The 288,358-nt window shown below is 42.4% G+C and overlaps 1 protein-coding gene across 2 annotated transcripts; it reads left to right on the top strand.

Moving 5' to 3' along the window:
• Positions 1-123,543: 123,543 nt before the first annotated feature.
• LOC124775833 (caspase-1-like) lies at positions 123,544-254,315 on the top strand. Of its 2 annotated transcripts, none has more exons than XM_047250667.1 (6): positions 123,544-123,927; positions 219,405-220,219; positions 229,025-229,269; positions 235,295-235,473; positions 253,473-253,602; positions 253,708-254,315. In XM_047250667.1, exons 1-6 carry the CDS (start codon positions 123,841-123,843, stop codon positions 253,944-253,946), a joined length of 1,695 nt encoding a protein of 564 aa, XP_047106623.1. In that variant the 5' UTR covers positions 123,544-123,840; the 3' UTR covers positions 253,947-254,315. The 2 variants fall into 2 exon arrangements, with proteins under 2 accessions (XP_047106623.1, XP_047106624.1); XM_047250668.1 differs by lacking the exon at positions 123,544-123,927 and adding an exon at positions 124,333-124,477 and having other exon boundaries at positions 253,708-254,314.
• Positions 254,316-288,358: the final 34,043 nt, after the last annotated feature.

Genomic DNA, 288,358 nt, shown 5'->3' with positions numbered 1-288,358 from the left:
ACAGTATGAATCCACATTATGGCACCAACATAGAACTGGACCTTTTTTCATATCAACTTCATAATGCACTGTATCTCGAAGAAAAGCGGATTTTCTACACTGAGCTCTTCGAGTACACGCCTGAACCCCTCCGAACAGCTTTAAGATTAACTAGTATCGATTCCGTGCTGAATCTATTCGTAGAAAAGCCGCCAACGACTAATTACAATAATTAAGAAAAAAAAATTTCGCCTTCAGTATACCAGAACTTCATGGAAATTCACTACCGGGGAAAAGCGCTTTGGTAGTTTCAAAATAAAGTCCTACACGATGTTAGTTATAAGGGTAATTGTTGCGAAAAGGAATGGATGTACTGAGACGTTTGTTCAGATAGCAGTCGGTGCCCCACAGCATGCAAATATTTAAAGAACTTCATCTTCTGCAGTATAAGTAGTTTATCAAGGTCAGTATGATGGTCTTTAAATAGGATATGTAGTGTGATCAAACTTTAAAAATATTTTCATGTTTTGCTTGGAAAGTGTACTTTCCTAACAACACGAACATAAACACTAGCGTTAAGTGCTGACCGTTTTCATTCAAACACACACTGTGTAATAACGGTTTATAGCGCAATTGTATTTTTTGGAAAAAAACTGAGCATACAATGTGAAGACTAAAATCTTTAGGTGGTTACAATCTTCGGCTGTAGGACTTAATGATAGATGTACAGAGTGACACACTACCTAGGCGAAGACGATTACTTGTACAAAATTTAACCTCGTAGTTTGCGATCGAATTTGAAGGCCGAACAACTGATTCGTAAGTATCAATACGAATTCCATAAGTACCGATCGTACGAGTATGAAACCCAGGTTTTCCTCGACGGCATCCACACTGATGTGTTTCTTTCCTTAAGTTTAATATATGTTTGCGAAATACCCGAAAAGATGTCAACTGGAGTGACTGTTATCTAGCAAATACGGCACATTGTTGTTATTGGTCATAATACACAATAGAGTCCAGCGTGCCTAAAGGAAGTGCGACAGTACTGTTTCTGTACACAGATTGGTATAAAAACGTGCAGTTATAGGTCTCTGAGACTCTTAATGGACGATAGAGTTGTATACAGAGAGAGCCCGAAGTTAAGAAATTCAGAAAGACTCGCGTGGAAGAACTGGCAACTGATCCCCTACTTAAACATATATAATGTTACACGTGTAAACAAACGAAAGATCTGACAGATTTTGAATCTGTCGTGCGGTTCTAGGCGCTGCAGTCTGGAACCGCGAGACCGCTACGGTCGCAGGTTCGAATCCTGCCTCGGGCATGGATGTGTGTGATGTCCTTAGGTTAGTTAGGTTTAACTAGTTCTAAGTTCTAGGGGACTAATGACCTCAGAAGTTGAGTCCCATAGTGCTCAGAGCCATTTGAACCAAACAAAGCTGTAGTGCCCACACAAAACTACTTTTGGGAAAAGAAGACACTGAGAAAAAAGGATCGTCAAATAGTACACAACACCACCAATAGATGTCGATTGAAAAAGTCCTATGTCACCAATTCATCGCGAGACGATTTACAAACCAAATTTGAGAGGTCCACACTACAGTGCAATCCAAAAGACCTCTTCCTTTAACATATTGTTGTTGATTTGTTCTTGTTCTTGCAGTGGTGTTCAGTTTGAATACCGGTTTTATGCACCTCCCCCACTACTTTATTCTGTGCAAGCCTTTTCATTTCCAAATAACTAGTGTAACAGTAGGTTATCTATAGGAACTCTGGGCTACTTTATACTTACAGGACATTGAAAAGCGCAAGTGCTAGTGCAGGTTGCTCACATTCAGGAGGCAAAGACGACATCAATGGCCTTGAGTGCTTGACACCATCAAACTGATGGTTCTGAAAAATTTCAAAATCCAAAATGCCTCTCGTGGGAAACTCAAAAATCCAAGATGCTGCTAGCTGGAACTTTTTTTAAAAAAACTGTAATTTGTAAAAAATGGAACAGCCAATCACAGTACTTAAAAATCCAGTAAGATGCTGGTGGAAAATTTTAAAGAAATGCAAGGTGGCAATGGTGGGAAAATTTTTTAAAAAATTTATCAACCATTAAAATTAAATGGCCAATAATAGTGCAGGATTTTTACCTGAAATGAAACAGCCAATAACAGTGCAGAATTTCGTCTAAAACGAAACAGCTGATCGCTATGTAGTCCTTCATCTACAAAGGTACCTGAATTGTCTGCATCATATTCAGCAGCTTTAGCAAGTCTTAACACCTCTGACTTCACAGAAACCTGACACACATTGTGTAACATCTGCACCCGCCAGTGTGCTTACAGCTCACTACCTACACATGCACTCCCTTATAAATAATCCGGGAATTGTGAGTTTTATCAAAAGTAAGACAATTTACAAAGGAATGGACTGAACTTCCATTAACACAACTGTTAAGTTGGTTACCCTGTTAAAAAGCATCCGAACAATATGAATTTCGTACCATGTGTAAATTACCGTTTGTTCAAAAGTATCTGAATGACCTTAATTATGAACAATTAGTGTTATGTTCAAAAGTATCCATATGACCTGAATTTCGCACCCCCTGTAATCTGCCCCCAGTAGCTGACACTCCACTTTCTGACATCCTCCACAGTGAGCATTAAAAAAACAGTTAGGAACAGTACAGATCGGAACGCAACAGAACAGATCAGAATTTCTAACCTAAACTTTGCATCGTGTTCAAAATCATCCAAACGATCTCACTTTTTTGTGTGGTGCTCAAAAGTATCTTAATGATATGAATTCTGTTCCATGTTCAAAACTATTTAAATGATGCGAATTTTCATAAGTTGGCTTATGTTCAAAAGCATATGAATGAATTTTATGTAAATTCACAGTATGTTCAAAAGTATTCAGTCTCAATTTTTTTCGTGTTCAAAAGCATCACAACCATCTGAATTCTACGCCATGTTCAGAAGTATATGTGTGATCTGAATTTTGCATAAATTGTTGTCATATTCCAGAGTATCTGGACAGTCTGTTGTATGTCTTAATAACACGCCATTATTTATCATAATCACCAATCATACTGCTTATGTTGTGGACGTAGGTTAATGATGTAAATGATACTTGACAAAAATAATATTCATGTCCCTATAACCACTTCTCGTCAATGCATTAGAATCAACTACGCAGTACATGACACTCATGTCGATTCCTTTTGGAGGCACCAGCAAATCTGACTTATTGTTCAAGCATTTTGCTTCTTCCAACAAGCGTTGTCTTGCTGGTATCAGCAAGTATTAACTGGTTTGAACTACCTGACTCAGCAGGAAAGTGGGTTACAAAAGTGGGAATGCTACTTAAAGCAAGGTACTGATTTTTGCCATCGTAGCTGTCAATGTCGTTCAACACTTTTCATCTAGGACATGTGCCCCAAAAAAAGTCGGTGTGGTATATTACTCAACTTATATATTTCACCCGCTGATTAATTGTCCTAGCTCATGCATGCATTCCAGTGGCATGAACGAGTTTCTAAAATTTACCAATTTTAGCAACAAACTGAGGTTGTCATTCCTAATTTTTGATGACAGAAAATTCGTGTTAGAACCAGTTGAAGCATTCAACCATAGCATAACTCTGGTCTGTATTCTGATCAAGTTCATCTTCATACACCATTCAGCAAAACCAACAACGTATACTGTGACTATGGCCACAAGTACTCTGAGTTCACATTGCACACAGGCAATGACTGCATGAAATGGATTATTGAATACCGGTATGCAATCAGTAAGAGTATGAATGAGTTTTTACTGCAAAAAAAGATGGAAATCAGCGATTTGCTAGCCACATGTCTGCCATATTCGCTAGGAACCATTTGAAAAATGAGATATTAAACACAGAGACCACTACTACTTCACCAACATATACTGAGGCACTGCACATGTCAGCTGCAACGTGAACTATGGGCCTTAACATACAGTGCGAGTCGCATTCCACAATTTGAGCAATTACGACGGCCATTTCTTTATCACGAGCATTTACCGGGTGATTTTTTTCCACCGTGTACAAACTCTAGGGATTGATCTATGAGAGGATACAGAACACAAAGAGTCTAATGAACTTATGCACGGAAATGCATGGTTTCCATACTAAAGATATATTCAATCATACGTTGTTACAAAGACTGCGGTTTAATATGCGCTGTGCCATGCAGCCACAGTTACAGTATTTGTTGAAAATGGTTTCCATGTGCCTCAACGCATGCGTGTATGTGCTGTAGCATATTCTGTCTCATATTTTCACATCGGCCACGCTGCATCCGAACAGTGTCAAAGGCAGCACCCGTACGCTGCTCTAGTATGTCTCCACATCTGGAATGGGCTCTGCATACACGAGAATTTTGAGATAGACTCATAAACAGAAATCGCACGGGTTGAGAACCGGTGAACGAGCAGGCTATGCAACTGGACCCCCTCGTCCGATCCATCGACCAGGGAAGAGACGATTGAGATGCGACCGGATGTTAACGGTGAAGTGGGCTGTAGCACCATCGTATAGCAGCCGCATAACCTTTCGAATCATCAACGGTACTTCTTCCAGCGGGAGAGGCAAGAAATCCTTAAGAAACGCCGACAGTTACGGCCTGTTTGTGACGTAGAAGGAACACTGGTTCCAAAACACGGTCGCCATTTATCCCGGCCCACATATTCCTGCTGCACCGATGCTGATGATTCGCTGTCACCACACCATGCGGTTTTGCATACTATCCCACAGATGACTGTTATGAAAGCTAAAGACTCGGCGTAAAGGTCGCCTCAACTGTGAATAGGATGGGAGAGACAGATCCCGGAATCGTGGTTGCCTGGAGAAGAAACCAGTGACAAAACTGTTCCTGATGTGGAAAGTCTGACGCTAATAAGCCCTGCACACGCTGTAAGTGATATGGGTAGTAACAATTGTCATGCAGAATCTTACACACGGTCGTCTGGCTTACCCTGTGATGGAGGGCCAACTGCCTGGTACTGACACGGCGCGGCGGTCGCCTTCCACAATGTTAACCACATCTTCCTCCAAGTCTGGTGTCCGAGCATTTCGGGTACATCCTTCATGATTTCCTGCTTCCTAAACAACTCTATCTGAGACAAACGGCGAAACACTGTTGCAAACATTGAATGCTATGGTAGAAGGCCTTTTGATACAACCCTGCTGCCCGCCGCCCATTGCCATTTGCCTTTCCGTAAGTAAAGCCCTCGAATCGAAAAAGGAACCGTTGTGTACAACGCTGTATCACATCCACTGCAAGGTGAGTCAGCAAGAGAAGTGAATCGGATACAACATTACCAATTACTATGGCAGGAGAACGTGCTAGGGCATGACGTATGAGCAACAGTACCCCCCTCCAGGAGGAAACCATGCATACTGTAACTGTGGCTGTATGGTACAGCGCGTATTAGACTGCAGTCTCTGTAAGGTCCGTATCCTCTCATCGATCAATCCCTGGAGTTTGTCCACAATGGAAAAAATCACACTGTATGAAAAAACATCGATAGACGGCGATGAAGAAGTTAAACTAAATCCAGGTCGTCTTCTGTGATGCTTTCTAATTTGGAAAAATATACATCGTTTACGAAGAGTATTGCAGCGTTACACAGAAAGAAGTAACGTAATATAAATTTCTGATTTATCGATTTGCTAAATTTTTTGACATGCTCCATCAAAAAGCGTGTAACATATCTGAAATGAGATGAGCACATATAGGTAAGAAACGAGGTAGCCTCAAGTGCCAAGTGGGTAGTTGGGTGACCTTGAAAAGAAGTGGAAAGTAGGTATTCGAAGCACGGCAACCCTCACTTTTTACCTAGTGAAGGTTTACTGTTCTACTGGTTACCACTACGATGTAGAGAGCTTTTATCTGTACCAAGCATGTAACAAAACTCCGGAACAGTTAATCAGAGACAATTCCAATGTAATTATTCTTTCAAAACAAGATGAACATAATTTGAGGCAAGTTTTCAGCGATTATGTCAACCGTGGTATGATTTTCCTCAAAATGTCTCCACGGGTATGTAGTAATAATTCATATAAATTTCTATTTATATACAAAATTATGATTTAAACGACGGGTACTATCCTGTTAACGTTGATAACTACGATAGGTTTGCTTATAAATATATCTTCAGCTACCAGTCACGATTTTTCTTCATTTACTTTTCGCACGACGCGTTTCGTGAAATGATTCCCATTTTAAAGTGCGTTTTTTTGTGTGTATTAAGCCATCAATAGAAATGGGAATAATTTCCGGAAACGTTTTGTGCGATAAGTAAATAAAGAAAAATCGTAGCTGATAGCAGAAGATTTATTTATAAACAAACCTATTGTTTTCACAGTCACAGGCTTTTTAAAAACCATTTATAATGTATCAAATCAGATTGATAACTATGCTTGTATTTAACACCATTAGCTACATTGTGGAATTTTTTGACATTCCGATCTGTTCCACTCCGTTTTTAATGAAATTCCTATCCTCTCCATTCTGTTCTGATCTGTTCTGTTCTGTTCTGTTCCATTCCGATTTGTTCCGTTCTCATTTTGAATAATGTTCTTGTCGATTTCGTTCCTTTCTAATCCGTTCTCTTCTGTACCGATCCATCTTGTTCTGCTCTGTTCCGTTTTTTAATTATACTTGGATTTGTTCCATTCCATTCCACTTTGCTCCACTCCATTTTTTTGATGCTTTGTGTGACTGCTACCATCAGAATTTCGATAATTATTGTATTTGGCTTCATCCACTACAGGTTCCACGCTGTGGTATAAATAAAGTTTGCTTATAGAACTTTTTGCAATTCACGGCGAGATGATAGAGCAACAAATGATACACCTTTTGAAGAGATAAAGAGTCTTGGCTTCAAAACAAGCTTTATGATTTTATGTTTTGACAATTAAGCGTCTCACCTTGTTTAAGGCGTCGTAAGATTGGCTGGTACAAAGAGTGTGAACACATAGGCTGCCGTCCATGCAAATGCCGTAGCAGACAAGCATCGTTGTGAATATTTCAAGAACATTGCGTGGTTCCCTGATATACGAGTAAAATAGTGTTGAGTGCACTAGAAGTCACGTTTAAAATACAGAAAAAACCTCAGTAAGTAACAGCCCTTGTTGAGTTTTAAGAGGCTTTGCGCAATGCCCTTGCAGCGTACTCCAAAAGACACAATAAATAGGATCAGGCCTACAGAAATGCATCACAAATGTAAACGTGTAAGAAATGCCGTTGCACATGTTCTGTTTCGCGCAAATAACACTGTTTTGCAGCCAAGACTGTTTATATCTTCCAAATATGTTTGCTCACGATCAGTTCAGATGTTGATTGGGCACTGTCAACATGCCTGTCAATTCCATTGGACGAAAGACTAGTCATAAGTCATGTGTTGAAATATCGATGAAATATCCACAGGCTGTCGTTGACTCAAGAAAGGTAAACCGAACCTGAGTTTGTACTGGAAAGAGCATTTAAAACTGTTCCTCAACCACTAGATAGATTGATTCAAGATGGACAGCTATTCCCAAAGAAGACAGACCAAGAAGACAGAGATGAGACCAGAGAAAACAATGTATTTATGAAACCAGAAGGTAGACACATCACAATCTGCTTGATAACGCCCTTTGTTAATGTAATAAATTGTGGATAATGTCGGTTACTGAGGTGCCTTCTTGAGGGGGAGAAGTGGAATGGGTATCAGCAACTGGGAGTATTATCTACTAGTTCTTAAAATTGTATTGTAATACTAGCAGCTGACAGCGTGTATGTTAAATGCGTGACGGCCATTACCCAAAATGTACGATTCATACTATAGTGCGGGGAGGGAAATGATGATCAATTTGCATAGGAGGGATACTTTTGAACAAGAAGCCAATTTATGCAAAATTCAGGTCGTTAGAGTATTCTAGTAACGTGACGATAATTTACACAAAGTGCTTAGTGCTCAGTTATTTTTCAACATAACAGCAATATACACAAAATTCAGGCGATTCGGATGCTTTTGACCATGGCGCAAAATTTAGATAGTTCAGATACTTCTGAACATGACACTAATTTACGCATCATTCAGGTCGTTTGGATACTTTTGAACATGCTATGAAATTCATATAATTCCAATACTTTGGGACATGATTACATGCGTAAAATTTAGATCGTTCAGATACTTTTGTACATGGTATTACTGTAAACAGCATTAAAATCATTCGGATACGTTTAAAAATGACACTAATTAGAGTAAAATTCACATCGTTCGGATACTTTTGAACATGGCGCCAGTGTAACACTGTATGAATGAAGTTTCCAGCTAATTCTTCCGCAATAAGGCTGGATTTCGATTAAATACACAGTTCCTGGGATACTTTGTTACCGAGTGGATGTGTAGGGAGTGAACTGTATACAGACAGTATAGACGTTACGCAAAGTGTGTCAGTTTTTTTTCTTTTTTTTTTAGATGATTTGGTGGCTACAGCAGCTCTACATTTTATACTCTCACTACTTCGGCCATCGTCAGTGTTGACGACACGTTTCTGATCATGATGTCAATTGAATTGAAGCTTACATAAATTTTTGATGTGGAAATACTGAAGCGTAACTGGATACTCCTGAATATGGCGCAAATAATTCAGATACTGTTGAACGTGATGGCCTAGAGGTACTGATCAGCTGTTTCGGTTTAGATAAAAAATACTGTACTGTCATTGGCTGTTCCATTTTAACGGATGCTAAAGCTTCTTAAAAAAAAAAATCCCTCCCCATTACCCACCACCGCCATGTCGAAGGTGTCATTCAGACAAGGTTATTGATTACATAATCTCCCTTGCATGTAGATAGCCGGCACTAGGACTTGCACTTTTCAAGATCTTTTAAGTTCCCTCAGATATACACTCCTGGAAATTGAAATAAGAACACCGTGAATTCATTGTCCCAGGAAGGGGAAACTTTATTGACACATTCCTGGGGTCAGATACATCACATGATCACACTGACAGAACCACAGGCACATAGACACAGGCAACAGAGCATGCACAATGTCGGCACTAGTACAGTGTATATCCACCTTTCGCAGCAATGCAGGCTGCTATTCTCCCATGGAGACGATCGTAGAGATGCTGGATGTAGTCCAGTGGAACGGCTTGCCATGCCATTTCCACCTGGCGCCTCAGTTGGACCAGCGTTCGTGCTGGACGTGCAGACCGCGTGATACGACGCTTCATCCAGTCCCAAACATGCTCAATGGGGGACAGATCCGGAGATCTTGCTGGCCAGGGTAGTTGACTTACACCTTCTAGAGCACGTTGGGTGGCACGGGATACATGCGGACGTGCATTGTGCTGTTGGAACAGCAAGTTCCCTTGCCGGTCTAGGAATGGTAGAACGATGGGTTCGATGACGGTTTGGATGTACCGTGCACTATTCAGTGTCCCCTCGACGATCACCAGTGGTGTACGGCCAGTGTAGGAGATCGCTCCCCACACCATGATGCCGGATGTTGGCCCTGTGTGCCTCGGTCGTATGCAGTCCTGATTGTGGCGCTCACCTGCACGGCGCCAAACACGCATACGACCATCATTGGCACCAAGGCAGAAGCGACTCTCATCGCTGAAGACGACACGTCTCCATTCGTCCCTCCATTCACGCCTGTCGCGACACCACTGGAGGCGGGCTGCACGATGTTGGGGCGTGAGCAGAAGACGGCCTAACGGTGTGCGGGACCGTAGCCCAGCTTCATGGAGACGGTTGCGAATGGTCCTCGCCGATACCCCAGGAGCAACAGTGTCCCTAATTTGCTGGGAAGTGGCGGTGCGGTCCCCTACGGCACTGCGTAGGATCCTACGGTCTTGGCGTGCATCCGTGCGTCGCTGCGGTCCGGTCCCAGGTCGACGGGCACGTGCACCTTCCGCCGACCACTGGCGACGACATCGATGTACTGTGGAGACCTCACGCCCCACGTGTTGAGCAATTCGGCGGTACGTCCACCCGGCCTCCCGCATGCCCACTATACGACCTCGCTCAAAGTCCGTCAACTGCACATACGGTTCACGTCCACGCTGTCGCGGCATGCTACCAGTGTTAAAGACTGCGATGGAGCTCCGTATGCCACGGCAAACTGGCTGACACTGACGGCGGCGGTGCACAAATGCTGCGCAGCTAGCGCCATTCGACGGCCAACACCGCGGTTCCTGGTGTGTCCGCTGTGCCGTGCGTGTGATCATTGCTTGTACAGCCCTCTCGCAGTGTCCGGAGCAAGTATGGTGGGTCTGACACACCGGTGTCAATGTGTTCTTTTTTCCATTTCCAGGAGTGTACTACCAAATATACATTTGTTTGGAGCTTACTGTATTCATGCCTTGATATCCCTGTACCAATCTTACTCCCCACATCCCCCCCTTCCCCTCATCATCAAATTGACAGTTCCTTGCTGCCTGATGGTATCTCCGATCAACCGATCTCTTACTGCAGTCACGTTATGGCATACATTTCTTTTTCCGCACTTCGATCTAGTACCTCCTCATTAGTTACTGTCTCTGTCCATCTAATCTTTAACATTCTTCTGTAACACCACATTTCAAAAGTTTCTATTCTCTCCTTGTGTGAACTGTTTACCAACTATGATTCACTTCCGTACTAGGCTACACGCTAGACAAATATCTTCACAAAACACTTCCTAATATTTAAATTAAATTTAATCTTAACAAATTCCTCTTTTCTAGAAATGATTTTGTGGCTATAGTAAGTCGACGTTGTACATCCTCTCTGCTTCGGCCACCGTCAGTTATTTTGCTTCTCAAAGAGGAAAAATCATCAACTATTTTTTAGTGTCCTAGTTCCAGAAATAATTCCTTCAATCAATGCTAGTACATTACCTATGTTTTACTTTTACTGATTTTCATCTGATATCGAAAACACTATACATCTATCCATTCTGTTCAACTGTTCTTCTATGTCATCTGCTGTCTCTGTCAGAAACACAATGTTATCGGAAAACTTCAACGTCTTTATTTTTTGTTCCTGAACTTGACATTCCACATTTCTCGTTGGTTTCCTATACTGATCGCTCAGTGCCCAGATTGCATAACGTTGGCGTACGCTATAGACCTGTCTCACTATTTACTCAACTACAGCTTCCCTTCTGTACTCTTCGACACTTGCAACTGCTGTCTGCTTTCTGTTCAAATCGTAAATAACCCCTCACTCCCTGTATTTTATCCTTGTAAATACAGGGTGGCTATAATTAAACTTTCGCTACTTGAGAGGACTCCCATGACAAACAGTGACCGTAGTACAATGAAACTTTGTGGAAAGATTTGTAGGCACATGCGGAAGAGAAATATCGAATAAACAGTTGAAAGAAACACATTTTAATTTCCACATGACGGGGTAATGTTTGTTAATTACGTACCATGTTTACGTTCCAGGTTATAAGTGTTGCTCAGTGCATCCACGACGGCCTGGAATCGCACTACAGATTGCTATACTGCTGACCGAAAAAACGTTGGGCCATGGAATGTTCAGCTGTCTTGTCACAGCTCGTCCACTGTTTGAAGATTGCACTCTGCTTCCAGCATTCTCAGCCATGGTTCAAATGGCTCTGAGCACTATGGGACTTAACATCTGAGGTCATCAGTCCCCTAGAACTTAGAACTACTTAAACCTAACTAACCTAAGGACGTCACACACATCCATGCCCGAGACAGGACTCGAGCCTGCGACCGTAGTGGTCGCGCGGTTCCAGACTGAAGCGCCTAGAACCGCTCGGCCACAACGGCCGGCCTCTCATCCATGGCAACAGTAACTTCTTCATAACTTCTTCAACAATATGTGTTACTATTGGCCGTCGGCATCTCCCAGAAGTAACTCCAAAATCGTCACTTAATTCTAACTTCCGAATCACGTTCGTCAACCCCGGTGCGGAAAGAGGACCTTTCCGTATTCCTTTGATGCGTTGATATTCGCGAAAAGAAGCAGCACTATTGCTGTTGTTTGATAGAATCGCTTTACAAGTAAAGCCCTCCCCAGTTTTTCCAGACCCATGTTGACTGTCTGCAACTGTAATGCACAATGATGCTTGTGTTCTGACCTTAGATCGCCGTAACAGTACCGGCGCCTAACGGCAAGTCATGACACCAACACTACTAATAACAGGAAACTTGCAGCACGCAGTCTGAACATCATTCCTGTTAAGTTCGGCGGCCGTACAGTAAATAGTTTTCCGTCTACACTGGCTCAAGTAGGGAAAGTTGAATTGTAACCACCCAGCACTATAAACGTAGGTTTGTCTTTCTTTAACCTATTTCCTAAGCTAAGTCGTAGTGTCGGTATTGTCTCGCGTGTTCTTACATTCCCCCGGAATCCAAGCTGAGCTTTCATTCTTCTGAGAAATTCGTGTCAGTATCCCCGATGTTGTTCAATCTGTATATTGAATAAGCAGAAAATAAAATAAAAGAAAATTTCGGGGTAGGAATTGAAATCAGTGGAGAAGAAATAAAAACTCTGAGGTTCGCCGATGACATTGCAATTCTGTCAGAGGCAGCAAAGGACCTGGAAGAGCAGTTGAACGAAATAGACAGTGTCTTGAAAGGAGGATATAAGACGAACATCAACAAAAGCAAAACGAGGATAATGGAATGTAGTCGAATTAAGTCGGTTGATGCTGAGGGAATTAGATTAGGAAATGAGACGCTTAAAGTGGTAAATGAGTTTTGCTATTTAGGGAGCAAAATAACTGATGATGGTTGCAGTAGAGAGGATGTAAAATGTAGACTGGCAATGGCAAGGAAAGCGTTTCTGAAGAAGAGAAATTTGTTAACATCGAGTATAGATTTAAGTGCAAGGAAGTCGTTTCTGAAAGTACTTGTATGGAGTGTAGCCATGTATGGAAGTGAAACATAGACGATAAATTGTTTGGGCAAGACGAGAATAGAAGCTTTCGAAATTTGGTGCTACAGAAGAATGTTGAAGATTAGATGGGTAGATCACATAACTAATGAGGAGGTATTGAATAGAATTGGGGAGAAGAGAAATTTGTGGCACAACTTGATTAGCAGAAGGGATCGGTTGGTAGGAGATGTTCTGAGGCATCAAGGGATCACCAATTTAGTACTGGAGGGTAGCGTGGAGGGTAAAAAACGTAGAAAGAGACCAAGAGATGAATACACTAAGCAGATGCAAAAGGATGTAGGTTGCAGTAGGTCCTGGAAGATATAAAGATGCTTGCACAGGATTGAGTGCTGGGAGATGAAGAAGCTTTCACAGGATAGAGTAGCATGCAGAGCTGCATCAAATCAGTTTCTGGACTGAAGACCACCACCACAACAACAACAACAACAACAACATCTTGGAACGATGACTTATGAAACTATTGGTGCAGTATTAGTCACGCCTGTCAGCACCTTCCTTGTTCGGATTTATGATATTACGTCATTCTTGAACTCTGAGAGTATTTCGCCTATGTCACATATCTTGCACACCAAGTGCAGTAAGTTTTGTCATGGCTGGCTCTCCCAAGAGTCTCAATAATTGCATAAAGACCAAGACGTTAAACTTAAAGAAAACAGGTATCACACAGGGGGTTCAACATCTTTGTTCCAGAGCACCATAATCGAATAAGGATAGGAAGAAAAATACGATTCTGGTACACTTTGTTTGATTTCACACACTGCATACCGAGACTCGCTTTCAAATATACGAGGGGTATTCAGAAAGTAACAAGAATTTTCTGCTTTTTCGTGTTGTATTAGTCTGATTAGCGCGATTTTTTCGTTATTATGTTGGTAAAAATATCTAAACAGTATCTACATAATGTCAGTCACATTGCATTTGTAGTCTGCTGCCGGCTGTCAAAAAGACTGCATGTGTTTTGCTAGTATCGGCGATTAATATTTTGTATAAAAATGCATGATAAAATTTGTATTAAATTTTGCTTCAACAACGGAATGAAATGTAGTGAAGGCTTAGAAATATTAAAAAATATTGTTTTTGATGAGTCTGGTACGAGTAAAGCAAGGTTGGTATAAGCACGCTGTGAACACGTTGAAGGAGACGGACGTACTGGGCGGCCCAGCACATCATCGAGCGATGAAATTTTGGAAAAAAAGAAAGAAATTATTATGAACGATAGTAGAATCACAATCAGAGAAGTTGCTGATGGCTTTGGGATATCAGCTGCCTCATGCCATTAAATTGTCTCTCTCGTTTTGGTATGAAACATGAGACTGCAAAATTTGTTCCAAAGCTGTTGAATTTTGAACGAAAACAGCAGCGAATGCAAGATGCTAAGAAATCGCTGGATGAAGTCAACAACGGTACAGAATCACTAAAACGTGTTTAGACAGATTAGGAAACATGGTTTTACAGATATGATGTCGAAACTAAGGTACAATAGTCCCAGTGGAAGCATTCTGATTTTCTCTGCCTCGTGATGACTGGGTGTTGTGTGACGTCCTTAGGTTAGTTAGGTTTAAGTAGTTTTAAGTTCTAGGGGACTGATGACCATAGCTGTTAAGTCCCATAGTGCTCAGAGCCATTTAAACCATTTTTTTTTTTTTTTTTGGAAGCATTCTGTGTCGCCAAGACCGGTAAAAGCTTGACAAGTTCTAGAGCATATGAAGGTAATGTTCACTGCGTTCTTCGATTTTAAAGGGATGGTCAACCATGAGTCCTTGCCACAACGTCGAACGATCAATAAAGAGCACTACTTAATAGTTCACACTGGACTCGCATTTGGGAGGACGACGGTTCAATCCCGCGTCCTGTCATCCTGATTTAGGTTTTCCGTGATTTCCCTAAATCGCTCCAGGCAAATGCCGGCATGGTTCCTTTGAAAGGGCATTGCCGACTTCCTTCCCCGTCCTTCCCTAATCCAATGAGACCGATGACCTCGCTGCCTGGTCTCCTTCCCCAAACAACCCAACCCCCAACTTAAAAGTTCAATTCCGAAAAGGCACGTCCGGATTTTTGGCGAAGCACTTCGTGGCAATTGCTCGACATTAATGTAATTTCTCACATTCTGCAATGATGCCCAGCCTACATGTTCACCAGACGTGGCTCCATATGGCTTTTTCTGTTCTCAAAGCATAGGAAACAGAGTGGTCGTTTTACAGGCATAAATGAGATTAAAAAAGCACCTCTGAGGCAGCTAAAGGCCATGCCAAAGATCGAGTTCCACTTCCAGTTCCAGTTGGGAAAAGCGCTAGCATAAGCGTGTAATATTTAATGGGGGCTACTTTAAGAGATAACATTGACATTGACGAATAAATAAAATTTCTTCCAAAACACAAAAAATCCCACTGATTTTTGAACACACCTCATAAATGCAGCGAAACTACAAATTCGCACTAATCAATGTATGTAGTAAATGTAAGCATGGTTTCCCCTTATGTGCGTGCCCCAACCCTCCCACGCACCCCTCCACCCTACATCCACGTTCTTTGTCAAATCTCTCCTTTCGTCAAAGAAATATGATAAAATCTAGGACCTCGCCTTAGATCTGATCATAAAAGTCGTTCGTCTTCTGTTCAGTGCACTATGAGCTGCAATCGCTTGGAGCAATGGCAGCGCTACAGCTACTGTCGTCTGTAGTGTGTTTGTACACGTGATTGCAACGTTCAGTTGGTGTGTTCCTACTTTTTTAATAACCATGATTTGATGCGGGTGGAGGTGGGATATGCTGCAGGCGACTTCAAATCCACAATCACAGCTACAGCCACCCACTTCTACCACCTGGAAACACGCAGCCAGCTTTTCAGCAAGCCGGAATAGAGGAGAACGAAACACTATAAAATAAAAAATTCTTAGTTCTCCATTCTGCTTCGTCTATTTTTGTGCTTCATCTATTTCGTACATTTTATTAAGTTTGTAGCTGTTGGAACACCAATGCCACTAATTAAATTATTCAGAAATGAAAATAGTTCTTGTTGCCCATATTGTGTGTGCTAAACATTTATTTACCTTCAGATAATCCCCTTCATCCTTTTCTAAATCGCTTCACACGTTTCTTGAGTTATTTTGGTTAATGTGGTCTGTGTTACTGGAGAGCTGTATTGTACGCTAGAATAGCTCTCTCCTGTAGCAAGAAATCGCAATGTTATGGTGAGCCTGTCTGCACATATACACTCCTGGAAATGGAAAAAAGAACACATTGACACCGGTGTGTCAGACCCACCATACTTGCTCCGGACACTGCGAGAGGGCTGTACAAGCAATGATCACACGCACGGCACAGCGGACACACCAGGAACCGCGGTGTTGGCCGTCGAATGGCGCTAGCTGCGCAGCATTTGTGCACCGCCGCCGTCAGTGTCAGCCAGTTTGCCGTGGCATACGGAGCTCCATCGCAGTCTTTAACACTGGTAGCATGCCGCGACAGCGTGGACGTGAATCGTATGTGCAGTTGACGGACTTTGAGCGAGGGCGTATAGTGGGCATGCGGGAGGCCGGGTGGACGTACCGCCGAATTGCTCAACACGTGGGGCGTGAGGTCTCCACAGTACATCGATGTTGTCGCCAGTGGTCGGCGGAAGGTGCACGTGCCCGTCGACCTGGGACCGGACCGCAGCGACGCACGGATGCACGCCAAGACAGTAGGATCCTACGCAGTGCCGTGGGGGACCGCACCGCCACTTCCCAGCAAATTAGGGACACTGTTGCTCCTGGGGTATCGGCGAGGACCATTCGCAACCGTCTCCATGAAGCTGGGCTACGGTCCCGCACACCGTTAGGCCGTCTTCCGCTCACGCCCCAACATCGTGCAGCCCGCCTCCAGTGGTGTCGCGACAGGCGTGAATGGAGGGACGAATGGAGACGTGTCGTCTTCAGCGATGAGAGTCGCTTCTGCCTTGGTGCCAATGATGGTCGTATGCGTGTTTGGCGCCGTGCAGGTGAGCGCCACAATCAGGACTGCATACGACCGAGGCACACAGGGCCAACATCCGGCATCATGGTGTGGGGAGCGATCTCCTACACTGGCCGTACACCACTGGTGATCGTCGAGGGGACACTGAATAGTGCACGGTACATCCAAACCGTCATCGAACCCATCGTTCTACCATTCCTAGACCGGCAAGGGAACTTGCTGTTCCAACAGGACAATGCACGTCCGCATGTATCCCGTGCCACCCAACGTGCTCTAGAAGGTGTAAGTCAACTACCCTGGCCAGCAAGATCTCCGGATCTGTCCCCCATTGAGCATGTTTGGGACTGGATGAAGCGTCGTCTCACGCGGTGTGCACGTCCAGCACGAACGCTGGTCCAACTGAGGCGCCAGGTGGAAATGGCATGGCAAGCCGTTCCACAGGACTACATCCAGCATCTCTACGATCGTCTCCATGGGAGAATAGGAGCCTGCATTGCTGCGAAAGGTGGATATACTCTGTACTAGTGCCGACATTGTGCATGCTCTCTTGCCTGTGTCTATGTGCCTGTGGTTCTGTCAGTGTGATCATGTGATGTATCTGACCCCAGGAATGTGTCAATAAAGTTTCCCCTTCCTGGGACAATGAATGCACGGTGTTCTTATTTCAATTTCCAGGAGTGTAGCATTTCTGAAATGAATATTTTGTTTTGTAATATGAGGAGCCACTTTACTGAGCAAATACTAAAATGCACTCTCATCCATTCGCAAGTAATTTATATAAGACTTGGCGTCCTCCACTTGCAGCTTTCGTAAAAAAATTTGCTGAATCCTTTTATGATCTCGGCGTACGACCTACGGCTTCACCCAAGTATGTTTCCTTTTTTTCTTTCCAAATGCACACACAAATCAACTGTGGCACCGGCAACTGCAGCGCGTAGTAACAAGTTGTTTTTGTTCACCATCTGGAATTTGACAGAAAATTGATGACAGTGTAATGCCCATTTTTAACGCCACGTCAAAGATCACTGTCAAAGAAATTTGACGAATAATTGATCATATTTCTTTGTCAAAGAATTGCAGGGATTGGGCCCGTATGTACGGCTGTCAGAAAAGAGCGTCGCACCAATGGACTTCTTTTGGGAAGTTGGTGAAGCAGGTGGGAACTGAATGTTGAAGAGGCCGAAATGTCTCCTCTAGAATTTTGAGAATGCTGAAAAATACCGTAGAATGTTCCAGAATGTTACAGAATCGTCGAGAAGGGTTGAGAATATTTCAGCATATTCCAGAAGGTTCTGTAATTTTCCAGAATGCTCAATAATTTTGGAGGATGTTCGAGAACGTTCTCGAATATTCTATTATCCTGTTTTAGTGAGGATACGTTCCAGCTTAGAAGGGTATGCATAGTCGATGGTGAGACGCATGTATCAGTTGACTTTTGGACATCTATTAGAGTGAGTCAAGTGACAGTGATAGAAAGTGAAATATATTATTGTGAAAGTGAATTGTTTAAGATGATGAATAGTGTATTAGGTGAAATTTCAGTGTATTAAGTAATTGTAACTTTTAAATGCAAGGTTAAACGTCAAAGACGAGAAGATCTTGTCAGTGGTGAATTAAAAAGGAAACAGAAAGAACAGTTAGGAAAGAAACAGTTAAGTAACAAGGAGTACGTTTAGCTTCACGATGGAAGAAAATGGACAGATTGAGAGTAAACTGAACAGATGAACGACGAGATGAAATTAGAGACGAGGATCGAGTAAGACACTCAGCAACCTGGCACAGGGAAACTGCACTGTCATCGGCGAAATAGATTAACGAGGATTCACGCAATTTAATCTGTTTATATGAAAAAAATCAGTCCAAATCGAACTGATTAAGTAATTCAAGACGAAATTCGAATTAAAAAAAAGGAATCCGCAGTTACACAATATAACAATGAGAAACATGATTCATTGCCCGTGAGGAAAATTAACTATAAATCCAACATGGATAAAGGCAAGTTTACAAAGATATATCCAATAATTGTCATTTCAATTAGAATATTGTTGAACGGTTAAGTGGATTTAAAAGTACATAAGAGTGTTTTTGAGTATTCGAGAGTATTTTTGAACGTGAAATACTGACATTTTTACTATTTTTTGGAATGTTTGCTTTTAACGTTGTTGTTGAATTTTCTCAAGTGATATGGAATGTTCTTAGAAAACAAGTGAAAATGAAGACCAAGCTACTAAGCACTGTAGTTTATTAATAAACTGGTGCAAATCTTTTTCTTCACATGTAAGTGTGGTACGTCATCAGTCTGATATGGAACCCCACCCCTGGTGCTGTCCCTTTTCACTAAAAGTCACACGTGCCTTACTGCTTGCTGTCCTAATCGTGACCCTGTCACAAGCTCCCTCTCTTACTTGCGGGCACAACTAACTTTGTCCTCCCGTTCTAACTCGCTAAACCTGCTAAGCTGTTGTGGAGTGGAGGGCGCCCACTTTGATGAAAATCTCGCTGCCACTGAAAAAGACTAATAAACGTGTGCTGGTAGAACGGATGCGTGGATTCCAGGGCAGCGCGCACACACACATTGAAAGTAGCGCAAACTTGTGAACAGTAATATACAGGGTGATTCAAAAAGAATACCACAACTTTAGGAATTTAAAACTCTGCAACGACAAAAGGCAGAGCTAGGCACTATCTGTCGGCGAATTAAGGGAGCTATAAAGTTTCATTTAGTTGTACATTTGTTCGCTTGAGGCGCTGTTGACTAGGCGTCAGCGTCAGTTGATGCTACGATGGCGACCGCTCAACAGAAAGCTTTTTGTGTTATTGAGTACGGCAGAAGTGAATCGACGACAGTTGTTCAGCGTGCATTTCGAACGAAGTATGGTGTTAAACCTCCTGTTAGGAGGTGTATTAAACGTTGGTATAAACAGTTTACAGGGAATGGGTGTTCGTGCAAAGGGAAAAGTTCTGGACGGCCGAGAACGAGTGATGAAAATGTAGCACGCATCCAGCAAGCATTTGTTCGCAGCCCAGGAAAATCGACTCGCAGAGCTAGCAGAGAGCTGCGAATTCCACAATCAACTGTATGGAGAGTCCTACGAAAAAGGTAACTACCTGAACGTCAACTACCCGAGGCGATGGATCGGCCGCCAGGCATTCCGTGACAGAGCACTTCATCACTGGCCTCCAAGAAGCCCTGATCTTACCCCCTGCGATTTTTTCTTATGGGGGTATGCTAAGGATATGGTATTTCGGCCACCTCTCCCAGCCACCACTGATGATTTGAAACGAGAAATAACAGCAGCTATCCAAACTGTTACGCCTGATATGCTACAGAGAGTGTGGAACGAGTTGGAGTATCGGGTTGATATTACTCGTGTGTCTCGAGGGGGCCATATTGAACATCTCTGAACTTGTTTTTGAGTGAAAAAAAAACCTTTTTAAATACTCTTTGTAATGATGTATAACAGAAGGTTATATTATGTTTCTTTCATTAAAAACACATTTTTAAAGTTGTGGTATTCTTTTTGAATCACCCTGTATGTTACCCAGTTTTGGTGACACTGGTTACAGTAGTTGTAGGATGCGGGTTTAGCCCATCTGTCCTGCGTTGACTACAGTCGCATGAACGCAAACTGTATAACGTTCTCTGATCTAAAGTCGGAAGAAAGCCAATCTTTTGTCTTGATGTACTATTCGAATAATAGTTCCAAAGTAACAGTACTCAGTTAAATCTGTAGATAGGCGGTCTCTATCCATACACGATGATTCTATTCACTATTCTGTTTCTACTTAAGACAAACCACTGCCTGTCTGTCGGCCACTGTTTCTATCTCACTTGAAGACTTGGAGACACGACAAATATTCTGCTGGAACTCTCTAGCAAGACTCGGACTCACAACTTGCAACTGTTAACTTCTGCTCGTTCACGCTTATTTCGCGTCTATCTCTTCCTGGTGGCGCTGTCGCACCGGGGGGCGTGAGTCTCGCATGCAACGTGATTGGTTTGCGCGCAGCGACATTCCTGGTGCGACGGTTTTTCGCGGTATTTCCGGTATCAACAGTTGCAAACTGTTCCTGTGTGGTGTCTCAGTAGACCACAATGGCAATTACGTAAATGGTCGTGTGTTGAAAAGTAATAAATTAACTGATCCAAACTGTACCGTCGGCATCTTGCGTCGTACTACATGTTCGCAAACAAGGAAGGTGAACACAGGCTGGTAGACGAGATAATACATGATAACGGGAATTATCTGTAAGTTCTCTTAAATATATCAGCATTAATACGTCCATTTCTGCAGTCGCGCAGTCTGTACGGAAATCCAGCAGTACGTCATCGTATACATGGTTCGAAGCCACTTAGTGCACACTCAATCATAAAAACAAGATAAAAAAGTGGACCGTCACCGAGTAAGACTCTGCTCTGAGCTGCAGGTGAGAAGACGCCAGTAGTACAGTACAGACGGTAGCGTCACCGCCGGCAGCGAGCTGATCTTACAGACCTGTTATTCCCCGCGTCGGCGCGCTGCGATTACTGCGAAACTGTGAGTCGGTAGTCCGCCCTACGTTAGTGGAAGTCAGTCGCAGACTGTGGGGAAACGGGAAAAGAAGAGGATCGAAGCGTTTCAGATGTGCAGCTAAAGAAGGATTTTGAAAATTAAATGGACGGATAAGATAAGGTATGAGGAATATCTCAGCAGAATCAGCGAGGAGAGGAACACATGTGAAAATCACTGACAAGAAGAAGTGACAGAATGATAGGACGTGTGTTAAATCGTCAGGGAATAACTTCCATGATGCTTGAAGGGGCCATGGAAGGTAAAAACTGTAAGCGAATACCCCTGACAAATAAATGAGGTCGTTGGGTACGCTACTCTTGAGATGAAGATGCTGTTAGCACAGGAGAGGCATTCGCGGCGGACCGCATCAAATTAGTCAAAATTCTGAAAACCAAAAAACAAAATTACAGCAATTGTTATGCCTCCGGTCCAGCAGTCTATCTACACAGTTGCTTGTCTGCAGCTCGTGACTAAACTATGATCCTGCAGTGCTAATAAGCTGCTCAGGTTAATTTTGAAATTACGATTGAGGTAATGTACTATTAAACAACAAAAAGAGACTGACCATGCGTTGGTGCAGTTTGCTCATTGGTTGAAATTACTTGAAACGTGACGCGATACTGTAGTACGTTTGTAGACACGTCCTCCGTACTAAATGGTTCAAATGGCTCTAAGCAATATGGAACTTAACATCTGAGGTCATCAGTCCCCTAGACTTAGAACTACTTAAACCTAAATAACTTAAGGACATCACACACATCCATGCCCGATGCAGGATTCGAACCTGCGACCGTAGCAGCAGCGCGGTTCCGTACTGAAGCGCCTAGAACCGCTCGGCCACACCGGCCGGCCGACCTCCGTACATTTCGGCCCAGTTGTGTGTAATTAAATATGAAAGTTTCAATATTGCTAACCAAAAACGTCCTGGACGGCCTTTCCTCGGGGGTACAGTTTTGTGCCAGATGGAGGAAGTACAGTACTGATCAAAATAGCAAAAAGAAAAAGAAGAGGTGGACGAGGACGAATGGAAAGGATTGGATGGCACTAGAATGAGAAAGATCCGCATATTTATGAAAGTAAACCATGAAGAAATTCGGACATGACTGAGTTAAGCCTCAGCTTGCTGGGACGTACACGTTTGTTTCTTGTTTTCGGCTACTAGATGGAGTCACGCTCAATATGCCAAGCGAGCCAACGCATCGAAAGTGTAGAGCATATTTTGCGTTTGTTTGTATTGACTTTCACTGATCGGCAAGGAAAGAACGAAAAGGGAATAGTGCTATTGTTGCGAACCACACAACGATTGCCTGTGTGTTATCGCATGCTTTGAATCGTATCATACAAAGAAGAATTACTGAAACGATTATCTTTCACTTTATGCACTGGTGTCCAAAATCAAAGCAACAAACGGGAATTTTGCAAGGTTGCGTTTATTTTGCCACAGAACAGTACAAATAGGTGATAAAGAACACAGAATGTAATTAACTGAAACAGACATAATGGTAGACAAAAATGTTCTTCATTTTCTCCACCTTAAAGAATTTGCACACACATTCTGACAACTGGTTAATGCGTTCCATATGGGGTGTGACTACCTCCGGCACCAGTAGAGGCCTAATAGCGACAGGACATACTATTAACGATATCATTAATCTCATATTGAGGCAACAACGCATATACTTCATGCAGAGCTGCTCACAAGTCTTGAAGAGTGGGTGGTGGACGCTGATGTGATGCAACCCGTCTCCTTAGTGCATCCCAGACATGCTCTATGGAATTCAAAGCGGGAGTGCGAGCAGGCCACGCCACCCATGTATCCGTTTCAAAAAAAACATCAATCAACCGTGCTCTATCAGGTCGAGCATTATCGTCCAACAGTACAAAGAATGGGTTCACAGCACCTCGCAACAACAGCGCATGAGATCCCAAGATCTCACGGTACCTGCAGCAGTTAAATCTTGCTGATTCACCCTTTCAGTTTCATAGAGAGGTGTTCGAGTGGTCAACATAATTCCTGCCCACACCATTAGGGATCCTCCTCGATATCGGTCGCTTTCCACAATGTTTGGGTCCCGAAATCACGTTCCACATGCCCCTCAGATGCGAATCCGTCGAGAATCACCCTCCAGATCAAATCGGGACTCATCTGTGAAAAGGACCACAGTTCGACCATCCAGATGGCATGTTGACGGCTCCACTCTAGATGTTCCCTTCTATGAAGACACGCTAGCGGTAAACAGCCAGCAGGTCTCCAACAATAAAGGCCGTTTGCCTCGATACAACACGTCTAGGGGATGCCGGTCAGGCGCCAGTTGCAGTGGAATACCAAGGTGCTACCGTCGTGCCCTTACAGCCAAATACCGGTCCACTCTTTCTGATGTCATACGTCATCGGCGCTCTCTTGGTCTCCGGGATACAGTTTCGGTCTCTATAAACTCTCGCCTCATCCGAGAAGCAACAGAACGATTCACATTAAGCCACTGGGCCACATTAGTATGCGACTCTCCTGCTTCTATTCTTCCTATGACCCTCCACAGCGGAGAGCCTGTAAGCGTCTTCCCTTTGCCATACGCTGTGCTGTGTCAGTCTATACAGCGATTGTGGATGTGGACTACCCTGCAAACACTACCCCACTTGACAGGTGCCCTGACGTCATTGCTGGCGTGGATATCCGTTGATCACAATGGCATCTTCCATGAACAACAGGATCGTAATGACATCTGTTGACAGTTTGTATGATTATATCGCGAATTAGACACAGGACGGGGAAATAGCAGTTTGTTGCTTTAATTTTGGACACCAGTGTAGTAAATTCTTGTTGATTTCAGAACGAAATAAACGGGTGACACATCAATGATAATGTAGAGTAGCTAGCACCGCACATGGTTGTAACATAACACAAAAACTAGACTAGTGTCCTTAGGGTTGCTGCAGAGTATACGCAACGTAGCGCAACTCCGATGTGGGTATATAAGCACCGACATGCAAGCAAGAGATCCCACGCGGATCCTCTGTGACCTCATTCCTTTCCCCCATCTGCTCCTATTCCTCGAACATATCCGCATACTCTAAACCTCCCGTCACCTTGATCCCCCTCACCCCCTGGTTGCTTCTCTCCTCTCCCATCCCCACCCCCAGCCACGTCTTCACTGTTGTGACCCACAATCCTCCATCTCTACACGCTTCATCTCCTTTCCCAAGGTGGCTTCCATCAACTCCCAGATGATGCCCTCTCTCCCTCCATTTATCCCTCCTATCAACTCTGATCCTCATCCCCCGTCCTTTCCTCCATCCTTTTCTTGGACTCCCTCTCCCCCCCTTCCATCCTCTTCTTTTCCCCACCTACCCTCTCTCTGCCCCCCTTCTCTCCCCTGAGTCCTATGGCATTTCCCTCCTCTGCCTTTCCTCTTGTGTCTGCCCTGCCCCTTCCCCCCCCCCCCCGCCCTTTTGAGCTTTTGAGTCCACTCCCTCCTTTGGTTCCCCCTCCCCTTTCGTTTTTCCTCTTCTCCCTCCTTGTTTTCCCCCTCATCTGTCCAGGTTCACCCCCCCCCCCCCATCTGCCCTAGGCTACGGCGTGTCCTCTTTGTGCCGACATTTTAGTGCAGTGTTTACAGTGAGTGTTTCTGAAGTGTTGCAAACGGCCATCATATTGTCGCTGGGTGTGCTTTCATATCTCTTGCGAACAGAAACCAGACTGTCGCCATGTTTTTTAATTGTGTGTCTACTATGTTACCTGTCTGCATCCTGTGTATTTTATTCATTTTGCCAACCCTTTGCTTTATGTTTTAACTTTTCCACCGTTTTACAATTTAAGTCCCCGTTTTATCGCCTGTTTTTATTGTTTCTTCTTCTTACGTTTTAAAACGTCTTTAGGCTGCAGAGCAGCGTAATAAGCTGCTGCCAGCCCGCCCCCTTCGGGGGAAATCGAAATACAATAAAGGAAAAAAAAAAAGGCAACGGATTAGTGTGGCATTCAGGTCTTTCCAGTGGTAAATGCCAAAACTGAACTGTGGCGACGTTACTATAAGATGCGTCCAAACAAGCCATGTGCTGTTATCCTTTTCTTGGCTGCCCACCAAAGAACGTGTATGGAGCAGTACGTCTGTCGAAAACTACATTTGTGGAACGGTGCTCCAAGTTCCGTGTTGTTCCCAGTTGGACACAAGACTGCGGTCAATATGGGAGGCCAGCCCATCCGTTATAGGTAGATGGGAGGCACTCGAGCTCCCGCGCTATAAGCCTGGTCTCTCCCCTTCGGTCCCTTAAAAAAGGCCTGGAAAGGTCGACGATTTCTGTAGGACGAGGATGTGCAGCAGGTAGTTACGAATTTCTGCACGCAGCAGTCAATGGCTTGCTTTCCCCACAGCATTATCTACATGATAGTTCCAGAAGGTTATTCGTAATTGCACTCCCTACGTATTTAGTTAAGTTTACATCCTTAAGATTTATGCGATTTGTCGCGTAACAGAAATTTAGCGCATTCATTTCAGTACTCATGTGGATGACTCCATATTTTTCTTTATTTAGAGTCATTTGTCCTTTTTTTGTACCATACAGATGTCTTGTCCAAATCATTTTGCAATTACTTATGATCATCTGATGACCTTGCAAACGGTAAATGACACCATCACCTGAAAATAATTTTAGAGGACTGCTGAGATTGTCTCCTACATCGTTTGTGTAGATCAGTAATAGCAGAGCGCCTATTAACATGGTCATTAATTATTCCATTGAAGCATTCAACTGTAGCAAACTAATAACAGCAGATGGGAGGTGTGGTGGCGCGACGATTAAATAAAAAAAAGAAAAATGATGATGTGTCGGCAGGCGCGGTGAGTGTGGCAGGGAGGAGGGAGAGGGGGCGGGTGGAGAAAAATGGTTCAAATGGCCCTGAGCACTATCGGACTTAACATCTGAGATCATCAGTCCCCTAGAACTTAGAACTACTTAAACCTAACTAACCTAAGGACGTCACACACATCCTTGCCCGAGGCAGGATTCGAACCTGCAACCGTAGCGGTCACGCGGTTCCAGACTGAAGCGCCTAGAACTGCTCGGCCACATTGGGCCGGCGGGGGTGGAGAGGCGGTGCACAAAATCGAAGGGTGTCCGGGCGCCATTTACCCTAGTTACCCCACTGGAGGGGACGACACCATTTTACTTGCTATCACAGTACAATAACTAGTACGAGGGGAGAGCTGAAGAAGCCGTTCGAAGCAACTCGACAAGTGATGTAGCGCTGTAGTTAAGATATCGGACTTGCAGGCTTGCATTCGCCAGGAATGAAATTAAAAACCGCTACTCAACCATCCACATTTACTACTGTCGCTAAAGGAGTTGTAGCATACAGACAATTGTTCAGACCTTATTCCCATTTGAGCGACGCCAGAACAAATCAAAAGTACAGCTCCCACGATTATTAAGATATCTAACAAATAAACTAATACCTTTAAAGAAATCAGATTTACTAGTTTAATAACAGCAGTGTTTTCTTCTCAGTTGCTACTTCAATGCTGTTTTTCTTGTAGGTAAGAATAACGTTCATTCGTCTTTCTCAACTGCATTTTTACTATCGTTTCTGTCCAAACTATTTCCGCGTTGTTGTACGAGGCGTCTTCAGTGGTCTGCAGAGACTTACTGCTTCGTGCTTTTTAATCAACTATTCCAATATACAGACGTACAAATTACTGGTCTTGTCAAGTATATTTGTTATTGCACTGTTTTCGTCAAGAGCTAGCAGCTTTACTGATTCGTATGCTTCCGCCTGCTTGTGCACCATCTGATGCCATTTTAGTAAAATCGACTGCTGATCTGCTGAGGCTCTGCTGTTCAGCGTACAGTTACACATTTTACGCTCGACGCACGTCCTTGAAGTGAAGCTTCTGTACTCCATCCTTCCTCCTTCTTAGAAGATGATCTTAGGTATGTGATGACTGTGCATTAGCATGACACGTAATCTTTTCCAGAGACGTTTTCCTCTCTCGTACTTGGAAACCAGTCGCTTGGTCACTTCCATTTATACGGAAAGAAAATGGATACTGAAACGGCAGAAATGTGTCTCCGATATAGACGTCAAGTTTCCGATGCGTAAAAGGAGAGTAACTAACTAACCGTTAGTGACCCTCCCCTTCTCCCTAGAGGTTAGCGGAAGTACAAGTAGGATAACAACGCAGTGTTACTTCTTTATTGAAGGCAGTCCAGGAAATTTTTCGAAGAATTCGTCGCGGCATTCGCAATGTGTGATTGAGGAAAATGAGGATGCCTAACTGAAGATACGAATTCTGGTTCTGTCGAATGCAAGTTCAATGTCTTAAAGTTCTGCCATCTCGCTTAGTATAAATATCAATTACCTGTGTCACATATGTAAATGAGACAGTAGCCATAACTAACTCTTATCATAACTGACTATTCTGCTGAGTTTACAACCCCCCCCCCCCCCCCCCACACACACACACACACACGTTTATAGGTTTTATTGAACAAGACACTGAACATTGTTTTAAAATATGTAAGCCGCGCGGGATTAGCCGAGCGGTCTAGGGCGCTGCAAATTGTTCAAATGGCTCTGAGCACTATGGGACTTAACATCTGTGGTCATCAGTCCCCTAGAACATAGAACTACTTAAACCTAACTAACCTAAGGACATCACGCACATCCAGGCCTGAGGCAGGATTCGAACCTGAGACCGTAGCGGTCACGCGGTTCCAGACTGAAGCGCCTAGAACCTCACTGCCACACCGGCCGGCTAGGGCGCTGCAGTCATGGACTGTGCGGCTGGTCCCGGCGGAGGTTCGAGTCCTCCCTCGGGCATGGGTGTGTGTGTTTGTCCTTAGGATAATTTAGGTTAAGTAGTGTGTAAGCTTAGGGACTGATGACCTTAGCAGTTAAGTCCCATAAGATTTCACACACATTTGAACATTTTTGAACAATATGTAAGTTTTGATCTGAACATGGTAATAGCTGAAACGTCGTTATTAATAAAGAAATATATGAAGGGATCTAGACAACTTTATTCACAATAATCAATAATGATTGCAGTCTTATTTAGGAAAAGTATTTTCTTTGTTGATACCTGAGTGCCTCATAACTCAGAAAGAAAATATGCTGGATGTATGTTGATATGCATTATTCACAATTTTACGTGAGGAAACGTATTCCTAAATATTGTCTATTATTTCATTGTAGAACACTACTGTAGCGACGTAAATGTGCCCTTAAGAGGAGAATGAAGTATTCTGCCGTTTCTTCGTAACTGTCCACAAACGCAGGATGTAGAGATCTCTTCCAAGTGAAGGGACAGTCATTACGTTACGGTTTTATACCGGACGGCTGCATCAGTTAAGCCGAAAATAATTTATTCCGTCTCTCTTGTAGATAAGAATGAATACAAACCTCCACAAAAAAAAGACGCACCACGAAGGAATTATCCGAATTGGACGGAAAAGCGGTAGATGTTAGTTACTGTACAGACAAACAAACAATTGCAATTTCAGAGAAATTGGATGATTCATTAAAAGAAAGAGCTTCACAAATTGAGCAAATCAATAGCACGATGGTCTACATCTGCCCCTTACGCAATCTGTTATTTGGCTTGACACTGACACACTTGTTCGATGTCCTGCTGAGGGACATCGTGCCAAATTCTCTCCAACTGGTGCCTTTGACCGTCAAAATCCTGAGATGATTGGATGACTCTGCCAATAATGCTCCAAACATTCTGAGTTGGGGAGAGATCCGGCGACCTTGCTGGCAAAGGTAGGTTTGCCAAGCATGAAGGCCAGCAACAGAAACTCACGCTGTGTGCGGGCGGTCATTATCTTTATGAAATGTATAAAGTACGGTCGACGTACAACTGTTTGTAAGGATGCCGCAGATGACAACAAATGAAATGAAATGGCGCCCCAGACCATCATTCCTGGTTGCCAGGTCGTATGTCGGGCGACATTCAGGTTGGTATCCCCCCCCACTGTCTGGTGAGTCTCCAGACATGTCTTCGATGTGGAATCTCATTGACTAGAATTGTCTTCAGTGATGTCTCGCTTCGATCTCAGTCCCGATGACCAGCGAATAAGTGTCTTGAGACGCCCCGGACAGCAGTGGATTGCCAACCGGCCTGTAGTCCGCCAAGCAGCCCTATAACCAGGAGTCCTGGTCTGTGGTTCCATTTCATTTCATAGCAGGACCCCTCTGGTTGTCATCCACGGCAACCCTACAGCACAGCAGTACTTTGACGATGTTCTACGCCCAGTTTTGTTGCCCTTCATGGCAAGGCATCCTGGGCTTACATTTCAGTAAGATAATGTCCTCCTGCACACGGTGAGAGTTTCTACTGTTTGTCTTCCTGCTTGCCAAAGCCTACTGTGACCCGCAAGGTCGCAGTATCTCTCTCCAGTTGAGAACGTTGGAGCGTTATTGTCAGAGCCCTCCAACCACACCGGTCTTCTGAAGATGTAACGTGTCAATTAAATAGAATTTGGCACGATATCCCTCGAGAGAACATCCAATAACTCTATCAATCAATGCAAAGCAGAATAAATGCTTGCTTAAGAACCAGAGGTGGATCAACGCGTTAGTGACTTGCTCAATTTGTGAAGCTCTTTCTCTTCAATAAATCATCAATTTTTTTAAATTTTAATCATTTGCTCGTCTGTACATGTACATCACATCTACATACACCCTTCCCATTCATATGATTCTTCTCTCTTTTCGGCTTGGAGCGTATTAGCCATATTTTGCAGATGACTTTATCTTTGTTTTTTAAACAAAACACGTTTGTTTTAGGTACCTTCGCTGCCTACAAAGAAAATTATTATTGAAAGTGTTTGCTTAGCAAAAAAAGTTTTGGTTTTGTATCGGTTTGGTGTAGATAAGCAGAGTGTGGTAGTAACGTCGTTAGTTTATCTCATTACTGACATTAGTCATAATATATAGAATTAGAACTTTTATTTATCTTGCATGTTATTCCGTATGTCATCGAATGAACACTACAGCAAACCCAAGAGAAACTTAGAACGGGAGTTAAAGTTCACAGAAAAGAAACTAAGCTATTAAGGGTTGCAGTTGACATTGTAATCCTATAAAAGACGGCTAAGAACTTAAGATAGCAATTGAACAGAATAGTTAGTGTCTTGAGAAGAGGTTATAGGGTTAAATTTTCCACGAGATTAAAACTGTCTGCTGGAACGAGGCTTGAACCGTCCTCTTAGCTTTATTTCCGCACGTGCCTCATCTCCTCCCTTCCAAGTTTCGCAGGAGAACTTCTGTTTAGTCTGATAGGTCGGAAAAGAGACACTGGAGGAAGTAAACCTGTGAGAACGGATGGTGAGTCGTGTTTGGGTAGCTCAGTCAATAGAGAACTTGCTACGAGTGGCAAAGGTCCTGGGTTCCAGTCAAGGGTTCGGTACACAGTCTTGAACTGCCAGAAAGTTTCGTACCAGCGCACACGCCTCTGCAGAGTGGAAAATTCGTTCAACAAAACTACAACAAGGGTAATGGAATGTATTCACATTAAAACGGGAGATCAGGACGGAATTGTATTAGGTAGTGACACACTAAAAGTAATATATGAGTTTTGTTATTTGGACCGAAAAATTACTGACGATGGCCGGAAGAGTCGGATATCAAACGCAGACAGCCAACAGCGAGAAAAGCCTTTCTGAAAACCAGGATTCTGTTAACATCGAATATAAACTCAAGCTCCAAAGAAACTGGTATAGGCATGCGTATTCAAATACAGAGATATGTAAACAGGCAGAATACGGCGCTGCGGTCGGCAATGCCAATATAAGACAACAAGTGCCTGGCGCAGTTGTTAGATCTGTTACTGCTGCTACAATGACAGGTTACGTGAGTTTCAATGTAGTGTTATAGTCGGCGCACGAGCGATGGCACACAGCATCTCCGAGGTAGCGATGAAGTGGGGACTTTCCCGTACGACCATTTCACGAGTGTACCGTGAATACCAGCAATCCGATAAAATACCAAATCTCCGATATCGCTGCGGCCGGAAAAGGATCCTGCAAGAATGGAACCAACAACGACTGAAGAGCATCGTCCAACCTGACAGAAGTGTAACCCTTCCGCAAACTGCTTCAGATTTCAATGCTGGGCCATCAACTAGTATCAGCGTGCGAACCATTCAAAGAAAAATCATCGACATGGGTTTCGGAGCCGAAGGCCCACTCGTGTACCCTTGATGACTGCACGAAACAAAGCTTTACGCCTCGCCTGGGCACTTCAACACCGACATTGGGCTGTTGATGACTGGAAACATGTTGCCTGGTCGGATGACTCTCGTTTCAAATCGTATCGAGCGGATGGACGTGCACGGGTATGGAGACAACCTCATGAATCCATAGACCCTGCATGTCAGCAAGGGACTGTTCACGCTGGAGGAGGCACTGTAATGGTGTGGGACGTGTGCAGCTCGAGTGATATGGGACTCCTGATACGTCTAGATACGACTCTGACAGGTGACACGTACGTAAGCATCCCGTCTGATTACTTGCATCCATTCATGTCCACTATGTGTTCTGACAGACTTGGGAAATTCCAGCACAACAATGCGACACACCACACGTCCAGAATCGCTACAGAGTGGCTCCAGGAACACTCTTCTGAGCTTAAACACTTCCGCTGCCCATCAAACTCCCCAGGCATGAACATTATTGAGCATATGTGGGATGCCTTGCAACGTGCTGTTGAGAAGAGATCCCCACCCCTTCGTACTCTTACGAATTTTGGACAGCCCTGTAGGATTCATGGTGTCAGTTCCCTCCAGCACTACTTTAGACATTAGTCCAGTCCATGCCACGTCGTGTTGCAGCACTTGCGTGCTCGCGGGGACCCTGCACGATATTAGGCAGGTGTACCAGATTTCTTTGGCTCTTCAGTATACATCTGAGTGTTAGAAAGTTTTTTTCTGGAGCTATTTGTCTATAGTCCAAGCACCGAGCGAGGTGGCTCAATGGCTAGCACACTGGACTCGCATTCGGGAGGACGACGGTGCAATCCCGCGTCCGGCCATCCTGATTTAGGTTTTCCGTGATTTCCCTAAATCGCTCCAGGCAAATGCCGGGATGGTTCCTTTTAAAGGGCACGGCCAACCTCCTACCCCGTCCTTCCCTAATCCGATGAGACCGATGACCTCGCTGTCTGGTCTCCTTCCCCAAACAATCCAAAAAATCAATACAGTCCAACCAATGAATATGACCTGTTGTGAGTTGGGAGAAAATAAATTTACGGCACAACTTGAATAAAAGATGGGCTCGGTTGACAGGACACACCCCGATGCGGCAAATAATGTCAATTTAGCTATGAAGAGAGGTGTGGATGGTAAAAATAGTAGATGGAATCTAAATCTACCTCGTTGAAGTGGCTAGAGGGTGCAGTAGTTATGCAGAGACGGAGAGACTTGCACTGGATGGACTAGTGTGGAGAGGAGCAGCAAACCAGTCTTCGGAGTGAAGGCCACAACAACAACAACAACAGTGTGATTCTTTTATTTGCTTCGCGTGTTCAGCCCCCTCGCTGCAGTCACAATATGGAGTCTCTGTTATGGTAAGCTGAGCCGCCTGCAGTGGCTGGGCGAGGTGCAGGTGTCCGCGGAGTGACCGCCCCGGCAGGTCCCGGCCGGCAGGCGGGGGAGGCAGGCCGCGGCCTTGAACGCTGGGCCGCTCGTTCCCCACGCGTCGGGGAAACTCACGCACCGCGCTTTGTTCTCCACAGTCTGCGTGCAAGCCGCTCTCGGCAGGCCTATACTTACCGGCAGTTCACCAAGTAGGCCTAAAAATGCCACAGCCTCGTGTCCTTGTGTCCGCCTCCTGCTGGTCCACTTCCTATTGTTGCTGCTGTCCGTAATTAGTACTACTTCCCTCTTAGCGGACGCTAATATCTGAGACATAAGACAAGTTCCCATCGGATGCGGGCTGCACGCCGATGAAGTGTAAGCGGAAGCCTGGAGGTTGGATGTCCAAGTGTACCGGTTTCTATCAGATTGTTCCACAAACTAGGGAAGGCAGTAGGATGGCCGTTATCGCCGAAACAACCTGTTTTTTATTAGAAGGAAGGTCAGCGTTGGCCGTAATACTGGTGGTTTATTGATAGCAAAATCGATTTTCAGTCACATAGTGATCATCTTCAGTGCTGGAAGTTAAAAATTTCACATAGCGATCAGTGAATAAAAAACAAAAAACCACAAATACACCTGTGTATAAACCAACTGTTGGAAAGAACATACCTGTGGTGTACAAATTAAACTCATAGGCACTGGTATCAAGTTATTATCAGTAACCAATGCTAAGAAACGATCACAATAACTGAAGCCGCTGTTTACATTCACCTATACAGCAGACCTCGTTGTGACAGGGTCTTGGAACGCCCTCTACGTGGCGTGTGTCATGTGAAGACTTAACAGTACTTTATTTGGCAAGAGATTGCCACAAAATACCAAAGTGCACTTGCAAATCGTTAATTGAATATTTAAAATTTAAAGTTTTACATTAAAAAACGCATAGCAAAAAAGAAAGGGGGAAATGTACATCTTGCGAACATACGCTGGCGTTTTATTTTCAGACAACTTAAAAAAACATGTAAGAGTAAAAATCAACAGGTAAAATTATATGGTGTCAGGACTAGTAAAGAAGAAAAATATACAAATAACATGACATCAGATATAACAGAATTTGTTATAGCACAGTAACCGCCATCAGGCGTAGGAAGTCAGAGATACAAAGTTCTTAATTTACGTAAAATATTACATTGAAACCAAGAAGTCAAATACATTAATAGTGGTAATTACACAATGTATGTCACGATATAGCAGGTCCAAATGCCATGAAACACATTACGTGTTATAAAAATTTTTTAGGGTGCAGACTAACAATTTCTTATAGTATTTAACGACGTGATGATACTCACATCTCATTCGTCCCATTGGGACATGTGAACACTTCATAAATATTTCTGAGGCTTAGTTACAAAAATCATCGTAATTATGGAAGCAGAATGTTTTAAACGCACATTGTGGATGCAGAGATCGTTTAGCGCACTCGTGAGTGAAAACTACTGTTACAAATTGCAAAGAATTAATTATATGTTGGCTAGAGACAAGTGTACAAAATACGCTAGCTTAGTAGATACTTCCACTATCACACCCATTATTTATAAAAAAAAATTCTCATATGATACAAACAGAACTTGGGTATAAGGAAACAGTGTTCTCTTTAAAGTATAAAAGCTTTGTCCCAAAAAAATACATCGCATTCTAGTTATACACTTTTGCACGAGCACTGGCCCAGAACCCATCATACATTTACAGTTGATACAACAGAAATGAAAACTGTCAAGCAAATTATTTTGGATACTCATATGAAGGTTTTTTATTACTATTACTTCCAGTAATAAACGTAGACTCCGAACAAATACTGAAAAATTCTAATGTAAATGAAGGAGTAGGATACCATGATCGATATCGGGTCAAGGCTATTGCAGAAATCAGTCTCACTGTCTCGAGCAAAGACAGGGAGACATTGAGAGCGAAAAGTTCATGTTCATGACTTCCCTGCATTGTCAGTTTTGGATAGTATCAAATTTTTACCTTGAAACAGCCACAAAATTAAGAATTCAGTTATTAACCAGAGTTAAGAACATGTCAATAAAACAATAGGTATATCAATCAAATTTACCTTCTGTTTTCTCCTAGTATGATGTCGCAAGTTTGATGTGTCCCCTCACATTGCTAATCTTTCAAGCAAATGAAGCACTCTACTTCACCGCTACCGCACTTCGTAAAAGACTACCAAATTAAGGATGGTGCCATTCTGCAATACTACGGACATGCGAGGACGTCAGTGAGAAACTGCCCCGCCAAGTGGGGATCATGTCTTGCACACCATCTAATACGCCACGTCACAATGCTGTAGGTACGTTATTGTCTCTGAAATCCTGTACCGACTCTTTATGACATATGTTTGTTGCTAGTTTCTGATTGTAGGCGTTGTTAGTAAATTAGTACTGATCACTCATCCCAATTTCTGAAATAAACGAATACTTGAAAGCAATGGAAATTTTATGACTAACCATAACTCGTTGTTGAAACAAAAGTTTATTCAGAAACTAAAAATTTTAGCTCTGCTGTCATGGCAAATTAATTTGCTGTTTTTTGTCCAGTTATTAGTAAAAATAATAACCGACACCAAACAAGTAGCGAAAAATACCGGTTATTCAGAATTAAATACTGGCATCGGTTTTAACCTGTCGGTTTTTCCCATCCCTAACTCAAACTCTTGAACTGCCTTCTTTTGTCACAGAAGTAGCACAGGTTTTTAACTTGTCTTAATGAGATTTGAAGATGGCAGCTTAAAACATCCGAATGACAGTATGACTGACTGTAGTCTGTAGGTAGTTAAATCCTAGCTTTCGGCTGAAAGTGGAATAGGCCGTTTGCCTGAAACGTCGTGATACTGACGAATACGTTGGTGTGGTGATGTAGAAGGCTTGAAATGTAGATTTTAGGATTTCTTCTCAATGTATTGATAGATGCATGGTTCTCCAATGAGTTTCCTCGTGTGAGTGGTTCAAATAACTCTGAGCACTATGGGACTTAACATCTGAAGTCATCAGTCCCCTAGACTACTTAAACCTAACTAACCTAAGGACATCACACACATCCATGCCCGAGACAGGATTCGAACCTGCGACCGTAGCAGTAGCGCGGTTCCAGACTGAAGCGCCTCGTAGCGGTCGCGCGGTTCCAGACTGAAGAATCTAGAAACGCTTGGCCACAGCGGCCGGCTAGTGTGAGTGTTTGGCGTGTATCGGTCGACTCCTGTTATTGTGCGGGGCATCCTGCCCTGCAGTGACTGCAGCTTCTTGAGGTGTGTGCGTTCGATGCCATAGACCACACCTCCGCTCATACCGGATGGTGGGAAACAATTTGTTCTTAAATCCTGAGCTCAGTGTCTACTGATAACCCCCCACAATGTAGGAGCGGATACGTGCGATGGAAGCGCCACCCTTTAGGAGCGGGTACGAGTAAGAGAAGCAACCTTCATTATTGGCCTTGGCCACAGAAATGTGGTGTTTGGGGTCTGGTTTTAGAAGTGAAGACTAATATGACTTTTGTCTGGATTGATTTTTATTTTCCAAAAATTTCACCAAATTGTGGTTGGGTCCAAGCGTTCTTGCATCTTCCTGACGGCGAAATCAAACTTGTAACTGCTTCCCTATACCGTTTAGTCGGCGAACTGGGCTATATGCCCGTCGACAACATTGGTAACGATACTGGTGAGTGTGCACATTCTGGGGCTTGGCACCGAGCAGAAAAATGCGTTGTTTCAGTCAGTCCTCGCTGCGACTGTATGTGCCACCGGCCCTAATCTATGTCGCCGTCACGATCCGATCGACGTCTAAAAGCCGATTCTCACTGCACGTTAACTGAACTTTACAGAACGGGATGGCGAACGAAGCTGCATTCAGACTAGGCGGAACGTTTATACCGCGTCACATGAGGGATTTTACATTCTGCAGAAGCTCGCAATATAGTCTCAGATTATGGAACTAGCGATAATAGTAGAATTCGTTAATAGCCAGGCGAACTTCATAATGTATGTTCTTACTACAAGTCATATAGTAAATTCTACTAGTTTCTGTAACTGAAATAACATGAAAGGCGTCATACAACTTTTCAAAACATCAAAATTTATTTTCTGCCAAAGTGGGATACAGAAGATGCAACAGAACACCAGTATTCAAAAAGCAGTACATATCGCCCTTTTACATTATCCTTAGGTCTTGTTTTTGTTTGAATTGTAAAATAACGCCAAAAATTGTGTTTCTTTCCATCAAGGTAACTGTTTCACAGTCAAAGCAATTTCACTTTTTACGTAAATAATATTTATGTAAATAAAGATTGTGGGTGGCTGAGTTCTCTCTCAACAACAGCGAGTTTATTAGCGTTGCCATCCTCCACAGCAAGCACAGAAATTTTTTTTTTTGTAAATAAAAACCGCCCCTTGTTGCTACACTGTGTTTTATTTTTCCCGGACGCGTTTCACCTTTTTCACTTTAAGGCATCATCAGTGGGATGTAGAATGATACAGTTTTGTTTCGATTTGTGTTGTTTGCAGATTATAAAACAGTTCACGTCTCGTTTGTTATGTAAATAAGTGATTACTTGCAGTAAATATGTGATTACTTACTGTACAACAAAAAACGCGAAGAACTGTACGTAATAACTTATTTACACACAAAAACGACGTGAACTATTTCATAAAATTATTTAACTGGATAGATAAAAAATCTACTCACCAAGCGGCGGCAGAACACATATATAAAAGACTGTTGTGATTGGCAAGCTTTCGGAGCCAGTGGCTCCTACTTCAGGCAGAATGGTTGAAGGGGAAAGAAGAAGGGTGAAGGAAAAGGACTCGAGAGATCTGCCGGCCGCGGTGGTCTAGCGGTTCTGGCGCTGCAGTCCGGAACCGCGGGACTGCTACGGTCGCAGGTTCGAATCCTGCCTCGGGCATGGGTGTGTGTGATGTCCTTAGGTTAGTTAGGTTTAAGTAGTTCTAAGTTCTAGGGGACTTACGACCTAAGATGTCGAGTCCCATAGTGCTCAGAGCCATTTGAACCATCGAGAGATCTAGGAAAAGTGGTAGATTTTGGGAAAGTCACCCAGAACCGCGGAAAAACGAACATTTATATCTGATTTCCCTTATTTTATTATGATGATCGTTTCGTCCTATGTTGTCGTCGTCAACAAAATATTTCGTGGTAAGGTTCTGTCGCAACGAAAAACGCCTTTGTTTTTATTACGTCCACTCCAAACCTTGGATCATGTCAGTGACACTCTCTCCCCTATTTCTCGATAGTGCATAACGTACAACTCTTCTTTGAAATTTCTCGGTGTACTCCGTTAATCCTATCTGGTGAGGATCCCACACCGCGCAGCAGTACCCCAAAGGAAAACGGACAACCATAGTGCAGGCAGTCACTTTACTGCAGTGTTTCCCAACCTGGGGCAATTACCCCCTAAGCAGTAAAACGAAATTTACTGAGGAGTAAAAACTAAATAATTCCATTCTGTTTCAGTCACGAAACTAAATTATTTTCGAAAGATTCTTACTATTATCACAATTTTTTAATACTCTAATATTGGTTATATAAGTTATCAATAATTACTTTTTCTCAATTTGTAGCATTAATTCAGTGTAGGTTCCGGGTTCCTCATATAGTCCATCCACTACACACACGTGTTGTGCTTTGTCCTGTACATCACAGATGATAAAAGTGAGACATATACGTAACATACGCTAAAATTCTCAAGAAAATGTCTTCTCCAAGTTGTAGATAGTACCTGTAGTAGTCCATAAATTGCTTCATTACTCGCTTTGAAACATATACATGAATTAATTGACAGCACGACACAGCAGTAGCTACACAAGAGCTACTATAGTGCTGTGCACAGTATTATTATTATTATTATTATTATTATTATTATTATTATTCCTATTAGTGGCTGTGGTCACTCACAAAGCATTAACAGCTTGAAGTCTTCCAATTTCTGCCAGTTCAGAAGTAAGGAGCGCAGCAATAAAGTGATTTAAGAACAGTAAGTACAGTGCACACATTTCAACTTTCTTGATTTTAAATGACTTGTAGTGCGAAGATCAAGCAACTGTGACAGCGGAGAGGGGTAACGCAAGGGAAGTATGTTTTGTAACAAGTGCTACCCTCACTGTGTATGCTTAGCTTTCTTATCTGAGAAGCAGTTGTGGGTAGCACTTGCGATGCACCATAAATTCCTTCCTCATTCAAACACACACACACACACAAACACAAACACACACTCACACACACAAGCTAAATATCACTCATCTTTCATCATTTTAAAAATAAAAGTGTTCCAAGAAAAGTGTTTCGTTCTACAGTTTAGTTAGGTGCTAAACTTGGCGATTTGAAGGAGGGTGGGGGGCGGGTAACAAACGGCACGGGAGGGGGGAGGAGAGTGGGGGTACTAGCTAATGTGTAATTGCACTCAGGGGTTATGGTCTAAGAAAGGGTGGGTACCTCTGCTTTAGTAGCTCTGTGCATTTTCTAAGTGTCCTGCCAATAAAACGCAATCTTTGTTTCGCCTATCTCACAACATTTCCTAAGTGTTCTTTCCAATTTAAGTTGTTTGCAATTGTAATTCCAAGGCATTTACTTGAATTTACGACCTTCAGATTTGACTGATTTACCGTGCAACCGAAATTCAACGGATTCCTTTTAGCAGTTAGGTGGATGGCCTCACATTTTCATTATTTAGGCCCAACAGCCAATATTCGCACCATACAGATATCTCTTGCACGTATTAATGCCAGTTTTGTTGTGTACGTAGTTCCGTGTAGTCAGCGCGTCACAACTTTCCCACTAGAGCGCGCCCCACTAAGCACAACAGCGCAGGTGCAGCGCTCGGCCGTCTCCGCACTACGAGATGGCGCTGCCATAGAGACGGACCAAATTCTGCTTCCGCCGATCCTCGTATTAATATGTAACGCAGCCAATGAGATTGCTACTAACGTAGAACCTTTTCTCCTCGCATCACACTCGCGCAGTGATACATGAATGCGCGAGGTATTATAACGAGTGTACAGACCTCCGATTAGTCAGTCTGCATTTGTCTGCACCAGTCTGTACCAGTCTGCATTAGTGTACCAGTCTATAGTCTAGTTTCAGTCTGCGCCTAATAAGATTACCATATTCCTGTACATAGCCATGAAGATAAATGTATAGACATTTTTGTCAAGTATCAGAAATATGTGAGAATAAGATTAACGTACCAATACCAAGGGAACTTCAGATTGTCAATAGTAAATAGCATCCAGAACCAAGTTAAGTAATTTTATGCTTGTTATTATTTTAATAAAAGTGTGTGAAAATTAATCAAGTTCTGTTTAACGTTGGTCACCGTCCATCTGCTACTCTAACAAGGGAACCTCCCCATCACACACCCCTCAGATTTAGTTACAAGTTGCCACAGTGGATAACCCTTGAAAAACTGAACACAGATCAATCGAGGAAACAGGAAGAAGTTGTGTGGAACTATTAAAAAAATAAGCAAAATGTACAAACTGAGTAGTCCAAGTGCAAGATAGGCAACATCAAGGATAGCCAGAATTGAGGAGCGCCGGGGTCCCGTGGTTAGCGTGAGCAGCTGCGGGGCGAGAGGTCTCTGGTTCACGTCTTCCTTCGAGCAAAAAGTTTAATTTTTTATTTTCAGACAATTATCAAAGTTCAGGCACTCACACATAATCAACTTCGCTCTCCAAAATTCCAGGACATGTTCAGATTTGCTTGGACATATGCAGGATTTGACGGTCTACACACGGAAAAATTTGAAAACGTTAAAAACATATGTTTTGACAGAGCACAGGGAAAAGTGTGCGACTGTGAGACTTTTGGATTCATGTGTTGCAGTTTATGTGACGAACTCTTATGTTTTCATCACTTTTTTGGGAGTAATTATCACATCCACAAGAAAACCTAAATCGGGCAAGGTGGAAGAATCTTTTTACCCATTCGCCAAGTGTACAAGTTAGGTGGGTCGACAACATATTCCCGTCATGTGACGCACATGCCGTCACCAGTGTCGTATAAAATATATCAGACGCGTTTTCCTGTGGAGGAATCGGTTGACCTATGACCTCGCGGTCAAATGTTTTCGGTTCCCATTGGAGAGGCACGTCCTTTCGTCTACTAATCGCACGGTTTTGCGGTGCGGTCGCAAAACACAGACACTAAACTTATTACAGTGAACAGAGACGTCAATGAACGAATGGACAGATCATAACTTTGCCAAAATAAAGAAAAATTTTTTGATCGAGGGGAGATTTGGACCAAGGACCTCTCGCTCCGCAGCTGCTCACGCTAACCACGGGACCACGGCGCTCCCGAGCTTACACTGTCCTTGATGTTGCATATGTTGGCGTGGACTACTCAGTTTGTATATTTTGCTTATTTTTTTATAGTTCCACACAACTTCTTCCTGTTTTCTCGATTGATCTGTGTTCAGTTTTTCAAGGCCTATCCACTGTGCCGACTTATAACTAAATCTGAGGGGGGTGCGATCGGGAGGTTCCCTTGTAAGAGTGCAAGTGGCATTTCTATCGTCTGACCTAACGGCAGAAGATAAACACGCCACAATAAGACCACGAGACATATTGCTGACACTCGCCTACTTCGTTAGAGCGACAAGTCAAAATAATCTGATGGTTGGTGTACTGAAGGTCTTATCGTACGCGCACCACAAGTTTAGAACCTGACACTAACCTCGAAGTCGTGGCGGAAAAAACAAAATGTATGTCAGTGTACAAGGCGTTTTACAGCAGAAAAAACGATGTTTCAAACAACGACGCAGGGTCACAGGTAGCATCTCTTGCGACGTATAGTATAATTTGTGTGATACGGTCATCCTCCTACAGTACAGGCGATGCAACTTTACACTGGTCTGTGCAATGGTTCAATACATGTATATTTAATAGCATCGTCATATGTGCTCAACGGTGGCACATACACGGTATTTCCTTTCGATATATGGGTGGAGAGAGATGCAATAAAAATCTTATGGAGTCCTCTATCTGATGAAGTTAGTGGAGCTTTTATAGTTCGTGATTTTTCTCTGTTGGATGGTACACAATAATGATGATAGCATGTTGGGGTGAAAGAAGTGAATCGGCCCTGAGGGACGTGAATCTGCTTAAGACTGCAGTATCTGTATGTAGTTTGGGGACGCGCCACAACGCAGTAGCAAAATCCTCGTCCTTCCCCCAGTTCCTGCACTGTCTTTTATACTATCTAGAGACGCAGGAAAAGGCTTCGTTTGGCCCTGACCTTACACGTCGTACACTTTCGGCAGAGCTACGACAACTTGTTCCCATTTCCACCGAATGGTCAGAACACGGTCCCGCCGCACTAACTCACGTCATTCTGTTTCTACATGGGTTGCAGAAGGTGGTGGATATAGCTCTGACTTCTGCTCAGTTCCGACTTAAATTGAAACAATCACATGCGCAAAGCTGCAGTAATGGCAGCAGTTGCAATAGGCATAGGGATTATCTAAAATTTTACTGTAGCAGATAGGTTCGAGAATTGTGACTAGTTTCGAGATATGAGAGTGCCAGAAATATGATTCACTAGTGGCTGTAATCATTAAAGGACTTCTCCATCAGATACAACACAGGTATGTGGTTGAATGGAAAGACTTGAATCGAAATCATAGACATCATTTCTACTGGAAAGTGTAGAACTAGAGATCTGAAAAGCTAGTGTATATTTCTTACGACCTTCATCAGCACACCATCTACTGTTTGTGATCCTTCTCAATCAACCATCGCCTATAACATAGCGATATATCGCCGAACCTCTGACGTGGCATTTGGACAGAATGCGTTACAAATACTGGAGAAATATCTAGCGGCGGCATGAGAGAATTGCAAATAGCGGTTTCATACTACATTCTTTAGCCGAATCACTTTCTAAATTCAGTAATTTTATTACGAGGTTGCACCACTGGCGATGTGTAACCGTACTGTTGGTCTGATAATAGACACTCCGGCGATCACCGCCTATATTCAGTGTCACAGTATTTGGCTGGAAAAAACTACTTCATTCGGAGATAATGCCATACCTCAATTTATAAAGCCAGTATAGCTTTTAACATGGATCCTTGTGTGCACCTGTAGAACCAAGACTGCTTGTTACAGTAACATATAGAAGTTGTTGCGATCGTTTTTTTTAACATCTGACGGTTTGTAAGACGATTAAACCTATCTTTCTAAGACACTGTGGTACTACTCGCAAGAAAAATCCTTGAGATATGTACATCCATCTCTGATTTTCGCTCGGTATTATATTGTATCGCCAGCAATCAGTTATTGGCCAAGTATTATACTTAGTAGTAGGGGATGCGTGATAGGTTCACCTTGAGCATCAGGCTCGTAAAGTATGTGTTTGTGTTCGAAGATGTGCAAAGGAAATGACTATGTCCCGTCGTAAGGAAGGTATCGATCTGACGTGGAATACTGTGATAGCAAAGGGAAGAGTATGTCAAGTCACAAGAATGGTAAAGATATTTCTATTTCCAGAGCAACAGCCGTCAGAAGGGTTTATTTCTGATACTTCACTATTGTCGAATGTCATCCAATTGAGACCATGACTGTAATATCTAATTGTAAGTATAGCAATCAAATATGTATGAGGCTCGTTTCCTAGGACGATTCTGTCCAGGGGTGCATGGCGCACAGACGGCTATGGTGGCCTGTGGCTGGGCAATTCACGTTTCCCGCTAACAGCAGGAGCCGTGCAAATGGAGAGGCCTGTTGGGATGCAGGAATGTAGCTGATTTAACCGTGTCGTCCTCTAGACGGCCGAATAGCAAACTAAGACCTAGAATGCGTTGGATAGCTTTCGTAATCGAGTGGAATGGTGGCCTGTGGCTGGGCGATTCACGTTTCCCGCTAACAGCAGGAGCCGTGCAAATGGAGAGGCCTGTTGGGATGCAGGAATGTAGCTGATTTAACCGTGTCGTCCTCCAGACGGCCGAATAGCAAACTAAGACCTAGAATGCGTTGGATAGCTTTTGTAATCGAGTGGAATGGTGGCCTGTGGCTTGGCGATTCACGTTTCCCACTAACAGCAGGAGCCGTGCAAATGGAGAGGCCTGTTGGGATGCAGGAATGTAGCTGATTTAACCGTGTCGTCCTCCAGACGGCCGAATAGCAAACTAAGACCTAGAATGCGTTGGATAGCTTTCGTAATCGAGTGGAATGGTGGCCTGTGGCTGGGCGATTCACGTTTCCCGCTAACAGCAGGAGCCGTGCAAATGAAGAGGCCTGTTGGGATCCAGGAATGTAGCTGATTTAACCGTGTCGTCCTCCAGACGGCCGAGTAGCAAACTGAGACCTAGAATGCGTTGGATAGCTTTCGTAATCGAGTGGAATGGTGGCCTGTGGCTGGGCGATTCACGTTTCCCGCTAACAGCAGGAGCCGTGCAAATGGAGAGGCCTGTTGGGATGCAGGAATGTAGCTGATTTAACCGTGTCGTCCTCCAGACGGCCGAATAGCAAACTAAGACCTAGAATGCGTTGGATAGCTTTCGTAATCGAGTGGAATGGTGGCCTGTGGCTTGGCGATTCACGTTTCCCACTAACAGCAGGAGCCGTGCAAATGGAGAGGCCTGTTGGGATGCAGGAATGTAGCTGATTTAACCGTGTCGTCCTCCAGACGGCCGAATAGCAAACTAAGACCTAGAATGCGTTGGATAGCTTTCGTAATCGAGTGGAATGGTGGCCTGTGGCTGGGCGATTCACGTTTCCCGCTAACAGCAGGAGCCGTGCAAATGAAGAGGCCTGTTGGGATCCAGGAATGTAGCTGATTTAACCGTGTCGTCCTCCAGACGGCCGAGTAGCAAACTGAGACCTAGAATGCGTTGGATAGCTTTCGTAATCGAGTGGAATGTTGGCCTGTGGCTGGGCGATTCACGTTTCCCGCTAACAGCAGGAGCCGTGCAAATGGAGAGGCCTGTTGGGATGCAGGAATGTAGCTGATTTAACCGTGTCGTCCTCCAGACGGCCGAATAGCAAACTAAGACCTAGAATGCGTTGGATAGCTTTCGTAATCGAGTGGAATGGTGGCCTGTGGCTGGGCGATTCACGTTTCCCGCTAACAGCAGGAGCCATGCAAACGGAGAGGCCTGTTGGGATGCACGAATGTAGCTGATTTAACCGTGTCGTCCTCCAGACGGCCGAATAGCAAACTGAGACCTAGAATGCGTTGGATAGCTTTCGTAATCGAGTGGAATGGTGGCCTGTGGCTGGGCGATTCACGTTTCCCGCTAACAGCAGGAGCTGTGCAAATGGAGAGGCCTGTTGGGATGGAGGAATGTAGCTGATTTAACCGTGTCGTCCTCCAGACGGCCGAATCGCAAACTAAGACCTAGAATGCGTTGGATAGCTTTCGTAATCGAGTGGAATGGTGGCCTGTGGCTGGGCGATTCACGTTCCCCGCTAACAGCAGGAGCCGTGCAAATGGAGAGGCTTGTTGGGATGCAGGAATGTAGCTGATTTGACCGTGTCGTCCTCCAGACGGCCGAATAGCAAACCAAGACCTAGAATGCGTTGGATAGCTTTCGTAATCGAGTGGAATGGTGGCCTGTGGCTGGGCGATTCACGTTTCCCGCTAACAGCAGGAGCCGTGCAAATGGAGAGGCCTGTTGGGATGCACGAATGTAGCTGATTTAACCGTGTCGTCCTCCAGACGGCCGAATAGCAAACTGAGACCTAGAATGCGTTGGATAGCTTTCGTAATCGAGTGGAATGGTGGCCTGTGGCTGGGCGATTCACGTTTCCCGCTAACAGCAGGAGCTGTGCAAATGGAGAGGCCTGTTGGGATGGAGGAATGTAGCTGATTTAACCGTGTCGTCCTCCAGACGGCCGAATAGCAAACTAAGACCTAGAATGCGTTGGATAGCTTTCGTAATCGAGTGGAATGGTGGCCTGTGGCTGGGCGATTCACGTTCCCCGCTAACAGCAGGAGCCGTGCAAATGGAGAGGCTTGTTGGGATGCAGGAATGTAGCTGATTTGACCGTGTCGTCCTCCAGACGGCCGAATAGCAAACCAAGACCTAGAATGCGTTGGATAGCTTTCGTAATCGAGTGGAATGGTGGCCTGTGGCTGGGCGATTCACGTTTCCCGCTAACAGCAGGAGCCGTGCAAATGGAGAGGCCTGTTGGGATGCAGGAATGTAGCTGATTTATCCCTGTCGTCCTCCAGACGGCCGAATAGCAAACTAAGACCTAGAATGCGTTGGATAGCTTTCGTAATCGAGTGGAATGCTGGCCTGTGGCTGGGCGATTCACGTTTCCCGCCAACAGCAGGAGCCGTGCAAATGGAGAGGCCTGTTGGGATGCAGGAATGTAGCTGATTTGACCGTGTCGTCCTCCAGACGGCCGAATAGCAAACCAAGACCTAGAATGCGTTGGATAGCTTTCGTAATCGAGTGGAATGGTGGCCTGTGGCTGGGCGATTCACGTTTCCCGCTAACAGCAGGAGCCGTGCAAATGGAGAGGCCTGTTGGGATGGAGGAATGTAGCTGATTTAACCGTGTCGTCCTCCAGACGGCCGAATAGCAAACTAAGACCTAGAATGCGTTGGATAGCTTTCGTAATCGAGTGGAATGGTGGCCTGTGGCTGGGCGATTCACGTTTCCCGCTAACAGCAGGAGCCGTGCAAATGGAGAGGCCTGTTGGGATGCAGGAATGTAGCTGATTTGACCGTGTCGTCCTCCAGACGGCCGAATAGCAAACTAAGACCGAGAATGCGTTGGATAGCTTTCGTAATCGAGTGGAATGCTGGCCTGTGGCTGGGCGATTCACGTTTCCCACTAACAGCAGGAGCCGTGCAAACGGAGAGGCCTGTTGGGATGCACGAATGTAGCTGATTTAACCGTGTCGTCCTCCAGACGGCCGAATAGCAAACTGAGACCTAGAATGCGTTGGATAGCTTTCGTAATCGAGTGGAATGGTGGCCTGTGGCTGGGCGATTCACGTTTCCCGCTAACAGCAGGAGCCGTGCAAATGGAGAGGCCTTTTGGGATGGAGGAATGTAGCTGATTTAACCGTGTCGTCCTCCAGACGGCCGAATAGCAAACTAAGACCTAGAATGCGTTGGATAGCTTTCGTAATCGAGTGGAATGGTGGCCTGTGGCTGGGCGATTCACGTTTCCCGCTAACAGCAGGAACCGTGCAAATGGAGAGGCCTGTTGGGATGCAGGAATGTAGCTGATTTGACCGTGTCGTCCTCCAGACGGCCGAATAGCAAACTAAGACCTAGAATGCGTTGGATAGCTTTCGTAATCGAGTGGAATGGTGGCCTGTGGCTGGGCGATTCACGTTTCCCGCTAACAGCAGGAGCCGTGCAAATGGAGAGGCCTGTTGGGATGCAGGAATGTAGCTGATTTAACCGTGTCGTCCTCCAGACGGCCGAATAGCAAACTAAGACCTAGAATGCGTTGGATAGCTTTCGTAATCGAGTGGAATGGTGGCCTGTGGCTGGGCGATTCACGTTTCCCGCTAACAGCAGGAGCCGTGCAAATGGAGAGGCCTGTTGGGATGCACGAATGTAGCTGATTTAACCGTGTCGTCCTCCAGACGGCCGAATAGCAAACTGAGACCTAGAATGCGTTGGATAGCTTTCGTAATCGAGTGGAATGGTGGCCTGTGGCTGGGCGATTCACGTTTCCCGCCAACAGCAGGAGCCGTGCAAATGGAGAGGCCTGTTGGGATGGAGGAATGTAGCTGATTTAACCGTGTCGTCCCCCAGACGGCCGAATAGCAAACTAAGACCTAGAATGCGTTGGATAGCTTTCGTAATCGAGTGGAATGGTGGCCTGTGGCTGGGCGATTCACGTTTCCCGCTAACAGCAGGAACCGTGCAAATGGAGAGGCCTGTTGGGATGCAGGAATGTAGCTGATTTGACCGTGTCGTCCTCCAGACGGCCGAATAGCAAACCAAGACCAAGAATGCGTTGGATAGCTTTCGTAATCGAGTGGAATGGTGGCCTGTGACTGGGCGATTCACGTTTCCCGCTAACAGCAGGAGCCGTGCAAATGGAGAGGCCTGTTGGGATGCAGGAATGTAGCTGATTTGACCGTGTCGTCCTCCAGACGGCCGAATAGCAAACTAAGACCTAGAATGCGTTGGATAGCTTTCGTAATCCGAGTGGAATGGTGGCCTGTGGCTGGGCGATTCACGTTTCCCTCTAACAGCAGGAGCTGTGCAAATGGAGAGGCCTGTTGGGATGCAGGAATGTAGCTGATTTAACCGTGTCGTCCTCCAAATGGCCGAATAGCAAACTAAGACCTAGAATGCGTTGGATAGCTTTCGTAATCGAGTGGAATGGTGGCCTGTGGCTGGGCGATTCACGTTTCCCACTAACAGCAGGAGCCGTGCAAATGGAGAGGCCTGTTGGGATGCAGGAATGTAGCTGATTTAACCGTGTCGTCCTCCAGACGGCCGAATAGCAAACTAAGACCTAGAATGCGTTGGATAGCTTTCGTAATCGAGTGGAATGGTGGCCTGTGGCTGGGCGATTCACGTTTCCCGCTAACAGCAGGAGCCGTGCAAATGGAGAGGCCTGTTGGGATGGAGGAATGTAGCTGATTTAACCGTGTCGTCCTCCAGACGGTCGAATAGCAAACTAAGACCTAGAATGCGTTGGATAGCTTTCGTAATCGAGTGGAATGGTGGCCTGTGGCTGGGCGATTCACGTTTCCCGCTAACAGCAGGAGCCGTGCAAATGGAGAGGCCTGTTGGGATGCAGGAATGTAGCTGATTTAACCGTGTCGTCCTCCAGACGGCCGAATAGCAAACTAAGACCTAGAATGCGTTGGATAGCTTTCGTAATCGAGTGGAATGGTGGTCTGTGGCTGGGCGATTCACGTTTCCCGCTAACAGCAGGAGCCGTGCAAATGGAGAGGCCTGTTGGGATGCACGAATGTAGCTGATTTAACCGTGTCGTCCTCCAGAAGGCCGAATAGCAAACTGAGACCTAGAATGCGTTGGATAGCTTTCGTAATCGAGTGGTTTGGTGGCCTGTGGCTGGGCGATTCACGTTTCCCGCTAACAGCAGGAGCCGTGCAAATGGAGAGGCCTGCTGGGATGCAGGAATGTAGCTGATTTAACCGTGTCGTCCTCCAGACGGCCGAATAGCAAACTAAGACCTAGAATGCGTTGGATAGCTTTCGTAATCGAGTGGAATGGTGGCCTGTGGCTGGGCGATTCACGTTTCCCGCTAACAGCAGGAGCCGTGCAAATGGAGAGGCCTGTTGGGATGCAGGAATGTAGCTGATTTGACCGTGTCGTCCTCCAGACGGCCGAATAGCAAACCAAGACCTAGAATGCGTTGGATAGCTTTCGTAATCGAGTGGAATGGTGGCCTGTGGCTGGGCGATTCACGTTTCCCGCTAACAGCAGGAGCCGTGCAAATGGAGAGGCCTGTTGGGATGGAGGAATGTAGCTGATTTAACCGTGTCGTCCTCCAGACGGCCGAATAGCAAACTAAGACCTAGAATGCGTTGGATAGCTTTCGTAATCGAGTGGAATGGTGGCCTGTGGCTGGGCGATTCACGTTTCCCGCTAACAGCAGGAGCCGTGCAAATGGAGAGGCCTGTTGGGATGCAGGAATGTAGCTGATTTGACCGTGTCGTCCTCCAGACGGCCGAATAGCAAACTAAGACCTAGAATGCGTTGGATAGCTTTCGTAATCGAGTGGAATGCTGGCCTGTGGCTGGGCGATTCACGTTTCCCACTAACAGCAGGAGCCGTGCAAATGGAGAGGCCTGTTGGGATGCACGAATGTAGCTGATTTAACCGTGTCGTCCTCCAGACGGCCGAATAGCAAACTGAGACCTAGAATGCGTTGGATAGCTTTCGTAATCGAGTGGAATGGTGGCCTGTGGCTGGGCGATTCACGTTTCCCGCTAACAGCAGGAGCCGTGCAAATGGAGAGGCCTGTTGGGATGGAGGAATGTAGCTGATTTAACCGTGTCGTCCTCCAGACGGCCGAATAGCAAACTAAGACCTAGAATGCGTTGGATAGCTTTCGTAATCGAGTGGAATGGTGGCCTGTGGCTGGGCGATTCACGTTTCCCGCTAACAGCAGGAACCGTGCAAATGGAGAGGCCTGTTGGGATGCAGGAATGTAGCTGATTTGACCGTGTCGTCCTCCAGACGGCCGAATAGCAAACTAAGACCTAGAATGCGTTGGATAGCTTTCGTAATCGAGTGGAATGGTGGCCTGTGGCTGGGCGATTCACGTTTCCCGCTAACAGCAGGAGCCGTGCAAATGGAGAGGCCTGTTGGGATGTAGGAATGTAGCTGATTTAACCGTGTCGTCCTCCAGACGGCCGAATAGCAAACTAAGACCTAGAATGCGTTGGATAGCTTTCGTAATCGAGTGGAATGGTGGCCTGTGGCTGGGCGATTCACGTTTCCCGCTAACAGCAGGAGCCGTGCAAATGGAGAGGCCTGTTGGGATGCACGAATGTAGCTGATTTAACCGTGTCGTCCTCCAGACGGCCGAATAGCAAACTGAGACCTAGAATGCGTTGGATAGCTTTCGTAATCGAGTGGAATGGTGGCCTGTGGCTGGGCGATTCACGTTTCCCGCTAACAGCAGGAGCCGTGCAAATGGAGAGGCCTGTTGGGATGGAGGAATGTAGCTGATTTAACCGTGTCGTCCCCCAGACGGCCGAATAGCAAACTAAGACCTAGAATGCGTTGGATAGCTTTCGTAATCGAGTGGAATGGTGGCCTGTGGCTGGGCGATTCACGTTTCCCTCTAACAGCAGGAACCGTGCAAATGGAGAGGCCTGTTGGGATGCAGGAATGTAGCTGATTTGACCGTGTCGTCCTCCAGACGGCCGAATAGCAAACCAAGACCAAGAATGCGTTGGATAGCTTTCGTAATCGAGTGGAATGCTGGCCTGTGACTGGGCGATTCACGTTTCCCGCTAACAGCAGGAGCCGTGCAAATGGAGAGGCCTGTTGGGATGCAGGAATGTAGCTGATTTGACCGTGTCGTCCTCCAGACGGCCGAATAGCAAACTAAGACCTAGAATGCGTTGGATAGCTTTCGTAATCGAGTGGAATGGTGGCCTGTGGCTGGGCGATTCACGTTTCCCTCTAACAGCAGGAGCCGTGCAAATGGAGAGGCCTGTTGGGATGCAGGAATGTAGCTGATTTAATCGTGTCGTCCTCCAAATGGCCGAATAGCAAACTGAGACCTAGAATGCGTTGGATAGCTTTCGTAATCGAGTGGTTTGGTGGCCTGTGGCTGGGCGATTCACGTTTCCCGCTAACAGCAGGAGCCGTGCAAATGGAGAGGCCTGTTGGGATGCAGGAATGTAGCTGATTTGACCGTGTCGTCCTCCAGACGGCCGAATAGCAAACCAAGACCAAGAATGCGTTGGATAGCTTTCGTAATCGAGTGGAATGGTGGCCTGTGACTGGGCGATTCACGTTTCCCGCTAACAGCAGGAGCCGTGCAAATGGAGAGGCCTGTTGGGATGCAGGAATGTAGCTGATTTAACCGTGTCGTCCTCCAGATGGCCGAATAGCAAACTAAGACCTAGAATGCGTTGGATAGCTTTCGTAATCGAGTGGAATGCTGGCCTGTGGCTGGGCGATTCACGTTTCCCGCTAACAGCAGGAGTCGTGCAAATGGAGAGGCCTGTTGGGATGCAGGAATGTAGCTGATTTAACCGTGTCGTCCTCCAGACGGCCGAATAGCAAACTAAGACCTAGAATGCGTTGGATAGCTTTCGTAATCGAGTGGAATAGTGGCCTGTGGCTGGGCGATTCACGTTTCCCACTAACAGCAGGAGCCATGCAAATGGACAGGCCTGTTGGGATGCAGGAATGTTGCTGATTTAACCGTGTCGTCCTCCAGACGGCCGAATAGCAAACTAAGACCTAGAATGCGTTGGATAGCTTTCGTAATCGAGTGGAATGGTGGCCTGTGGCTGGGCGGTTCACGTTTCCCGCTAACAGCAGGAGCCGTGCAAATGGAGAGGCCTGTTGGGATGCAGGAATGTAGCTGATTTAACAGTGTCGTCCTCCAGACGGCCGAATAGCAAACTAAGACCTAGAATGCGTTGGATAGCTTTCGTAATCGAGTGGAATGGTGGCCTGTGGCTGGGCGATTCACGTTTCCCGCTAACAGCAGGAGCCGTGCAAATGTAGAGGCCTGTTGGGATGCAGGAATGTAGCTGATTTGACCGTGTCGTCCTCCAGACGGCCGAATAGCAAACTGAGACCTAGAATGCGTTGGATAGCTTTCGTAATCGAGTGGAATGGTGGCCTGTGGCTGGGCGATTCACGTTTCCCACTAACAGCAGGAGCCGTGCAAATGGAGAGGCCTGTTGGGATGGAGGAATGTAGCTGATTTATCCGTGTCGTCCTCCAGACGGCCGAATAGCAAACTAAGACCTAGAATGCGTTGGATAGCTTTCGTAATCGAGTGGAATGCTGGCCTGTGGCTGGGCGATTCACGTTTCTCGCTAACAGCAGGAGCCGTGCAAATGGAGAGGCCTGTTGGGATGCAGGAATGTAGCTGATTTGACCGTGTCGGCCTCCAGACGGCCGAATAGCAAACCAAGACCTAGAATGCGTTGGATAGCTTTCGTAATCGAGTGGAATGGTGGCCTGTGACTGGGCGATTCACGTTTCCCGCTAACAGCAGGAGCCGTGCAAATGGAGAGGCCTGTTGGGATGCAGGAATGTAGCTGATTTGACCGTGTCGTCCTCCAGACGGCCGAATAGCAAACTAAGACCTAGAATGCGTTGGATGGCTTTCGTAATCGAGTGGAATGGTGGCCTGTGGCTGGGCGATTCACGTTTCCCTCTAACAGCAGGAGCCGTGCAAATGGAGAGGCCTGTTGGGATGCAGGAATGTAGCTGATTTAACCGTGTCGTCCTCCAGATGGCCGAATAGCAAACTAAGACCTAGAATGCGTTGGATAGCCTTCGTAATCGAGTGGAATGGTGGCCTGTGGCTGGGCGATTCACGTTTCCCGCTAACAGCAGGAGCCGTGCAAATGGAGAGGCCTGTTGGGATGCAGGAATGTTGCTGATTTAACCGTGTCGTCCTCCAGACGGCCGAATAGCAAACTAAGACCTAGAATGCGTTGGATAGCTTTCGTAATCGAGTGGAATGGTGGCCTGTGGCTGGGCGATTCACGTTTCCCACTAACAGCAGGAGCCATGCAAATGGACAGGCCTGTTGGGATGCAGGAATGTTGCTGATTTAACCGTGTCGTCCTCCAGACGGCCGAATAGCAAACTAAGACCTAGAATGCGTTGGATAGCTTTCGTAATCGAGTGGAATGGTGGCCTGTGGCTGGGCGATTCACGTTTCCCGCTAACAGCAGGAGCCGTGCAAATGGAGAGGCCTGTTGGGATGCAGGAATGTAGCTGATTTAACCGTGTCGTCCTCCAGACGGCCGAATCGCAAACTAAGACCTAGAATGCGTTGGATAGCTTTCGTAATCGAGTGAAATGTTGGCCTGTGGCTGGGCGATTCACGTTTCCCGCTAACAGCAGGAGCCGTGCAAATGGAGAGGCCTGTTGGGATGCAGGAATGTAGCTGATTTAACAGTGTCGTCCTCCAGACGGCCGAATAGCAAACTAAGACCTAGAATGCGTTGGATAGCTTTCGTAATCGAGTGGAATGGTGGCCTGTGCCTGGAGGATGCATTCAGCGTTATTCTGGGCTATTTCCTTAACAGGTCCTGTTAGGATAACAATTTCCATGCAGACAAGCTGAGGCATCACGAAAGCTCCTACAAAAGTGACCATTTACTATTTCTGCGAGATTTTACGATTTCCGAGAGGTAGACTTGGCTCTTATTTACATAGTCATCTGACATCATTATAACATTGAGAATATTTTAGCTGCGCCTGCTATGGTGAGTAGCTAGTCAGACATCTCTTACTTGACACTGGACTTGCTGGTATGCGTCAGTCACAGTAAACACGTGCGCAGCGCGCATGCTCCATTAGGATCGCTAGGAACAATGCACCTTGTGCTATTGTGGAAAACATTGCAACAGATTTCTATAGCGTGACCTGTGAAGTCAGTATAACATTGACAATCTTTTACTGTGCGTATGATAGTGAGTCGCTTGGCAGTTAGGTCTTCGGTGGACCGCAGGTAGTAAGGCATTGCGCGCCAGCAATGGTAAACATGTGCACGCGGCCCACAGGCGTCTTGTGTATTGGACCGCCATGAGTGCGCCACCTGGTGTGCATACCTTGGAACTCTGTAGGAAAGAGTTCGGTGATACGGTGCAGTTGATGATAGTTCAAAAGCGTTTTTATGTGCTCTGCATGCATTTTCGGCTGGATAAGCCTTGTGAGCATGTCTGCATAGCATTACACAAACATGATTTTTTTTAACAATTTAGGAACTGTTTTCATGTCTGTTGCATTACGTCTGTGGGCAGTGCAATGCATAATTTCGACAGTTTACAATTAGTGAACGTGTCTGCAGAGCGTTTTACATGCATTATTTTGACAATTTACGAGTTGTTTTCGTGTCTGTAGACTGTGTAATGCATTATTTCAGAGATTTACGAGTAGTTTGCAGATCTGTGGGCTGTGCTATGCACTATTTCGACAGTTTACAATTACTGAGCGTGTCTGCAGAGAGTTTTACATGCATTATGTCGCTGATCTACGTGTACTTTGGAGCTCTGTAGGGTGTGCAATGCATTATTTCGGTAATTTACGAATTGGTTGCGTGTCTGTACATCAGTGTACTGCATTATTTCGAGAATTTACAAGTGGTTTGCAGGTCAGTAGGCTGTGTATTGTCACCCAAGCACGTCACAGTATGTGTTTTGTATCACTGTAACAAATAAACTATGTGAAATCCATCGCCAAATAAACTGTTCCAAAATAAATAAAGTACACTCCTTCCTCTCTCCAGCAGCGCATCACAGGCTGAGTCCTTTTCCCGCCATTTTCCCCCAGACCGCCATGGGATGATAGTGCACTCTGGTGGCAGTACTGTGTACTAGGTCAGTTGGACTCTGGACCTCATGGTGAACACACTGGATGGAGCTACTGCCTAATAATTGTTCAAATAAAGGTTACCTGCAAAATAAAGACTTACTTCCACCTTATCCTGCAGCCCATCACAGGCTTTTTCCCACCAATTCCAAGGAAGGGGTGGCAGTCGGATGATTTAGATTAGTGGAGGTAGCTCAAGTGACCTTTTTTCCCCACCATTTTCTTAGGTTAGTAGAGGTAGCCCATGTGATTTTTTTTTCGCCAAAATTTGAACTTCCCGCCATTTTCTGAGGGAGGGGAAGGGGTTAGGTTAGTGAAGGTAGCCCAACCGACCTATTTTCCCACCATAATTTCAATTTCGCGCCATAACGTGAGTGCGACATTGCCATATTTATCGCTGCCATCTAGGATCAGACGTCTTGAATAAATTTGACTACAGTGCAACATGGGGCTGTATGCACTTTGTCCTACTACTAGCACAGCTCCTCAAAAGTCTTAGACATTTTATTTCTGATGCTTCTAATTGCCGTAAATCTTTATTTCTCAGTGTCCAGCTGTCTGTTCCGTATAATAAAGTAGGAATAACCCAGACTTTATAAAATATCTCTAGTGTCCCTTGCCTTGTTTTACCTTTAAGTCTTCTTCTTATTGTACCACATACATGTTGCTAAGTATTAATTTTTTTTTGTATATCCATATTCTGATGTTATATCATGTCACATTGTTCTATCGGTTTATTATTGAGGAGTATTTTTGTTTATGCTGGGTGAATACCTAAAAAGACCATGGTTTTAGTTTTATTTATAGATATAGACACATTGTACCTTGCACTTACCTCATATAGTTTACGTAATGTCATTTGTCATTCATCTCCGCTGTCATGTATGGCAACATCGTGTTAATATATTTATTTCCAGGAGTATTTATGCCTGATGGTGTTCTATGTACTATGGTTTCCCTGATCATATCATCTATATAGATATTGAATAATGTTGGTGACAAGCTACACCCTTTTTATACACCTTGATTTCTTTGTATTTCAAGTGTCATTCCTTTACCCGAGTCAGTTCTAATTCTGGCGTTCATAAATACGCTTTTTGTGACTTGGATCAGATGTTAAGGGGTCCATCTTTCTTCCATTCTTGCCCATAGCATGCCTCTGCGAATTTTGTCAAATGCTTTTTCATCATCCACAAATGCTAGGCTACAGTGAACAGATTTCCAGAATCAAAATATGAGACCCAAATTATAAGTTGAACTGTATCGATATTTTGGCTAACTATACCTATATCCATATTTATACCCGTACCTATATCCTTATTTATACCCATACAGTAGAAGTGTGTTAAACTACTTGATTCATGCTTCAGCTACATAGATCATCATACCATTTTCTTAAAGTGCGCACCAAAAAAACTGTAAAAAACTTTGAATTTGTAATAGAGTAAGTATTTTATTGCTTATTGTTGTCACGTGCAAACACAACATACCACTTTAAAATAACGAGTCTTTAACCAGGGTAGAAAATGATTGGTGTTTACGTAAGTTACTTATTTTTCAATGTCAATTAGCCTGGAAGTTTCGCCGTGGCTAGTTTCTGAAAAATCTTTTTTTGTTATATTTTTCAGAAAAATGCCAGTCACTCAGGAGTCTGATATTTTTAAATCGTATTTTATAAAAATCAGTACCCGAAGTACTCTGAAAATGAATCTTAGTTATAACTATTTCCTTAACAAGCTAGACATTAAACCTCTTCTTTCCATCAATTCATAAATCATTTCGGCACTAACATTAGTGAGATGTAGAGCTAGCACAAACGCAGTAATGAGCTGCAAATTCGTGCAGAAGTTATCTTGAGTTGTAAGGAAGTTGACAACGATAGACCTCGTTCAGGTCGGTTTAACCAAAGACTGTATTTTCTTTTTTCTTTGAACACACTGTTTCACAATATCCAGGACGATTAATGAAACTAATGAGAAACGGGACAACATACGGCCCGTACGTATTTTGTCAGGATAACGGGATACTTAAGTTAATAAGGGACGAGCCCCTAAAATACGGGACGTCTGGTCACCCAGCGCTAAGTGAGTTTCCAAATGAAATTGTTTCTTATGAGTTACCTGTTCTTGTGCAAAAGCATCGTCTATGCATGATCTGCATCTGTGAACTATACAAATACCTGGGTGTAACAATTTGCAAGGATACGAAATGTAACAATCATATAGGATCAGTCGACGGTTAAATAGGTAGAAGACTTACTACAGACTTCATTACTAGAATATTAGCGAAATGCAATCAGTCTACAAATGATGTTTTTAATGTGAGCTGTCCTAGAATATTGCTCAAATGTGTTGGAAATGTACCAATACGACTAACAGGGGATATTGAACCTATACGAAGAAGAGCAGGCCAGGTTTGTTTGAGCAACGCGAGAGCGTCACGGAGATGCTGAAAGAACTGAACTGCCAAACACCTGAAGATAGCCGCAAACTATCCCGAAAAATCCTGCGTAGTACATTTCAGGGACCAAACTGTAGTGATGAATCTAGAAATATACTACAACCACTACGTATCGCTATCATACTGACTGTGTGGAGAAGATTGGACTAATCACGGGGCACACAGAGGAGTTTATGCAGTCACTCTTCTCGCACTCCATAAGCGAAATGAACGAGAAAAACCCCTCATAACTGGTACAATCGAGAAGTACCCTCTGGCCCTTATAACTAGTACAGTGCAGAAGTACCGTCTGCCATGCACTTCAAAGTGGTTTGCAGAACACGTATTTAGATGTAGACGTAAAAGACATGTAACAATTCCTGAAAAGATAAGCGTAGAAAGAATTTCAAACAAGTCAGTGCAAGTTGAGTTTGGTGGGGAGAGAGAATGGCAATAAAAAGAGTGGAAAAAGAGTAAAAATACAGAGGATCTTACATGCAGGAAACCTTCAAAGTGATATCATCATCATCATCAGCAGCAGCAGCAACAACAACAACAGCAACAGAAGCCACAGTTTGTGTAAGACACAGGAAGTGACAGTGTTCTGTTGCTACGGACTATCCTAGTGCACTCGGCTACTTCCGTATATCAGCTCAGTGACTTATTCCCAGTTACACATCTTTTGGTTATTAAGTCAGTTCTCAGATATATTTATTTTACTCTGAGAATCGCGAAGATGCGAGTCATGGCGCAGCAATGTGCGGCCAGTTGTTTCCCTGTTATCTCATGGGATCTAATCCTTATCTCGCTACTTCTCCGAGCGGCTGCCGTCGCTGTTATATATCTGCAGGCGGCGGAAGAGCGCTAGTGTCTGCCTTGGTAGGCTGTTCACACGTCGTTTGGAGCATCCATCTTTTCCCGAGTGTCTGTTGCGAAAAAAAAAATCGAGTGACTGGCGTGACAAGTGTTCTGAAGCTGTAAACGTTTTTTTTGTGTCGATCAGTTAGTGCATACGGAAGGTGTTCCCGTTTAGAATAGTCGCTGACTTCGCCGCCGTCAACCCACACGAAAAAGTCGCGCAAATACTAGAGGTAAGTCAGCTAGCGGCAAGGTGACTCCCGTTTCCATCAGTATTGTTGATGAACACATTCTCCTCACCGTGGGGCACAAAAGTAATTTGCATTATATGTTCATTTGGTTTGCCTATTTGGTACTTATAAAGAGGTAAAGCATCAGTTTTCTACTCGACGTCATCCAGAACGAGTGTAACCGCTTTGCTGTGAAAATAATTACCTACTCACTCGTTTGAAGTAATTTAGAGAAGCAACTGAAGGTCTAAACTAGAATGTCCGACGAAGGATTCAAATCATGCTCCTCTTTAACACGAGTTCAGTGTCGTGTACATTTTATAAACCTTATCAATGCTTTCAGTAATAGCAGTAACTGGCTTCGACGATCAAAGGATTAGCTTAATTGTATCTTATCTTTCTTCTTCAAGTCTTGGCTTTATCATTACATTCTTTTATCTTTCAAATATGTTTCTCCATTTTGTATACAAACATAAGACAATACCGTTGCTTAAGGGTGTAGATATAGTATTTTAAGTTAAAATATCCTTATTTTTTATATTTTTTTTATATTTTCCCCAGTTACAGAAACTCAAGTTGGCGATCGATTTTCCTGAGTTAGTAAAAAAAAGTCCAAATAGTGTGGTTCTTCAAGGTTTTCAAAATACTTATCTACTGCCAAACTAATAAGTTTATTACAGCCTACAGGTTTCAGTGCCTCAAATTTCGTTAGATGTGAGAATATGGGAGAGTCAGAGAGTGTAAATCCGATAAATATGGGAGATTTTACAAATCATTCTTAATTTTAATCCCATAATTTTTCTATCGCAAAAATATCTTTGTGGGGAAGGGCGTTACCCAGAAGACTTATTTTCCTTTGCTGTCTAGGCCTCATCTCGCGTATAACCACCATTTTCAAGATATTTAATACTAGTGTCCATTTTACAGACAGTAAAATGCAGACCTTCTTCGATAGACAGTACCGGCGCCCGCTCACTATTTTGCTTACTGCTTTGTTTCTGGGATGAATTGCTGGAACAACATCTCATCCAAAGTAACAAATCAGATGCATGCTGTTATCTCGGCATGTTTTTAAGCAGTCCTGACACTCATGAAAAATTTGTTTTCGTAACTGCTTCTGGTAATCATTCAGGAAATATGAGACACTTATATCTATAAAAATCTGTCTTCGTTAATTTTTCAAACAAACGTACCACACTGCTTCCTCCGGAATGCCTATGGCTGCAGCTAATTCGTATACCATTATCGTCTATCGACCAATAGAATACTGTACATTTTCTTGATGACTACATCAGTGGTTGTAGTTTTGTTACATCCTTCGCATGGAGCAAATTCAAGATGTGAAGAGCTACATTTGAAATCAGTAATCAGTTTCTTACGTGTTGAAAATGAATGGTCGGGTTTCCTTCACAACTTAATGAACATTCTCGATGCTGAACCACCTAAAACAAATAATTTTAAGATGTCACTGTATTCCATATTATCAGGCCGAACGAAACACAGGCTACGTGATGTTATATATAAAACCTTGTGAACTAGACGATTACGCAGTTCTATTTTATGCTTGTATTTTATCACTGTGAAACATGTAACAAATAAACTTCAAAATTTTACTGATATCATCGCCTGCCTCGTGCCACAATGAGAAATTTTATCCTCTCACTATGCTAGCGAGTGAACTACTGCCATCTCATGATCTGAAGACCGCCAGCGACGGCAGAAACCGGTGTTATTACAGTTTAAATTTTTGTGTTTCTGATGGGCAATGGACAATTTTAAAGAACTCCTTTATTACATCACGCATAATTCTGGTAGATACATCTAAAATTCCGTATTAAATTTGCATTCGCATTTATTTCTATGACCAGTCCTTAAATGGATTGTTTTAGTGCTGGGTTTCGAAATTACGATTCACAACGAAAGTAAAATGAGGTGCTGGATGGAAGACACCAAGGGGAAATCCTACCGCTATAACAGAAATGAAATGTTAACTCACGCAGTTTGTAGATTTTATTGCGGATTATGGATGTACTTTTTTTGTAAATAATGTGGCGAGTGCGAAAATCAAACTATAGAAAAACTCACAGAGTGAAATCCTGTCCCAGCAGTTAACCCACCCCTCTAGAATGGCAAATATCCGAGAGAGTGATCACCGGCAACTGGAATAATTTTTTCGTGGTTGGAGAAGTTGTGCAACGGCTATACTCACCGTCCGTCTAACTCTGCCTAGTTGTTTGGTTGTTACATTTAATTTTTTGCTGATTTTGTTACGTTTGCATAGGATATGGCGGACAACTTAACATAGCCTTCAACCAGTTTTAGCCAAATGAACGTGTGCAACTTAAAGTAACAGGTGTAGCGTTGTTTATTACGGAATGCTCATTAAAAGACGGTGATATCTCGACGAGACGTCAGCAGTCAGACGACTATCAACACTATAACGCCTACGATGCACAGAGAACAAATGAAATACCAGCAGACGTAGCAACACACATTATTCACAAGTAATCAGTAGGCGTGGCGTAGTTCGACTATGAACTCATTTGCTCCAAAAACTACCACTAGAATGCAAATGTGAATGCGGATAGTAGACACTTCTCTACACTATGGTAATTTTGAGCTCGTCTCTGCAAGTAACCATTAAGGTATCACAAAAAAAATCCTAATTTCACGTATCGCTGCAACTGCATTGTATCCTGGATATATAAGATAACGCGTTAAGTTCAATATAGCAGTAATCTATATGACTGTTTTGAGAACATCAGCGCTTTGCTAAGCACAGCAGCTCTCTCTCTCTCTCTCTCTCTCTCTCTCTGTGTGTGTGTGTGTGTGTGTGTGTGTGTGTGTGTGTGTGTGTGTGGTGTCACCGCCAGACACCACACTTGCTAGGTGGTAGCCTTTAAATCGGCCGCGGTCCGTTAGTATACGTCGGACCCGCGTGTCGCCACTATCAGTGATTGCAGACCGAGCGCCGCCACACGGCAGGTCTAGAGAGACTTCCTAGCACTCGCCCCAGTTGTACAGCCGAGTTTGCTGGCGATGGTTCACTGACAAAATACGCTCTCATTTGCCGAGACGATAGTTAGCATAGCCTTCAGCTACGTCATTTGCTACGACCTAACAAGGCGCCATTACCAGTTACTATTGATGCTGTAAAACATGTACCGTCAAGAGCGATGTTCACCAATTATGGATTAAAGTTAAGTATTCCAGCAGCTACGTACGTTTTTTGTTAGTTTCATTTCCTTGACCTGTTCCAGACCTCACGCCAGCCTGCGTGAGCTAAAACGCGTGCCTTTCGGCTTCCTCTCATAGTGGGTTGGCTGTCTTGCCAATCCACAACAGTGTGTGTGTGTGTGTGTGTGTGTGTGTGTGTGTGTGTGTGTGATGGGGGAGGTGAAGCGGGCGGGGGGGGGGGGGGGGGAGAGCGATATAATTTAACTTTGAATCTGAATCACAATGCAGCTGGCTACTTCTCATTCTTTTCGGATACGCAGAGCACTGTAAGAGCAAAAGCAACTTTAAGCGCCAATAGGTATCTTAGTACAGTTCGAGGATTGAACCGTGGACTAATCAATCTGAAAAACACAGTTAACATCCATTTACAAGGAACGACGTAGAAGTGATCCACAGAAATAACATCGTTTACCATTGGTTCTATTCGAATAGACGATGGCACTGTCAAATGTAACTACATGAGGTGAGATTTGCATTGTATTCAGCCTACGTGCCCACTTTCGTGAGCTTTGTACTAAAGTTTGGTTTTTATCTTCAGTCCAATCGTGAAATTTTGAAACGCGTAACGCTCAATAAAGAATTGTGCGATCAAGACTTTTATATATTTCAAAGTTGTGGCGAAATAAAATTCTCGGTGGAAGTCACTGCGGGCACCGAAAACACCGATCATGCGGAACTCAACACGTGCGCTTTGCGCATGATACCGTCAGTGCCATGTGTTGAGAAAATCGGACTGATTTCCTTTTAACACTACAAAAGTTACTGATCCAACATCACATCGGTGTTTTCTATAGCAAATACATGGCCTGACCCAAAAGAAAATAAAAAAATAATAAAAAAATAAATGAAGCACCCAGAAGGAGAGAAGGAAACGAAAAGAAACTTCACGGGTTGAGAGGCTATGAAATTTTCTTTCAGTGATTTATAAAATCGAGTCAGATCTGCAGAGAACTTGGCAGTATGAGCCTATTTACCAGTATAACGTTACATCCCCTTCGGCCTGGATGTAAGCGCTGATTCGGTTCGAAAGGGCGTCATAAAGCCGTTGTATAGTCTCCTGAGCCAAGCTGTACTAATTGGTCCTTGATATTCTGGATACTGGTTCTAAGACCGAGTTCACGTCCGAGATGGCTCCACATATGATCTACCGGGTACAAATCAGGGTATGTTGATGGGCACGGGAGTACCTCACCATCACGCACACCTTTCATAGTGACTTATGTCGTGTCACTGTCCCGTTGAAAAGCGGCATCACGATACTGTCGCACGAGAGGTAACATATTTGATGCAGTACGTCCGTATCAGTCTGCTGTCAAGAGTTCACCTAAGTTACGACCTGCTGCGACCTGAAGTGGTACCCAATGGCTCCCCACTCCATGAAGTTAGCAGCAACACCGCGGTGCTTCTCCACCACCTCTGAAAAATTGGAGCTCTCTCTCTCTCTCTCTCTCTCTCTCTCTCTCTTTCTTTCATACTCGCCGACGACGATGGTCATCCAGGACACTGCAGAACCTTGATTATCGCTGAACAAAACGCGTTCCAATTCATCAGCAGCTCATCATGCTTCCCAGTCACGACACCATTCCAAACGCCGTCATTTGTGCTGTGGTATTAACAGCACCCTGTGTATGGGATGGTAATTCCCTAGTGCGGCTGCTGCTAGTCTGTGGAATGGCACATCATATTGCAGTGAATATATTACTTGTATTTGGAAGGCAGGCGCAGGTATAAAGGGAATACGATGTGCCTCGTGCATAAAACGGGGATCCTCCGTTGTGGTGGTCAGACGTGGTCCACCAGAACCTTGACGACTAGTGTGGCTGCCATCACGTTCCCATGTAGTCCTACATCGGACGACTGGCACTTTCGAATGCGCCACAAATTTGGATACTGCACCAGTAGACCAGCTGTCCAACATGATACCCAAAATGAGGCCCATTCAAACTTTGTCAGGCGCTGATAACACTGTCACACACGAGTACACAGTGTCTCCATTTCCTTCACAGTGATCACTCAACATGTGACACTCCTCACGCTTCCGAATGCGCCACAAATTTGGATACTGCACCAGTAGACCAGCTGTCCAACATGATGCCCAAAATGAGGTCCATTCAAACTTTGTCAGGCGCTGGTAACACTGTCACACACGAGTACACAGTGTCTCCATTTCCTTCACAGTGATCACTCAACATGTGACACTCCTCACGCTTCTTTACCCCCCCCCCCCCCCCCACACACACACAGAGCGAAGAAAGCCAAAGCTGTTTACACAAGTTCCGGTAAGGCCAAGATGGTTTATTTCCTCGAGCATGGAACCACAATCGGTGCGCAGCGCTATGAAGACACTTCGCAGAAACTGCGACGCGTAATAGAGTCAAAACAGCCAGGAATGCTGTCGGACGGAATCAGCCTGTTGCACGATAACGCCTGCCTCCAACACAGTCAATCGGACGAAGGCTACGCTTCAGCGATTTGCCTGGGAAACATTGCAACATCCTCCGTACCTCCGTACCTCCGTACAGCCCATATCTTTCACCGTGTGATTTTCACATCCTCGGTGACCTGAAAGATGGACATGCATAAAAGACGGTTCCAGCTGGACGAGGAAGTTCAAGAGTAGGCACGGTTGTGGGTCCATGAGCGGTCGACCGCTTTCTACGAAACAGGAATTGATCATCTCGTCTCCCAGTGGGATAGGTGTCTTAACGGGTGTGGTGATTACTTTTGAATGGAACCATTCCATGGTCCCTTTGTGGCGGGTGTTCAGCTTTCGTTTTACTGCCCCTTATACCCACCAGGTCTAGTAACAACACTAAAACGAACAACATCAACACAGTCAGGTGGCCGTTCTTCCAGTGACAGAAAATATCAACTCTAAAACATTCACATATCCGCAGATGACGAGTACGTGTACGAAACTACAATAACATACAACCAAAGCTTCCGCCTGCTTCATTTCTTTTTCCGGGGAGTGTATATTAACAACGGATATCTAACCAAGGTTACAACTACACCAAAAATTTTACGAACTTCCAGCACACTGGAATAATTGTAGGTCAGAAACTTCTGTTAATCAGTACGACTAAAAACCAGCCAGAGTTACAAATATCACTTTTTTATTCACTGGATGACTATTTTCGGGCCGGGATCCATTTCTAAACCATCCTACAGGGCAGAAAACCAAATGTACACTTATGTACAATAGAGGTATTATCATCTTTTTAGCACATGCCAAAAATACAGAACATATCGTTTCAAGATTTATGTAACATAGTGAAAAATGGTTATTTCCGAAACTCTGAAAACCGTGTCAAAAATATGCAAATGAACAGTTACAGTGCATACAGATAACTAGCTGTCTACTCCTACCGTTGCCGTAAGGAAACCTCGAGAAGAGGCGTTCTATCAGGGTATAGGAAACCTTTTGTATTTCTTCTCCAACTATCAAAAACACAACAATAACAGTACAAATCAACAATAAAATAAGCACTTTTAAAATCTTTACCAAAAACATTAAAAACACCGCAAAGTAAAATACAGCAGCGTCACATATGGCGCGTAGTACAAAGTTGTGTGCCATGTTTGCACGTAAAAATCATTAAGTGTGAACAACAACATTAGCATTAAAAGAGGCAATAATAACAGGAGATTAAAAAATCTTCATCACTACCAACGCTTTACAAGCATGAAATAGCGTAAAAAATTGTTTTATCTTCACATATTTTGTAAAGTTTGTTACAGTGAAGTTTTTATGCTGCGAAAGGGTTGGAAATGATGAATATTTTTCATCTCCTATTATTATGGTTTCTTTAATACTAATGTTGTTGTTAACATTTAATGACCTTTAAGTGCCAACATGGCATACAACTTAGTAACACACGCCATATGTGGCGCTGCTGTGTTTTACTGTTCAGTGATTTTAAGTACGTAACTGTTTTCGGCAAAGATTTTAAAAGTATTAATTTTATTACTGACTTGTACGATTATTGTACTAATTGTCGTATTTTTGATGGTTGAAGAACATTTTAATAAATACTAAAGATTTCCTTTATCCTGATAGGGTGTCCCTTTCCGAGGTCTCCTTACAGCAACGAAAGGAGCAGAGTGCCAGTTATCTTCAATTTTTGGGTCCTGTCCTTCTCAGTTGCGCGTAATACTACGGTATGTTGATGATTTTCACTTATGGACCGTCTGACAGCAACTGAATAAAACACAATTTTAGTGCCATACGCGTTTCGCCTTTATTTTCTGCAAGGCATCATCAGTGGCCTGTAATATGTACATATGTTAGCTATTTTATTTACATTTTTTGTCACTGTGCCTATAGGTTATAAACAGTTCTGGTGGTTGGTATTTCCTATTAAGTAGTAATGTTTTGAACTGTACTTACAGGTTGCGTAGACAGTTTCTTACATATTACGCTCCTGTTGCATTTTTGGTCTTGTTCTTCTTCCTATGAGCGCCAATTTGCTGTTTTTTCTGCATTCCACAGCACTATGCACAGAACGCTTTTTTTAATGCAATGTTTTGGTTTCTGTTGCCGACTGTCAAATGTTTTTGCCAAAGATCGAATATTACTGCCAAACTTATGAGTGTAACTATCGAAGTATCAGTGGTCTGTTCGTGTATGCATTTGTGTGTGCGCTTTTGTGTGTGTGTGTGTGTGTGTGTGTGTGTGTGTGTGTGTGTTTTTGGTGTCATATTATTTTATTGTATTAAATTATTTATTTTTGTTTATGTCCTGTGTATGTGTGTGTGTGTTTTTTGGTGTGATATATATATATATATATATATATTTGTGCTGTGTATGTGTGTCTGTCTGTATTTTGGTGTTATGCAATTTTTTTTTTTTTTTGGGAGGGTGTGTGTGTGTGTGTGTGTGTGTGTGTGTGTGTGTGTGTGTGTGTATTTTGGTGTTATATACTTTTTTTTATGTTATCATTTCCTTTATTAAGTGTAGTAAGGAGCCTGTGCTGATGTGTGTTTGTTCATTTATCACATGTTTGTTTTCTGCAAGAGAACTTCCACATCCAGAAAGCCATAGCAGAAAACAAACATGTGATAAATGAACAAACACACATCAGCACAGGCTCCTTACTACACTTAATAAAGGAAATGATAACATAAAAAAAGTATATAACACCAAAATACACACACACACACACACACACACCCTCCCAAAAAAAAAAAAAAAAAAAAAATTGCATAACACCAAAATACAGACAGACACACATACACAGCACACACATATATATATATATATATATATATATCACACCAAAAAACACACACACACACACACACACACATACACAGGACATAAACAAAAATAAATAATTTAATACAATAAAATAATATGACACCAAAAACACACACACACACAAAAGCGCACACACAAATGCATACACGAACAGACCACTGATACTTCGATAGTTACACTCATAAGTTTGGCAGTAATATTCGATCTTTGGCAAAAACATTTGACAGTCGGCAACAGAAACCAAAACATTGCATTAAAAAAAGCGTTCTGTGCATAGTGCTGTGGAATGCAGAAAAAACAGCAAATTGGCGCTCATAGGAAGAAGAACAAGACCAAAAATGCAACAGGAGCGTAATATGTAAGAAACTGTCTACGCAACCTGTAAGTACAGTTCAAAACATTACTACTTAATAGGAAATACCAACCACCAGAACTGTTTATAACCTATAGGCACAGTGACAAAAAATGTAAATAAAATAGCTAACATATGTACATATTACAGGCCACTGATGATGCCTTGCAGAAAATAAAGGCGAAACGCGTATGGCACTAAAATTGTGTTTTATTCAGTTGCTGTCAGACGGTCCATAAGTGAAAATCATCAACATGCCAGTTATCTGTATGCGCAATAACTGTTCGTTTTCATATTGCTGACATGGTTTTTGCAGTTTCGGAAATACCATTTTTCACTATGTTACGTAAATCTTGAAACTAGAAGTTCTGTATTTTTGGCATGTACTAAAAAAATGGTAATAGCTGTATTGTACATGAGTGTAAACATGGTTTTCTTCCCTGTAGGATGATTTGATAATGGGTCCCGGCCCGAAAATAGTCATAGAATGAATTAAAAAATGGTGAAAGTTGCAACTTTGGCTAGTTTCTCGCTGTACTGATACATCAGAAATATCATGACAGGCATCGCAGCATGTTTTCTTGAATGGAGATTCACTTATAGATACTTAAGTGATATCTGGCATGTCCCGAGAGAGTGTAACATGACTGTTACAGTTCACGGGACTTGGGGGATAGCAGTCTGTGATTTTTCGATGCCGTTATTTATGAGGAAATTATATGTGGTAAAAATCGTACTCATATCACGCCGTATCTCGAAAAAATACCAGCTTCATACGACTAAAAACTAAGTCGTAGCGTGAATAAACGCTAAATTGTGCACTTCATAAAATCTATCCTCTGGCTACAAGATTAATGAGTTACAGTTAAAGCCAGTGATATCAAATATTTGGGAGAAAGAACGCCTAGAGATATGAAGTGGAAAGATAATATAGGATCAGTTACATATAAAACAAAAGGCAGGTTACTATTCACGGTTTGAACAGAGGGAGCTGTAGTCCGTCTATGATAGAGAATGCATATAAAACACGTGGATCCACGCTTGGACTCCGCCCTGATCTATGGAAACTCTTACAGGGTCGAGCAATTGGACACGTAGACGGTAAACAAAGGAAGGCATACAAATGGTTACAAGCTTCTTTGACTGGCGGGAGAGAGTAACAAAACTGTTCAAAAATCTTAACGGTCAAATTTTCGCAAAAAGACGCTGTACATTTCTCGAGAATCTGCTTAGAAAACTTCAAGAACCATCTTTGAGGACCGAAACTGAGCATCTTTCCTGCAGAGATCGTGCAAATGAAATTATGTAAATAACAGCGCGGACAGAGAACATAAGCAGCATGATCTACCTGTGAATGGCACGGGAAAAAACATAACATACGGTACAATAAAAAAGTACCCTCTGCCGCCCGCATCAAGTTATTAGCGGACTACGTATGTAAATATTGACGTTGTCGTTTCACATACATTGATTAGTCAACTGCTTGTCCTGTCTTCACAAAGCTGATGCCAATCATTATCTTCTTTTTGAAGCCTTAGCATCAGCTATGTTTGCAGACTACATTATAGGAATCCATGTCCGCCTATTACGTAAACAACTGTTGTTCATGAATGAATAAAAATGTTTCTGCACCTTATTGCCATCTCATCAGTGGGTACTTTTATTCAGTTCTGTAATAGGAAAACATGTTTTAAGTACTAGTTATTCTAATGAATTTTAGGGTTATTTTCTACCTTCCTGCATTCTGCAGGACCTTTTTTACACAACTGTATGCCGGTAGCTTGTCATCTGCAAGTAAATGGTACTACTGAGAGATCGGTTGGCGGGGTTAATATTCTCGCCCAACAAAATTATGCTTATAGGTAGAGAGACTTGTTAATTCGCCAACAGGGCTCAACAGTAACATCAGTTAGTTGCAGATGACAAGCTGCAGGTATACAGTACCGTAAAGAACGTCCTCAACAGTGTAGAAAATAAGCTAATAACGAGAACAAACCTAAATTTTTTCGGCCTAAATGTTCTTACAGTATCGTCTGCGTTTTGCAGAACGTAAGAACTCACCCAGTTACGACAGTGCAAGGTACTAAAACATGTTTGGGAATATGTAAACATTTGTTGCATAACAGGCGTGGATAAAATGCTGGGACTGATGACCATAGATGTTAAGTCCCATAGTGCTCAGAGCCATTTTGATAAAATGCTATAATTGATGTGCATCGTTTCCTACGTCTCTCCTTCTTTATATGGCTGTAGTTGAGGATAACTGATCATTCTGTTCACGTATTATGTCCATGTTCGTAGAGAAACGCAAGGAACGGAACATCGTCCACCCTTCAAAGCTAGAGATTTCCGCGACAAATAACTTAGAGGGGTTGTGTGGCAGTACTTTGGAGTTCCTGCAAGATGGGCGGTATTCTTAGAATGTGGACGAGCTGGAACTGTTGGCCCATTACATCTTGGTCGCCATTTTTCTAATCAGAGGCGCCGGTGACCTTAACCGTCCGGTGCTTGACGAAGGACGATAAACGTATTTGAAAACGCACGTTATTTGACCAAGATGACTGAAATACACGTTAATGCTGAGTAAGTGTTTAATCTCTTCAGTCATTTGATACTCATATGTGGACTTCGATAATTCACTTCGTATAATTAATGAAAGGTTTTTACCGACTCAAGAACTCAATCGCACCTTCGTTTATGTTGCGTGATTTCAGTTTTTGCCGCTATAACACACCATACTTGGCTTGCAGTGCCACTTCTGGTGTTTTTAAGACATGACTCAAAAGAATGACGTAGAATGCCGGTAAACGTTGCTTTGAAGGGGGTACTGCGTGCGCAAGAGCAGTGTGAAAGAAATGAAATATATATTTGTGTGTACTTGGAAGGAATAGCTTTTTAAGCGAAATGCTTAATATATGCTACAAAATATTTTTTCTTCTACTGGTTAAGACCTAACATACACATGTGTGTACCTGATATATTTTAGAAAATGTAAAAAATAAAAAGTAGAACAATGTAATTGCCACTGCAACTATGTGTAATTACAATAAAACTAGTTATGCAAATATTTTTCTTTACTGGGACTGAAGAGGCTAAGGAGAGCAAACAGCGAGTGTCATCGATGTCCTGTTCACTCCCCCAAGACAGAAGCAGGTTACCCAATTTGTGTGTGTAGAGAGTAAATTGTGTGTGTAAATAAGAGAAAATTATATATTGTTTACATAGCACGTATCTGAGTAAAACACGGGAATTAGATCAGTATTCACCTAGGGGGATGTAAGAAGCCACCTCAAAATCACAATCCACTGTGGTCGTCGTCGATAATCCGCAGGCCGGATTCGATCTGTGGCGGCCATACCTCACATTTGAACTCTGTACGAGATATTATTTATCTTTATAAACGAAGAGGGCAAAATTGTGGATGTTCTACATTACTGCTCCATTTACTTAACTGGTTTTCAGGCTACAAGGTCGTCAACGGATTTAAACCATGGGAGAGTTCGTTTAAATGATATTTTCAATTGAAACATTATAATTGGGGAAGAAACGATATGACAAATGCAGCTCCATTTCGAAATATCTTTGCTTTGTGTTACGTCTTTTTATACACAATAAAACAACGGTTCCCATTTACTTTGCTTTATACTATTCTCTGTAGGCACTAAAGTTCAATTTTATACTACAACTGAGAAACACACTATATTACCGTACGAAATTCCTACAATATCAGTAACAAAAAATCCGAAATACATGGTATGGTTTCTTACATTAACTATTTACCAATTAAATTGGACCTACTTGTTTGAGTGGCTTACTCGGCTGTCTAATAATTGTCATTCATTAATTTTAACAAAATCCTGTTGGGCATTAGGTCGTATCATTTTGAAACTAAAACCATTAAGTCCACGTTTCGACTATCTTTAAAGCGGTCTCCTAGTCGCTCTGACGAAGACTGCAGCAAAAACCGTCGAAACATCTCATTTAATGATGGTTTTATTTTCAAATCAGCAATGACCTCTCTCTCTTGCGCATTTTGCTTAGATTAATGAATAATTGACATTACTAAACCGAAAAAGGGAGAAATGAAATTAAGGCAAAACTTGACTGAAAGAAGATACTGGTTGGTAGGATACTTCCCAAGGCATCAAGGTTGAGTACAGAAGCATGTTCAAATGGACGCAGGTATCAGCAGTCATCAAGATGTAAAGGGACTTTCACAGGATAGACTAGTTGGAGAGCTGCATAAACAAGGACGAAACTCTCTCTTGTTATTGCTACATATGGGTATTCGTATTTGTTATCTATATAAGACAAATTAACACACAGAAAATAGTTGCAAAATGACGTATAATTCTAATGTTTATAAATACTGCAAAGACATTTACAGATATGCGGTGTTTTTTAGAGAGAACTAACAACCAATGCGTTACATTAGTTGTGAAGAGATCCAACAAAACTTCATAAGGTGTACATTGGTACCAAAGACACATATTACGTTGCTGGAAATCGTCATGAACTGTGCACAAGTCTTTTTAAAATTTTGCAGTTCCATTCACCAGATGTCTGGCAACTGATAAGAATAGCTATTTGTGGCTGGTATTACAGATCTTTGCCGTGACGATGACGATGCGAGTTACTCCGCGGCAGGGTCGAGAGGAGTGAAAACGACTTCCCGAAATAGAATTAGCTGCGCGCAAGCAGCTGGCGTGCTCTTTGTTTCCCTGGTCACGCTGGAGCGCTCCGGACCCTAGCCTGTAACGTAACGCTGGATCCCTCCCGCAACACCACCCGGGCCGATCTGTCTGCAGCGGCGGCCGTGTGGGAACTCCGCCACAACCCGATCTTCATTACTTTCCTCTGCGTAAAAGTCCCGGAAAGTCAACAGCACACCTGCAACCCACTCCCAAACTCAAGGTGACAGGCCTGTATTTCTGGGTTAAAACACCCCTTATTTGTTCTGTCACTGATCACGTATAGGTTAGTGTAGTTTCATCAACGTTTCTGGAATGAGTAGTGTATCAACAAGCGGGGCAATACTGACTCTACGACTTGTCTTAGAAGATATAGGGGAAAAAAAATCCAAGTTACTTTTTGAAATTGTGAAGGTAGCACGTAGTGAAAGGTTGACTACAATTTGTACGGAAACCAAACTACAGTTATAAGTTAAGAAATTTCTCTTCTTCATAAACACTTTTCTTGTTATTGCCAATCTGCATTTTATATGTTCACTATTTCGACCATACTCCATTATTTTGCTGCCTAAATACAGAAACTCCTCCACGACGATCTGTTGTCGTATTTCCTAGTTCCCTCAGTATCTACTGAGTTTATCCGACTACATTCTATTACCCTTGTTTTACTGCTGTTGACATTTATCTTATTAATTTTTTCACTATCAGTTCCGTTCATCTGATTTTCCATGTCCTTTGCCGTCTCTGACAGAATTATAAAACTCTCAGCAAATCTTAAGTTTTAATTTTTTTCTCCCTGAGCTTTAATCGCTTTCCCAAATTTCTCTTTGGCTTCCCTTACTACTTTCTCAATGTAGCACTTGAACAAATTACACACTACAGCGACATTGCTCACATGAACACACTCACACGTAGAAGACGCGAACTTAAAAACGAGGCTTTAAGCGTCGAACTGTGGTGTGCAAAATTTGAGCATTATGTTGTGACTTGATACGCTGTATAAACTGTACCTTTTTCTTCTTCTTCATCTTCTTCTTCTTTTTCTTCTTGTCTTCTAGAACACCCGCGATGTGTCAGACCTCAGAACACCCGTTTACACGGTAATATTTTTCTTTCAAACTAATTTCCCTTATCAATAACCCAGATCTTCGTCGTTCAGTAACATTCACCAAAATACTTACCAGTCATCTATCAGCTGAGTGCCTCCGTATTTCGACTATACATCTAGAGACGACCTGCTTAATTTCAACTAAATTTTCATTTGAGGAAAGAAGGCGAAGTCACATGGTGCACAGTGAGGACTACCCTTAGAGTTCTCAAGAACGTCCAAGCAACTAATTATTTCGATCAATTTCCGGGAAATTAACCATGATGAAAGACCAAATTGGGGTTTCACGCGCACGAACTCAGCAGTTCAGCGTGTCGCTCCCACCATTTGTTCTTTTTTAATATTCTCACGCCACATGTTGTATCATTACTCTTACGGTGAAAATAACAGCCAGCCGTTTTCGGATATTTGTAAGACCTGATATCGTCCGGTAAGGGAGATAGAGTGAAGTATTTATTTGTTAAAAATTTCGATACGCTTATCGCAATAAAAAATAGCATTACTACTCGCTGATTACCAGTTTCGGTTGACTAACAACCGTCAACAAAATCATGCTTACCCGAATACGGTCTACATGTAAATACAACGTCGCAATACACCACACGGTGCACGGCGGAAGGTACCCGACACCACTACTAGTCAAACCCTTTCCTGGGGTGCTCACAAATGGAGCGAGGGCAAAACGCCAGTCTATAACTCTCCGTGCAAGCCCTAATTTATCTTATCTTGGCTTCGTATCAAAGGTATCCGATCTGAATTTTGCGCCATGTATTGAGGTATCCACCGAGCAAGGTAGGGCAGTGGTTAGCACACTGGACTCGCATTCGGGAGGACGACGGTTCAAACCCGCATCCGGCCATCCTGATGTAGGTTTTCCGTGATTTCCCTAAACGGCTTAAGGAAAATAGCGGGATGAGTGCTTCGAAAGGGCCCGGTCGCTTTCCTTCTCCATCCTATCATAATCTGAGCCTGTTATCCGTCTCTAATGACCTCGACGTCAACGGGATGTTAAACACTAATCTCCTCCTCCTACAGAAGTATCCAGGCGATATAAATGTGCGCAAATTGGAGCCACCTATATAAGTTTAAACAATCAGAATTTGTATGAAATGTCGTCACGTTCAAACGCATCCGAACGACCTGAGTTTTATGTACATTAGCGTCATGATCAAAAGAATCCGAGAGACCTAAATTCTGCTTAAATTATCGTCATGATCAAAAGCAGCCGAACGATCTGAATTTGTGTAAATTGGCATCATGATCAAAAGTACCCGGCCAGCCTGAATTTGTGTATATAGCCGTCATATTCAAAAGTTCCCGAACCATCTGTTGGATGTTTTAATAATGTTATATGATTTATCACACTCGTAGGTTAATGATGTAACTGATGCTTAACGGAATAATGGTTAATGTTTCTATGAACCATTTTGGAAAATATTCCATGTTTTGTTGTATGGCTCTCGATTCTCGATAATGCAGTTTACTTGGCTCGGCATAATATGACACACATGCTAATTTCCATATGCAGCAACTTTCCAAAGCAACATGTCTGTCATGTACGTGGTGAATCCCCTAAAACGTGCCCCGCAAATATTACGGGAATCGAAAGTGCTGTTGATGTGGGGTTTTTACAGAATGGATTGGTAGTCGGGGGCTCGTATTGTTAGCCAATCAGAAGATTGTAATAATACTTCGAAAGTGTATTTTTTGGGCAAACATACAGTTTTTAAATAGAACTACGCCTATTGACATTCACAGACTAAAAGTGCAGCAAATTAGAATGTTAGTGGTATTCGTTGCAGTTCGTTTACGAGATACCGTATGTTGTAAAATTCCCACAGCGATACTTCTACAACACCTGTGGTAGCACACAAGAAAACGCGACGCAAGTGCATACACTACTTATGTGCTTTCTGATCAGTAACGAGACAATTGACCATCATAGGTTGTATTCAAAATGATCACCGGCAGCGGCAGTACACGCTTCCAGTCTGGTATGGAACGACTGTTGCACATGTGCTAGCATTCCAGGGGAGATGTACAGACTGGCTGCAGTAATACATCGTTGCATATCATGTGTAGTAGGTATGTCGTTGTGGACAGCGTCCTTCAGCTTTCCTCACAGAAAAAACTCTACAGGCATGAAATCCGGGAACGGGCCGGCCAAGGCACAATACTCTGCGTCCAATCCAAAGATTTGAAAACAATTCGTGGAGACATGCTGTAGTACTGCGTGCACTATGGGCTGGGCAGCCATTAGGCTGCGACGCATGTGCGTGTTCTGTGTCCCGTCTGTGAAAAATAGGTCTGTGAGGTCATGATTCACTTTCCCATATCATACGTTTACTCCTCATGGACGCTGACGTTCCACGTGACGAAGCTAGCGAGGATTTTCAACGGACCAATAGTGGATGTTTCAGCGGTTTACCTGGCCATGATTGGTAATGTGGCTTTAGCACTAAACAAGATATACGATACATGTAGAGGCTCCAGTCTTAATGTCCATACATGGAAGTTAACACGATTCTCATAATCGTTTCCATGCAGCTCTTAACGAACAGAGGTGTGATAAGGATGGAGACTATGTCGATGGATGATGCGTAGGACACTTGACTGACACATGGCAGTTCCTCGTGCGATTGCGTGGGAGCTAACGTGCGGATTAGCTCCAACACCAGCAATAACATTAATTCCCCCTCTTCTGTCGCTACATGTTTCCTTCCGTTACGTTGTCTCGGTGTTTCTCTTTCTCTCTCTCTCTCTTTCCAAACATTAATCCCGACTTGCGGGGTCTGCTGTTTTGCTACATCTCCTCCATTACTCCCTGTCGTTGACATCTTCTGGTCTTAATCCAACAACGTGCATGTCTCCCCTGAAGTTTTCAGTCCATCGCTTTGCCGGTCTTCCTGGTGGTCTTGTTCCTCCTGGGCTGATGTGGAGCGCTGTTTTTGCAACTGAGTTGTCTTGCGTTCTCATGGCGTGGACGTACCAACGGAGACGGGCTTCCCTCACTTTGTCGGTGATCGGCGCGACACCAAACCTTTGCCGGACGTCTGTATTTTTTACGTGGCCACATCGTGTCAGCCCCACGGACCATCGAAGCATCTTCACCTACACGGTGTGTAATATCTGCTCCTGTTGTTTCGTCATAGAGCGACACTGAGCCCCATACATTGCTGCTGGTGTTACTCTACCACTTTCAAATAACTGGTTCAAGAGACTGACACATAATTGCAGAGATGGTTGGCGTCTGTTGGTATATCTTGTCGCAGACACCTTCAAGAACGAACAGTACTCTTCCTACACTCCCCATATACCACGAGCATGTCGGGTTTTCTGCATTGGTAAATCCCTTCGTCCACTCATGACCTACTGCTTGGACTGTCACACACTGACTAGCAAGTCGCGATGCACACAAAGAACACACAACCACACTGTAAGCAAATACGACATCGTACCCAACATCTACGCAGGTTGAATGACACAAACAAGTATCGGTCTGGAAACTTTTAAAAATACGATATCTCGTAAATGACTCGCACTACACTTCCACAACAAACACCACTTACATTCTAATTTGCCCTAGTCTTAGTTTTTTAAAGTCTATAGGCATTGTTCTATTTTAAAAAAGTGTATGTTTCCATAAAAATACACTTTCTTCCAAAAAAATGCACTTTCTAAGTATTATTACGATATGTTTCTTGGCTAACAGTATGAGTCCCTGATTATTAATCCATTACGTGAAAACCGCAATATCTGCAGTACGATTTTTAGGTGATTCACGCTGTGTATTACTATTAACAATCATACATCTTCCACCTACTATTTCTTCTTCTTTTTCTTCTCGAAACATATCATTATCTCCTTATGCAGATCGTTCATTATCAATCATTCAGGCATTTCTTATATGTATTTCTGAACTGCATTGCATTTCATAGTGTTCCAGCCTGTTTCGAGACTGCTACATCTATGAATGCAGCTAATTCACTTGCTTGCTGAAAGTCAGCTTTTCATTCAGTACTGCAGAATCTGCAAGCATTGGTGTTGGATAGTACCCGATCAGAGCAGCAGCTGAAAGACTTCAGCGGTCGTCATTTATTGTACCCGATCTGAGAGCAGCAACCACGAAGACATCCGCCAGACAGTTCTCTCGGCAGGCTGGACATCGTGAACATCATCGACAACTTTGAGAATAACCAAGTAATATTATTGTATTAGTGTCAAGTTAGCAACAATGGTTGAACAGACACTAAAAAGCATTAAATTAAATGCAACCAATGATCTTGAATGGGCAGCTGTTAAGTCTACATTTTCAAGTCGAATATGTACAGGTATGATAGATAATAGTATTGGATTTAAACAGCCCAGATCTTTCTTGGACGCCTGGTTTCGCGTTTTTGAGAACAGAGACCATCCAAGTAACAACCTCTTAAAATCAGCTTTACCTAGTCTTCAACTTTCTCTTGTCAATGTCAGGAGAAATAAGACGAAGGAATAGGTGTCAAATGCCGTCTGAAATTAGTGATGACTGGTACTGAACTACTGTTATTGATAAGCTTTTAAATAACCTTGAGAATTTCAAGAAAGAGATTCCAGCTGGTCACGGAAACAAATACCAGGCTTCCCAAGAAAGCAAAGCACCGCATTTTTTCCTTCAGAAATTTTTTATTGAACATAATGAGAATTACACGGACGAAAGAATGGTGTTTTATCTACACACCCTATTTTTCCACGTAATCCCCATCCCGTTCTATGGCCTTCCTCCAGCGCGAAACAAGACCGTGTATGCCCTATCGGTACCAATCGTTGTCCTCAAAATGTCTTCCACGAATGGCTCCTTTAATGGTCCAAACAAGTGGAGATCCGAGTCGGCTGGGTCAGGTGTGATAGCCGTGGATGGTCTCCCCGAACCCTGCAAATCGTGGAGCTCCACCGAACCGTCTTCTGATGACCTCACCTTCCGTGTCCAGCGACTAACTGTACTTCTGTCGACAGCAGATGCTCCATAGACTCTGCACAAGCATTTGTGAATATTCCCCACTGTTTCTTTCTCTGCAGTGAGAAATTCAATGACAGCACGTTGCTTGTAACGTACATCACCCACAGACGCCTTTTTGAAACCGTCCTGCAGCTACGGAAGTGACGGATACTTGGTGCGCTCACTCAGGAGACTTCAAACAATAAACGTAATGCTTCGCGTTAGTCAAGGGCTACCTCCTAATATCGTGTCGGACCTCCCTTTATCCGGCGTAGTGCACCAACTGGTCTTGGTAAGGACTCAAAAAGTCGTTGGAAGTCTCCCGCAGAAATGCTGAGTCAAGCTGCCCCTATCGCCGTCCACAATTGCGAAAATGTTGCCGGTGCCGGATTCATTGGGAGAGTGCTTAGAAAATGTAGTCCATCAACAAAGGAGGTGGCTTACAAAACACTCGTTCGACCTATACTTGAGTATTGCTCATCAGTGTGGGATCCGTACCAGGTCGGGTTGACGGAGGAGATAGAGAAGATCCAAAGAAGAGCGGCGCGTTTCGTCACTGGGTTATTTGGTAACCGTGATAGCGTTACGGAGATGTTTAATAAACTCAAGTGGCAGACTCTGCAAGAGAGGCGCTCTGCATCGCGGTGTAGCTTGCTCGCCAGGTTTCGAGAGGGTGCGTTTCTGGATGAGGTATCGAATATATTGCTTCCCCCTACTTATACTTCCCGAGGAGATCACGAATGTAAAATTAGAGAGATTAGAGCGCGCACGGAGGCTTTCAGACAGTCGTTCTTCCCGCGAACCATACGCGACTGGAACAGGAAAGGGAGGTAATGACAGTGGCACGTAAAGTGCCCTCCGCCACACACCGTTGGGTGGCTTGCGGAGTATCAATGTAGATGTAGATGTAGATGTGCACGCATTGACCTCTCGATTATGTCACACAAATGTTTAATGGGATTCACGTCAGGCGATGTGGGTGGCCAAACCATTCACTCGAAATGTCCAGAGTGTTCTTCAAATTGCGAACAATTTTAGCCCGGTGACACGATGCACTGTCATCCATTAAAATTCCATCGTTGTTTGGGAACATGAAGTCCATGAATGGCTGCAAATGGTCTCCGAACATAGCCATTTCCATAGCCATGATCGGTTCAATTGGACCGGAGGACCCAGTCCATTCCATGTAATCACATCCCACGCCATTATGAAGCCACCACCAGCTTGCAAAGTGCCTTTGTGACAACTTGGGTCCATGGCTTCATCTGCGCCACACAAGAAACCCTACCGTTAGCTTTTACCAACTGACATCGGGACTCATCTGACCAAACCACGGTTTTCCAGTCGTCTACGGTCCAACAGATATGGTCACGAGCCTGGAGAGGCGCTGCAAGCGATGTCGTGCTGTCAGCAAAGGCACTCGCGTCGCTTGTCTGTTGCCATAGCCAATTAACGCCAGATTTCACGGCTTTGTCCTAACAGATAAGTTCGTCCTACGTCCCACATTGATTTTTGCGCTTATTGAACGCAGCATTTTTTGCTGCTGGCACTGACAACGTTACGCCAACCCCACTATCCTCGGTCGTTAAGTGAAGTCCATCGTCCACTTCATTTTCCGTGGTGAGAGGTAATGCCTGGATTTGGTATTCTCCGCACACTCTTGACACTGTGGATCTTGGAATACTGAATTCCCTAACGATTTTCGAAATGGAATATCCTGTGCGTCTAGCTCCAACTACCAACCGGGGCGTTCAAAGTCTGTTAAAACCTGTCGTGCGGCCATAATCACGTCGGGAACCTTTTCCCGTGATTGATCTGGGTACAAATGACAATTCTTTCAGTACACTGCTCATTCACATTTCGTGTGCGCGGTATGTGTATGTCGCTATCCCACGATTTTTGTCACCTCAGTGTACACAAACAGCCAGGGTGGTAGCAAATAAAACTCTAGTAATAAACGTTCAGTCAGATGACAATGAATGTTTCAAGTGGCCAATTTTAGCAGGTTTACATCCTGTAAATAACGATGCAGAATGAGTGACTGACTATTCTCCATTTGCAAACAAATTGCAATTTGCCAACATACTGTTTCCTAACGAGTTGAAACACATACACATTTTCGAAAAAAGAACGAAGACGTCTCTGTAAAAGTCTGTGGTATCCAATATTCTGATTATAAATGGATGGTTACAAATGGTGAGAGATAATTTCGAGTTGTCCAGCAACACGCTACAGAGCACGTCACGAGAAATAGGTAAATCTATTAATGTTACAGGTTCCTAATACAGATATATGTCATTCCTATGGTGTAAAAAACTTGTCGAGGTTAGCACTTTGAAGCACTACTGCTTATCATCAATCAGTTGTGATAGATGAATGATGTCTGTGCTGTTTTTATTCCACAGTATTAGACGCACATTAAGTTTACTGTGCACAATTTAACATGGTCCACAGTATGATGACAAGAAGCACGAACGAGTTTATGAAATTTAGCAAGTTTACTTACACAATGAAACTGCCATTTGTGTTTTATGCTGATACAGCATTCATATTAGAACCAGTTGCTACTTACAGTCGTAGCAGTGGCTGCATTCGATGAGATAAATCTACATGAAACCTTCAGTACAGCGTATCATATACATTGCAGCTATGATGAGGGATATTCTGAGTTTCAATTGTACAGGGGCTGCGACTGCATGAAGTGTGTGTGTGTGTGTGTGTGTGTGTGTGTGTGTGTGTGTGTGTGAACGCGCGCTCGCACAAGCGAAAATTTTGATAAATAGTCGTATACTTTCGAACATGGCGCCCAATTCAGGTGAATAAGCTTGTGGAAATACCATAGTGTAGTTCGATACTTTTAAACACTTTGGGCTTTGGCAAAATATAATGCTCCCCAATTGGCGGCTTCAGATTAAAAAATTTACGCCACCCAGTCCCACATTGTCCTTTTAAGCACTGTGATGGCCTGAACATTAAAAAAAGAACGTCGCACTAGCTCCTTCTTGTATCTCTTTTTAAATTACTCGCCGATGCGACGTCACTGAAAAAGAGGTGTGGCTTGTGACATCCTCATGATGACGTCATAGATAAGGGGACGTGAATGTGACGTCACAAATGTAGACAAAATGAACCACAGTCTCCTTAGAGATGCTTATAACGTCGTCTTCCCTCCACGAATTTCCATTAGAGTTTATAAAGCATCTCTGTAACGTCCGCGTGTTGATCGATACTACCGCTAACAAATCTAGCAGCATTCCACTGACACCCAAACCACCACATGTCAGACACTCAGATCGGTACCAAACGTTGTGTGTCGATAGAGTATCAACCAAAACACCGATTTAGTTCGTGCTCTGTGCTGCCCAGTAGACCAGCAGAAAATGCGTAAACCGTAATTAAAGGGAATACCAGAACTACGGAGTATAGCGAAAGCGTGTCTGTGACCCATCAATGCGAAGATCTGTGGGAGGTGAATTGGTAGTGCACCAGATTGTCGTACTAAAATGCTCGCTTTCGAAACCCACTGGTAGCGATTTCTTTTTAACAGTTTAAGCGTGAAATCGTTTTTCTGACATGTAAAAGGACGTTTCGGAGTTTGTAGCAATGTCATCGCTTCGTTAGATGAAAGTAGCAAACCTATAGAGTACATTTTGTATAGATAGGTGTGGTGTAATCTATACAGATTTACGCTACAGCTTTGCTACTTGAAAGTAGTGAACTAACGAGGTGAAAGCAGACTGTCAAAAGAACAAACTCAGAAACATCCTTTTACGCGTCAGAAAAATGTTCTCCCATATAATAATTTCAAGCGTAAACTGTTAAAGAAAAATCGCCATCAGAGGGTTTCGAATTCAGGATCTTAAATACTGCGATCTGACACTCTACCAACTCAACTACCACAAACCTTCAGTTTCATAGCTGACAGATACGCTTTTCCTATATTCCGTAGTTCTGGTGTTACTTTTAATTACCATCTACGACAGCACACAGCATCAACTAAACCGGTGTTTTGATTGATACCCTATCGAAACACAACGTTTGATACCGAGTGTCTAACGTCTGGAGGTTTGGGTGCGAGCTGCATCGATGTCACAGACACTCGACCAGTAGTTATGAATGGGCCATACCAGTGTTCTATACGTGGTCTCCTTCATAGACGAGTAGAATTCCCGCAATAAACCGAAGTCGACAGTTCTCCTTCTCAACCACCGACCTTATGTGCTCGTTCCATCGTTACGCCTAGATATATAATGTAAAACGGCATACCACTAATATTGTGTTCGAACACTGCACAATTGTTTTTCCTACTCATTCGCACTAAGTTACATTTTTCTACCTTTAGAGCAAGATGCCATTCACAACACCAAAAAGATATTCTTCCTAAGTCACGCTGTATCCTCCTACAATCAAAGACAACACTTTTCCGCACACTACAGTGATATTAGCAAAGAGCAGCAATTTGCTGCTCACCCTATCCTTCAGATCGTTTATGCACACAGAGAGCAAGAGCTATCGTATCACACTTTCCTGGAGCACTCCTGACGATAACCTTGTCTCTGATGAACACTCGCCGTCCGGGATAAGATACTGGGTTACTTAAGAAGTCGTCGAGCCACTCTCATACCTGGAACCTATTCCGTATGCTCGGACGATTGTTAGCAGTCTGCTGTGTGGCTCTTAATGCATAAAACCATGGTCTTGTGATGGTATAGACGTTAACGGCTCAGACCAACTTCTGCTGTTGATGAGTTACACTTTGTGAGGATGATGTGGCCAGCATTGCACTTACTACCAATTCCCTAATAACCATGATATTAGTTACACTTAGTAACGATAGTGTTATCATCAACAGTACACATAGGCGGTGATTCTTTAGTAAGCATGATGTGAAGATAGTTGTTAGCCAGCCGAAACCGGTAATCAGCAAGTTGTAATTTTATTTTTTGTTCGATCAAAATTTAAAAAAAAATTTCGAATAGACGTTCCACGATCATCAGACAGCATTTTCTTGTTCTATGACGTGGTTGCACTACCGTAACACCGAGACAAGATATCGTTGTCCTTTAAAACCGAAAAGTGCCACTTCCAAATGTTTTGACCACTTCTTTATAGCCCTAAACATCTCTTTCCATGTTTTTATTTGTTAAGAGACGTAACAGATGAAGAGCGAAGCTTCCTTGCTTTTATGTTGTCTTTTAGCGTCCAGCGGCAGAAAAGCCCAATGAGGAGGTGAGCTCTACACCAACATAAATACTCCGCAAGTCATCGTACTATGTGTGGCGGAGGGTACCCTCAACCATATGCTCTTTTTTATGATTTCCTATTTTTTATGTTGTACTACTAGAGGCAATGGCAAACCACCTCCACTAGGACCTTGCCTAGTAAGGCGGCGCGGGTCTCCCGCGTCGCTCCCCTACCCTCTGTAAAGGAGTATGGGACTCATCATCAGCACCATCACTACAAGATTGGGTTTATATACTGTAACTGACTGTCATTCCTTTCCCGTTTCAATTGCAAGTAAAGTGAAAAAGAAAAGACTCTGTTTTAACCTTCGTATGAGCCCTAATTTCTCGTAGCTTCGTAGTCGTTAGGCGAAATGTTTGTTGGTGGCAGTAGAATCGTTATTCGGTCAGCTTCAGATGCTAGTTCTCTAAATTTTCTCGATAGCATACCTCCAAAAGAACATCGTCTTCCCTCCAGGGATCCCCATTGGAGTTCCCGAAGCACTCGCTTGATGTCCGAACCTACCAGTAACAAATCTAGGAGCCCGCCTCTGGATTGCTTCAATATCTTCTTTTAATCCGACCCTAACATTTGAGCAGCATTTAAGAACAGGTTCAGGAGAAATATGGAGCAAGTTTTTGTACGGTATCCTGCTCTAGGTTCAACCACGCTTCCTTAAAAAAAATGGTTCAAATGGCTCTGAGCACTATGGCACTTAACATCTGTGGTCATCAGTCCCCTAGAACTTAGAACTACTTAAACCTAACTAACCTAAGGACGTCACACACATCCATGCCCGAGGCAGGATTCGAACCTGCGACCGTAGCAGTCCCGCGGTTCTGCACTGAGCGCCTAGAACCGCTAGACCACCGCGGCCGGCTACGCTTCCTTAAATCACTTCAAAGCGAATGGCTTGTTTCTTCCGCTGGGAGGGTTATTCTTGCTGACAGATGTGAATATTCAGTTTAATAAGTCATAGTTGCAAAATATCAACACGAATTCTTTGCAGAAGATCACTTTGGATTCCGGAGAAATGTAGGAACATACCAGTCGGTACTGACTTACGACTTCTCTCAGAAGATAGGTCAGGGGCAAACCTATGTTAATAGCATTTGTAGACTTAGAGAAAGCTTTCGAGAATGTTGACTGCAGCGCTCTCTTTGAAATTCTGAAGGCAGCAGGGGTAAAATAAAGGGAGAGAATGGCTATTTTACAACTTGCACAGAAACCAGACAGGAGTTGTGAGTCGAGCAACATAAAAGGGAAGCAGTGATTGAGAAGGGAGTGAGGCAATGTTGTAGCCTATCGCCGATGTTATTCAGTCTGAGGATTGAGCAAGCAGTAAACGAAACCAAAGAAAAATTTGGAGCATGAATTAAAGTTCAGAGAGAAGAAATAAAAATTTTGCCTTTTTCCGATGACACTGTAATTCTATCAGAGGCAGCAAAGGACTTCGAAGAGCAGTTGAACGGAATGATTAGGGCCTTGAAAGGAGGCTATAAGATAAACATCGACAAAAGCAAAACGAGGATAATGGAATGTAGTCGAAGTAAATCAGGTGAAGCTGACGGAATTAAATTAGGAAACGAGAGACCTAAAGTTGTAGATGATTTGGGTAGCAAAACAACTGACGATGGCCGAAGTAGAGAAGAAATAAAATGTAGACAGGAAATGACCAGATAAACGTTTCGGAAAAGAAGTTTGTTAACATCGAATACAGATTTAAGTGTCAGAAAGTCTTTTCTGAAAGTATTTGTATGCCGTGTAACCATGTATGGAAGTGAAATACGGACGACAAATATCTACATCCACATCTACACCCATACTCCGCAAGCCACCTGACGGTGTGAGGTGGGGGGTACTTTGAGTACCTCTATCGGTTCTCCCTTCTATTCCAGTCTCGTATTGTTCGTGGAAGGAAAGATTGTCGGTATGCCTCTGTGTGGGCTCTAATCTCTCTGATTTTATCCTCATGGTCTCTTCGCGAGATATACGAGGGAGGGAGCAATATTCTGTTTGACTCCTCGATGAAGGTATGTTCTCGAAATTTCAACAAAAGCCCGTACCGAGCTACTGAGCGTCTCTCCTGCAGAGTCTTCCACTGGAGTTTATCTGTCATCTCCGTAACGCTTTCGCGATTACTAAATGATCCTGTAACGAAGCGCACTGCTCTCCGTTGGATCTTCTCTATCTCTTCTATCAACCCTATCTGATACGGATCCCACGCTGCTGAGCAGTATTCAAGCAGTGGGCGAACAAGTGTACTGTAACCTACTTCCTTTGTTTTCGAGTTGCATTTCCTTAGGATTCTTCCAATGAATCTCAGTCTGGCATCTGCTTTACCGACGATCAACTTTATATGATCATTCCATTTTAAATCACTCCTTATGCCTACTCCCAGATAATTTATGGAATTAACTGCTTCCAGTTGCTGACCTGCTATATTGTAGCTAAATGATAAAGGATCTTTCATTCTGTGTATTCGCAGCACATTACACTTGTCTACATTGAGATTCAATTGCCATTCCCTGCACCATGCGTCAATTCGCTGCAGATCCTCCTGCATTTCAGTACAATTTTCCATTGTTACAACCTCTCGATATACTACAGCATCATCGGCAAAAATCCTCAGTGAACTTCCGATGTTATCCACAATGTCATTTATGTATATTGTGAATAGCAACGGTCCTACGACACTCCCCTGCGGCACACCTGAAATCACTCTTACTTCGGAAGACTTTTCTCCATTGAGAATGACATACTGCGTTCTGTTATCTAGGAACTCTTCAATCCCATCACACAATTGGTCTGATAGTCCATATGCTCTTACTTTGTTCATTAAACGACTGTGGGGAACTGTATCGAACGCCTTGCGGAAGTCAAGAAACACGGCATCTACCTGGGAACCTGTGTCTATGGCCTTCTGAGTCTCGTGGACGAATAGCGCGAGCTGGGTTTCACACGATTGTCTTTTTCGAAACCCATACTGATTCCTACAGAGTAGATTTCTAGTCTCCAGAAAAGTCATTATACTCGAACATAATACGTGTTCCAAAATTCTACAACAGATCGACGTTAGAGATATAGGTCTATAGTTCTGCACATCTAATCGACGTCCCTTCTTGAAAACGGGGATGACCTGTGCCCTTTTCCAATCCTTTGGTACGCTACGCTCTTCTAGAGACCTACGGTACGCCGCTGCAAGGAGGGAAGCAAGTTCCTTCGCGTACTCTGTGTAAAATCGAACTGGTATCCCATCAGGTCCAGCGGCCTTTCCTCTTTTGAGCGATTTTAATTGTTTCTCTATCCCTCTGTCTTCTATTTCGATATCTACCATTTTGTCATCTGTGCGACAATCTAGGAAAGGAACTACAGTGCAATCTTCCTCTGTGAAACAGCTTTGGAAAAAGACATTTAGTATTTCGGCCTTTAGTCTGTCATCCTCTGTTTCAGTACCATTTTGGTCACAGAGTGCCTGGACATTTTGTTTTGATCCACCTACCGCTTTGACATAAGACCAAAATTTCTTAGGATTTTCTGCCAAGTCAGTACATAGAACTTTAGTTTCGAATTCACTGAAGCCTCTCGCATAGCGTTCCTAACACTACATTTCGCTTCGCGTAATTTTTGTTTGTCTGCAGGTCTTTGGCTATGTTTATGTCTGCTGTGAAGTTCCCTTTGCTTCCGCAGCAGTTTTCTAACTCGGTTGTTGTACCACGGTGGCTCTTTTCCATCTCTTAAAGATCTTGCTTGGCACATACTCATCTAATGCATATTGTACGATGGTTTTGAACTTTGTCCACTGATCCTCAACACTATCTGCACTCGAGACAAAACTTTTGTGTTGAGCCGTCAGGTACTCTGTAATCTGCTTTTTGTCACAATTTCTAAACAGAAAAATCTTCCTACCTTTTTTTAATATTTCTATTTACGGCTGAAATCATCGATGCAGTAACCGCTTTATGATCGCTGATAATTTAGATGACAAGAGAATAGAAGGTTTTGAAATGTGCTGCTACAGAAGAATGCGAAGATTAGATGGGTAGATCACGTAACTAATGAGGAGGTACTGAATAGAATTGGGGAGGAAAGAAATTTGTGGTTAGAAGAAGGGATCGGTTGACAGGATAAATTCGGAGACATCAAGAGATCGCCATTCTAGTATTGGAGGGAAATGAGGGGGAGGAGGGGGGGGGGAAGATCGTAGACAGAGGCAAAGAGATCAATACAGTAAGCAGATTTAGAAGGATGTAGATTGCAGTAGTTATTCGGAGGTGAAGGGGCTTGTGCAGGATAAGGTACATGGAGAGCTGCGCATCAAACCATCTTCGGACTAATGACCACGACAACAGCTACACTCGAGCCTCCTCTAAATGACCAAGAACACAACTTCTAATTGCTGTGATCTAACGGTGATCTAGCCTTCTATGGCGTTTTGTTCATCACATACGTTTGCTGCTGTAGTTAGTGAACCGTTATCTTCAGAGTTAGGGGACGTATTCCTCGCTTACCTAGAGTGATTAACGCGTTCTGGGCGATTGCATTCTAGATCAGACGTCGGAAGTGAGTAATATAAAACCAGTACGCTGGCTACCTGAGCGCCGCCCAAGGTTGAGCGTTACCAGAGGCGCGTGAGGATAAACGGCTGCAAGTGGTGGCTGTACCAGGGAGATCGACTCTGCCGAGAGCAGCCTGCCCAGGCAGCTAGCTGCGTGGTGTAGCAGCGGCGCGCCCCCTCCGCCTGTGATGAAACGCCGAGCAAACAGGCACTCCTCTTCTGCCGCAAGCGCCCGACCCTTTTAATTAAATTAATTGACGCCCGCAGGTGAAAATCGATTACCGCAAATTCTGCTTGTTTGTTTCGCGTGTGGCGAACCCTTTCAAGTGCCGCTGGCGCGGTAAACGAACTGCTTCGGGGGAAGATCTACAACGTTCGGTCCATTACATTTGCTCGAATGGCTGAAACGCAGACCAGCCCCCGGACGCTTTCCAGAACTGATTAAAAACCATCCACAGAAAAAAAATTCACAATTTGCACGGGGCGAGAGGGGCAATACGTTACTGACAAGGGGAATATTTTATTTGAAGGTCAGTGGCCGGACATCAATAGACCACAGAGGTACGACGTAACTGAAAAAGTGTCCGCATATCAATATACTACAGAAGTACGGCGTAATTAAAAAAAAACTTGATAAAATCACCTTCAAAGATTAGATTTTCGAGTGCTATTAACTGCAAAATATGAGCAGCTCACTAAAATGTTCGAGAACTAATGGCTATTCCGTCAGTCATTTCATGAAATTTACCGCTATGAAAGAAGTAGATTGTCGTCAAAACATGACTAAAAAACTTTACAATTTCAGGAGGAACGTTACCTGCCAAAGTGTTTAACGTGTTTCCTTGTCCTCCACACGAACTTTAAACAGAGACACCACATCCAGGCTGACTAAAATATGTATTTTATCCATAATGGATGCTGTGTAACTTCGTGACTGTTAATTTATAGGGTGTAGAATAATAACCGCTACCAGTCACAAAACAAGGTGATTTTTGTTAAAGACACGACCTGTTTCGGGCTAGTGCGCATCTTCAGGTGGTTTACATTCTTGTACACGTTCCCATGCTTAGAGATCACTGTTTAAATAAAAAATAACTTAATTTGATGATGACTAAATAGATACAAATAAAATATTTGGAAATGGCTAAGCGACATGTGTCGTAAAACAATAGAGTACTTATATACAGCTGGTGTAATTATCCATATCATTTTCACATTACATCTATCAAATTTTTCTACAAAAATATTTCGTTTCTTACACCTTAACTTTATATTAGTCACCACGCTAATTATTGGCGCTTCCAAATTACGTCTCTGATAAAGTAGTGACACTTTAGATGTTAATAACTAAAGAAACATACGCACTCACAACATCCAACGTGTTTACATTGAAAAGAGCTTACGTCAAAGAAGTACAGAGATGGTCCACATACAGATACATAACAGATATTACAAATTTGAAAATGAAATTGTTGCATGATTGTGAAACCACACTGTCATTTATAATATACAGAATGGTTGCTGGTATTGTCTTTTTTTCGGACAGTTGCTAGATGTGATGGGTCATGAGTTACAGTTTTGGATCCTTAAAATATTTCTTTAAATATGTGTAGAAATGACTTGTTAAGATCTGCTTGTTCATTGAGGACTAGGTGTGGTGAGTTGGAGTTACGGATGTAAATTTCGAGCGCTTCAAGAATAATTTGTTTCGTTTTCTGATAGTGCCCACTATCTGCAGATTGTCTTCAATGGCTGTGGCTGAGTGATCATGTTCTTTCACATGTGTAAACACGTGTAATGTTGTGAGAGAATGTGCATCTGAAGTTATTAACATCTAAAGTGTCACTACTTTATCGAAGACATAACATGAAAGTGCCAATAATTAGCATGGTGGCTAGTATACAGTTAACGTGTAGAAAACGAAATATTTTGGTAAAAAAGATGATAAAGGTAACTTGAAGGTGAAATGAATACATCAGCTATATGTAGTATTGTAATATTTTACAACACAAGACGCTTCGCCACTTCCAAATGTTTCGCTTGTGTCTGTTTAGTCATCATAACATTATTTGTTTTTGATTTAAACAGTGATCTTCAACACTGAGTATGGAAACGTATACATGAGTGTTAACCACCTGAAGATGGGCACACGCATGAAATCGGTCGTGTGTTAAGGAAAATCACCTTATGTTGTGGCAGGTAGCGTTTGTGACTAAAATATCGTGTGGGCCAACACTGATTTGCTCAATTTTCTCAATGAACATCTGAGAGATTTTAATACGATATTTACAGTAGCTAATTATGGGAGTCAGCCTGATTCGAGGTTTGGCTCTCTGATAGGTCTCAGTGGGACCCTTTCTTTGTGGATTTTTAATAGGCTATATAGGATGGAAATTCTAGGAGCAGACATGAACACAACCCTGGCAGCATGACGTAATTACAACGTACCTCGATCAGTCGCAAGTCGTCTACGGGCAACAAATGGTTACCACAACAGCAGCCACGATAGTCACTTGTTTCTGACAAAGACGACGGAGAATTTCGTCAAACGTCCGAAATTTTACCTACGTTTGACGCAACATGCAAAACGTAGGATGTTTATACCAGTGAAACATGTCTGTGATACGGTTCTCCGACAATCACTATTGATCCTTTGTGGCCTCTCAAACACAGCGCGCGCCTCGACGCACGTACGCAGACACACTGAGATCGGAGGTCGTGATCTTTTGTTGTTCAGTCTGCGACACGTGGCGGCTTCACTCCATTATGAATTCTCAGAGTCAGAGCTAATGAAGTTACGTAATGTCAATCAATTGTTTAGTGTCTTGTCTGTAATATGTGGCATACAGTTCTTCTTAGAGTAAGTAATCTACGTGTTATAGTTTTCATAAACCAGAGGTTCCCAAACTTTTGTTTGTCACGCCCCCCTTCTGCCGAAAAGAAAACTACCGTGCCCCCCCCCTAAAAAAATATAGAGATTTTTATCAATTATCAAGAAACTATTGAAAAATTTGTGATGGTGACGTCATGTAACATGGTGGGCTGTTAATGTATCGAGTCGCAGTTATTACGTCATCAGTCCAGTCTTGTGATTATAAGCCACTCCGAAAGTAAAGAAAGTCCTTGGTAAACAAGGAAAAATATTTGCGACCTTTGCAGATTAGTGGATGCGGGCTATTATGTTGAGTGTAGCTTATTACTTTCACTCATTATAAAAAATAGTCACTCAGTCACGGTGTTAACGAACAGCACTGATTTGTACGCCTATAGCGCTCCCCATTGTCATTGCGCATAGGTTGGCATTTATGTCAACGACAACAGCTACCGAACGGCGACAATGGCCCATTTCCCAGAACCAGACAAAAAATAAAAAATAAGTTTTACCCAATAATCGTTCAGACTACACAGAACTTTAAAAAATATGAATAAAACAACTTCATTACATTGATTACATTCCCTTGCTGCACACCATTTCTTCACCCGTATACGATTTTAGGACTACTCTTCGCTTGCCATATCTAGGATAAACTTTCGCTGTGTCTTCATCCAGAAGAAATACTATTATTAGTTGAAATAACATACCATACGTAACATCAGAATCCATAAGGATCACACGCAGTATTTATATTTAAATCAGATTCACTATGTTTATTTTATAATGGTTCTTCGAAATGGTTTTTTATAATTTTACAGTATTACCTACATGTAAGGATAGTTAGCAGGAAAATAACAAGTTCTCTTATAATGTGACGTATTTATTATAAAATATTATTTCCACACACATATGGCAAGAAACAAACAAATAAATCAATGTGAAGGATGAGCTTGCATATTTCTTTACAAAATTTTGAATTCTTGGCTGAATAGTAGAAACTGCGCAACGTAAATCATTGGCAATACAGAGTTTGCTTCTAAGCTTATTTTTTATCGCCACTACCGCTAAAAATGTTCTTTCGCACAAATAAGTGCTTGAAAATGGTAACTACAGTTTCAGTGCTTGTTCCGCTGTGCTGGGATACACCGTGAGACATTTCACCCAAAATAAAGGCTTATCCATCTTCTCAAAGTCATACTTCGCTGCAGAATCATTTTCAATTTCTAAGACTTCCTCTTGTAGTCTGTCTGGCAACACATCCACGTCAACGTGAAATGGATCCGTCGCTAACCTATAATAAACTTTATCATCACAACCGTTAGGGAAGTATCGTTCGAATTCATCAGTGAGGTGCTGCAAATGGCTTGATATTTTACTCTCAGTATCAGTATCCTTAAAATCGTTTTGAAATCGGGCTTCTTCCAGGATTCCAAACAATCTGGTAAAGCAGGAATAATTGCAGGCTAAAATTTTGCGTTTTCATAGTTGCAACTTATCAGTAAACGCTTTGATGGTATCCCGATGAAAAATTATGTTTGACTCTCCACCTTGTAATTTCAAATTCAATGTGTTTAAAGATTCGAAAATATCTGACAGATAAGCCAATGCAACACGAACACCTGGCTTTCTAAATTCCACATACAATTCAGTTTGTTTGTTATTTTCCAAAAACTGCATCACTTCGTCTCGAAGTTCAAATAAACTTCCTAGCATATTTCCTTTTGAGAGCCAGCGTACTTCTGTATGAAGTACTCTGCTTTGAGTGAACACTTGTACTAGTTTCGCATTCACGTTTTGCACATTTTTCTGGTGACAAAGGGCATAACCCTGGCGTCCAAATTACGAACCCGCCAGTTCATCTGAAGCGTATACAGTCTATTAAAGTCACTGTAATCGCATCACATGGGGATCCGCGGGTTGACAGGGTAATAAAACGGCATTTTTGCAGTTACACAGTATAAGTGATTATTACTCTGATGAACATAGCCTACTACGGCTAAAAGTTATGACATGATTACGTTCAGTTCATGTGTACAAATGTACGGAATAGTTAATACCTGACTTTTCTGTTTTCCAATTGTCAGAAGTAAGTTGTTTACAAATCTGATATATTAGAATTAACGCATATCGCCTTCTTAATTTTGAGAGTTTCTGTGTGTGACATCCTAAACGTGACATTCTAAACGTGATCTTCAAAAGCTGTATGTTCTAGGATAGCTTATTGGGATAAGATTGCGGGAAGTGGGACGCCAAACGATTGCATTTAGCACCATAATCTATCATTAATACCTGCACATTCATTTTTATTAAAATATCGATATTAAAAAGAAATTTTAGGTTTATACCACTAACTCCACCCGCGCCCCCCTTGCAACATCATCACGCCCCTCCCCCCCCCCCCCTCCCCTCCAGGGGGGCGCGCCCCCAGTTTGGGAACCTCTGTCATAAACTTTGATATGAAGGGACTGGCAAAACCGTAACACTCTTGTTGGACGATATGTGAGCCTACACGATCCGTAACAGACCTACCGTCTCAGCAGGAGTAACGAAGCGTGCGTGTGTTATTGTTTCATACCCCTTCCATACGAATCTCAAGCGCATATGCTGAAAATTGTCACTGATGACTACATTGCTCTGCCATAACAAAGAGTCTATTACCGGGTGTACGTGTTGTCAATATACGGCAATAACTCGCAGCTGGTGTTCTACATTTCTTTCATTCGCTGAAGTAGCTCATCACTGCGTATTATCTTTTCCTGACAATCCCATCTCACAATGTTATATCTGTTGAACTGATAAGGCACTCAATAGCATACGACCTTTCGCCGGAGACTGATACAGATTTTACAGCGGTATGTGTATGATGCTGTTAAACCTCCTCTCAGATTGTGTTTGCCTCGTGACAGATTTAAAGGGAGTCATCAGTTAAACGGTATATGATCTTTTCATCCCTTCACTTGCATGATATTACGTTTCTTAAAATAAGAATCAACTGCCACACTTTACAAAAGGACTGATAGTCTACAATCACAACAACATTGAGGAACGATTTTCTACCAGTGGTATCCCTCTGTATCTAACATCCTTATCAGTTATCAGTGTCAGAATCGTGAAGATCTCATCACTTAGTCATTTACTTATATTGTGAATAGTAATGACAGCATCACAAATCTTTGAGGCAAGCCCGATGTTACTTTTTCTGACGATGGATTCGTTCTGTCCGCTGACCACTGCCCACAATTAAGTCGCTTACTTGGTCCGACATTTCGTTAGAATATATTTTGTGTGTTTAAGATTATGTGGAGTAGTACTAACATTTTTCTGGACATCGAGAAACATGGTGCAATTTTCCTTAAGGGAAACGACATACAGAAGACGTGTTATATGCTGGTGAACAATATTCATGTACGTGAAGTATCTCTCGCGTGAAGTGACACAATAGGAAAGGCACTAGCCTAATATCCCGAATTGGCGAAGTTCCTGTCCGCGCCCTGGCATATTGATTCACATTTCTTACATCCTCCCAAATCCCATGACGTGCATGCCATAGCAGATACCTCAGCAAGGCCATGGACTATTTCTTGCCATACCACTGCCCAGTCGGAGCTATTTCTGTAACGACTGCATTTTAAGTCGTTAACGGCCGTACTTCGACTTACAGTATCCACTAGAAAATATCGAGTGAGCGAAGTGAGAAGATGTACCCAACTGCTGTGCTGGTCAGTGCCGGCCGGGGTGGCCGAGCGGTTCTTGGCGCTACAGTCTGGAACTGCGCGACCGCTACGGTCGCAGGTTCGAATCCTGCCTCGGGCATGGATGTGTGTGATGTCCTTAGGTTAGTTAGGTTTAAGTAGTTCTGAGTTCTAGGGGACTGATGACCTTAGAAGTTAAGTCCCATAGTGCTCAGAGCCATTTGAACCATTTGTGCTGGTCATACTAGTCATATTTTGTTCACAAGAAGGCTAGTTGGAAAGAGTGGTAAAGTCAAACGGTGACATGGAAAAACGACTTAGATTTCACAACTGAAGACTATCAATGACATTTCGGTAGCCATCTGTCAACTACTCTCTAACCAGAAGCATATGCAAATCACAGGAGTACAGTGTCCTGGACACAGCAACACCGCGCTCCGAATGGATGTGTGAACTGAGTCCGCAGTCATTGCCAAGGGATCATGAAAACCAGAATGTACCTTACATCGTTCAACCGTCGACCTATTATTTGGAATCACAGCCAGAGAACACTGACATCCTAAACACAACGAATCCAGCTGTTTTCGATTTCATACAGGAGTAGAAACCTGACAGAATGTGGTATCACGTATCGATGCCACCCAATTTGCATTCCACAGCTGGTAACGGAATGGCAAGTTTCCGTCTGACGCCACTAGCGATCGCTCGGAATCTGGCGGACCCAGTGATGCGCGCCCACTGAGTCACACCTCCAGCAGCTCTGTACTTTGAGTAACCTCTGCTACCACATTATAGGATCACTGGCAGCAGCGACTCAGCTCACTTGCGCTTGGAGCCACTACGCTGCGACAGCTTCGTTCGTGCTTTTTTCTTGTGACATCGTTAGCTAGACTCTATTACTTTTTACACCATTTGTAATGAATCTTGCCGGCCGGCGTGGCCGAGCGGTTCTAGGCGCTTCAGTCTGGAACCTCGCAACCGCGACCGTCGCAGGTTCGAATCCTGCCTCGGGCATGGATGTGTGTGATCTCCTTAGGTTAGTTAGGTTTAAGTAGTTCTACGTTCTAGGGGTCTGATAACCTCAGACGTTAAGTCTCATAGTGCTCAGAGCCATTTGAACTAATTTTTATAATGAATCTTCGTACGTTTCGAGGAAAACAAGTTATGTAAACCTCCTGTTTTCTGTGTTACTTGTTCACTGATCGTTTCTGCTCCTTTCCAGCATTCCTACGACGACAACTGCTGCACCACTCCGTAGCACTCCTCTTCTTACCATTGTGCAGAAGTCGTATACAACAGAGCATCCACAGTCCAAAACCATTCAGGCCGATCACGTACTCTGGTCTTTCGACACCGTCCAGGCTTGAAAAAAATATTCATCTAATGAATTCTGAGTCTGGTCAGAAAACTCGACACAGAGTGAGTACACATTTCGAGCACATAAGGTGTTAGACATGGTGTACGTAAACGTGGTTAACAATATCCTTCGTTTGACTAATACGTGTTTTGTTCTCTCCTTAAATATGCTGCGGTAAAAAAAAAAATCCACGAAAACAGGAAACAGCGGAAACAAGTACAGTGCAGTAACGAATCTCATTGTTCCGCGCAATGTGTCTACAAAAGCGTGAAACTTTGGACACATATTACAAGTAGGGTCTAAGCTTGCCAAAACAATATTAGTCACCTTCCTAAAATAAATGGTTCAAATGGCTCTGAGCACTATGGGACTTAACATCTGAGGTCATCAGTCCCCTAGAACTTAGAACTACTTAAACCTAACTAACCTAGGGACATCACACACATCCATGCCTGAGGCAGGATTCGAACCTGCGACCGTAGCAGTCGCGCGGTTCCGGACTGACGCGCCTAGAACCGCTTGGCCACCGCGGCCGGACTTCCTAAAAGAGCACACTGGTCACTTCGAAGCGTTGTAGACGTTCATGTGGTCCTGACGACTGACTTATGTCTTAGCAGGTACATGGCGTGTATGTGTCAGTCTGTTGTATGGAATCAGTGTAGTAAAATGGGTCGTCGTGCAGATGTGACAGAATGACAGAATGAGGCCATCATGTTCGGACGCGCCCGTGAGCACAGTGTAAACAAAGTTTCCCTATTTGTTGGCATACCAATGCCGCCTGTATACCAGTGTGGCCTGTACAACGTGTCTACAAGGAATGGTGTTCCATTCGCAGCTGTCACGCGCAAGAACAATTGTAGTAAAAGGATCCTAACCGAAACTGTCTGGAGACGACTGTCATCCACTGTAAATGACAAAAAGTTACAGACATAACAGGAAATTGCTAATGACAGTGAATGTAGGTCAGTTTCAACCACCTTCTGAGAGAACACTGCGAAGAGAACATCATACAATGGATGTTTCGAGTCGCGTGCCTGACTAAGTAAAGTTCACTGCGATTTAGCTTCTTTTCAAATGAGCTGATCATCGAGTGCACTGGTGGCACAATGAGGCATTTCACACGCAATATGTGGGCGGTGTAGTTGAGAGGTGGTTAACCATTCCAGCTAGCCACATCTCATCCATGTAACCGGTGATAGAACAGATTAGTATGTTGATAACAACGTAACGCGCTAACTGCATTTCGAATCTTAAAGACGGATATGACAGTGATTGCAGCGGGGGTCCAATTCTCTGTTCTTTTATATACTGATGGGATTTAATGCATGCCACATAATGATGTGCAGAGACGGACACGGTGATGCTCAGAGGACAGCGGACGCTGTGGAGAGCGAAGGCCGCAGTGGGGGATGTTCCTTGGAACACTGGAGACGGTGTCCTTACAAGGTGGAAGTGAATCCACGGCCAAAGGACAGCAGAACAACGGGATTTTGTGCAGACGACCGAGCTGTCGCCAGGCTAGCACTGGGCCGCAGACCAAAAGTGCCGAGGACAATACACAGGCACACAGCCACGGTGTTGCAATGCAACCCCCACTGTTCCCCCCAGTCTAACTTGCGGGCCGTACAACGTGACCCAGGTTAACGAGAAAAACGTAACCAGTGGTCGAAGAGATTTCAGAGAAAAGCTGTCACTTTCTCTGCGTGTTTAACAGCAAAGGTTCCGGCCGCGTAACAAAAACAACACTGACTGAGACTGTACTGCGTGGCTGGTGACCAGTCAAGCCAACACCGATAGAATAGGACTTTTTTTCCCTTTTTGTTTTCCCACGGTGGCGCAAACGCGTTGGTGGAAAACGACGATCCGGCGTTGGTAGGTGGCCCATGACGTAGGTCATTAGTCCTACTTTTTATCCTGCGAGAGCGGTAAGGAAGTTGGCAGGGAGACTAGCTTTACAGACCCGCTGAGGTACGATGAAGAAAATTAACAAACTGTACCATTGGCCACTGTTGGCGGAAAATGTGGTGTTTGGCTGGAGATTCTAGGCTTGTGAAACACAGCCGCCAGCCTTGGAAGAGTGCGTTTTTGAGATTATTCCGATACAGAGATTTATATCGACCTGTTTAGAGTTTTAAAAAATCGTGGCCATAAATTAAATTCCATTGAACTGAATACAGAGATTTAGAGACGGACTGTTGGAGTAGAAATTTGGAGACGAGGTTTCGAAAGAGGACATTCGAAGATGGACGGTTGTAGGGAGACAGGAAGATTCAGAGGAGCGCTCACTCGACCAACGGAGGCAAAGGGCTCCCTCGAGTTGTGCCACTACTGTTCAACGCTAATTCCTGCTGCTTACAGTACGAACATACTGAAGCAACAGCACGATAGGGACGGATAGATACAGTAACTTGTTAACTTTTATGGTAGTGACAAACCCTCTATCGGTTGTTCTGATTCAACCATATACTTGCCTTCATCTGTTGTCGTCCTCATGCATTGCAATCATTGTGTACTTATCATCTAACTTCATGATACAATAACAATGATAGTGAATCAGCATAACTAAATCTCAAACTTTGTCAGCCATTCGTTACTGTCATTAACAAGGCTATCTATGTGCTGCTTATTTCCAAACTGTTTATAATCAAAATTTAATTCCTTAAAAATTTAATATAACAACTGTGGAATAAATTATAAATGAGTTTTCCTCACTGATTTTCCTTTTGCAGCTAATAAAATCCATGTCCGTAGGTGGGAGTAAAAGAAAATTAACTGAGATCCACTCAGGATACAGTGTTCAGAATCCCTTAACAGATCGCAGTTGTTCAATTCAGTTGCGCAGCTTAATGAATGAGCACTAGCTTCTGAGGAGTGATCTGTTTCCGTAGCTGTATCGGTCAGACCAGCCAGGAGAAAAAAACAGGCGACTCGCAGGTTCCCGCATATTTCTTGCCGTAGATAGTTCAGTGATGTTTTGGGGGTGCATTTTATACCACGATTGTATTTCCCTACTAAGGTTACCGTGGACACGAACCAGGATATTAATTCATTGTTCTCAGTGACCAATTTTGTCCTTTCGTCTACATATTCACGGTGACTACGGTGTGGACACTCCCATCACAAAAGATGACAACATAATTATGTTTCTGATCTAATGAACACTCGGACACCTTACCGCACTGCGACTGGTCCGCTAAATCACCCCTTCTTAATACAGTTCTCGCGATCGCGTTCTCGCTTCCCGAGCGCGGGGTCCCGGGTTCGATTCCCGGCGGGGTCAGGGATTTTCACCTGCCTCGAGATGACTGGGTGTTTGTGTTGTCCTCATAATTTTATCATCATTGGACGGGGCAATGGTTCGGAATTTTTACGGGCGCTGATAACCGCGCAGTTGAGCGCCCCACAAACCAAACATCATCATCATCATCACCATCTTAATCCAGTTGAAAATGTTTAGGACTCTTTGGCATGGTGGGTGAAATACAGCGATCAACAAACACACAGTTTGGCAGCTGTATGGTATCTAATGATCAATGATTAGCTCCAGCTCGATGTCGCATACTTGAAGACACTTGTGGTCTCTCTCTTCCTTGCCGAATTCAGGTCATTAGGAAGGCGAGAGACAGCGTTACACGGAATTAGTGTGATATCTCATGGAAAGTGAATTAAAATTCAGAGAGATGGAAAAAAAACTTGCCAGTGACATTGCATGTCTCTCAGAGCTGGCAAAGGACTTTGAAGAGCAGCTGACTGGAGTAGGTAGAGTCTTGAAAAATGATTATGGGCTGAATGTCAATAAAAATGAAACAAGGTAATGGAATGTAGTTAAATTAAATTGGACGATGCTGAGCGAATTAGATTAGGAAGTGAGTCACTAAAGATAGTAGATGAGGTTTGCTATTTGTGAAACAAAATAATTGATGATGGCCGAAGTAGGGAAGATATAAAATGTAGAGCGGCGATAGTAAGAAAAGTGTTTCTGAAAAAGAGAAGTTTATTTGCATCTAATATAAATTTAAGCTCAGTAGAAGAAAACACGGTCTGCGGTAGGCAGTAATGTAGACGATCTTTATTTAAATCGTGCAGTTAACTAATTCCGGCGACTTTTCATTTTCAAGCACATGCAAAACCAATGTGGAAGAGTGTCACATCGTCTGCATGCATCTCTACAGATCGTCAAGTATTAATTAACAAATTATACAACTCGCATTAACATACCACCATACCGCGCAAAGTTCCCACTTACATGTGTAATATTACGTATTACGTGTCGTAACTGTCAAATTATTTTTCCGCTACACGTAAAAAGTGGACGTTATATTCCATTATTAAATTTTTAATGTAATGTGACAACATTAAAGATCATACTGTGAACTTTGCTCTAAGTACTAAAGCTTGACAACCAACAGCAGCTGATATTTTGTTGTCAAAGATACAAATTCAACCAAACATTGGTGGACAAACGATAAAAACTGTCAGAGACACATTACAAACATTGCTGGCATGCCAGACTTAGTTGATGTGTTGTCTATCAGGCAATCAAGGGCCAAAAACTACTTAATGGTATACAAACATAACAAAATATTTTATACATTACTTTACCAACAATATATGAAATAGGTACAAATTTCACAAAATATTGAAATATGAACAATCCATTAATTATTTTGTGAAATTTGTTCGTATTACACACGAAAGAAGTAATTTTGCACTGTAGGTAGTATGTTAATGCGAGTTGTGTAATGTGTTGCTTATACATGGCGAGTTAGGGGATGCATGTAGGCAATGTGATACTCTTGCACGTTGGTTTTACAGGTGCTTGAAAACGAAAAGTCGTCGAGATTATCTATGCGCACGATTTGAAAAAAGTTCGTCTACATTATAGCCTATTACTAAAAAAATGGCTCTGAGCACTATGGGACTTAACTGCTGTGGTCATCAGTCCCCTAGAACTTAGAACTACTTAAACCTAGCAAACCTAAGGACATCACACACATCTATGCCCGAGGCAGGATTCGAACCTGCGACCGTAGCGGTCACGCGGCTCCAGACTGTAGCGCCCAGAACCGCACGGCCACTCCGGCCGGCTAGCCTATTACTGCCCACGTTTTCTTTTATTAAGCATTTAGAGGCTGTGGATTTCCACAAAAACAAAATTTTAAGGGCTTAGTACGGGATGGAATACTGTAATTAAATACCAACGTATTTGGATAAAGATGCTGAAGAAATTTAGTAAATTTAAGCGTTTGGAAGTGTTTTGTGAAGGTATTTGCCTGGGGTGTAGTATCGTATGGAAGTGAAACATGGGCGGATAGCAAATCAGACAAGAAGATAATATAAGCCATTGAAATGTGGTGCTTTAAAAGAATGCTGAAGTTTATGTGGACAGACGATGTAATTAATGAGGGAAGAAAAGAAACTTATGGCACGACTTGATTAAAAGAAGGGATCGGTTGGTAAGACCCTTTCTGAGGCATCAAGGATCTGTCAGTTTGGTATTGTAGGAAAGTTTGGGGGAGGGGGGGGGGGGGAGGAACAACTTTAGGGAACGAGCTAGACATTAATACAGTGAGCAGGTTGAGCTGGATGTAGGTTGCAGTAGTTATGAAATGAAGAAGCTTAATCAAGAGCGTAGAGAGCTTCATCAAACCAGTCTTCGGATTGTATAGCACAATAACAACTAACGGGGGTGATTAATGTTTTGCTCGGTGTTTTTATGTGGACGCAGAGAGCAGTGAAATTCATGTTGGGAGGAAATATGGTGTGGTTATATTTCTCGTCATGAGCGTTTGGAGTCGTAACGCTCCCCACACCTTTTCCTCTCTCTCCCCCTCCTGCACCCTTCTCTCAGAATGAGATAGTGACGTCACAAGAACTAGTATCATATCCATGTTGAGTAGCCTCCGCAAGAGCGGAGGCAGCAAAGTGGGCAAACGCCAGGCTAAGAAAACAACAACAATGTGAATACTTAGTGCGGACGTACCGAAAGAAAGTTTTTCTATAAGTGAGTCTATAGTGAGTCGAAGTCGGTTTGTGTGTGCAGGGACGGGCTAGCGCCCGTATAGAAGGCGTCGACCTCCTAAAGCGCGGCGGAGTGCCCGAGTGACTAACTGCAATGCGAGTGAACACCTTCTCTCTTTCTGCCTGGCACCTTGTCACTTGTCGGCTTGTTGCGTTGCGCGGTTCTGCGGACGGGGCAGTTTCACGCGAGCTGCGGACAGCCCCCGGAGTAACGACAAAGGCGGCTGAATTATTGAGCACTCACGCACGCAGCACGCAGCCAAGTCCTGCCTCATTGAGCGGCCCCCAGGAGCGGGTTGGACGCTCTCCAGCAGACCCGCCCGGCCACGCTCGCGCTGGTGCAGTGGAAAGGAGATCCCGGCAGAACGCCTCACCTTGGACTTTACGTCCATGCTCGGCGTACAACTCGCTGCCAGACAGCGTCTCACCACTGGTGTCCTCGGTGGCGGCAGAAAACGCGCTGTTGCACGATTGTCACTGAACTAGCAATCGCGCTTTTCTAGCCTTTTTTCCCACCTTCGCTCAGCGTACTAATGTGTTTACAGCGTCCGCAACGCTACCCTGTTACGTAACGACTCACAGACGCACTGCATCTCACCTGTAGCCTAAGTAAAAACAAAGCGTAGTCGTGACCAGGTACCATCTGTAAAGAAATGTCAATCTTATATGCTAATCTAGCACAATTCCGTGGTCAAAGTCACAAAATTGTTGCCAAGTGGACAAGACCAACTGGAGGCAGCCAGTGAGAATTCTAGTGGCCCATGGATCATATGCGTCCTCAAGGATGTAGGCGGAAGGGGGTGGGGGCGGTGGCCTTACCACCGAATGCCGGACATTTGCCACTCCGGACATTTGCCACACTTGCCCTTTCGCCAGGTAGCAATCCCTCAGGTAAGGGACGCCCTTCTGTCCACTTTCAAACCGCCATCTCCACATCTTAATCGATACAACCAGTACGTAAGGGACCTTCTTCTTCGACATCTTGGCTAAATACAGAGCTTCTTTTCCGAAATCGCAATATTTATATCTTTTGGGAAACGAAAGCAATTCCCACGATTATATCACTATGTAATTAGTTCTGCCAAGTATAAATATAGATCCCTCTGTCTGTGCGGTAGCTTCCTTTCACGCTTACTGTTTGCGATAGAAACAGTCCATCGCTGTTGGAGCAACAAGAAAGGTACGCTGTAAACAGAATGCGAATGTACGCTAATCATTTCTTTTTGATCGCTGCATTTGTGCCTACTTTAATTACTACAACTGCATGCCCAAAAGACAATAAGGAAAGAAGAAATGGGCATGTGAATGTTTGAAAAGAAGAACGACATACTCCATATTAATTTACTCTCTAAAATCCGATAACCCTTGTGGCGAAACATTAGTTAATGAAGTGTAGCGGGACAATGTTCAAAACATGACTGAAAGTACGTTCATAAACAGAGATAAGAACATCTATGATTGACATGTCATGTAAAGTCGACGTACAATTTTAAAATGTTAGAAATAAGGAAACGAAGTAATACAGAATGCTATGCTTGTACCATACGTTGTTGTTCTACATTGTTTAGCTCTGGTCACAGACAAAGCATCCTAGGTTTTGGAGGGAAAAGCCGTAATTGTAATGATCTCCACTACAACAGAAACAAGAAGCACAAATTAAGGAAAAATAATGTAATGTGTGTTCCATCTCACAAGTGACATTGAAGCAGGTAGTTTCTGTGACTTAGTATGGACAGAGGTTATATTCGACAACCGGAATAAATTAATAACTGGCTCCTTTTACCAACCCCCGGTCTCAGATGCAACAGTTGCTGAATATTTCAAAGAAAACTCGAGTCTCATCGCAAATAGGAACACTACTCGTACAATTATAGTTGGCAGTGACTTCAATTTACCTTCCGTATGTTGACATAAATACATTTCCAGACCATACTGTAGATAGAAAACAACTTCCATAATTGTTCTAAATGCTTTTTATAAAATTATTTTGAACAATTAGTTCACGAGGCCATTCAAATTGTAAACGCTTAGGAAAACACACTTGACCTCTTAGCCACAAATAATCCTGAGCATCAAGACAGGTACAGCAATTACTGAACACACAGTTGTAGCGAGGCTCAATTCCGTAAAAAAAAATTCACCAAAACTAAACGCGAAATATATATATTTATAAAAGCAACTAAAATTTCGGTCGACGCCTTTCTAAGAGACAGTCTCCAATCCTTCCAAACTATGTAAATGAAGACCATATGTGGCTTAAGTTCAAAGAAATAGTATCAACAGCACTCGAGAGATTCATACCAAATAAATTAATATGAGACGGAACTAATCCCCCATGGTACACAAAGCACGACAGAAAGCTGCTGCAGGAGCACCGAAAAAGGCATGTATAATTTAGACGAGCGCAAAATCTCCAAGATTGGCAAAGTTTTACTGTGGCTTGAAATTTGGTGCGGATTTCAATGCGAGTCGCATTTAATAGTTTCCACAACGAAACTCTCGCTAGAAATGTGGCGAAAAATCCATAGAGATTCTGGTCTTATGTTAAGAAAACCAGGGGAAAGGCTCAGTAAGCGATGGGGAGGAGGAGGAGGGGGAGACAAGGGACCCAACCCTTCGCAGCAGGTAAAATCGTGACAAATGTCTCCGGTGTGGCAAATGTCCGCACACCGGGGGGGGGGGGGGGGAGGGGGGGGGGGTCCTTGGGCCTTACCACCCACCACCTCCCCCTGGATCTGGAGTACAGAGGTTTTAGCCATCAATGAATTCTCTTACACTTCTAGAAGTGATTTCCCATGATTCCGCTTAAGCTCTCGCCTAGTCAATTGTATCATTATGTGGCTGATCGCAGTGAGACAGTACTATGGCTTTAGTAATTGATCTATAACTCATGTTTGTTTGGATGCCACTATGTTCATGAAAATTATGCAATTTCTTCTTCTGGTGCAATTGCAGTGGCTGCTCGTGAAAAACTGTACCCATATGCTACAATATTTCAAAAATAAGCAAATTGCTTCACTGTGTCATAATGAGAGGCATGACTTAATATTTTTCCGATATTGGCTCTACTTAATACACTAAGATCAAGTTTGTTGTGTATATGTTTATAATTTGTGCTATTTTTTTTTTGTTATTGCGTTAATATGACCTAGATCTTCCACTCTTCCTTTACCGCACACATCCTTTCCCAAATAACAGTCATGGAAAGAAGAAAGTGCACTGCAAACATCACACCTGCGGATCCAGCTCTTTTCAAACACTTTCATACGAAATTTCCTCATATACTCGTTTTTATTACCACCACCTTTTAACTTACACGGGAAGTAATTGTAAATGTGAACTGTTTTAGTATGTTCAGATTTTATAATCAATAGGTTAACAGTGCGAGGAATAAAACAAAATGGAAAACAATTATGGTACCAGCCGGAATTAAATCCGAGCCAATGAATTGACAGTTGGTGTGCTTGACTATTGGGCCACGGCACCGTTACGTCATCTGCTCTGCAAGAACTATACTCGCGTTTGCACAATTCTTCACATGCACTTTCAAAGAAAACTATTGACCTGGTGCTGTGAGCAACGTAGGACTCATAGTGCCGTAAGGGATGACGTCACATCAGAGCATGTGCAGTCGAAAACAGACAGCTGCGTCCCTTCTCTGAGTTGCTCAAAGCGCGGCTCACCATTATTTCAGCACTCGGCACTGGTTTCTAGTTATCACACAGAGAACGCTACAAAACATGTTTTCGTCCGTTTTATTTGCGTACTAGGAGCATTCGAATGGAAATGGTGTACTTTTAATGCGATTTCCGGTTCGCATTCGAAGAGAAATGGCGTACTTTTAATGCAATTTCTGAGTCGAGTGCTAAGAGAAATGGTGTAATTTAAATGCGATATTTAGTGTGCTGTAACACATTAACACATCATCACCGTCCGCCACTGTGCAGTTGCGTTTTTGCGCTGACATAAAGCTAAAGCAGATGCAGACTTTTGTAAGAGAGTGCTTAAATAGAGCCCTCAATCTTTTTCTCTCGATTCCGCATAGCCGCTCTTGTCGGAATACACAAATGGACATCTCCAACACATTGGCAGGTCACCACCAATTCCCAGAAGGACGCCCGTCCCCTTTTCGCTGCCGCACAACTTGAACGTGCTGATTGTGATGTCCTTAGGTTAGTTAGGTTTAACTAGTTCTAAGTTCTAGGGGACTAATGACCTCAGCAGTTGAGTCCCATAGTGCTCAGAGCCATTTGAACCATTTGAACCATAATTTCCGATCATCAACTTTAAAATGTGTCGCACCCATAATAATTTTAATAGTATAAAAGGTGTACTTTGAAACTAATAATGAAAACACGCTTACCTTTTAGGTATCACAGTAATCTATTGGGGCCTATAAAAATGCTGAGTGGGGTAACCATCAGTTCTCTGGGATATACTAAGTTTCTTGTGTAGCCTATAAAAGTTAGTTCTGACACGTCTCGAAACTAACTATCTTATTTCTATAAAAAAAGATGGTTAAGTCTTGCCCACTCCCCCCTACTTGAAAAAATTTCTACGGTTGCTCAAGCCAAGGAATATTCGTATTCAGAATGCAGGGCATAGTTAAGTTACTAATTGATTTATAACTCGTTAAATTCAAAAACTTTTACAGTGTCTCATGGACAGAAGGCAATTGTGCACTGCAGGCATTCTGAGCTGATCCACATGCAACAATAGACCATTCCCATCAGGACCATAGCCAGTTGTACGTGTAGGAATTTGCCCGGCTCAAAAGAACAAGTCTTATAGTCCAATATTATTAAGGGCAAACACATTCATATTCGGAAGGGACGGGCCTCAAATTCCGGAGGACCAAATCTTATTTTGTCCATGATTTCCCTAAAATGTTTTTACGAACCTGTGTCATTCCTTCAAGAAAGTCGAGTCATGTTTTCTCCCCTATTCTTATGAGCTCCGATTCCAGTTATTTCAGTGTTAGCTGGACGTTTTGTACTAGCTTTCCTTTCTCCTTCATTTAGTTGTTTTTTCGGAATCGATTCTCTCCGAGAAACTGCGTATCAGGCTCTTAATTACTTATTTAGATCCGATGTGTATTTCTCTAACTACTATTTTTTCACGATTATCGTAACTAACATGTTATGCAATTTTGGTGCAACATGGTTCCCACCTCGTTTTGCTCGGTAATTTACACATCATTGTAAGCTTTTGGGTGAACTGCGTAAACAGAGCCTTTAATTTGAAACAAACAAAATCGAAAACAAGAATGAGAAGAAGAAATGGAGTTCAATTTTGTTAAGCGTGTTAAGCTTCCAACGGGATGTTACTGTTCTTGGTCGTTGCCAAACGTTCGCCATCAATCGCAATTTTTTCAAATGTGCTGTTGCAACTACAAAACTGAATGTCAGATTTTTACGATACCAAACGATGAATTGTATGACGTAAGATACAAAGGAATTAAGGATATTAGTTATCAGTGGGCATTGATTTATATCAACGGGGCAAATTCAAAATTTATGCCAGAACGGGTTTCGAACTAGGGTCTCCTGCCTACTAGACAGATGTACTGACCTCTATGGTATCCAGACACGTTGGTCACCACAATCCCTGTGACTACCCCGAAATATTTATTTATTTATTTATGTATTGATTTATTTAACCTGGCAAGATTAGGGCCATCAGGCCCTCTCTTGCATCTAACCAGGCATTCTACTTATTTTACATTCATATGTTTTAGTAGGCATGTTACATCTAGTACAAAAAGTGAAATAAACAATTTGAAAGGTACACCTGGAAAAATACATACATATAGAGTTTATATTCTTAGGTCACAAGTACTGTTATAATTAGACATTATTGAAGAGACAGATTTTAGATAGGAGTGCTGGCAGCAGGGAGTATGAGGGAGACTCATGGTGAAGGGAGGAGAAGAATAGAGACATGATGAAACATAATTAAGGAAATATATAGGAAAAGAAGATTGCGTGGCTAATAGAGATAGATGAAGAGGAAGGCATCTCAGGAGCAAGATAGGAGACGCTAGCTTTGCTATTTGACAGATGAGGGGATTGTCCTTGTACATTAATTTTGCGGAGAACTTTGTGAGGATGATCGTAGGAAATGCTTCAACTTCTTCTTAAAAGCAGCAGGAGATCGAATTTTGCGCAAGGTAAGGGGCAGTTTGTTCCAGAGGCGGACAGCGGCAACTGGGAAGGAGTTTGCAAAAGTTTTTGTTTTGTGAGTGAGCACAGTTAGGATACCAAATAAGAGTGACCTCGTGTTTCGATTATGATGACATGACAGGTTTTTAATCTCTGAAGCAAGATACTGGGGTGCTTGCGCGACGAGGAGTCGGTGGAGTAGACATAGAGTGTGGTAGTCACGCAATTTGTCCGGGCGCAGCCACCCTAGCTCGGAGTATGAAGCACTAGCATGATCATATCGGCGAATGTTGCAGGTGTAACGCACAGAGGCATTCATGGTTAGCTCTAGCCGTCTTTTGTTTTCACTACTCATGCCTTGTTGAATCACATCACAATAGTGGTGGTTCGGTAGAACGAGTGCTTGCACGAGCTGGCGTTTCACGTCCTGTGGAAATATGTTCCGAAACTTTTTTAGAGCATAGAGACAAGCAGACGTCTTTCGGCACACTGCGACTGTATTTTCCGCCCAGTTGAGATGCTCATCCAAAGTTACACCCAAGTTCTTCACTGTTTTCTGATATGGTATTGGAGTACCGTCGAGCAGAATAGGAGGTAGCCGTTCGCGGAAATCTGAACTTATTAATTTCTGATGGGCTATTAAGATTACTTGCGTCTTTTTTGCATTTAGTTTAAGCCCCAGGTTTTTCGCCCATGTCACTACTGAAGACAGATCATCACTCATCTGAGCGATTGCAGTGTTTACATCTTCAGGTCTGACGCTTAGGTAGAGCTCCCGTCAGAGCCAAATTCTCACATTATACCACTTAATACTGATGTAGTGACGGGAGGCGTGCTAGGGTAGCCCGTGTGGTTGTGGTGACTACCATGTCCGGATGGCGCAGTGGTCAGCACGCCTGCCTAGTAAACAGAAGACCTGCATTCGAAGCCCGGTCTGGTACAAGTTTTCAGCTTCTCCCATTGATATAAATTAATGCCCATGCCAGCTAATATCTTTAATTCCTTTATATATTGATTCATAATGACTGCAGGATCAAAATTGTGTCTGTTATTTCGGATATGCTGGAAAGAACAGGCAGCATATATACGAAAGAGAGAAATCTGCGACTCTCTATACTTAGAAGATAATAAATGTAACCTCTTCAGTTACAGTTTTCACTTGCACACACATTTCAAAAATTAAATTCCTATCTTGATGTTAATTTCAGAATAGAGTTAAGTACTGGAACTGAGCAATTTTTTTCTGCTTTTTCTTCTGCGTATTATCACACAGACAATATTACAAATTAGTGGCATTGCAGGAATTACACCAGTGATTTTGGCGGCATGTACGTGCATCCGAACATATAACCGTTCCTACTAACGTTCCCATCTTAAATATAGCGAGCATATACCCGCGGCATGAACTTAAAATTTCTGCCAGCTAACGTAAATTTTCACGGAAATGTAACAGGAATGCTCAAGGAACTTAAATGCGAGACCTTGGAAGAAACACGAAATAGGTCTCGCGAAGCCCTGTTAGGTAAATTCTGAGACCCTCTATGCGAAGAAGATCATGAGTCCACACTGCTGCCACCATCGTACATTTAACGAGATTGACAATAGGGTAAGAATGCTCGGAGGACGTACAGAGGCACATAGACGGTCATTCTCCCCTAGCTCAGTACGCGAATAGTACAGATAATCGGTGGTATACGTATGATACACTTTCCAACAAGCACTGTACAGTGGCTTTATGAGTATGTATACAGCGTGTCCCAGGAGGAATGGTCAGAATTCAGGACTATGACAGGAGCCACCATTCGAAGCAAAGAAGTCTAGTAAACATGGGCACTAAAATGCTTACCTTAAGGGCTAAGAGCCGTTGTTCTGTAGAAGAGATGTATTTCACAGTAGTGAAGTGAGCAAGTGCACACAGCCCTTGAGGAATGCTTTTTAGAACCTGCATTTACTAAACATTTTTTTTCTAGTTTTGATCCATATTACAACCTCTGAAAATATGGAACGTAAAGAGCTTACAGCAGAAGAGGTTTGTTTGACAGTATCGAAAATGAAGAAGTGCTCTAGCTTTCAAATTACGCTTTCTAGAGCCCATTTTCACTAGACTTTTTTGTTTCGAATGATAGTTCCTGTCATATGCCTGAACATTGACCCTTCCCCCTATTACACCCTAAATAGATGAAAACTGTCTATACAGTTGTTATTCATGTTGTTGTTGTGGTAGTCTTCAGTTCGAAGACTGGTTTGATGCAACTCTCCGTGCTACTCTATTCTGTGCTAGCCTCTTCATCTCCGAGTACGCACTGCAACCTACATCCTCCTGAGTCTGCTTACTGTATTCACTTCTTGGTCTCCCTCTCCGATTTTTACCCCCACTCCCCCCTATTTCCATCCAGTACTAAACTGATCATCTTTTGATGTCTCAGAATGTGTCCTACCAACTGTTCCCTTCTTATGATCAGGCTGTCCACAGATTTCTTCTCTCCGTTATTTATACACTAGAAAAATTGGATCAGTAACCCTTCAGACTGTTGAAAATGTGCCATCTGTTAGTTGTAAATGAGACAACTAAGTTGACACAGAAACGGACTCACCGCAGAAGAACTATTACCGTCCTCTTATCTTTCCAGAAGCGCTCATTTCAAAGCTATTAACTATCTGCATAGCCTAGTCCCACTTTAACCTGAAGAAAGGAAATAGGTTAGTTGAGTCACATGTCAAATGGCAGCCATTCCACTAATCTAGTCCACAGCCGACGCAGTTCCTTTTTTCCCTGTTCTTGATGAAGAACAATAACTCGATGTATAGTTAATAAACTTAGATAACAGTCAGAAATGGAAAGAAGGACTATAGTTTTTATATAAACACATAATCGATAGCTGTGAGATTTACCGTAAGAGGAAAAGTCTGCGTAAAAACATACTGACAAATCAAAAGCCTAAGGTTTGAATGAATAATGTGCATTCACGTGCTTCCCGTTTTTGCATAACAGAGAGTTAGGCTTAAAACGACAGCATCTATCTAGTAACACAAAATTCCTTCTTTGCGAGCCATGATGCCTGCAAATCATCTCGGGCTACTCTATTATTAACCCCACTTGGTGCTTTCGGAGTGATATACCTCATTCATATCAACATAGTGGTAGCCATTACAGAATTTGCATGTAATTAGTTCCAATGGCAAAAAATGTACATAATAACGATATCAGAAATGAGACTGAAAGAGACCTTGAATAGTATAGAATCTATCTCTATGCCCCACATGAAGCTTCTGCAGTGTTGGTTTAAATGGTTCAAACGGCTCTAAGCACTATGGGACTTAACATCTGAGGTCATCAGTCCCCTAGAGTTAGAACTACTTAAACCTAACTAACCTAAGGACATACACACACCGAGGCAGGATTCGAACCTGCAGTCTTCTTTTTGCCGCACTGGTGTTCACTGTTTCCAGAAGCAAACATTTCATATCTGTCAACTATTCAGGTTCTTTCAGCTTGTGGATGTGGACATATTTCGTCCAGCTGGCTGTAATATTTATCAATATTCGCTGTCACTTCAGTTTTGCAGTACTGAATCGTCTCTCTCGCATCATGGCAATAGATTTCCCACAAATTCGGTGAATGAAGCGTATTTATTTCTGGAAGGCTTCGCAGAGCGGCATTCACTCATAAAACACCAAGGTAATGTTATTGTGTAGAGTGCTAAGCGTTCAACGATTCCCGTATTTCATTTCCTTGAATGTTTGTTCTTTATCTGAAACTGCCTCGCCACACTCGCATGACCTGATTTCACCTGCAGGACGCCTCAGAAATTCATTCCACACAATATTTCCCCTAAGCCCTTGGTTATCCCCCCCCCCCCCCCCAATCTGTGGCCGTCTTATATGCCTTGTAGCTAGCCATTCGGTACATACTTACTCGTGTTTCGAAATCTTAAGTTTTCAATTGGACAGTGTTCCTCTGCCGAAGACGGGCTAAGCGTTCCTTTCTGGTCTACCACTCTGATACGAGAAAGAGCAGACAAGCGCAGCCCTGTGCACAAAATATTTGCCAAATTGTAGCATGTGCCATGAAGGTCGCGAAGAAACACTGGCTAAAACAGCCGTGATAGCTCCCGTGTTACAGTAGTTTTTGGTCTAGTGCCGTTACTATCTCTGTACGTCTCGCCCATTTAGAGTAAAAATTCAGAGGGTTTTGAGAATGTAAAGCATGGTACTGTAGCTCAAGACGCGTTCCTTGTGCACTTCTAGAGAGGTATCAGTCACTTTCCTTCTATCAGAACGATTGCGTTTGGGAAGTTGCTTAAGTTATGAGATGGTAAGGGATATAGTGTCTGTATATGTCATTCTATTTTAGGGAGTGAAATAATATTATTTGAAATCAGTATCATTATCATAATCATAAACTAGTGTCGCAGCCAAGACATTTACTGTGTGACACATGCTCCTTTACTTCGTTGTTAGTTACTATTTTCGACGGTATTGGCTATTTACCTTAAAAGGCCCTGACTTCCGTTTTATGTAACGAACTTTTAAAATTCTCTTCTGTGCATGTTTAGTTTAGCCAATGTACTGCTAACTAGAGTTAACAAATTTCAAGCAGTACGTGGAACATTAACAGAATATTTAACTACGACACCCGAGAAGATACAATGGCCCTGATACGTAACTTTTGAACCAGAAATATGTTTTGCGACTGAACAGGGTTGCCTCAGACTATCATCCAATATGACATCGAATAATGAAAATGTGCAAAACGAATAAGTCTCATTACAGCGCTGGTGCTGGGGAAATCATGAAAACAACACTCTTCCTGCTGTTCCCCTTGGCATGTACCTGGAAATTTAAGAATTAAGTTGATGGTGCTGTATAAGGCGCTCTGCATGTTTACAACTATCCACATCTTGAGAGACTATGAAATGTACCGATACGCCGTTGTGTCGTTGAAACCCAAAGTAGATGCAGTACTGAACGAACCCGAAACGTTACTCTCAGTGTTGTCAGATCATAATCTTCTCAGAGCATAATGAGCGCGCATTTGCGGTGTATTGAGAAATACTCGGAGAACAGAGAGCAGCGGAAGTTATCCGAGGAGTGACTGCCCTGTGTCTTAGTCACACTAGTCCCACTACACGGCCTGCTCTTCCGGCCAGTAATGGCCTACTTTTAGGAACATATTGGCGAGATAATAACGGTACGTTGCCGAACTTAAGGTCAAGTGAGTAACACTGCGAACGGCTGCGAATGGACGGAACATAGAAGAAGTAAACAATCCGTTTGATCGGAAGCAGAAGTCCTCGAGAGGGCTAGCGCACAACGACTAAAAAGGGGGCCGCTTTGTGTCGCAAAACCAGACAAGCATTTTAAAGGCGGAAATTTCTAGAATCATAACAGAAGCGTGCTTTCCTTAGTATAATTTTCTTTTTTGTTCCAATCATCATATTTCAGAACATTTTGTTAGATGCAATGTATCTTATATATTATAAAGTCTATATATCTGATACACGCTTCAAGAGCTCCTGTCATTACATGGTGGCCATTTACGTTGTTGTACTATACCTATTTTTCCTGTAACTGCGATAAAAATTAATGCTAAGGCTGCCTCCGTAATCTCCAGAGAAAATCTCTACCTCTTAATGTGAAGATTGTGGGTTCGAGTCTCGCTACAGACATTGACATGAATGATAAATGTACCGTTACTGTACGTATAATCTGAAGCTGAAGGATGTGAACATAAGCATCATGAATGTAAATGAGATTATGATTTATGTGTAATACAAAGACAGCTGATTTCAGAACGAATAAACAGCCTGATTATATACACTCCTGGAAATGGAAAAAAGAACACATTGACACCGGTGTGTCAGACCCACCATACTTGCTCCGGACACTGCGAGAGGGCTGTACAAGCAATGATCACACGCACGGCACAGCGGACACACCAGGAACCGCGGTGTTGGCCGTCGAATGGCGCTAGCTGCGCAGCATTTGTGCACCGCCGCCGTCAGTGTCAGCCAGTTTGCCGTGGCATACGGAGCTCCATCGCAGTCTTTAACACTGGTAGCATGCCGCGACAGCGTGGACGTGAACCGTATGTGCAGTTGACGGACTTTGAGCGAGGGCGTATAGTGGGCATGCGGGAGGCCGGGTGGACGTACCGCCGAATTGCTCAACACGTGGGGCGTGAGGTCTCCACAGTACATCGATGTTGTCGCCAGTGGTCGGCGGAAGGTGCACGTGCCCGTCGACCTGGGACCGGACCGCAGCGACGCACGGATGCACGCCAAGACCGTAGGATCCTACGCAGTGCCGTAGGGGACCGCGCCGCCACTTCCCAGCAAATTAGGGACACTGTTGCTCCTGGGGTATCGGCGAGGACCATTCGCAACCGTCTCCATGAAGCTGGGCTACGGTCCCGCACACCGTTAGGCCGTCTTCCGCTCACGCCCCAACATCGTGCAGCCCGCCTCCAGTGGTGTCGCGACGGGCGTGAATGGAGGGACGAATGGAGACGTGTCGTCTTCAGCGATGAGAGTCGCTTCTGCCTTGGTGCCAATGATGGTCGTATGCGTGTTTGGCGCCGTGCAGGTGAGCGCCACAATCAGGACTGCATACGACCGAGGCACACAGGGCCAACACCCGGCATCATGGTGTGGGGAGCGATCTCCTACACTGGCCGTACACCACTGGTGATCGTCGAGGGGACACTGAATAGTGCACGGTACATCCAAACCGTCATCGAACCCATCGTTCTACCATTCCTAGACCGGCAAGGGAACTTGCTGTTCCAACAGGACAATGCACGTCCGCATGTATCCCGTGCCACCCAACGTGCTCTAGAAGGTCTAAGTCAACTACCCTGGCCAGCAAGATCTCCGGATCTGTCCCCCATTGAGCATGTTTGGGACTGGATGAAGCGTCGTCTCACGCGGTCTGCACGTCCAGCACGAACGCTGGTCCAACTGAGGCGCCAGGTGGAAATGGCATGGCAAGCCGTTCCACAGGACTACATCCAGCATCTCTACGATCGTCTCCATGAGAGAATAGCAGCCTGCATTGCTGCGAAAGGTGGATATACACTGTACTAGTGCCGACATTGTGCATGCTCTGTTGCCTGTGTCTATGTGCCTGTGGTTCTGTCAGTGTGATCATGTGATGTATCTGACCCCAGGAATGTGTCAATAAAGTTTCCCCTTCCTGGGACAATGAATTCACGGTGTTCTTATTTCAATTTCCAGGAGTGTAGAAGCCAAGTGGCATTAAATATATAAAAGAAAATCTTAATTCTAATTTAGTCAGGTCCTAAGAAAAGCACACACGTCCAATATTAGTTTGAAAGAAATACTTTTGTGGAGTAGAAAGTATTGCTTGAAAGAAATATTTATATTTGAAAATTTACTACCCGTTAAATCCTCCGGGTCACTTCCACCAGGAAGGAGGTACACGGCTCGTGTTGTCTGTAGTTCAACCATGCCTAGACGGTCAATACCGCGGTTCGATCGTGTCCGCATTATTACTTTGTGCCAGGAAGGGCTCTCAACAAGGGAAGTGTCCAGGCGTCTCGGAGTGAACCAAAATGATGTTGTTCGGACATTGAGGAGTTACAGAGACACAGGAACTGTCGATGATATACCTCGCTAAGGCCGCCCAAGAGCTACTACAGGAGTGGATGACCGCTACCTACGTGTTACGGCTCAGAGGAACCCTGACAGCAACGCTACTCAAACTGTGCACAATAGGCTGCATGATGTGCAACTTCACTCCCGACTCCATGGCGAGGTCCATCTTTGCAACCATGACACCGTGCAGCGCGGTACAGGTGGGCCCAACAACACGCCAAATGGACCGCTCAGGATTGGCATCACGTTCTCTTCGCCGATGAGTATCGCATATGCCTTCAACCAGACAATCGTAGGAGACGTGTTTGGAGGCAACCCGGTCAGGCTGAACGCCTTAGAAATACTGTCCAGCGAGTGCAGCAAGGTGGAGGTTCCCTGCTGTTTTGGGGTGGTATTATGCGGGGCCGCTGGTGGTCATGGGAAGCACGGTAACAGCTGTTCGATACGTGAATGCCATCCTCCGACCGACAGTGCAACCATATCGACAGCGCATTGACGAGGCATTCTTCTTCATGGACGACAATTCGCGCCCCCATCGTGCATCGTGCACATCGCTTGACTAGAGTGGCCAGCGTGTTCTCCGGACAAGAGTCCCATGGAGCATGCCTGGGATAGATCGAAAAGGGCTGTTTATGGACGACGTGACCCACCAACCACTCTGAGGGATCTACGCCAAATCGCCGTTGAGGAGTGGGACAATCTGGACCAACAGTGCCTTGATGAATTTGTGGATAGTATGCCACGACGAATACAGGCAGGCATCAATGCAAGAGGATGTGCTACTGGGTATTAGAGGTACCGGTGTGTACAGCAATCTAGACCACCATCTCTGAAGGTCTCGCTTTATGGTAGTACAACATGCAACGTGTGCTTTTCATGAGCAATAAAAAGAGCGGAAATGTCGTTTATGTTGATCTCTACTCCAATTTTCTGTACAGGTTCCGTAACGCTCGGAACCGAGGTGATGCTAAACTTTTTTCGATGTATTTAGTACAGTCAACGTTACTGTGACACTGTACTCCTTCCCCATGTGCGTCATTTCAGGGGTGCATTCGGCCGGACTTCATTTTTATGAAGGGCAGTGTGTGGCCGCATCGAATGGCGCGGCCGGAGCAGCTCTTGGAACGAGAGGATATTCGACGAATGAACAGGCCTGCCCGTTCTTCCGACTTAAAACCCATCGTGCACATGTGTCATGCGTAAGAGAGATGTACTACGACACATGCACATGCACCATCGACCATCCAACAGATGTCAAATCCGCTGGTAGAGGAATGGAACGCCCTGTGACAAGAATTTTACCAACCTTGTGACGTGCTTGTGAGCACGCTGCAGAGCATCCATTGCCGTCCGTGGTGATCACACACCCTATTAATAACGATGTCCCGCCGTTTGTAATGTCCATGGAAGCATCACGAATCGTGATGACTTCAGTGTAATTATTAATTAATGTCTTGAATAACTGTCATTTATGTTTGTCTCATTACGTATTTCTTTCGGTTACCTTCTGTGCTGCACTGCACTGAGGAAGTTCTGTCTATGTATGACCCAAGTTTCATCGATCAGTGCTACTTGGCAGTGGCACATCATACGGCAGCTACTTTCGTCCAAACGTTTTGTACACCAGTGTATAATACAGAGGGGTCCAAAAAAATGTATCCACTGTTTAAAAGTCCATAACTGGCAAACTAATTGACGGAGTTGTCTCATCTCTGGTAGTGTAGTAGTTTGCAGTTCCAGCAATCGCCACACAAGTGTTGTATTGCGTCGTTTTGTTTTGTCAGATGACAGTCACCAGATAGTCAGTGTTTTGTTCTTAGTTTCACCTAGTTACTCGAGTAAACATGGCTGGCGCAAGGCTTACATTCGATGGAAGGAAGTCAGTTTTGAAGTGGTATTTTAAGTACGAAAACATTAATGACGTTCCAGGGCAATGGAGAAATGAGTATCAAACAGAGCCACCGACACGTTTAACGATTCGTCGCATTCGAGACAAATTTGAAGCCGAAGGCTGTGTTAAAGATGTACACAAACAACGATCTGGACTACCTGTAGGAGTCTTATGTTACAACAATTCACTCGCTCACCACAGAAGTCTGTGAGACAGTGTGCCCGTGAAACTGGCGTTGAGTCGCTCAAGTGTTCGCCAAATTTTGAAGACAGGGAAGCAAAAGAGCTACACGCAGTGAACGAGGACGACCCAGATCGTAGAATAGAGTACTGCGAGTAGTTTACTAACATGATGCGCAACGATGAAGAGTTTACAGAGATGATTGTGTGGTCTGACGAGGCACAGTTCAAACTCAGTGGTACAGTAAATCGCCACAATTGCATCTACGGGGCCGCCGAAAATCCGAACGTCCATGTAGACAAAGCCGTGAATCTGCCAGGAGTAAATGTATGGTGTGGGTTGTCTTACCGGAACTTGATTGGGCCATTCTTCTTTGACGGCAGAATTACCGGTGAGGTGTACCTTCAGAAGCTTCAGACATCCATTTTACCTGCCATCCGAGGCTTTTATGGAGAGGGAAGAGTTTACTTTCAACAAGATGGTGCCCCAGCCCACTACCAAAATCGTGTTAGGGCGTATCTTGACGAAAATCTACCAGGAAGATGGATAGGCCGTAGAGTATCCACCACGTTCCCCAGACCTAACTCCTCTGGATTTTTACCTATGGGGAACACTAAAGGACGTCATTTATCGACAAAAGCCACGCACATTGGATGACCTTCGAGAATCCATCGTACATTCAAGTGCAAATATGCAACCTAACACGTTGCAGTCAGTAGTTCGTGCTGCAGTTCGGCGGCATCGTTTGTGTGTGGATGTTAATGGTGACCATTTCGAACATCTGCAGTGATATCTTTAAGTTGGACTTTAAGCTACACTTTCACCAAAAATGAGACGACTCCGTCAATTAGTTTGCAAGTTATGGGCTTTTAAACAGTGGATACATTTTTTGGACCCCTCTGCCCTCTGTATAATGGGCGATCAAAATGTTTCCGCTGGAAGGCCGGACAGTCTAGAATTGGAATGCCTGTGAGGTAAAATCGCCATGAGCACTGAGGCAATCATCCCGTCGACTCTTTAAGTTGAATATTCCCGTTTGGTAAAAGATCGTGTCCTGCTGCGTGAAGAAGTTCGTAAATGTCTGCTGCGCGTCGTCGTCCAACAGGAATCGCCGACCCTTCAAAGCCTTTTTTAGAGGGCCAAAGACGTGATAATCGCGTGGGGAGAGATCAGGACAAAGGCCATGCATCCAAGTGTCTCCCACGTGCTTTGGCGTAGTGTGTAGTATATAAAGCTCTCAGTGTATGCAAACTGGGAGAGACTTCCAAAAACAACAACGAACACATTAATGCCTACCACAGACACATTATGTTAAGTCGGCAGTAGCCATCAACGGGATCAACCCTGGTCAGCATATTCCAGGATGTCGCAAATGATCTTCGTATATAACATAAAACGGACAAGGAACACCAGATGACTTAAATGAAAACTAGAAAGTTCCATTCATGGTTGCTTACCGATTAGCTAGAAAGTAATAACGTAAAGTTCTTCAAAAATTTCTCCAGTGTGGAATGCTCGTTCTACTATCGTAAAGGAACTCAGTCAACTGAAAAAAATAAGATTGTCTTAACAATACTGAAAAAACAAGGAATACTAGTTAATCATATTATATAATATGTGCCGTAACATAAATATGTTTATACAAAATATTGTCTTTTTATTGTATTTATAATCTTAACAACTGAAAATATTCTTATCTTAGCAATTAATAATTTTCTGAACGTGAACAACTGAATTTACTCGTGTTAAGTGATGGTCCTGTGCTTATTCTTGTGCTCTGCGTGCCAAACAAATACACATTCAGAAAATGTTTAAGTAAATACATAACTGAGATGATATGAACATACATCTCACTTGACGTACACAGTGAAATAAATCGATATTTCTGTACGGGGAGAAAATTCTGGGCGTATGTTCATTGGCACACACAGCAAATAAACCTTGTCGCACACCAAAAGTACCTGTAGTTAAAAATTAGTGAAATGTAACTGTCAATGACCTGATGATGGCAGCATGCTGCTGAAACCCGTGGTGCTAATAGATATTGGTAAATAAAAGTGACTGAAGCTGAAGAATTATTTTATAAATGTTGTAATACAGTCGCAGATGTCAGCATAGATTATTATAAGAATAACAAGGACCTCATAGATGCGACTGGTTTTTGTACTTTTTCGTTTAGGGATAATATAGTTATTAAATTAGGAACAACAGCAGTGGAGTAGTAAAATAAGTAAAAACAAATCAAACATGATATGGTGGGGTCGGAGCTTGTGAAATTACTTACAGATTGTCTGCTAGGGAAGTAAGTTCCTAGTAACGGAACAATTCTGTTTTTGTTCCGCTTCAGAAGAAAGGAGCCACATAAGCTGAAAAAACCTTTCCTCATTTAATTAAAATCATCGCCAACTTCATACGAAATAATTACTGCATTTTAGTCAAGCAAAGGAGTACATTACAGAAATTACAAGTCTTGAGAGGAATTAGAAAAGTAAAAAAGTGAATCAGAGACACCGTTTTGTTGGGATCCATAGATTCTGAGAACACTTTTGACTCGGTTTCAACCAAATCTGCACCAACAAAACCTGAAAAACAAGGCGCTGGTTTAACATACGTTAGTATACTGAATTCACCAATGCTACAGCTTCTATTAGTTTTGATTAGGATAGTGGGAAATTCAGAACTGGGAGAGAAATCAGAAAGGAGATTACACATCACAATTATTCGCAGCAGCCCTAGAGAAAGTGGGAAAACAAATACAGAACACGGATTATAATGGAACGTAGTAGAACAACTATCGCCTTGCGAAAGACAGTGTTAATGCTGTTTCCCGCTTGTGTGTACGAATTTCAGCAATAAATAGAAGACCTTAACAGAGAAATTTGAAAATAAAATGAGTCTGAAATTAGTTACTATAAGACTAAAATAGCATATAATCAATACACCGGAAAGAAAATACCAAACTTTAATAATTGCGTCATAAGAGTTTTTGTACTTACGTCAGTTGAAAACAACGACAGGAATAAATAAATAAATAAATAAACGGGAGAGTAAAAATAGCTAGAAGGCCTGCGGTAAATTAAGTAAGAGTTTTCAGTAAAAAGCTCCTGATGTGTTTGAAGCAGTAAGTTTCCGTTATACAGATTAATTATTACAATAAAATAAAAACAGCGAACAGCCACTGTTAATAACGTTATTTATTAAGAACAAATAACGCCATCACCAGTTTCGAGCCAACAGGACCATCATCATCAAACAGCTGTCTATCGATGTGTCTGCCGGTTCGAATCTGATAACGACGCTATTTGTTCTTAAGAAACAACATTATAAACAACGATCTGTTGCTGTTCTCAGTTTATTACAAGTAACCTGTGTTTTCACAGTCTTGGTCTCGCCAAGTCAATATTTGACAAAATCCCATTACAAAATGGCTCTGAGCACTATGGGACTCAACTGCTGTGGTCATCAGTCCCCTAGAACTTAGAACTACTTAAACCTAACTAACCTAAGGACATCACACACATCCATGCCCGAGGCAGGATTCGAACCTGCGACTGTAGCAGTCGCAAATCCCATTACAAATTACGATTGTATTGAAAATTAAATAGAGGCAGGCAGGACATGTTGCCAGGTGAATAGATGGTAAATGGACCATGCGAGTTCCTTTCTGATTTCCAGGATACAAGCAAAGTCTGGGACGGCTATCTAATGAAAGGTGAGTAGATGACATTAGAAAACATGTAGAATTAGTATGAATGCGTATCGCTGAAGACCGTAGTACTTGGAACTATCTTGAGTACAGCTAGTAATTGGCAAACGGATGCTGTTGCTAATAATACGATCATATGTTTAACATTTCCGTAGTTGTAACAAGAGGTTTGTCGAGTCACATAATAGCTGAAGGAGTTCTTACAACATAACAGCTCTCTGAACACCGTATAGTAATAGGCAGATTAAACGTAAAAGCCGAACAGACATTCTGGCGTAGTTCTTTGATAATGGCTGCTGAAAATGTAGATTGAGGTACATAACTGATTCGTATGCTTATTTGGCTCACGCAAAGTTCAAGGCAAACTGAGGTAGCTGCATGCCGAAAGGCACCTGAAAAAATTCGCTTGGGTAAATGATGATACGCACAACATACTTTTTATTTAACTGCTTTATAAAACTTGTTGTTTTAATTCTAATTTCTTGTTACTTAGCTCTGATTTTATTATGCATTGAATACTTATAATTGCTGCCACTGGTGTGAGATTTATAGAAAGCGACTAATCTAGACAATGTGCGACTTCTTGCACGCATACAATAAAGCAGATTTTCAGGTAACAATAAGGAAAAAAACTAGAAATAACACTTCAAACTCAATCTTTTTCAGCCGCCTTCGCTTACATCTGTCGAATGACTTACTTACTATATGGGGCATATAGCATCAGTTAATTACGAAACAACAAAGCCAGCGACGCTGCGATATGAGTAGCTGCTACAGAGTGTTAAAGCAGATCTAAACAGTTGTTGCTCTCAGTATTGTAATGTGACGTTTTACAACAAGCAGAAGAAAAAATTCAAATCGAAACCAATGAGCTAATCAGATTGACTCTCTTCATTATTGTTACAGAAAAAAGGGATGCGTATTTAATCTGTTGGAAATTTTTTCCTATAGAGCCGGCAGTCTCACGTTACCAGTTATTAAATCGTAGTTGGAAAGTATTTGATCGTTAAAAGCAATGTTACTTTAGGAAACTAGTTTTCCAAAGAGAAAAATAGAAATTCGTATGGGTTGAAGTTAAGTAGCATCTATTTTTTATTATTGCCGTTACTTTTCGCGGTTTATGTTTCGCTAGCTAACCACGACTCGACAACTAATTTGCATCGTTATCCTTAGCATTTAATTTCGCTGTCAAAGGAAAAGAACATATTACGCGGCCGATACATTTCTGTAAGTTACAGATATTCTCATAACAACATTTACTTACAGAACGCTAAAATTCTGGCAATGCGGAGACCATCTCAATCACACCAACGTTCACGAAACATAAATAATCCATGAACAAATGAACAACGCAAAGATCGTTGAGCTATACAGACAGTTTAATGTTACACAAATCGTTTACGTCTTCGGTGGTGTTACTTTGAAATATTTTATGTTTCTTTGAAATCGAGAATCTGAGTTTTATATGAGAAGTTATAACATGTCGCCCAGATGTTACAAACTAGTTCACTTTCGTATTATTCACTAAGTACTTTTTTGTGCAACTCTCATACTATTAACAACCTAACGATCCTCTTTTATGTGTGCGCAGAGAAATTCTGTGTTGTTCATTTATACAGATGGGGCAATTTAATGTTTTTCGTCATTGAGAGTATGTTGCAGAAAAGATTACTTCATCTAATGTGGTGTTAATAACTTTTCTAGTATGGCTGAATATCTGCCCATTCCCCCCTGACCACCCTCCTCCCACACCCCTGCATTCACTTCCTTCAGCATTGACCACTCCCCATCACTTTGCAACGAAACAAATCCATTACACAGGTTTAGTGACATTCTCGTGTAAACGCTATGATTCAATAAATGTAATAACAGTTACTACATTGTGGAACAGGGAAAGGTCGGCTGTCTTACAGGAAAGGACTTAAGTGAATCGTGCGCCTGCGCTGTGTGACGCATACACTGCGACGTCAGAGGCGGCTGGCGAATCCGCCAAACGATAGCAGCGACTTCGCAGGCGCGCCCAACTTAGTTGCTCTTTCGTCCACCTGTTGGCGCTGTGTTGCGCTGGTAATCAGTTGGCACGAAGTACTGGTTCGGAAGCGAACGCGTGCGCTCGTTGGCTAGTTCATTTGGCGACAGCTGATGGTCAGTCGCCACTGGGAGACAAATATAGCAGCATGCTCTTGGACACCCCTGGCTCGGCATTAGCAGCAGTGGGGTGCCTCAGTCGCATAAACAGTGTTCGCTATTACTACGGAGCAGTCGGTGGCGGTGTGCCGCGCGCTGCAGTAACTGTTGGTCGGTGCTTCAGGTGCGCGCAGTCCGGAGGGGTCCTTCACGCGACTGCCTTGCGAGCAGAAAGCTGTGGCCGACCTGGTGATGGATGTTCTTGCTTGCGTCTGCACAGCCATCGCCACGGCCCTCACAATCTTCATCTCGGAGGCGATATGGCACAGGCACAAATCGGTGAGTCCATCACTACCTCGGTTTTTTTTTTTTCTTGTAACTGAGCCGGTCCGCGAGTACCCTTGTTTACTTTGCCTGCTGTTGTCAACTTCCCATTTTTTATACATAATTTCGTGAAATTTGGTGTCCGTTACGCCTTGCACGGACACGTTTCTACCTAATGCTGTTCCTTCCGCCTCGACTGCGAACGCAGCTGCTGCTAGCAGAACCGTGAAACTTCCCCGCTCCAAGGCCACGCTTGCTTTAGTCTATCGGCGAGAGATGGCGTCGCCGTCTGAGCGGAACCGGTACACAGCGCGACAAAAACTTGACACTGCGGGAGGGGGGTGGTTCGTAGTACTCGTAGTAGGAGAGCGCCGGAGTGGAGGGGAGAGACGCGTGGACCTGTAGTAGCCGTCATAGTGAAGAGCTGCTGCGTCAGGCTGTTGTAGTATCAGCTGCGGCTTCGAGGCGAGAGGTTGTGCTTTAGTGGACGGTGCAGTCTGCGAGCTCCTGGCGCAGTGTGCTGATTGTGGCTTATCTTCTGCTTGCTCAGCGGATACCTTCTGTAGTGAGTACCGTGTTTTTCATCTTTTGTTCGATGCTTTTACTTTGTGTACCGGGATTTGCACCTCAAAACGTAGACATCGGTCCTTCTTCCGTATAGACGGTGAAACCACGAAAGATACTACACGTTATTCTACCTTTTCAGCGCTGTACGTAACGCTTTAAAAGTTCCGCGCTTCTTGACCTCAGGTGGTTTATTTTCTGAAGAGCTGGAATTCTTAGCTTAGTTTTTAACGTTTAATTCCGTTTAGGTAGCAGTGTTTGTGACTAACATTTTTGGATTAGTGTTCATTACTGAACAAGAAACTGCCTGCCCGATTTTGTTTGGTTTCCGAATGTACGTGATGCAACTTTATCGGCAGTGTTATGTGTAAAGTGTGGAACGCATTCAAAAGTTTACATTTTTTGCTTTGATACATTGTAATTCGTGCACGAAAACAATGCGCCCGAGAAATGCGTCTTAATTTGGTTTTTGTTGTAAAAACAGTGGGTTTAATATTCGCTTTATGAATCACATTTCTCAGTCTTCTTGAACAGCGACAGAGCGTTTAACGGGCTGCGTCGTGGATGTTGCTAGTATAGATATTGCCAATGTGAACCACAGGGCCCCATACTCTCAAACGTAGAGACTGTAGTACAGGCGTTAGTTGACACGAGTGTCAATACCATAACCGTAACGCATTTTTTGCCTCGTTTTATTTCAACAAAATACTTTTGCGTAACTGACTTAAGGCTTCGTGAAAACCGCTCGTGAGCACTGCAATCCGTTTCTGACATGTTAAGTAGACGCGTGCATTCCGCTCCACAGGATAAAACCTGTTAAGACGACAATCGGATGGTGGCGTGATGCGCAATCAATCTGGGTCGTTAATAATGAGCAGAGGCACAGTTAAACAAGAGCTATTGGCGTTCTGTTGTCGACATCAGGAGATTCTAAAAGATGTACGTAAATTTTAATGCATAACCGCGAAATACGTTCTTGGTCCTTCTTAAACGGAAATTTTTGCTAACTATTTGGAACGAACAGAATAGTCTTACCTTAAATATTACGTCACATGGAAGTGGCGATGTATTTCGTACATCTACAAATAAACAGCATTAGCAGTTTTATTAAGCTCCTGTAATACTGCAGGATTTGGAAATAATTTTTATTGAACGTTCTTTTGTCGTTGTGGCTGGTGATAGTAAAAACATGATACAATAGTTGATTTTGTGTGTGCATACGACGAGCGGCTTTTAAGATTCAGTGTTAGATTTCGTTTGCAACCTCTACACTTACATTAAAAAGAGCGTTTCTGATTTTCATTGACAATATTGACCTACATGAAATTTCTACTGCGAATGTATATGAAGACGTGGGATTGCGCTTCAGTTCTCACACCTAGACGTGAATGTGTAAATAAATTAACCGTAAATCATTCGTTTGTTTGAGGCTGTCAATAGCAGGTCTGCTTGCAGACAACTAAAAGATTGGCGCTAGTTATCAAACCTGATTTCTGTTGGTAAATATGTGCTGTTACGCCGCCGTCTTCACAACCAGAACATGGGCGCGATGACAAAAATGACACAAATTTTAACTAGCTGTCCACCCTGTTAACGAGCGGCCTTTAAAACACAGGAAATCACTGTAAAGCGGACAGATGTGCCGAAACATGGTCATTAAGTGCCGAATAAGATGAATCTACTGAGTGCACCTTAACGCCGTCCTGAAAGTGTTTTGTTTGTATACAAACGGTTTCGGTAGCGGACGAGATACTGAGGTGAATGTTATCAACCTTCTGTGCTAAATGAAACTGTTATAGAACTACTGAACGGTAGTTACTAGATCTTTGATGTAGGATAAAGATAGTACACCAGAATGAAATTTTCACTCTGCTGCGGAGTGTGCGTTGATTCGGAACTTCCTGGTAGATTAAAGCTGTGTGCCGTACAGAGACTCGACCTCCGGACCTTTGCCTTTCGTGGGCAAGTGCTCTACCAACTGAGCTACCCAAGCACGCCTCACGATCCGTCCTCATAACTTTACTTCCGCCAGTACCTCGTCTCGTACCTTCCAAACTTCACAGAAGCTCTCCTGCGAAACTTGCATGACTAGTACTACTGGAAGAAAGTATACTGCGAAGACATGGCTTACCCACAGCCTGGGGGATATTTCCAGAACAAGGTCCCGAGTTCGTCGCGGTTCGGCACACAGTTTTAATCTGCCAGAAAGTTTCGAAGATCGTACATGCGACTCACACACTGCTAGTAATGCCAGTTGCGTAGGTTTTTTGATAGTTTGGCTACAGCTAGCTGATGACGAATCCGTTTTTGTGGGTCGACTTTAGGGTTCCAATGAGGAACGAGTGATCATGTATTGCAGAAAGCTCGAGGCCCAAGTTGTACTGTTTCCTCAGTAATGCACGTTGGAAAACAACTTTAAATTGATTCGTGCTTTTCTATTCTTTCAAATTTTCCCCGAACACAGAACTGATAAGCTGTGTAACCACTAGTCACGAAAATGACTTTGTAAACATTGATAATTTTGTTTTTTATATCCAGAGGCTGATGTCATCACGGAGGCTGCCCCACATTCTTTAAGATCACCCCAAAGATACTCACCTCCTCTCTGTGAAAGTTTTCCAGTGGTACGTCTGCCAAATTTCCAGTTCTTAGACATGGAAACAGTTGATGGATGCTGAAGTTCATGTAATGATATGCACCTAGGAACAACTCACCAAAGCCCATTCGCGTACTGGTCTCTTCTTATTGTTCCACACTGGTTGGAGACGTGTCACAATAGTAGCCAAAGACAGTGATATTTTCACAGCTTACGTCCACACTAAGACAATATCGTGTGAAATATCTCGTAGTAGTTAAACTGCAATTAAAATACAACTTTGCGATATTGTGCAGTCCATGTTGCAAGACTCATAGATCTGCATATTATTCCATTGATTTGTTACCGCATCATGAGTTTTGGAAGACAACTACTCTTGATGTAATATGTTAATATTTACAGCCATTCATCCTCATTTATTCAGTACTGTTTCTCATAGGTAGAGTTAATTATTAATCTTTCGTAGCAAAATTTTTTTTAGGAAAAAAGTTCCATGTAGAGTGACTGATTACGCTGAACGTTTCGGAAATGTGTGTAAACAAATTATTCAGAGAAGAGTACAAACAAAGTAATGGAAATGCAGAAAAAACACGATGGCTAAAATTTCGTGAAACATGTTTCGTTAAAAACGAGAATTGTTTATTTGTTAGAGGAGTAATATTAGCATGTAAATGATACAGTATTGTTACGACGAAAGTTGGGGGACTGGTTTTTCCCTCCCCACCCTGCAGGCTTTGCTCTAAGTGTGCTAAACGCTATTCTCAAGGGTCCTTTGCCCGCGCAGTGCGGCGATAACTTAATATCGATGTCAAAGAGTTGTCATTTGTGAGATTGACAGACGATTACCGGCCAAGCTAATTGAGGAAGGAGTGTAAATTTGTGCTATCAAGCATAGTCATTTTCCCATGTGGATTCTTTTTAGACCCAATGTATAATCATCCTGCTGATTCGTAAAACTGAAATTGCGTATCGATGCGACAGCAGTTTCGAGAGGAATCTAATCCCCCATCGCCCTCATCTTTTATTTTCCTTGATTTTGCTAAAATACTTCCGGATTATTCTGGGACGGTTCCTCTGAATAGGACACTCGGTTATCTTTCCCATCCTAGAGCCACTGAGGCCTTAGTCTCTACTGTCGTTTTATATCCTTATATCCTTCCATCCTTTAGGCGAATGCGGAAATTGTTAGAGGTCAGCTTGGTTTCTCGATCCACCATCACTCAGCAAAATCTCCGTCTTCAGGTGATCTGTTATATTCGTTTTCGTACCTTCACTGCCGTGAAAGGAGCAAAGAGTACAAAAGTATCCCTTTGTTAATGAGGCTGCCTCGATTATTGAAGAGTGGTAACAGTTACGTAGTGTGTGCCCCCCCCCCCCCCCCCCCCCATATCTTCCCTCCAATCCAAATTGCACTTCTCACAGTTTGTGTGTGTAAAGTATATGTACAGTACATACATGCACCATAACACTCGTCAGAGATTTGTAATCCAATTTAGCTTTCCCGAATTTACGTTGCAATTTCTTTTAATAAAGTAAATAGACGCGAACATAGGTAGCGGACTACGTTACAGATTACTTTATTACAACCCCATCTCGTACTCAAATTAGTTGCCTTCGGCCGAGTCTCAACCAGTCAATTAGAACCTAGCCTACACGTCAGGCTACGCTATGGATGTGCCACAGCGACCACGGTTTCAGGTGGTAATTATCACAGTCTGCCCCTTGTGAGAGAACAAAGTGCACCGACCATAAGAAATATTTCACTGTTCATTGTGAATTCTCTTAAATACTTTCGTTTTCGTGGTCTGAAATGACTGTACTCGTGGTGTTGCTACAAGCCCGACCATGAAAAGTTTGTACTTACGGGATGTTGATAGCACTGTATTGTGCTCTCATGGAAGTCAGAAAAAGCAGCACTTACAATACTTGCAATACAGTAAATTCGAAAAAGAAACAAAAACAGCACGGAATCCCCTGATTAGCTTCAAACTACTTGTACTATGGCTTCAATGTGACGTTCACTTTGTAGGGTTAACCCGAACTCTTCCCATAATTTTGTGTGTTCGGGGTATATTGTCTGATTATTTTGGTATAAGGGACCTGTCTTCTGTAGCTCGTTGCAAGAGAAATAGTGTAACTGATTTATAGTATAACACTGAAAAAGCCTTTAATACACCATTATCAGAACGCACACACATAGGCTTCTACGTATCGGTAAAAAAAAAATTAAAAAAATAAAACTGATGCGGTTGGCTTCGCTGCGGGAACAGTTACACAGCGTCGAACTGGCTCTCTTCCATTACATTCAGTGAATCCATATACAAAGTGCATACCGGGCAACTCGAATCAGTAAACGTATACAGACTGCTGAGTTTTGCTTTTGACGTTTAAATAACACTGAGGACAAAACAACCCAGCGACAGAATAGTAAGTACGAATGCAAGGGCGAAGGGTAATGAATAAAGGGGACATTACGGTGTTCAACACACTAGTACCCTGAGTGAACGTTTCCGGACAAGGCACACAACTCATGTTAATGTTTGCGCTGTTATGCAGATAGTGTCAGTGCAATATAAAGACAGAGGGAGAGAAATACACGAGAATGAAATTACTCTGTAGAGAGACATCGGAGCTCACGCACGGCTCCTTTGTACCAAAATATACAGAAAATATCCCAGAGTTTCCGAAGTTGTCGGAGTTAGGGTTCACGCTGTATAAGGCCTCTACACGCACACTCAGCGATTTCAACGCCGCCCTGTTGTCGTGATTTAAGTTCATTGAGTTTTTCGCCCTATTGTTGTTTTAAGTTCATTGAGTGTTTTGCGAGATCTCCTTCCGGTTTACACAAGCACAAACTGGGATTTCCCTCGGCTATTTTAGAGGTACAAGGTCAAAAAAGCCGAGAGAGCTATGGACAAAGTGGCTAATGCGAAGAAGGAAATCAACCTACGTTCTGTTACTTAAGGAGCCGGAAATCTATGATGACCGTAATTATCTTAGAATGTATGATACATGCATTTCTGAGCTGCTGAACACCATCAAACCATTCTTAACGAAAAGGAATAGTAAAGAGAGGATAAGTTGGTAGCTACTTCAGTTTCTAGCTACTTGCAGCAGTTGAGGCCCTCAGATTCGGTGCTGTTGTATCACCAAAATTATTAATTAAAATGGTTGCTGAAACCTGCAACGTAATTTATAGATTTCTCAGGAAGTACGTCATGGTGAAGCAAAATGAATAAGGCAAAAGCCATGTACACTTTAGTTTATTTCTGTATGTAGCAAAAAGAGGGTCCTGTACGTTTAAGAAACCCATTTCAAAAGCGAAGAAGAAAGACTACAAATGGTGGTGGCGCATACAATCTAATATATACAACAAATACATAAGAAACGAAGCATTTAGCTGCTGTTAAGAAAGGACCCACTCTGTGCTCTTCATAGCAACAGGCTTAGATATGGGCTGTACTTACAACAAAGCATCAGGCGTATTTTCTGAAGTAAGTTCGAGTGAATGTCGATATTTCGGGTTTTAGATTTAATTTCCTAGATGTGTCGGAAAAACAGAAATATGGGAGGTCCACGGAGTTTTGTTCTGTGTCACACGAAAACTTTAAGGATTCGTTAAAAAATGCTTCATTTGATGTATCTAATTGCTACATTCGTCTTAAGACGTGCTACTTTCCTCGTTAGACATGTAGTACAAACACAAGTAGTCTTCAAATTTCGCTACGGTCGCAGGTTCGAATCCTGCCTCGGGCATGGATGTGTGTGATGTCCTTAGGTTAGTTAGGTTTAAGTAGTTCTAAGTTCTAGGGGACTGATGACCACAGATGTTAAGTCCCATAGTGCTCAGAGCCATTTGAACCATTTTTCTTCAAATTTCTCCAGAAAATCTATTAAAGTTTCTCCTGCCTCACACTCTGTCATGTATAATAGAACAGCATTTAATTCCGCGCTTAGTTAGCAAGACGAACTATCGGACTGTTGGCACGACAGCGCTACACACAGCACAGCACAGTTGGTTGTTTAGAGTGGGGTAGATCATTTGGTCATAACGCGGCCGACATCCCGGAAAGAAATGTTCGTTGGTCGTTCAAAACACCTACTCATGTCCAGTCTGGTTGGAGCGTGTGTAGGACCCTTTAAAATTTCTCGTTCCTTCAAAGTCGCGATTCGAAACGCGCTGCTGCGCACTTTCGCTACAATGTGTATCTCCGCAGCCGTGCCCCGGACGTGCCGATGGTTGCGGCTGCCAAAGAGAGCAAGAAGCGGGCACAGTGGCCGACAGACCTGTTCGCTGCTCCAGCGGCTAGCCTTGTACGGGTCACTGGCCTTGCAGTGCGCGTGGGCCCCGCCACTTACTACTCTGCCGCTAAACGGCTGCTATTTACGTCTGCTACCGAGCCAGACTTTGTTTACAGTCCGCATCTCTACAGCAGGCGCACGCAGTTGGCCTTACGTTAGCGTAGTTCTTAAGTCTGGTGGCGGCAGCCGCTACTGTACCTAGCTGCTGCACTGTTACGTCAGTCGGTTGTATGTTACCGAAATTAGGTACTCGGCAGTGAAATAGGGGTTCCTCCCAGAGCTGGTGTATTTTACTGTTAAAATTCACGGAGTGTACTTTCGTACAAGAGACAATCTATACAGGGTGTTACAAAAAGGTACAGCCAAACTTTCAGGAAACATTCCTCACACACAAAGAAAAGATGTTATCTGGACATGTCTGGAAACTTCCCATGTTAGAGCTCATTTTATTACTTCTCTTCAAATCACATTAATCATCGAATGGAAACACACAACAGAACGTACCAGCGTGACGTCAAACACTTCGTTACAGGAAATGTTCAAAATGTCATCCGTTAGCGAGGATACATGCATCCACCCTCCGTCGCATGGAATCCCTGATGCGCTGATTCAGCCCTGGAGAATGGCGTATTGTATCACAGCCGTCCACAATACGAGCACGAAGAGTCTCTACATTTGGTACCGGGGTTGCGTAGACAAGAGCTTTCAAATGCCCCCATAAATAAGTCAAGAGGGTTGAGGTCAGGAGAGTGTGGAGGCCATGGAATTGGCCCGCCTCTACCAATCCATCGGTCACCGAATCTGTTGTTGAGAAGCGTACGAACACTTCGACTGAAATGTGTAGGAGCTCCATCGTGCATGAACCACATGTTGTGTCGTACTTGTAAAGGCACATGTTCTAGCAGCACAGGTAGAGTATCCCGTATGAAATCATGGTAACGTGCTCCATTGAGCGTAGGTGGAAGAACATGGGGCCCAATGAAGACATCACCAACAATGCCTGCCCAAACGTTAACAGAAAATCTGTCGTGATGACGTGATTGCACAATGCGTGCGGATTCTCGTCAGCCCACATATGTTGATTGTGAAAATTTACAATTTGATCGCGTTGGAATGAAGCCTCATCCGTAAAGAGAACATTTGCACTGAAATGAGGATTGACACATTGTTGGATGAACCATTCGCAGAAGTGTACCCGTGGAGGCCAATCAGCTGCCGATAGTGCCTGTACATGGTACGGAAACAACTGGTTCTCCCGTAGCACTCTCCATACAGTGACGTGGTCAACGTTACCTTGTACAGCAGCAACTTCTCTGACGCTGACATTAGGGTTGTCGTCAACTGCACGAAGAATTGCCTCGTCCATTGCAGGTGTCCTCGTCGTTCTAGGTCTTTCCCAGTCGCGAGTCATAGGCTGGAATGTTCCGTGCTCCCTAAGACGCCGATAAATTGCTTCGAACGTCTTCCTGTCGGGACTCCATCGTTCTGGAAATCTGTCTCGATACAAATGTACCGCGCCACGGCTATTGACCCGTGCTAATCCATACATCAAATGGGCATCTGCCAACTCCGCATTTGTAAACATTGCACTGACTGCAAAACCACGTTCGTAATGAACATCAACCTGTTGTTATGTACTGATTTGCTTGATGCTAGTACTGTAGAGCAATGAGTCGCATGTCAACACAGGCACCGAAGTCAACATTACCTTCCTTCAACTGGGCCAACTGGCGGTGAACCGAGGAAGTAGAATACATACTGACGGAAGTAAAATGAGCTGTAATATGGAAATTAAGCGTTTCCGGACCCATGTCCACATAACATCTTTTCTTTATTTGTGTGTGAGAAATGTTTCCTGAAAGTTTGTCCGTACCTTTTTGTAACACCCTGTATATTGCTTCTTGTGTTTATCTTCTGAAAGGACTATGACGCAATTTTCTGTACTAATTTTTATACACACTGTATACAAATATTGCACTACATTGCTCCTCTGAGCTTAGCGCTCCGGAGTGTCGGCCTCTGCCGCTTAGGCCTTAAACCGGCCTTCATAAAATTAGGAGTCCAGTTCATAGAGGCTTAACAACAATTTATACCCCTCACTGTTCGTGACTTGGACAGGAAGGGGGAAGTAAACAGTGGTGTCTTTACAAAATGCAGAATAATTACTAACAAATGCAACTCTAGATTTCATCTCTAGAGGCCCTTTACTTCCATATAGTGGTGACTCATACAACGGGTGCCGCCTGGAGGACTCCAGCGTTACTCACAAGCGAACCTCCCCATCGCACCCCCCTCAGATTTAGTTACAAGTTGGCATAGTGGATAGGCCTTGAAAATCTGAACACAGATCAATCGAGAAAACAGAAGTTGTGTGGAACTACAAAAAAATAAGCAAAATATACAAACTGAGAGTGCACGCGAAGATAGGCAACATCATAGGCATTTCGAGATCAGGAGCGCCGTGGTCCTGTGGTTAGCGTGAGCAGCTGCGGAACGAGAGGTCCTTGGTTCAAGTCTCCCCTCAAGCGAAAAATTTTTCTTTATTTTAGCAAGGTTATGATCTATCCATTCGTTCATTGACGTCTCTGTTCACTGCAATAAGTTTAATGTCCGTGTTTTGCGGCCGCACCGCAAAACCGTGCGATTAGTAGACGAAAGGACGTGCCTCTCCAATGGGAACCGAAAACTTTTGATCGCAAGGTCATAGGTCAACAGATTCCTCCACAGGAAAACATGTCTGATATATTCTATACGACACTGGTGACGGCATGTGCGTCATATGACAGGAATATGTTGTCGACCCACCTAACTTGTACACTTGGCGAATGGGTAAAAAGATTCTTCTACCTTGCCCGATTTAGGTTTTCTTGTGGATGTGATAATTACTCCCAAAAAAGTGATGAAAACATAAGTTTGTCACATAAACTGCAACAAATAAATCCAAAAGTCTCACAGTCGCACACTTTTCCCTGTGCTCTGTCAAAACATATGTTTACGTTTTCAAATTTTTCCGTGTGTAGACCGTCAAATCCTGCATATGTCCAAGCAGATCTGGTCCTGGAATTTTGGAGAGCGAAGTTGGTTATGTGTGAGTGCCTGAACTTTGATAATTGTCTGAAAATAAAAAATTAAACTTTTTGCTCGAAGGACCACGGCGCCCCTTTTCTCGGAATGTCCATGATGTTGCCTATCTTCGCGTGCACTACTCAGTTTGTATATTTTGCTTATTTTTTCATAGTTCCACACAACTTCTTCCTGTTTTCTCGATTGATCTGTGTTCTGTTTTCCAAGGCCTATCCACTGTGCCAACTTATAACTAAATCTGAGGGGGGTGCGATGGGGAGGTTCCCTTGTCAGTGACTGTTGTTCTAGTTCATTTGTAGACGTCTGATGTGCATTCTGGTATTTTCGCCTAAAGCAAAATCTACACCTCATATTAACATCAGTTCAGTGACACCACTACAGATGCCGTTGGCGCCCACTCCAGAGAGCTTAGATTATATATACCGGGTGATCAACAAGTCAGTATAAATTTGAAAACTTAATAAACCACGGAATAATGTAGATAGAGAGGTAAAAATTGACACACATGCTTGGAATGACATGGGGTTTTAATAGAACCAAAAAAAGTTCACAAAATGTCCTACAGATGGCGCTGGACAGCAAAATGTCAGTGACTGCGCGTGACAGTCGTGTATGAAAGCAGCTGTAATGAGAGAGAGAGAGAATCAGATGCGCCAGCAGTCGCAGCATGTTGACGTTACCTGAAAAGGCGCTTTTAGTGAAACTGTATTATCAGAATGGGGAATGTGCTAGTTCAACGTTACGATCCTATCGCCATAGGAAGGGGATTCGAACGGGTAAAGATCCTTTGACAAATGCAGCTGTAGCGAGAATGATTTCGAAGTTCGAAGCCACTGGTTGCTTAGACTGTAGACCCCGTAGTGGCCGACCGAGCACAAGGCGTAATGCTGCTGAGACAGTTCAGGAAGAAATGGAGACTGTAGCGGGTTCGTCTATGCACGGGGAAGTCAGCGCTCGTGCAGTCGCACGTCGCACCGGCATTCCATACACTACTGTTTGGTTGGCACTGAGACGTACCCTCCGATGCTATCCGTACAAAGTCCATCGGCATCATAAACTGTTACCTGGCGATTTAGTGAAGCGGAGGGCATTTGCGGTGTGGGCGTTTCAAAAGATGAAGATGACGATTGGTTAAGTGACGTGTTGTGGACCTACGAAGCTCATTTCACGCTCCGAGGGTCTGTCAACGCCCACAACTGCAGAATTTGGGCTACCGAAAATCCTACGACCGTCGTGGAAACTCCATTGCACGACGAGAAAGTCACGGTATGGGTTGGATTTACATCTACCGTTTTCGGGCCTTTTTTCTTCGAGGAAATGCGTGATTTTGGTTTTGTAACTGCTACCGTGACGGGTGAGAGGTACGCCGATATGTTACAGAATCGCATCATCCCCAGCCTGGCTGATAAACACCTGCTGGAACGTACGATGTTTATGCAGGATGGCGCTCCACCCCATATTGCTAGACGCGTGAAATATCTTCTGCGCGTGTCGTTTGATGATAATCGTGTGCTCCGCCGCCACTTTCGTCATGCTTGGCCTGCCAGGTCCCCGGACCTCAGTCCGTGCGCTTATTGGCTTTGGGGTTACCTGAAGTCGCAAGTGTATCGTGGTCGACCGACATCTCTAGGGATGCTGAAAGACAACATCCGACGCCAATGTCTCACCATAACTCCGGACATGCTTTAAAGTGCTGTTCACAACATTATTCCTCGACTACAGCTATTGTTGAGGAATGATGGTGGACATATTGAGCATTTCCTGTAGAGATCGTCATCTTTGCTTTGTCTTACTTTATACTAATTATTGCTATTCTGATCAGATGAAGCCCCATCTGTCGGACATTTTTTAACTTTGGTATTTTTTTGGGTCTAATAAAACCCCATGTCATTCCAACCATATGTGTCAATTTGTACCCCTCTATCTACATTATTCCGTGATTTATTCAGTTTTCAAATTTATACTGACTTTTTGATTACCCGGTACATCGTAAGACTCGCCAGGCATATTGTGTCTAGTGATTCGGCAGGTACTTGATATTTCCTTCTTTGAGTTTGTAGGCCCAAACAAATAATGTTCATCACGTGTTTCGTGAGACACCCATTGCCGACGGAAAACGACGAATTGTTTGTTACGCGCAGACAATTAGTCTTAAAGCAATATTTTTGGTGCCCACTCGGTAGTGCAATTCTCAATTACTCTGGTGCTGAATTCGTTTAATCGCTACGTGTTAAGTGACAGTAAATCAGGGAGAACACCCACTACTCCAACAGCGACTGAGTAGCGCTGCTGCATGGCGGGCGAATCGCTGCCGGAGTTACTGGTTATTTTTCGTGTTCTGACGTTCCTGTTAATAAAAGTCGGTAAGACGAATATCGTACTACGTAAAATATTGTTTCAAATATCATTGTGTTGCAACAAACAGACGCTTTTCACTGACACAAGGCGTAGAATTAGGCGTGAATAAGAGTATTTGTTTTCGGTAACTCCAATTATGTATTGAAAGAACGAAATTGCAAACATTTGTCTGTGCTGTTTCTGCCGTTACGCACTACATGAAGTGGAGCCGCAATTTAGTTTCTCATTTAAAGCTGAAATCAAATACTGATCTTAACACCTGAAAGACTTGTTGTATTAGTACTAGATCTGTATATTCTTAATCGTCAGTTCGTCAGAGTTGCGTAGTTTAAAAGAGGATGTTGTTTGTTCCGATTGGATCCGTATTCAGCAGAGGTGTTCCATAAGTCAGTATTCCATTACAAGGCAACAGGAATGGAGTGTTTACTGGTAGGAATTATCCTAACTAGTCACTTACCGTCAAACATCCTTCATAATGCTGCCATGGACGCGTTGAGGTTCTTCGCTCTTCCGTTGCCCTGCATGAAATAACCGTAACCTGTTTCGTTAGTTGTTGGCTCTCTGGAGGTCGAAGGTCATTCGATTGTTAGTGAAACGCCGACAGCAGTCATGTCTGCAGATAAAATTATGGGGATTCAGGTTAGTTTGTTATGCAAATAACTTTTTTAATATTCAAACATGCTTTGCCACATCAGCGGGCAGCCACTGATGGCACAAAGTACCGAAAAACGTCGGGTCATTAAAAATAGTTGCTTAACAGGCGCACCTGAGTTTCCATTGATACAGCTGCTTGTTCACATGCGAAAAATTCTGGTTTGTCGAAAACAAATCGGTCAAATAATTCCTATTCCATGATCAGCAGACGACACTGCAGTAGATTTTGAAGTAAAGGAATACTTTCAGAACTCAAAACGTGTTTGCCACTTCACGTACCCCATAGATGCAGCCCAAGTACCTCAATAAATGCAGCCATACTTAACCAGGAAAATATTTCAGGATCAAAGTATCTATCAGGCACTGGCTGTAATAGCCAGTCACAGAACTGACAGAGGTCACCCATTCCAACTTAGACTCCTCAACCTGAGCTATACGCTTACCCTGTTTACTGTAATTTTCTTAGCAAATATGGAAGTGTTTCCTATTGCCTTCTTACTGTCTACCAAGTACGTTGCAACCCCGCTCCTAAGGTGCAGCCGCCGCCAACATGGAGTACAGATGCTGCAGAAGACTTATCCGTCCCATCCACCGCTGAGGTTAGTCTTTATCTGCCTTCATGGTCGTTGATTGTTTCCCTTGTAACCCTAGGTAGGGGCACTCGCAGGGTTTTATTAGCCGGGCCAAATGACATACTTTTTTTTATTTTCCTGAGGTTGTTATATTCGTCCTTCTCCATCCGGGCTTGGAACCGCCAACAGCGAAGCTACTGACAGAGCAACACCTAAATTGACCACTCGATGCCCTACGGTTACTCCAAAAGATCAGTGGTGTTCGTGCCGAGCACTCGGAACAAACGTTTGACACACCCATTTGCAATTCTGAATGGCGCACGATTTTTGCGGACATATATGAATGGCGGCTGTTTGCTCCTACAGTTTACTCAAAGACAAAATCGATACGCCGCTGTCACTTTGTGCAACGGACCCGATCGTCATGCGTCGATGGGAGCGTAGCTATGTAGCCGTTGGTTTCGGTGCAATGCCGAACACAACCCTTGCGTGGTACGCGGAAAGCACTGTATTACGTTGGTCACGTAAATTATCCCTACAACACAGAGCTGTTGCTTACACGATCTACATATTTTTCAATACATACTGCTTCTCTTAGCAAACTCTAATTACCCACGAAAAGTAAAAATTCTCCATTGACTTACTTCAGTTTACTTCCCTAGCAACCCCACTTACAAAGAAAAGTGAAAAATTAAGGAAAATACGTTTAACGTTAAAAGTTCAGGTTTTACTGCGAAATGAAAACGTTAGACCATACTAGCTACGTGACAATTCGTTTGATGTGCCGTTAGCTATGCTCGCGCTATAGATATTCATTCTCTGTGCTGTAACAATATCGATGTTTAACACTTTACTTCTTTTAAGGGTTCCTGACTCTACCTCGTAAGGTTTCTATTTTCATTTTTTATTCAACTTTCTCTATTCTTCCCGAAGTTGGCCTTTAACCTATTCTGAGATGAGTTTTCCATAAATTCTCATTAGGATTGAAAAAGAGATTTTGGAAATGTCTCGGTTAAGTTAGAGCTCTTAAATAGCCACAGGAGAACTGTGTGGTTCTTGAAATTTGTATGTACTCTTGGCACTATTGAACGTCGATCTGAAGCCCAGTTTTTTAGTCTCCCTCCCTCTCTCTCCCCCCCCCCCCTCCCCCTACCACCTGATATATTAAATTTTCAGTCGTCCGCATATAAATCTCGAGACGTAATTCTGTTTTTACGGTTGACCTCGTTAATCGAGGGCTTAGTTTTGCTACTTAGCTGTTGTCGCTTTGGCTGTCGAAGGCTCCATTTCTCTTAAAATTATGCCCTGCTGAGGCGCTCAAACGAGAATCTCTCCTAAATTACTCGAGATAAAGTGTTTTTCTCTCAAAGCTTCCATTCCTGGCCTCGTCGTGGCTGAAAAAATTGTTCCTGATTCATAACGTCGTTTTCTTGACAGTGGAGCACAGAACTTAAATTTGGCTAATAATAAGTTATGCTACTTCAATCCACGTCTTTCGGTGGCAGACTATTAAAGTTAGCTATCTAGAACTCCTGTAAACAAAACGAAAATTACCATGTTGTTCGCTTGGTTACGTTTTGCTTACTAACAGTAATACTGATTTCAATGGGCAGGCGAACACACGTACTAGATAAGTGTTGTTCCATGCTCAAATACTTCACACAGTCTCTTCAAAACTGACACCTGTGAAGATAATTTTCGCCGATCCTGAGGTCTTCTGTTATCGCCGTAGGCTGCTAATACCAAAACTGAAGCTGATAATTGTGTGACTGTTGACTTTGTTTCTCTACATTATCGTTCTTTAATTACACACTGGAGGTCATCATCGTGGAATATCAGTATAAAACCGCGCGTTCACGCAATTTTCGGTAACTGCGGATTTAGCCACAACCGGTTTCGAGCTTCGTAAGCAAGTTTCAAGGGATATTTGTCTGTGAACCGGATATGTGCAATTTCGTTGGAATGTTTCGCAGTAATGTAGACGTTCCTTCTGGAGGACGTTACGTTCCAAGTCTGGTTGGCTACTACGCTCACAGCCTCAGCTGGATGATTCTAAGCTAGAATAACTCTTTCCTCTGCAGCAGAGTATGCGCTGTTTGGAAATTGCCTGGCCGAATAAAGTGTATGCAGGAGTAGGTTTTTCATCCAGGAACGGCATAAGGATGGAGGATCCTCTAACAAATGGCTCTGAGCACTATGGGACTTAACATCTGAGGTCATCAGTACCCTAGAACTTAGAACTACTTAAACCTAACTAAACTAAGGACATCACACACATCCATGCCCGATGCAGGATTCGAACCTGCGACCGTAGCGGTCGAGCGGTTCCAGACTCTAGCGCCTAGTCCCGCTCGATCACTCCGGCCGGCGATCCTCTAACAGATCGACACTAATAGTACTAGTCTATAATTCCGTTCGGCCGTTCTTAGTATGTGACCTACATTCTGTAGTCAAGCTGGAGTATTTGCTGTTACAGATTCACGATAAACATGACCTAGGATAGGGAATTAGCGGTGTGTATTTAATATGAAATGTAACTGGGATAGCTTCGTTTCCTTGTGTTCTTTTGTTGCGAGAGAGTGCTAGTATGTTTTCACAACATTGTCTGAGTGGTGTCATGAAACCAGTGTGGGACTTGGCCCTTTTTATGACCTTACTTGACCCTATCTAAAAACTATCGACGGGAGGAGGTCGTTTTGGCCTGGTTACGGATTGGACACTGCCGGTTCAGCCACCGCCATCTGCTGACGGCTGCGCGGGCGCCGTTCTGCCCATGTGGGCAACAGCGGACGGTACGCCACATTTTTAACGTCCTGTCCGAATTTTAATACACTGCGCATTGAATTTGGCCTGCCATGTACTCTGGATGAAATTTTAGCGGATGACCCAGGAGCAGCTGCTCGCGTTCTTCGTTTTATTCACTTGACTAACCTAAGGACATTTGATTATGCTATTTTCTTTTAATCCCTTGCCTGGTAATGCGCCTTTTATAGTGTTGTCCTTTTTAGTTGCTGTTTTAACATTGTGCCTCGCAGTGCATTCATAATTTAGCCTGGGCGCTAATGACCACTGTAGTTGTGCGCCCTAAAACCACAAAAAACTATCTAAAAACGTTATGGTTTTTTAACTTTAACTGTAGAATGTTGTGCTTTGGTCGGAATTGAGCTCAATGTTCCCAGTTCGCCTTCAATGTAGGTTGTTAGAGGCTATCAGTGCCAGAAATCACGGACGCCAGAAATCACATTCTGTCTTCGGTACCACGATTCCTGTAACACTCATAGTCGCTAAATCCTGTCTTTGGTGGTTTCTCCTTAGTATAGAAATGCTCCTGCTGCCCTGCTGAATCTAGACTTCCACCTCTGAACTCTCTGCTTCTACGCCCGTTCCGCCGAGCCCCGAGAGACGTGAAGCAGGAGGCGCTAAGTTCTGGTGTTTATAAGCTTTTTTACTCTCTAAAAGACGGTGTACGTGCACAGCAGAGGTAGTTTTGAGTGTCCAGTCTTCGCAAAATCGTTGAATCTCGCTGCCACTGTACGTAGTCACTAAGTAACTACCAATGGCATTGGTTAGTGATTTCCGTGCTACGGCCTACACCAGTTGAGCTAATATCAAATTACCACGACGGTACCTGCATGTTAAATTCACACTGACTTCGGTAAGAAACAAGAATTTGAGAACTGTGTGATTTATATAATATATATTTATACAGCTCTCGTTTCTTATTATGGAAACATTAGAAACTGTCGACTTGATGCGCTGCAGTGCCAGACTTGGAGCAGGCGCAGAGGGTCAGTCGGGCCCCTGCACAGATGCTCCACGCAGGTGTGTGGAGGCAGGTAGGAGCCCTGTCCCTTTCAGGGTGCCACAGGTAAGCCAGCACAGGTTGTTGCTGCAGCCCCTTTGCCGTGTGGCCTTGACCCTTAACTGAGCACCTACTACCTGCGAAAATGCTACAGTTGCGAGGCGGACAACAAATCCTCCTAAAACCCACTAGTGAGCACGATCAGTTTCAAAACCGTTGTTTCTGCCATTGGATTCTGAATTCTACTCAGCGACAGACTTCATATACACTACTGGCCATTAAAATTGCTACACCACGAAGATGACGTGCTACAGACGCGAAATTTAACCGACAGGAAGAAGATGCTGTGATATGCAAATGATTAGCTTGTCAGAGCATTCACACAAGGTTGGCGCCGGTGGCGGCACCTACAACGTGCTGACATGAGAAAAGTTTCCAACCGATTTCTCATACACAAACAGCAGTTCACCGGCGTTGCCTGGTGAAACGTTGTGATGCCTCGTGTAAGGAGGAGAAACGCGTACCATCACGTTTCCAACTTTGATAAAGGACGGATTGTAGCCTATAACGATTGCGATTTATCGTATCGCGACATTGCTGCTCGCGTTGGTCGAGATCCAACGACTGTTAGCAGAATATGGAATCGGTGGGTTCAGGAGGGTAATACGGAACGCCGTGCTGGATCCCAACGGCCTCGTATCACCAGCAATAGAGATGACAGGCATCTTACCCGCATGGCTGTAACGGATCGTGCAGCCACGTCTCGATCCCTGAGTCAACAGACGGGGTCGTTTGCAAGACAACAACCATCTGCACGAACAGTTCGACGACGTTTGCAGCAACATGGACTATCAGCTCGGAGACCATGGCTGTGGTTACCCTTGACGCTGCATCTGACAGGAGCGCTTGCGATGGTATACTCAACGACGAACCTGGGTGCACCAATGGCAGAACGTCATTTTTTCGGGTGAATCCAGGTTCTGTTTACAGCATCATGATCGTCGCATCCGTGTTTGGCGACATCGCGATGAACGCACATTGGAAGCGTGTATACGTCATCGCCATACTGGCGTATCACTCGGCGTGATGGTATGGGGTGCCATTGGTTACACGTCTCGGTCACCTCTTGTTCGCATTGACGGCACTTTGAACAGTGGACGTTACATTTCAGATGTGTTACGACCCGTGGCTCGACACTTCATTGGATCCCAGCGAAACCCTACATTTCAGCAGGATAATGCACGACCGCATGTTGCAGGTCCCGTACGGGCCTTTCGGGATACAGAAAACGTTCGACCACTGCCCTCACCAGCACATTCTCCAGATGTCTCAGCAATTGAAAACGTCTGGTCAGTGGTGGCCGAGCAACTGGCTCTTCACAATACGCCAGTCACTACTCTTGATGAACTGTGGTATCGTGTTGAAGCTGCATGGGCAGCTGTACCTGTACACGCCATCCAAGCTCTGTTTGACTCAATGCCCAGGCATATCAAGGCCGTTATTACGGCCAGAGGTGATTGTTCTGGGCACTGATTTCTCAGTATCTATGCACCCAAATTGCGTGGAATGTAATCACATGTCAGTTCTAGTGTAATACATTTGTCCAACGAATACCCGTTTATCATCTGCATTTCTTCTTGGTGTAGCAATTTTACTGGCCAGTAGTGTACAAATACTGTGTACCGGTTTAGAACAGTTTCAATTGGAATGAAATTTATTACGCCGTCCCATCACGTAGTATTACATATGGACATTGTCTGATAGGATAGGATATCGTACCCACCGCATTGTCTTCAGCTCGTTCTTCGTAGTGAACGAAGTTAAGACAATGTCCTGCGTTGAGCGATTGATATTTCATGCAGTACACCAGAGAAGCCAATGTTTTTCGCAAAAACTACTGAGAGAAAATGACTGGAAACATCAGTCATATGCTGGCACATTAGACTATGCCGGGGGAGGGGGGTATAAACAAGCCTGGTATTTTGGTTTCCGCCACAACCATGGATAGCAGAGATCCTACAAAAGATAAGGTGAGTTTGTATTTCATTCCAGCATAGAAGGTAGAAACTCCACTTCCTTAACCGTACTTCTACCCAAATAGGAACGTTCAGAATGTCATAAAGGTTTGCAGTAGCTGAACAACAGGGTCTTGAACACAATAATTTCACACTGTTACAGCATAAATCGGCTTAAAATCTTATTACATCGAAAGTGATACGCGCTCGCCCCCCCCCCCCCCCCCCCGTCCCTCTCTGTTTTGACACTTCAGAAGGTATGCTGTGTGGTGTTGGTTATCATGGGCCATTGTGGTACGGTTTCAAAGGCGTTTTTAAAAATGTGGAAGACTAACTTGGGTCTACAATTTCGAAAGCGCACGATCAAAGAGAACTGTTCCACAAAACTGTTTTCTTTCGATCGCATGCAATGTTTTTCAAATCTAGGAACTTCGTATTAGTTTCGAATATTCTTTAAAGTCCTGCAAAACTAGGATGTTAACGGTGTTGATCTGCAATGCTTTGTATCTGGTTTTTTTTTTCAGAAACGGGACTGAGCTGTGCTATTTCCGTTTACGCAGAATTACTCGCTTTTTATCAGACTTCATTTTAACAACCGTGATGAGAACGTATTGAGTCCGCTGCACTAAGGGCACTGAGCACTACGTTTAACTGCTGGGATACCTACCTCTGCAAATAACTAAAAACTGAACATGTTAACAACGTCTACAAACGTAAAGCTGGTATTCGTCAGGATTACAAAAAAAATTTACGCATATCATTTTGTGGGATGCAATTAAGTATTCGGTATGTGGGAAACATAGTTGACGTTGAATTCAGAATAAAGAACACCGTGGAATCGTTACTAACATGTCAGCGCACAGAATGCGAAATCGTTAGGAAATCACAGTGCGTCACTTGATGCTTGATAAGCTATCTGAACGAGCAACTGAGAGATCAGTACCGCCAACATAGACTTGGATTAGAAAACTTCGCAGCAGTACCTTACTCATACAAGCGTGATAGCCTGGGAGGAAAACCAATGTTCGGGTAATCCCGTGTAGGAGCACTGCGGCAGTAACATAGTCCGTGAGAGACAAGAGTTAATACGACACACAATTGCGATGAGACTTAAGATCCTGACAGCCCTCAAATGACAAAAGCACGCTTCACGAGAAGGTGGGTCTTCTTTTATCAAGCCAATTATTAATTCGTGCGCCATATTCTTCAATAGATACAGCCGACCAGAAGTGGCATGAGTGCTCCTTCCTCAGACTACAGTTGGGTGTCGCGAACGATGGCGGTCGAGTTTGAGGTTGTTGCGTGCACCTACGTCACACTTTCTCAGACAGCCAATCAGCACTGATTACTGTTCTGAGTGCTCTGCTGTGAATGCCGCAGGCAATGTGAGCAGTAAACGTGATCGTCGCGAGCGCTTTAGTGATTTTTCTATTCCATTTGTTGCGAGTTGGCGTCGCTGATGATGGTTGTAAGTGATAAATTCAGCGTAAGCAACTGAGAAATAATTTGCAGGATATACACTTTCTCCAAGAGGAAAGCACGCGCATGCGCACACAGCAACTGTCGCTTGAAATCTTGGTCGACAGAAGCGTCCGATCCAACGCGTCGGCTTTGACCCGTGACGGAAGGGTGTTGTCGTGTGTGACGTCATGACGGCGCGAAGTTTGGTTTGAGTGTGGCTGTCTCCAGTTCCGTTTTATCTTAGTTTATTTACTTTTCTGATCTGTTCGTTCTATCTCGTGAGATTTTTTTAAATTTAAAAACACTTATTACTTATTTTAATTGCTTCCTCGAATTTCTGTTTTAGTTTATTATATTTATCTTTCTGATCTGTTCGTTCTATCCCGTGAGATTTTTTTAAAAAAAAGACAAAAAACACTAATCAGCTACTGAAGCATCTTTATCTTCCATGGGTTGCAGGGGCTACGACCCCTTGGGAGGTGGTGGGTATTCATGCATGACTGTCTTCACTTACACGTTGTAGCTACGCAAGGCGTCTAAATTTGTTTATATTTAGTTTGCCCCCCACCCAAAACACCCCATTTCCCGCGCTTGTCACGTTAGTGTCATTCGGCTTCTTGTGGAAAGTGTGTGTGTTTGTTTTTGTTTCCGCCATATTCGTGACGTCATGGGTCAAAGCAGACGGGTGGGATCGGACGCTTCCGTATTTCCGAAATCTTCAACAATGAAATTCCCTTCTGTTCCCCGACATGAGCGAATCGCCATCGTTCGTGGATTGGACTAAAGTGAAATGCCTGCTAGACACTGGACTCCTAATTGCAGCCCATTTCCTTCCCAATCCTTGCACATTCAGAGCTTGTGTTTACTCACTATTGTTATCTTCAGCAGTGGAGCGTGAAAACCTGTCTTTGTTGGTACCTTCCTCTTTACGAACACAAGTCGGTCATTTCTTGCATTCCGAATATGTTCAGGTATGAAGTCAGGTTATCAGAAGGAAACAGTAGATCCTTGGGCTAAACAAGAATCGAACCTCGATCTTTAGTGTTGGTAGCGTGACACTAATCAAGCTGCCATGCGAATTAATGTAATTGAAGCTGTTCAGGATTTGCGGCAAGCTGCTCAGGATGAAGAAACGATTTATCATGTCTCATGATGAGAAGTGTGACTGACTGTTAAACCGGCAGGCAGATAAAGATCGTGTGCCGGACACGAACTAGCACCCGGAACTATCTTTCGCGGACAATGCCTACTCTTCCTTTCTACCAGGAGTACTATTCCTGCAAGTACACAGGCAAACTTGTGTTAAGTTTATGAAGCAGGGAAGAGACGGGTGCAAGTAAAGCATTTAGGGAGGGTCGAGGTCCGTACCTAGATAACCCGGTTAAGAGCACTGCTCGCGAAAGGCATGACTTGGGGTCCTGAACACAGTTGTAATCTGCCGGAAAGTTTGTTTCTAGTGTAGTTACTTTGAATTTTTTATAGATAAAAATCACTAAGCCCGCTGTGAACTGTGAAACGCGTTACTGTTTTATGATTAATAAAACTATAGTCCTGCTACAGAGTTCTTGTCGCTGGATGAATACGAACTGAGATGAATTTGCGTTATATCTAGAATACTCGAATGCTCTTTAGTTATAGATTCGTAATATGAATCTATCCCTCCTAGAATCAGACAAGGACGTTCTTTGCTGTAGTACTCTAATTCTCCGTGTAGCTTTCACAGTACTTGAAGGTAAGACCAAACGACCTTTATGTATGTGATGTTCCGAATTTTTCACTATATAATTCCCATATGTTTCATGCCCTATTGCGAGATTTAAAAACGTGAAGACTTCGATAAAAATTCATTCTTGCAGACAGTATGAAACTGCCTCCGTGTTGAGGCGTGGGTGAAAGTGTATGCGTTGTTACACTTTAAGGGACCTTCATGAACTATTGGACAGTGTACACGGCTGCAATGAACCACTCACAATTTCACTTCTGGACAAAGTAAATTCGGTGTATACAGAGCAACCAAACCAAACGCCTCCACTCAGCTAACATAGCTGCAGTTTGGTGGTGGTAAACATCTTCAGTCTTAAAATTTTCAGTGCTGTTTCAGACGCAAAATAATACCTTCCAAGATCAACTTTTTCTTTACTTTCTTCTAAATACGTATTTTGTAAATTTCCAAGATATGCCGTAGATCTAAATCTATTTATTAACTGCGAAAAGACTGTAGTAAACTTTTTGTAGTAAACTGACGCAAATGAAGTCGGTTCACCTGCGTAGTTTATCGTTTGGATATTGTTGACAGTATTCAGGGGACAGACCTAAAGCCCTATGTAAATGTAGGGATGGCTGGGATGGAGAAAGTAAGAGGGATGAGTGTTGAAATCAAATAAGAAATATCACAGTTTATGGAAACAGATTAGAAAAGATGTTTACGTACATACGTCCATCCATTAATCGAATAAAAAGTGGGAAAAAAATCTAAGAATAGACGGATCAGCAAGCTATCTAATTCAGACGGAACTCAGCTACGACTGATGGGAATAAAGATGTCTCGCTCTTTCAATATACCGACGTTAAAACATAATTTACTTCCATATCGTAGAAAATAAGCCACAGAGGGGACAGTGTTCGTAATACAGCTACGGAAAACGTATGCGCGATGTTAATGAAGTGAATTATCCGTGGGCAACAGCTGAAATTGTTTGATATGTGCAGCGAAAGTAGTAAGATCGGTTTTCGAGATTAATGGGAGAGATAAACATGAAACATAAAAGGGATGAAGACGGCTGCGGCGGGAATATAGGGGCGAAGAAACTCCACAGGAGGGGTGTGATAGTGTTTCTCTACTCCGTGACAGTATTTCAGACCTGATTAGTGGTATCAAGATATTAGATTGCAGTTGACTACTAGCTGGGGGCGTGGCACCGTGGTTAACAAACAACTCGACGAGCGAACCTCAAACCGCGTTCTTCTCTTCGATCTAGATTCTCTGTGCTATGTCAGTGAAAACAAAGGAATGCCTAGCTGCGTAAATGGTCCGCTTACTAGAGTTGCCACCTTTCACCGCTTTGTCTCTGACGATACCGAACTCCGTTAGGCGTTGCTCTAATACTTCTCTCACAGCTGTTGTTCAGTGGCACTGTAAACTTCGCGCTGCTCATGCAACGTAATAATGAAGAGTCGCCTAAATACGCTTGCCAGTGAGGCATCTGAGTCAGGCAGACAACACTTGTTTATGGCCAGCCTGCTATCTAGGCTTGGACGGAACAGAAGAGCAAGAATCGCGGCCTCTTCGGTGACGGCAGCACGTGGTGGCGACGCATGGTGGTCGGATTAACCGGCCAGAGAGGTCACTCGCCCCCCGCCAGTGCTGCGTCGTGCGTGAGTACGCAGCTGCGTCGCCGTTTACGCACGTGTCCGACCACTTCGTCCCATCAAGCGTGATAGAGCGCGTTGAGAGACACGCGTGAACACCGGGAGAAAGGGGAGGAGGAGGAGGGAGGGAAGCGGCGTAGCCAGTGACTTGTTCTCGCTACGTTCATGTGCCAGGCTCTGCACTCTTGTTTTTCAATGCCAGTGTGCTCCGCAAGTAGTTCAGTTAGTCATCTCAGGACTTCATGGATGGTTTTTTCTTCTTCTTGCCTTACGGCCTCTGTAGGACCATGGGTAACCCCTTCGTGGACTGCATTTTCTTCTTCTCCCAGAACCTCTTCATTCTCTCTCCTCTTCTCTCCCACTCTTCCTCAGAGATCTTCAGTGTCCGTTTCTCCTGTCGGCTTCACTGGTGACTCTAATTTTTTCCTGTATTCTTCTGTCATTGATCTCTGGCATATTGGTCGGTGTATATTTGTTCCTCCAATTTTCCTTTCCTTAGAGCTTGAGTCCCAATTGCAACCAGTCCTTCCGAAGTTCAACAACCCACTTGGTTCCTGTCTTTCCCCTTGTCCTCCCTATTGTTTCCTACACTCTCTTCGTCATTCTGTCCGTACTCATCCTAACATGTCCAGCAAACCTTGCCCTTTTAGAGTCTGATTTACCCGGATATTGTTCTCATGTTCGGGTACAATTCTTCCCTAGGTCTTCGCATCCACCTCTTTTGGGACCTAGTATTTTTCTCTCTTCTTTCTCTAGTTGTTCTGCCCCCATTTCTTCCTAGTGTCATAGTCTCAGCAGCATATAATACTGCATTCCTCACCGTTACCTTGTAGTGGCTTTACCTCTGTGGATATATTCTTTTTATTGTCTATCTCTCGTCATGCAGAAGGCTGACATCTTATGTATCCTGTTATTCCCTCCTTGCTCCTGTTCCTTCCTGTTACACATTCTCCCAGGTATATAAATTTGTCCACCATTTGCACAGTGCCTCCCGGCGTTTCCCAGTCTGCAGTGGTATTTAATGTCTTTGTCTTGTTATAGATGATCCTCAGTGCCATCTTTCTGGCTACCTTACTTTAGTTGTCGAATTGTCTTTGCGTCTTCTTCCGTCTCACTTTCTGTTATGTCGTCTACAAAGGTTAGGCAGTCCACTTGAGCCCTGTTGTCCTTTTTGTCCTCCACATGGATCTTTGGTATTCCCATTTCCTCGTTTATTGCTCTCCACTGCCTGATCACTTCGTCCAGTGCTATATTGAACAAAAATGGTGACAGTCCATCTCCCTGTGTAGCACCAGTCTTGTTCTCAAATTCTTCTGACAGTGCTCCTCTGAATCTCACCCTTGATTTTGTGTGTGTCAGAATTTCTTTTATGAGTTTTTGTGTAGTTCCATCAAGTCCTCTGTTCTTCTGTGTGAGTCCCCAGTGCCAGCTCCTCTTCAGGTGGTTCACAGTTCAGCAGGTCGTGAAAGTGCTCTACAAAAATTCGACCGTTCTCCTTCGCACTAACAGCGAGCTCCCCTTTCTTATCTCTACCCTTGTAACCAATTTTTGAATTTCGAAAAAGTGTCTGCTGTTGTTCTTCCTGAAGTTGGTCTCAATATCGTCCAGTTCCTGCTTCATCTTTCGTCTTTTTTTTCCAAAAAAGAAACTAACTTTTACCCATGTCCACGGGTAACTTCATACATGAAAACAATAACACATTTAGCACGCAAATAAAAAAAAGTACAGTGAAGGACAACTGCAGCAATAGTAAGCGTAGAAAAAAGGCTTAAGCCACTACTACACCAGAGCATACCCTGATAAGCCAGAGCATTATGACCACCTACCTGATAGCCGGTAGGTCCGCCTTTGGCACGGATAACAGCGGTGACGCGTGGTGGCATGGAAGCAATGAGGCCTTGGTAGGTCGCTGGGAGGGAGTTGGCACCACATTTGCATACAAGTCATCCAATTCCTGTATATTTCGGGGATGGGGGGCGATGAGCTCTAAAGCCACGTTGTCACATCCCAGATGAGTTCGATCGGCAAGATGGAGGCCAGCGCATGAATTGGAACTCGCCATTGTGTTCCACGAACTCCTGGTCTTGTGATACGGCGCATTATCTTAATGAAAAATGAAACTGCCCTCGGGAGAAATGAACTTCATGAAGGAGTGTAAGTGGTCTGAAATCAGTATACGATGTTCCTTGGCCGTCATGGTGCCTTTAATGAGCTGCACTGGACTCACAGGTGTTCACGTGAATGTTCCCAGAGCTTAATGGAACAGCCGCCTGCTTGTCTGTCCCGGAGTACAGGTATCCACGAGCTGTTCCCCTGGAAGAGAACTGATTCGCGCACTCCCATCGGCATGAAGAAGACACTGCCGGTGGTCACGTGATTATTTCAGTCGTAGTTGTCGATGTCGCAGTGTTAACATTGGCACATACATGGATCGTCGGCCGCGGATGTCCATCGATAGGAGTGTTCGGTGCACTGTGTTCACACTGTCACACTGCCCAGCATTACAGTCTGTTGTTAGTTCCGCCACAGTTCGCCGCATGTCCCTCTCCAGTCTCCCCAGCCTACGACGTCCGATATCTGTAATAGGGCTGGCCGCCCAAGCCTAGGACCTCTAGGCGTGGTTTCACCACGTGTTGAAGACATTACAGAACTCCTCTAACGCCCGACAAGTTGTGCAGTTTCCGAAATGCTCGAGCAGAGCCTCCGGACCATCGCAGTCCGCCATCTGTAAACGCAGATCGCGCGCCTTGCCCAGTCTGCACACAGATAGCACCTTCAAGATTCTTCATACACAGTGCTGCGTCTGGCAAGCGGTCATTCCTCGCCAGGTGATGCTGCTATAGCCTGGACGGTTTTATATCGATAGTAGGTCGCTGGTCATAATGTTCTGGCTAACCAATGTATACACTGATGGAAGAAAATAGCAACACCAAAAAATAATTATCAATGTCGACTTACGAAATTACTGAAAATTTGTGTAGATAACATATTAAGTGATCAACACTCAAAGACCACAGGCTAATGTAAGCGCAAGATAAGCCATTCCAAATGTGATTTGCTGGTACATTAGCAACCGGTGTAACTGTCAGAACTTCTGCGCTGTATGTCTGCTTGTGGGATATAGTTCCATGCCTGTTGCACTTTTCCGGACAATACAGGGACGGTTATTGCCGTTCGTGAATGACGCTGGAGTTGTCAGATGATGTCCCATGTGTGTTCGATTGGAGACAGATCTGGTGGCCGAGCAGGCCAAGGCAACATGTCGACACTCTGTAGAACATGTTGGGTTGCAACAGCGATATGTGGGCGAGCGTTATCCTGTTGGAAAACACCCTCTGGAATGTACTTCGTGAATGGCAGCACAACAGATCGAGTCACCAAATTGACGTACAAATTTGCAGTCAGGTTGCGTGGGATAACCACGAGTGCGCTCCTGTTATACGAAATGGCACCCCCAAGTGTAGGTCCATTGAGTCTAGTACGCAGATATGTTGGTTGCAGGTTCTCAAGAGGCCTCCTCCTGAACAACAGTGCCATCAGAAAACACAAACCTCCACCTTACCCTCCAATGAGCTCATGCTTGTCACCCATGAAGTCGCAAATGGCAGTGGTTTGAGATCAGTGAAATGCGACGCTACAGAACGTCTGGCCTAGAACTAACATATTAGTAATAGATTTGAAGTAACAGTCCGTTGTATCACTGTTGTACCACCGTTGCTCAAATTGCTGCTGCCGATGCAGCACGATGCACTAGAGCCATACGCCGAACACGGTGGTCCCCACTCTCGGTAGTGCCAAGTGGCCGTACGGAGCCCGGTCTGGTTGTGGCCGTCTACAGCTTACTGTACATTCTAACCATACGTAACCAAGAGACTATTTCTGTGGGTTTCCCACGATTAATAAGCTCCCGAAGAAAAGCAGAAAATGAGATCTAAAAGATAGTTTCCGAACCCCCCATCCATAAAACATAATTTCTTCCTTTGCGTGAGGAATGTTACCTAAAGTGTTGACCAGAACTTTGTTTCACTCTCTACGTTTGAGATAGTAACAATAACCAAGCGAAGATGCCACAGTGGTGATGAAACGTAGTTGTGCGTTAGGAAAAACATAATAAATTTGTGTTCTTGCAAGAAGACTGATCCTCTGATTAATTATTATTTCTAAACCAATTATCGATTCTCCTCCTAGAAGGCCGCTACGTAATGGGCATTGTGTCCTCCTAGACTCCCCACGTCCGAAGTAATCGATTAGACGCTTCGTCCTCCCGGCCCCCGTCCCGTTAAACATGAATTCAATCTGTAGCCTACGCTATGAAGTTAAGTCCTTCGAGAAAATGTTTAATAGCGGGTACCGAATACACGGGCGAAGTTTTATTTTTCGTAGACTGTTGTCAGACACAATCACGTAAAATTTAAAGTAGAAATTAGTTTCTGGCGTCAGTGGTCATCTTACCACATTGCATCGCCCGTTACCAACAGTAAGTGCAAGTTGAAATGTCACAAAATGTCCGATCTGCCCAAATGTCATAAACAACCGTTAGGCAACACGATTATTCCACAAGATTGTAATGACTGATGGGTTAGCAGTGATACTGTTCCGCCGTTTCCAAGTTAACTAGCATTGAAGTTAGACTGTCAGGCTCTTTCGTGCGCAAATTCAAGCGGCCCACCAGGTATAATTAGTCAGTTGTTCTCATACTGTAGTTGATAGCGCACGAGAGTGCTAAGCCTTTGGCTCCAATTCAATCCTTACTACGTCCCATATCCAATTTTAGTGCCGGCCGTTGTAGCCGAGCGGTTCTAGGCGCTTCAGTTTGGGACCGCGCGACCGCTATGGTCGTAGTTTCGAATCGTGCCTCGGACATGGATGTGTGTGTTGTCCTTAGGTTAGTTAGGTTTAAGTAGTTCTAAGTTCTAGGGGACTGATGACCTCAGATGTTAAGTCCCATAGTGCTCAGAGCCATTTGAACCAGCCAATTTTAGTATTGCTTTCTTGTTCGGATTCGTTTAGCGACACTATCGCTTGCGGGCCGCTTGAATTCGCTCACGCAACGGCCTTACTGGCTAACGTCAATGCAAATTAACTCGGAAACAGCGCAACGTATAGAATTTTTTCTTGACGATCTTTTCTCAGCACAACCTACCCTGCAACACCGTTGAAAGCTTATCAGTCTGTTTCCGCCCACCGTGTTTAAAATATAAATCCTGAAAAACGCAGTACCAGCTGAGATATCTCACGACACTCTACTTCAGAGATCGCATCAAGCCTTCAACTTGTCCTTAATTCCTCTATTATTACAAAAAATTTGTGACAGTCTCCCAAAAATGTACACAAACGAATTACAGGCTAAGCTACACATCCAGCTGTTGACTCATAAACGCATGGTGCACTGGCCAAGAGAACATAGAAATACCGCACTTTTAGGTCGCGGGAATATACGTGACACATTTGTGTGCCCAGTTTTCGTTCGATAGCACCTGTTTCCTCATGGTGGAGGTGGAATAAACAAGATAAATTTGTGTGCTTTCATCTGAAGCGTCGATAGCATAAAACGTATACGAGGTATCACTCCTGCTCTAATTGAACACTTTTGCAATTTTGTACATTGCATAAATTTGTTATACTGTCCACAGTCTTAAAACACAGTTTTGCTACGCCATCTCATAAGACATTCGGTCATTTCGCCTAGTTAAAGCTACTTCACAGCAGCAAGGTAGTGCACTCGTTTGCCGTACTAGCAGTCAGTAACTCCTGCCCGCTTCAGTAAGAGAGAACAAGGCGGAGTCGACGAGTAAGAGCGATCGGAGGCTCACAGTTGTGACTCATATTCGCGGAACTGCAGCGGGAACGAAGGAAGCCGTTAACAATGATGTAACAGCGGCACCTTGGTTAGTGAAGTTCAACCCGCAACATTACACTCGTACTCGTTCCGTTTCTGATCTCCAGTGGATACAACGATCATTTCGTGATGATACGCAGACGTAAGGCAACAGCAGTCTACTGAGTCACTACGATCTCTTTCAGTAGACATTCAGGACTTAGAAGAGTCGTTTGAACGAAGTGCGACGAACATAACGTACAGGTTTTAAAATATATTTTGCTGTCCATGTTCGCTTGATTGTCTTTCTCAGATCCTGTAGACTACAACTAATAAATTTCAGTGTGTGTTTATCTTAACTATACCGGTCCGCTATTTCTGGACAACGCACTTGGCTATCCAATCATACCTCAGGAATCGTATCAAACCTTCAATTTGTCTTTAGTTTCCTCCAGTCTTTCAAAGCTGCACATAGGATCTGGCAACTCCACCACAATGATAGATATGGAGACAGATTTAACCATAGCCTCGGGAATTACGCAGATACATCAGGCAGGAGACCCCCGGACCATGGGAGCATTCAAATTAGTGGGACAGGCGAATGGCCAATTTTGGTTTCTTGTGTAATATAATTATCAATGGTGGGTTGCCATGAAAGATACATATCTTGGTTCAGCTCCTTGTCTGTCACAAAATTACAGCTTCACAAATGTCCACTGCAGTTATGCTCCAACAAGGAGTACAACTTGAATAGTTTTTACAGGGATTCTTTTTTTACAGTGCAGGCATGCGCACACGAGGGGCACAAGTCATTAAAATAATCTGCACAAGAAAAACTCGTATGTAGTAGCATCTTCACAACACATCAGTGTTCTGTGTACGAAATAAAAGTTGATATAATCAGAACTAAATTAATACACGCGGTGCTCAACCGACATCATATAGGTAAAATAAAACTACTATTTTCTGATGAAAGACACAGTTAAATTAACGACATCCGTGCAATGATAAATCGCCTTTGGTTTGGGATGTCCGAAATAAGTGAACAGTATCTCCCTCCCTCCCTCCCTCCCTCTTCCCCCCCCCCCCCCCCCCCCCGTCGTATCGTGAAGATACTCAAAGACCACAGGACAGGAAACATTTTCGTCGCCATTTTGTCTGAAGAAAGTTTCGTCATAAAATCTTGACGTGTTTGGTATCCTTACAAAGCAAAGATTTCTGTTTTATAGTTCAGTTTCTCTGAGTTGTTACTTATTTTCGTTTCCTTATACATAATACAGAGAAGAAATAAAAACTTTGAGGTTCGCCGATGACATTGTAATTCTGTCAGAGACAGCAAAGGACTTGGAAGAGCAGTTGAACGGAAAGAATGGTGTCTTGAAAGGAGGATATAAGATGAACATCAACAAAAGCAAAACGAGGATAATGGAATGTAGTCGAATTAAGTCGGGTGATGCTGAGGGAATTAGATTAGGAAATGAGACACTTAAAGTACTAAAGGAGTTTTGCTATTTGGGGAGCAAAATAACCGATGATGGTCGAAGTAGAGAAGATACAAAATGTTGACTGACAATGGGAAGGAAAGCGTTTCTGAAGAAGAGAAATTTGTTAACATCGAGTATAGATGTAAGTGTCAGGAAGTCGTTTCTGAAAGTATTTGTATGGAGTGTAGCCATGTATGGAAGTGAAACATGGACGATAAATAGTTTGGACAAGAAGATAATAGAAGCTTTTCAAATGTGGCGCTACAGAAGAATGCTGAAGATTAGATGGGTAGATCACATAACTAATGAAGAGGTATTGAATAGATTTGGGATATGGGGAGTTAGTGGCACAACTTGACTAGAAGAAGGGATCGGTTGGTAGGACCTGTTCTTCGTCATCAAGGGATCACGAATTTAGTATTGGAGGGGAGCGTGGAGGGTAAAAATCGTAGAGGGAGACCAAAAGATGAATACACTAAGCAGATTCAGAAGGATGTAGGTTGCAGTAGGTACTGGGAGATGAAGCAGTTTGCGGAGGATATAATAGCATGGAGAGCTGCATCAAACCAGTCTCAGGACTGAAGACTACAACAACAACAACAACAACAACAACATACATAATTTCATTGTGATCAGACACAGCGTATGAAGCAGAGAGAAATAACGAGATAATGAAATCAGTCATAACTCCCACTGTCCCCAAAGTTAAGGTGAAAATCAGCAGCCCATTGGAGATCGGTCAAGACAGAGTGCTTATTTGAGAAACCGATCTCGTGGTGCATAAAGTGGAAAAATACGTCATCTATATATTCACTTGATTGCTACTGTCTCTATCACTGGTAGAAATCTTCAGTGGCTCTGGATACACGTGCGAGGTTCTTCAAAGTACTTTACCGATCCGCCAATGCAAATACCGAACGTCGTCAGCGAAGGTCGCAGTAAGATACCTATGGTGATTCTGAGTCTGGGTAGTTAGCTGTACATACGCGCCACATAGTTGGCAGATGGCATGTGTTCTCGAGTTGTTGTAGGAGGGGTGTTCGCCGTCCTTGGGCGTATTGAAAGGCGGCGCAGCTGCGGCTGTAGCAGGAGGCAGGTGCTTCTCGTCCCCCCAGCTGTGCTGTCTAGACACTACAGCCAGCTGGGTTTCGACAAAGTGTTTCGGTGACACTTCACTACCCGAGAGCCATAACCACATCTTTGTTGATGCAGAAATGTGTTGCAACGTCGATACTTAAAAATATGTTCGGTAAAAAAGTTGTGGCAATACCCAGAACTATTGTTTTTCCTCTCTGTAGCGTGCTTTAGTGTTAAGGAGGAGCTAATCTGAAATCGCATAAGCTTCATCCTTGCAAGCTGTATTACGACTAAACTGTTTAACAAGAAAGTCATGCTCTCGTTGTTCCTATTCCGTGCTAGGATCTTCGCTTTTTGGATGTTTACGACATCCACTCGGTAAACAGTTTTAAGTTGCCCCTTTTTTGTGGCGATAAAATCTTAGTTTTCCTTTTTTTCTACTGAGAGTGAGTACTGGATGAGTCTAAAGTATGTTAAACAAGTGATGGTACGACAGTCAGGTGTTCTAGACCAAAATTAAGGTGTGTTTTGGAGATAGGCTGCAAATCCTCTGTGGTCAATGGTAAGTACAATCTGTCGCCCCTTCGCATCCGATAGGGCTGGCACGGCGTGATGCATGTTGTGGGTACGACCCGATAAGCTCGTAATGTGTCACAGCCCGACTGTCTTGTGGAATATTATGTAGCAACGGTGTAGGTCACGACTAGACAAGTAGTTCAGAAAGTGCATGGAATGCTCTTCGAACACACTGCGAACTGGGAGTGTAAAATGGGTACGGAACTATCGTTCATGGTTTAACCATATACAAGTACAGTTTCGTTTCGTCTGTCAATACCCTCCTAAATTTGAGATCGCACGTCTTGTACATAACTGCAACCTATTCATGATAAAGTTTCTGTACTTCTCGTTTTGGGCTTCCGTTTGTCTGGATTACTTCAATAATATCTACCTCTGAACGTATTGCATTGGTACTGGAGACTAATCCTAATATTCTGTAAACATAGCTAGGCGCATTATTAGTTTCCATTCGTAAAATTAGCTGCCTGGCAAGAAGTCACTCAGCTGCAATTCCGAAATCCCATGGAATACTCATTACGCCAGGAAAATTTGTGGACGAACCTAACATATTTCACGTACTACTTGCGGTTTGGGGAACTGCCGTTACCCCATAAGCAGGAACTAGCTCCTCCTGAAACTTGAACGTCAGCGCGTAGAGAAAATGTCTGAAACATCTCTGTGCTTCAGATCGACAGAATGCTTTAAGATTGCGCCAGTGTTCAGCGTAATATCTGCTGCGAATACTTACAATGCATTTCGTTGTAAACGATGTTTTTAGGCATACTGAATCATAATGTACAGAAACTGGATGCCGTATTATATTAAACAGATAAAATTCTGCGCGTCAGTACTTTCGCCAGGCACGGTTGCTGTAATGGCACTGGTGCTAAATGGAACTGTTAGAATTTGAATTATACCTGGTAGGGAAATGGAGCCCCAAATTAATAATTACAATATTTCATATTAAATTACCACATACGTTTTTACTATTGACTAATTAAGCAAGTACGATTTACATTAACTGCAGAATTTAATTGCAGTTATTTTGCGTTCGTTGGGAATAGCTGAAACTTCACATGCGCCAGCTAATCACAACTACTTATGGATATACTCTCCACGAAGGAGGCTGTTAATATTTCATTGTAATGTACCGAAGTTTCCAGAAAGTGTCAGTGACTCCCACTGTACCTCTGTTGCAGCTACCTGAAGAGTTAACTAGCTTGGGTTCACATATCACCTCTCCGAAACCTATAGACAGTGTTAAGTAATGACAAGTCAATTGCTAGAAATGAACCTATGCTCTCATGAATTCCGTGACACTTTTCACTGTAGTATGCATTCTTACGGAAAAGCTGGATTCGTCTGTAATGTCATGTTGCTCCTTACCTCAACTTCACTACGTGACAAGAGCAAATTTAAAAACTGATCCTGAGAACGTGTCACGCTAGCTACCCAGAGCTCGTGGACACTACTTGGATTCTAACGTGTATGTAGCCTCTGTGGCGTCATCTTTGGTTCAAACGGTAATTAAAAGAATCTGGAAATAATGAACGCTGTAAAAACCTGCTGTCATTGAAGCCGTGCGGAAGTTTGTATATCTGGCGCTAGAATCCTCACTTTCCTTTGTGCAGTGGGAAGTGCTACAAGCGATGTTCTTTCGAGAAATGTCAGGTGACGTGGGTGGGGCACCTTCTGACTATTGCCGTGATTGGCGGAGGGGAAGGGGGAATGGGGTGGGGAGCGAATGCTAGCCGTCAGTGGCTCTATTAGAATGACGTCAAAGCAACCTGCACACTTGCTTCCATTGGAGTTTCCCGCTTCCTTTGTCTGTGTCGAGCGAGTCGTTTGGTTGGGATGAAGGGAGGACGACACGTGATACACCACTGCGTTAACGTCTAAGACGTAGTTGTTACGAAGCACCAGATACTTGAGACGAAAATAAGTCAAAGACCTACTGGTCGTAGGGCGTAACTTCAGCGACATAAAGGCAGCGAATAAAGTGTTTGGTCAGAGCTTGGAGTGTACAGGAAGCATAAACCAAACTTCAGTGTCATGCGATTATCATCTCACTAGAAGCCAGTTCTGAATTTATGTTCAGTCAAGAATTAAATTTTTAAGCGCAGACACCTCTTTGAACATGAATTTGTGTAACTGGTAAGTTCTCTTGTAATGCCATTTGTTACGCCTTACTCCTAATTCGTCTTACCTAGTTCCTTCTTGTTACGTACTCGTAGAGTTCCAAGTAGTCTGTCAACGTCCGTACTCTGTAAAATTCGCTTTTTGAGGACTGCCCGACACATCGCCAATAACCTAGTCAAAGAAGAAAGGAAAGTTAAGAGGGCAATGTGAAACGTCCCCTTTGAAAAATTATACATGACTGTGTTTAAACTGACTCACAATATTTTTAGCGCAACGCAATCTGACTTTCAATAATCGCTACAAAAGAATGGCCCTGACTAACATTAACCTATACATTTCACAAATCACTTACCTCACAAAAATCTTGGTTACTCGAACTACTGCAATACAGCGAGCGCCACTACTGCCAGCTAAATAAAAGATTCAAACTACGGAAGGCACTAACTACTGATAGGCATAGTTAGCAAATGAAAGATTTTAATAGAGAACAAACAATGTATTTACCTTAATAGTCATAATATATATAGCAGTTCATGACAAATTACAAAACTCCGCCATCTCTCCCCCCACATCCACCACTGCTGGCGGCTCACCAACTGCCCAACGCTACGCGCTGTTCACATCCAGCTGCCGCTGCCCAACACTACAATGGCAGACAACAATGCAAACTAGACACAGACTGCACACAGCACAGCCAGTGATTTTTATACAGAGGTGGCGTTACCAATAAAAAAACCTAAACAGCCTACTTACAAATGTATATTAAACTTCCTGGCAGATTAAAACTGTGTGCCGGACCGAACATCCCCTAGGCTGTGGCTAAGCCCCGTCTCTGCAATATCCTTTTTTCAGGAGTGCCAGTTCTGCAAGGTTTGCAGGAGGGCTTCTGTAAAATTTGGAAGGTGGGAGACAAGGTACTGGCAGAAGTAAAGCTGTGAGGACAGGGCGTGAGTGCTTGGGTAGCTTTCTTGGGTAGCTCAGTTGGTGGAGCACTTACCCGCGAAAGGCAAAGATCCCGAGCTCGAGTCTCGGTCCGGCACAGAGTTTTGATCTGCCAGGAAGTTAGGAACTTTCATATCAGTGCACACATTTTGGAAAGATTTTTGATGTGTAGCAACATGTACGCTGCATTTTTTCGTGTTATGAAGGTACAAATTCGAATTCCACCAAACATCGCATGTTACTTTCCGAAGCATTGAAATCGAGATTGCGACGCGTTTTACTTTCCGAAGCATTGAAATCGAGATTGCGACGCGTTTTACTTTCCGAAGCATTGAAATCGAGATTGCGACGCGTTTTTGTAAGCCAGCCATAGCACATGTCACGTGATCTCGCCAGCTGATGACAGCATAGGCCAAGTGATGTAGTCAACCAATAGCAAGATCACTCTTAGTAGCGCGAACACACGGTTAAGAAAGGTTAATGGTTTAAATTAATATACAGTGTTGCTACAAGAAAAACTTTCACATAAAATATTGGTCTCGAAGATTAATAAGGTGCAAGAGAATCTAAGCTTCCACATACGTATATTGTTGTTCTTTTTGCGCGTGTTACACTTTAAGGTACATCACAAAAATTTTCCAGTAAAATGTTTAATAACGACGTAAATGTCTGATCTTCTGGGCTCGAAATTCTTCTAGATGGTCGTCCTTAAAGAGTTGATTTTTAAAAGACAGTCAAACGCTCTGTGATTTAAGAAATTTATCGTATATTCCGCACGTAGTTCATCTTTAGTAAAACGAAATTTACTTCGGAAGTAACGCTTTTCAAACCACCATTCGCAATATTTTCCCGTGACCTGTTAGAAATTGGTTTGTTTCAGCAATTGCACGACAGCGCCGGATAACAGGCGTCAATGCGCTTGCGCAGCTACGATGACGCGGGAAGCCTCGTATGTTCGTACGTGTAAAACATTAAAAGATCTTGCATTATGTCATAAAAGAAACAAGACATCAGAGGATACTTCAAGGGCATCGAAATTTCATGAACCATACTAAAATGCATAATTCGGCTTAAAGTGCACTTTCGTATGTCCAGATTTGGATGTAAATTTTGAGTACCAGTACTGTATTATCTCACGTTTGGTTCTTTATAGCATAACGCCATATGAACTAGAAGATGGAAAACGTGCACTTGAAATGTAGCGAACAGTAAAAACTAGTCAAGTGTGAAATTGAACACTTCATTTCAAATAAATTGACTGCCTCAGCGCAAAAGATTAATAAAAGCCAAATCTCTTTAGCAAACCGACAAAAATAACTTCATTGTTCTGCAAGGCGATTAATGCTTGACTGTCAAAGGTGGAAATAAAACCTGAAACTAACAACATATTTTAGCCTTCCGTAATCATGCGAACGTATTTTAATTCGTTTGGTAGCTCCCGGCCACAGAAATCCGTTTTGTTTTAATTTAATGTGAGAGCAGTTAATGAAGAGGAAACAGCAAAATCACTAAACGTAAACACAGGTCACGTGGAGACTACAACTCAGACTGCTCTGTGCATGAGCCCCGGATCTACGATATTTCCGAACCGGTGCAATATTAGATGGTGGTGTCCAGCCACACATCTGTAGCCAGAAGCGGGAGAAGGTACTACTCATACGCGGCTAAACTGCGCATGCGCAAGAGCCCGCCCGCAACTGATCAAACGAAATCTAATGTAAACGTCACGTTCATCGGAGGCCATTTGTTGTTAGGAAGCATTGCATATTCTTCCTAAAGCCTTTGACGCACTTTGCTGTTGGCAGACGCTTGTATGAGCACTGTGTTTTGTTGTTGAATATGGCGCATTTCCTTTGCGACTTAAGTTTTTCCTTTATTTTCTCTCGTTCATTTAACTGATAACTAAAACAATGAAAAATTCCGGGCATTCTGGTTTTTTCCCGGACGAAAAATTCCCGAGTTTTTCCCGGATCTCCCGGTTGTCCCGGGTTGTATACACCCTGAATAATAACGCAGATCCTGAATGCCATTGCTGTAAAGTTTTGTGTCCTTACGGTAAGTAGTTCTCCATCTACACTGCCTCAAGCAGGGAAAGTTTAATTACAATCACCGTGTATTTCATCAGAAGGGTTTCTCTGTATTTCGCTGTGTCTGTCTTGCCTAGAACAGCCTCTGACTGCCAACAGTTCACATTAACAAGTGAGAAAGCAACCGTACGCCTTCCCGCGTGCAGATTGTTGAACACGAGCTCCCGATCAGCGGCGCTGAGGAGCTGCCGAGGTCCCATTTATTCGGGGTTTATGAAGGGTGCGACGTTACCTGTGCACAGAGCAACGTTCTGCAGCGCCTCCTCACCGTTGCTACCCGTCCCCATTTGAAGTGAATAGAATTCCGTAATGAATATCAGAGATTTATGAGCGACACTAGAGCGTCATCTGCCCCTCGGGAGGACCGACTATTACGGCTGAGCTCATAATAAATAGCGGCCGCCGTGGCGATAATGACGCTGCCGTCGGCGACCCTAGCCCGCAGCTATCTGTGGCCCCTCACCTTCCGTGACCACCACTTGACTCTTTTTGCTGCCTGCTCCTTCTCATCCTCCTTGCGACGGGACGAGTGGGCCAACTGCTTCGACGTGTCTCCCTGCGTGTCCGGCGCAGTAAATCACGCCGTTTATGACGGCGTTGCTGCACTCGCCGTGACAGAAGACTATCGCACACTCACTTCTCTCCGGAGCGCGCGCGCGCGCGCACACACACACACGGACGTGGCTTAATGGCGGCACGCGCTTTTCGCCGCACGTCCGACTTGCAGGCTCGTCACACTTTCCGCCTGCCCGCGTTTCGTCGCGCCTCTCCGTGTCCGGCGGAATGTCGTAATCGGCTCATCCGCGCGCTTCTCATGTTTTACGCGCGCCCTCTGGCCCCAGCACGCAAATTAGTGGCGTCGTCCCGTGTCTTGCGCTGCTGGACCGGCCACTAAAGTAAAAAATTAAACATTAAAAAAATCTGCGTGTCGGCCACGCTGGCTGCGCGCCCGAGTAGCGTGGCAATGTTTATTGGCCACACTCGCACCGTGCCCAATGCTGAGTGGTTTCGCCCAGTTACTCTGCAGACGTACTATATCGTGGAGAGGTCGGTGCTGTCTAAGGCTGGAGAAAAACGCTCTTTTCCAGGACAAAGGCATGTGTGGAGGGCTACACGGGCGACGTTTTTTCCAGCAAGATGGGAGGATAGGTTTCTCTATAACCTTCAAAATGGACTACACTGATAGCTGCACTGAAGCTCGGTGACCTCTTTTGCTATGTACCTAATAGTTGGGAATGCAATGACAATTTCTGGGAGATTAAGCAGTTGTCTTGTACATTTTTACCCAATTTTGTAACCGTTTCAGACCAAACAGCAGACCACTGGCACATCGAAACAGATTGACATTGTCAAATGCTTGTGAGACTATCGTAAAAAATCTAAAAAATGAAAGAACAAAACAGTTTGCTTTCAAGATGTTTGTGGACCTATTGGAAAGACTGGTTATAACAACAAATTGGCGAATTATTTCCTTGTTTCGTTCAACAAACTAACAGTGAAATAAGTTACTGCGGTGACTTCAGCTGTGTGTGTGTGTGTGTGTGTGTGTGTGTGTGTGTGTGTGTGTGTTTTTTTGTTTTTTTCGCTCTATCCGGACTTGAGCTGTTCAGCGCAGACAACCAACTGACATACGTTTGATCGTTACGTCAGTGATAAGTGTTTCCCCTCAGTGTTTGGATAGGGCGGTTTTCACTTACATTCTCATGTAGCCTTTTTAGTTTTCTTAAGTTTGTCGCCAGCATTTCTTGACATAAATCGCTCTCATTTGGGCAAAATAGTGTAAGCCCAGAAATAGTGAAAAAAGAGGTGGTATGATTCCGGGAATTGACACTTACTCGAATAAAAAGGTGTTAGCCAATTTTAAGCATTTTATCCAAGAAGGACTTTTTTTTTAAACATGAACAAACATAAGCAACACCAACGGGATAAGTTCTTAGCGTCTTCTACACTTCCAATGTTGTTTCTGCATGGCGTACACAGGATGTTCGGAAATTCTCGTAAAAAATTTCTAGGACGTATAGAGGGGAGAGAGTACATAATATTTTGAATAGGAACCCATATCCGGAATCGTTCCGTTTCAATTCAGACGCGTCCACGTCTGCTGAGAGGAAGAGAAACGTCAGTTTCTTGTCCCGGTCTGTGATAGAGATTGGATGACGTGTGCAATGTCTGTAACAGCGTTGGTGGTCGCCACATCGAGCCGCGAGTGTAATCCATCAGCACTGTGACGTACGTACAGTATGCTGAGTTCTGTTTTTGTTTCGGAATAATGTTCGGAACAATGTTTGTTAATACAAATTCACTTAAGTGACAAATGGACGTTTCGTTCTTTCCTATCGAATTAGTACCTCGTAGGTGGTTCGCCGTCTAATTCAGTTTCTCAAGCAGAAGTGGCCGGGTTAAACATCAGAATTTAAACGGTCGTAGAATGGAAACAGTACGTTCCCGGACACTGGTTCCTTTCAGAATGTAATGTGCTCACTAGCCTTTACAAGTCCTGGAAATTTGTAATGGGAATTTCGGAAAACCGTGTGTAACTGAATGAATGCTTCTGGACTAAAAGGTCAACACTTCCAAAGTGAGGAATGGTGATCTGCGTATTGTCACATGCAAAGGTTGATTTTCCTCCACACATTCGATTTACTGTAAAGTGTAAAACGCAGGATGCCATTTCGATAAACATTTAAAACTATCAACTTGAGGTGGAATCGAACCCACAACCTTTCATATACGAGTCAGTTAAAAGTCCACTAATCTCTACCGCTAACAGTGCTACAAAATCGTTTTTTGTAAATTTATTAAAACGAAGGTGAAAGCTGAAGCGTTTCGACGTTTCATGTTCAAAGAAGAAACAGAGAGCATTTTCAAACCAAGCGGACATTTATCGATCAGAACTAGCCATAACGTCATGTACAGAATTGTTCTGAGAAAGGGACTGCACACTCAGACTTGACACAAGAAATACACAGCGTAAGCATTTAGCATACTGATCAGCAAAACTGTTGCTGTCTGTTCACGCTTTATAGCTTCGTTTCTTTAGCGGCAGTATAACACAAAAATCTAATACATATTACGGGTCTACTTCCAGTGGCGTGACAACGGCCGTGATCGTGTGCTGTGACCGTTGACCAGTCGCCACGCAAGTGTTCACTTCAGGATCGTTAATCCGTTGAATCGGGTATAGTGCGACTCATATACTACTATAGTATATGAGACGCTTACTTCATCGAACTAACAGGGGACATTGAACCTACACGAAGGTGGTTAGAATGGTTACAGGCTTTTTTGACGCGTGTGAAAGGGTAAAAAAATGTTGGACTATCCTACTAGTAGCCTCGTGAAATAAAACGCTGTGCATCTCACAAGACCCGCCTCGGAAAAGTCCATCCACATATCTCTGCCGCAGAGCTGATGAAGACAGAATAGGGCAAATTACAGTTCGCACATAAGTGTCTGTAGCTACCACCGAAGTCGTTCCTTCCGGTTCCCTAAGTGAATAGAATACAGTGGAATGAACAATCAGCTGAAAGGCTTCTTCTTAGTAGATAAATGCAAAACATTTTCAGTGCTTAGCCACGAAGATTCAAGAATACCGGTGGTTAAAGAGTGTGTGTGTGTGTGTGTGTGTGTGTGTGTGTGTGTGTGTGTGTGTGTCTGTCTTGGCCTTCTCCTTGTTTCCTTTTATCGCCGACAGGTACTCCCATGTCGCAATGCTCTTTTATCAGAAACAGATTTGCTGACGTATACGAAGTGCAGACAGCTGTGAATCAACAGAAGCTGGTACAATGCAGTGTGGTGTAAGGTGTGTGTAGTAGCTGATAAAAAGTCACTCTTACGCATCGAACCCTTTAAGGAAAGAACAAAGAAAATGGACATTAACAAGAATCAAGTGTTGATCATCGAAATCCTTTGTTTTCACATGTGACTTGCAGGTTTAATAGATAGGAAAGTTACGTGGAAGTGCAAGCTTTGCCCAAATTAATCTTCAAACCAACTCTGAAAGAAGTGGCTTAAAATTCTCCGTGGCAAATGTGTAGATAATGGGATGGCTCTACAGTTCTTTACTTCAGTTCTGTGCGTCCGTGTTCACCTCATTTCAACAATGGAAACAAAGCATCAGAACATATTCCCCTTAGACAATTATTAGGATGTTTTCCCAGATAATGGATGAGAATTTTCCTACTTTTGTCAGTCGCCTTGAATATTCCAATTATATCTTAACGCCATCCGGCTGTTCTTTAAAGTCCTTTTGGACACGGTAGCAATTTCGGCTCTATAGCACATTTTCATGTATCCCTCCGCCACGCAGAGTCAGGTGGCTTGCGGAGTATGTATGTAGATGTAGATAGTTTGAAACATCATGAGTGTCAACATCACAGCTTTGTAGTCAGATGTTACAAATGACGCTGACCTGTGCTGCGGCATGCATTGTGAGTAAATACTGTAAGATACCGAATAACTTGCAAATAGAGCGGAAACTGCAGTAATGCCCAAAAGGAAATGAAGGGTAAAATGACGAAAGTGTTACCATTTAAATATCGGCGATCTACGACTTAACAGAAATGAACATAGAGAACAAAATGCACCAGAAGCATCAACTATTAATATTGAATCTATTTGCATTTGGGTGTGCCCTCATACCAAACCCCCTGCCTCGTCCAAAGTGTGGGACAATAACAGGGATCTTACCTTCCGCGGACAGTGGTCTGATTGAACTAGCCACGTACATGCAAAAGCCTGGCTAAAATGTTGTGACCGAGCGCCCGTGAGATGGTGGACGAAAATTAGAAAGGGCGGCAGTTGTAATACGCAGTCTGGTCGTCCAATTTTAGATCTATAGTTCTGTTAAATCTTTGGAGGGAAACGCAGGAATGATTACCCAAAAGGTCAAGGTTCATGGAATAGCTCCCAGTCGGTTCGTGCTCCAATACTAATGATCTCGTTGCCGACGGGCCGTTAAACTGTGATCTTCGATTACTTCGAAGAAGAGCTTACGAACTAGGTCCTCTTCAATTTTCTTCATAATTACATGACTGGAACCTCACTGTGCGGACAATGATTCCCTAAACCAGTACGATGCAATTCTTAAAAAAAGCGTAAAAGTCTTGTAATCAAGATGTCCTTCGATCTATTCTTATTAGCAGCAATTTTATTTATACATTATACAGGAGTTTCTCAGTTACTATAACACGCCTCTAGGAGCTATAAAGCGGGCTTGGGAGATAAGCTTTTGATAAGATACCTATGTCCGGATACTTACCCTTTGGATAAAAAGCCGGATGAATTTACCTCTTGCAGGTCTCCCGCTTCGCGATGTGCACAGAAATTAAGAAGTTGGCGCCATCGTCGGTCCCTGTGTTGTTGTTGTTGTTATAACAGACCAAAAACGGCGGCGAGAAACGGGGAACAGGGCTTACATCCTCCTTTCCCCACAACCTCACTCGGTCATGGGCCAGCTTAACACACTGTGTAGAATTTTTATTCATTTGCTTGATAATAATGATCAAAATGCTGTTTTTCATAAATTACGGTTCAGTTTTTGCAGATTAACGTTTCCGTGATACAGACAGAATGTTAAAGTTGCTACTAGCAAAAATCGAATCAAGAACCTCAAACAAGCAAGACTTACATGCTTTCTTTTTCAAGTAACAGTACTGAGTTGCTTTTGTTCACAAAATTGTCCATGCAAGAGTTTAAATTCTGTATAAAAATTATTCGTAGTACTATGAGACAAAGAATTAAAATTTTGTTTAGCTAAAAGCGGTTCTTATAAGAAACGGCAAATGTCCTGTAATTCAGACGCACGGAAATCATGTGGTCATCTGAAGAAGTTTTAGTTTCCAAGAATTCGTCGTATTGCTTTGGGAAACTGATGTACATGCACGGAGCTTGAAATGCTAAATTATGAACAAACCCGAAGGTTTCTGTCTGTAAGGTCACCTTGTACAGAGGAAAAAGAAGCAGAAAAGTAAAACGGATCTGCAGTGCTTTTGATAGACATCCCACAACTAAGCGTGTTTAGAGCCTCAGAAGGAAAGCGCTTTTTAATGGTCTTCCCTTAGTACAGTGACGACGCACATACACCCATGATGCTGAAATCATAAGAGCTGGTGAGGGAACAACGTTTGCTATTAATAGTAGAGACCAGAAAAAAGTCGTTGTCGCAGAATAGTTTCCCTTGACTGATAAAAGCTGTACTTACCGTAACCACTCAGTATTCAGAATCATTAATCGTATTACATTGATAAGTGACATGTGCCGAGCCACTCCTGCTCTTCTATCAAGGCATACAAATCTCTTAAACATTGTGTATACTGCCAATACTATTAACTACGAGGAATTTGAAAAAGTTACACACATTATTGTGGCAGGCCAAGTGACACTTACCTTTTACTTATTGTGAATGATCTCCTTCGAAATACTCTCCTCCACAGTGATACACCGTTTGAATTTCCGGGAGGTATGCCTCCTGCTAGATCGTGCAAATTTTCTTTCATCACGTCTCTTTCCAAATCTTCGTCCTTTCAACGGGGTTTCCAACTTTGGAAATACATGCTCCTGTAACCTGTCCGACAATCAGTCTTCAATTGGTACGAGAAATTTCGTTTACGTTTCTGACATGAGCGAAGGTTCATCTTTAACTTCCTTGAACTATTCGTAACACCGATTACGACTTAAGCACTCATCACCATAAGCTTCCTGCGTCATTTGGTTTGTCTCTCTAAAGGTTTTCTTGAGTTTCACGCAAAACTGAATGCGCTCGCGTTGCTCCTCTAACTTAGGGTGACCAAACGTCCCGGAAAACCGGGATTGTCCCGGTTTTCGTCCCTGTGTTTCAGTGTCTCGAAAATTTCTTTCGGGACGCTCAAAAGTCCCGGAATTCAGTTTTCAAATACATTTCGTGAAACTTTCTCAAATTTTTGGGATTTCGCTATATTAAAGGAAATACAACACAAGAAATTAATATATTTTTGGCTTATTTGTTTAAAACCTCCATTGTCCCATACTAGTAATCACAGTATCAGTATTGATACACTCAGGTAATAATTTACTTTGAGCGATACTTTGGCCAACAAGTAGTAAGTCGTATTATTGTAACAGAGCTATGAAACCGTCAGATTATCGCGCCACTTACACACACATTGTCAGAACAGTGTAGTAGTTGTTTTGTCAAACTGCAATAGTTTTTTCTCATATTAGTGGTATTATTGCTGCAGTACTGTGAAACGCAATGCCGAAACGTGCCTGCAAGTTCAGTGACTGTTATTCCAAGGAATGAAATTTCATTAAGAAAGGTCGTTTTGGTTACGAAGCAGTGTGTTCCGTATGTAACTGTTTTATAGTATAAGTCATGGTGGAAGTTCCGACATAGTTGATCACATCAGGTCAAAGAAACACATTAATGCATACAGTGCACCGAGCTGCAGTAAAACTCTACAAAATTATTTTGTGAAACATCAGTCAAGTGAACAGACGAAAGTTCGAACAGCCGAGCTTACACTAGCCTACCACACGGTAAAACATCACCAAGCTTATAGATCTAGTGACTGTACTAATAAGCTTAATAGCATTATGTTTGATGATTCTTCCATTGCAAGAAAGTTTAGTTCAGCAAGAACTAAAGTGTCAGCCTTAGTGAAAGGAGTTATTGCTCCCCAGAGTGTAAAGGAAAGCCTTGAATACATCAAAAAGTCTTCTTTCTACGGGATATCCACTGATGCCAGCAATCACAAGGCCACTAAAATATTTCCGTTTGTTGCTCAGTTTTTCGATATTAATCAGGGAATTCAGACCAAACTTTGGAGGTGAGTTCCCTACCTAATGAAACATCTGACGAAAATTCAAGATTTTGTATGAATACTATCGAAATGTTTGATCTTGAGAAAAATAAGTGTGTGGCATTTTGTGGAGACAACACCAACACAAACTTTGATGGTTTAAAAAGACAAGGCAAATGCAACGTATTTACCAAATTAAAGGCAACATTGCATGAAAACATTGAAGGCATAGGTTGCCCTGCACATGTTTTACACAATAGCGTGCAGACATCTGCTGACAGTTTAAGCTGTGATGTTGAAACTATAGTCATGAAGGTATACTCTCACTTTTTTACATATCTACTGTTAGAACAGAGAGGCTTAAGGAGTTCTGGGATTATGTGGGAACTGAATATATGAATGTAATGTGTCACTCGAAAACTCGCTGGTTATCACTGCTTCCAGCAGTTGAGAGTAATTCGCCTGTTTGAACCGTTAAACGATCTTTTCCTAAATGAAGACAAAGCCCCCAAAATATTGGTTCAGTTTTTCCGTAACCCTTTAAGTGAAGCATACTTATGGTTCATTCAGTCAGCTTAGCACTTTGCAGCATGGGATAAAGGAAATTGAGGGAAGCACGAAAAGTGTAATAGAGGTAAATGATGTTTTGAAAAATACTCTGGAAACTGTTACTATGAGGAGAGAACAGCAGTTCATTTCTTTTAATGTTAAATCTGTCCTTAAAAGAGCAGAAGTATCAGAAGCAGCGGAAAGGAGTTTTAGAGAAGTTAACAAGTTTTATGACACTTCTGTAGAATATCCCAGCAAGTGGAGCGCCTCATATTTACCCTCATCGCCGGTGTTTGATTGGATGTTACTGAAGAGTGCCAAAATGGGAAAGTGTTGAAGAGACAGTTTCTTATTTCAAGAGTAAAGAGATTGAAATCGATGATTCCATTATCTTTGATCACTTCGGCATACTGGCAAATTTTGTTGAAGAAAGTCTTCACAAGTTGAATGATGAAAAAAACACCATTGGAATGCCATGAGAAGTGGGTGAGTTTTTTAAAAGCTGTGACTGTCTTCAGCATTACTCTGAGTTGGTAATAATTGCAAGGTATTTATTTGCAATCCCAGCCCATAATGCCAAAGTGGAAAGAATATTTTCGTTCATGAATATCTAGTGGACTGATGAAAGAAACAAGAATGGAGGTGGACTCTCTTGAAACAATCCTGCAGATCCTGTACAACTACAAAATGGATTGTGCCGAGTTTTATCACTGTGTCTCAAAGAACAAAGACTTGATCAAGAAGGCTGGAGTCAGTGAAAAATAGTCAATTCCATCTACAAGTGCTCAGTAATATTAAAGCTCATGTTAATATTAATTGATTAAGAGTTGAATGGCTGAAAAATTTTGGAAAATCGTAATACATTTCTTTATTACTGTATAAGTTTATTAAATGTCATTAATTTTACAGATAATCTAGATTATATCAATCTTTTGTATCCGCTTATTAGTTATAATAATCGGGTTAACAAAATGTATCAACAAAACATTAATTTAAAATTAAGAAACCTGGGTACATGTGGAATGAGGTGTCCATTGGCACCCGGGTGAGTGTCCCGGTTCTCACCGAAAATAATTTGGCCACCCTACACTAACTCTGCCGTCTCGAAATTCGCGATCTGTGCAACACACTGTTCTTCCCAGTACAGCACTGAATAACTGACATACAACAATGAATCTTCCTGCAGTTACACATTAAACACAGGCGCGTGCAGGGTTGCCAACCGCTTTTGGCTCCTACACACCATTGGCGCGAAATTTCGAATGTTCCAGAATTTTTTGAACAGACCTCGTAAGTTGCACTATTTTTGTACATCCTAAAGTCCCTGTTAACGACGGTCGACACATCCTACCAGTCGTTAAATTCCTCGACGATAGAAATTAGGTCCTTAATCACGGAGCCATTCGATAACAGCTGTGTGAACGCTCTCACCGTTGGAAAATATGTGACTGCTGCGAATCTGTTCGTCCGTTGCCTGGATTTTGTCTTTTGTGATCGGTGTCAATTGCCTTCCTTTCCGATCAGTATTAGCCACGTGTGTGCAGGCTTCGTCAAATTGCTGGCACCATTTCACTATGGGTAGAGATTGTCATTGGCCCTTACACCGCCAGAATTTCACCGTGAATGTGTGTGCAGTTTAGACGTTTTGCCAGTGAGAAACCTATTTAAACTTATGAGAACGTTTCCAATCGCCGCGCCATTTCACTCGCACTCGCACGGTTAACCCGATAACAGCAGCATTATCTCTGGATGAAGCCCAGAACATGTACTCTTTCAATAATACGCCATTGTAATTAAAGCTGTAAATGAAACGAAATTGAGGTGAATAGGGTGAGAAGCTACGTGGTGAATGGATCGAGGAAATTATTTCCCGGGTTAGTAGGAGTAACACCTAGAAGGCGATCTAATGTATGGCAGATCGGAAACATGCTGGAGCAGCAAATATAATCGTAGCTAAACACCGAGAGCTAAAAGTCCAGAGTAGGTCCAAGTACAAAAGATTGGCTAACCTTCTTTGTTCGAACAGATAACAAATGAAGATGACGTAAGCGGCTTTGAAACTGTCACACGATAGCGTGTGCGAAAACCCACGTTACAGGGAACCGATAATCTTCCGCCTCCATGCTCAGCCACATCCCCGTGAGAACCTGTGTAGCCTGAATCTATCTTCTGATAGCTTTCTCTGTGGCCCACACATTCATTGTGGCGGAAGCTTCGCGTCCTATTGCCCTGAAGTTGTTCTGTAGGCCGTGAATGATAGCACTTATCGCGGGCGCTCACGGCCCATTAACATACAGTGAAGCGCATTAAGAACACTGGGCCATACTCCTCTCTCTCTACTTGTTCTTTTCAATGTTACAGAGCGGACGTAAACTAGTGGATTAGCGGCGTAGTAAACAGTGCGAGTAGCTGATAGAATGTTTTGTCGTATAGTGGCATACGTAGCTCTACCTAAAGCGCCTGTGGGTACACACAAAGCTACAACGTTTCTAGCATCAACCATGTCGTTTAGGTTTTCATAATGGAACGTGTTACCAATATGCATATAGCTTTTTGTAACAACCTTTATTAATGTGCAGAAAACGTCACACATTTACATTGATTTATACGTTCCACATGGACTATTTATTAAACTTAACTACTTGAGTTAGTAAAACCAAATAACGTTCACTTTTGTCTTCAATCTGTTTCCTCAAGACTCGAACTCCAGCCGTATTGCAAACTTCAAATGCAGCTGAAACTACCTCACAATACTAAGGGGGCTTCAGTCCTATCTGCTGTAACTCGGAACACTTAAAATTCCAAAGTACAGTTCGCAGTGACATACTTCATACCCTGGGCCTCCGACACAAGCTGACAAGCTGTTCAACTTTGTGGTCCCTCTTAAAGAATTTTACTTCGTGTGAAACAAGATTTGGTAATACTCTATTTACTCTGGTGTGGGTTGGTTGGTTGGTTGTGGACCAGTGTTCAGCGGTCCTGTAGGATTTGGGGAGAAGTGGAAGGAAATCGACCGTGCCCTTTCAAAGGAACCATCCCGGCATTTGCCTGAAGAGATTTCGGGAAATCACGAAAACCCTAAATCAGGATGGCTGGGCGCGGGTTTGAACCGTTGTCCCCCCCCCCCCAATGCAATTGGAAAATATTTTTGTTGTATTGCTAAAGGAAAGCACTGCCATAATCGGGGTAAAAGTGGCAGAAATAACGGAAACGGTATTTCCGTACGACATTTAAAGTGAAGAAAATAACATGACTACAATGGACGCTTCTCGGTTATAATAAAGTTTCAAAACAGTTACTAGTGTGAAAAAATGAAAAGCTGCATGTACAGTGTTGAAAAATACCTAGGACACGCAAAGGTACGGAAATCGCATTGTGGAAGGGACATCACAATAGCCCCAGTGTAATATTTTTCAATTTTAATTCTGCGCTTCAGCGTTTGTGTATCCGCCACGAAAATTGGTGCATTACCTTCTAGCGAGAAATTAGTCCATGTAGGTATTGATGTTGTTCCTGTTGTGTATGTTTACTTCCAAATTAACCACGAAATAGTGAAAATCACTACTTAGGTCGACGTCTTGACGCAGCATCATGTTAATTCAATAATGGAGAGCACTCCGTTTGTTGTGAGGAGCCAGTGACTACAGCGAAAAAATCAGATCGCGCATCTCCTAAAGAAGGGAAGTTTCAATGTATAACATACCAAAGGTGACCTACAAACCGCGGAAGAAATGCCAACTTCAACACGTTTTACTTGGTGTTGCATCTTTATTTTATATACGGATATAAGGTGGCTCAACGGCTCCTGTGGTCACTCGCCAACGTAAATAATGCGAAATTTTATACATGCTTCTTTAACAATGATTCTTACTGCCTTTCGAGCACGTATCAACCGAAAGATTATATTATTTCTCTCTAATTTCTGCTTCCTGACTGGTTTCAGTGATTGTGACAGCGTCAGCAATTTCAAGTCTTTTCTTGGGTTTTAAACAATGAACTTCATAGCAGAATAAACAAAGTGTTACGTATGTTTGCCATCCGTCCCGATATATCGGGACCGTCACCGTTATGGACCATCTTGTTCCGACACCCCGACAAAACCCCATTTTGTCCCGATTTTGCAAAACACTGTTATGAGCTTGGCTCAGGTACTGCAGTAACGCCATTGTTAGCGCAAAATGTAAATGCAGCCTGTGTTATTTGTGTCAACAAGTCTATTTTGACAAGGTCGTCTCACAGGTGGTGTTGAGTGTTGCATATTCTGTCTCAGACATGGCGCCATAATTCGAGAAAATACCAGATTTCTCCAGTAGCATGGGGCTGGAACTATTTCAGCAGCACTACGCGGAAGAATCGGGAAGTTCCCATTTGAACAGCGATCTGATAAGACGATTTTTTCTAAACGTAATACGAACGGCGAGTGTAAGTAATGTTTAAGGTGAAACTTACTGGCAGATTAAAACTGTGTGCCGAACCGAGACTCGAACTCGGGACCTTTGCCTTTCGCGGGCAAGCGCTCTACCAACTGAGCTACCCAAGCAAGACTCACGCCTCGTCCTCACAGCTTTACTTCTGCCAGTACCTCGTCTCCTACCTTCCAAACTTTACAGAAGCTCTCCTGCGAACCTAGCAGAACTAGCACTCCTGAAAGAAAGGATACTGCGGAGACATGCTGTGGCTAAGCCATGTCTCCGCAATATCCTTTCTTTCAGCAGTACTAGTTCTGCAAGGAGAGCTTCTGTAAAGTTTGGAAGGTAGGAGACGAGGTACTGGCAGAACTAAAGCTGTGAGAACGGGGCGTGAGTCGTGCTTGGGTAGCTCTGTTGGTAGAGCACTTGCCCGCGAAAGGCAAAGGTCCCGAGTTCGAGTCTCGGTCCGGCACACAGTTTTAATCTGCCAGGAAGTTTCATATCAGCGCACACTCCGCTGCAGAGTGAAAATCTCATTCTGGAATGTCTCAGGTGTTTATAGCGGGAATACACACTTGTTACACACACTTTGATAACTAAAATGTTATTGTCTACTGTTCAGTCTAATAAACTTATTGTACCATAGCTTTCGAAAACGCCAAGGGTGGAAAGACGAAGTGTCGCTTTTCGGATTATTATTATAGAAAAGAGTGGTCTTTCGTCAAGAAAGGACACGGATCAGGAAGCATTAGGGGGTATCTGCAGCTGTTTCATTTCAGTAATTCGCGTAGGTAAGTCAGATGTGAAGCTTCACATCTCAACGAAGAAGCAAACAAATATAAGTAGGTTCGCGGTAGCATCGACATCAAAGCCTGTTTCTACATTCAAGATTTAAGAAGATACCCTGGAAGAATTGCTCGTTGCTGCTACAGAACTAACTACTACTTACAAAGTTATCAAACATCATCAAGCCTTCAATTCTCTTGACTATACCGTAGAACTGAATGCCGCAATGTATCCGGGCTCCACACTCGCCGCAAAGCAGTCCACACCCAGGATCGAGGCTAGAGTTATTGTTAAAAATATTCTCGCACCCCACTCCGTGTCCGCATGCATAAAAAAATTGCAAGAAGTTTCATTTTACGGCGTAGGCACCGACGTATCTAACCACAAGGCTGAAAAGATTATTTCTTCGTGTTCAATACATTACTGAACTGACGGAATCCAACAGAAGCTGTTGAAGTTAGATTCGCTGAATATCGAAACGTCGGAGAGAATTTAGTTTTGTCTAGATACGTAAAGACAACTGCAGATTCCATTAGATAAAGCAATCACTTGTTGTGGAGATAATACCAACTTCGTAGGGCTTCATCTACCCCGCCAGCGGAATGTTTCAACAAATTAAAGAAATAGAGGGAAAAATGTAGAAGGAATTGGATGCCCAGCCCATATTCTCCATGATACTAGATCAAGCGCTGCTGGAGTCCTTAATGTCTACATTGAAATAATCGTTATGAAAATATTTAATCATTTTTCAATATACACATTAAGGACAGAGAAACTGGAAGATTTCTGCTTAAGCGTTGATGTCAATGATCATACTTTTCCAACTCAAAAACAAGATGGCTGTCGTTAATGTCCGCAGTTGAGAGAATTCTTAAGTTTCGGATTCCATTAAAATATTTTTTTGACGGCGAAGACAGGCACCTAAAATAATTTCAAATATTGCCAGTAGTCCGATCAGTCAAATATACTTCGCGTTTCTGCCGAGAAATGAGCTGTTTCTTTAACAAATATCGAGTATTTGATTGGCTGACGCTGTCTGAAGCCCCAGATCGGGTGACACCGACTGAAAACACTTCTATATATCTGACTAAAATTGGTGTTCGATTTCCGGCGACAGTTGTTTTCAGGAATATATGTAACGAAGAGCGTTTTAGAAAGTGAGCGTGACTCGGAAGAATGGAAGTCTAAACACTCAGTGGAAGAAAGGTTGCCCTAAGGAAACCGAAAATCCTGAACGCAAATGCCGACAGCTAAAATTATGCGGGTATTTGTTTTGTATTCCCGCACACTACGCCACTGTGGAAAGAGTATTTTCGCTGATGTTGGCCTAGTGGATTGATAACATAAATCTGTCGCTATCGAGGACTGTGGAATCAGTTTAACTGTAAGCTGACTTGCATTGAGTTTTATAAATACGTAAAAGGGAATAAGGCCTACTGAAAAAGGTGAAATCTTTCGAAAAATATGATCTACCAATTACTTCTTCCGCAGCAAGTTCCATGTAATTGTTCTATAAATAAAGTTACATTTAACTTTCTACTTCATTTCTATACCCCCATGTCAGTGCCCCGACGAGGTCCCAGCTAGATATTGCAACCCTAGTGTTACGTGATAAAGCTCGGAGATTTTCAGTACATGTAAGGTAGAACGGGTTCAGTCATTAATTCTAGACTACTATACTACAGTATACTATACTAGATTATACGTATTTGGTTTGTATAACTTCCTAAAACTTTCGTTTGTAACAAACTTGGAGGCAACGCTTTTTATTCTTAAAACACCAACACTTCCCTTACCGTACTAACAATGTTTGTTTTAGGAAACCTATTGTAGTAATAATTTAATGACGAGCTGTTCTATTCAAGCTACAAAAACAAACCTCGGTTCATGTCAAATGCGAATTGACTTGGTAACGGTTACAAGAAAGAAAATGTACAGAATTCATCATTTATGTAAGTGTGCAACACGTGAAATATATAAACAAAATCGTAAGTGAAGCGCCAGTCGAAATGTTATCAAGTCTACTTTTTGTTACGTCAGTACGCGGGACATTCCAGATAGATTTTGTGCCCGTGTCTGTTACCACATTGCTTCACTGAGAGTGAAGACTATGTATGACACATTGTTACGCGTCTCGAATAGGGCATCATAGCCAAAGAGAGGCCACTGACATGTCACAAATGAAATATGTGCCTCGATCAGATGGTAAACCTCAATTATTACATACTAAGTGCGTTAAGCAACTTACTTTCCAACAAGTTGTGGAGTATACTGAAAAGTATATATAATTTAAACAAACTGTGTGATCTTGAAATAAACTCCAATTAAATTGCTAGCAGAAACTGCGGTGTACAGGTTAATTTGGTATGTATTCCGGTGTTCTAGCGTTCTGATCCACATCCGACCATTCTGATACCGACTTTCCGGAATATTTATCGCTGGGCCGGGTGAGCAAGCGTTCCATCTGATTTCGATGCCGATGACACACTACGCCTACCTTCCGTGCATCTTGGAGTAGGTTGGCGAATGTGTGAAGTAATTCCGAGACTGAAAGTGTAACAGTTGGTAGCCCTGTTATGATCTAAATATCGGAATAACGATGTCAGCTGAGTGGAAAACAGTTACAAAGAGCTGATACGTAGCAAAACCTATAGAACATTATTTTAAAAAAGCAAATAAGTGAATGGATAAGTATCTATTTGTCTGCAGAGTATGTATATGTGGATTTTGTAATAAAATAAATATACTTTAACGCTCTTGATTCAGTTTAAAATTTTTCTGCTAATAAAAGCGTATAACGTGGAACATGCCACATCTAAACCGTTGTTACAGTCGGATAGCAAATCAGCCAATCTGCCAGACCATAAAAGTTTAGATTTGTTTATTAGTAGGACATTCGAATAGCAGATTGGCTACTTTTACAAAATTTTCATAACTGTAAACAAAGAATAAATTTAGAGAAACTACGCTATACAAGCGTGGCAGTCACAACTGACACAGATTATCCTAAATACAGAGGGTAAAAATCTGGGTAAGTACGGCACTGCAGCCATAGGATGCAGAAATGAGTGTACACTGTCACAAAGATCCAAGCGTAATATGAAAAAAACTAACGTATGCGTGGCCCGGTATTTCGCATCTAGTAAATGGCATATCGTTTCTTGGTTTGAGTAATGGCAATGGTGATGAAAGCCCTAACGATGCAGAAGTAATGGACAAAATTAAAAACAAGAATGGAGCGACGATTGAGAGAAAAGCCTCAAATTTAATGGAATTATTTGTCTGCTCGCTCATGGTTGTCGCAAACAGTACTGAAGATGCCCGACTTGAGGACTATGACGACACAGTAAAATTTCTACCATATAAAAATAATCCCAAAGAATGTGAAGTCTCAGTTGCAACTCCAGTGACACTCTCCATGAAGTTCATTACATCGCACGTGTCTTTGTAGGTACTCCGGAACGAACATTGGTCGATTGTTGTAGTCCTCATTAACGTTAGGAGTACGTACGTACAGGCGCCTTTGGTAAATTATGTGAATAATGGAATACTGAATTGAGAATTAGCGTGTTCGATAAATACTACACGCATTGATATGTATTTTAGCAGTGTGGAGTCGAACAAACAGAGAATTGGCGGACAGAGATCATGTGAAACTCAGCTCGCCCTATTTGCCCAAGAAATTCACAGTGCCGTAGACACTGGCGAGCAGATTGATGCCGTATTCCTGGACTTCAGGAAGGCATTTGATACGGTTCCGCACTTACGTTTAGTGAAAAAAATACGAGCTTACGGAATATCGGACCAGGTTTGTGATTGGATTCAGGATTTCCTAGAAGAAAGAACACAACATGTCATTCTTAACGATTCAAAATCTGCAGATGTAGAGGTAATTTCGGGAGTACCGCAGGGAAGCGTGATAGGACCTTTATTGTTTACAATATACATAAATGACTTAGTTGACAACATCGGTAGCTCCGTGAGGCTATTTGCAGATGACACGGTTGTCTACAAGAAAGTAGCAACATCAGAAGACTCGTACGTACTCCAGGAGGACCTGCAGAGGATTAATGCATGGTGCGACAGCTGGCAGCTTTCCCTAAACGTAGATAAATGTAATATAATGCGCATACATAGGGGCAGAAATCCATTCCAGTACGATTATGCCATAGGTGGTAAATCATTGGAAGCGGTAACGACCGTAAAATACTTAGGAGTTACTATCCGGAGCGATCTGAAGTGGAATGATCACATAAAACAAATAGTGGGAAAAGCAGGCGCCAGGTTGAGATTCATAGGAAGAATTCTAAGAAAATGTGACTCATCGACGAAAGAAGTAGCTTACAAAACGCTTGTTCGTCCGATTCTTGAGTATTGCTCATCAGTATGGGACCCTTACCAGGTTGGATTAATAGAAGAGATAGACATGATCCAGCGAAAAGCAGCGCGATTCGTCATGGGGACATTTAGTCAGCGCGAGAGCGTTACGGAGATGCTGAACAAGCTCCAGTGGCGGACACTTTAAGAAAGGCGTTACGCAATACGGAGAGGTTTATTATCGAAATTACGAGAGAGCACATTCCGGGAAGAGATGGGCAACATATTACTACCGCCCACATATATCTCGCGTAATGATCACAACGAAAAGATCCGAGAAATTAGAGCAAATACGGAGACTTACAAGCAGTCGTTCTTCCCACGCACAATTCGTGAATGGAACAGGGAAGGGGGGATCAGATAGTGGTACAATAAGTACCCTCCGCCACACACCGTAAGGTGGCTCGCGGAGTATAGATGTAAATGTAGATAGGTTCACTCTCTAACGTCATTGAGAAGTCAAAGCATCATGTAGGTATTGAGCTGGCGCGGAAGCCGCAGAGTGAAACACAACAGTGCGCACTCCCCATTTTATAATGATGCGACTGATGTTTGCTGCTAGCACTTGATTACTGCTGTTGCGCATGCACCCCCGGCACTTCCCCTTGCCATGACCGCCACGCCCCTCTGACAGCGGATGTGGCTCGACCATACTGTAGTATAGTGTTACTAAAATCAGTGCATCTTTGGCGGCTGGTCCAGTGGAGATGTCGCATGGCTGTCGCGATCACCGGCCTTGGGCTGTGCGCCCGCTAGCGACCGCCCGCGCATAAACGTGCAGTTCTATGAATAATACATGCTGCGTGTCTCCAGGGAAAGCACCAATTGAAAGCAAATTCGGTAAGGGAGACGGGCGAGAGCGGTGACCCCTGCGGTGGAGAACCTACCAGCCACGCCCCGTGCCGGCAGCCTCGTCAACGGTCCTGAGCAGTCGCACTCGAGAAAGCCTTAAATTAGTGCCCTGTCGATTAGCTTCTGTACGCCGCTGTGGAAAACAACCGCAGAAATGGCCGATTCAAGGCCCCGGGAGTAGACAACATTCCATTAGAACTACTGACGGGCTTGGGAGAGCCAGTCCTGACAAAACTCTACCATCTGGTGAGCAAGATGTAGGAGACAGGCGAAATTCCCTCAGACTTCAAGAAGAATATAATTATTCCAATCCCAAAGAAAGCAGGAGTTGACAGATGTGAAAATTACCGAACTATCAGTTTCATAAGTCACGGCTGCAAAATACTAACGCGAATTCTTTACAGACGAATGGAAAAACTGGTAGAAGCCGACCTCGGGGAAGATCAGTTTGGATTTCGTAGAAATACTGGAATACGTGAGGCAATACTGACCCTACGACTTATCTTAGAAGCTAGATTAAGGAAAGGCAAACCTACGTTTCTAGCATTTGTACACACAGAGAAAGCTTTTGACATTGTTGACTTGAATACTCTCTTTCAAATCCTAAAGGTGGCAGGGGTAAAATACAGGGAGCGAAAGGCTATTTACAATTTGTACAGAAACCAGATGGCAGTTATACGAGTTGAGGGACATAAATGGGAGAAGTGGTTGGGAAGGGAGTGAGACAAGTTCGTAGCCTCTCCCCCGATGTTATTCAATCTGTATATTGAGCAAGCAGTGAAGGAAACAAAAGAAAAATTCGGAGTAGGTATTAAAATCCATGCAGAAGAAATAAAAACTTCCAGGTTCGCTGATGACATTGTAATTCTGTCAGAGACAGCAAAGGACTAGGAAGAGCAGTTAAACGGAATGGATAGTGTCATGAAAGGAGGGTATAAGATGAACATCAACAAAAGCAAAATGAGGGTAATGGAATGCAGTCGAATTAAGTCGGGTGATGCTGAGGGAATTAGATTAGGAAATGAGACACGTAAAGTAGTTTTGCTATTCGGGGAGCAAAATAACTGGTGATGGTCGAAGTAGAGAGGATATAAAATGTAGACTGGCAATGGCAAGGGAAGTGTTTCTGAAGAAAAGAAATTTGTTAACATCGAGTATTGATTTAGGTGTCAGGAAGTCGTTTCTGAAAGTATTTGTATGGAGCGTAGCCATGTATGGAAGTGATACATGGACGGTAACTAGTTTGGACAAGAAGAGAATAGAAGCTTTCGAAATGTGGTGCTACAGAAGAATGCTGAAGATTAGATGGATAGATCTCATAACTAATGGGGAGGTATTGAATAGAATTGGGGAGAAGAGGAGTTTGTGGCACAACTTGACCAGAAGAAGGCATCGGTTGGTAGGACATGTTCTGAGGCATCAAGGGATCACCAATTTAGTATTGGAGGGCAGCGTGGAAGGTAAAAATCGTAGAGGGAGACCAAGAGACGGATACACTAAACAGATTCAGAAGGATGTAGGGTGCAGTAGGTACTGGGAGATGAAGCATAGAGTATCATGGAGAGCTGCATCAAACCAGTCTCAGGACTGAAGACCACAACAACAACAGTTCTGCAGTTGTGACATATTGCCAGTTGACTTACGTCTTGATCTTTTAAGCTGACTTTTGTTGAATAACAGACGTCGGCCGAAGATTCCGAGACGATAGTTGACACGTAATAAGACGTGGCACGAAAGCCTCAATTTCCTTTTAGCGTTGCGTATGGTAAGTTTCACTGCCAGCAAGGAAGGAAGTAAAATTACCCTGCGGAGTGGCGCGGTGATTAGCACACTGAACTCACATTTTGGAGGACGACGGTTCAAACCCGCGTCCAGCCATCCTCATTTTGGTTTTCCGTGATTTCACTAAATCGTTTCAGGCAAATGCCGGGATGGTTCCTTTGAAAGGGCACGGCCGACTTCATTCCCCGTCCTTCCCTAATCCGATGAGACCGATTACCTCGCTGTTTGTTCCCCTCCCCCAAACCAATCTTAAGCCAACTGAATAATGCTGTAGACTTGGTGAATGTTATATGAAGTTTGCCGCAGTGCACCTTCAAATCACTGAAGGAAACATTGACGACGGGTAGCTCCAAATAAGTCTGGAGACGTACCAGCACTAGTCAATTCTAGCTAGTGTAGCTACTTTGTTTGCAAAGAATTTGTCTTAACTAGAATGCTAGAAGTGTGTTACCGAAAGGAATACTGTGCTTTCGTTCTCCAAAATGTTTATTTCACGCACTGTATGCTTCTTAGTCATCAGTAATTTGATTGGTTTGATGCGGCGCGCCACGAATTTCTCTCCTGCGCTAAATCATCTCAGAGTAGCACTTGCACCATACGTCTTCAGTTATTAGTTGCGTGTGTTTCAATGTCTTCCCTTACAGTTTTTAACCCTGTACAGCTCTCTCTTGCACCACGGACGTCATTTCCTGACGCCTGTAAAAGCATCTTGCAATCCTGTTCCTTCTTGCGCTAACCATATGTTCCTTTACTCGCCGATTGCGTGAAGTCACCATTCCTTACCATTGTTCCCTAGCACCGGATCTCACCCTTCCATTCTCCTAGTCATGATTCACTATCACCCAATGCTGTGCTTCAAACGTACATTCTAAAAAATTCCTTTCTCAAAATTGGTCGTATGTGACTTCTTCGCCAGGAATGCTTTTACTAGTCTCCCTTTTACGTCCTTGCCTCGTACGTCATAGAGTATTTTGTTTCTAAGGCAGCAAAATTCCGTAACTTCGTCTACGGCGTGATCACAAATTTTGGTAAGTTTCTTGCAGTTACCATTTCTGGTACTTCTCATTACATTTTACACTCAATACCTATTCTGTACTCATTAGACTTCATTCCATTCAACAGATTTTATACTACTCCACCATTCTGAGGATAGTAATGTCATCAACGAATCTCGTCATTGATATCTGTACACCCTGAATTTTAATCCTAGTCTTGAACATTTATTTTTCTCATGGTTTCTTCGATGTGTGGATGGAGCAATACGGGTTGCATTTCTGTTTTACACACATTTTAATCCCAGCATTTCGTTTTGATCTTTCACTCTTACTGTTCCCTCTTGGTTCTTGTACAAATTACGTCTTTTCCTACATCGTACAGTCATTTTTCTCTGGATTTCGAGCCTGTTGCACCATTTTGCAGTGTTGAACGCGGTTTTCTGGATCGACAAATTCTATGAACGTGTCTTGATTTTTTTTTTCTTCAGTCCTCCTTCCATTATCAGACGAAACGTCAGGAGTCCCTTCTGATGCCTTTACCTTTCTCAAAGCCAAACTGATCACCTAACGGATCATAAATTTACGTCTCCATTCTTTTGTACAATATTCTTGTTAGTAACTAGGATGCATGAACTGTTCAGCTGACTCTGCGAAAGTTCTCGCAGTTACCAGCTCTTGATAACTTCGAAATTGTGTGGTGGACATTTTCACAGAAGTCTGGTTGTACGTTGCCAGTCTCATGGGCTCTACACAGAAACTTGAATAGTCGTTTCTGTTGCCATTTCCCACAATGATTTTAATAAATGTAATGGAATGTTATCCGTCCGTTTGCCTTCATTGAGCTCAAGTCCTCCAGAACTCTCTTAAATCGTATGTTACGTAAGTGTTGGTGTTGAATTGGGATACTTCGTGACATCCTGTTACGAAGGCAAAAACGACAGTTTCATGAAGATTTACGGCTCGAACATCAGTTTAATTCATGTACGACTGTGGCAAAATCAGACTGAGTGCAGGCGTTAGGCAACTCCCGCCTAGATGTCCCCTGCGTGGGTTCACATAAGCGCGGGCGGTGTCCCCGTAGTCGTCTGCTTCGACGTCAAGGTGACTTGGCAGGAGTTGACCGCATACCTGCGCCCGTGCCAAACATTCGTGGCTGCGCCTGCCGGGACCAAGGAAACCCGTTTCACAAAGTCACTGACCCAGTTTTGAGAACATAAGCGTAGCAAAAAATTGGGAACTCCTGAATAGTTAATGTGGCATTGCACACGTTTCGCAATGGACCGATTGTGATTCGTCGTAGAAAGGGAGATTTGCCATCCAGGGCAACACTTTGCACTTTTTTTTGGAAAGGATAGACTCTTTGAACTAGGTATGTGATTATAATTTCGCTTCTGTAAGGAAACAATTAGGCTTATCTACGGAGGTTGACAAACGATCTTATAGATCTGTATGCAGAGTTTACGGCGCTATATCATCGCCTCGGAATAAAGTTAAACCATTGCCGAAGAAAGCGCCATGATTATTATAGTTAACTGAAGATTGATGCTGCACATACCAGGACTGATGTTATTTAGTTTAATCACCTTGCCCCTTCATACATTTTGACGCTTCACTCCACACCAATTCGGCACGCATCTGCAGTGTTTCGCGGGATAGTTTCCTAAACAGAACTAAAGTCAGTCTTGCTAAAGTAATTTCGCAAACCACCTTTCAAGACACGATTTTAGGATGAAATATATTTCTCCCAAGCGAACTCTATTAAACTAAGTGGGTTTCTCCCAAGCTTTGGCAATTAACCGTTGAACTCAAAGTAGATGGCCTTTCCACCTCAGTAACAAGCTTGTAACTTTGCCTCCAGCATACATTGGGAATACCATTTCTCACGACGAAAGGACGTGCTGACACATCTCTTTAAGTGTTTCGTTGACGAAGCACCCTAATTATATTCAGTCGTTATCCCGCCCAGACTTAGATACGTCCCCTGAAAAAAATCCACATTTCGCTTGTGGGTAGTTTATCTTGCCCCATTTACGTCACGCTGTTCTCGATTCCACGTGCAGACGAAAACCTGTCATAAAGAGATGTTCCCAAACGTAATCAGAGCGGTAGCGAGACACGCTTGGCATCGATATACCTACCGACGTTTTTCGCACGCCAGAGGCGGTGTAAAGCAGGTGTTCACTGGCCACGTGCCATCCATCCATCCCCCCCCCCCTCCCTCCCCCCCCCACTCCCCCTCCCCCCCCACACACACACCTTTCAGCAAAACGGATAAGCGTATTATCACTGCTGCTGCTGCTGCTGTTGTTGCGGTATTTTAAAAACGCTGCTGTGCACCGCCTATTAAGGAAAAAAAGGTTCTAATTTCTTTGGAAAATAATGCGTTTCTTTTGTTAGCTCCAAAATTTTTACGTTATCCGAATGTATCTTTCCTCTCAACGGTCGTGGGAAATGAATTCTTACATTGCATCCGTAAGATTATTTTTCGCAGCCCTTTCTTGACAAAAATAAATGAGCAGTAGATGTGAGTGTCGATTGTGAATCTGAGGCACGTTTTAACTTAGCAGGAGACTCTGAATGACCTCTCACAGAATCCTTACTCATGTTGGAACTGTCACTAGAATACTGAACAGAGTAATTTCCTGAAACAGTTATTCAACTCTGTCACGTTAGGCAAGAAGATACAGGGCATGTAGTACTTTGTTGCACGCCAGTCGTAATGGTTTGCAGCATTTTAAACTGTGCGTAAGGTCGGTACAAACTAAACTCTGCCGCGGGTATGCTCAAATTCTTGCAAATGTCGCGAAGCTGGAGATCTATTTTGTAACAAGTGCTCCTACGTGATGAGATAGTCGATTTACATCCTGTTGGTTGAACTTCAGGTAAGTCGCATAGGAAGAGATAGTCCCACACCTTTTTTTTTTTAAAAAAAAAAGAAATCCAGTTAAATCAGTAGGACTAAAAAACCTTAACATGTGGCAATTTTTCATGAACACATGCTTTATTTCAAACTAGCTAGTATTCCTCTTGACCATGATATATTTGGAACTCTCAGATTTAGGTTCTTATAATAATTTTTGGCTTTCTCTGACAGCGTACCAAACGCCTCCGTGGATCTAAAATTGGCAAGAGCTGCTTTCAGAATGGCGAAAGAACGTCCCCACTCCGGCTGCATGAAATCTGGATTCTGTAGAGATCTGGCCAGTTCTTCGTGTAGCCCAAACAATACTTGTCCCAGGAGGAATGTTCAATAGTTCAAAATGGCTCTGAGCACTATGGGACTTAACAGATGTCATCAGTCCCCTAGAACTTAGAACTACTTAAACCTAACTAACCTAAGGACATCGCACACATCCATTCTTGAGGCAGGATTCGAACCTGCGACAGCAGCGGTCGCGCGGTTCCATACTGTAGCGCCTAGAACCGCTCGGCTAGTGTTCAATAGTCAGGGTTATGACAGGATCGATCATTCGAAGCAAAAAGTCTAAAACGCGTATCTTAATAAGTTGAAGCACTTGCTTATTTCCGTCACTGTGAAACACGCCTTCTTATGGACAAGTGCTCATATGTCGCAAGATACGCATTTCAGAGCCGATGTTGACTAGACTTACGTTTGCTTCGAATGATCGTTCCTGTCGCATCCCTAAACACTGGGTATTCCTCATGGACGCCCTGTGCGATCTTAAACTTCGCGAGCAGTTTCCTGTAGCTCCCTCTGCACTGATCGTCTTTCGTATCTATCGAGCTCTGTGCGTTAAATACTTAAGTCGCTATTTTCTGTACTGCATAATTTCCCCTGAAGTGTTTTTGCGCACCTTTTTATTTATGTGTTTAACTGTTTAATGACGCTGGCAACATTAGAGCCGTCGGGCCCTCCCATACATTTAACCAGACAAGACAGATGTACAGTATATATTCGCTTTTTAAGTTAGTGACATCGCACAATGGATCGCAGCTTGTTGAAACTCCGTGTAGTGCAATAGGTAAACAACGTTTGCTCCAGTGGGTGTAACAGCTCGATGCCTGGTCTCGGAGGGTTTCCGTCACATCCTTGTTTCTCCCAGTCCCATTAGCAAAACTTTCGAAACAGTTGACGGATAGAAACACGGTTTGTAGTGAGTCTTAAGATGCATTTGCCAGAGTTAGTGCCCTGGAGTTAGTGCCCTGGAGTTGGCAGACTGTGCAAACCCAGAAGAAAGTCTACAGTCTACTACTTTGAGCCTCAGGAGTGTAGTAACTTACAAAGTGAACTGTCATTGGACAGCGATATGTCAATTAACGTGCCTCAATTTCGTAAAATGGAGAACTTCTAATTTACTGCACAGTCTCATTTGAGCCGTAATTTCAAGTACATCGTTTTGTTTCAGTGATAACAGCGTGTCGCGACGCTTCAGCCGGATCTTTCAAATCTGATAGAGCGTTGTCAGGTCTCCGGTGTTCGTTCCGTTCAGTTGTCACTGAGTTTCCTGTTCAGTCAGGGAAACCGAATGACTTGTAATTACTAGTAACGCGATTCCAGCTTTCTTCTTAGAGGCCAGCATGTGGCGCGTGAGTTGACCGATCATACATATGCTATTTTCACGTCGCAGAATAGCTACGACAAACTGTCTGTGGAAAGGGATCTTGTCGTGCCTTTCGAAGTTGGGTTGCTTTTCTTGCAGCTACGGTAACCTGCTTCAATAAAATAATTACGGCTTGCATCATCTTTCATTCCTTCGCTGGCAGACCTACACAGAATGTAGTTACATGGTGTATACGTGGACAAGGAAAAAATTCCCGAGTTTTTTCGGATTTCCCGGTTAAAAATACTTCTTCTCATGTGTAGGAACATTTTTTCCCGGAAAAATGCACTGTATCTCCAGTGAAACCACAGTTTTTCCCTTTTAAATGACAAACTTTACTTCGGAGCTGTAAAGCTCACCAGCCAACTGCAGCAGATATTCAGGGCAAGTCACCAACGCATTAAGTAGCGCGAATACACATACAGAAAACGTTAATGGTTTAAATTAATATACATACAGTATAGCTACAAGAAGACTAATCTTTCACACAACATTGGTCTCAAAAAAATTTTTTGCCGTTGTGGTTACGCAGGATCCTAAGCGCTCAGCATAAATTGCAGCAGCTTAATACTTCTAACAAGCACGGTTATAAATTTCACTGCTGTGCAACTAACATTCCGTGGGTTACCTGGCTTGAATACATGTTCCGTCGAAGACCTCGATTTTTCCATAGAAAAGAAAGTTACGTGTGAAACTGCCCAAGAACTAACTTCGCACTTTTTTAAGGTTAATTCTCTTTGCCATAGTTGTATAATTTTTAATCTATGAAAGAACTAAAATAAACATGAAGAACTAGCCTTGAAACTTCAGCGGGTGTTACCTGTTAAGGTGTACGTGGCAGTATGGCTGGTCTGCTCGGCCTGAAATTTTTTGAAGTGGCTGGTGCTTGGTATTAAGTTTCGAATTAGTCTAACGCTCAGTAATTTCAGGAATGCATCACATATTGTCACATGTAACCTATTTCACCTTGCGTGGAAATAAATTTACTTTGAAAGAAACTCTTCTCAAATCACTATTAGCAATATTTCCCTGCGACCTATTAGAAATGTAAACAGTTGTGATGTCACGCTAGTCCAAATCGACACCTACGAGAAAGACGCATTATAAGCAGTTCGCTGTTACGAAGTATTGCATAGTCTGACACATTTTGCTGTCGGCGGACGCTTATGTGTGCGTCGTGTTTTGTTACTGTAACAAGCACGTTTTCTTTAATTCCAAAGTTTTATTTTGGTACTATTCTCTCGGTTCTGTTTCATAGCTGCAGTAAAGTATTCTGCAGTAACTGAATAAAGCGTAATTCTTTGTTAGAGTATCGGCTCTTACCAAACAAAATTACAGAAATTTAATTGGGCACCAAAGCAATGAAAAAAATTCTCCTAATTCAACAAAAGTCCTAGGTTTTCCCGGATTTCTCCCGGATGAAAAAATTGCCGGGTTTTTCCCATATATCCAGGTTGTCCCGCGGCGTATACATCCTGAATTAGGGCGCTTAATGTTGTCTGATAGCAGTTTCAACCATGCGACAGTTGGATTCAGTTTAAACTGAAATTACTGTCTCACCTAAAATACTAATCCCATATCTGCAGACGTGAAACATGATGTTTATAGCTGGGTCAGATTAGGTACAGCTGCAAGTGAATTTTAGGGGGGGGGGGGAGAAGAGCATAGAAACTGTGTACCCCTCCTCCCTGTGCCCCATCCTCCCCCGCCCCCCCGGTTGGCACGCAGTTTCCCAACTTCTTTTTTTAGAGCCGTGCCACCGCGCTAAAATGAGGCGGACGAACAGCGGTATGCGGTGTAGGCGTAGCGAAAACTGTGCGCTGGTTTCCCATGCATGGCCAAGAATTAACGTTGGTCGTGGCTTTAATTGCAAGTGAAACCAATTCTACATTGGTGACAGGGAGGACATTGTCTCCTCATATTAATGGCAATATTCTAAGGAAATACGTCATACATTTTTATTGGGCTTTTCCTCTTGCCGACTAAAAAGTTGGTCCTCATATTAATGGCAATATTCGAAGGAAATACGTCACACATTTGTATTGGGCTTTTCCTCTTGCCGACGAAAAAGTTGGCTTGAATCATAACGTAATTCAGATCTGCCGCCACTACGAAGCAAGTTTAAAATCCAAACTTTTTTAATCATCTGTCTTTTAGCTGGTTTGATATGGCCCGCCACTAATTCCTCTTTTGTACCACCATTTCTATCTGAGTAGCAATTGCAATTTACTACGTCCTCAATTATTTGCTGGACGTTATTCAGATGTGTCTTTCTCTAAAATTCTTATTCTCTACAGCTGCCTCTAGTGCCATGGAAGTTCCTCGTGTCTTAACAGATGTCCTATCATTCGGTCCCTTGTTGCCAGTGATTTCCATATACTCTTTTCCTCGCCGATTCTGCAAACAAACACGTTTTACCTTACCTGTCCACCTAATTTACAGTCTCTTAAGTCGTCAGCCACATTTTCTCTCGTGTTTCGGCAGATATTTGCAGTTTCGTTTTTCCAATGTGTGACAGGATTCATCCCAAACAAATACTGCTTACAAAGTCTTTCATGCGAGTCCCATTCTCGACGGAAAGCGCCGGTTTGTATCCCGTTACAAAAAAATGCTTTTAAAGCGCCATTTTACGTGCCCATTCAATAGAGCGCTCCCAGATAGTCTAGTGCGGTAGTGGTTCTGTCGATATATGTATACAGGGACATTACAATGTGAAGACCAACCAGTCCTTCAGCTGCGACAATACCGCCCTCGCCCATCCTGACTGCCACCGCCATGCAGTAGCCATGCTACTCAGTCGCTGTTGGAGTACTCGCTATTCTTCGTTTTTAACTGCCCGTTACATATCGGTAACACGAATGTAGCATAAAGACTAATCTGGGAGCGCTGTATCGAATGGGCACGTACAATTCTATTTAAAAATAATTTTGTTTGTAAAGGGAAACAAACTGACGCTTTCCATCCACACTGGACGCCGCATGAAAGACGTGATGAGCAGTATTTGTTTGGTGTGACTCCAGTTACACAATGAAAAAACGAAATAGCAAATACCTGCTGAACCCGAGAGAGAAAATGCGCCTGACGACTCAAGAGACACACCGTCTACATATGCTTAATTTTAAGAAAAAAGATCACAACTGTTCTCCAGACTTGCCTCAGGTGTGACTTGCCTCCCCCAAGGCGCAAATAAAGCGGTATTGGTTGATAAAGTGAAAGAGGATACTAAACACAGTAACAGACATTAGGATACATTTAATAGGTGGCAGAAACATTGCGATCAGTGTTTCCGCTACCAACAGTACTATTCTGAAGGTGATGGTTGTGTGAATGACCCAAACGTTACTCGACTTAAATCATCTGTTTCATCATGGACATGAATATGATCGGCCTGACTTGATGCATAAACGCTGCCAGATTTGGAGGAACCTACTGAGGAATGGCGGAGTATAGGGAGAAGACTGGTTCGCGTTTAGTAAAGGCCGCACAAGAGCGCTCTCCAGTGAAGAGGTGTGGCTTAGTTTTCCAGGACTTGCCAACTCCAGACAAAGGACCAGCAAGGAGGCGGGTTCGCCGTCCTCGTCAGTACAAGTTCCCTTGTCCTCCGGCGAGGCGAGTCGGGACTTGCACGCGACGCCACAGCTTCCGTTGTGGTTAGATGGACAGGCGGCGGCGTCTTATCGGTACGCTACACCATCGCGTCGCCTCCGGCTGCGCGCGTCTAAACAAACATGACACCACACTTCTCACACGATCGAATAGGGAGCGGGCACTCGTGTTCGGCTTTAAGGTTCGCGTACGTGCAAACCTCGATCCAAAAAATGCATAATTTAAGCGTGACTCATGCAGTTGTCAAAACGTTTTATATTGCCACAATTTAAAAATTGAACGTTGTTATCCAGAGACATGTTATAATATTAATGCATTTGTTTGTAATGTTTCTACTGTGAGCGGCAGTATGTGCAGTTCAAGTAAACCGTGTCACCTGTAAACACTGCAGTACTCGTGCTGTGTGTCACCAAGAGAGTTGTTGCTTCAGGATAGTTTCGATAAGAATGATGCGCAATCAGCTGTTCCGTATAGTCACTCCAATGCAGGCGGCGAATGAGAGGTGTACGTCGCAGCGAATGTCATTGTGAACCAAAGCGATGTCTCTAGAGTCCGGAACAACTTCGTAGGGACAGGCTCGAGAATCGTCATAGTTGTGGGCGCGGAAGGAAAACGGGTGTACAGGACTGATATCTGCGAATAACAGCAAGTACGCAACCTCCACAGAATACGGTATGTCTATAACGGCAGTTGCAAACAGCTGCATGAGTGCAGGTGTCAATACAAATGATACGAAAGATGCCCCGTGAGCAGGGATTACGTACCAGAAGACTTCTCAAGGCGGCTCCTCTAAACGGGGCTGGGAGACGGAACTAGGTGGCATCGGCGCGAAACCGCTCTATGTGGGCTAGACACCAGTGGCACACAACGATCTTGTCCGATGCGACACGTATGTCTCCAGCCTGGCACTACTAATAACTGTGTGTGGAGCCAACGAGGACAACTTTAACACCCCAACTGTATTCTAGACAACTTTCCTTATCAAAGCGGTTCAATCAGATTTTGGAGTAGTCATTTATGGCCGCAAGACACCCCCTTCTGCAAAACATGGGAAGATGACTGGTGTGGAGTACCGGGACGAACATGTTGGAGCGGGATTCACGCTGATCAACGACAATGCACGCTCACATCGTTACAATCTTGTTAACACTATCCTCGTGGAGTAGACAGTCACATGGAATGGCCCCCATATTCTCCATATCTCACTTACACTGAGCGTGTATGAGCCATGCTAAAACGAGCGGTTAGCAATCGTTCTGTCCCACCAGACCACATACGGGTCGCTGTGGAGGAATGAAGCAAAATCCCATAGGCTTATCGGAACAATGTGGTAAGTAGTACGCTTCACCACACGCAAAAATGTCTCCTGTTACAAGGACGACTTATTCGTTCATAAGCAGTGTGTTACGAAAGATGACAGTACCAATTACGTATTCATCATCATCGGCCTACTTCAGCTGCTAACGGCCGTTGATATATATCAACGAGGACATGTGAAAATGTGTGCCCCGACCGGGACTGTAACCCGGGATCTCCTGCTTACATGGCAGACGCTCTATCCATCTGAGCTACCGAGGGCACAGAGGATAGCGCGACTGCAGGGACTATCTCCCGCGAGACCCACATTCTCACCTTATGTCCACACACTACATTCGTAGTGTCCCACCCCAACACACTACTCGTGGAAGACATTCTTACCAAGTCCCGGAAGAGTTCGGGGAATGTGTGTGCATCCGCACAGGAGGAGGAGGGGGAGGTCGAGGTCATGGCCGTGTTGCCAGAACTATATACTTACATGGATATGGTGTCTGTTCTTTCGGACATAGCCGAAAGAACAGGCACCATATCCATATATCATCAGGTTATGTCTTAAAGTCCGGACTTCCATGCCGCTTTGTTGTTCCTGTTGCTTTCTATTTGTTACAGATATTATTTTAATGTAGCTGTAATAATCCGTTTTGTAGTGTGTTCTAACCTTTCTTCTAGTCGTGGTCGGAAACATGTCTGTAGCTGACATTTAGTGACAGCAGTTGTGAAAGATGATCATCGAATTTATGTTGAGGTCTATTTGTTTACTGATTGCATTCTTTCGTTGCTATTCTGGTAGCAATAAGTTATGTTCCACGGTGTATATATATTCAGATTAGTTTTATAGGGTTCAAATCACTGGTATGAGGGAGCCTCAGATCAGTGTCTCCCTTAGCCTTCAAGCACGGCCCTTAAACTTTAAAACAACATCTGCTTTGAAAACAGGCATTGTCTAATTATAATGCACAATTTGTGAAAGACCATTTCTTGTTAAGCTCGGTTCAAAACTGATTTTGTTCTGACTGGGTCACTCAGTTCTTTTTGGGAGTTTCAGTACTGGGATTTTGCCTCAACACCATGATACTGCACGTTATCAAGTACAGTAATACTACCAGCTGGGATATTTGGAATCAGTGTCCCTTCTAACCATTGATGATTATCCACGTTCATATCAACGTGACAGTCCCGGAATTCAGATTTCGAATCTGAAACTAATCTGCTCCCTTTATGAAACCCATTGTTACTACAGCGTGGACAACACTATTTGGCCTGCATAGCTATAAGTCATTACATCAGGCACTTCATGCTCTCTTCGTGGTACGATAAGTACGCGACACATTTCGACCGTGAATACCACTGTTTTAACTGGCCTCCCTTCAGAATGAGGTTTTCACTCTGCAGCGGAGTGTGCGCTGATATGAAAGCTGTGAGGACGGGGCGAGAGTCGTGCTTGGGTAGCTCAGACGGTAGAGCACTTGCACGCCAAAGGCCAAAGGTCCCGAGTTGGAGTCTCGGTCCCGCACACAGTTTTAATGTGCCAGGAAGTTTCATATTGGCCTCCTTTCATTATTTCTGATACCTCTCACATATTTTGCACGGTTTGCAACGATGGCTGAAAGTTCTGTTGGGATGGTTCCCTTATTTTCACATTTTTCTCTAATGAAATCCCATCTACCTAAAAATTTTCCCCAAATGTTCTCCTTTCCCCCTGAAAATTTCTGTTCTTGAAAATATAGGTAGCTTTCTCAACGATAGGATTTCCTCCATCTGGTTATAATAAACTCAGAATTTTCTTCGAATAAATGCTTTATCGAAGTCATCTAGAGAAACTTTTTATAGAACGCCATTGTTTTCTACGGGTTTTAACTTTTCCTCGGTTTCTTCTGCTATCTTGCAGTCCTTTAAAACATATTCTGCTGTCCTTTCCGACTTCTGTACCTATTCTACTGCCCGCAAGATTCCATTCAGTAAAGCAACTGATCCTGCAAAGCAGAGGTTGAAAAATGCCACTTCTGTTGTAAATTTCTTTATTTTCATACTACCGGTTTCGGACTTACAAGCCCATCTTCAGGTGTCATAGCTGTGCTGTTCCGAAACAGGTCGTGTGACAAAGAAATTTGCAACTGAAGCGGTATTTTCAACCTCTGCTATAATGCTCAGTTGCGGATGTTCTTCCAGCAGGATTTTGATTCTGCAAAGTTGGACCACTTTGAATATAAGCCCTTTTTCACGACAGTGTCTTTCTCGTTATCTTCCTGTGTTTTTCACTCTCGGGCTTATTCGTGATTATGGATAGCACTGCAGTGTACTATTGTTGATATTTCACGAGGAGCCGCTCCACAACTATATACGATATGTACAACTATTCTGAGAGGATTAGCAGTGCGATGCGTTTTCCTTAGCCACATCTGTACTTGTTTAACATAACGTCGTTGCTTGTTTTCGATGACGGCTACAGGAAGCAAAGTGCAGTATATCGTGGTTGGGCAGTACTCCATCCGTAGTCCACGAGAAATAAGGGCTTAGCAACGAACTTCGGAAGAAAGTCACATTACTAGCCTTGTCCGCTATAATTCGCTAACGCTCGGCTCCATGCAGGGCCCACCGAAAATGTCAGTGAAACTTTGTCGTATGCAATGGAAAGCTTGCACGCATTTAAACGTGCAATTAACTTACCTGCGGCATGACGTGCTGTGATAGACGCGCCGCGGTCTGTCTTCCTCATGGGGCTCGACTTCAACTTGATGAGACATGTTGTTTTGGCTCCTCTAGCGGCGTGCCACGCTAGTGCAGGACACTATAACGGGGCAGTAGGCCGCAGGCGTAAACGAACGAGAACTCGGGTAGCCCGAGGTGAGAGGAAAAGTGCGGGGAACAATATTCTTGTCTCGCTCTAGCAGAGCTGGCACGTTACATCAAGGATGTCACTGAATAGCTGGCATGGGCCAAATACACAAGTTGTAAGCTTAGACGGGCCGCAAAGAGACTACAAAATCAGCTTTCGTAGATACGTAGATTTATTTAGAGAAATGTCTTATAAAAGCACGAGGACAACGGTAAAACGAGGTTTTCCTATGAAGTAACAGGACTGATGCTGTCACACAGTAGGTTTGCATGCGCCAAAGATAAACGACAAATAGCCGTGAAATGTGAAGCCTTCTCAATCGAATGCAGCATCTCTGGCGTCTGTAGACAAGTCATTGCGACTGTGGCCTTCGTTTCTGTAAGAGCTGTTATTTTCTTACTTGGAAAAACTGCTGCTGAAATCTGTATGTTACTAAAAAAAAAGCGTATAGCGAAGACTGTTTACCTCGTATGCGAGTTCTTGATAGGCTAAAGCGTTTTCAAGATTACCGAGAAGACATTGAATACGTGTCACACACATCCCTTAAACACCAAAAATGAAAATACCGAAAACATATGTAATGATTCGACCTGACCGTCGGTTTAGTATTCGATCGATTGCTGAAACTAGGAATTGACAAAGAATGCTTAAGATAAATTTTAGGTCACCAATTTAATATGAGGAAAGTGTGTTCGAAACTAGAGGCGAAAATTCTGTCTGTCGAACAAAGGCAGTTTGTGAAAATGCTTGTACTAACACTTCCAATACCACTGAAAATAATCCAAACTTATTGGGTGAAGTGATAACCCGTGAAGAATCTTGGTTTTTCATTTATGATCCAGAAACTAAGCGTCAATCTATACATTCGAAGGGCCCAGCTTCACAGAGTGTGAAAAAAGTCCGAATGAGTAAATAGAGATTCAAAGCGATGGTTGTTTTTTCGATTTTTATGGAATTGCGTGTCTTCATAGGCTTCCTGAAGATCAGACTATTAATAAACATTACTACCTCGCAGTTGTCCCTCAATTCCGTGAAAAAATAAGACGACCGGAATAGTTTAAAACAGTCATCAAGACAAAGCACCGGCTCATATTGCATTGTTTAAGAAGGTTATAGCGAAGTGCAGCATCCCGGCGTTAGACCGCCTGCCTTACTCCCCTGACACAGCACCTTGTAGCTTTTAGCCGTTCACAAAGGTCAAATCTGCATTAAAAGGTATGACTCCAGCCTGTTGAAGCAGTGAAAAAGGCGCACGAATCATAGAGTTCACAAAGCAAGACTTCAATCACTGATTTTATCAATGGAAAAGTAGCATGGTGCGTTCTAGGAATAGAGTATATTCACTGCGACAATAACTAAACATGTATTTTCGAAATAAAACGTTTTACAGCAATAGTTCCGTTATTTTGTAGCCAAAACTCGCATTCCATAATGAATTGATTTTCACTCTGGCCTGGAGTGTGCGTTGATGCACTTACTGGCAGGTTAAAACTGTATGTAGGACGGACTCGAACTCTGAGCCTTTGCCTTCAGCAGGCAAGTGCTCTAATGATAGAGCTATCCAAGCACGACTCATGATCCGTCATTGCAGCTTTGCTTGCGCCAGTATCTCATCTCCCATCTTCCAAACTTCGCAAAAGTTCTCCTGCGAAACTTGGCAGGACTAAGTACTCCTGGAAGAAAGGATATTGCGGAGACATAGTGGGAGGCTGGTGAGGTACTGGTGAGGAAGTAAAGCTGTGAGGACGAGTCGTGAGTCTTGATTGGGTAGCTCAGTCGGCAGAGGACAGCGAAAGGCAAAGGTCCTGAGTCGAGTCTCGGTTCAACTATTACGTAGTCACCTCCAGCGCGTATGACAGGTGACGTTTGTCCGAAGTGTCACGTAATAAACATGGTTGATGAATAGACGGGAGTATAACATGAACTCATGGACTTGAGGTTAGACTCCTTTATGATGAACATCAACCAATAGTATTTACTACGTGACCCTTCGGACTAATGTCACCTGTTATTATATGCACTGAAGATGATTATGAAGTAGTTCCAATCCAGATCTGCTGTGACGAAACGATGGACTTCGCTATCGATTGCTGTACTTTCCTCCATTGTCAATAATACAGTTCTGTTCCTGAGACTTGAAATCGCCCTTCTGGCGGTATCTTCTCCATTTCGGGATAAAACGTATTAGCAATAATTACTTTCAAAACTGACCGAAGATGAATGTCCAAAATTTTGGATCTGATCAATTTATTACCTTTCAGAACTGAAAATCGTTCAGCGTGGCTGAATGCCATGCCGAAAGCCCGGGTTTGATTTCTGGCCGAGTCGATGGTATTCTTCGCTCGGGGACTGGGTGTTGTCATTATTTCGTCATAGACCCGAAAGTCGGCGGAGTGGTGTCAAACACCAGATGGCCGAACTCCCCGAAAGGGGACTCTCGGACAAGTATGCCATACGTACATTTCATACTAGTAAACAGCTGTTCACATCAGTAAGTACTTTCAAACATGGAAATTATTTCATGTACGCAGCTACGATAACAAACTTGACTGACAAGGGCTTTCCTCGTGATCCATCTATTGTATATAATTCAATGTGCAGGAGTGCAATTTTCTGTTTCTGCAAGCTTACACTTTCTCTCGACGCCCTCGAATGCAGCGAATTCTAAAAGGAAGGGTGTGTTAGACACCTGCGTGGAATGTCCTATGCTGTTAGTGTCCGTCATGCGATAGTTGGCTATCGAAATAGTCTCTTCCGTTCAGTTTTATGCGTCTGCGCTTAAGGTGACACGTTATTTACTTAACAGCATAGTGTCAGTGTATCAATATCAGATTCAGTGCATCGCTTTTACCACTCTTACAAACGTTACTTACCGGGCACATTCCGGAGGACGTCACTGTCTACTCCAGATGAAAGAACCCGTGACCGAGGAACTGAAGACTTCCATGTTTAGTCCCTCACCCCCCCCCCCCCCCCCCCCAGTGAACCAACCAACCTTCTAGTGGCATTGGAATATTCTTTAAAAACACCAGTAGAACGATATATCGCTTGTTAAAGTTGGCATAGAGACTTAATGAAAATATCCTAAAAGTTTTGATATAGAGCTGTTTGGCAGCAGGCAACAGCTATTGAGTGTGCGGTGTGAACAAGGCAAGAGAAACTGTAATGCCAGGCTCCGTCTATATCAGGCGTTTAGACTGCTAATTTGTACAAAAGCTGTTTACTCGCACGTGAGTTAGTCACTCTCAAGGTTAACGCAACCAATTCGATGTTTAAGTACTTCTGACTTTTTGACATTCATGTAAAAACATATTGCGACTGTAGCATTAACATGCGTTTCAAAATTGTGTGTGTGTGTGTGTGTGTGTGTGTGTGTGTGTGTGTGTGTGTGTGTGGCGAAAAACACATTAACTATGTTATTCCAAGATATGATTTCGCGATAACCAGGTCGCGTGGGCTGCTACAGCTGAAGAACAATAAGCAGAAACCCATCATAAGCCTCTTTGTTTTGGAGACACTCGCATTTTGCGAAGGTTACAGAAATCGAATCGACGCGCTTCGAAAGTATTGTCTTGTTCGTTGTACGGAATTTGTTCAGTTCTGCATGTTTTTAGCGAATCTGTTATTAACGCTAAACATAGTTCACAAGTGACTTGCTGTTAGTAACAGAAGTACATAATGGATAAAATCAAATGGTGTTTAACACCGGTTTAATGTTCTTGCGCTGAAGAGAGATGTTACAATAATTCAAAATCTGAGCCCTACTACTGAACATGCTAATGAGACTACAGACTGCACACGACAAATAAGCGTTGGATGTGAGAACAAGAAAAGTTACCTCGGAGGCGCAGTTTCCCTTCTATACGCTGTACTAGCCATACAGACGGAAAGATTGCTGAGGAAGTTGATGGCTATCTACAGAAGATAATCAATAATGCAATACTTAAACAACAGCTAAAAAATTGTTTCGTTAACACACAAAGAAACTTATTAGCCCGTTCATAGTGTAGTCTTGTCAGATGGACAAAACGAGTGAACGAGCGAGATTTCTAAATAAAACCACGGCAGCTGGATGTAGGCAGAGGTGCAACGCGCAGTAGTGGGACGCAAATAGAATGCGTCGCCAGTGCGCCCTTTGTTCCATCTGCCTTCTTGGATTCTTTGCACCCGCCTTCACATGGAATGACCTAACACACTGCGAGCTGACAACAATCGTCTCAAACGTAGCATCACTCCGAATCTGAAACAGCTGCGGTATATACAGTTATTTAGAAAACTGTATGATTCAGAGGGGGGGGGGAATTGTTTTCCAGTACAGACCAATTAGCGGTTTAATTAAAAAGGCGGAAGAAAGAGGAAGAGTTTAGAGGGAGGGGGGCGACCATTCTGTTGTCGCCATAATGAATACCCATCTGTTGGCATCGTATTGTTTCCGCAGCAGTACATCCTCCACCCGTGTAACGGGCTATAGTCCCCCCCCCCCCCCCCCACCACCCACCAGCCCTCCCCCCAAGGAAGCTCACCTGACCTCAATCCTATTGATCACAGCTGACGCGGAGAGGGATGCACGCACATCGGAACCTGTCGCTTTGAGTCCGAATGAGCTGTGGGTAGTTGATACGGTGCTCCGCCGCTAGTGTCTTTATTTCCGCCATCCGAGGCGGCAGGGGGTTCTATGTGCTAAATGCACTGTCCAACAATGAACATAACATGGGCATTACGCTACTCATATTTTAGTTGTTACTCATTTCCTCACATCTTCCCTCCCTCCCCTCCCCCTCCCCGGTCACGTTCTTCCACCTTCGTTATTTTAAGTGTAGATGGAAACCCAGTTCTAAGCAAAGAAGAGAAAGCAGAAAGGTGGAAGGAGTACATAGAGGGTCTATACAGGGGCGATGCTCTTGAGGACAATATTATGGAAATGAAAGAGGAGGTAGATGGAGATGAAAGGGGAGGTATGATACTGCGTGAAGAGTTTGACAGGGCACTGAAAGACCTGAGTCGAAACAAGGCCCCGGAAGTAGACAACATTCCATTAGAACTACTAACAGCCTTGGGAGAGCCAGTCCTGGCAAAACTCTACCATCTGGTGAGCAAGATGTATGAGACAAGCGAAATATCCTCAGACTAAAGAAGAATATAACAATTCCAATCCCAAAGAAAGCAGGCGTTGACAGATGTGAAAATTACCGAACTATCAGTTTAATAAGTCATAGCTGCAAAATACTAACGCGAATTCTTTACAGACGAATGGAAGCCGACCTCGCGGAAGATCAGTTTGGATTCCGTAGAAATATTGGAACACGTAAGGCAATACTAACCCTACGACTTATCTTAGAAAATAGATTCAGGAAAGGTAAAGCTACGTTTCTAGCATTTGTAGACTTATAGAAAGCTTTTCACAATGTTGACGGAATACCCTCTTTCAAATTCTGAAGGTGGCAGGGGTAAAATACAGCGAGCGAAAGGCTATTTACAATTTGTACAGAAACCAGATGGCAGTTATAATAATTGAGGGGCATGAAGGGGAAGCAGTGATTGGGAAGGGAGTGAGACAGGGTTGTAGCCTCTCCCCGATGTTATTCAATCTGTATATTGAGCAAGCAGTAAAGGAAACAAAAGAAAAATTTCGAGTAGGTATTAAAATCCATGGAGAAGAAATAAAACTTTGTTTGCCGATGACATTGTAATTGTCAGAGACAGCATAGGACTTGGAAGAGCAGTTCAACGGAATGGACAGTGTCTTGAAGAGAGAATGTAAGATGAACATCAACAAAAGCAAAACGAGGATAATGGAATGTAGTCGAATTAAGTCGGGTGATGCTGAGGAATTAGAATGGGAAATGACACTTGAAGTAGTAAAGCATTTTTGCTATTTGGGGAACAAAATAACTGATGATGGTCGAAGTGGGGAGGATATAAAATGTAGACTGGCAATGTCAAGGAAAGTATTTCTGAAGAAGAGAAATTTGTTAACACCGAGTATAGATTTGTCAGGAAGTCGTTTCTGAACGTATTTGTATGGGGTGTAGCCATGTATGGAAGTGAAACATGGACGATAGATAGTTTAGACAAGAAGAGATTGTGGTGCTACAGAAGAATGCTGAAGATTAGATGGATAGATCACATAACTAATGAGCAGGTATTGAATAGAATTGGGGAGAAGAGGAGTTTGCGGCACAACTTGACCAGAAGAAGGGATCGGTTGGCAGGACATGTTCTGAGGCATCAAGGGATCACCAATTTAGTACTGGAGGGCAACGTGGAGGGTAAAAATCGTAGAGGGAGACCAAGAGATGAATACACTAAACAGATTCAGAAGGATGTCGGTTGCAGTAGTTACTGGGAGATGAAGCTTCCACAGGATATAGTAGCATGGAGAGCTGCATCAAACAAGTCTCAGGACTGAAGACCACAACAAGTGTTCACTATGTAAGAAGACTGCAGTTGATAAAAGGCTATGGCTCTCAATAAGTGATGAATTCTTTGTGGACTTCGACGCATGCACAGGTGAGCCGCTCCTAATTAACGATATGGGATTTGAAACCTGTTTCGCACATTCGATGTGCATGCGTTCTGGTTTTGAGTAAAATAGCACAGCCACACAGCATTATCTGGCATATGTTGCAGTCAGGCATGATGTGCTGATTTTCTGTAACCTCAGTGCGCCATTTATAACCTCTTGCTGAAGTAGTATCCGCGGTACTAGTATGAACGGCTTTTAACGTTCGCGGTACATTCTGCGGAGCATAACCATTTTCACGTAAAAATCAGTACGTCTTTGCGCAATTGTGCATGTGTTTTGTGGATTTATTTAACGTAATTTAACATCTTTCAAGGGATTACGTTGGTAAGTCGAATCGGTGGCAGTAATTTACTCTACAGATCTTCGCACAAATTTTTGTAGACAAAATTGTGATTGGTGGACGTTTTCTGATAAGGGTTACGTAATTATTGAGAACGACCAAGAGCAGTGCCAGATTTTGTCGCTTTTGTCTGGTAAACAGTACTGAATGCCGTTAGTACGTCAAAGAAATTAACAAATAAGCAAGCAATGGGCGGTGAAATATTATCTGGGAAACTGGAATCGGAATCGTCACTTACAGAAACTGACAAACTCCTTTCAGCGAAGTCGGTATCGTGTGTTGAGGCACGGCGGTAGCGATGTCTGTCCGATGAAATTTCGTTCTCTCTCTCTTACACACACACACACACACACACACACACACACACACACACACACACACACAGAAAAATTCAGTCTTCTTCTAGAGCCCTTAAAGTCGGGGTTTTTATTTAATGTCAACACACAAAGTATGTACGTATTTACGTAATGAAAATGGGTAAAATATGTAAGAAAACATTTAACATAAGGAAAATATTTTGTTAAATATTCAACACAAACCGATAGTTAGAATTGAGATTTACCTCTGAATTACACCATAGACTACTATATCAACGTAATATGCAGTCACAAGTGACAGAAATACGTGAAGTAATTAAGGAGGCGCAATTAATAGTACTTAATTTCTTTTGAAAGTTTGTACTGTGTTAATAAAACTATTTTTTGTCCCTTCTGTTTACTAAAATCTCAATCGTCACTGAAATTACTAAGATACATTACCTTATAGCTGTGAACTGCGATTTTGAAGCGCAAGGAACACCCAGGTTCTTGTCCAAATTATCTGCAGGTCTAGTGTAGTATCGGCTCAGGCGGCAACGCTAGTTTCGAAAGTCCCTCAGAGTGGCACACCATGAGAAACTAGGGATGCCGGGTTCAGAAGTAGAAGAGCCGGACTGGACGTTATATTCATCCCGTAATTTTGCCCTAAACGCAGGACCACCTATTTTAAACAGAAATGATATTTTGAGTCTATTAGTAATAACAATTATAGTAAGCCTTTTGCGAGAGCAACGTTAAAGGTGCTTAAGCTAAAACAAATGAGTAAACAGCCGTACGATTATGAGAGCAACTAAGAGCTCAGTCTTCTTAATCGCTCAGTCCTCTAAGACAACCTTAGATCAAAATAAACTAAATGTTCTTCATTGATCTAGGTAAAAAAAAAATTATCGTCTCCTATGAGACAGAAAAAGAAAGAAATTTTCATTAACTTTGGTCACCTCATACTTCTTTCCCGCTAAATTTGCCACAGATCGAAGAATTTGTCATCCAACTTCTCGTTGTTTTACTACATAAAATATCCGCATTTTCAGCTGCATGTTTCCAGGTTGGGACATCGGTTAACGTGATCCACTGAAAGAACTTCAATTGGGTGCTATACTCGCATGTCCCGGATTTGTAGTCCACGGCAATTATTATGAGCAATCAAATTAAAACCGGCCACCGGCCACAGCAGAACCGAGGAAAGGATACATTAAAAAGTAATCACTACACGTGTTAAGGCATTGATCCCACTGAGAGACGTGACGATCAACCCCTGTTTAGTAGAACGTGGTCGGTCACTCATGCCACCACAACCGCACGCAGTCTTTTACTTCCTCGTCCGAGTTTCAGACGTGCACGCACGTCTTTCTTAACGTGGCCAAAGGTACGAAGATCACACGGTGAAGGATGCGGGCTGTACAGAGAATGTTACACTGTTAGCCAACCAAATCGCTGAAGTACAGTCTTCGTCCGATTGGCAGTGTGGGGGCGGGCGTTATCGTGACCTCCTTAGACAGTAGGGGTCCTCTGCGCGTAACTACGATCAGCGTGCATCACTATGAAGACACTTCGCAGAAACTGCGACGCACCATAAAGCGCCCATGAATGCTTGGGAAGGAATCAACCTGTTGGGCGATCACGCCCGCTCCCAATCAGACGAAGGCTACGCTTCAGCGGTTTGGCTGGGAAACACTGCAAAATACTCCGTACGGCCGGGATCTTCCACCGTGTGATTTTGCACAGCTTTGGCGACCTGATGAATGACATGCGTGGACGACGGTAAATCGGACAAGGAAGTGCAAGAGTGGATGTGGTTGTGGATCGGTCAGCGGCCGACCGCGTTCTACGAAACAGAAATGGATCGTCTCGATTTTCAGCGGGATAAATGTCTTAACGCGTCTGGTAATTGCTTTGGAATGGAACCATTGCATGGTCCCGTTGTGACGGGTTTTCATATTCCATTTGACTGCCCCTTATTTGTTCATATTACTGCTTGATCTAAATTATTGCACTTCATTTTTAGGTCTCTGTAGAATTCGGAGAACTTCGGTTAGACAAAAGTTCTGCTCCACTCTTTCAGTGACATAAAGTACGGGTTGCTACTCATTGATGAAACGAACGCTTTCACCTGAGAAGAGTCGGACAAGCCGGACTTGGATACATTGGGCCAGATGCGGCCGTAAAAAGCCAAACTTGACCGGATAAAGCTGCACGCCCGGTGAACAATGGTTTTAGAGACGTACTTCCTTGGTATGTGGAAGTATTTATTTACTTCCTGGTAGCCGCCGCAGGCTTGTTCGATAATATGTTTGCAATGTACGCCTTTGGAATTCGGAAGTGGATTAAATGTGGATAAAATACGCGTAAGAAGCTCCAGGGTGGAGGCTGCTGCATCCGAATAAATTACTACTTCAATACCCTAAGGCCACAATACTTAAAGATTGTCATTCACAAAATGAGCTACTTGTAAATGATTTGTGCGTTCCGACGCTTCGCAAGAAATTACTACAGGCTTTCGTGGGCTCTTCACCAACGAGTTTCTCATGAGTGAGATCGCCAATGAAACGTTCACATACATCGGTTTTTGCATCGTCGGCTATCCACATGTTGCAGTTACGTATACAGCATACGCCACACACATTTTAGGACGTCCTTGTAAGAAAAATGTTAACAGTGAAACTTCTCCTTTGAATGTTAAGAACGACAGTGCTGCAAAAACTCGGAAGTTATTTGATTTTCAAACAGTTGAGCAAAACTCAACGTACCCAGTTTTCTCTTTACTGACACAATGAAATGAATGAAATGATCGTATGGCATTGTTGGCCGGAAGGTCCCATGCGGGGAAGTTCGGCCGCCGTATTGCAAGTCCTTTTTAGTTGATGCCACTTCGGCGACTTGCGAGTCAATGAAGATGAAATGATGATGAACACACAACACCCAGTCATCACGAGGCAGAGAAAAATCTCTGACCCCGCCGGGAATCGAACCCGGGACCCCGTGCGCAGGAAGCGAGAACGCTACCGCAAGACCACGAGTTGCGGACACTGACACAATATTTTAGCGCAACTCAATCTGACTTTCAGTAATTCCTATAAAAGAATGGCCCTGACTAACAATAACCTATACCTTTCATGAATCACTTACCTCACAAAAATCTTCGTGACTCTAACTACTGCAATACAGCGAGCGCTAATACTGCCAGCTAAATAAAAGTTTCTAACTACTGAAGGCGATTTCTGATAGGCATAGTTAGCAAATGAAAGATTTTGATAGAGAACAAACAATGTATTTACCTTAACAGCGTTCAAAAGTTTATATATATAAATTTTGTGAAATCCAATTAAACAAATGTCCTTCCGACGGACACGCGTTCAGATCGTCTGCTTATAGTAACCTCTCAAAACTCTGGCATTTCTCTCCGCACATCCACCACCACCACCACCACCACCACCACCACTGCTGGCGGCTCACCTCCAACTGCCCAACGTTTTACTAGCGAATGAGTCCAAGTAGCCACAGATTGCACACAGCGCAGTCAGCGATTTTCATACAGAGTATTAAGCAAACCTAAACAGCCTACTTCCAATAGTTTTTCCTATGTCGTGGAAATGGGCTGTGGTATTCAGATACCTGAAGTTTGTATCCTGGAACGTCAGCAGCAACCATATCGGAGAACGTATCATGGAAAAATTGATGTTAGGAGTTTTCGAGTCTTTTTAGTCAACGTCACTGAAAATTTCTCCACGTACGTACATCCATAGTTCACGAGTTGCCAGTATTGGTGCGTTATGTATCATTCGTGAAACACCAGGTGACTTGCAGTTCACATGAGGAAGTAAACAATGTCTGGGTATAAACTTTCCTAGAGTTGTCAACAGAGGTCTTGACCGGACAGCAGTGACGACCGTTTCAATAAGTATTTCATGCTTGTGACAGTGCAGTGTTGTAAAATTTTACTGCACGTCAGCTATTGTTGCAGTTGTTAATCACGGTGACTATTTACAATTACATCGCTAACAGCCACAATGAATCAAACAATTGCCATGAATAAAGTACCGCGCCCCCCGTCCTTTCCCGTACCTACTATATAGCCGCAATAAGCCTTTCTTATGGCTACTTAATCGTGTGATGGCGCGCGCGCGCGCACACACACACACACACACACACACACACACACACACACACACACACACACACACACACTCTCTCTCTCTCTCTCTCTCTCTCTCTCTCTCTCTCTGTGTGAGTGGGGTACTTAATTCGCGCAATTGTTTGATTTATTACGGTTATTAGCAAATATAGAAAGCCGCTTGGGTGGTGTATTCTAAGACATCCGTTTCCCGGTGGTGGTGGAGGGTGGAAACGTGGTTGCTGTTACATGCCTTCAACTGCCGTAGAAATCTATCAGGGTTACATGATCACTATTCACTTACCTAATTCATTGCTGGTTATACACGTTTCGTTCTCAAACAGCCTGGCAGTTTCTCGCAGGTATTGCCGTAAAGTAACACATCCTGATATCTCCATATTCCAGTGTTCATAGTTAACCTGGATATTTTTCGCATGTTCCGTCACGTGCGGCGGCAACAGGAAACACTGGATTTTGAAGCAGTATGCGAAACAGTCCTCGTACGGGGGTACTTAGGAAAGTAAGTTGTACTCTCGACTCGCGTTACGATGATACAGCCGAAGAATGAGGAATTATCAGAAGAGATTTACTGTTCTGCGTGTTCTGCACACAGTTCTGCTTCAGTACGGGTAACAGATGTATCAATGTGGAACTGAAATGTTGCGGCAACTGGGAACGTACTCCAAAGCGTAAGTATGCGGGGCATAAGATTATTGTGAGAAAAACATATAAATAACACACATTCACCGTGAAATTCCGGCGGTATATGGGCCAAATGCCGTGTGGCGCCCTACCATAGTGAAATGGAGCCAACAATTTGAGCAGTGCCGCATAGAGGTGAATGATACTGATGGGGAAGTAAGGCCATAGACATCGAACGCAGGCGACAATGTGGACTCAATCGATGAACTGATCCGCAGCAGTCGCTTAACTACCAACATTGAGGCTCCGTCGAGGAACTGAAAGATGGGCAGAACGTTCTGACCGTTCTTGAGACTTGGTGTCAACATTGATGAATAGTATAATTTGTGTTGCTTTGAAGTTGCGTACAGCACTTAATAAGTCACCTAGCCACCTGTTGGCGGCAGAGGAGAAATTATTTCTGTAAAGAAAGCAGTTTGCGCAATGTTGTGAAATTTCCTCACAGATTGAAACTTCGTACCGATCTGAGGCTCAAAACCGGCGTCTTTGGAAAAAACGAGCGTTAATGGCGGAAGTAAAAGCTCTGCTGGTGGTTCATGAGTCGTGCCTTGCTTTGCAGCTCATTCGGTCAGAGCACTGTCCGCGAAAGGCAAAGGCACCTGGTTAGTTTCCGTCCGGCACACAGTTGCAATGTGTGGAAGTTTGATATTAGCTGGCAATACACGGCGGTGGGAAGGGGGGGGGGGGTGTTTGCTGCGATGTGCCAGCTCTTTCGCTGATAGCTCTGACGGACACAGCCTGCCGATCTCAGGCCTGTCGGATTAGCCAGCGGTCTGAGGCGCTGCAGTCATGGACTGTGCGGCTGATCCCGGCGGAGGTTAGAGTCCTCCCTCGGGTGTGTGTGTGTGTGTGTGTGTGTGTGTGTGTGTGTGTGTGTGTGTGTGTGTGTGTGTTTGTCCTTAGGATAATTTAGGTTAAGTAGTGTGTAAGCTTAGGGACTGATGACCTTAGCAGTCAAGTCCCATAAGATTTCGCACACATTTGAACATTTTCAGGCCTGTCATTTTCCACTAACGTGCAGGCGCGCCAACTGCTCCGAAGCGCGGCTCTTGCGTGTGTGCTGGCGCGCGAACTGGTAGTGAAATTCGTGAATTTTCGTTATTATTCAGCGGACGCTGTACTGTGGTGTGTTCAGTAAGCCACAGGCGACGGATTCGAGTAGTTGCCGCTGTCTCGCCGGAAGTGCAGTGTAAAGTGCGACGTTTCTAGACATTTTGAATACTGGAAGTCCTTTATATCATTTGGAGAAAGTTAGTATGGACGATAAAAGGAAAAAAAAAATGTGGCAGTCGCCGAGGGTATGCACCCTGTGGACTCAAATATGGATGAAAAATATGGATTTCCGGAAGGCAATATTCCATCTATATGGGTCTTTCAGAATCGTGGACACTCCTAACAAGGGAACCTCCCCATCGCACCCCCCTCAGATTTAGTTATAAGTTGGCACAGTGGATAGGCCTTGAAAAACTGAACACAGATCAATCGAGAAAAGAAGAAGCTGTGTGGAACTATGAAAAAAGTAAGCAAAATATACAATCTGAGTAGTCCATGTGCAAGATAGGCAGCGTCAAGGGCCGTCTGAGCTTAGGAGAGCCGTGGTACCGTGGTTAGCGTGAGGCGCTTTGGAACGAGAGGTCTTTGGTTCAAGTCTTCCCTCGAGTGAAAATTTTATTTTCGCAAAGTTATGATCTGTCGGTTCGTTCATTGACGTCTCTGTTCACTGTAATAAGATTTGTGTCTGTGTTTTGCGACCGCACTGCAAAACCGTGCGATTGTTATTGAAGTCGCGAGCTATATTTGCTGGATTCATATTGCCCACGGAATACATCTCACGTATTTTAATGCACTTTCGTCCAAAGCAGTGAACAGTCAACTGCCAGCCAGGGAGCCTCGTTAGCAGGAATACTCTCTCTTCCGTGCGTTGTAGTAGACTGACGTCGTGTGTTTCGATGTTTGTTTAGGTGTGGCGTCCCCATACTACGGCGCAGCTACCTCGCATCGGACGGACGGACAGATAATAATTGTCTGAAAATAAAACATTAAACTTTCAGTCGATGGACGACTTGAACCAAGGACCTCTCGTTCGGGAGCCGCTCACGCTAACCACGGGACCACGGCGCTCTAGAACTCACATTGTCCTTGATGTTCCATATGTTGCGCATTGACTACTCAGTTTGTATATTTTGCATATTTTTTCATAGTTGCACACAACTTCTTCCTGTTTTCTCGATTGATCTGTGTTTAGTTTTTCAAGGCCTATCCACTGTACCAACTTATAACTAAATCTGAGGGGGGGTGCTATGGGGAGGTTCCCTCGTCAGAATCGTGAAGATTTGTTATGCTAGGAACAGGGCATTCCTGTTTGTAAGGCACAATAACTTAAAATACCTGTAAAATAATGGACCTAACAGTTAATAGGTAATACAATAATGAACATAGTACAAGCAGTTTTTATAATCGTCAGTGTTTGTACAACTCGCATCTCCCTTTACCACTTCTCTCAGAAGCCTGCACCTATCTGAGCTCTTTCCTGAAACTTGATTCCAAATTTTGTCGCTCTGTTTGTAACTTTTGGTTTTCGGATGGAATGCCGTTTAAAAATATTTCAGCCATCTCTTCGCCACGCCCTATTTTTTTTTACTTTCTCGTTCGTATAATGCTCATGGCTGAATTTTCACAAACAAGGTCTTTCGCGCTACAATTCTAGCATATCGATGTGGTCATGGGCTCACTCCATCAGCCTTGAAGCAGCTGAAAGTTGCTGCCACCTGGAAGCCACGGGGAAACTTAACTCGTCGCAGAAATCCGCTCGTATGTGTCCAGCAGGGGAGGCGGGATCATCGTTCCGAGAAGTGCAGGTACCGAACTGAATGTCGTCTCTACCAACGCGCGGGCTGGACGTGCATGTTCCGCAGAATCCGACGGAAATGTCACTAAAATCGGCTCGCTTGGGGGCCAGCTATTAGTTGTGTACCACCGCATCATCACCACCAACTTGGGTTACGTAACCTTATACTGACTTCGACACACACATCTGCCGATCGGTTGTTTCTATTGCAAATCATCTGTAAGTCCCGTCTTGAGGATACGCGAGCTAATCCCGATTGTGAGAGATCCAAGCAAACCTTGCAGTCTGGCTTTTTAGCCAGTCAGCGCTGTGGCTAAAAAATACTTGGGTTCTCTTCTCATACAGACATTCTCATAGGTTCAGCCACATCTAGAGACAATGCTCGCCCGCCCCCTAGTGAGCAAATTTGACAGACTAACGACCGTTCCTGTAGTAAAAACTTCTTGAATAATCTACGCATTCCCGAGTGCCATACTATGCTTAGATTTGTGGAAATCACTGTCCTGTCCCGCCATTCTTTTCTGACAAACACTGCCACCAGAGAGAGAATAATCAGCTCTCGCACGGTTAGGGACGTGTTAAGAAAATTCCACAAGGGCGCTATAGCAGCCCGCCGCACAGTTACAACCAGGAAAATAACTCCGCGGAAGGAAATATATATTAAATTACTAATACTCCGACAACATATTCAAAAATGGCTCTGAGCACTATGGGACTTAACACCTGCGGTCATCAGTCCCCTAGAACTTAGAACTACTTAAACCTAATTAACCTAACGACATCACAAACATCCATGCCCGAGGCAGGATTCGAACCTGCGACCGTAGCAGTCGCGCGGTTCCGGACTGAGCGCCTAGAACCGCTAGACCACCGCGGCCGGCGAAAACATATTCCAGTAACACCTCACTCGCCGCGCAATGATTCATGGAGCCTCAAAGACGCCTAGAGGATGGGGAATAGTTTTCTCGCCTGCGTTATTAAATCAGTCAAGCGAAAGAACAGAAGGTGCAGTGAGTACAGTTTGGAAACCGTTCTCTCTCTCTCTCTCTCTCTCTCTCTCTCTCTCTCTCTCTCTGTGTGTGTGTGTGTGTGTGTGTGTGTGTGTGTGTGTGTGTGTGTGTGTGTGTGCGTGTGTTTCATTTTCGTAACCAATAAAACAACGTATTTTGGAAAAGGATTTAATATTAACGCATGTAAGAACGAACACGAGAACACTGGGAAACGGGTTAAAGGATTGCGCCAATCTAGCAGCATGTCATCGACCTTGGCGTTACAGGGGTCGACGGGTGGGGACGAGCAGTGTTTACATGTTCCATGCCACATGATGCTGCAGTGGTGTGGTGTGAAAAAGTGGGGAGGAGAGGAGAAGGGGAGGGGGGAGGGGGGAGGAGTTGGGAGGCACTGCCGCTCCGCCTGGTTTGGAGTAACAAAGAACTGATAGCGAGCGTCGTTATGCGTCAGCGGTTGAGCGATCCGCCGCACGTGCAGGCTTTGTACACAAAGGATCGTCGCGCTGCACGTCTTCTCGGAGGCGTGTCAAGCTACGTTCGCGCCATCTGTTCTCCGCCTCTATAAACATTAGCAGGTTTATGCCAGGCGTAAATCAAGCAAGCTGCCGCACGGTGGCGTTAGCGTACGCCGCGAGCTGTTTGTTTCTTCATCTGACCGGCACACAGTCGCTCATGAGTACTACGGTTTCTGGAATGTCGGCAAAACCAGACACCACGGTTAGAGGGATTCTCGGACGAGTAAAAGCAAACAAGCCAAAATAAAAACTGACATACCAGTTTTCTTTTCGCTCTTAACAGCGATAGAGTACTTCCGGAAGATGAGGTAACGGCAAGTAGGAACAAGTTAACGCAAGCCGACCAGGTGTCAGGAGGGGGAGGGGGGCGTGGGGAGCAGCCCCCCTCCACCCAAAACCCTAGGAAAAGCGAAAATGGATTTCGCATCCTGCCCCGCGAGGAAGACGTATCGGTGTGGGAACCAGTTCGAAGAAGCCAAAATGTGGACGAGTAACTAGTACTTCCAGAGCCGTTGTAACATCTCTCAACTGTTTTGCCATTTCCCGCGAAGTTAACAAAATTGGTCCACACTCACCCCGCCCCTCCCCCTTCTCGACTCCAGCTAACTAAATGCCTGGGTTTGCTCTTCGAAGCTGACAACTGTCAACACCTCATAACTACTTACGGAATATTGACATGTGACGATACATGAAGACAGACATACAAAGTTAAAACTATTATAAGTAGGATAGTTAATAAAGTAACTTCCTTCATATCTAGAAACACAGGTATGTCAAATTATCAGAGCCATAAGTGTGTGGTCGTTATTGAAATACTGTGTGCTTGTTCTTCCCCTCCAGGTTATGAAGCTGCCAACTGTGTACTAATTAAATGTACTCTTCAAGGATAAGTATTTGTCTGAATATCGAAAGACAGACGAGGTGTTCAGTACAGATCTTACCAGCGCAGACAGAAAAAAAATTAAGTCAGATAACGCATTTCGAAAACCATTGTACTCAGTGGCGTACCAACCTATTCAGAGATTTGTATAGTGTGAATTAGACGTAAATCTTAGCAGCAGAACCGTTCAGCACACTAATTTAATGGTCCCATATATGGGCCCAGTTTCATTGGTCCCGGTTCTTAGAAACAATTCCGATCCTTAAACTTCGAAAAGATATCTCATAGTTCCTCTGAGATGACTAGCAGTACATCAGGTTTAATGCAGACTGCAATCACGATCGGTCATTGATATCGTTTTTACTGCTATTGTTTTGTTGTTGTTTTGAAGGCATTTATTTAGTTTCTTTTTAGACTTCAAAAATGTTACAATCAGTTTAAGAATGTAGTTTTCCTTCCCACGTTTGGGGTAGCAAATTCTTCAAATTCAATTTTCACAGCTCTGTCTTGATAAACATGGAGGAGTAGAAGATACTCGGCTCTAGACTAACAAATGCAGGTCTTAGTAAGGCGCAGGATAACCGCTCAGATGACAGTTGAAGTGTCATTAGGCGAATAACTTCTTGAGATAGGTACTTAACCCTCCCACATTAGGCAGCAAGTTCAGCCATGGGGAATACACTGCGTGGTTGTACACCAGTCGTAATAGGTCGCAGCATTTCGAATTCTGCGTGAAATATGTACCGGTTAAACTAGATTGTGTGTGCACGCTGAAGGAACTCCTGGAAACTTCGTGTAGGTAGAGGATTTGTTTGGGAGCAAAACTCTCTCAAAGATACGACAGTCGCATTAGATTCTCTTGGTTGAACCTTCAGTGAAACATTCAGGAAGTGGTAAGAATTTCAAATACACTGTCTGTGTGGTACAATCACGCTGGTATTTTTCTTGATTCTTGGAATAATATATGGCTCCAACAGTATATCAAACGCTTCTGGACCGATGATTCAAAAAAGCACTTTCAGAACATCAACGGATCGTTTCACTCGAAGGTCAGTTGGTTGGTCGGTAAGTTTTCTGTGCTGCTATTGGGTGACGCTGTGACGTCACTAAGGAACAGCGTCTGCCTCGGGAACAGCGCTATCACATGTGGGCACACCTGTCCGTGGCTAAACACAGGGCGTACATGAAGTCCGGGAACACTTCCAATTATTTATTGCACAAAAACTAAATATTCTACAGATGTCATACATTTCATTTTGAAGAGAAACTCTGAAAGTTTGCAAAAAGAAGAAAAAAACATTCGATATGTGAACCATGTGTGACCCGGCAGACCTCAAGACGGTAATCGAATTCGTGCCATAGCCGTCCCAGCATAGCATCCTGTAGTGTTATACTCTTGAAGCCCACATAAAAAGTGGGTAGTTAGCGCATTTATTCGATGTATTTATGCTGTGTTTTATACCGAAATAATGAAATGTAAACAGCTGTTCTGCTGTTGCTAGAATGTTACTGCTCCATTCTGCAGCTTGTCCTGCTATTAAACACTCCAAAAAATTCAAACATCTATCGAATCGAAACATGCAAAAGGCCCAGTTTTCTGTCATGGTAATTGTTTGAAATGAGTATGCAATTTTCTGAGCTGGCACAAAGAAACGTTTTAACGTGTAAACAAGATATAACGGCCATCATTCAGTATTCGTCACAAGTTTCAAAGAAATTCAACTAACAAGTGGACGCTGTCATTTTCACCATAGAAATTATTTCACTCCGGAAGTTATGCGTTTTATTTGTAGCAAGAATATGAACTAGCAAATCTAACTGAAACATATGTCAAAATACGTTCAAAATATTTCAGAATGGTGGAACTGCTGTTTGTCAAAGATCGGAAGGTTGACACTGCAGGTGGAGGATATTAGAGTATTTCCCTGAGAACATTCAACTTTTCTGCAAAATGGCGCACAACGTAATGGACTTGCAAATGTGCTCCTTCACCTATTGAACCCGTTTCGACCGTTATACCAAACTTCTAATTTTATTAAGTGAAAAGATTTTGCCCAGTATTCGATTAATTTTACGAGGCACAAGTGTATATTTATTACTTGTTAATGCATTTTTATTACTTTCTTTATAGTACAGACGTCGTCTCGTAGATGAACTAGCTAATCAAACTAAAACATCACGTGGTCGTGATTTCAAAGACGTGTTTTTTCAGATCATTTCTTCTCTGTAATGCCGCTACGGTGTTACGTAAACGTGCTTTATCTGAAGTCTTGCAAACATCATGTGTAAATGTACATTTATGGGCACTCTTCTGTGTTGAAAACTCTTCTGGAGGTTCGCTGCTTCATCTGCGACTATTTGTCGAAGTGTTCCTTCCTTTCTTCCGTTATACGTGGTGTGCTATCAGTCGCGTTACTACTACAAGGCAAATTACACGATGGGAGTGCATCACTCCTAAGCACGCGTTTACGCGCTAAATGTAGAATTCCGAATGCAGGTCTCTAACGTAATCACTTTCCCTGAACTGAAAGCATATTGTAGCATTAGCTACACTGAGTCTTTTCTTGAGCATTTAGACAGCCAAATCTGCAGACTCCAGCACTACTTCATTTAGCCTTGTGACTGTATGTATTACAGCAAACAGCGCAACCTGGTATTGTTTGCTCATACTCAAAACACGTTAGTTTCCATATCAACTCCATACATAAAGGTAACTAAGGAAAACCTCACCACTCACGAAATCACAAAGCCTCCAACATACACACATGGGCGCGAAGTGTTCCTCTGACGTGATGCGCGCAATGGCAGAAACGCGATTGCTTCAGCGCAGCGTTTACTGCGCTCCTCCTAGTTTCACTAAGGTTGCATCAAAATGAATAGTCTGTAGAAGTCTGGCCAGTTCTTCGTATAGTGTAAACACTGAAGTAGCGACTTTTTAATAGAAAATTGGCTCAAACCTTTCGATCAGATTCGCATAGCCCCGCAGGACTGACCGACCGTTCGTAGTCTTGAGTCATGTGCACTCAATACGCCGGTCATTGTTCTGTACCCAGCCATAAATTTCCCTGAAATGTTTCAAGTATTTTACACTTGCAGCTCATTGGGTCCGACTTACGTAGAAGTTGCCAAGACATTGCACAATGGATCACAGCTTCTTGAAACTTTCTGTAATGAAAGATCAAAAAAATGACTGTGTGTGTGTGTGTGTGTGTGTGTGTGTGTGTGTGTGTGTGTGTGTAAATAGAAATCAGTCCTCCTAAAATTATTAGGAAGAATTTCGTGGTGGCACTCAGCATTTTCGACCTAGAGTCCAGAGGACTGTTCGAATCTAGAAAAAAGGTTTTGCTTTAAGCGTCTCATCGTCGACTAGTAACCGTACGAGTAAACTGCTCCTGGTCAGCCACCTCCGTCGTTGAATCTGTCACAATTGCGTCAAACGGCCAATTTTTTATTTGCCGCATGATGTCTCAAGTGATACATAATTTCCAATATAAGTATTGCTAGAGTCGGCCAAATTTCGCGGCGCTTCAGCCAGATCTTTTAGTTCAGGTAAATCGCTCATCTTACGGAAGAGTGTAAAGAGGTTTCCATTGATTGTTTCATGACGCCTCAGTACCTTTCCCGTACTGTTGAGGAATCTGAGTGAACTTGAATTACTGGTAACCCGATTGCAGTTTCCTTTTGAGCGGCCAGCAGATGGTGCGTGAGTTGGCGGAACACAGGTGTGCGATTTTCTCTTTATTCAGTAATACCGACAAATTCTAGACGAAAAGGGATTTTGTCGTGTACTTTTCTACACGTCATATGCAGTTAACAGTAATCGTGTTCTACAAAAAGGTAGGTGTGTGTGTGTGTGTGTGTGTGTGTGTGTGTGTGTGTGTGTGTGTGTGTGTGTTTGTGAGCCATAGCAGAGAAGACACTCTTTCCTTCGTATTGTAGCCACGAATAAGGCAAAGCACCTCGATTCACAAGATTTCAATTACTTCGCGGAAACTTATGGCATGATATTATATAGTTCGGGCATTTAACATTGGCTGACGTGTAGTAGCTTAAAGGATTCGACTGTTTGTTTAACCAGAAACTGCTGTCAACCAAATACCATTTGCTTATTTGTTGATGTACATTCAATTTTTTTATCGCTGCCTCTACCTGTAGTTAGTGCACACCGTAAGTGAATTTGATGGTATGGAGGGGAGGGGAGAGGAGAAAGCGAAAAACCGTAACTAGCCACTCCCCGCCCACGACTTGGGGGGGAGGGGGGTCTGCAAGTGCTCTCCCCCCCCCCCCCCCCCCCATCCCCCCCTCCTCTCACCGGGGTCGTTTGTGCATGCAGTTTCTCCCGCATCAGATGTTTCTCTTTGTTATCGTAGACCCAGTCAGTGCGGTACGTGTTAGGAAAATATATTAACATTAGAGAACATGCCGCACGATGTCGGTACATTGAAAGTTCAAGAGAATGAGGGTGACAGCCATTCGTTCGTTAACGCGTGATTCTACGTCAATAAGCTTGATCTAACGAAATACTCCGGTGAACAGATTCTGTTACTACCGCCTTCTGATAAAATGCTCATGTATTTAAAGGAATTGGCATCTACAGTTTTAGTTCATACAAGGTACGGTAGAAGAAACTTGATGTGTCAGTTGATCCTTACCATCGATTTCGCTGTACAGAATCCGTTTCCCAAGCCGTCTGGGCCAATCGTTGTTTTTGGAAGCAATGGTAATCAGTTTATAACGAAAATATAGATATGACTGCTCTAAACATTCTATGCATAATTCCTAGATAGTTTCAGGATGCAGTCCAACGCGGTGGCCAAGGATTCTCTTGACCTGTAGCTAGCGTGTGGAAACAGCTGTGCTTGTTCCTAGAAATTCCCTTTCGTCGTTCGATTTAGAAGCTTTACCACAGGGGTAGTCAAACGTTTTGATCCACCGACCACTTTTGTACCTCTGTCAGTAGTAAAATCACCCGCGCATCGTTTGCACAGTAATGGTGATGTATAAAGTAGGGAAGTAACGTTAGTTAAAACACATATTACTAACCACATTCTTCGTCAATTTTTTATAGAAATCTAATTAAAACGTTCTTAAAACGCCTACCCTATCGCCCACCATGACAGGGAACGCCCACTATAAAATAGTGGGCGGTAGGGACCAGGTTCATTTTCACTGTTGTAGCAGCAGTCGTGATTGGTGACTAAATTGTGAGAATTCAGTTCTACTTAAATAAAACGTTCTTTTTAATGCGCAGACATGTTTCTGCGCTTGTGTGTCATCATTGATGGGTGTTTATATTCAGTTTTTCTAGAAAATACATGGTTGGTTATTAAAAAGAGCTACTGTTTACATAATACGCGGACCTGAATTCCAATTATTTCCGTTTGTTGTATTTGGAACTTATTATTTGTCGTCTAAATTAGAATAGTATTTCATTTAGATTTATCGTAATGTAGTTTCTTGCCACAACATAGTAAAAAGCACTTTAATTATTCTGCTCTGTTTTATTTTTCAGAAAACTGATAATACGAAAGGACATCAGAGCAGTGCGTCCAACACTTCAGGGACGAAAACTTACTCCAGTGAAGCTGTGCAAGTACCCGAAGCTAATGGGTTAGATAGCTCCGCTGGATCGGAAAACATTGAAGCATTCAGTAGCTATACGGACCGCAGTGCTCATCAGAGAAACACGAGAGAGAGTCGTGGTAGTGACGAAGTAAATGATACAATGGGTGAAAAAGACAACCTTGCCAAAATAAGAGTTGTGACCAATGAGCTCACAGACACTACTCGGATAGTGAAATCAGATGGACAGGATCTGTCTGCAAAATTGGAGAGAAAGGTGTACATCGGAAGCAGCGATGAAAGCGATTTGAACGAAGTCTTTTTCAACTTCGAGAAGACTGCCAAAGAGGACAAGGAGAACAATGTGGACGTGGTCGCAGACAATAATAGGAACCACGAGACTGAGACGAAGTGTTACCCGAAGCGGACAAGGCGAATGTCCGATGTGATAGACTCCATTGGTGACTCGTTTAGTTCGGATAAGAGCGGTCGCTATTCGCGGAAGTCCAGCAGTAGCTCACCGCCAGCCACTCCCCCATCCGACGCCGGTTACAGCAGCGTCCACTCGACGCCGTCGCACACGAAGCCAACCAAGGCGACACCTTGCAGGGTGAGCGACACAACTGATGCCGGCTGCGACATTAGAGCCAAGTACGATTGCCAGGGCAGCGCGAATGCTGCACCTACGGAGATGGAGGAGAATGAGACCACTGATGCCGGCCCCATCAGCCAGCAGTTCGATGACATTAACGACATGATCGTCGGGTGAGTATTCTACGGTTCGATAAATTCACGGTGACTTCTTTATTTTTTTTGACACTTGCTTGCTGCTAGACGTTATTTGTATTAGGTTCAGTACAATGTATTAAAGTTTATTTTCATTTTAAATGGTTTAGGCAATGGCCCATACAACAAAGGACAAAATTTAAAAAAAGAGGCATGACGGGGGGAAAGTAACGCAGAGGAACATGGGGATGTGAAAGTTGTGTGTGTGTGTGTGTGTGTGTGTGTGTGTGTGTGTGTGTGTGTGTGTGTGTGAGATAGATATAGGGGGACGGCAATGTTTATTGTTAGATACGTGTTTGTATGTTCCATATTTCGTGCATTGAGTTGTAACACATGCCACTCGCCACAGAAAGCAGTGAAATGCCATTGCGAGACTGGAGGCAACCAATTGGGACAAAAACAGCATACCGAGTTGGGAACAATAAGTTCAGGATTTAGACACATTTCGTCAGCTTTATTGCCGTTGGCGTTTTGATATTATTATTATTATTATTATTATTAGTAGCATTATATACTTACAGTCAATCTAATCGGCATAATTTACGAAATATAGTTGTTACCGATATCTTAGAAGAAAGATTAAGGAAAGGCAAACCTACATTTCTAGCATTTGTAGACGTAGAGAAAGCTTTTGACAATGTTGACTGGAATACTCTTTCAAATTCTGAAGGTGGCAGGGGTAAAATACAGGGAGCGAAAGGCTATTTACAATTTGTACAGAAAGCAGATGGCAGTTATGAGTTGATGGGCATGAAAGGGAAGTAGTAGATGGGAAGGGAGTGAGACAGGGTTGTAGCCTCTCCCCGATGTTATTCAGTCTGTATATTGAGCAAGCAGTAAAGGAAACAAAAGAAAAATTTGGAGTAGGTATTAACGTCCATGGAGAAGAAATAAAAACGTTGAGGTTCGCCGATGACATTGTAATTCTGTCAGAGACAGCAAAGGACTTGGAAGAGCAGTTGAACGGAATGGACAGCGTCTTGAAAGGAGGGTATAAGATGAACATCAACAAAAGAAAAACGAGGATAATGGAATGTAGTCGAATTAAGTCGGGTGATGCTTCGGGAATTAGATTAGGAAATGAGACACTTAAAGTAGTAAAGGAGTCTTGCTATTTGGGGAGCAAAATAACTGATGATGGTCGAAGTAGAGAGGATATAAAATGTAGACTGGCAATGGCAAGGAAAGTGTTTCTGAAGAAGACATTGGTTACCATTGAGTACAGATTATGTCAGGAAGTCCTTTCTGAAAGTATTTGTATGGAGTGTAGCAATGTATGGAAATGAAACATTGATGATAAATAGTTTAGACAAGAAGAGAATTGAAGCTTTCGAAATGTGGTGCTACAGAAGAATGCTGAAGATTAGATGGGTAGATCACATAACTAATGAGAAGGTATTGAATAGAATTGGGGAGAAGAGAAGTTTGTGGCACAACTTGACTAGAAGAAGGGATCAGTTGGTAGGACATGTTCTGAGGCATCAATGGATCACCAATTTAGTACTGGAGGGCTGTGTGGAGGGTAAAAATCGTAGAGGGAGACAGAGATGAATACACTAAGCAGATTCAGAAGGATGTAGGCTGCAGTAGGTACTGGGAGATAAAGAAGCTTGCACAGGATAGAGTAGCATGGAGAGCTGCATCAAACCAGTCTCAGAACTGAAGACAACAACAACAACAACCGAAGACCACTTGCCTGTAGATTACAACATTAAAAAAAATATATTTACCTACCATAAATTTTTCGGGTCGACAGAAGCGTCCGATCCAACGCGTCGGCTTTGACCCGTGACGGAAGGGTGTTGTCGTGTGAGACGTTATGACGGCGCGGAGTTCGGTTTGAGTGTGGCTGTCTCCAGTTCCGTTTTATCTTATTTTATTTACTTTTCTGATCTGTTCGTTCTATCTCGTGAGATTTTTTTAAAAAGACAAAATACACTAATCAGCTACTGAAGCATCTTTATCTTCTATGGGTTGCAGGGGTTACGACCCCTGGGGAGGTGGGCGGGTATTCATGCATGGCTGTCTTCACTTACACGTTGTAGTTACGCAAGGCGTCTAAATTTGTTTATATTTAGTTTGCCCCCCACCCAAAACTCCCCATTTCCCGCGCTTGTCCTGTTAGTGTCATTAGGCTTCTTGTGGAAAGTGTGTGTGTTTGTTTTTTGTTTCCGCCATATTTGTGACGTCATGGGTCAAAGCAGACGGGTGGGATCGGACGCTTCCGTATTTCCAATTTTTCTTATCCCATGGCCCTGTCAATAACACCAAATGGAGTCGTGTTTCATATTGGTGTTGTAAGTGATAGGGATCAAAATTCCAAACAAGCAAACAAAGATAATGCAAGGCAGAGTTCCTTGATAAATGGCCAACTGACTCGGAACGCAAAAACTGAAAAACATCAGTGTTCCAGGTTGAGGCGGAACAGTTGACTTCAAAATCCTACCTTGGCAAATCTGGGCAGGGGCATGGATCTGTCAGAACTAATAACATTTAATGCCAAAATTTTAGCGACAGGCCCAGGGTAGTTGATGAAGTTGACTATGATACTCTTCCCTTGGGTGGTACTACCCAATGGTGATGGAAGGGCTTAAAAAGGTTTAAAAGTGGATGTGCTACAGTGAAAGAATAAACAATATCAATTAAAAGGTATTGCATGTAGAAGGCATCAACATACCGATCATATCAAAATTATCCGTACATAAAACTCCCTGGCAGATAAAAACTGTGTGTCACTGGGACTTGAAACCGGGACCTTTCGTTCTTTCACAGGCAAGCGCTCTACCATCTGAACTACCAAAGCAAGACTCAAGACATATCCCCACAGCTTTACTTCCGCCAGTACCTCATCTCCTACCTTCCAAACTTCACAGAAGATGTCTTGTGATACTTGTAGGACTAGTGCTCCTGGAAGAAAGGAAACTGCGGGAATATGACTTCACCACAACCTGAGGATGTTTCCAGGAGGAGAAGAGGCACTGGCTGAAGTAAAGCTTTGAGAACAGATTGAGAGTTGTGGTTGGGTAGCTCAGTTGGCAGAGTACTTGCCTGCTATAGGCAAAGATACCAGAGTTCCAGTCCGGCACACAGTTTCAATCTGCCAGGAAGTTTCAGATCAGCACGCTCTGCTGTACAGTGAAAACTTCGTTCTTGGGGTATCTGTACAATTCGTAATGAACATACACACGGAACTGGTTCCAGTCATAAAAAAAACCTCCATCCTTTCAATTTCATTCCGTTTCCCACTTCTCATGTTTACTAAAGATATTAGTGGAGAAACGTTTTACAGAGTACAAAGAACTTACATTTACAGGTTAAATTTTCAGATTATCTAAAAGTGAATCAAAATGTGACCAATTTCTTCTGGTGTGGCTTCAGGCTTTTTCAGTTTAAAATTTATGCATTCCATGGAAAGTTCACAATATCCTTATAAGCTGTATTGTCATCGCTGGTCAGCGAGGATTTTAACTTACAATAGGTGTTTCATTTCGCCTCTTGGCCTGCTCTTGACCTTCTGGTGGAAACAATTTGCTTTCGCTTGAGACCATTTGAGAACTCCATAGGAAGACCCTTTAACATTAACGTTCCCATTACAAATTTTTGACCATTCTGCCTTTGCCTTAACTTCAAGCAGTCCAATAGTAATGAAACTGTGGAAGGGATTTAGAAATAAGCTCATCGCACAACGAACTAGTCAGCCCCAGGAGAAATCACAGAAGCATCCTGAAGCACTGCCACCAGCATCGATAACGACCTCATTTTGGCGAAGAAAGATGTCCCCAAGTTCCTTCAGGTGTGCCATATCCATCTGAAGCCACTCACTGATAATTAGACCCCATAAATCTACAAAATTGTGATGCTAATTGATAAGTTTAATCTGCTGTTCCTAATAGTCTGACATTTACTGTGGGATTAAAAAGGGGTAATGCAGCATACCAGCCCAGTGTGATGGGGTGTCTGAGGGTTTGTCAAACAAGGAACATAATGCCTGCAGTCCTGTGACAACGACCTTTGCAGCCTGGAAATTGGGAATGTCCACAGCATTCTCCACATGCAGATGTGGAAGGAAGGGCAACACATGGTCACATAGAATTTTGCAATAAAGTCCTGGTTCATGTATATGATAATCTGAATGAGTGAATCAAAGCCATGGTATACAAAGTGCCATCAAAGATCGCAGAACCACCTATGACCTAACTATATCTTCCACACACTCCAGGTTAAATGCCTCATTGAGGTGCTGCTGCACTTCTCTTACATTACCTGAAAAGAGCCAAAATGGTGACGTATCAACTACTGCTGTTGTCCAGTTTGGCTTATCGAAGACAAGGACCTTTCTGTGCACTGTGAGAATTGATTTTTCGCGAGGTGACAAACTCCAAACATTGTTTCCCGCCATTCCCTTAACGATGTTAAAAAACTGGCAAACATGTACCTGCATTTGCTGCCAGCAAAAATTGTCGGGTTTTAAACCAGTTGGCGTCTCTGGTATGTACTGGGTAGGATATTTTTACGACCACTAGCTCTAAGCCATGCTACTTCGCACTACATCACTCATTGACATACCAACAAATCCACAAACTTCATTCACAGTGGTTTTTGGCACGTCCAAATCATGACAACTACTGCCATTGCCAGACCTCCATATTGACCCAACATAGTATGTAGATTCCATACAGTCGACTAATGTACACATTAAATCGCTGCCAGTCGTGGAGGCTCACGTGATGATGTGGCACTAGTTCATATCTCTAGTACTCCAGAGTGCTCAATGTTATGATGAAGTAACTAATATTTAGTTTGGACAAGTTAGGAACGAGTGTTCCACGTATATGGCAAGCTAATCAGCCCTTGTTGCCACTTTATACTTCAGTGACCTGTGATCCACCGAGAACAGATAAATTTATAGAAATTTGGTGGTGGTGGTATTCATCCATAGATCTCTTCTACAATGATACATAACTTAAGAACAAAAAGCAAGGTCATTCATATATACTTACATTTCCAGGTTCGCACAGGTAGTCGACCATGGCCTTATAGTAGGAACAGTCCCGGCATTTGCCCGTGTTAATTTAGGGAAATTGTGCAAATCCTAACTAAGGAAGGCTGAAGATTGGAGGCTCCACCCTCCTGAATATAAGGCCACTCTGTTTAAAACAATGCTGCCTCATCTGGTTTATCCTTATTGTATAGTACTGTTCTACAAATAAGTTACTTAATGATGGAAAGGCTACACTGTTCATTCATTTCTCTCTCTCTCTCTCTCTCTCTCTCTCTCTCTCTCTCTCTCTCTCTCTCTCTCTCTCTCTCTCTTTCTTTCTTTTCTCAGGAAAGAAACATTGCAACACTGGTGAAGGAAGTTCACAGAAAACAATTTCGAATAATTTTCTCATTCTTCTTCTTCTTCTTCTTCTTCTTCTTCTTCTTTTTTTTAATTCATTCATCTGAAGACTAGTGAGAAACATACCATGGAAATTGGGACCAATGAAGATGAGTAAGGACAATGCTATATCAGTATATGCTGGGAAGTATTAATGTAGTAATAGTTTTCAGACATGGGTATATAAATGCTATAAATATAAAAGTAATAATCGGGTTTCGAACACAAGTCACAAAATTAAGGAGGCGCAGCACTAACTGCTGTGCCATATCTGAGGATACCACGAAGGTAACATGCAATACCTCAAAAACTTTGACCATTTTCTGAAACAGTAGAGTATCTATGGATAAGCCAAGGCATGTGTTTGTTTATTGTGACCCCTCATCCACTGAGCGAAGTTTGCAGGAAATCAGGTTATGGCACATGCCGTGTTCTCATCAGTTACACAACACTTGAAAACATTGTGATCAAATGAGGTGGAATAATATAACGTTCCTTAAGAATTTCTAAAGTCATTAGGGGAGGTTCTAACGAAATGACTCTTAAAGTTCATTTGCAAAATACATGAACCTGGGGATGTGCCAGGTATGTACCATCAGATTTTGGGATAAAAATATCATTTAGATCATCCCGAAGATAAGAAGGGCAAGTAGGTGCATGAGCTATCATGCACTCAGTTTTATAGCTCTCACTAAAGTGTCTGACGTGTACAGAACAACGGAAAATGAAATTAATAATCTGTTAGGTGACAATGTTTGCCATTAGAAAACAGTCACGAAGGTGGTAGTTCTGACATTGTGCTTGATAATGGAAGAAAAACAAGGCGATCACAGGATTTGTTGACTTGGAAAAAAAGTTCGACAATATCAAATGGCGCAGTATGTTGGAAATACTCACAAAAACTGCTGTAAGACGTAGCGTAAAACATGCAGAAAGCCATGTGATACACAAAAAATGAGAGGGAACAATTCATGGAAGATAAGTAACTCCTTAGTAGAATTACTCTTTCTCTCCTACTATTCAGTCTCTGCATCAAAGAAGCAGTGGTAGAAATAACAAAGGTTCAGGACTGGGATTAAAATTGAAGATGAGCTGATACCAGTAATATATGCTGATGACATCGCTATTCTCAGTGAAAGTGATATACTGAATGAAATGAACAGTCTGCTGATAACAGAATGTGTATTGAAAATAAATAAAGTAACAATGAATATAATGAAGTAGCAGAAATCAGATTAGAGAAACATACCATGGAATTGGGACCAATGAAGTGAAGAAATTCTGCTACCTCCATAGCAAAGTAACATGAGAGACAAAGCAAAGCAGATATGAAAAGCAGACTAGCAAATGCAAACAGGGATTGCATACGTAAAAGTAGTCTGCTGGTATCAGACAATGGCCAAAATTTGAAGAAGAAATTTCAGAAAGTTTGTAAGAAGTACACTGATCTATGCAAGTGGATCACAGATTGAAGGAAAAATTGAAAAAAAGTGAACTGGAGCATTTGAGATGTGCTGTAGAACCATGCTGAGAATTAGGTGGAATGTTAAGAAGGAATGAAGATGTCCCCACGGAATGGGCAAGGAAACACAATATGGAAAACACTGACATGAAGGGACAGGGTGGTAGCACAACTGGTAGTATATCAGGAAATAAATTCCATAGTACTAAAAGGAACTGCATGGGAAGACAGATTGGAATATATCCAAAAATAATAATTGAGGAAGGTGGGAATAAGTGTGACTTGGAGGTGAATAAGTTGGGGCAAGGGAGGATTTCACGGCAGATTGCATCGACCTGGTCAAAGAGAGGTAGGACAAATAGGATCCTTCAATAGCTTGAAAAGACAAGTTTAAAAACACACCTATTAATCAAGGGTTCAAACTAAACTGTAGCAGACAGAGCTCAGATGACAGCTTAAGAAGCCAACATATGGTTCATAGCTAACAGTTTGTCTTAATCTCACAGAGACTCATATTAAGCAATTTTAAACTAGTAGTAGTAGTGTCCATCACTATAAGTAGCTATTAATGGTTATCACAGAATGAAGCAGCTGTGAAGTTCCTTTGGGGCCACTAATTAAGCAGCTCAGTTCAACATGTTAAGCTTTTAGAAAAATCTCTCCTTTTGTTGACCTAAAGGCAAGAGCATTGCATCATTCTGAGCGTTCCCAGTTCCTGTTCTCTTACGGGATTATGTTCTGAGCAGTGCACTTACAGAAAATAGTGTCACTTTAGCAGAAGTGAGCTGTAAGAATACTGTGTAGATAACCATGTCTCTTTAAGCAGCATTTTCAAAGATGTTTGAATTCTTACTAACTTCAATACATTTACTGTTTGTTTTTTGTTGTTGATACTAAAAATTAGTTTAACATGAACTATGTTGTGCATTGTTACAATATAGAAGAGACAAATACGACAATTTTCACGTTGACTTCAGTCTCCTTGTTCAGGATTTAGAATGAAGTTAGGTACATTGATGTTATGATTTTCAGCAAGCTACCATCTAATTTAAAGCAAGAAATTGGGGATCCTTCCAGTGTGAAAGAAAATCAGACATACCTTATTAGCCACTTTTCTACAAACTATTTGAACATTTAGATTCAGGAACCAAAAGGTTATGTTAGTTTCCTGGCAAGTAGAAGTGTTCATTATAAAGTTTCTAAAACTATTTTCTTTGAACAAAGGGACGAAGAGAGAAAAGATTAGAGATTAATTCTGCTCTTCCTCATCACCTCACTTGAGCAGAGGTAACTAATGGGCTATAATGATTTGCTCCTGGTCAGATCACAGGGTCAGAAATGCGTCATATGTTTTAATGAAACACGAAAAAGTAGTGACTCAATGCACTAAAATTTATGTACTTTGGTTGCATTGCCAAATATGATTCCATTTCATCAATGGGAAAGAAAATGGCCCATCATCCCTGCAGTTAGGTCAACACCACAAGAGATCATGATTGAGTGGTGTGTTCCCTAAAAAGTTCAGAACAATACAATCATTACTCATGAACTAAGTTTGCTTTAAGTAGTTGTCATGATAGTTATCCTGAGTAAAACTGTTCTGTTTGTGTTTTATCAAATGTAAGTGTGTAGTATTTCATTGAATGTCCGAGTTAAGGAATAGACACTTAACCTCTCATAGTTCAGAAATGTGTTCATACTTAGGCAGTTGCAAAGAAAATCACCATTTCATATTCACTGTTTTTTCAAGTTTATCATGAATTACTAGTTGCCTTACAAAAGCGACTAGCATTTTAAGATGAACTTAAAAACTAGATCTGAAGTGTTAAGTACTTACTTAAGTACTTTATTTTTTTGTTCAGTAGTTGTAATTTACCCTGTGATTTTTTTGAATATCTTGGAAGGGTAAGAGATTAAGGCTAGTTTTATTTTCTTTTTCCAGTGGTCCTGTTATTGAGGCTGTTATGCCTGTTGGAAAACACGCTGAAGAATATAATATGAATCATCCTCGTAGAGGACATGCAGTCATCTTCAATAATGACACATTTGATACTCCAGGTGTTAGTAACCGATCTGGTTCAGATGCTGATGTTAAAAATCTGAACCGTCTTTTCACAGCTTTGGACTTCGAAATTACAGTTCACCATAACAAAGAATACAGTGAAATAAAAAAGATACTACTGGACTGTGAGTATTTTACCTACTAGTTATATGTATTTCAATTAATTAGTTATATGTAAGTACACTGATTTTGTGATTAATAACTCTAAATACAGGTAAGGTTAATAAAGTTGATTCTAAGAAAATACTCAGTTACTGTGAAAGAGATTGTGGAAAAGAAAAGATTATTGTGGAAAAGACTTGTCTTAACTGGTGATTTAAATCACCCCTCTGACCACTAAGAAACAACCATAATTGTAGACAATTTCCAGTTTCTCCCAGTCATTGGAAGAAATCAAATGATGCCTTTCCTTCTTATTCAATGTTAAATCAAAATGCCATGGTTGTGCCCTTCAGACCACAAGATGTTGAGTGGTTGCTATATTATGATGTCATGTGGCATCATCTGGATGCAATGTAGAGGGGTATTTCATACAGCCGTCCATCGCTTTAGTATTCTCATGGTTAACCATCTTTGAAGTGGAAATAATCACAATCAGAAGCAGATTTTACAAGTTTAATTCACTATTAGGAACCATTACAGCCTATAGTATTTCTGTAATAGTAACAGGGAAAGGTAATACTAAATAAAAATATATATAAAAAACCCTATTATGTAAGTCTTTGTGCATCATCACTGATGCAATTGCATAACATACAGTAAGTTGTATAAGGTAAGTTTGAGAGATGCAAAAATTCCCTGTTTCACAATTATATGTATAGAGAGAATTTAATTGAAGTTTAAGACACATGAGAATGGCAGAAAATCTGCTTCTTAGTTTCACACTTTGCATAAAGTCAGAACATGTCAGTTTCTGAAATGACTTGTAAGTAGAATTGCTGAACATAATGGCTTAGAGATGTTTTGAGATAACTGAAACACCGTCAGGTAAAGTATGGAAACAGTTAGTTGAACTGAAATAGCAAAAAACTCATTTTTCATAAATACTTAACAGAACCAGAAAGGTTGGCTAAAGTGTTTCATAAATTAAATTTAGTGTATTCCAAGAAATATTTTTATTAAATTACTCATTGCAGTTCATATTTTACAACAGTACATTCTTCCTATTTGCACCTTTTCGTATATTACAAAGAAGTTAACAAATAGCTGAATTACCACACTTCAAAAACTACAGTTATAATTGTCAACATGCAAACTATTACAGAATCTGTTAGCCAATTATGCATTTAAAGCATTATTACATTTAGGTGATGTAGTCACAAAAGTACTAAGCAGCATGGTGCTAGTTAATTGGTAACTTGGTAACAAAGTGTAAACGCAAACCAGTTTCTTGTCCCTTGTTACTGTATACATTAAGAACTCCCATATCAGTGAAGATACTGCATAGTAATTAAATTAATGAGTTAGAATCAGCTATCACTGGATTTACTTTAGAAATACTACATTAAACAATTATTCATGCCCTCGTGTTTCATAGAATTATCTTCAGGCGTAATGCTATTAAAGGGGTAGTATTCTTTCAGTAAAAGTGAGCAACAAGGACATGATGTAAAGTAGGTAACTCCACATCTTGAAAAAAGCCTCTTCGAAGACATAAAAATTTGTACTCACTATTCACTATGCTCTACAATTACTTGTTATTGGTATATGCTTCTAATTAAGAACCACTCTTCAAATAGGTTAATATTTACACAAAAACATAATGTGAAATCCATCTTGTATGTGCGTCAGGGGCTAAAAAATGATAAAAATTGCAGGTAAATGTAATTGACGGGAAATTATTTTTGAAGTTCATGCTCTACATTTCATGAAGATGTTGATAGTAATTCTTGTATATTAAATCCAGTATTGTGGTTCAGTCTCCTCTGATGAATTTGTCTTCAAATTGATCAGGATTTCAAAAGCATTCAAGACCTGGATGGTAAAACTGCATTTGCGGTGTCAGCAGCTTTTCTGTTGCTTGCTGCTGTCGGCAATTGTTTGCGAAATGAATCGCAGGGAGTAAGCATGACAAACTGTTAAATGTAGGTAGAATTTTAAGTACAACCAGAAACAAGCCAGAAAAGTATGTTACTGCAATGACAGATAGATGTATCTGGCTATGCTACTTTCCAATCACCAAAGAAATACTAAAATCAATGAGACATGTAAAATTCATAATAACCAGGTCAGTGAGAGTTACTGTGGCACTCCTAGTATTGGAAACAAATATAATAAATTTGTATCTTCTGCTGAAAGTTGCTAAGAGACATGATTTTCTTTAGCTACTGTGTACTATTACCTAGTTGCTATAGCAAAGTCAACTAATTGCCAACATCAGCATGAAATGCAAGAGTCACTGACAACATATGTGCACTTCAGCTATGGGGCATTCTATGAACATTGTTCAGGCTTCGCTGGTAGTTCCAAGTAACAATAACTCCAGAAATTACTATATATTATGAAAAAACTGTCATACTTCTCTCGAGGTGTCACACATGCAGCAGTTCGAATGTAGTTACTATATTATACAGAAGAGGTGCTACCACAGCTCTTGTTTATCATTTCCAACTGAACTTTAATTTTTACTACAGGGCACTATGGGTTCTAGGCATGCCCCAGTTTATTGGCTGACTGATGCACCAATTTTTCTATAGCCCAGAGAGCTTACACACTGCCTGACCAACTGCGCTCTGCAATTACAGTGTGTGCGCGTTTGCTATGGGCAAAGAAATGGCTAATGCAAAGAAAGAAATTCACCCATGCTATGTTAGTAATGCAGCTGGAAGCCAGTGATATTCTGAATTAATTAAGAATGGAGGAAACATGTTCTTCAGTTTTTCTGAGTGTCATCAAACCATATTTGTTGGAAAGAAAAGTCACAAGATGATTTGTAAGCTGCAAGGGAGAACTGTTCACTACATTATGATTTCTACCTGCTGGCAGAAATTAAGAGGACCTTAGTCAATGCAGTTGTATCCCCACAATTATTTAAGATGATCCCTGCAACTTGAAATATGGTTTAGTTGCATGAAGAAACTCCTCATGTGTCATGATTCAGACTTTATCAATTTATGTATTTATGTATGTATGTATGTATGTATGTAGTACAAAAGATATTGTGTGTTAATTTTAAGAAACTCGCTTCAGATTAGAGGAAGAAAGACTACAAACTTTGATCATGCACATCATGTAATATAGAGGCTTACAGCAACAGATTCATAAGAAATCAACCACGTAACAACAGTTAGAAACATAAAATTTATTATGCTTCGCTCATCATAGCAGAGGGAGTGGCAATAGACTGGATTTCTAACAATGAACCAAGTCTGTTTTATTGATAAGTCCATTGACTGTCGATATTTCAGTATTTAGATTTTATTTCTAATAGGTATCAGAATTGAAATAACAGTTTTGATTTGTTTGTTTGTGTTTGTTTTTGGTTTTTAGATTTTATTTCTGATAAGCATCAGAAATAAAACCTAATAACTGCCGTCCGAGGTGGCCGAGCGGTTCTATGCGTTACAGTCTGGAACCGCGCGACTGCTATGGTTGCAGGTTCGAATCCTGCCTTGGGCATGGATGTGTGTGATGTCCTTAGGTTAGTTAGGTTTAAGTAGTTCCAAGTTCTAGGGGACTGATGACCTTAGAAGTCAAGTCCTATAGTGCTCAGAGCCATTTTTTTAAACTAAAAACTGAAATAGTCAACATACTTTGTCATAAAAATATGTATATATCTTTCTGACACTGTTCTGTTAGTCTTATTTGTACAGCGTGCAGTAACAGATGATGAACTTTCCTCAGGCAGAGTTCTCCTGTGCATCCAAATTACCACCTCCTTTTCCCACCCACAGTGGTACATCTCCTGCATTGGCGACCCAGGTCAGGGCTTCCAATTGCAGTTCATGTCTGATCCTTTCTTTCCGAACTGGAGTCCTTGCCTTTACCACCTATACTTGAGGTCAATTCACGTACACCTCCATGGTGTACACCTAGGTGGTGGCTTTGCCTGGACCTTTCACGTGGCCCTAAGGATTCAACCCGGCGGCTCTCTGCTGCCACTTCCTCCAGATTCTTGACATGTACCAAGGCCATCAAGTGGTTTACACAGACGTCTCAATGGCTGATGATCACGTCAGCTTCGCGTATGTCCATGGAGGACATATTGAACAGCATTCCTTGCTTGATTGCTGCAGTGTTTTCATTGCCAAGCTGGTGGCTATATCTCGTGCTCTTCAGCACATCCGTTCATGCCCTGCGGACTTGTTTCTTCTGTGTATGACTCCTTGAGCAGCCTAAAAGTTATCGACCAGTGCTACCCTAGTCATCCGTTGGTAGTGACCATGCAGGAGTCCATCTATGCCCTGGAATGGTCCAGTCACTCAGTGGTGTTTGTCTGGATCCCAGGTCATGTCAGAATACCAGGCAACGAACTTGGTGACAAGCTGGCCAAACATGCTACGCGGAAACTGCTTATGGAGATCAGTCTTTCTTTTCTTCTTTGCTTCTTTCCCTTGTATAATTATTTTTCTGGGAACAAGGGACCGATGACCTCACAGTTTTGTCCCTTCCACCCCGCCCCTCCCCCCTCCTTTAAACAAACAAACAAACAAACAAACCTACCTACCTACCTCAGGCAGATGTGACAGTGTTGAAACTTGTGGGGTGATGTGGTGAGGGGTTGGCAGTCAGGTGGTCATATTCAACTGATTGCATGACAGCAAAAATAGGTTGATCAGCCAACAAGCCTACATTGTGTAATTTGTTGGCCTTTCAGCCAATAAATTGGTACACGAGTAAGGCTCTTAACACTGAAGTCTTAGCACAACCCATCACTTTGTTCAATAATGAAACTATACAAATGTCACTAAACACATAATAGTTACTGTTATGTTTGCAATGGCAGAGGACAAAGCACTGTTCCAACCTGAGATTCAAACATATTTAGAAGTAGGGGGAGAACAGTTAAAGAAAGTTAACTGGGTAATGTTAGTGAACGGTAACTGAAACCTCAATTACATGTTCTTTTTGTCTGCACTAACATTGTTTCATAAAGTGTAAAAGGCAGGAAATTCAAAATTGATGCAGAAATGGATGGTAATTAACATTCTGAATATAGTGAAGATTTTTTGTAAACTGTCCACCTGTTTCTTTCTTTCTATTCATATTTCTCTGATGAATGGCAATAACTTCAGGAATCAAAATTCCAGTACTGTGCTGGTAAGAACAGCAGAGTCTTCCGCCAAACTGTTTGTACTAGCAGTTCTTTGCTCAGGGAGGAAAGCTGGTAGACTGGTGAATGTTACAAAGAAGGAATGGCACACTGAAGTCAGAGAATGAGAGTGATCAAGCTGTTACTAGAACAGGGGACAATGACTGGCATTACTGAATTTTTACCTCTTAAGGGTCAGTAGCTGCCATTCATACTGTCTTTTCGTTATTTTTCTTTTCTCCCAAACAAGTTTCATATTAATAGCCAGAAGGAGCCATTGCATGTAACATGTGCAAAATATCCAACAGAAAATTGACTCGTGTTAATCTAATCGGTGCTAATTATGGGAATTACTTCAACATAGGCCTATATTAAGCAAGAAACTGAGACTCCCTATAAATTCAAAAGAATTTAATAAAGTGTTGTATTACCCAGTTCTGCTCCAAATGATTTTTTAACTGAATTAAATTTGAAAACTTCTTTCAGTTGCAGGACAAACAGTCCTATGCTAAACATACCAATGTCCTTATGTCAGAGACATAACAGTTGCTCTATGATAAATATCAATGTTTATCTAGATGCTAAGCTGGCCACCATGATTTGATGTGACAGAGGAAGTAGCTTTAAGAAAGTAGAGGCTTTAATTTTAGGATTTCAAATTTGTCAAAGTGAGCACAGCATTCAGAGCAGTTTAAAATGGTTAGTAGTAATTTGTTTCTAACATAGACTTACATTCTTACATTTGTTGATGTATGTCTCGACTAATTTCAGTTCTTGATCTGTGGTATATGAAAATGAATGAAAGCAACAACAAAATGTTTCTTCTGTGTACATACATTGTATGCTTGTTTATAATGCGCTATGTGAATTCAGCTATAAAGAAACTTTCTTGATTTCAGTGTCAAAGGAAGATCACTCGGATGCTGACTGCATCGTAGTGACGGTGCTAACTCATGGTTTGAAAGAAGGTTATATTCTCTCAAAGGATGTACCTTACTCTGTTGACTACTTGTGGAAACCATTTACGGCTGATAAATGTACCACGTTGGCTGGAAAACCAAAAATCTTCATTGTGCAGGCAAGTGAAAATGTGTATTTTCAAGTTAATGTGGAGTAGTACATAATCACTGAAACAATATTAACTAACATTTTTGATGTACTTAGTGTTCACACTGGCATTAATATCAATCACAGTAAATACCAGAAATAACGACTGATTCGTCAAAAGATTGGTGAATGGCAAAGAATATTTGATATGTAGTGTGGGGAATGGGATAAAACTAACATGTGTTAATAACACAAAAAGAACTAAAATAATTATAGGCAATCAAACTGTTGTATCAACATAATTTATCAACAGCTCAAACAAAGTTTTGCATTCCATAATGACTTGTAGTTCATTGGTGTTCATACATGGTCTCGTGTAAACATGAATTCTCAGTACTGTGCGGTGGAGTATGCTGCATTCCCAATCATGTGGGGCAATGCAGCTCACGTATGTTACTCAGTTGGTGCTTTCAAGGGTTGTTAGAAGCACAGTTAGTACCAGATTGCCTACTAAATTGTGTCAGTGACATTCAGCTACAACCATTACACACAAAACTGAGAACATCTGCCTTATAATCACCACCTGTGGTTGACAATGCCACCTAGCGACTACTGCCTCCAAATCAGGGTTTGTAGGTAACCTACACAGAATGCAATACTACAGCAGGCTGCCATATTAGAAGGAAATGGGAAGGCATTGTTAACACAGAACAGTCTCAGTGTGAGGTATTTGATATTCAGGCATCTACTACTACTACTACTACTACTACTACTACTACTACTAATAATAATAATAATAATAATAATAATAATAATAAAGTGACCAACAGAAAATCACACACTTGCTATACATGGATGATCTAAAACTACTGGCAGCAACAAATCAACAACTCAACCAATTACTAAAGATAACAGAAGTATTCAGCAATGATATAAATCCGGCTTTTGGAACAGACAAATGTAAGAAAAATAGCATAGTCAAGGGAAAACACACTAAACAGGAAGATTACGTATTGGATAACCACAGCGACTGCATAGAAGCAATGGAAAAAACAGATGCCTATAAATATCTAGAATACAGACAAAAAATAGGAATAGATAATACAAGAAGAACTAAAAGAAAAATATATACAAAGACTAACAAAAATACTGAAAACAGAATTGACAGCAAGAAACAAGACAAAAGCTATAAATACTTATGCCATATCAATATTGACCTACTCATTTGGAGTAGTGAAATGGAGTAACACAGACCTAGAAGCACTCAATACACTTACACGATCACAATGCCACAAATATAGAATACATCACATACATTCAGCAACTGAAAGATTCACATTAAGCAGAAAGAAAGGAGGAAGGGGATTTATCGACATAAAAAACCTACATTATGGACAGGTAGACAATTTAAGAAAATTCTTTCTAGAACGAGCAGAAACTGGCAAAATACACAAAGCAATCACTCATATAAATACGTCGGCTACACCACTGCAATTTCATAACCACTTCTACAGCCCTTTAGATCACATAACATCAACAGATACGAAGAAAGTAAATTGGAAAAAGAAAACACTACATGGCAAGCACCCGTATCATCTAACACAGCCACACATTGATCAGGACACATCCAACACATGGCTAAGAAAAGGCAATATATACAGTGAGACAGAAGGATTCATGATTGCAATACAGGATCAAACAATAAACACCAGGTATTACAGCAAGCATATTATTAAAGATCCCAGTACCACAACAGATAAATGCAGACTTTGCAAACAACAAATAGAAACAGTAGATCACATCACAAGTGGGTGTACAATACTAGCAAATACAGAATACCCCAGAAGAAATGACAATGTAGCAAAAATAATACATCAACAGCTTGCCTTACAACATAAACTTTTAAAACAACACGTTCCTACATACAAGTATACACCACAAAATGTACTGGAGAATGATGAATACAAACTATACTGGAACAGAACCATTGTAACAGATAAAACAACACCCCATAACAAACCTGACATCATACTCACCAATAAAAAGAAGAAATTAACACAACTAATCAAAATATCCATACCCAATACAACAAATATAGAAAAGAAAACAGGAGAAAAAATTGAAAAATACATCCAACTGGCTGAGGAAGTAAAGGACATGTGGCATCAGGATAAAGTTGACATTATACCAATTATACTGTCAACTACAGGAGTCATACCACACAATATCCACCAGTACATCAATGCAATATAGCTGCATGCAAACTTATATATACAACTACAGAAATCCGTAATTATTGATACATGTTCAATTACCCGAAAGTTCCTAATTGCAGTAGAACATATACCGTACAGTTAAAAGGAAGTCACGCTTGATCAAAGTCCGCATCACTTTCTATTTTTGACCAGACATAACGTCTGAGAAAAGAACGAAATAATAATAGTAATAGTAATAATTATAGCAGAGTGCCAATGTGTCATAGGCATACAGTGAAACACACTAAGCTCAGAGACCACTGATTTATGTTTTGAACACACATCATATGAGGTGCTACCCTGAAATGAGGAGGTTAGCACAGGAGAGGAATTCATGATGGACCGTATCAAACCAATCAGAAGATTGACTGGGGGAAGGGGAGGTCCAACCACCTCATATGATGGAATAAACAGTCTAATGAATACAGTATATAAACTGACAGTAAATCAAAGAAAGACCAAAGTAATGACAAGTTGGCAGAGATGAGAACAGTGAGAAACTTAACATTAGGATTGATGGTCATGAGGCAGATGAAGTTATGGAATTCTACTACCTAGGCAGCAAAATAACCAAAGAGAGAGAGAGAGAGAGAGAGAGAGAGAGAGAGAGCAAGGATGACATCAGAATCGGACTAGCATTAGCAAAAAGGGCATTCCTGACCAAGGGAAGTCCACCAGTATCTAACACAGGCCTTAACTTGAGGAAGAGATATTTGAGAATGTACATTTGGAACACAGCAGTGTATGGTAGTGAAACAATGACTGTGGCAAAACCAGAACAGAAGATAATCTGATCATTTAAGGTGTGGTGCTACAACAGAAGGTTGAAAATTAGGAGGCTTGGTAAGGTAAGGTATGAGGAATGAGGAAGTTCTGCACAGAATTGGGGAAGAAAGGAATATGTGGGAAACACTGACAAAGAGAAGGGACAGAATGATAGGACATCTGTTAAGACATGAGGCAATGACTTCCATGGTACTGAAGGGAGCTGTAGAAAGCAAAAACTGTAGAGGAAGATGGAGATATGTAATTCTTCGTCACTTTCACTCAGGATAACATCATCATCAGCAAATCGTATCATTGATATCATTTCACCTTGAATTTTAATTCCAGTCCTGAACCTTTCTTTCATTTCCATCATTCTTTGTTTGATGTTCAGATTGAACAGTAGGGCAAAACACTACAGCCTTATCTTACACCCTCTGTAATCCGAGCACTTCATTCTCAGTCATCTGCCCTTATTATTCCCTCTTGGCTCTCATACATATTGTGTATTACCTGCGTCTCCCTATAGCTTTTATATATAATAGAGGGAAACAGTCCACGTGGGAAAAATATATCTAAAAGCAAAGATGATGTAACTTACAAAACGAAAGTGCTAGCATGTCGATAGACACACAAACAAACACAAACATACACAAAAAATTCAGGAAAAAAGGACGTACACAGACACAAGCAGACATTTTCCTGCTTGTCTGTGTACGTGCGGATGCATATATATATATATATATATATATATATATATATGTGCGTGCGTGCGCGCACGTTTGCGAGTGTATACCTGTCCTTTTTCCCTTCTAAGGTAAGTCTTTCCGCTCCCGGGATTGGAATGACTCCTTACCCTCTCCCTTAAAACCCATATCCTTTCGTCTTTCCCTCTCCTTCCCTCTTTCCTGATGAAGCAACTGTTGGTTGCGGAAGCTTGAATTTTGTGTGTATGTTTGTGTTTGTGTGTCTATCAACATGCCAGAACTTTCGTTTGGTAAGTTACATCATCTTTGTTTTTAGATATATTTTTCCCATGTGGAATGTTTCCCTGTGCCATTTTACATTGTCGAATGCTTTTCCAAGTTGATAAATCATATGAATGTGTGAATGTGTCTTGATTTTTCTTTAGACTTGCTTCCATTGTCAACTGCAATGTCAGAATTGCCTCTCTGGTGCCTTCACCTTTCCTAAAGCCAAACTGATCATTTAACACATGTTCAATTTTCTTTTCTATCCTTCTGTGTATTATTCTTGTCAGCAACTTCGACGCATGAGCTGTTAAGCTGATCGTGCGATTATTCTCGTACTTGCCAGTTCATGCAGTCTTCGGAATTGTGTGGATGATATTTTTCTGAAAGTCAGGTGGTATGTTCCCAGACTCATACATTCTACACACTAACTTCAGTCCCCCCAGGGGATCCACAACTCTTTTGTGGATACGTGCGTAGCGAGCACAGGACCCCGAGCTAATGTGGCCCTCCTTCCTTTCCGGGCTGCATACCTTCCCTTACCCCATCCTTCCCCATCCCCCATCTTGCCCCCCCCCCCCCTCCCCTCACCTCTGGCTCTTTCCTTCCCTTTCTCCCCCTCTGGGAGTATGGTTTGTGCTTACGTCCGGAGACGGACGCTCGAAACTGTTAAAAATTCCTTGCTTTCTACGCTTCGTCCTTCCTCTGTCCTTCTCTTTTCCTTACCTCTTCTCTTTGCCCTTTTCTCCGCTGCGGCGTTTGAGACCCCTCTTCTTTCCTTTCCCTTTCTTTTTTTTCCCTCCCTGTGCGTGTCTGAAGGCCGACCCACGCATTTCCATGCGTAGCCGGTGACGGGGTAACGCGTAATTCCCCGCCCCGGGTAGACAGGTAGGACACGTACATACCCCCTGGTAACGGCCAGGCCCAGGGAGGGGTGACTACCCAAGCTGATACCTTCCCGAAAGTGCCGATTGGTCCCTCTGTCCGTTTGTCGGGAGGTGTGACCTGAGATGTGAACAATCACCTAAGGCGGGAGTGCCCTCAGAGAGGGCCCCCACAAGGGAGGAGCATGCCATTGGAGACGCCAGTAATCATGGGGGATTCTTCCGCAATGGTTTCCTCACCTTCCACTATGTCTGCTCGCAAGCGTAAGTTCACCGAGTCTCAGCCACAGACAGTTCTTCCATCGTTGCCACAGTTCCTTGTTGTATCTCGGTCTGACAAAGGTCACGACTTCTCCACGGTCAACCCTTTCATTATTCAGAAAGGTGTCAACGCAATTGTTGCAGGTCCTGTAAAGTCTTGTTCCAGATTACGGAATGGCACCGTGTTGTTACAAACAGTCAGTGCCCTCCAAGCACAAAAATTGCTGCGTACTTCACTGCTCCACATCTTCCCTGTCCGGGTTGAACCGCACCGCACTGTAAATTCCTCGTGTGGAGTCGTTTATACACGCTCCCTCGATGGATTGTCTGATGAAGAAATTCAGCACTACCTGTCAGATCAGGGCGTAACGGCTGTTCATAGAGTTATGAAAAGGGTTGACACGAACATCATTCCAGCCCACACTGTCTTCTTGACATTTGACAAAATTCAACTCCCATCGAAAATCACAGCAGGCTATGAGATAATTTCCATTCGCCCTTACGTCCCAAACCCTACACGTTGCTATCGGTGTCAGCCAGTCCTGTTCCAATCCGGCCAAATGTGTTACGTGTGGCAAGGATGCCCATGAGAATGCTTGTCCCCCTCCATCCCCTCACTGCATCAACTGTATGGGTGACCACGCTGCTTCCTCCCGAGATTATCCCATTTTTAAATGACGAAAAGCTCATCCAGGAAATAAGAGTGAAGGAAAAGGTGTCGACCTTTGCTGCTCAAAAATTATTCGCCAGTCAACAGCCCACCGTGCCTCAGACAGGAAAATACAGCACTGTCCTAGCTTCTCCTCGGCCAACAAAGGAGGCGGCCACACAGACTTGTGACCTCACCTTTAGTACCACGGTTGTCAGATCGGCCAGCGCAAAGATCGCCCGTTCAACCTCACCACTTTCGCCTGCCCACTCTATGGCTCACCCTTCATTGGCTTCTGCTAAATCTCGAGCCCACAAGTCAGACACCAAGACTTCGAAAAAAGAGCATACTCGTGAAGATTTTTTATGTACCCCGACTTCACAACCATCGGTTCCTCCGTCATCTAAACATCACATTCCCAAGAAGGCTAATAAGAAACCCAGTTCATCTCCTTCTCCGCCAAGGCGTGTCCCATATACAGCACCACCTGGCGGAAATCGCCCTCGGCCTTCTTCTGTGTCGCCGAGGCGCACTGCTGGCGGCCGATCAACCGGCCGATCGCTGGTGGCAGGAGCTGCTCCTGAACAACCTATGGATCAGGATCTTCTGCCTTCGGCTGAATGCCATTCCATGCTGTTGGTCGCAAGCTCTGAGCAGTCGTTGAGTTGACGGCGACCTTGGTCACATTCCTCCATTTTCAGTTCACCCCATGTCCATTATCCACTGGAATATCCGCGGCATTCGAACCAATCGGGACGAATTGTCGATCCTCTTACGATCCTACTCACCGGTCATCTTCTGTCTTCAGGAAACAAAGCTGCATCACCATGACCGCTTTGTTCTCCCCCATTTTCAGTCCGTCCAATTTGATCTCCCCTCTGTTGAAGGCACTCCAGCCCATGGAGGCCTCATGATTCTTCTCCATGATACTCTCCATTATCACCCAATCCCCTTAAACACTTCCTTCCAAGCTGTCGCTGTCCATCTTTCCCTTTCTGGATATACCTTTTCTCTTTGTACTGTATACATTCCATCGTCCACACCAATGGCACGAGCTGATCTCCTTCATCTTCTTGGTCAGCTTCCACCTCCCTATTTGCTGGTTGGGGACTTCAATGCCCACCACCCGCTTTGGGGATCTCCACATCCTTGTCCACGTGGCTCACTATTGCTAGATGTCTTCCATCAAGTGGATCTAGTTTGCCTCAACACTGGGGTCCCTACATTTTTGTCTGCCTCCACGACAAATCTCTCTCATTTGGACCTTGAGGTCGGTACCGTTCCGCTAGCTCGGCGCTTTGAATGGTTCACCCTTGATGATACACACTCGAGTGACCACTTTCCATGTGTCCTTGGACTGCAGCCTCAACTGCCATATATGCACCCGCGACACTGGAAGTTTGCCCAAGCCGATTGGACACTTTTTTCGTCTAGCGACATTCGATGACCGTCACTTTCCTAGCGTCGACGATGAGGTTACACATATTACCGATGTTATTCTTACAGCTGCAGAACGTTCAATACCATGCACCTCCGAATTGCCCCGGCGCCCCCCAGTTCCTTGGTGGAACGAGGCATGCCGTGATGCAATACGTGAGCGGCGACGTGCTCTTCGCGTTTTCCGCCACCATCCTACTTTGGCCAACTGTATCCGCTATAAGCAGTACCGTGCGCGATGCCGTCGCGTCATCCGCGATAGCAAGAAGGCAAGCTGGAAATTCTTTATTAGCTCATTTAACACCTTCACTCCCTCCTCGGAAGTTTGGAGTCAGCTTAGACAGTTATCAGGTGCGCCTAGTTTCTCCCCAGTCTCTGGGCTCACTGTCGCGCGTGATACGTTAGTGGACCCCGTCACAATTTCTAACTCCTTGGGTGCACACTTTGCTGAAATTTCGAGCTCTTCAAATTACCCGCCAGCTTTTCTCCCGAAGAAACGTGCAGCGGAAGTGCAACCTCTTGCTTTCTTCTCAAAATCGCGAAAGCTATAATACTGTTTTCTCCATGCGGGAACTCCAACATGCACTCTCTTCTTCTCACTCCTCCGCCCCAGGACCGGTTGGTATCCACATCCAAATGTTGCTGCATTTATCAACCCATAGTCTGCATTACCTCCTTCGCATTTATAATCGAATTTGGACCGACAGTACTTCTCCAAGACGATGGCGGGAAGCTATCGTCGTTCCTGTTCTGAAACCTGGAAAGGACAAACATCTCCCCTCTAGCGATCGCCCCATTTCTCTCACGAGTAGTGTATGTAAGGTTTTGGAGCGAATGGTGAATTGCTGTTTAGCTTGGTGGCTGGAGTCCCGCAGTCTTTTAACATCTGCCCAATGCGGTTTCTGAAAGCATTGTTCTGCAGTTGACCATCTTGTTACTTTCTCCACTTACATCATGAACAATTTTCTCCGGAAACGCCAAACAGTAGCAATATTTTTTGATCTGGAGAGAGCATACGATACCTGTTGGAGGACAGGCATCCTCCGCACACTGTTCTCTTGGGGCTTTCGAGGTCGGCTGCCCTTTTTCTTCGCGAATTTATGGCAGAGTGCACATTTCGAGTGAGGGTGAACACTACTCTCTCCCGTACTTTCTCCCAAGAAAACGGGGTACCCAAAGGCTCCATGCTAAGTGTTGTACTGTTTGCCATTGCAATAAATCCAATTATGGATTGTCTCCTTCCTGATGTCTCGGGTTCCCTCTTTGTGGACGATTTTGCGATCTTGTACAGCTCTCAACGGACCAACCTTCTTGAACAACGTCTTCAAGGGTGTCTCGATCACCTCTACTCTTCGAGCATCGAAACCGGCTTCCGTTGTTCTCCCAGTAAGACCGTTTGTGTTAATTTTTGGCGACGTCGGGAGTTTCTTCCACCCTCCTTACATCTAGGACCTGTCAACCTTCCGTTTTCGGATGTCGCTAAATTCTTGGGTCTTACGTTTGACAGAAAACTGTGCTGGTCCTCCCATGTTTCCTATCTTTCGGCTCGCTGTCTGCGATCCCTCGGCACCCTCCGTGTCCTGAATGGTACCTCCTGGGGAGCGGACCGAGTGGTCCTTCTCCGCCTCTATCACGCCTTAGTGCGCTCGAAATTGGACTATGGAAGCATAGTTTACTCCTCTGCTCGGCTGTCTATTCTTCGTCGTCTCGAACCACTGTGGATTACGTTTAGTGTCTGGAGCTTTTTACACCAGCCCTGTGGAAAGCCTTTATGTTGAGACTGCTGAAACTCCGCTGTCCAATCAGCGAGCAGTCCTTCTGAGTCGTTATGCTAGCCATCTGTCTTCCATGCCTGCAGATCCAGCCCATGGCATTTTTTTCTATGCCTCCTTTGATGTAGGGTACGCAGGCCGCCCCTCCTCCCTACTACCACTGGGAGTTCGCTCCATTCTCCTTCCTTTCGCTTTCCTAAAACCTTCTTGACAACTTGGGGTACAGCACCGCCTTGGCTCTGTCCCCGGATCTACCTGCTCCGTGACCTTTGTCAATTTCCCAAGGATGGTACCCCTTCACTTGTTTATCATCAGGCATTTGCTGCTCTATGTGCACAAATGAAGGAAGCCACATTTATTTACACTGATGGCTCGAAAACATCGTTCGGTGTGGGGAGTGCCTATATTGTTGGCGACACCCCAAATCAATTTTGGCTTCCCGACCAGTGTTCGGTTTATACTGCGGAGCTTTACGCTGTTCTCCAGGCTGTCCACTACATCTGCCGCCATCAGCGGATACGGCATGTTATCTGCTTAGATTCTCTCAGCTCTCTCCTCAGTCTCCAAGCTCTTTACCCTGTCCACTCTCTGGTCCACCGGATTCAGGACTGTCTGCGTCTGCGCCTGCTCCACCTGGGGGGCGTCTCGGTGGCGTTTCTCTGGCTCCCGGGACACGTTGGTATCTGTGGAAATGGGGTGGCTGATATAGCGGCCAAGGCTACAGTCTATCTTCTTCGGCCAGCTATTCAATCGATTCCCTTCACCGATCTACGGAGCGGTTTATGTCATCGAGTTTTTCTTTTATGGCACGCCCATTGGTCGACACTTCCTCATAATAAATTGCGGGACGTGAAAGCTCTTCCTTGTGCTTGGACATCTTCCTCCCGAACGCGTCGTCGGGAGGAGGTAATTTTAACTAAACTCCGGATAGGGCACTGTCTTTTTAGCCATCGACATCTTTTAAGCGGCGATCCTCCCCCACTCTGTCCCCACTGCTCTCAGCTGTGGACGGTAAGACACCTTTCAATTGAGTGCCCCTATTTTACTCCTTTATGTGCCCGTCTACAGCTGTCGCCTGATATATCGTCAATTTTAGCAGATGACACGCGCTCGGCCGATCGCGTTCTCGAGTTCATTAGTGCCAGTGAAATGGCGTCAGTCATTCGAAGCTTTTTTTTTTTTTGACAACCAACCCCTTTCTGTAGTGGATTTTTAAGCCTTCATTCTGCTTTTAGTTTCTCCAATTTTTTGAGTTTTGTTCCCATTGCTGCTGGTTTCCATTTTCGGTTTTTATTGTTTCCTAAGTAACGGACCGGGCACTAATGACCATAGCAGTTTTGCGCCCTAAAACCAAAAACAAAAACAAAAAAAAAAACAAAAAAAAAAAACTAGCTTCAGTAGTCATTTTGTTGCCACTTACCCCAATGATTTTAGAAATTCTGGTGGATTTCTGTGTGTCCCTTCTGCCTTATTTGAACTTAAGCCCTGCAAAGTACTCTTAAATTCTGATTCTAATATTGGATCCCCTATCTCCTCTAAATTCACTCAAATTTCTTGGTCTATCACATCGAACATACCTACCCCCTCATAGAGGCCTTCTGTGTACTCTTTCCACCTATCTGCTCTCTTCTCTGCATTTAACAGTGGAATTTTCATTGCACTCTTAACATTACCAACCTTCCTTTTAATTTATTTGCATGTTGTTTTGATCTACCTATATGTTGAGTCGGTCCTTCAAACTATTATTTCTTTTTAGCTATCTTCACATTTTTCGTGCAGCCATTTCATACTAGTTTCCCTGCACTCCCTACTTATGTTATTTCTCATTCTGCATTCCTGAATTTTCCTGACCATTTTTATACTTCCTTCTTTCATCGATCAACTTAAGCATTTCTTCTGTTATGTATGGTTTCTTCACAGTTAAGTTCTTTGTATGTATCTTATTCTTTCCAACTTCCCTGACTGCCATTTTTAGAGATGTCCATTCCTCTTCAACTGTACTGCCAACTGAGCTATTCCTTATTGCTGTCTCTATAGCCTGAGAACTTAAAACTTAATTTGTCATTCCTTAGTAATTCCATATTCCACTTCTTTGCCTATTGATTCTATTTGACTAATGGCATAAACTTCAGCCTACTATTCATCACTACTTCATTGTGATCTGAGTCTATATCTGCTACTGGGTACACCTTACAATCCTGTATCTGATTTCAGAACCTGTTTGGCCATGATGTAATCTAACTGAAATATTCCTGTATCACCCTGCCTTTTCCACATTCGTCTCCTCCTCTTGTGATCCTTGAACAGAGTATCAGTTATTACTTGCTGAAATTTGATACAGAACTCAATTAGTCTTTCTCCCCTCTCATTCCTTGTCCCAAGCCCATATTCCCCTGTAACCTTTCCTTCTACTTCTTCCTCTACGACAACTGCATTCCAGTCCCCCATGACTACTAGATTTTCATCTCTCTTTGTGTACTGTATTACACTTTCAATATCTTCATATACTTTCTCTCTCACTTAATTTGCGATGTTGGCATGTATACTGTCAGTGCTGGTTTGTTGTTGATTCTGATAGGAACAACCCTATGACTGAACTGTTCACAGTAACGCTCTCTCATTCTCCTGTTCATAACAAATCCTTCTCCCCTTATAGCATTTTCTGTTGCTGTTGATATTACCCTGTACTCATCTGACTGGAAATCCTCGACTTCTTTCCATTTCATCTCACTGACCCCTGCTACATCTAGATTGAGTCTTTGCAGTTCTCTTTCCCGTTGTTTGTTTGTTTTTTGAAAACTTCACTACCCTGCTCAAGCTTCTATCATTCCACACCATGAGTCATGGAACATTATCATTTCTTTGTTTATTCATTCTGCTCTTTGTGGTCACCTCCCCTTTGGCAGACCCCTTCCAAATGGAAGACTATTCCGGAATCTTTAGCCAATGGACAGATGGCGCTTTATCAATTACAGGCCACATATCGTGTGAATGCACATTATGTCCCTATAATGCAGACAGAGATTCAGGAACCAGGTTTTAAATTGTAAGACATTTCCAGGGGCAGATGTGGACTCTGATCACAATCTATTGGTTATGAACTGTAGATTGGAACTGCAGAAACTGTAAAAAGATGGGAAATTGAGGAGATGGGACCTGGATAAACTGAAAGAACCCAACGTTGTAGAGATCTTCAGGGAGAGCATTAGGGAACGATACACAAGAATGGGGGAAATAAATAAATTAGAAGAAGAATGATTAGCTTTGAGAGATGAAATAGTGAGGGCAGCAGAGGATAAAGTAGGTAGAAAGACGAGGGCTAATAGAAATCCTTGGGTAACAGAAGAGCTATTGAATTTAATTGATGAAAGGAGAAAATATAAAAATGAAGCAGGCAAAAAGGAATACAAATGTCTCAAAAATGAGATCGACAGGAAGTGCGAAATGACTAAGCAGGGATGGCTAGAGGACAAATATGAGGATGTAGAGGCTCATCTCACTAGAGGTAAGATAGATACTGCCTACAGGAAAATTAGAGAGACCTTTGGAGAAAAGAGAAGCACTTGCATGAATATCAAGGGCTCAGATGGAAACCTAGTTCTAAGCAAAGAATGGAAAGCAGAAAGGCGGAAGTAGTATATTGAGGGTCTATACAAGGGTGATGTACTGGAGGACAATATTATGGAAATTGAAGAGAGTGTAGAAGAAGATGAAATAGGAGATATGGTACTACAAGAAGAGTTTGACAGAGCACTGAAAGACGTAAGTCAAAACAAGACCGCAGCAGTAAGCAACTTTCCGTTAGAATTACTGACAGACTTGGGAGAGCCAGTCCTGACAAAACTCTACCATCTGGTGAGCAAGATGTATGAGACAGGAAAAATATCCTCAGACTTCAAGAAGAATATAATAATTCCAATCCCAAAGAAAGCAGGTGCTGACAGACATGAAAATTACTGAACTATCAGTTTAATAAGCCACGGCTGCAAAATACTAGCACGCTTTCTTTACAGACGAATGGAAAAACTGGTAGAAGCCAACCTCGGGGAATATCAGTTTGGATTCCGTAGAAATGTTGGAACACGTGGGGCAATACTGACCCTACGACTTTTCTTAGAAGAAAGATTAAGGAAAGGCAAACCTACGTTTCTAGCATTTGTAGACATAGAGAAAGCCTTTGACAATGTTGACTGGAATACTCTTTCAAATTCTGAGGGTGGCAGGGGTAAAATACAGGGAGCGAAAGGCTATTTACAATTTGTACAGAAACCAGATGGCAGTTACAATAATTGAGGGCATGAAGGGGAAGCAGTGGTTGGGAAGGGACTGAGACACGGTTGTAGTCTATCGCTGATGTTATTCAATCTGTATATTGAGCAAGCAGTAAAGGAAACAAAAGAAAAATTTGGAGTAGGAATTAAAATCCATGGAGAAGAATTAAAAACTTCGAGGTTTAATGATGACATTGTAATTCTGTCAGAGACAGCAAAGGACCTGGAAGAGCTGCTGAATGGCATGGACAGTGTTCTGAAAGGAGGATATAAGATAAACATCAACAAAAGCAAAACGAGGATAATGGAATGTAGTCGAATTAAATAGGGTGATTTTGTGGGACTTAGATAGGAAATGAGACACTTAAAGTAGTAAATGAGTTTTGCTATTTGGGGAGCAAAATAACTCATGATGGTCGAAGTAGAGAGGATATAAAATGTAGACTGGCAATGGCAAGGAAATCGTTTCTGAAGAAGAGATATTTGTTAACAGTGTACAGATTGTGTCAGGAAGTCTTTTCTCAAAGTATTTGTATGGAAGTGAAACATGGATGTTAAATAGTTTAGATAAGAAGAGAATAGAAGCTTTCAAAATGTGGTGCTACAGAACAATGCTGAAGATTAGATGGGTAGATAACATAACTAATGGGAAGGTATTGAATAGAATTGGGGAGAAGAGAAGTTTGTGGCACAACTTGACTAGAAGAAGGGATCGGTTGGTAGGGCATATTCTGAGGCATCAAGGGATCACCAATTTAGTACTGGAGGGCAGCGTGGAGGGTAAAAATCGTAGAGGGAGACCAAGAGATGAATTCACTAAGCAGATTCAGAAGGATGTAGGTTGCAGTAGTTACTGGGAGATGAAGCAGCTTGCACAGGATAGAGTAGCATGGAGAGCTGCATCAAACCAGTCTCTGGACTGAATTAGTTGTTGTTGTTGTTGTTGTTGTGGTCTTCAGTCCTGAGACTGGTTTGATGTAGCTCTCCATGCTACTCTAACCTGTGCGAGCTTCATCATCTTCCAGTAGTTACTGCAACCTACATCCCTCCGAATCCAGTAAAATATTTGGGATTAAGTTCTGTTTAATGTGATTTTCTGATGGCACAGGGTCTTTATCTGATGGAACTGCGGGGAAGAACGAGAACTGCGGGGAAGAACGAGAACTGCGGGGAAGAACGAGAACTGCGGGGAAGAACGAGAACTGCGGGGAAGAACGAGAACTGCGGGGAAGAACGAGAACTGCGGGGAAGAACGAGAACTGCGGGGAAGAACGAGAACTGCGGGGAAGAACGAGAACTGCGGGGAAGAACGAGAACTGCGGGGAAGAACGAGAACTGCGGGGAAGAACGAGAACTGCGGGGAAGAACGAGAACTGCGGGGAAGAACGAGAACTGCGGGGAAGAACGAGAACTGTTCAGATGGCCCAAGCTAGCACAAAGGAAAGAATGGAAAGCTGAAAGGTGGAAGGAATAAATAGAAGGGGAAATAAACTTCAAGATAACTTTGTAGAAATAGAAGAGGAAATACATAATGGTGAGATGGGAGAGAAGATGATATAAGAATAATTTGACAGGACATTGAAAAGCCTAAGTAAAAAAAAAAGTCCCTAGAGTAGATGTCATCACCCCAAAATGACTGAAATCTTTGTGAGAGCCAGCCATGATGGAAGTGTTACACCTAATGTGAAGGATTTGAGACAGGCAGAATATCCTCAAACTTAAAGGAGAAAATGCTGCAAACCATTACATTAATCAGTCATGGCTGCAAAATATTTGCATGATCTGCTAACAGAAGGATGGGAAAAATGCTGAAACTAACCTCCTGCAAAATAAATGCAGGTTGTGAAGAAATGTAGAACCATAAGAAGCAATAATTACCCTATGACATAAATTGCAAGAAAGACTGAAGAAAGGTGAACTTAGATTTATAGCATTTGTGGATTTAAAGAAAGCTTTTGACAAAGCCAACTAGAATATGCTCTCCAAAATTACATAGGCAACAGGTATAAAATACTGGGAATAACAGATAATTTGCACAGAAATGAGATGGCCATCATAAATTGAAGGACATGGAGGGGAAGTGGCAGTTCAAAAGTGAGGCAGGACTTCAGCATATCCTCAATGTTACTATATTTATTCATGGAGCAAACACCAAAAGAAACAAAGGAAAAATTTGGAAAAGATCAGTTTGGGGAGAAGAAATAAAAACTAAGACATGTGCTGATTTAATTTCACAAGAGATGGCGTAGAACTTTAAAAAGCAGTTAAGTGAAATGGATGGTGTCTTGAAAAGAGGGTACAAGATGAACGTAAAGAGAAGTTTTTCAAAAGTAATGGAATTTAGTTAAATTGATCAGATGTTGCTGAAAGAATAAGGAAATGGGACACTAAAAGTAGATAAATTTTGCTATTTGCCTAGCAAAATAACTAACAAAAGCTGAAATAGAAAGGATGTAGGATACAGACGGATGACAGGAAGAAATGCACCTCTGAGGAAGAGGAATTCATTACATCTAATATAAATTTCTCTGAAGTGCATCAGTGTTTGGAAGTGAAATGTGGGTGATACATGAGTCAAACAAAAAGAGAATAACTACATTTAAAAAAATGTAATGCTGGGATGGGCAGCAGCCAGGGAAGTTACTTTAGTATGCAACATTATTGATAGTAACTGCTCCAATTCTATTTAATTTTATTTCCAGTAAGTTCCATAATCATCACAAAAGTGGTAAACAATGCACAGAGACAAAGAGAAATCGAACCTGAATAAAGAGAGCATGTTCCTAATTATTTGAGTACAGATAAATGATCCATACTATGGCATTATTTCAGCATCTGTTTGTGTAAGAATATTTTATAAAACATTAAAATACAGGTCTCCTACAAAATCAACATAACTCAAGAATGATACATAATACCCAGGGTGTTTCAAAAAGAACATACGTATTTTGAATGCATATATTCATCAAACTTTAAGACATATGAATACGAAACTTTACACACACATTTACAAACCTCTCAAGTTCAGATTACAGATGTTCAATGTGTCCTCCATCAGTGACACAAACAATATCACATCAATACTCAAATTCCTCCCATACTCGGGTACGCCCATCCTTCTTCACTGATGTTATGGCAGTGCGGGTCCAGTTCTTCAACTTTTTCAGGTTCTGTGGGAGTGGTGGTACATAAACATTGTCTTTAATGAAACCCCACAGGAGGAAGTCACAAGGTTTCAAATCCAGCAACTGCGGAGCCCACCTGAGACTTGCTAAATTGCCAGCTCCTTGATGACTGATCTAACGGTTCAGTAGGGTTTCATTCAGATATTAACACACTTGACGACTCGAGTGAGGGGGGTGGTGCGTCTTGTTAAAAAATGAAGTTGTCTTCAAGCAGCCTCAGAAACAACCAGTTTTGTATCATAGTGAGATACTGCTGACTGTTAACCATGTTTCTGTCAAAGAAGAATGAGCTGTAAACAGATGATCAGGATACATCGCACAAAACACACATACTTCGGACTAATCTCATACATGTTCAGTGGCTGCACATGGGTTCTGCAAGCCCCAAATTTGGATGTTCTGCTTATTTACCTGACCACTAACATAGAAAGTCTCATCACTGAACATGATGCATTGTGTGAAAGTGTTACCATTGTCAATAGCATCGAGAATCTCATTACAAAATGCCACACATTTGTGTTTGTCATCAGAACACAGAGTTTGTGACAGCTGTGACTTGCACGGCCTCATAACCAACCATCATCTCAAAACATGCCAAATTGTTATTCTAGGCAGTTGTAACTCCCGACTGGCATGACAAATTAATTTTGAAGGACTATGTTGGAAAGCATTGTGAATTTGTGCAACATTTTCTTCAAAAACACGAGGGTGGCTGGGACTCTTTCCTTTACATACGCAATCTGTATCCAGAAACTGTCGATACCATCTGTGAATGTTCCAGCCAATTGGAGGATCAGCTTGGTACCTCAACCTGAAACATCTTTGCACTGTAAACACGGAATTGCACTCCTCAACTTGAGAACACACTATGATTTCTGCTGCGGAGTATTTATTTTAACATATGATGGTTACCAAGCAAAACAGCAGACAGCCGACATCTAGCGGCTATTAATATAAACTAGGCTATGTACTCACTTCTCCAATAGCCGAGTTGAGACACAGCGATGGGTAGTTTCGGCAAAATAATACTTTGTAAGATGTATATTCTTTTTGAAACACCCTGTACATTCACATTTGGCAATGAAGCTATTGCATTCAACTATAGACTCTTACTTTCTCAAAAGGGCATTAATATTAAATTTTCCTGGGGGTTATTTGTAGGCAGGTACTTTCTCTTCATACAGTGTAGCAAAACACACACAAAATTTTTATAGGAACTCTAATACTGGAATTGAAATATTTTGTTAACACATACAAGTCTTGGATGCAGAAAATTTTGAGCCACTAGACAGTAACACCAGATTCCTGAGAGGTTGGTGTTTTAAAATGTGAATGATTATGCAATAACATTCTTCTTCCTGATTTCAAAAATGTAGTAAAAAGATTCTATGATCTGGCAATATAATACAGAAATAGGTCTTCAAAATGATACAGTTTCAAGTACATGTGGTTTCATGATACATACATACAATGTACGTACGTGTGTGTGTGTGTGTGTGTGTGTGTGTGTGTGTGTGTGTGTGTGTTTGTTTTTATTTATTTATTTATTTATCTATCCACATTCTGTGTTTTGATTTCAGGCTTGTCGAGGAGAGGAAGTGGATCCTGGTGTGAGGTTAGTTCGCTCAAGAACTCAGACTGACTCATCCCAAGAGGCGTACAAAATTCCAACACATGCGGATTTTTTAATTGCTTACAGCTCTGCTGAAGGTAAGCATATCCTAATATTTTTAAGATGTTACCTACCAGATAGTTGCTATATACTTCCATGTGATAAAATTTTCTGTTCTTATCATCATGTAAATAAAATTACAGGCTTTTATTCATGGCGAAACCCTGAAAGTGGTACGTGGTTCATCCAGTGCTTGTGTGAAGAACTTATGGCCCATGCTTCCACAATGGATCTCCTTAGGGTTCTAACACGTACTGCACGGAAAGTTGCAGTGGAATTTGAATCATTTAATGATGTTGTTTTATGGCAACATGAAAAGAAGCAAGTTCCATCTGTCACGACGATGCTTATACGAGATGTGTACTTTCGTCCTAAAAAATGATCATTTTCATAGTTAATTTATACAAAATCATCACAATGTTGCTCAAATTCACTTCAAAGCTTCATAGAAAATTGGGTGTTTGATATAATTTGAGAATTTATATTGGAACAATTGCCACCTGCCATGACATTTTAATACATGTGTTCATATAAAACTTGTGATCCTAAATGCGTGATCTCATTTCGTTTTTCTGGCTGTGAATAATACAACTTGATTGTGTAAACAAATTATACAGCAACAGAAATATTTATTCAAATGAAATGACTGAGGAAATAAGTTGCTTTTGCCTATTTAGATTTTTATTCAGAATCTTTCATGAGGTTACCCTCGTATTACCATTAGAGAATTTTGTTGTTTTTTCCTTTTTCTGTGTAAGATCAACTATTATTATAGAAACTGTTTAAGTTTTTGATTGTTAAGCTATGTCTTTAATAAAGAAATTTTGAAGAGTTTTTTAAATCTGATTTTTCAATTCTATCCCAAAATAATCCCTAATTCTACAAACATCTGCATGGAATAAATGTAAGTACTCCTTCATAAAGACCTCGGTGATAACAAGGAAGGTGTGGCTGAGCGGTTCTAGACGCTATAGTCTGGAACTGTGCGACCACTACGGTCACAGGTTTGAATCCTGCCTCGGGCATGGGTGTGTGAGATGTCCTTAGGTTAGGTTTAAGTAGTTCTAAGTTCTTGGGGACTGATGACCTCAGAAGTTAAGTCCCATAGTGCTCAGATCCATTTGAACCATTTGATAACAAGGAAAATTTATAAGCCTGTTTTCATAGGTATCCAAATTGAAAATACCTTTCCCTTGCACTGAATGTGATAGTCTAAACATGTATAAAGTCTTACTTTTACATTTAATAAGTGTGTAAATCAGTTGTGAACTAGAAGCTGAAACATCTGAATTCCCAGAACAAAAGCTATAATCTGGTAGATAACTGACTCACTCACTCACTCACTCTCTCTCACACACACACACACACACACACACACACACACACACACACATTGACAAAAAGAAGCAAAATGCAGTGACTGCCAAAGAACAGTGTTTTCAGGAAACACAAAAGACTTCCTACTTCCTTTGTATGGCAGATAATTCAAATTCCTTCCCATCATAGATTCATGTTTACATGAGGAGTATATTTCTGACAATCCCTGAACTATTTAGCTTTTCTTTTTCTAGTCACAACGTAAAAGAATTTTGATTCACCAAGTTCCGCAGCTGTTTCCACGTGTCCATACAGTTCTGCTTCTGTAGAGTTGAATATACATATATTATCATAATGCAGCAGTATGCCTTAATACTGACATAAATGAGAAAAGAATTTAAAGATTGTTTTGTGACTGTGATTACAAGAGATGTGACAGTAAACAAAATTCTGAAAGCAGTTAAAATGTCATAAGCTTAAGTTCTGTTATGTCCCATCTAAATTCTCTGAATGTACATATAAAGAAGTTCTCCTCTGCATTTTTCATATCTTTTATATTCTTGTAGAACGGAAGATATTAGTTTTCTTCCCAAGTCTGTCAGAAATCCTATTTGAACTGTAAATCAATGTCTTTCACTTTTCTTCCTTTAAGGCTCTGCCAATTCAGATAACACTTGATTCCACAGACCAGTAGGTTTGCCCTGTCTGCATATCCCTCTTTCCGGCCAGTGTCTATGCTGTAGGCACTTTACCTCTTACTAGTGTGTTTCCAAGTTTACTTCTGGTGGTAATAGCTAGTTCTACTGGGCCAAATCTGAAGTGTCTGACTGGGTGGCTTACCAATATAAGCAACTGGATGCTTCCAATACCAACTGTCAACATCTGTTATTAATTGTAAAGTTATTTCTTTGTCTTTGAACACTTCACTGTAGTCACTGAGGACCTTACCTGTTCATCCAAAATTTGGGGCCACAGAAGCGGCCTCCAACCCGTATCAACCACTTGTGATGGAACAGAGGAAGGCCATGCAAACGGCTGAAAACCAACATACAGAAAATACGGCCAACTCCCATTCGGCGCCGACCTCTGGTGGCCGAGCGGTTCTAGGTGCTTCAGTCTGGAACCGCGCGACCACAGGTTCGAATCCTGCCTCGGGCATGGATGTGTGTGATGTCCTTAGGTTAGTTAGGTTTAAGTAGTTCTTAGTTCTAGGGGACTGATGACCTGAGATGTTAAGTCCCATAGTGCTCAGAGCCATTTGGACCCATTCGGCACTCACTGCCAGGTGGTCTGAACATCATGGAGATTTATGAAAGCTAAAAGTGATTCTGCAGTGCCTCAAACCATGGATGAGACCCGCCGTCATTGTGAGGCCTGCAGGAGAAAGGGAGAGTTCAACTCTCAAATGTCAGATTTCAGGAAGGTCACAAGTGTGGCAGCAGAGCTCTTGGTTCCTTTCTGCATTCATGCTTTTGTCCCAGACAATCTCATGAAAGCAGTCTTCAAGGGTTTCCCAAAAGTGCACAGATCCTGACCTCTTAAAGATCTGGAGGAGAGGACAACAGATTTGGGGTGTGTGTGTGTGTGTGTGTGTGTGTGTGTGTGTGTGTGTGTGTGTGTGTGTGTGTGTGTGTCCAATCCACCTTTACTCCAGGTAGTAGCGAATAAGAATCAGCAGAAAAAAGGAGCCTGTTTTTGGTGAAGAGGTGGCAGATACTCAGGTCAGTGTTGTATGTCTATGGAACAAGGAAGGTTTGCCCCAGTGTATTTGCTGTCAAGGACTTGAATATGTGGAGTGCTGCTATACTTCACTGAGGCAGGTGTGAGGTGTGCAGGCAAATATGCTAGTGTAAGATGTTCCTTGTCCAAGAGACACCCTCCCAAGTGCAAGAACTGTGAAGGCCCACACAGCACAAGCTACTGTGGCTGTGAAGTGCCTTAGGCTGCGGTACTGTGCCAATAAGGAGTCCCACTCAAGGAGGAGGCTGACCTTAAATACCTAGGTCCAGGTGCACAGATGCCTGCCAGGCCATCTAATACAGCAACAAGTGTACGATCATACAAGGGCAAGCACACCAGAGGAACAGATTGACCTCCCAGGTGGAAAATCCACTACCCTGACGAAGACGCCATCACCATGACAGGCATGCACTATTAATATCATCTGCACTGACATTGTGCACTTCCAGGTGACACAATCTGCCATGGCCAATTAAGACCTTGCTGCAGTTGTTGCACCAGTGTTCACAGCATTTGAACAAGTCTCACTCTTGGCCAAGAGGCTGTGAAGAGTTTGAGGCAGTAATGTTCACTGCCCAAACAACACAGCCATCTACACAACAGGCAGTACCATAAGATTACTCCTGATGCACTCCACATTCAGAGTCCTGATGTCAGGCCATCCGAGGTCTACATTGCACCGTCGGCACCACTGCCAGTTGCAAATGACAAAACACCTGATGTGAAAACAAAGGAGACAAACAAAATAAAGTGAAGGCACACAAAAATTTACACAAATTTGTATTGCGGAATGGGGAGATGACACCATGTGGCAGTTTTCCACAGCCAGGGGCTGAAAAGAAAATTGTGAAAAACCTAACACATCAGTGTAAATTACTGATTACAGGTGTGCTCATTATGAAGTTCTAACCATTTCTGTGCAGTGATGCAGCACAAAATACAAGAGTTGATGATTTAATCATACCTCATACATTTTGCTGTTTCTGTTCCAGTGAAAAGGATTTGCTATTGTTTTACAGATCTCTCCCTTCTGGTATTGATTGTACATGTATTTTGTCAACAACCATGATTATGGAGCAAATAACACTCTCTTGATATTTTATGCAACAAATACAACGTAAATGCTTTCCATGCACTCAGAAAGATGCTATGCAAAGAAAAACGCACTTGTATGGCTAAGTAACAGCCAGTGTGCTGCTGTACTTTGTTTCACAGTAGCACGCAACAGTGACAACTTCATGAAATTCACACTCAGGCTCGAAACTAATGTTCATGAACCAATAAGATGGAAAAGCAGTGTTATTCACACAAGACATAATTTACACAAAATTGGCATCATCAAATCTTGTAGATAATGGCATTTGTTTAGGGTATATGAAGTTTTGCTACTTCATCATGCAATGGATTCACTCAGTTTTTTTTGCAACCAGAAGTAGTTACAGACTTAAGCACCTGTAGCCTATTTTGCTGGTACGTTTTTGGGCAGTTGCAAGCTGTTTTGTTCATGTATTAAAAGTGTAATCAATAGATGGCAGTAAAGAGCACAAAGTGGTGGCAACAATTCATTTTTGAGAAAAAGCAGATTTATTGCAGTTGTCGGGAATTATGTACCTCATTCTGCTCACTATTTGTCTAACTTTAAAATGAAGTTTCTGCCTTACAAAAACACAGAGGCTATGTAAATCGATGAAATACAAAATGCCATTTACACTTACCATAACACAAGAAGCAATGGGAAACAATTCAGTGAGGAAATTATACTAACATAAAGTAAACCTGCCAACTGTCAAGAGCTATCTAGGAAAATGAACACTGCAACAAACAAAATATTTGGGTTTGTAGGGATAAAAATGGGAATAAAGTTTGATGAACAGTGTGAAAAAGTGGTAATAGTGAGATTAGAAAAAAAATCAAAAGTTCTGGACATGACGAACAGTTTAAACAGCCAAGTAAAGAAATATCTAGGATAACATGGAAAACTAGGACTTTATCTTAAAAATTGCAACTTTCTGAAATTCAAGAAAATTAACAAATAATTGCAGAAGTTTCTATACTTCAGGAACAAAATGAAGGGTTGTAAAGCACAAAGTATGAAAGAGCTAGAATCGGTTTGTTACACTCGGGTATGAAATACTAGCAAAGTATATTCATTAACTGTTAAATTGGCTTGAACAAAGTCATAAATTGGAATAGGATATATGACCGTTTTCTGGAAATTGTCTTAAATGATTGTCATTTTATGCTACTAACATGCTTTTTTTCCTCTTGAAATTCAGTATTCTTCTATAAAAACAGAAATGAAATTGAAATAATCTGAAAGCCCACTAAAATGATCCATTTGAGGCATGTGGTGTCTGTGACACTACTGGCTAGCTCACAGCTCCTGTCCTGGTGCTAATTCACAGTGATGTCTTGTTTTGGATTTATGCTTTGGAAAATGGGTTACAAATGGTGTGTCATACCATAGCATACAAATACGCCTATAAAAACTCCTGAAAATTTTGCATAAAATGCAAATCGCACCACATCGATGCACAACTTAATTAAAATTGTGTTGTAGTGTAAATTTAACACTAACTTACATCTGAGATATATGCTCTCCCACTGTTACAAAGAAGGATAGCATCATTCAATTAAATTTAACTCCTAGAGAAAACTCTTTTTTTTACCCATTTAAACCTCCATTTTTCGATAGCTGAGTTGTGAGAGCAATAGAGTGTCAAATTTTACGGGTTGATGTCCTTAGATTGCTGGTTCAAATCCAATAGGAAAGAACATTTTAACTTATTTGTAAAATTACTTGAAAGTCCTCTCATACGAAAACCAAATCAGTCACAAATCTTCACCAAACTGATTAGAAACAGAATATTATTATTTCCTTCACTTTCTCAGACGTTAAGTCCGGTTAAAAATGGGGTGACGTGGACCTTGATAAAGAGTCACTTCCTTTTAACTGTACGGTATGTGTTATATTGCATTTAGGAACTTTCGGGTAATTGAACATGTATCAATAATTACTGTAGTTGTATATATATGTTTGGATGTAGCTGTATTGCATTGATGTACTGGTGGATATTGTGTGGTATGACTCCTGTAGTTGATAGTATAATTGGTATGATGTCAACTTTATCCTGATGCCACATGTCTTTGACTTCCTCAGCCAGTTGGATGTATTTTTCAATTTTTTCTCCTGTTTTCTTTTGTATATTTGTTGTATAGGGTATGGATATTTTGATTAGTTGTGTTAATTTCTTCTTTTTATTGGTGAGTATGATGTCAGGTTTGTTATGTGGCGTTGTTTTATCTGTTATAATGGTTCTGTTCCAGTATAGTTTGTATTCATCATTCTCCAGTACATTTTGTGGTGTATACTTGTATGTAGGAACGTGTTGTTTTAAAAGTTTATGTTGTAAGGCAAGCTGTTGATGTATTATTTTTGCTACATTGTCATGTCTTCTGGGGTATTCTGTATTTGCTAGTATTGTACATCCGCTTGTGATGTGATCTACTGTTTCTATTTGTTGTTTACAAAGTCTGCATTTATCCGTTGTGGTATTGGGATCTTTAATAATATGCTTGCTGTAATACCTGGTGTTTATTGTTTGATCCTGTATTGCAATCATGAATCCTTCTGTCTCACTGTATATATTGCCTTTTCTTAGCCATGTGTTGGATGCATCTTGATTGATGTGTGGCTGTGTTAGATGATACGGGTGCTTGCCATGAAGTGTTTTCTTTTTCCAATTTACTTTCTTCGTATCTGTTGATGTTATGTGATCTAAAGGGTTGTAGAAGTGGTAATGAAATTGCAGTGGTGTAGCCGATGTATTTATATGAGTCATTGCCTTGTGTATTTTGCTAGTTTCTGCTCGTTCTAGAAAGAATTTTCTTAAATTGTCTACCTGTCCATAATGTAGGTGTTTTATGTCGATAAATCCCCTTCCTCCTTCCTTTCTGCTTAATGTAAATCTTTCTGTTGCTGAATGTATGTGATGTATTCTATATTTGTGGCATTGTGATCGTGTAAATGTATTGAGTGCTTCTAGGTCTGTGTTACTCCATTTCACTACTCCAAATGAGTAGGTCAATATTGATATGGCATAAGTATTTATAGCTTTTGTCTTGTTTCTTGCTGTCAATTCTGTTTTCAGTATTTTTGTTAGTCTTTTTATATATTTTTCTTTTAGTTCTTCTTTAATATTTGTATTATCTATTCCTATTTTTTGTCTGTATCCTAGATATTTATAGGCATCGGTTTTTTCCATTGCTTCTATGCAGTCGCTGTGGTTATCCAATACGTAATCTTCCTGTTTAGTGTGTTTTCCCTTGACTATGCTATTTTTCTTACATTTGTCTGTTCCAAAAGCCATACTTATATCATTGCTGAATCCTTCTGTTATCTTTAGTAATTGGTTGAGTTGTTGATTTGTTGCTGCCAGTAGTTTTAGATCATCCATGTATAGCAAATGTGTGATTTTGTGTGAGTATGTTCCAGTAATACTGTATCCATAATTTGTATTATTTAGCATGTTGGATAGTGGGTTCAGAGCAAGGCAGAACCAGAAAGGACTTAATGAGTCTCCTTGGTATATTCCACGCTTAATCTGTATTGGCTGTGATGTGATATTATTTGAATTTGTTTGGATATTAAGTGTGGTTTTCCAATTTTTCATTACTATGTTTAGGAACTGTATCAATTTAGGATCTACTTTGTATATTTCCAATATTTGTAGTAACCATGAGTGGGGTACACTATCGAAAGCTTTTTGGTAATCAATGTATGCGTAGTGTAGCGACCTTTGTTTAATTTTAGCTTGATATGTCACCTCTGCATCTATTATCAGTTGCTCTTTACATCCTCGTGCTCCTTTGCAACAGCCTTTTTGTTCTTCAAGTATAATTTTGTTCTGTGTTGTATGTGTCATTAATTTCTGTTTAATGACTGAAGTTAATATTTTGTATATTGTTGGTAGGCATGTTATGGGGCGATATTTAGCTGGGTTCGCTGTGTCTGCTTGATCTTTAGGTTTCAGATATGTTATTCCGTGTGTAAGCGTTCCAGGGAATGTGTATGGGTCTGCAATGTAACTGTTAAATAATTTATATCTAAAAACAAAGATGATGTGACTTACCAAATGAAAGTGCTGGCAGGTCGACAGACACACACACACACACACACACACACACACACACACACACACACACACAAACATACACACAAAATTCAAGCTTTCGCAACAAACTGTTGCCTCATCAGGAAAGAGGGAAGGAGAGGGAAAGACGAAAGGATGTGGGTTTTAAGGGAGAGGGTAAGGAGTCATTCCAATCCCGGGAGCGGAAAGACTTACCTTAGGGGGAAAAAAGGACGGGTATACACTCGCACACACACACATATCCATCCACACATATACAGACACAAGCATGTGTGTGGATGGATATGTGTGTGTGTGCGAGTGTATACCCGTCCTTTTTTCCCCCTAAGGTAAGTCTTTCCACTCCCGGGATTGGAATGACTCCTTACCCTCTCCCTTAAAACCCACATCCTTTAGTCTTTCCCTCTCCTTCCCTCTTTCCTGATGAGGCAACAGTTTGTTGCGAAAGCTTGAATTTTGTGTGTATGTTTGTGTTTGTTTGTGTGTCTGTCGACCTGCCAGCACTTTCATTTGGTAAGTCACATCATCTTTGTTTTTAGATATATATTTCCTACGTGGAATGTTTCCCTCTATTATAACCATATTGTTAAATAATTTAGTTAGATGTGAATGTGTTGAGGTGAACTTCTCTAACCAGAAATTTGCTATTTTATCATTTCCAGGGGCTTTCCAATTGTGAGTAGAATTAATTGCTTGGGTGACTTCATGTTGCAAAATTATCACTTCAGGCATTTGTGGTATCATCTTGTATGTGTCTGTTTCTGCTTGTATCCATTGTGCATGCCTGTTACGTTGTACCGGGTTTGACCATATGTTGCTCCAGAAGTGTTCATGTCTGTTATGTTTGGTGGATTGTTTATTTTAATGTGTGTGTTATCTACTGTCTGGTAAAATTTCTTTTGGTTTGTGTTGAATGTTTGGTTTTGTTTCCTTCTATTTTCACTTTTTTTGTATCTTCTGAGTCGTTTGGCTAATGCTTGTAATTTCTGCTTCTTTTCGTCTAATTGCTCTGTCGCTTCTTGTTGTGAGATTTTACCTAACCTTTTTCGTTTTTTTTCCGAGATTTCATTTCTTATAAATTGTGTTAGCTGTCCGATGTCTTTCCTCAGTTTTTCTATTTTGATCTGTAGCCTGTGTTGCCATGCTGGTTTTGTGGGTTTCTTCTGTGTGTTGGTTGGTTCTGATCTCTGCCTAGTGTGTATATTTAGTGTAGTGAGTGCTCCTATATAAACCAGTAGTTGTAACTCTTCCATAGTTGTGTTTTCATTTATTTTGTTGTGTATGATTGTGTTGATAGTTTTTATTGTTGTTTCGACTTGTGGGTTATTTGGTGGTCTATGCAAGAATGGTCTAATGTCTGTATTTGTGTCTTTGTATTCTATATATGTTAGCTGAAATTTTTCTTCTATATCTAACATCTGTGTCACTTCGTGTTCTGTTTGTGCTTGTTCTGGTGGCTGTCTTAAGATTTCATTTTCCTCTGATTGTTTAATTGGTGCGTGTTGTTCTTTGTTTGTTTGCTCTGGGATGTTTGAGTCCATTACTGTATTTTCTTCTTCTTCTGATTGCACATTATTTTGTTCCAGTATTTGTTGTACTTGTTGTTTTTGATGTTTTCTAATTCTGACTGGGGTATCCTGTTATTTTTTATTATTACACGGATCTGATCAGCTAGTCGTTGTTCTGTTAAAAATTTTAATTCTGGGTATCTGGTAATAAATGTTGTGTATACTTGTGATCTGTATCCAGTTGTGTTGGTTCCTAGGTTTGTTGCTTGGTAATAACAGAACACGAGGTGTCAATTAACTTCATCTGACCATCTCATCCTCTGTCTTTGTTTCCCTTCTAGGGTGGTTGCAGGAAGCATATCCTGCAAAACACCTCTATTTGGATTTAAATCATTTTCCAGTTGGCTAGCAGTGTCGTTACCATTGTGGGCGGGCATAGGATTCAAGCGTCATCCCCGATTATTATTATTATTATTATTATTATTATTATTATTATTATTTCCTTGCTGTTTACATGCACTTACGTTGGCAGTCACTGTTCACACACTTTACATTCAAAAAGATATTTTCTAGATTAATGTGATCACACACTTTTTACTTTATTAGAAACAATGTTATCTTCGTACTGTCCAATTAGGATACTTATTGTATAAACTTTTATAGCTCATCATGTTACATAAAGATGAAGTAAGTCTGCTTCAGATGCCAATGTCAGTTTACACTGAGACACACAACAGCACTTACGCCTGTGTCACCAGCATGTTTTATATGCTTTGTGTCTCTCCATATAACCTTATTGTCCTACACCTCATTATATTGTGGGTGTTTGGTGATAACTTCACTACTAGCAATGCTTTCTGAAAAAAAATTGAATTGTTTGTTCACAAAGTAAACGCATTTATACTCCATTGTCCATTTCTCAGACTAAGAATTATATGAAGCTGTAGATAATACATACCAAATCGAAACAACTGGTACAATCAGTTCTTGCTAATGCTATTTTTATATTTTGTATAAAACTTTAAATGTATGTATCCCTTCTGGGATTCGAACGTGTGACCTCTTTATCTGCAGCTGGATACATTATCTGTCGCACCACTGAATGCCCGCTGGAAACAGTTTCTCTGCTGCATGTCTTCTACAGAGGAAATCACCAAGTTTTGCTAAGAATAAACTTCTTGTGCTTTGGGTCATAGCTCATGGCTGATAGCCGACAATCAATATGTGGATCCATTCGCAAAAGTTCTAAAATTCCTTAGTTCTGACTGAGTTTAGTGATGGAGCAGGGAGCAGGGAAATGAATAACCATAACAAAATCAGCTACTACTATTCAGGATATGAAAATGTGAAATATGGTGTCCATCAAGGATCAGAATTAGGACCCATTCTATTTCTCCTCTATGTCAATGACCTTATATACAACAAGTATTGCCAAACTATCCTCCCATTTGCAGGCAATACAAGCTTCTTTGTTAGTGGGAAAACAGAAGAAAAACTAAGATTCTGCTGTACAAACAATGAACAGTGTAGAACAGTTGTTCAGCTGTAACAAGCTAATATAAACATAGAAAAGACAGTAGCATTGAACATCTACAATCTAAAAGGAAGGCACCACCCAAACATACAAGTAGACCTAAGGAACAGAATTCTTGAAAGTGTTGACAGCACAAAATTTCTAGGATTCTAGCTCCAGAACAACATAAAATGGGAGGTACAAAATCAATAACTGCAAAGGAAACTAAGCAAAACCTGCTACATGATGAGGAACTTAAAAAGTTGCAGCAAAGCCAGCCTGTTAAATGTATACTACTCCTATGAGCATTCTGTAATTACACATGGCATAATCTTTTGGGGCAATGCAACAAAAAAATATTAAACTTTTTCAGGCTGTAAGGATTATTGAAGGGGTAAACAATAGGAAATCATGCAGACCCATATTCAAAAAAATGTCTATTCTTCCTCTTCCTTGCATTTTTATCTACAAAACATCAGTTTTCATAATACAATATATTGATAGACACCCAGATATCTTGTTACAAAATGAAGATATACATGCATACAATACAAGACAAAAATCTGATCTTCATATGAAGCAGGTGAGAACATCATTGTGCCAAAAAGGCGCTCTACATATTGGGATAAACATTTATAATAATCTGCCTAACCACTTTAAATCGGTAGTTTTAAGGCTGATTAAAGGCATATTTAGTTGATCATTGATAGTCTGACAGAGTACCTAGAAGCCAAACAACAAAAATAAATATGCATTATGAATATTCTACTTTGTATGTTGTCTTTAATGTTTGTCGAATATACGTTTATTTGCTAAATTACTTAAATACCTAGTCCTTGGGAATGCAATACAAACTGTGTTTTATGCTGTAAAGACTTAACCATGTCCAATATTCTTGTGTATATATTCTATACACACAGGATTAGAAGGATCACTAAATAGATAAACTGTTTGCAGAAAAAGTATGTAAAAAACCTTATGACTACAACTAATGCTCCTATAACACAAGTATGGTTTCGTCTTACTCATAGCCTGTGATGTCACCACACTATCAGCCAATAACAGAGTTTTCAGTCATGTGACCATATTTTGATATTAAATGATTTTTAAGCTTTAATTACATAAATATAGCAGATATTTTGTGAGAACATTGACTGTAAATGCTTTGTAAATATTATAATCGGTCAGGATAGCATCAATCCGAACCATATTTTAAAAGTAGGAAAATGACCTATTCTCAGATATTTTCGAGGATTAACATGATATTCAACCGACAAAAGAAGAAACAAAACTTTAAAAAATAGTTGGTGGAGGAATTACCTATAACAGCTGAATCCCTGAAATAGTCACAAATGAAGCTGATAAGAAATCTGCAAATAGTTTTTGAAGAAACATGTACAATAGAAAAAATTTCATAAGAATGGAAAGTTGGCATAACACTGTCCAGTGGGGTGAGATTGGTCATTGTTTTTAAGAATTGTAATTGCAAATACTAACTATGCTAAATTATGATCTGTCAAAATTTAGCATACAAAGAGCACAAGCCGTAGGCACCCAAAAATTGTTATAATAATTTTCCTTGTTACCAGAAAACAAAAAATAAATAAAACAATTTTGATAAATTGCATATTTCTTTGAATTGAGAATGGTGACATCTACTTTTGCCATATACATGGAAAGTGCAATCAGAAATTATTCCTTCGAACCTTGTGAATTTTGTGCAGTGATTTGTGGGACTGAGGGTGAAACATAACTGAAGTGTGATTAATCAGAACAACAAATCACTCTAGGATTTTCAATTATGCTGAAGAAATTCCATTAAAAATTAAAAACGAGGGAATCTGAAATATATATAGCTACAAATGTTAAATTGCACTACACCACAGGTGGCGCAGTCAGCAACAACATTGTGCTTAATTTAATCCTTATCCTGTGCTGCCACTTTTTCAGAAATGTTATCCATGTTTATCAAGGCTTTGGCCATCAAATAATGGAAAGTCTGTTTTTGGTAATCCTGACTGTACCTGTTTGAAATATTCCACAACATTTTCGTTGACTTGAAGAAAGTAACGCTCAGAGGCTGCTATAGGTCTATTGAGTTCGGAAGCATACAAATTTGATCCCTTGAACACTACATAACCTACAAACATTTAGTGTGAAATGAGAGAGTAATCTGTCCACAGAAGAACTTAGATACCTTCCAGACACTGGCATGTGTGACAAAAGACAGTTCAGAAAGGTTTGTAAATGTTGCCTTATCAATCCGGTTGTATGACTTTATCCAGCACAGGCAACACATCATACTTTGTGTCCAGAGTTTTTGAATATGCCCTTGTCTGTATATCACTTAGGGAGGGAATAGGTAAACAGCAGCTGACCCACAGATTTATTATTGTTGACTTGGAATTATTGTATAGCTTCTCAGGGTACTTTGTGCCATGTGTGTAGATAACAAGTGATTTTCCAGGAGTGTCACTGAGGTTTCTCACTATAATTGAACATTTTACTTTACACCAGCAAGTTCCTCTCTCAAATTATAAAATTATTGTGTCAGAACTTTACATGAGAGACTTGCTTATGATGGTGTAATATTTTACACTAAACAAATGTGTGCAACATCATACTGCCACTTTAACAACACACAGAGCCAGTCTTTGTCAGGAGGATTATCTTTAAATCAAGCAGTTTTTATGCATTGCTCGTCCAGTTAACTCGTAACATACATTCTCCCATCAGCTGCACTGACAAGTGAGTGCAAAACCCTAAGAAGCACTTTGATGATAATATTCAATACAGACCTTTCTTCAGTACTACCAAGAGCCATTTGGCCACTTAGACTTGTTTCATTCACAGTCCATGTATTTTGTTGCATAATGTTACATAGGCTATATTGTGCTTTGCAGTTGTCTTTCTTAATGACATTACTAGAGTGTCTTTCAGTAATGTTTCAATTTGGGCCTCTGAGAAATTCCCATAGCTTTGTGACACCAAAGCATGTTTATATGTTGTTCCTGTTTTAACTTTTGTCACTATAAGAGACGATGCAGAATCGATTGCCAGTAACATACATATGCATTACAATATTTGTGTTGCAGTATATTGTGATTGGTCTCATCTCCAGTGGCAGCTTGTGGCTGGGAAGTTAGGTGGAGAGCTAACAGGAAAGAAAAATGTACCTATATTTACACAAGTTTACCATACTAATTGAAATCACCTATTTCTTGTGCACCGGATCAATCCTTCAGTCCTCGAAGGCTGCAAACTTGTTGGTGATATCTTCATAGGATGGCTGTGTTTTTATTAAGTGTGCTAGAAGTTCTTTTTGAAATGTATTCTCGAAAGAAGAGTTTCTCTCTGAAACTGCATTTCTCTAGTATTTTTTTTTTATATGTTTCAAGAAAGAGAAGCTCCATCCAACAGTTTCTGTAGTGGAAGAGATGGATAGAATAAGGGACAACAGTGTATCTATGAAAACGTCATTATCCTCATTAAGGTTCTCTAATGTCTTGTCAGTGGAAATATTTCTGTACTTCTCTTTGGCATATAAAATAGTGTTCATTTCTCAAGTGTTGTGTCTTTGAGAATACAGTCCCAAAGAACTTCTGCAAGTTTTCAAGTGCACTAGAAGGAAAAAGCGTGGAATCTTCAAATTTTTTCATGTTGGCAAGGCAGACGAACTCAATTTTTTCACAGTCATGAAATCACTCATCCATTCCCATCAAAACATGATAAAAAATTTATAACACAAGGCTTAATACATCTGAATACATTCCCCCTGAGAGACCAAACTGTGTTCTTGCAAGAGGTGCATACATAAATTTTACTAGCCTTTTGAAAGGTAATTGAAAAATACAGTTAGTTTCTCTTGTTTCTTAGCATATCGCAAGTAGAATTTACTTTAGATATGCAATAATTAACATCCAATGGCCTCTTCTGCAAAACGTCAAAGAGTAAATCTTTCAAACAAAGCTGGAGGGATTATCATCAGACTGCTCACAGCTAACAATGGTTTTGAAAAACTCTTTCAACCTCTTACAAATAAAAGACTATGAATAGGAACACAGAATGTAAGAACACTATATGCTGCAGGACAGACAAAGATACTTGATGAAGAACTAGCAGAATACATGCTGGATATTACAGCCTTGCAGAAGATAAGACGGCCTGGGCATGGCATGTACAGAGAGGAAAACTATACAACCATATACAGTGGAAACAAACATGTCCACAATAATATAATGGTCAATGTGTTGCGACTAGAAAATATCAATGAAAGGTTATGTTACATCAGAATCAAAAGTAGATATAGAAAAATCTCATCAGTAAGTGTCCACGCCTCAACCGAGGACAAGGAGGAACATGAATTCAATGATACCTTAGACCAGATGTGCTTCAGATTACCACAGGATGACATCAAAATTGTGCTGAGAGACTTAAATGCCAAAAACACAAGAACACCAATGGAAACAATATATAGGCATCTTAAGCTTGCACAGTGAATCAAATGATAATGGTCTAAGACTCATCAACTTTTCCACAGCTAGAAACAGGAAAATAATCAGTACATCATTTCCCCATTAAGACATACATAAAGCAACATAGATCTCATCAGATGGGCTAACTAGGCTGTAACAGATGTTAGGGCAATGAGAGGGGCCGATATTGGACCAGAGCATTCTCTTGTGCTAATAAAGATGAAACAATCATTACCAAAACAAGCACGTAAGAGCAACAGAGGCAAAAAAACCAAAAAGAGTAGCTTGTGAGTAGGCTAAAAGAAGAGAAGGTGAATAAATAGTTTAACACTAGGCTTAGAAATAGATCCACAGAATTAGAGAATTAAAGCAATAGCAAAGAAGGTGAAGATATCAATACAAAGCAGAACATGATAACAAGAGTTATAAAGGAGACAACACAGGAACTACTAAGAGAGAACAATAATAGCAAAATCAAGTGCACACCATGGTTCAATGAAACATGTAGAGAAGCAGGTCGTGACAGAAAGACAGCCAGACAGGCAATGATCACAGTAACAAATATGAAAACCACATAAAATACAGGACAGCCATGAGAGAAATGAAGAGAATAATCAGGCAAGAGAAAAAAATCATTCATAAATAAACAGATAGGGAAGGCAGAGGACTACAGCCAGAACAACAGTAAACAGTTTTACAGGACAATGAGAAGCTATAGAAAGGAGTACAAAACTAAGCCTGTGATAATGATGGATGAAAATGGAAAACTGATCACAAAATGAAGGGAAAGAAGAGAACTAGAGGTGATACTACGAAGAACTGCTGAACAACCTGGTAGACACCTACAACAACAAAAACCAGGTAGAAAACCATCAGAACTTACAACCATTAATCAAAGCACCAATTCTGATGGAGGTGAAGGAGGCAATAAAATGCCTGAAAAATGGGAAGGTCCCAGGCATAGACATGATACAGCATGGTTCACCAAAGAAGAGGGAGGCAAGTCATATGAATGGTTAGCCAAATTAATTAAAGAGGTGTGAAGCAAAGAAGAAATGGGAGAGGAATGGAAAACTGCTGCTGTATGTCCCATTTACAAGAAAGGAGACAAAATGTTGACACACAACTATAGAGGAATATCTCTACTATGCAAATGCTATAAAACATCTAGTATTACAGTAAATAAGCTCAACCCATACATTTAAGAAATATTAGATACAGAACAAGTGCAGTTCAGAAAGCATAAATCAATAGCCAATCAAATATTCACATTAAGAAAAATACTAGATAAGAACTTGGAGCAAAATCAGGATACATTCTGTACATTATAGAGTCCAACAAAGCATATGACAGCATAGTGAGAGAGGAGATATGGAGGATAATGGCAGAGTGTAGGATATCAGACAAACTGATAAAGCTAACTAAAATGTGTGTGATGGAAACAAAGTATAGAGTAGAAGTATAGGAGTAGTTCTCAGAAACATTTGAGGAGAAAACAGGAGCGAGACAGGGAGATATTATACCACAAAACCTGTTCAATTTGGCACTCAACAATACCCTGAGGGGAGTAAAACAAGAATTTACAGGAGTCACCACAGGGAAAAAAATTAATGTTCTGGCTTTTGTGGATGATATTGTGGTGTTAGGAAAAAGCATGGAAGACCTGGAGAAAATGAGAACTGCACTGATTGAAGAAGCTAAGAAAGTATGTCTAAGCATAAATGACAGTAAAACAAAGTTTCAGTAATAGGAAAAGAGCTCAGTTAAGACATAACCATCTAACAGTCAGGAATCTAAAAATACAGAAGACAGACATATTCACACACCTCAGTATCAAAATCAACTGCCAGAACCTTATAGAACAAGAGAGCATAACAACAAAGAATATATCTCACTATCATCAAATCAATAGTGTCCTACATGAGCGGGATCAGTGAAAGAAAATGAAGATTGGAGAATAAGGAAAACCAAAGAACTTAGACAATTATACACACTACCTGACATCATAGCAAGAGTGAAAACTAAAAGACTCAGATGGTACAGACTTGAGAGGAGGAGAGGGGAGAATATGATAACAAAGGCAGTAATGGATGGAGAAGCTGAAGGAAAGAGACCACTATGACAGTCAAGAACAAGATGGGCATATAATACCATGGGAGGCACACAGATACTGGATCTGGGATGTGAAGGTGCAGCTGACAGAAGGGTGTGGAAAGCTGGAATGAGTGAGGCCAAAGACTGGCTGAGGTTTGTGTGGCCATTGTAAATGATATTTGTAGAGATTCACTAGGGCATCCACAGTTAAAAATTTCATCCAGATTTTAATTTTAACATGAAGAAATACAATATATAGCATAAGTGAGATTCATATTTAAAATATATGGCACTAAATGCACTGCAGATGGAAGTGAATTCTACTCACGCAACAACCACTGCTTTACAATTTGGCACTGGAAGTATCCATGAATAAAATTTCCATCTACTTTGCCGCATGCCCCCTCAGCGAGCAAACTCGAGCAGGTGACATCACAGTTGTTATACCAACCATACATTTGTGCTCGCCCCGTGGCTCTGTCCATCAGGTTGAGCTGTGAGAAAGAAAGCAGACTTCACTTGCTGCTACAAGAGAGTTCAGCAAAGCAAAAATCCAGGAAATATATTTGGAGTACAAACCAGCACACATTGTAACTACTTCAGTTAACTTGTTTCAAGATAAAACTATAGGTTAAGTACCACTTCACCTACTACTCTGAATTGCCACCCCTGCTCACCTCACTAGATTTTCGTTATACCTAAAAAGAAACTGCAGCACTTTGCAGAAAAATAAACACTATTAAGATAACCAAGAAACAATGACATAAAACACAATGTACAAGCAATGCTGCATACAAACAAGTTCCAATTATCTTTAGAAGTATTTAGCTCCCCCCCTCCACCACCACAAAAAAGAGTGAAATAGTAATCGGATTTTATTACATGATTGCACCACAAATATGTGTTCAACAATCAGGATTCCACTAGAAGTTCATTAAAGTTACTGCCTTTGTGAGAAAAACAAATAGCCATCTTCATATTAGCTGGCAATTAATTACCCTGTGGAAGGCTGAGCGCTGATCAGTGTTACCCTGTGAAGTCAGTTCATTCTGCAGTGCATCCTCTCCATACAAAAAGTGACAAAAGACATAATAACTAGAGGAATATCTCCCCCCATCAGTTGCTTATTAAGTATTTTCAAAAGCTGTAATGAGGAGAACTGAAAAAATTCAACTGTTAAATTGAATATCAAGGGAGTTTCAGGACACACATTTAATATTAAATCTGTAATCTATCACACTAATGAACTCTAAAGACATAGTTGTAAAATTTGTAGATTTCAGAAAGGCATTTGGCTATGGTGACAGGGAAACTCTAGACAAAGTAATCTCAGAATTTGGTGTTAAAACTAGACTGACAAATATAATCAATAAATTACTTACAGAGACAGTCTCAAAGGTTAAATTCAAAGGAGAAATTTATGATCCTGTTAAAATAAACACACCTGTAAGACAAGGTGGTGGCTTTATCTGTTGCAGTTCTCTCTCATAGTAATGACACAGAATTGTATTTACTTCAAGTAAAAAATAAAAATATTAAATCTCACTAACAGAACTGAAAAAAAAAGCTTACAGAAGTAAACTGCCTAGCATTTCTCAGAAGATCTTGCTGTACTGTCAGGAAATAGAGCAGAGGTGGAGGTAATTCAGTGCTTTGGAGTAGATATCCAATAAACCATGTTTAAGATTCTCTGCACAGGAAACAAAATTAATCACTAAAACAAAAAATATACCAATATTTTTACAGATGTTGGCTGAACTGAAAACGTTCAAGTGTCTAGGGGGAGAATAAAAGAAACTGAGTTAGGAAAATCTCCAGTAAGTGAAAATACACAGAATGAATAGGTTTATGGAACAACAAAATATTTACAGTAAAAAGTGCATGTCATGAAATACAAAAACCATTGATTACCCCTTGTCAATGACACCAAAATGCCTATATGCAAGTGGATACCTATTTCAGGACAGTAGATTACACAAACTAGAAGTTAAAGAGTAATTCCTGAGAAAAATTTTAGGGCTGATAAGTGAAGAAGCCTACCCCCATGAACCATGGACCTTGCCGTTGGTGGGGAGGCTTGCATGCCTCAGCGATAGAGATGGCCGTACCGTAGGTGCAACCACAACGGGGGGTATCTGTTGAGAGGCCAGACAAATGTGTGGTTCCTCAAGAGGGGCAGCAGCCTTTTCAGTAGTTGCAGGGGCAACAGTCTGGATGATTGACTGATCTGGCCTTGTAACACTAACCAAAACGGCCTTGCTGTGCTGGTACTGCGAACGGCTGAAAGCAAGGGGAAACTACAGCCATAATTTTTCCCGAGGGCATGCAGCTTTACTGTATGGTTAATGATGATGGCGTCCTCTTGGGTAAAATATTCCGGAAGTAAAATAGTCCCCCATTCGGATCTCCGGGCGGGGACTACTCAAGAGGATGTCATTATCAGGAGAAAGAAAACTGGCGTACTACGGATCGGAGCGTGGAATGTCAGATCCCTTAATCGGACAGGTGGGTTAGAAAATTTAAAAAGGGAAATGGATAGGTTGAAGTTAGATATAGTGGGAATTAGTGAAGTTCGGTGGCAGGAGGAACAAGACTTTTGGTCAGGTGAATACAGGATTATATATACAAAATCAAATAGGGGTAACGCAGGAGTAGGTTTAATAATGAATAAAAAAATAGGAGAGCGGGTAAGCTACTACAAACAGCATAGTGAACGCATTATTGTGGCCAAGATAGACACGAAGCCCATGCCTACTACAGTGGTACAAGTTTATATGCCAACTAGCTCTGCAGATGATGAAATGTATGATGAGATAAAATAAATTATTCAGGTAGTCAAGGGAGATGAAAATTTAATAGTCATGGGTGACTGGAATTCGAGAGTAGGAAAAGGAAGAGAAGGAAACATAGTGGGTGAATATGGATTGGGGGAGACAAATGAAAGAGGAAGCCGCCTGGTAGAATTTTGCACAGAGCATAACTTAATCATAGCTAACACTTGGTTCAAGAATTATAAAAGAAGGTTGTAGACATGGAAGAAACCTGGAGATACTAGAAGGTATCAGATAGATTATATAATGGTAAGACAGAGATTTAGGAACCAGGTTTTAAATTGTAAGACATTTCCAGGGGCAGATGTGGACTCTGACCACAATCTATTGGTTATGAACTGTAGATTAAAACTGAAGAAACTGCAAAAAGGTGGGAGTTTAAGGAGATGGGACCTGGATAAACTGACTAAACCAGAGGTTGTACAGAGTTTCAGGGAGAGCATAAGGGAACAATTGACAGGAATGGGGGAAAGAAATACAGTAGAAGAAGAATGGGTAGCTCTGAGGGATGAAGTAGTGAGGGCAGCAGAGGATAAAGTAGGTATAAAGACGAGGGCTAATAGAAATCCTTGGGTAACAGAAGAGCTATTGAATTTAATTGATGAAAGGAGAAAATATAAAAATGTAGTAAATGAAGCAGGCAAAAAGGAATACAAATGTCTCAAAAATGAGATCGACAGGAAGTGCGAAATGACTAAGCAGGGATGGCTAGAGGACAAATGTAAGGATGTAGAGGCTTATCTCGCTGGGGATAAGATAGATACTGCGTACAGGAAAATTAAAGAGACCTTTGGAGAAAAGAGAGCCACTTGTATGAATATCAAGAGCTCAGATGGAAACCCAGTTCTAAGCAAAGAAGGGAAAGCAGAAAGGTGAAGGAGTATATAGAGCGTCTATAGAAGGGCGGTGTACTTGAGGACAATATTATGGAAATGGAAGAGGATGTAGATGAAGATGAAACAGGAGATACGATACTGCGTGAAGAGTTTGACAGAGCACTGAAAGACCTAAGTCGAAACAAGGCCCCAGGAGTAGACAACATTCCATTAGAACTACTGACAGCCTTGGGAGAGCCAGTCCTGACAAAACTCTACCATTTGGTGAGCAAGATGTATGAGACAGGCGAAATACCCTCAGGCTTCAAGAATAATATAATAATTCCAATCCCAAAGAAAGCAGGTGTTGACAGATGTGAAAATTACTGAACAATCAGTTTAATAAGTCACGGATACAAAATACTAAAGCGAATTCTTTACAGGCGAATGGAAAAACTGGTAGAAGCCGACCTCGGTGAAGATCAGTTTGGATTCCGCAGAAATGTTGGAACACGTGAGGCAATACTGACCATACGACTTATTTTAGAAAATAGATTAAGGAAAAGCAAACCTACATTTCTAGCATTTGTAGACTTAGAGAAAGCTTTTGACAATGTTGACTGGAATACTCTCTTTCAAATTCTAAAGGTGGCAGGGGTAAAATACCGGGAGCGATAGGCTATTTACAATTTGTACAGAAACCAGATGGCAGTTATAAGAGTCGAGGGGCATGAAAGGGAAGCAGCGGTTGGGAAGGGAGTGAGACAGGGTTGTAGCCTGTCCCCTATGTTATTCAATCTGTATATTGAGCAAGCAGTAAAGGAAACAAAAGAAAAATTTGGAGTAGGTATTAACGTCCATGGAGAAGAAATAAAAACGTTGAGGTTCACCGATGATATTGTAATTCTGTCAGAGACAGCAAAGGACTTGGAAGAGCAGTTGAGCAGAATGGACAGTGTCTTGAAAGGAGGATATAAGATAAACATCAACAAAAGCAAAACGAGGATAATGGAATGTAGTCGAATTAAGTCGGGTGATGCTGAGGGAATTAGATTAGGAAATGAGACACTTTAAGTAGTAAAGGAGTTTTGCTATTTGGGGAGCAAAATAACCGATGATGGTCGAAGTAGGGAAGATATAAAATGTAGACTGGCAATTGCAAGGAAAGCGTTTCTGAAGAAGAGGAATTTGTTAACATGGAGTATTAATTTAAGTGTCAGGAAGTCGTTTCTGAAAGTATTTGTATGGAGTGTAGCCATGTATGGAAGTGAAACATGGATGATAAATAGTTTGGACAAGAAGAGAATAGAATCTTTTGAAATGTGGTGCTACAGAAGAATGCTGAAGATTAGATGGGTAGATCATGTAAGTAATGAGGAGGTATTGAATAGCATTGGGGAGAAGAGGAGTTTGTGGCACAACTTGACAAGAAGAAGGGACCAGTTGGTAGGACATGTTCTGAGGCATCAAGGTATCACCAACTTAGCATTGGAGGGCAGCGTGGAGGGTAAAAATCGTAGAGGGAGACCAAGAGATGGATACACTAAGCAGATTCAGAAGGATGTAGGTTGCAGTAAGTACTGGGAGATGAAGAAGCTTGCACAGGATAGAGTAGCATGGAGAGCTGCATCAAACCAGTCTTAGGACTGAAGACAACAACAACAACAACAACAACAAGTGAAGAAGACTGGAAATTAAAAAGCAACAATGAAATATGTTAAAACACTGAAAGAATAAGACAATACGAAAAAGAAGGTTGTCATTTTTTGGACTGTCGTACAACATGAATGAAAATCAGCTGCCAGAACAAATATATATTATCTCTGGGAAAAGGAATTAAGAAGAAGCTGGATCTCAGTAGTTAAAGGTTTAGAAATACACAACAAAGAAGAAAAAGGGCTATTTTTTTGGAAGTAATTTAGAACTCTCCTAAGGAAGAAGCAGTAAAACCAGGAATGAAGTAATATGAATAAAGAAAGAAAGAGACCTGGTGGACAGGTGAAATATTGCATGAGGAAAACAGCAAATGAGAAGGATTTGAAATTGTCACAGTTATCCCTACTTCACCAAAACAATACTTCTATGTTTGTACAAACATAATTTCAAAGAAATTTCACTGTCAGGTTACATATTTTTCAACTGAAGGTCTAGGTTGTCCCCTTTCATCACACTGGCAACAAGCTGTTGCCTATCAATTACACAGTAGATTTTCATTACGTAGGTAGCCTATAGCTGCAATATTGCTGTAGCCTTTATTGCTCAAGTGAATGTGACCCTTGCCAGATAAAACTAACAGGGGATACTGAACATATACAGAGAAGGGTAGCAAGAATGGTCACAAGTTTGTTTAATCCCTGGGGAGGGTCACAGAGATACTGGAGGAACTGAAATGGCAAACTCTTGAAGACAGACATAAACTATCCAGAGAAAGTCTATTAACAAAGTTTCAAGACCTGGATTTTACTGATTACTCTATGCATGTACTAAAACCCCCTATGTATTGCTTGCACAAGGATTATGAGCATAAGATTAGAACAATTACTGCATGCACAGAGGCATTCTAACAATCGTTCTTTCCACACTCCATACCTGAATGGAAAAAGAAGAATCTCTAATGACTGGTACAATGGGATGCACCCTCTGCCATGCACCTCATGGTGGTTTGCAGAGTACAGATGTAGATGTAGATATAGATGTAGATAGCAGGTTTTAAACGGACTTTAAATTCATGATATCAACCAACCATGGTTACAGCTACATCACTTGGGCATTCAATTACTTTTTGTAAGGGATACTTTCTTTCTTTCTTTCTCTCTCTCTCTCTTTCTCTTTCTTCAAAATTTTCCACTTTCTTGTATTTCATATTGGAAGTGATATTTGCAGGAAATAATTAATCAAATGTGAGGTACCAGTAATACTTCATTCTCTATAGCTGTTGATTCATCAATGTCCATCAGAAGTTCTGTATTCTTCAGAATCTTTAAAAACTGTTCTTCTGTGCCAAAGACTGCTTTGTCTAATTCTTCTTCTTGAAGTTGAAGGAATAAATTTCATCACCACACATGCGAAAAGTCACAGCATTACAGTGACAGTCTCTTCAACTGTGAATAATACTAGTGTGTACATGACATATTGTGATTTCCCACAGTTATTTATTAGTAATGACTAATGAGAGTTCACCACTGCAAATGCTTTTTTTTTTTTTTTCTTCAAAAACTTACCTACAGTGTTGTGTTTCTCAGAAATTGATTTTAAAGTTACTATGTTGGTAAATGTCAGCACCATATCAAGAACTCTGTACACCTTATTCAACTACACCGTCATGTCCAAACTTTAAGCTGAGGTTTTATGTGGTCTCTCTCTTACCAGAGTGCTGCTTGTTGATTCCATCAAGTTGATCAGAGATTAATTCAAGCCCAATTGATCTCCTAGAACTTGTCCTCACATCAACATTCTTTCTACATCTACATACATACTTCGCAATCCACCATACAGTGCCTGGCGGAGGGTACCTCGTACTGCAACTAGCATCATCTCTCCCTGTTCCACTCCCAAACAGAATGAGGGAAAAATGACTGCCTATATGCCTCTGTACAAGCCCTAATCTCTCTTATCTTATCTTTGTGGTCTTTCCGCAAAATGTAAGTTGGCGGCAGTAAAATTGTACTGCAGTCAGCCTCAAATGCTGGTTCTCTAAATTTCCTCAGCAGCGATTCATGAAAAGAATGCCTCCTTTCCTCTAGAGACTCCCACCCGAGTTCCTGAAGCATTTCTGTAACACTCGCATGATGATCAAACCTACCAGCAACAAATCTAGCAGCCTGCCTCTGAATTGCTTCTATGTCCTCCCTCAATCTGACCGGACAGGGATCCCAAACACTCAAGCACTACTCAAGAATAGGTCAGACTAGTGTTTTATAAGCAGTTTCCTTTACAGACGAACCACATCTTCCCAAAATTCTACCAATGAACCGAAGATGACTGTCCGCCTTCCCCACAACTGCCATTACATGCTTGTCCCACTTCATATCGCTCTGCAATGTTACGCCCAAATATTTAATCAATGTGACTGTGTCAAGCGCTACACTACTAATGAAGTATTCAAACATTACAGGATTCTTTTTCCTATTCATCTGCATTAATTTACATTTATCTATATTTAGAGTTAGCTGCCATTCTTTACACCAATCACAAATCCTGTCCAAGTCATCTTGTATCCTCCTACAGTCACTCAGTGACGACACCTTCCTGTACACCACAGCATCATCAGCAAACAGCCACACATTGCTATCCACCCTATCCAAAAGATCATTTATGTAGATAGAAAACAACAGCGTACCTACCACACTTCCCTGGGGTACTCCGAGGATACCCTCACCTCCGATGAACACTCACCATCGAGGACAACATACTGGGTTCTATTACTTAAGAAGTCTTTGAGCCACTCATATACTTGGGAACCAATCCCATATGCCCGTACCTTACTTAGGAGTCTACAGTGGGGCACCAAGTCAAATGCTCTCCAGAAGTCAAGGAATATGGCATCCGTCTGATACCCTGCATCCAGGGTTTGCAAGATATCACGTGAAAAAAGGGCGAGTTGCATTTCGCAGGAGCAATGCTTTCCAAAACTGTGCTGATGCATGGACAGCAACTTCTCTGTCTCAAGGAAATTCATTATATTTGAACTGAGAATATGTTCAAGAATCCTGCAACAAACCGATGTTAAGGATATTGGTCTGTAATTTTGAGGATAGGTCCTTCTACCCTTCTTATATACAGGCGTCACCTGCGCTTTTTCCAGTTGCTCGGGACTTTACGTTGGGCAAGAGATTTGCGATAAATGCAACCTAAGTAAGGAGCCAATGCAGTACAGTACTCTCTGTAAAACCGAATTGGAATCCCATCAGGACCTGGCGATTTATTAAGGTGGCGGCGGCTAGTATGAATGAATGGAAGGGCTACTTTCTATCACCAGTTGTGCAGAACTTATTCATGGAGGATTTTGCAATGAGAAATCTTTGGAAATGGGTACATTGAAGCCTTCATACTTTTTAAAATATATTGTTGACACATTTCTGGTGTAGCCACATGGGTGTGAAAGACTTCAGGAGTTCTTCAAACAACTGAACTCTCTGCATTCTAGTATCAAATTGACTATGAAGCTGGAAGAGAATGGCAAACTCCTCTTTTTGGGCATCTCAGTCAAGTGCAGAATGGACAGCACTATGGGACACAGTATACACAAGAAAGTCACCCACACTGGTTCTTATCTTCACATTGCCAGCTGCCAACATCCTTCACAGCATGAGGAATGCTATGCATACTGGTACACAGGGTCCAAGCAATATCTGATGAAGAAAGCCTACCAAGTGTGCTCAACTATCTTAAGGAGGCACTAAAGAAGAATGGATACGGCAGGAGACAAATCTGATAAGGTATCAGGCAGAAGGTACAGGCCCAGCAAATAGAACAGACATGGTGGATAAGAGAGTGGCAGACTGCTGTAGGCTGGTGCAGCATCAAAGAAAATCTGCAGAATACTGATTGGATGTAACATGAAATGCATTTTTTATCAACCTCCAAAACGTGTGTGCTATTATACGTGGTGAAAGATGACTTGAAACTCTGTAAACTGGATGTCTTCCATATTCCATCTAAATGTGGTAAGGCATAAATTAGGCAGATTGTGAGGACAATTGAAGAAAAATGCAAGGAACACAGAAGACACACCAAATTTAAGTAACCAACAACATCAGTGATTGCTGAACATTTCATGACTACAGGGGACTTAATGAAGAAGTAAAAAGAATGAAAGTGACTGCACCTGGCTGGACAGCCAAGAACAGTATGAACAGTTGATTCATTGGGAAAGCTTAAGATTATACATTTGATATTAAAGCTTGGAAAAATGAAATTGGTGTACTCACTTTGTCCAAAAGTAATTTTCTATGATCACTTGACCTCCAATGCTTCATTTAAAAATGTCTTTTCAGGAATGAGACACAAACTAGGCCTATTGTTACTAATTTATAAGGAAGGAGTGAGCCCATATTTCAAGCATTCATTTCAATATCAGTGGGATTTCTTTTTCTCAGTCGTTTTGAGACAGTGTGCATCCAGAGTGCACTGGTAATATCAGTGACTAAATATGCCAGACTTTTGTTGTGCTCCACTGACCATAGGAACAATATACCACAAGCTGTATGCAGCATTTACAGTTTCAATACTGAACATTCGCGGTTGTTAAATGGGTGGACATAGCAAAAATTTGAATGTTGCGCTGAATTTGATTCTTCTGGGAAATTTCACTGCTGAGCTTAATTACTGTTGCGGGTTGATATTTGTAATTATAGACACTCTGGAAATATTGATTATCCTTGAATTAATGTTTTATATTCCATGATGTACGTGCCTTGGAGAGAAAATAAATTAATGTTGTATTGGAATCACGGTGTTGTGTGTCCGTAATATTTTGGTGCCGAAACCCGGGAAGAAATTGCGATTTCCTGCGTGATTTCAACACTTCACGCTGTAGGAAACAAGAGACGACGTCGGATCGCATCACAAGCTAAGTCCATTCCAATATAATATGATCGCATGAACTGGTTGCTTCAAAACAATTTTTACGGCTTTGTATAACAAGCCTGAAACTTGCACTCAGAGTAGCTAGTTTTATTAAAAGGTTTTCGTTCACTTACGTTTGCGCATACGCTGCTTGTTAAACGCTTAAGCTATTCACAAGCGCACTCGTAAACAATCTTACAACAGCCGTCTTTAGTAAGACATAATGCAGGACGAATCATAGATACAGTTAGCAAACTTCAAAAATAAAGCGAACTAGGGAGAGGACTAATGCTACGCGGTTTTGTACGGCTGTTGATGCTCTTACCATAGAAAGCCCATTTGATGATTTTTGAACATTACAGGGAACGTCTTCAAGAAACTCTAGAGAAGCTCGTTTCATTAGATGACGCTATTCATAATTTTCTCTCTGACGATGAATTCAATGCAGACGTGCTGAGCTGCGAGGAATATATAGACAAAGTCAAACGCGCTATACAGAAGGCTACAAAAGCAATTGATTACAAGCTTTCAGCCTCAACGTCGCAGATGAATATCACGTCACCACCAGTGCTCACACAACCAACTGTATTCCACTCTGTCAAGCTACCAGCAATTAAGCTTGAGTCATTTTGTGGAGATGTCGAAAAGTGGTCCCGCTTCTGGGAACAATTTGAATCCACCACTGATAAAGACCCATCCCTTTCTACAGTAAACAAACATGTTTCCCTACGAGGGTATCTATCAGGCGAACCGAAGTTGCTAGTAGATGGAATACCTATAACGGCTAACACGTATGAAGAAACAAAGAAAATTTTATTGAATAGATACGGAGATAGCAATCGCATTATACAGGCGCACCTCGATTATTTGGATGCGCTAAAGCCTGTACAGTCAGCGACACCTGAAACGCTGAACAGTACATTCCTGGAATGTAACCGTCGTGTTCAAGCACTGCGTGCCTTAGGAGAAGACGTCGTGGCATAGGGTAAAATTCTCACTCCAAAAATTCTGCGTGCATTTCCCGCTCAAATGTGCCAGAAATGGGTCATTCATGCTAGAAGAACCGAAGTAGCGGGAGATGTACTGAAACTACTTAACTTTTTGGAAGAAGAAGTTCGTGGTGCTCTCACTGCACAAAAGATTCGTACAGAATATCAGTCATCTCCTAGCTTCACGCCCACTGCAGCAACGCTTCACATAAATTCAAAGCAAGCGAAAAATCCGCGTAAGCCTAAACGAGAAGTACCGGTACAACCATATTGCGTATTTTGCGAAGCTCGCACTCATTGGGCCCAAGACTGCAACATAGTAACTGACAGCCAACAACGTATCGATAAACTAAAGCAAGATAATCGCTGTTTTATATGTCTAAACCGAGGTCATACTATTAGAAACTGCAGTAAGAAGGGCAAGGTATCGTGTTCTAAGTGCAAGAAAAGTCATCACAAAGCTATCTGTACTGACATTGCTGCCTCTTCTTCATCTTCTCAGCAAATTAGCTCTACATCTGTAGGGAGAATCGACGTAAGCTCAGCAGGTTTTATTTATCTTCAGACAGCTCGAGTTTGGATCAGTGGACCCGCAGGATTAAGCAAACTTACTCGCTGCGTTCTGGATAGCGGTAGTCAGTCAAGCTTCATTTCCAAGTTCCTGATTGATGAGCTAGGTTTAAGAACTGTAGAACATCGTGATCTATCTGTCAACGCCTTTGAAATGCCATCCGCAACTTCAACGCATCGTAGAGTCGTAGAATTGACACTACAGGGTACATGGACAAATTCCAAGACGTCTATGACTGCGTTTGAAAGCACACCCAACTGTGCCTTCCGATTTAAGAAAACTTGTACACACACGGGGACTTCAGTTTGCGGACCTAAGAGATGGTACAGAAGATCTTCCCATCGAGAGTCTTATCGGAGCAGATTACTATTGGAAAATCGTTAAAGATTCCCCTGCGATTCGACTAACGTCATCAGTTGTTCTGGTACCTTCCATTCTAGGTTGGATTCTTAGTGGAAGCAAATCAAGCACCACGGCTAACCTTGTGACGCAAACTACATCAGTTTAGAGACAGCGACAACAACAGACGATATTTTACGACGTTTCTGGAATTTAGAAACAATGGGAATCACAGAAGATGAAACAACAACTCTGAATCAGAAGGAATTGGCGTTTTTGCAAGATTTCTCAAAATCCTACTGCATCGAAGACAAAAGAAGAGTCGTGTCTTTCCCCAGAAAACCCAACGTTATGTTATCTAATAATCTTCAGCAAGCAGAGAAGAGATTTGCTTCACTGGGGAAAAAATTTACGAAGGACAAGAAACTGAAACAAATTTACGAGGCGCAAATGATAGAAAACATCAACAAGAAACATGTGGAAGTCACCCCTTCTGGACAGAAATTGCGTGACACATTTTATCTGCCACATCATGCAGTAAAGAAAGAAAAGTTAGGTGTCATCAAATGAAGGATTGTATTATATGGTTCGTCGCACGACCAGAATGCACGTTCATTGAATGACTCTTTAGAAATAGGTCCTAATTTACTTCCTGGCATTCTTTCAATATGACTGAGATATCGTCTACATCGGGTAGCCTTAATTGCCGATATCAAACAAGCATTTCTACAGTTAGCTCTTCACAGGAAAGATAGATATCTCACGAAGTTTTTTTGGTACAAAGTAATCGTAAATCAACAAGGAAACTATATTACAACTGACGAAAGGATTACATACCGCTTCACCCGGCTACCTTTCGGACTTACTTGTAGTAGTCCGTTTCTTATTGCAGCCACGCTGAAAGAACGTGCTGTAATGCACAAAACGATTTTTCCACTAGCTGTTTTACTTGTTGAAGATAATATGTACGTGGATGATTTTGTAGCAGGTGCTAAAGATGACAATGCCGTAATTAACATATATTATGAGCTTACATCACTCGTGGGACAGATCAGTCTACCAATGGCAAAGTGGGCCACAAATTCATGCCAACTGATTGGAATATGGCAATCAGAAGGTGTCATAAACACTACAGATACGGAGGTACTGGGAGTGCACTGGAACACACAGACTGATACGCTCAGTGTTGTTCACAGCAATGTTACCGACAATGTTATAAATCGTCCTGCAACTAAGCGAGAAGTACTACGAAACACTGCTAGATTCTATGACCCACTGGGTTTGTTGTCGCCTGTGTCCCTCACTGCAAAAATTATTTTTCAAGAAATTTGGTCAAGAGGAATTGAGTGGGATGAGCTTTTACCCCTTGATCTTAGCAAACGCTGGCGAATGTGGGTATCAACATTGCCATCATGTTCACACATAAAAATGCCCCGATGGGTTGGTGTATCTGAAAACACTCAGCCAGAAATCCATGTCTTTTGCGACTCATCAGAAAAGCCCTACGGAGCAGTCCTTTATGTACGGTGCACCACAACAAATATGGTATCAGTCCATTTAGTTAGCAGTAAAAACCGACTAGCTCCCATCAAAACAATAACTCTTCCACGGCTGGAACTTCTAGCGACACCTCTTGGATCAAGACTACTTCACTATTTCTGTAAGGCCACGAGCTATAATGCAAGTCGTGATGGCGTCTAGTGCGGTTGTGTGTAGTGATTAAGTGAACAAAAGTTACAGTTGTGCCTTAAAAACAGGTGTCTATGGGAATTGTAGCAGTGAAATCGTGAAGCTAAAAGAACGAATTTCAAGTTTACAAAAAACTGTGGACGTTTTAAGATATGACATTTCGCGTTTAAGAAACGAAAATGCTGAGCATCTGGAAGTCCCTCACAACATGGCGCCAATTGTAAATTATCAGTCGAATTACTCGACAAACAAGAGTAAAATCTACGAAAATACGTGTTGCGTGTGTAAAAAGTACAACACTTTCAGTGATATGATGTGCTTAGCTTGCCCTAAAATACCAAAAGTTGCGGAAAGGAGACATGCAGAGTCGGAGAAATTCCAGTGTGTAACAACTACATCTAACGAACAAAACGCCATGTTGAGTCGAAAAGTTTCAGGACTCTGCTACTGTGGACATTGTGTCTGTAAAGGAATTATGTGCATAAAATGTAAAACTGTGTTTCGTTTCTCTTGTGTAAATGTGAACTCTAAACAAAAGTTCTGGCTGTGTATGGAAGACGAATTAGGACCAGACTTGAATAACAAAGACTGTATTTACGATATAATCAATGTGCTCATTGATGAGGTTAGCCGGCCGGAGTGGCCGTGCGGTTCTAGGCGCTACAGTCTGGAGCCGAGCGACCGCTACGGTCGCTGGTTCGAATCCTGCCTCGGGCATGGATGTGTGTGATGTCCTTAGGTTAGTTAGGTTTAATTAGTTCTAAGTTCTAGGCGACTGATGACCACAGAAGTTAAGTCGCATAGCGCTCAGAGCCATTTTTTTTGATGAGGTTAAAGAATTAAAAAGTAAATCTGACGAGCTCCCACGATGGAAGTTACAAAATGATGGTGAAGACACAAAAAAAGGTTCCAAATCATGCGAAAACAAAAACTCTATAAACGAAATCGCTGCAAAAACCAATCAGTATATTACGCCTAAAACAACATCTAAAGCTGTGAAAAAAATTGCGAATGATTCCTCGTTATACATTATGACAAGGAACAGATTTGATGTGCTACAAAAAAAATGAAAATTGTGAACAACAAAGCACTGAGGTAAATAAAAACTTCATAGTTCAAGAAAACAGCATAAGTAGCAAGAAACATTCGTACAACAGGCACAGCAGTAACATTAAAAGCTCACCTAAACACAAAAAAAAGAATAACAGTGTTTGCAGACAGGCATGGGCGATCAGTTGCAGCTAACTTAATGCATCAAAGTCATAATAATTTCGTAATCCAAGGAAATGTTATACCAGGTGCACCATTAACTTCAATACTTGAAAGCTGTAACAACTTACAGAACCTCACAATGAATGACACAGTTATAATCTGGGGTGGCACAAATGATGTAGCCAGAAACGAAGCAGACAAGGCATTAAATGCTATAACATCAGCATTAATTAAGCTTCAGCACACAAATGTAATCATAGTAGGGATACCCCATAGATATGATCTTGAAAACTGGTCTTGTGTGAACGATGAAACCAGGCGAACAAAAAGGAAAATAGCCAAAATAGTGAAATCTTTCCAAAACACTCAGTTTGTAAAAGTCCCTGAGAACAGAGACTGGTACACGTCTCACGGACTACACCTAAATGCAAATGGCAAGGAAGAAATGGCCAGAACTTTACTTGCAGTCGTCTCTCCAAAAAATCAACTAAAGCCTGCAATATTACTTGAGTGGAAGGATCCAGATGGAACTGAGCAAATAATACCAGAGCAAGAAAAAACTACAGTAGCAGAAATCAACCATAATGTTGTCAAGAGGACAGTAACGAACAATGGAGTAGGAAGATCAGTTTGCAGCAACAGCATATTCAAAAGTCCAGAAACACATTGTGCTCCTAGAAGATCCTTAAGACCAATAAAACCCAGAGTTCAAAGTGACATGTTTTTGTGGAAAAGTAAAGCAACTAACAAATTCCCAGGACTGGGTAAAAACAACTTGCCAAGCCAACTAGTCAAAACAACAGAAACTGTGGCATCAACTGCAGACTCCTCAGCATCACTTACTCAATCAAATGTGGTGGAGTATACAACTCCAGTTACTGCAACACCAGGCAGTTCGGCAACTCCTCGGACTGTACGGAGCAAGAAGGCACCTCAACAGCTACCTTGACAACTAGACAGACAGAAGCCAGGTTCGGTAGTAGATCGAGAAATGCAAGATCGCCAAAGAACAGGAACACTTTTAATGCCTGGATCCAGAACTTATGTAAGTGAACCAACTCAGTGCATTTTAAAGGAAGATAATCAGAGTGACCAGTTAAAAATACCACTAAGGCTCATGCACCTAAACATACAGCACCTTAGAAATAAGCTTAATATATTACAGGTTTTTGTAAATGAACAGTCACCTCATATAGTAGTGCTAACTGAGCATGGATTAAAATCTGATGAAATTATTTACTGTAAACTAGAGGGCTACTCCTTAGCAAATAGTTATTGTAGACAGCAACATAAGGGTGGTGGTGTGGCGGTTTACATTAGTGAGAAATTTGAGTACAAGAAATTAAACTATCTAGACCAGTACAACAAAGAAGGCTTGATTGAAGTGACAGGCATCGAAGTCCACACCAAAGAGTGTAGAGAGGTTATGAGAAAACATAAAGTTATTGGGATTTATCATCCACCAAAGGCTGATGTAGTTAGCTTCATAGACATATTTAGTAGAGTAGTGGGACGTTGTGGTCCCAGTGACCTAACTATAATTGGTGATCTGAATATTGAGGCAAAATCTTCCAGTTTGTGTAATATGAGGTTAATAGATACTCTTAACCCATATAATCTCGTAAATGTAGTAAGTAGTGATACCAGGGTAACAAAGTCCACATCCAGCAGAATTGGTTACGTTATACTATGTAAACATATTAAAGACAGTGTTAGGTGCTGGAATATGGATTTTCACTACTCTGATCACAAATGCCAGCTTGTAGAGTATGTAAACACAAGCATCCCAAAAATGACAAAAGTTACCGAAAATAAAAGAATCCTAAAAGAGGGTAACATCCTTGCCCTAAGAAATAAATTAGCTATAGAGGACTGGGATCTGGTTTACCAGACTGAAGGATCTGAAAACAAAGGGCCTAATTCTATGATACTATGCTAAGACACTTTGACAGATGCTGCCCTGTTAAAAAAAAAATACAAA

The sequence above is a fragment of the Schistocerca piceifrons genome, chromosome 2 (genome assembly GCF_021461385.2).
Source record: "Schistocerca piceifrons isolate TAMUIC-IGC-003096 chromosome 2, iqSchPice1.1, whole genome shotgun sequence".
Classification (NCBI taxonomy): domain Eukaryota; kingdom Metazoa; phylum Arthropoda; class Insecta; order Orthoptera; family Acrididae; genus Schistocerca; species Schistocerca piceifrons.
This window is presented reverse-complemented; position numbering and strand designations above follow the sequence as displayed.

Coding starts and splice junctions, on each gene's coding strand:
- LOC124775833 (XM_047250667.1), top strand. CDS start 123,841: ATGGATGTTCTTGCTTGCGTCTGCACAGCCATCGCCACGGCCCTCACA. Junction 123,928..219,404: donor TATGGCACAGGCACAAATCG/GTGAGTCCATCA, acceptor TTTATTTTTCAG/AAAACTGATAATACGAAAGG. Junction 235,474..253,472: donor CAAAAATCTTCATTGTGCAG/GCAAGTGAAAAT, acceptor TTTTGATTTCAG/GCTTGTCGAGGAGAGGAAGT.